The following is a 268086-nucleotide window of genomic DNA, read 5'->3' on the forward strand; positions in this document are numbered from 1 at the left end:
ATCGTTCATTCATTCATTCATTCATTCATTGAGCAACAGGTGCTTACAGGTAGGAGAAACATCAGTGGACAGGCAAACAAGGTTACATTCTGGTAGGGGATGCAGATAAACAAATATACTTAAAGGGACATCGATTCAACAAATACTCACCGAACTCCCACTCTGGGCTGGGCACCGTCCTAGGTGTTGATCGTCCACCGGCTAATGAAACAGACACAAATCTCTCCCCACGTGGGCGGTCCATCCTGGTGGGAGGAGACAGACATGAAAACACCGTGAGCAAGTAAGTGATGGAGCATCTTAGGAGGGGATGGTGCTATGGAGCAGGGTGACGCAGGACAAGGTGGGGGCGGGGCGGGGCGGGAACCGCAGGCCTGTCCAAACAGGGGCCGAAGGGGGGAGCCTCGCAGGTAACTGGGGACATGTCCCAGGGGAGGTGCACAGTGGATGCACAGGTCCTGAGGCGGGAATGTGATCGGCGTGTTCAGGGGGCAGAGAGGCCAGCATGAGTGGAGGAGGGGATGGGGGTCGAGATCCAGCAGCAACTCGCAAAGCCTCTGGTTTGTTCTCCAAATGAAATGCAGACAGAGGGACATCCCTGGTGGTCCAGTGGTTAAGACTTCGCCTTCCAATGCAGGGGGTTCAAGTTCAATCCCTGGTCAGGGAGCTAAGATCCCACATGTCACACGGCCAAATAAACCACAACATAAAACAGAAGCAATATTGTAACAGATTCAATAAAGACTTTAAAAAAAATTGTCCACACCAAAAAAATCTTAAAAAAAGAAAAAGAAAGAAATGCAGACAGAGCCCCAAAGGGATTCATCAAGAGGCTGGCGTAATTTGACTTCCCTTTTCCCTTTTTTTTAAAAAAATATTGATTGATTGATTGATTGGGTTGTGCCGGGTCTTAGTTGTGGCATGCAAACTCTTTTTTCAATGTTTTAAATTTTTATTTTTGGCTGTGTTGGGTCTCAGTTGCTGCACACGGGCTTTCTCTGGTTGCGTCGAGCGGGGGCTACTCTTCCTTGCGGTGCGCAGGCTTCTCATTGCGGTGGCTTCTCTCGTTGCAGAGCGCGGGGTCTGTGCACGTGGGCTCAGTAGTTGTGGCTCACGGGCTCTAGAGCACAGGCTCCGGACGCGCAGGCTCAGCGGCCATGGCTCACGGGCCCAGCCGCCCCGCGGCACGTGGGATCCTCCCGGACCGGGGCACGAACCCGCGTCCCCTGCATCGGCAGGCGGACTCTCAACCACTGCGCCACCAGGGAAGCCCTCCATCTTTTTAGAAATAAATTTTACTATCTAGAGCCGTTTTAGGTTCACAGAAAAACTGAGTGGAAATACAGACGGTCCCCATCCATCTATCCTTTAAACATTCATTTCAGAGCAACCTGCAAACATTAGACCACATCACCCCTAAATACTTCAGCATGCGTAACATAACAAGATATGAAATATTTATTGAACCTTCTTGTCCTTGATAAAATTTAAATTCCGTGAAACGCCTGCATGTTACCTCGGCATCTGATGAATTCTGAGAGACACAGAACACCTGAGTAGCACGAATTCCTCTCCTGATTTAACAGATTCCCTCTGGCTTCTGTGTGGAGGCCAGACTGGCGGAGAGTGGTAGCAAGAGCGCTCTTATGCCTGCCTGGCTTTCTCCTTCAACAACAACCTTTTCCTTTTAGAATCGCTTTTAGATTCACGGAGAAGTTGCTACGGTGGTCAGAGCCGTGCCCTGTGCCCCTGACCCGGGCAGGTTCCCCCAACGCTACCGCGTCCCTACCACCCCAGACCAAGAAACCGACACGGGCAGATGCGACTCTTTCCTCGGGTTTTACTCACGGCCCCTAATAGCTTTCTGGGCCAGGATCCCACCAGGACGCCACCGTGGCCTTACTTCCTGCCTCCGGAACCTCCACTGGCCTGCGGTCCCCTTTCAGGCTTGTCTTGGTCCTTCGCGACCCCGGCCCTTTTGCGGACTCCCCGGGCGAAAGGCCGCGCCCACGTGCCCGCGCCCCCGGGCCGCGCGCCGTAGCCACGTGACTCTCACGGTCGGCGTCAACGCGCCTCGCCTGGGCGTTTCCACGCTGCGCGGCCCCGGCCGCGCGGAGGGCGGGGGCAGAAAGCCGCACCTTCTGCAGGGGGAGGAGGCAGATACACTTCTGGCGAATTTCTGTCCCTTCGCCTTAACCCTGTTTATTTATTTACTCAATCATTTGTGGGTTTTGTTGTGTGTGTTTTGTTTTGTTTTGGCCACGCCACGCGTCTTGCGGGACCTCAGTTCCGCAACCAGGCATGGAACCTGTCTCCCCTGCAGTGGAAGCTCGGAGGCCCAACCACTGGACCGCCAGGAAAGTCCCAATCATTGATTTGTATCCGTATGGATTCACAGACGTTTCTTTTATACTTTGGGTGACAGTCAACTACAACGTTATCTCATATACATAGTTTATATTCTCGTCCAGTGTCACATTCTGTATTTCACTGAAGGCCACCTGTGTGTGGATGCCAGGTGCCATCAAGAGCCAGTGACGCAAGCACAGGGAGCTCTACTCGATATCTTGTAATAACCTATAAGGGAAAGGAATCTGAAAAAGAATAGATAGATGTGTGTGTGTGTGTGTGTGTGTGTGTGTGTGTGTAACTGAAGCACTCTGCTGTACCCCTGAAACTAACACAGCATTGTAAATCAACCCTACGTCAATAAAAATAAAAATAAAATCAAAGCTAGAGAGAGAGAGAGACAGAAGCAGCGCCGAGCAACAAGCGGGAGCTTCTGGCCAGCGTGTGATGGGAGATGGGACTTCAGCCGGGTGACCCAGGAGGGCTTTGGAGGAGGAGGAGTCGAAGACTCGGCCCAGAGGAGCTAGGGACCTGAGCGCGTGAGGGGCTCCGAGGCTCCAGGGGGACGGCCACCTGCCCGTAGACATCCAGCCAGGCAGAGCTACACCCACCTTTCCCAGGCACCAGCCCCACAGCAGTTTCTACCCCGTTCCCGGCCCCCTGGGCGGGCCGTTTGGAATTCAGCCTCCGAGGCCAAGTCCCCACGCCCCACAGCCCCTTATCTCGCCACGCCCCGCACTGTGCCTGGCACCGACCCGCGCTCCATAAATATTTGCTGCCCGGCTCACCCGGCTGCGCTAGCCCCACTGCCCTCCTTTGCCCTCCTCCCGAATCAGCTCTTTCATCTCAACGAGGGAGGGGGGGGGTGTTGGTGGACCCCGATGTGGAATCAGGGACGTGACCCTCCCAAGGTCACCGGGAGAGGGAGGGCCAGAGAGAGAGAGAGGGAGAGGGAGAGGGAGAGAGCTGGGCGGCCTCCAGACTTCTAATAATGGGATAAGTGTAGCTAGTATTTATTATCTTGCCCATTCGCTGGTGTCAGGCACTTCACACGCATTTTCTGGTTTCACCTCCTCAACACCTCTGCTGGTTCCTAGCACAGACCAGCTATCTCACCTCGTGGCCCGGGACGGCTGAGCCTCTTTGCCTGGGATGACCCCCTCACCCCTCCTCCAGGAGGCCCACCCTACATCCCATGTCTCTCTAGCGATCGCCTGTCACAGGCCCAGCTAAGATGGCCCCAAGATCCCTGCTCCCTGGGTGAATACACACCTCTTGCCAATTATTCAGTCACATGCTGATGTAGGTGCTGCTGTGAAGGGACAGTGCAGCTGGAATTAAGGTTCCAAATCTCAGTTAGGAACTGGGTCTTCTGTGGGCCTGCCTCATCAGGTGACCCTCCAAAAGAGATGGGGCTCTTCCTGGAAAAAGAGACTCAAAGCATGAGGGGTGTTCAACAGGAGGGAGATTCTCTGTTGCTGGCTTTGAAGGTGGAGAGGATCCCACGACAAGGAATGCAGACAGCCTCTGAAAACAGAGCGGATTCTGCCCACAGCCAGCAAGGAGGCGGGAACCTCCTTGTCTACCCCAAGCAGAGAACCCAGTCAAGCCAGCCTAAGCTCCTGACTCACAACTGTGAGCTAACAGCAGGTGCTGTGTTTGCATTCGGTCTTCGTTGCTGCGCGCGGGCTTGCTCTAGTTGTGGCGAGAGGAGGCTACTCTTTTTGTTGCAGTGCGTGGGCTTCTCATTGCGGTGGCTTCTCTTGTTGCAGAGCACGGGCTCTAGGCGCGTGGGCTTCAGTAGTTGCAGCACGCGGGCTCACTGGTGGTGGCTCACGGGCTTAGTTGCTCCACGACGTGCGGGATCTTCCCGGACCAGGGCTCGAACCCGCGTCCCCTGCATTGGCAGGTGGATTCTTAACCACGGAGCCACCAGGGGAGTCCCGCGGGTGCTGTTTTAAGCTGCTGCACTTGTGCTAATTTGTTACTAGCACAGAAAACAAATGCAATCTCTCTGTTTTGTTTCCTTCGGGGCACTCGCTGCCAAAGTAAGTTGGTTTCTTTGATTACTTAATTGCTTCAAGTCTATCCATCTGTATCTGGTTTGCTAGGGCTGCCATAACAAAGTACCACGAACCAGGTGACTTACAACAACAGAAATGTACTGTCTCACAGCTCCGGAGGCTGGAAGCCCAAGATCACGTGTGGGCAGGGCCGTGCTCCCTCGGAGACCCGCACGGAAAGCTTCCGTGCCTCCTTCTGGCTTCTGGCGGTTGCCCAGCAACCCTTGACTTTCCTCGGCTCGGAGACGCGTCACCCTGACCGCCACCTTCCTCATCACGCTGTGTTCTCCCACGTGCTGCTCTCTTCACTTGGCCGTCTTACCGAAAGGACAGCAGCAGTAATGGATTGGGGCCCATCTTCCCCAGTACAACCTCCTCTGAACTAACTACATCTGCAATGACCCTGTTTCCAAATGAGGCCACGTTCCTAGGTGTTGGGGGTCAGGGCTTCAACCCATAAACCGTCCCTACCTACGTGTGTCGTCTTCCAGGGTGCAGACTGTGGCTGGGTTTTCCCGGTGGGTTCCTAGAGCCTAGAGCACAGCCTAGCACACAGTAGGTGCTTAACTTTCTGTCGTTGTTGTTAGATCATCTGATGAGTTCTTTCTCTGAGCCTCTTTCCATGGCTTTCAAGTGGGGAGAGGCCAGATGCAGGCCAGTAACGCAGTCAGCAGGGAGGACCCGGACAGAGAGGAGAGAGACGGACAAACGGAAGGCTCCCAGCACAGGGTCGTTCACCAGAAGGGGAGTCCTCACAGGTGGGAATGCCTTCCATCTCGGCCCCCAGGACACACCCGTCTACACCCCACCCAGCACTGCCTAGGGGTCCCCATTTCCCCACTTCCTAATTTCTGCCTATCCACTTGGTGTCAAACGGAGTCTCCCCTCAGTGGCATTTTGGGGGGGGGACTGTGGAAGGGCTCCGCCCTAGGTGCAGGTAGTAAGGGAATATTGCAGCCAGAAGATATAAAAGCAAGAATGCAACCCATTAAAGGTTGGGTCTGCTTTTCACTTTTACCACACACAGGCAATTGCAAACAGGGTCAGTGGTAAAACAAGGTCAGTGCTTCCCTGCAAAATGTCTTTCGTTGGTCTAAGTTCTGAGCATTTGCTGCACATGTTACCATGGCGTTTTAAATACATAGATTTAGGGCTTCCCTGGTGGCGCAGTGGTTGGGAATCCGCCTGCCGATGCAGGGGACACGGGTTCGTGCCCTGGTCCGGGAAGATCCCACATGCTGCGGAGCAACTAAGCCCATGTGCCACAACTACTCAGCCTAAGCTCTAGACCCCGTGAGCCACAACTACTGAGCCCGTGAGCCACAACTACTGAAGCCGGCGCACCTAGAGCCCATGCTCCGCAACAAGAGAAGCCACCGCAATGAGAAACCAGCACACCTCAATGAAGAGCAGCCCCCGCTCGCCGCAACTAGAGAAAAAGCCTGCACGCAGCAACGAAGACCCAACGCAGCTAAAAATAAATAAATAAATTTTTTAAAAAAAGAAATGAGCTATCAAGTCATGAAAAGACATGGAGGAACCTTGAATGCATACGACTAAGTGAGAGAAGCCGATCTAAAAAAAGCTACGTGCTGTATGATTCCAACTATATGACACTCTGGAAAACACGAAACTATGGAGACTGTAAAAAGATCAGGGGTTGCCAGGAGATGGCAGGGGGGTATGAAGAGGTGGAGCACAGAGGATTTTTAGGGCAGCAGAAATACCCCGTGTGATACTGTAGTGGTGGAGACACGTCATGATACATTTGTCCAAGCCCATAGGGTGTACACCACCAGCGTCAACTGTGGGCTTTGGGTGATAATGAGGTGTCAATATAGGTTCATCGGTTGTAACAAATGTACCACGGGTGGGGATACTGGTAACAGGGAGGCTATGATGGGTGGGGTCAGGGGGTGTATCTCTGCACCTTCCGCTCCATTTTTTTTTAAGATTTATTATTTATCTATTTTTGGCTGCATCGGGATTTAGTGGCAGCACGCGGGAGCTTCGTCGAGGCACATGGGGTCCTCATGGCAACGCGCCAGCTTCTCTCTCGTCGTGGCACGCGGGCTCCAGGGCGCATGTGGGCTCTGTAGTTGTGGTGCATGGGTTCCAGAAAAGGTGGGCTCTGTACTTTGCAGCACACGGGCTCTCTCGTTGAGGCGCCCAAGCTCAGTAGTTGTGGCGTGCAGGCTTTGTTGCCCCGCGGCATGTGGGCTCTCAGTTCCCTGACCAGGGATCGAACCCGCGTCCCCTGCACTGGGAGGCGGATTCTCTACCACTGGACCGCCACGGAGGCCCCCTTCCACTCAATTTTGTTGTCAGCCTCAAAGCTCTGAAAAATACGTCTATTCATTCAAAAAAGAAAGAAAAAACACAAATCAGGAAGGATGCTGATGGTTCTTCCATGATAACGACTGAAAATCTTCTGTTACGTACAGGAGGGGAGGGCGTTAAAGTGATCTGGGTGTCCAATACGTCAGGTCGCTGGGGCCTTTGATTAGAATGCGTGCTCCGCCGGGACAGGGATTTTTTTTTTTTAAGGGCTTTATTGAGATATAACTCCCACACTCCACAACAATGCCCATGTAAAATGTACAACTTGGGGGCTTCGGGTGCTGTCGCAGAGTTGTGTGATCGTCAGCACGACCACTTCCAGAACTTTCCATCACCCCGAAAAGAGGCACCGCACCCCCCACCCCGCCGGTGACCCATCCCCTGGGCGGCCACTCCCCCCCTCCCCGTCTCTGAGATTTGCCTCTGAGGGTGGGAGTTGTTTCCTGTGCCCTCGGATGTGTCCCCAGAACCTGCAACCCTGGTGGGAACCCCCCGGCGGGCAGGTGCTCCATAGTTAAATTTAACTAATCTGGCTTTTCTTTTCTTTTCCTTTTTCTTTCTTTTTTTTTTTTAGCCACCCTGCCTGGCTTGTGGGACCTTAGTTCCCCGACCAGGATCAAACCCCGGGCCCACGGCGGCCGAAAGCACGAGTCTTAACCACCGGACCGCCAGCGAATTCCCTTAACTAATCTGTTTTTGTTTGAATCCGTCAAGACTGGCTTCTGCTCAGAAGGCCTCTTTCTCCTGCACCCACTGTCCCATCAGGACCCTTCAGAGTTACCTCCACTAGAGCAGCTAACACCCCGCTTTGTAATTGCCTGCGTCCTCGACACCCTCCAGACCCCTCCCAGATCCCTCCCCGGCCAGGACAGAGTCTATCTGCCCCTCTGTGCCTCACCTCAGGCCCCAGGAAATGCGTGCCGCGTTTGAACGGAAACAAGAACGGCCAGCATCCTAGACACACACGTGTCCCCAGCTCCTGGCCCGCAGACACACAGCCCAGCCGAGAGGCCCCGGGGTGTGAAGCGTGGAGCCCAACCGTCCCCGCGTGAGGCCCGACCCCGCCGTTGACCCCCAGCGGGACACCGGGCAAGAGACTGAATCTCGGCGAGCCTCCCTTTCCGCAACTCTGACACGGAGCTAATAATAGGATCTACCTCTCCCCGCTGCAGCGAGGATTAGCACAGGGGCTGGTGATACGCAGAGTTCGGTTAAGCACCGGCTATAATTATCGCTAAGCACGCGGGATTTATGGAGTCAGGACACACGGCCTTCGCTCGGCCATCGGTCCACCTCCTCCCCCTATATGCGCGCTTCCCAAGGAGAGGGAGCGAGAAGCCAGGTGCCCCTGGGAGCTGTGAGTCCTTCCTTGTGGCTGGGGTGTCAGGTGAGACGGGGCGGGGCAGCAGGTAAGATGGGGCCGGCACCAGGCCAGGCCGGGCGGCTTGGGTTCCTCCCCAAAGGCAACGAGCGGGGAGCAGGGGACGCTATGGAGAAGCTGAGGGACAAAGGGTATCTCTGAGTGCTAGGAAGGTGCCTTGGGGGGGCCGGGGTGATGGGGGCTCACTCTGGGGGGAGGAACTGGAGTCGGGCAGGAAGCGGGGGTGATGGTCCACACGGGAGAAGACACAGCCAGGCCCTTGGCCTGCAGCCCAGTGGGCATGGAGAATGCCCTGATTCCGAGCCCACTGCCTCTAGATTTCTAGAGAGATCTGGCAGGGACTGAAAACCTGCATGCCGTCTGCTAAATCCTGGGTTTCCATTTTTACAAAAGTGAAAGAGACACAAGCTGAAAGTCACTTTGATAGTTTGTTCTCGTTCACTCAATGCAGTATACTCTCTTTATTGGCATCACTCAATACAGTTTATTCTCCGTGTTCACGGCAGTGACGGCCTATAACGGCACGGTGAACACTGAGTAACGGACCGAGAGCCACTGCCCCGGGGGGGAAGACGGGCTTAGTTGCCTGCCAGACTTTGGTCACAATTTTCTTGTTGTTGTTCACTGATTTATACATAACCTTGTTTTACGTGGATCTCAGCTTGAAGGCACCTTGTCTGATGCATATTGTTGACTCACTGACGTTAAACCCACAGCCAACAGTGTTGTAGCACATGCCCAGAGGAAGCTTATCTAAACTGCATTTTCTCCGTAAGCGCCATCCCAGCCCCTTTATGCTTCGGACGCCAGACAGCACTTGGGCTTTATGCTTGGGGAGGCGTTCGAAAGTGTAAAATCACCAAGAAATAGCGCAATACTGCAAAAAAGACACTCGTTTACAGGATGCAAGTTCGCTCAACCTTAGCTGGGAACGCGTGTCAGAGACAGACTCCCGTTGCCGGCTTCTCTGCACACGCCCGCGAAAGCGCTGTGCTCTAGATTCAGGGCTCGCAGGAGCAGTTTTAGTGGGTAGGCGAATTCTCAAACATGGAATCCGCCAATGATGAGCTCGACTGTATATCCAAAACATTATCATGTCATCATGTAATGAATATAAACATCATCAACGGGTAGTTTACATTCTCTTTTTCGTGCTAAGTCTTTGAAATCCGGGGTCCATTTTGTACTCACGGTACATCTCAGTTTGGACAAGCCACGTTTCAAGTGTCAAAGAGCCCCACACCGCGAGTGGCTTTCATATCAGACAGTGCAAGTCTCTATAGAGCTTTCTTCAGACTCTCCAAGAGACCTGTGGACTCAAAACTAAAAATAAAAAGGCGATGTCAGATACAGCCACCTTGGAGATGCCACGTGGCAATATCTAAGAATTTAGCCGCGCATTTTTCCTTCCACCCAGGAATTCCACTTTGAGGCCGGGGCCCCGTGAAGTGTACCCCTCAGCCCAAGGCAACACGTATAAGAATATTCTTTGCACCCCTGCTCGTAAGAGCACGCTAGTGGCGAAAAATAAAATGTCCATGCTGGGAAGAATGCACCCATAAAACACAGTATGTCCATAGACTAGACTATTCGACATCTTTGCAAAAGAGCGAGCCTGAGCTCCGTGTAACAACACGAGGAAACTCACACACAGCGGTGAGCTGGTGAGGACAAAAGCAAGCTCGGGAAGGTCAGAGACGTGATGCTATTTATACAACATTTAAAAACAGGCGAGGGCTTCCCTGGTGGCGCAGTGGTTGAGAGTCCGCCTGCCGATGCGGGGGACACGGGTTCGTGCCCCGGTCCGGGAAGATCCCACGTGCCGTGCTGGGCCCGTGAGCCGTGGCCGCTGAGCCTGCGCGTCCGGAGCCTGTGCTCCGCAACGGGAGAGGCCGCGACGGTGAGAGGCCCGCATACCGCAAAAAAAAAAAAAAATAAATAAAATAAATAAATAAAAAAATAAAAACAGGCGAGGCGATACTCTGTGGCAGTTACGGATTCAAACGCGCGTAGCAGAAGTATTTTTTTGTAAACACGAAAAACGACGAACACCTCCTTTAAGGATGGTGGTTACTTCCGGGAGGGAAGGGAAGGATTTGGAGACGGGTAAGTACACAGAGGGTTCCAGTTACATTTGAAAAGTTGTGTTTCTTCCGCTGGGCAGTGGTGGACATGGAGCTGTTTACTGTGGTTATCTGGGATATTCTGCGTGTGTGTGCCTGAAACATTCTTTTGCACGAGGAGTTATAGCAAGGGTTTGTACTGCTGTGTTGACCTGCTCAGACAGACAGACAGTGAGGGGTCATATGCGGCCTGCATGTGCCTTGAAAAAATACTAGAGCCACTCTGACAGGTAGATGGTGAGGATTCCGTGAGATTCCTGCACGGGCGAGTAAAGCCCCCAGCACAGTATCTGGCCTGTTGTAACTGCCATCATCGTTATTTGTTGAGAGCCATGATATCACCAAGCAATCGCTCTGTTCTAGGTGCTATGTCTAGTGTTTGCATGCACTATTTTGTTTAACAGCTTTTATTCAGTGTCTGTAGGAACAAAGCCCCCTGCCCGGGGGCGACAGAGAGAAAACAGCATGACCCCCGTGAACATAGAGGGGAGGGCAGCCCAGGCTTCATGACGCCCCCGATAACTGCTCATGGCCAAGATTCGCCCTACTACTTCGTAATCTTATTCTTTCCGGACAAGACGCATCAATTTAATGTTACGGGTGGTTTTTTTTCTTTTTCTTTTTCTCTCTTTTTTTTGGCTCAAGGATATGGGGGTGGGCAGGTAAGTAATCAACTGAGCATCATTTTTTCTTTTTTTTTTTTTGTGGCGGGGGGTGGGGGGGGATGCCATGTGGCCTGTGGGATCCTAGTTCCCCGACCAGGGATTGAACCCTGGGCCCTCGGCAGGGAAAGCGCAGAGTCCTGACCACTGGACCGCCAGGGAATTCCCCAACTGCACGACATTTGAAGTGCAGTTAATGCTTGATGTGATCTTTCAGTAAATATTTTATTTGGAAAAATATATAAAGTATATAAATAATATATAAGATATATACCAGACATCATATATATATGATAGTCCATAGTATATATAATTATATATAAGATCATGTATATTGCATTTGTGATTGTATCAGGTCCGATCATTATGTATTGTCAGTGTATAATGTGTTACAAACTTTAAATGTCTCTTTGACGATAATGCTGTGGGTACAACCAGCAATTGCTCCCATTTCATGAGGAGGAAACTGAGGCACGGAGGCAGCTGGACACTCGGCCAGGGGGACAGAGGCAGCAGACGGTCACAGGAGGAGTCCTTGGGAGCTGGAGAGCAGCAGACACGGGGCTGCGGGGCGGCAGGAGGCCCAGCCCAGCTTTAACAGGGTGTGTGCGCCCTGGGGCCTGGGCTGGGCCTCCCCCCGCCCCCCACCCCCGCACCATCACACCCTGCCTCTCCCGGTCACTCTGGGTGACCCCACACGGAAGTGTGGCTAAATGGGGAGGTGTAAAGCTCCCCGGATCATCCGTGAGCCTCCTGGGGGGCTGGGGAGGGCCAGAGGCCTGCAGCGGCCCCTCTCACCCTCCCGCTGGGGGACCCAGGTGGCCAGCTCTGCAGCCTGACCTTTCGGCTCCAGCCCAGCAGCTGTCCTGCAGGCCCCGCAGCTCCCCAGGGGAGGGACTCAGCTCCAGCCCGAGTGGGGTGGGGGCGTGGTCGAGGGCAGCCTGGGGTCCCCGGACGTCTCTCTGGCTGCTGACCAATGTCTCTGTTTCCCCAGGGCTCAGTCTCCCCAGCAGTAAACTGGAAACCACCATCCTACTCGTCCAAGCCTTGTCGGGAGGGCTCCACAAAGGCTTGAATGAATTTTAAAAAGTTAGAAAATAAAGAGCCAGGGCCTGACACCTTATAAGCATTGAATGAAGGGTCATCATTGCATTATTTCATTTTAGTTTTGAACAGGTAACATGCTGTGGGGGAAATTCAAATAATACGAAAGGCAGAGTGATCAAAAGTTCCTCCAGGGGCTTCCCTGGTAGCACAGTGGTTAAGAATCCACCTGCTGATGCAGGGGACATGGATTTGAGCCCCGGTCCGGGAAGATCCCACATGCCGCGGAGCAACTAAGCCCGTGCGCCACAGCTACTGAGCCGGCACTCTGGAGCTTGCGAGCCACAACTACTGAGCCCACATGCCACAACTGCTGAAGCCCGCGCACCTAGAGCCCGAGCTCCGCAACAAGAGAAGCCACCGCAACGAGAAGCCCTCGCACCGCAACGAAGAGTAGCCCCCGCTCGCCACAACTAGAGAAAGCCCGCGCGCAGCAACGAACACCCAATGCGGCTAAAAATAAATAAATAAATAAATTTATTTTTTTTAAAAAAAGAATCACTATGCTGTATACCTGAAACTAACACAATATTGTAAGCCAACTGTACTTCAAAATAAAAAAAAAAAGTTCCTCCAAAGTCACATGTTGACATCGATTACTGACTCAACTAAAGCGGCAATAGAAAATTGGGAGAAGAAGAATACAGACTGAGTATTAGCTTATTTTAAGGAATTACCGGGGCTTCTCTGGTGGCGCAGTGGTTAAGAGTCCACCTGCCAATGCAGGGGACACGGGCTCGAGCCCTGGTCCGGGAAGATCCCACGTGCCGTGGGGCAGCTGGGCCCGTGCGCCACAACTACTGAGCCCGCGCGCCACAACTAAAAAAAAAAAGGAATTACCGTTAGTGCTGTTCGATGTGATTGATAAAAGTTTTGCAGTTGAGCTGGAAATTTTCCTTCGTTTGACGGAAACGTAAACCTGAGCATTGGGGCAGAATTTATCACGACGTCTGTAGTTTATTTAGTCACTTTTAGCTTTTCATGAGGGAAAATTTCTAGCAGAACCAAAAGTAAAGAGTAAAGGAACCGCCTTGTGCACAGCAACACATGTGCTGTTGACTCAAGATCCCTACCCTCACTTGGGCCGTGTTTTTTTATCCGCTGGAGTATTTGAAACCCAACCCCAGGCATTGTATCATTTCGCCCCAGATGATTTCCGTAGGCTGCAATTTACTTTAAAATACTCCATCCCCACAAAAGAGAAGAGAGAGAGAGAGAGTATGGCAAAGAGTAACGTTTGTGGAGTCTGGTCAATGGAGTGGAGGGTGTTCCCTGCGGCTTTCCTTTTGCACTGTTCTGTGCTTGCAACTTTCCACAAACCTCGAAAAGCCAAGGAACAAAGGAAGTTCTGCCTCTGCACCACAGCCCCCACCACCCCCTCCAGCCCTGCCCAGGTTCCCAGGGCCAACACAGAAGCCGGTTTCCTGGGGATCCTTCCAGAGGCCCAGAGACCTTTCTAGCTGCGTCTTTATTAATAGCAGGTCGTAGTAGTAGTTGAAACCAGGGGCAGGCGTCCTGGCTGAGTCACACAGGCCTGTCCCGGGTCACCCCACACCTCCTCCCCTCTGACCCCATGCAAGCCGATTGCCTTTGGGGTGGCTGAGAGGATGCGGGATAAAGGCCCCAGCGCAGAGCTGGGCTCAGAGCCTTGCTGAGTACATGAAAGAAGACTTCCCCCCCCTACCCCCGCAGTCTCTCTCGGCTCTTAAGAGCTCCCGGGTCTGACGGGGGAGGGCTGGGGGCGGGGACTCTTGCTATTAGGGGGCTTTGGGAGTGGTCTCCCTGGTCCCCAGAGGCCCACGGAGGCAGGAGGGTGCACAGACCCCTGGGTCTCCCAGCCCAGGTAAGGTGTACGAAGGGGCTGGGCTCCCCTTTCTCTTCTGCCCTCAGGCCCAGCCCCTGGGGGTTCATAATATGCTTTGTCCCCTCTGTCCTGGGACCAGAGCCCAGAGTCCAAGCTGCTCTAAGTTTGGAAGGGGGAGGGCGGGGTGGGGGGGTGACAGGATGTCTCTGGGCTGTCACACACACCGCTGTCCCGGGCCCAGAGAAAGGGAGGGACAAAAGGCTTGCAGTGAGTCAGAAACAAAGACGGGAGGGAGACGGAGAGACACCGGGGAGAGCAGGCCAGAGTGGGGGGACAGAGTGCGGACATCCTGAAAGACAGACAGACAGACAGCGGCCACAGTGGGAGGGGTGTGGGGACAGGAGCGGGCGGCCGGGGACCGACAGACAGGCGGGGAGACCCACCCCGAGACCCGGGAGCTAGCACAGGGGCAAGACAGGGACAGGGAGGTGTGGAGAGAGGGGACCACACAGGCAGGGAAGCCTCTGGACTCGGACGCGGAGGGGCACGGAGGCAGGCCCTTCACATGAGCTCCAGGCCTTGGCTCTGCTCAGGGGTGCCGCGGAGCTCAGTGGGCGCGCTGCTTTTGGGGGGCCCAGACCAGGGGCGCTTGCCCGAGGGCCAGCTGACGCCAGGTCACCCTGAGATGGAGCTCAGGCACCCCGAGAACCAGGAGGATGGGGGCCCGGAGGTGAGAGACAGAGACAGAGAGAGACAGAGAGAGATGCAGGAGATGGAGAGGGCCAGGGGGCAGACACAGAGAGAAGCACAGAGGGAAACATCGAAGACCCACAAGAACGGAAACCGAGGACACACAGCAAGGCCAAGACCCCCAGGGGAAATGCACTCAGAAACAAAGAACAGGAAGCCCAGGAAGAGAGGAGGATGGAGAAAGAGAGGCGTAGAGCCAGGGGTGGTGTGGGCTGAGGCGGCCCCCAGTGGGGCTGGGGCTTTTGGTGGCCCCCACAGGTGGCAGTGGGCAGGGTCGCGGAGACAATCACCCATAACCCCGCCAGGACACAAAAACAGGTGGCCTGAGGGCGGGTGAGTCATTGTGACTCACTGTCCTCTCTGGGGACCAACCCCCCACCTCAGCCCTGGGCTGGGCCTCCAGGCCCCCCTGCTGCTCTAGGCGGGGGAGGGGGCGGCCAGACTCACCCCCTCCCCACCTCTGTCCCTCTCCTGCAGGAGGACACAGCCACGGCCCTCCAGAGGCTCGTGGAGCTGACGGCCACCAGGGTGACCCCAGTGAGGAATCTGCGTGTCCAGTATCACCTCATCCGAAAGCTTGGCTCCGGCTCCTACGGCCACGTGCTCCTTGCCCGGCCTCGCCAAGGGGGTGAGTTTGGCCAGCAAACGGCACAGTCCTTGATGTCCCCCAGGTTTCCCCCTCCGAAACCACTGAGACAGGGAGTAGCCTTGCGGAGAGCTGATGAGGACCCTTCCTGATGGGGCTCCAGAAAGTTAAGAGCTCTGTGGTCTTCCAAAAAATGGAGCTCACCCAGAGAGGGTGAGAGACTTGCCTGAGGTCACACAGCAAGGCGGGAGCACAACTTGGACTGAAATTCAAGTCGCCACGTCCCCTACTTTATGCGAGAGGAAACTGAGGTTCAGAGAGGGCAAGGCAGTTGTGCAAGACCACACAGCAATCTGAGGCAGAGCAGAAAGACTCCTCAGGGAAGGTAACCCTTCAACCCCCACTTCACAGCTGGGGAAAGTCGAGGCACAGAGAGGTCAGACACTATGCCCTGGCCCTCTTGTTTTACGCGTTAAGACGTCTGAGGCTCAGAGAGGTTGAGTGGCTCGCCTAAGGCCCCACAGCAAGATCAGAGCGCCCTGAGCTCCCTCCTGCCCCCACCTCCCCAGCAGGTCCGGCTGTGGCTCTGAAGCTCCTACCTCGGGACTCGGTCCTGAGAGCCACCTTCCTGAGAGAGTTCTGCGTGGGCCGCTGTGTCTCCTCACATCCAGGCCTGCTCCAGACCCTGGCAGGACCCCTGGAGAGCCCCCGACACTTCGCCTTCGCCCAGGAGTACGCGCCCTGTGGCGATCTCAGCGGGATGCTGCAGGAACGGGTGAGGCGGGCAGGCAAGGGGCAGAGGTTAGGGCTGCTTTTACCAGGTCTGACTTTGTCCCTCCCCCAATCCTGTCTCCAAGCCTGACCCCCACATCTTAACTCCGCCCTAAGCCCCCAAACCACCTCCTTATTTCTAACTCTCAGTGCAGTTCCATGACTAACCCCACCCCTAATCCGTCCAGGGCAGGGAGCCGGGATGGGGGCTGAGGATGGATCAGGTCTCATGAGGGGGAAGGGATGGAGACAGAGATATGGGATTTTCATTGGCTTTGGCATTGGGAATGGGTGTGGGTGGAGTCGGATGGGTTGATTTTAGGGTTGATGATCGATCGGTCACGGGTGTGGAGAAGAGCATGGATGGAGCTGCAGGGTGAAGCAGAGATGTTTGGGGATGTGTATGTAGATTGAGTTGGAGAAGGGCTGTAATGAAGTTCTCTCCAGAAAGACCAGGTCAGGACTGAATCCATGATATTCTGGGGGTACTTGAGCTTGAAGGTAGTGTGGGGCCATCTTTAGGAATAGACTTTGGATTTGAAATAGGGTTGGGGATAAACAGAAGGGAAAAAAGAAGGGAGGAAGAGAAGGAGGGAAAGAGTAGGATGGATGGATGGATGGATGTTGGCTATTAAATAACTGGACAAATTATGGAACTGCTGACTAGCTGGTGGAATGGGTAGTGAGTGGAACCCCTGCTGTATAGTCCGTTGGATGGATGGCTGCTGTGATGGATGGATTGCTGTCTTGGCGCCTGGCTAGCTGGATGGATCGATCTATCAATCGACTGATGAAATGAACTGTGGGACTTCAGAACTGGGTCTCAATTAGAGATGGGACCTAAATTAGTACGGGACTAAGATTAGGATTAAGCGTGGGATTTGGGTTTTCACTGGAGATCTTGGTGGTCAGTTTAGAGGAGATAAGAAATACGAGTGTTAGGAGAAAGTCTGATGGAAGTTTAAAAAGTTCTGGTTAGATGTGCGGTTCCAGTGAGGAAAACATCTGGGAGTGGGTCTACAGGGGTACAGATGTGGGGACAGCTTGTGGTTGAGGATGATACGGAGAAGCTGTTGGGGGGGGTGTTCTGGGGACACTAGAGGTAGCCACTGGTCTGGGGATTTGGATTCTTGAACCCCAAGAAGCAACATAAAGAAGGAACCAAGGCAGCCTGACCTTCATCCTCTCTCTTTGACCCCAGGGCCTCCCAGAGATGCAGGTGAAGCGGGTGGTGGCCCAGCTAGCTGGAGCCCTGGACTTCCTCCACGGCCGGGGGCTGGTCCACGCGGACGTCAAGCCAGACAACGTGCTGGTCTTTGACCCTGTGTGCAGCCGTGTGGCCCTGGGTGACCTGGGTCTGACCCGGCCTGAGGGAAGTCCAACCTCTGCCCCGCCAGGGCCACTGCCCTCAGCCCCGCCCGAGCTCTGCCTCCTGCTGCCCCCGGATACCCTGCCCCTGCGACCTGCAATGGACTCCTGGGGGCTGGGGGTGCTTCTCTTCTGTGCGGCCATTGCCTGTTTCCCTTGGGGCGTGGCGCTAGCCCCTGACCCTGACTTCGAGGCCTTTGCCGGCTGGATGACCACCAGGCCGCAGCCACTTCACCCACCGCCCCCGTGGGACCAGTTTGCGTCCCCGGCTCTGGCACTGCTCCAGGGGCTTCTGGACCTGGATCACGAGACTAGGAGCCCCCCACTGGCTGTCCTGGACTTCCTGGGGGATGATTGGGGGTTAAAGGAGAACAAAGAGAGACCTGGGGGCTTGGGGAGTATGTCCAGTGAAGATGGGGAGGAGGAGGAAGAGGGGGAAGCAAGCCTGGAAGAGTGGTCAGAGGAGGAGGAGAGGGACGACACAGACGCCGGGAGGGGGGGACAGACGGGGGGAGCCCTGACCAGGTGACTGGGACAGGCGCCCGGGGCTTGGGCCAAAGGCCCCTCCCCCGGCCCCCGTGGCCACCTGGATGGAGAGACAGCTGCTCCCGGGAGGACGGAGATGGAACACATTGCATCTCTCCAACTGAAGGCTGGACTTGTATGCACAATTCCCCTCCCGACTGAGGTCCCGGGAGTCCGGAACCCCCAGGGACTCGCCCCTCAGACCCAGGGGTCCGGGCCTCCAGCCCCTCCCCCCTCAGACCCAGGAGTCCGGGCCCCCGGCCCCTCCTCCCTCAGACCCAGGGGCCCCGGTCCCTCCGCCCTCAGACCCAGGGGTCCAGGCTCCCGGCCCCTCCTCCCTCAGACCCAGGTGTCCGGGCCCCCGGCCCCTCCCCCCTCAGACCCAGGGGTCCAGGCCCCCAACTCCTCCCCCCTCAGACCCAGGAGTCCAGGCCCCCGGCCCCTCCCCCCTCAGACCCGGGAGTCTGGACCCCCAGCCCCTCCTCCCTCAGACCCAGGAGTCCAGGCCCCCGGCCCCTCCCCCCTCAGACCCAGGAGTCCAGACCCCCCGGCCCCTCCCCCCTCAGACCCAGGAGTCCAGACCCCTCCTCCCTCAAGGACCCTTCCTCTCCCTTCTGTCGTGAACGTGTCTTCTTGAAGGAAGGTGCTGTTTCCCTGCAGATGCATTTCTGCATGGTGGGGACATGTTGGGTGCTTATGGACTTGTGATGTGGTCACTCCTCTCCTTTAAGACCTTAGGTGACTCCCGCTGGCCTTGCCACCAAATCTCAGCTTTCCATATCCAACACCATGGAAACCTCGCCTTCCATCCCTCCCACTTCCCTGGGCTCTAGGGGACATGAAGGGAGGCACTCATCCTTTCTGGACCTAAATCGGCACACAGACAGGCACACACACACCCTCTCTTGCCTACAGACGTTTGGAAACCCTGCGTTCTCCCCCGAGAATGCCTTCTTCCCAACTCCAGGCCTCCAGAGAGTAGACCCCACCCCGGGGGCCTCTCCGGCTCCTCCGAAACTTGTAGCCCAGCGACCTGCGCCTCCACCTTTTCCATCTCCCCTCGCAGGCTGCCCGGGATGGACTTGGCCTTGTTCACCTGACATCCTTTCAGGTTCTGCTCTCACGCGGCGAGCCTCTCGCACCAGCTCCCGGAGAGCATAAGCACCGTGGCGGGTGCTGGTCCCGTCCACGCTGAGGGCCATGGGTTTGCAGGGGTCTCGTGTTCACCCGGCCGGCCTGATGCCGCCCCCATCCCCGCACACAGACCGCTGACTTGCGAAGCTTCCCGCCTGCAGGGCGGGGACCGCGTGGATCCGAGGGCGCACCCCCCGCACCCAGCACAGTCGTGGGAACCGGCTTCTTTCCAGGGAATCTGTCCTACGTGCTATATCTAGATTTAAAAACGTGAGTTCACTCCATACGGCGGGGTGTCCTGGATTGGACCCCGGGGCAGGTAAAGGTTGTTGGTGGACATGAGAAGCGTCTAGCATTTGACTGACGGTTACTGTCTTCACGTGGGCAAATGCACCGATGGCTCTCGCTGAGGGGTTCACCCGGCAGGGAGCCAGGCGAGGCGACGTGGCGGGAGCTCCGAGCAGCTGTCCTGTACGTCTAAAAACGATCCTGAAATAAAAAGTGAATTCACCTTGATCATCTCGCTCTAAACCTGAGGGGGTGGGTGCAACCCTCCAGGACCCCGCCCCTGCCTCCTCCCTCAGCCCTGGGAGTCCCTGCCCGCCCCCCCCAACTTTGAAGTCTACAGACTCATAACTGGGACTCCCCTCCCTTCTCCCCCCCCCCTCAGGGCCTGCACTTCCCAGTTGCTGCACCACCTGCTCCCCCTCTGCGCCGAGTCTGAGGTCATTTCTCACTGCATCGTTCTGGAATCTTGTTGTCTCATCCTTTCCCCACACAGGACCCCACGTCTCCTCCCCCGGACGCCCCTTACCAAACACTTGTGTTGGACCTGTCAGTGGGGCACTGATGGGGCAGCTGGCTGGGGTCAAGGCAGAGGCAATCTGGAGAAATGATTTCATCCTCTACAGGGGACCAGGACCCCTGGATCTGAGCGGGGAGGGGCCGGGGGCCCGGACTCCTGGATCTGAGGGAGGAGGGGCCGGGGGTCTGGACTCCTGGGTCTGAGGGAGGAGGGGCCGGGGGCCGGGACTCCTGGGTCTGAGGGGGGAGGGGCCGGGGGTCTGGACCCCTGGGTCTGAGGGGGGAGGAGCCGGGGGCCCGGACCCCTGGGTCTGAGGGAGGAGGGGCCGGGGGTCTGGACTCCTGGGTCTGAGGGGGGAGGGGCCGGGGGTCTGGACTCCTGGGTCTGAGGGAGGAGGGGCCGGGGGCCGGGACTCCTGGGTCTGAGGGGGGAGGGGCCGGGGGTCTGGACCCCTGGGTCTGAGGGGGGAGGAGCCGGGGGCCCGGACCCCTGGGTCTGAGGGAGGAGGGGCCGGGGGTCTGGACTCCTGGGTCTGAGGGGGGAGGGGCCGGGGGCCGGGACCCCTGGGTCTGAGGGGGGAGGGGCCGGGGGTCTGGACTCCTGGGTCTGAGGGGGGAGGGGCCGGGGGGTCTGGACTCCTGGGTCTGAGGGGGGAGGGGTTGGGGGGTCTGGACCCCTGGGTCTGAGGGAGGCGGGGCCGGGGGCCTGGACTCCTGGGTCTGAGGGGGGAGGGGCTGGGGGCCTGGACCCCCGGGTCTGAGGGGGCAGGGGCTGGGGTCTGGTCTGAAGAGGGAGGACTGACTTCCTAGGCTGGGACATCTGCCTGGCCAGAGCCAGTTCTGGGAGACAACACACGATGTCGCTCTCCCCCTGAGGTTCAAGGGGCGAGGCCTGGGGCGGGGCTACGACCCCCTAGGTGGGGGCGGGGTCTTGCTGCAGGGCAGGGCTCTGCCGGCCTGGGCTCTGAGTGCTGGGCACTGACCACAGCGGGCAGCCGAAGGGTCAGACAGGCCTTGGAGAAGGTGAGGTCCGGAGGTTGGAGCCCGGGTCAGGAGGAGGCAAGGGTCAGACCGCCTGAGGTGGGCCTGAGCGTGAAGCTGTGCAGGTGGTCAGAGTCCTGGGTTCTTTGCGGGATCAGGGGCTAACTTCAGACCTTGAGACTGTAGAGCCGTTGAGTGTCAGGGACACAGAGTCTGGGGGGGTGTCCCAAGAGGTGTGAGTTATATAAGGTCCTGGCAGAGGGGTCAGCTGGGGGCCTGGACCCCTGGCTCTGAGGGGTGAGGGGCTGGGGCTATTGAGTTGGACCCGGACCACTTAAGGGCTTAGTGATCGTTCCCGAGCGCCTGCTCCCACCCAGGACCCAGGCGTCCCCCAGGCCCTGGTGTGAGCCACCCGCCCGCCACAGGGGGCAGAGAGCGCCTGTTTGCTCTTAGGAGGCTGGGGCTGCTCATCCACCCCCAGGGCCCAAGTCTGTTTGCTTTGGAAACAGGGGGGGGGGTGTGTCTCGAGTTATCTGGTTCATCTTTCATCCTCAGGCCATCAGGTGGCGCAGGGACGTGGGGGTGGGGTGAGGGACATCTGCGGCCTCGGGCTTGACCTCACCCCAACCCGCGGCTGGTCTCCCCACTCCCAAGACGTCCCTAATAAGAAGGGAAAATGCGTCACGATGGCCTGAGCCAATCAGCTTCCACCCTCCTCCTCAGACCCCGGAATCCAGGCCCCCGGCCCCTCCCCCCTCAGACCCAGAACTCGGGGCCCCCGGCCCCTCCTCTCTCGGCCCCTGGTCTGGCGGGACCTAAGTCCTGGTCACCCTCTCTTCTGCCCTTGCAGAGATGCCTGGGAAGCCATCAGAGGAGAAACAGGTGGAGATGGGGGCTGTGGAGAACGGTGCCGGGCAGGACCTGGGGGGCCTCACGGCAGAGGAGCTGCGGCAGGGCCAGGAAGCGGCCCTGGCGCTGGAGGACATGATGGCGCTGAGCGCCCAGACCCTGGTGCAGGCCGAGGTGGGCGAGCTCTACCGGCATGTGCGTCCCCTGGGCCAGGGCCGCTTTGGCCGGGTCCTGCTGGTCACCCACCGTCAGAAAGGTACAAGGGTCTGGGGACAGAGGCGCGGGGCAGTGGTGCGGGCCCAGGCAGAAGCCGGCCAAGGCCGGGGAGTCTGTAAACCTCCATCAAGTCCTGCCTCTGCCCCTTCCAGGCTGTGTGTTCTTAGTCACTCCCCCACCCTCTCTGAACCTCAGCCTCCTCCTTTGAAAACGTGGCTGATGAGCCCTTCTCTGAAAGAACTGTGCTTCTCTGAGGACATGTCGGTAGCTCTAGTTGCTGGGGACAATGGGCAGGAAGACAGAGCCCCCTCTCGTGGCCCTCACACGTGGCCAGCTTAGCGGTCATCGTGGGAGCGACGCAGAGCCACGCTGTGTGCCAGGCGCTCAGCAAGGCCAGCGCACGGTGGCTGCGCCATAAGCGCTCCCCGACCCCAGTCTGGTCGTCTCCAAGGAGACTAGAGGGCTCAGCCTCGTCCAGGGGCCTGCTGGGCCCCCAGGGAGGAGTCTGAGCCAGCCCGGCCTTCTGGGGGCTCCCAGCACGAATGGGGAGGGGGTGCGTGAGTCGCCTATGATTGTCAGAGCAAAGTGCCACAGGCTAGGGGGACTCACAGTGCTGGAGGCGGGAGTCCGAGATCAAGGTGCCAGCACGGTCGGTTTCTCCTGAGGCCTCTCTCCTCGGCTTGCAGGTGCGCCTTTTCCAAGTGTCCTCACACCGCCTCCCCTGTGTGCATGTCTTGTCCAAATTTCCTCTTCTTCTTTTTTTTTTTTTTTTTTGCGGTACGCGGGCCTCTCACTGTCGCGGCCTCTCCCGTTGCGGAGCACAGGCTCCGAACGCGCAGGCGCAGCAGCCACGGCTCACGGGTTCCCGGATGTGGGATCCTCCCGGACCGGGGCACGAACCCGCGTCCCCTGCATCGGCAGGCGGACTCCCAACCACGGCGCCACCAGGGAAGCCCAATTTCCTCTTCTTATAAGGACACCAGTCATACTGGGCTAAGGACCACCCCCAATGATCTCATTTTACCTCTTTCAAGACCCTCTCTCCAGGGAATTCCCTGACGGTCCAGTGCTTGGGATTCTGTGCTTTCACTGCCGCGGGCCCGGGTTCAATCCCTGGATGGGGGACCAAGATCCCGCAAGCCGTGTGGTGCAGCCAGTTACAGTCATATTGTGTGATACTGCAGGGTGAGAACTTTAACATAGGAATTTCGCAGTGGGGAGGGGGGAGGGCGGACACAAGTCAGCCCATAACAGAGAAAGATGCAAACAGATGCAGACCTGGGTCATCACAGAACTTGGAGGTGATAATGGGGAACAGAGGGTTTGTAAGGGGGCCTCATCCAGCTGGGGGGGGGGGTGCGGGGAATGGCTGGCATTTTAGGTAAGGGCGTGACCCTCCCCCATCGCACACAGCCTCTTGGGCAAGGTTGGGGCCTGGCAGCTGGTGACTCAAAAATTGAAGAAACCACATGCTATCTGTCTTTCTCTGTCTGACTTACCTCACTCACTGTGACAATCTCTAGGTCCCTCCACGTTGCTGCACATGGCACGATTCCATTCTTTTTTATGGCTTCAGGAATATTCCATCCTGTGTTTATCCGTTCATTTCTCGATGGGCATTTAGGTTGCTTCCGTGCCTTGGCTGTGAACATCGGGGTGCGTGTGTCTGAATGGAGTCTTTACCAGACATATGCCAGGAGTAGGATTGCAGGATCATATGATACCTCTATTTTCAGTTTTTTAAGGACCGTAATGGAAAAGAAAGAAAAAAAAACAATTGAAGAAACCAGAGTTTCTGCCTCCTGGGAGCTTACATTCTAGGAAGTTGTTTCCACGTGTGGCAAAATTCACAGTAACTCCTTAGTGGGGTCTAATACCCAGTTCAGGGTCTTTCCCCAGTTGCCTCCAATGTGGCTTTTTGGCATGGGTTTGCTGGAACGAGGGGTCCAATAAAGCCATTGGAGGTTCCGAGCTCGGTTTTCGTGGCCCCGTTCCACCTGCCCCAAGGCCGCGGAGTGCAAGCTCACTAAATACTATTATCATTATTACCATTATGACCACTGGTGGGGTTTCACTGGCCGTGCTGTTTCACGCAGGCGTGGCAGGCGGCAGGCGGTGGAGGAGGTGAGGGCGGCGTCTGGGAGAGAGTCCAGGCTGAGGGGCTCGGGCACCTCTCACCTCTGTCCCTGCGCCACCAGGCACAACCTTGGCTCTGAAGCAGCTGCCGAAGGCCTCCACGACGCTGCGAGCCTTCCTGTATGAGTTCTGCGTGGGCCTCTCCCTGGGCTCGCACTCGGCCATCGTGGCGGCCTACGGCATCGGCGTGGAGTCACTCGCCTCCTACAGCTTCCTGACCGAGCCTGTCCTGCACGGGGACCTCATCGCCTTCATCCGGCCCAAGGTGGGTCAGCCTCCCGTGCCTCGGGGGGTCCCACGTGGACGCCCCTCCCCAGCCTGGGCCTCAGGAACCACCCTCCCCGCATCGTGACTCGGGTAGCCCTGCCGAGGCCCCACCGGGCCCACGGCCGCCCCACAACCAACACTGCGCCCGACTGAGGCTCAGCACGCCCCACGGGGCTCACGCCAGGCCTCATCGTTGGGGTCCTCCACCCCCTGGGCCTGCTCCCCCCGGGGCCGAGGACAGGCGCTGCGGCCCCGCCCCCTTCCGGCCGGCGGGCAGGGTGGTGGACGCCGACACGTGGCACCCGCAGGTGGGCCTCCCGCAGGCGGCGGCGCAGCGCTGTGCGGCCCAGCTGGCCTCAGCCCTGGAGCACATCCACTCCCGCGGCCTCGTGTACCGGGACCTCAAGCCGGAGAACGTGCTGGTGTGCGACCCCGCCTGCCGGCGCGTCAAGCTCACCGACTTCGGCCACACGCGGCCCCGCGGGACCCTGCTGCGCCTGCTGGGGCCGCCCATACCCTACACGGCCCCGGAGCTCTGCGGGCCCCCGCCCCGCCCCGAGGGCCTGCCCATCCAGCCCGCCCTGGACGCCTGGGCGCTGGGCGTCCTGCTCTTCTGCCTGCTCACGGGCTACTTCCCCTGGGACCAGCCCCTGGTGGAGGCCGACCCCTTCTACGAGGACTACGTCCTCTGGCAGGCCTCGGGCCACCCCCGGGCCCGTCCTCGGCCCTGGCTTGGCCTGACGCCCGCGGCCGACGCCCTCCTGCGCGGGCTGCTGGACCCTCGGCCCCGAAGGAGGAGCCCCGTGAGCTCCATCCGGGAGTACCTGGGCCGGCCCTGGAGGCAGCGGGACGGGGAGGCCGAGGAGGTGCCCCAGGGGGACGGCGGGGACCCCGAGTGCGCAGCGCGGGGCCGGCCAGGGCCCGGCGCGGCCCGGGGAGGCTGCGGAAGGCAAGCCCGGCCCCCGTGCTGAGGCCTCCTCCGCGTTCTGTGCCCTCTGTTGCTCTCGGTCTCGAGATCCTCCCCTCTCTGTGCGTATTGCCCGCGCCGGGGGGAGGGGGTCTCCGGGGGCGCCCCGCGTCTGCCCACACCTGCCCCGCCGCCCCCGGGCCTTGGCCCTCCCACACCTCCTGCCCAGCTGCCTCCGCCGGGCCGCGCCCAGCCTGCACTCCCAGCCCCCCCCCCCCCCCCCCCGCTCCTCTCCCTTCCAGCCGCACGATTTTATTTATTCGTACCGCTTATCCTGTGCGTCCGGCTGGAATGTGGGCTCCCGGGGGCCCAGGATCTCAGCCTGTCCTGCCCTCTGACGGGTGCCGCGTCGAAGGCGTGATCCTGTCCCGTGTAGGTGGCCCACAGATGCTGATTCAGTAAACGGATCCGCCTGGCTTTGCACGGCCTTCCCCCCACCCCGCGGCGCGCGTATGCCTGTCGTCTTCCCGCCCTTGTCTTTTCCGTCTTGCTGGGTCCGCTCCCGGCCTAGCGCCCTCTTCCCCCCCACGTGCCGGGCCCACGCCCTCCTGATGATGCGCTTTGTCCTCTCGGCCACCCCAACCGCTCTCCGCAAATAAAGTCCACCTGGCACTTAGGTCCCCGTGGCGCTGTCGGTCTGGCAGCGTGGGAAAGAGGAGGCCGGCGTGTGCGTGCCCGTGTGCCCCGGAGAGCGTGTTGTGGAGGAGAGACAGAGCCAGAGAGAGAGGGAGAGACAGACAGAGGCAGAGAGAACGGCGGACAGGGCTCCCACCGGGTGCTCCTGCGAGGTGCTGGCCCCGCGTGTGCGTCTGTGCCGTGCCTGGGAGTGAGGGTGTCGGCACTGTCTGCACCCACTCTGCACACGTACGTGTGACAAGGAGAGGGATTCGCCGCCAGAGCTGGAAAGGGTCCAGCTGTCCGCAGGTGGGTAGGAACTTGAGCGTGTATTTCTGGGTATTTGTGTGTCCGTGAGTGTCTGAGCCCGCGTGTGTGTGTAAATAATGGCGTGTGTCTGTGAGAGAGAGAGACATGAGGGTTTGAATGTGTCTCGCCCTATGCAGATGACATGAGTGCGTGGCTTTTGTGTGTCCGCGAGCATCTGAGCCCCCGTGTGCTCGTGTAATCGTGTGACTGCCTGGGTGAGGGGAGAGAATGGAAGTCTGCGTGCATCTCACTGTGTGCAGTGAGCTGTTTGCGTGTCTGTGAGGCCTTGGGCCTGCGTAGTGTGTGTGTGTGTGCGTGTGCGCGCGCGTGTGTGTGCGTTTGCACGTGTGTGTGTGTAGCAGGGGGAAGATAAGTTACAGGCGCGGCTGCCGGTCACCAGCTGGGCCCTCCTCTCCACACCCACCCGCCCCCGCCACCCATCACCCCGGCCCCTTCTCGGCAGCCGCCCTGTTTGCAAACACTCTCTCTTCCTCTCTGTGCCCTCCTTGGCCGCCTGCCTAGAGAACGGCTACAACTCAGGGCTGGATCATGTGTCACCCTCTCCCTGGCCCTGCACCCCCCAGGGCCCCTGCTGTGGCCACCAAGGTGTTGCCTGGAGGGGAGGGGGTGGTGGAGGCAGCCTGTGTGGAGTGACCCCAAGGATCCTTTCAATCTAAGCTCAGTCCAGAGACCTGGGGACATGGGCCCCTGTCCCGGGAAATCCAGGTGAGCTTCCTGGAGTAGGGGGAGAATAAGATGGGGGGTGCAGTAGGGGAAGCATGAGCAGGACCTCCTGCCGCCTCACCCATGAGTCTGAAATAACCCGAGCAATTAGGCCAAGAATGTGTCCCAGAAAAGCTGGAGGTGGCTAGGGGCTGGGGTGGGGCTGAGGGGCGGGGGAGTGGAGAGGAGAAGGGTCTGGGGGGGGCACACAGAGGGTGCTAATTGGTGGCATCAACTGGGTATTAACTGGGAGGTGATAATGACCCAGCGATGCGCACCCCCCCCTCCGCAGGAGGGCTGGAGGAAGAGACAGCAGTGGATGGGGGTGGTTCTAATTTAGCGCTACTTAATTACAGGACACATAATACTAATCGTAATACTTTACTCACCCCTCAAGCAGCTCCCAGCAGGTGGCACGTCCTGAACACGCTGGAAGGGGTCCCTTAGATCCTCCCCACTTCAGGGGTGGACGCAGGTGGTCCAGAGCAGCCGAGGTGGCTGCCTGAGTTCACCCAGAAGGCTGGGCAGGGGCAGGATTCAAATCCAGGCCAGCTCTTCAACTGTCCAAGGTCCATGCTCTTACTTACTTACTTACTTACTTATTTACTTATTTATTTTCTTGGCCACGCTGTACGGCATGTGGGATCTTCGTTCCCTACCAGGGATCGAGCCTGCGTCCCCTGCGTTGGAAGTGCAGAGTCTTAACTGCTGGACCGCCAGGGAAGTCCCGAGGTCCATGCTCTCAAACTCTAGGAGTGTCCTGTGGCCAACGGGACCTGGGGGAGGGGTCTTGAGGGGACAGGGCACCTGAGCGCACGTGTGTGAGCGTGGGTGTGAGTGTGACGGAGTAAGGATGAGTGTGAGTATGTGGGTGTGTGTTGCTGAGGTGGCCGCCCCTCCCTTGGAGGGGATGCGATTTGGGACACCTACATGGAAAGGAAGGTTGAAAAGCTTTCGGACCCAGGCAAGGGCCTGGAAAGACCCTTGTGGAAAGACAGACAGTAACACATGCTGGCGAGGAGGTGGAGAAGTTGGAGCCCTCCTATGGGGCTGGTGGAATGTAAAAGATGGGGCAGTTGCTTTGGAAGACCGCCTGGCAGTTCCTCAAAATGTTAATTAACTCTGGAGCTACGATATGGCCCAGCAATTCTGCTCCTAGGTAAATGCCCATGAGAAATAAAAACATGCCTCCACACAAACGTTCACGGCAACATTGCTCACAATAGCAAGAGTGGAAACAACCCAAATGTCAAGCCACTAACAATGGGATAAAAGAAATGTGGTCTAGGGAATTCCATGACGGTCCAGTGGTTAGGACTCCGCGCTTTCACTGCTGAGGGAGCGGGTTCAAACCCCAGTCAGGGAACTAAGATTTCATAAGCTGCGTGGTGCAGAAAAAAAAAAAAGAAATGTGGTCTATCCATCCAGTGGAGTATTACTCAGCCATAAAAAGGAAGGAAGCACTGACAAATGCTACATCATGGATGAACCTCAAAAACACAGAGCCAGGGCTTCCCTGGTGGTACAGTGGTTGGGAGTCCGCCTGCCAATGCAGGGGACACGGGTTCAAGCCCTGGTCCGGGAGGATCCCATGTGCCGTGGAGCAACTGGGCCTGTGCGCCACAACCACTGAGCCTGCGCTCTGGAGCCCGTGAGCCACAGCTACTGAGCCCACGTGCTGCAACTACTGGGGCCCGTGCGCCTGGAGCCCGTGCTCTGCAACAGGAGAAGCCACTGCAACAAGAAGCCCACGCACCGCAACGAAGAGTAGCCCCCACTCACCGCAACAAGAGAAAGCTCGCGCGCACAGCAACAAAGACCCAACACAGCCTCAATAAATAAATAAATAAATTTATAAAAAAAATTAAAAAATAAAAAACAGAGCCAGTCACAGAAGATGACCTACTGTAGGATTCTGTGTATCCACAGAGGAAGAAAGATTAGTGATTGCCAGGGAAAATGGGGAGTGACTGACTGCTCATAGGTACAGACTTTCTTTTCAGGGGAGGGGATAGTGGTGGAAAAGCTCTAAAATTAGATTGTGCTAAATGGTGCACAATGCTCTGAATATATTAAAAGTCATGAATTGTACATGTAAAAAGGGTGAATTTTGGATGGACCTAGAGATTATCATACTAAGTGAAGTCAGAGAAAAACAAATATCATATGATATCACATACGTGGAATCTAAAAAAATGATAAAATGAACTTATTTACAAAACAGAAATAACACAGATTTAGAAAACAAACTTATGATTACCAAAGGGGAAAGGGGGAGGGAGGGATAAATTAGGAGTTTGGGGTTAAAATATACACACACTATACATGAAATAGATAACCAACAAGGTCCTACTGTATAGCACAGTAGGACTTTTGTGTGTGTGTGTGTGGTACGTGGGCCTCTCACTGCTGTGGCCTCTCCCGTTGCGGAGCACAGGCTCCGGACGCGCAGGCTCAGCGGCCACGGCTCACGGGCCCAGCCGCTCCGCGGCACGTGGGATCCTCCCGGACCGGGGCACGAACCCGCGTCCCCTGCATCGGCAGGCGGGCTCTCAACCACTGCGCCACCAGGGAAGCCCTGTGTATATTCTAAGAAAGAATAGATGTATGTATAACTGAATCACTTTGCTGTACACCTGAAGTTAACACACTGTAAATCAACCATATTTCAATAAAATTTTTAGAAGGGTGAAATTGGCGTGTAAATTTCATCTCAATGAGGCTGCTTGAAAGAAAAAAACCAAAACAGGCATTTCCAAGGTTCTCATGCTGTGACCTTGATTAGACTCCTTTCCTTCTCTGAGCCTCTGAGTTCACATTAAAAAGAAAAGGAAGGGCTTCCCTGGTGGCGCAGTGGTTGAGAATCCGCCTGCCGATGCGGGGGACGCGGGTTCGTGCCCCGGTCCGGGAGGATCCCACGTGCCGCGGAGCGGCTGGGCCCGTGAGCCGTGGCCGCTGAGCCTGCGCGTCCGGAGCCTGTGCTCCGCAATGGGAGAGGCCACAACAAAGAGAGGCCCGTGTACCGCAAAAAAGAAAACAAAATAAAAAGAAAGAAAAGGAAAAATCCTGCCCTTTTTTCTAATAGCGCTGAATTCAGGACCCACTCATCACACAGGACCCGTTCATGTTTCTCTCCATTTTGCAGACGAGACTGTCGAGGCCCCTACTTTCCAAAGACCCTAAAGTCAAAAGGTGGCAGAATCTGATTCCAAAGCCTTTGGTCTTGACTCCCCACTCACCCCCCACCCCACAAAGTGTACCTGGGCCCATAATCACCAAGGAAGTTCTGGCTACACCCCAGCTGGGGAACCCCAAGAATATGAGCAGGACCAGTTAACAAAATGTGTGGGTGTCCAGTTCAAAATGAAAACGTGGGACTTCCCTGGTGGTCCAGTGGCTAAGACTCCGCGCTCCCAATGCAGGGGGCCCGGGTTCGATCCCTGGTCAGGGAACTAGATCCCTCAGGCCGCAACCCAGAGTCCACATGCTGCAATGAAGGTCCCACGTGCCGGGATCTTAGACCCAGCGCAGCCAAATAAATAAATAGATAAATATTTTTAAAAAAGAAAACGCGGGGTTTCTTGTTTTTTTAAAAAAACTTTTTCCCTCCCTGCCCTCCCCCTTTGCTACTGAATGTCATGCTCCCTGGGCACCAGGATAATCACTGGCAGATCCTCAAGGGCTAGGGGGTCGTGGAGGCTGCCTGAGGCTGGAGAGCCAGGGGTCTGGCCACCAGAACCTACAGGGGAAGTGGGGCTTTGCATGAGCCCCCGCTCCCAGCACCCGGAGAATGCTTCCTTGTCCCATCGGCCTCCAAACACAGAATCATCCACTGCAAACACAAAATCAAAAATCATGATGGGGCTTCCCTGGTGGCGCAGTGGTTGAGAGTCCGCCTGCCGATGCGGGGGACGCGGGTTCGTGCCCCGGTCCGGGAGGATCCCACGTGCCCCGGAGCGGCTGGGCCCGTGAGCCGTGGCCGCTGCGCCTGCGCGTCCGGAGCCTGTGCTCCGCAACGGGAGAGGCCACGACAGTGAGAGGCCCGCGTACCGCAAAAAAAAAAAAAAAAAAAAAAAAAAAAAATCATGATGCACAGGACTTCCCTGGTGGGCCAGTGGTTCCAATGCAGGGGGCCCGGGTTCGATCCCTGGTCAGGGCACCAGGTCCCTCATGCCACACTGTGTGGCCAAAAAAACCCCCCAAAACGAAGAAATCACAACGCGCATCAGATCGACTGCTGGCCGCAGAACGTTAAAGCTGCGGGGCTGCCATCAACCCACACCCTCCCTGCAGGAAAGCGTGTACCTGGGACCCAGGAGGGCACCAGCCTTGTAGGGCCTCAGAGACGCTGTTCTCTGCATTGGTTCATTTTTAGTTCTGCTCAGGTACAGACATGCAGATGACTTGGGCGGCACCCACGCCATCACCACCACCCCACCCTGCACCCCCGAACCCCTGACCTTGTTAAAACGCAGACTCTGATCTGGTGGGTCTGGGTGGCACCCGAAACTCTGCCTTTCTAACCAGCTCCCGGGGGCGGCCGACGCTTCCGGACCGTGGGTCACACTTTGAGGTGCAAGGAATCGTGAGAACACGATTTTAGAGTATTGATCCCACATCCCAGCTAAACTCTCGTTCGTGCTAAACGTTTGTCCGCTTGATGCTTTGCGGTGTTCTGTGTGGTCAGTGGTAGCCCCCGTGGGAAGTGACAGACCTGTGCCTCCCTTTCCACCCTTTGTCTGATGAAGGATGTTCCCTCTACCCCTACTCTGCGAAGAGGGCGTGTGTGCGCCCGTTTGTAAACCCTGAACGGGTGTTCATTTTGTCAGATGTTTTCTCTGCATCAAGCTCGCTAGGCCTCTGCAGCTACTGTTTTGGGCTTGTTGCAAGCTGGCAGGCACAGGACCAGGCTCAGATGTCCTGTGGGAGGTGTCCAGGGTCAGGGCCAGCAGTAGGTGGGGGCTGCCCTCCCGTCCTGGCCGTGGGCCCCGGGGCCAGATGTTTGGGCTTAGCTGCCTGGCCAAGCAGGGATAGAGTGACCGGATAATTAGGCACCCACTTCTTTAGGGCTGGCAGGAGGTGGCGGAGGGTGGAGGGACCTCGGGCCTAAGTGCCCAGTAGCTCTCCCAACCCTGCCTTGCACAGGGCCGCCAGGAGCCTGAACCCCCAGCGGGGCCCTCTGGGGTGACCTGGAGTAGGGGTGCACCTGCTCCCACCTGGGAACGGGAAAGGGGACCTCTTGCTTCCAAGTTGGGGTGCCATCCTGGAAGCCCCGACTAGCCGGGACAGCAGGGGGAATGTATGCAGAGGCCCTCTCCAGGTTACCAGTCAGCAGTTATTTAAGTCTTAGGGCTTAATGAGACCCGGGGAACAGGATTCTTAGTGTGTTCCTTCATCTGTTGGCAGGGGCAGACAGTTCATCTATCAGGACCCTCGGACAATATCCTTCCCCGCCCCCAGCAAGTAACTGGACCCTGCTGGCCTTTGCAGGACTGCGGGGGCAGCAGCTCCATGACCTTCCAGGACCTCTGAGCCAGGCTCCAGTCTGGGGAGAGGTGGGGAGGAGGGAACGGTTCCCTGCCTGAGGCTGCAGGAGCCAGAATACAAGTTGGGGGGTCTTCCAAGACGGCCCCCAGTTTACAAGCTGAGGCTGAGACAGGGGGCCCACCTCAGGACACTCAGCGGGGGGCCATCGTGGAAGCCTAACCTGGAACCCCAGGCCAAGTCTGACGCCGAGGAATTTGCATTGTGTTATTCTGAGTCCCCGCGGCTCTGAGCCCCAATGCCCTTTCTGAAACAGGGGTCAAGTTCCTCCCTCCAAGAGCTATAGTGAGGGTGGGCTGTAGTGTATTAAGAGCCCACATCGTGTCCGGCACAGAGAAGCACGGTTAGGAGGCGTCAGGGTCACTCTTGTTAACTGAGCACGTGTGCTAAACTCTGTCCTCACCTGCACTAGCTCATCTAATCCTCACAACCACCCCAGGAGGCAGGCACGACCACTGTCCCCATTGTACAGGTGGAAAAACTGAGGCTGGAGAAAGGAAATTAACTGCTAGAGTCCCAGAGCCAGGACACAGCCTTGAATCCAGGATAATCTGATTGGGGCACGTAATATCTTCTGAGCAAGGGCCCTGGGTGAGACAGGCCTGGGTACCAATCATGACTCTACTACACGCTCCCCGAGTGGCCTGGGGTACACAGCCAAATGTCTCTGTGCCTCAGTGCCCTGATCTGTAAAATGGGGATAAATACAATAATACCTATCACATACTGAGCACTTATCAAGAGCCAGGCCCTGTGCTAAGCACTCTCACATAGGTATTAATCTATCCGTTAATCATCACAGCGGCCCCTGAGGTGCGTACTATTATTATTTCCCCTTTTAGAGATGGGGAAACTCAGACCAAGAAGTTAAGTCACTGGCTCGGGGTCATGCCCTCAAGGGCTCAGACTCAGGCATCTAGGCTCCAAAGTTCACCCTCTCCCTGCTGAGCTGTGTTAAAGTACCCGCCTCAGCGGGTGTTCATGAAGGTAAAATGACATCGTGCACGCAAAGCCCTCAAACCAGAGCCTGACCCACAGGAGGTGCCCGGTGAACACCGGTTATTATTATTATGCACTCGGCATTCACACGATACTGATGGAGGGTGCACTCAGTGTCAGGCTCTGTTCTAAGAGCTGGGCGTACATCTGTGAACAAGACAGAGATTCCTGCCCTCGCGGGGCTTCATCGTGGCCATTATCGCCGCCGTCACGAGTGTCACCATCCTGATCACCACCCCGATCGTCTTCGTCACCGTCATCTCCATCCTCATCATCACCGTCATCACAAGAGTCGTCAGCATGACCTTCACGACCGTCGCCACCACCGTCATCTCCGTCGCGATCGTTACCATCGCACTATCGTCAGGAGAGGCGCCGCCATGACCTTCACGACCGTCGCCGCCACCGTCATCTCCGTCGCGATCGTTACCATCGCACTATCGTCAGGAGAGGCGCCGCCATGACCTTCACGACCGTCGCCGCCACCGTCATCTCCATCACGATCATTACCGTCGCACTATCGTCAGGAGAGGCGCCGCCATGACCTTCACATCCGTCGCCGCCATCGTCATCTCCATCACGATCATTACCGTCGCACTATCGTCAGGAGAGGCGCCGCCATGACCGTCACGACCGTCGCCGCCACCATCACGTTCATCCTCACCATCCCCGTCACCGTCCTCACCTTCACCGTCACAATCACCGTCATGCCCACCACCCCCATCACCACCCTCAGCTCCTCACATGGCGCCTGTCACAGCCACAAACAGATCAGTCTTGCCATCCCACCTCCTCTAGCCCCCCAGAAACATCATTCACATTTGGTTTTTAATTAGATACTTCGGTTTTCCCCCTTCGGTTCGGGAGCATCTTAAGTCCCTCAGACCCCAGATAAGGTCACACGTCTCCCCGCAGAGGCCTCTCTTCCTCCTCTGGGGCAGTAGTGGTGGGTGCAGGTGTGCTGGGGGGCCAGGCCACCTCTGCCAGTCTCTTTACCACCTCACCCAGCTGCCCCAGACCCTGGGCAGCCTCCACCAGCTGGGTCAGCCCCAGTCCCAGGGCCTGGCGCTCCTGCCGGTCCCGCTCCAGGGCCTGCGTCACCCTCTGTAGCTGGCTAGCCACATCCCTCACGGCGGCCACCAGCTCTACCAGGGCAGGCGGATCACAAGCCGTGACCCTCACAGGTGGCACTGGGGCTTCACACGGGCCAAGGGGGCCTGGGCTCTGACCAGGAGTTGGCCCTCGGGTGAGGCGGTCAGGGGAAGGTTGATCCAAGGGGGGGGCCCTAGGGGACAGGTGGAGGCCAGGGGTCACAGTGGGGCCAGAGGCTGAGTGTGGAGTCTGGGTAGGTGGCGAGGTTCCTTTGGGGCTCCGGCTTGTGGGTGGTTCGAGGTTCCCAGCGGACAGTGTGTCTATGCTGGGGGCCGGAGAGGGCCTGCAGGGGCTGGACGCTGCTGCTGGAGAGGACTCGAGGCTCCACATCTGGGATGTGGAGGGGCGAGGGGCCCCCGTGAGGGTCAACTGGGGGTGTGGGCTGGGCTTGACTGTTGGTGCTGAAGAGGGAAAGGGAAGTTCTGTTCCCAAGGAAGTTAGAAGGGACTTGGCAGTGACCACAGGGGTTGAGGTGGGGTGAGGAGTCATGGTGGGGTAAGCAGTGGTGGTGGGGTGAGGGGTCGTGGCAGGGTAAGGGGTTGTGATGGGTTGAGCGCTGGTGATGGGAGGAGGCGCTGTGGTGGGGTGAGGAGTTGAGGTAGAGTGACGGGTGGGGGTGGTGGTGGGATGAGAGGTCATGGTGGGATAAGGGGTCGTGGTGGGGTGAGAGGTCTTGGAGTGAGGGGTCGTGGTGGGGTTAAGGGTGGTAGTGGGGTGAGAGGTCATGGTGGGATAAGGGGTTGTGGTGGGGTGAGAGGTCGTGGTGGGGTGAGAGGTCGTGGTGGGGTGAGAGGTTGTGGTGGGGTAAGGGGTTGCGGTGGGTTGAGGGATGGTGCTGGGGTGAGGGGTCGTGGCAGGGTAAGGGGTTGTGATGGGTTGAGCACTGGTGATGGGAGGAGGGGCTGTGGTGGGGTGAGGGGTTGAGGTAGAGTGAGGGGTGGGGGTGGGGTAAGGGGTGGCGGTGGGGTGAGAGGTCATGGTGGGATAAGGGGTTGTGGTGGGGTGAGAGGTCGTGGTGGGGTGAGAGGTCTTGGAGTGAGGGGTCGTGGTGGGGTAAGGGGTGGTAGTGGGGTGAGAGGTCGTGGTAGGGTGAGAGGTCATGGTGGAGTGAGCGATGGTAGTGGGGTGAGGGCTTGTGGAAGGGTCTGGGAAACTAGAAGGTTCTGGAGTTGTGTTGGGGTATGGAGATGTGTCCCAGCCTGGGATTATGTCAGACTCCGGGGTCAGCTCTGAGGTAGGGGAAAGGCCGGTCACCACCGCCGGTGCAGAGGGGTCAGAGGTCAGTTCTTTGGGCATGGTGGGTGGTGGAGTGGGTGAAAGCCCAGGGGTCAGCGCTGGAAACACGGTGGCATCAGGGGTGGACAAGGTAAGGCCAGGGGTTGTCAAGGTGCGGTGAGAGTTCATCCAGGAGGCCGGGTCTGGGCTGGGCGGCAAAGTGGCGGGAGGGTCAGAGGTCACCTCCTGCGTTGAAGCTGCTGTGGGGATGAGCTGCGGCGCGGAGTCAGAGGTCAGGACAGGCCCCGGGGACCCCGGCGAGGCGGAGGGAGCTGGGGAAGTGGTGGGGGGCGCAGTCCTGGCCGCTGTGGGCCGCAGCCGTCGCTCGGGCCACGGTTTCTTCAGTGAACCTGTTGGAGGAAAGACGGCCGGCGGAGGTCAGTCTGCTCCGCCCACCCCGCGGCATGGTCCGCCTTCCAGGGGTGGGCCGACCAATGGGAAGGCAGAAAGCTTCGTGGCGTCATGGGTCGCCGGCAGACTTCATCCGCCCTAGTGCCCCACCTCCACGCCTCCTCCGATGTCTCCAGGCGCCACCTGGCGTCCTCCCCGCTGGGAGATGCGGAGATAGGCGGGCGGGGGGAGGGGTGATGTGGAGGGGTACCTGGGATGCAAGAGGGGGCCGAAGGGCAGAGATGGGCTGAAGGGAGATAAAGAGGGGGAGGGGAGTGGGAGACGGTGCATAGCGTGAGGGGGAATCTGAAAGGTAATCTCAGTAATCAAGACAAATCTCTTCACGCCATATTTTTAAACAATCAAAATTAATGCAAAAGATCTACAATGAACAAAAAGTCAAAATTTTAATCCAAGACAGGGTCCGACCTACCTCACTGGAATCCCCCCTAAAATTGGCTCTGTCAGATCCTGGTGAGGTAGGTCAGATCCTGACTTTAGTTAAAATTGTATTGAGTTCATCGTGGATTGTTTTTGCATTCATTTGTTTTTTAACCTATGGTATTAAGATCTTATTTATTTTCATTACTAAGTGTTTGGAATGCCCCCAGATTTTAGGCCCGAGTAAAATGAGAAGGCTTTACCCTCTTCCAGGCCCTGCTTCCACGTAAACGCGAATTTTAAGCTCTTTTTACAGGTGAGACAAATAAGGCCAAGAGGGTAAGTAACTTGCCTGAGGTCACACACACTTTGAAAGTAGCAGGGACAGGATCTGAACCCAAGTCCTTTACATACAGAGTCTAGGCCATTAAGTATCACTTTCTCAGTCATGGAGATGCTCTGTGCTGTCCAGTATGGTAGCCACTCTCGTCACCCGTGGCTTCTGAGCACTTGAAATGTAGCTAGTTCAACTAAGGAATGAATGTTTCCTTTTTCAATTTTTTTTTTTTTACCTTTGAATGGATTTCTTTTTAAAAATGTTTTAAATTGAAGTAGAGTTGATTTACAATGTTGTATTAGTTTCAGGTGTACAGCACAGTGATTCATATATATATATATATATACACACACACACACATATATACATATTCTGTTTCAGACTCTTTTCCCTTATAGATTATTACAAAATATTGAGTATACTTCCATGTGCTATACAGTAGGTCCTTCCTTTTTCAAATTTTTGATTCACTTAAATTTAAATAGCCACCTGTGTCAGTAGCTACCATATTGAACAGCACAGCTCAACAGAATTCCACTTTTCTGCAGGGTCTTTGAGGTGCATCGTGTCCCCCTGCAGGGTCGGAGGAGCAGGTAAGTAAAGGGCTTGGCCTCCAGCCAGGCTGCCTGGATTTAAACCCCAGCTCCATTACTTCCTAGCTGGGTAATCATGGGCAAGTTACTTAACTGTCTTGCATCTCAGTTTCTTCCCCATTTGTAAACCACGGATGATCCACATACCTCCCTCGTAGAGTGATCACGAGGGCTCAGAGATATTGCGTGTGTGCAGAGCACTTACACAATGCCTAACACATGCCAAGCATTCTCATGATTATTTATACTGCCGTAGTCATTGATGTCTGTGCCTCACTTTCTCTGATCTTTGAAATGGGAACAATCATAGCACTTACATCATTCATGTAGGGCTCATGCGGCTGCTACGAGGATTCACACATATAAATATGTTAAAGAGTAATACATATAAAGTGCATAAAATAGTGCCTGACACATGGTGTATGGCTTGACGAATGTTAACTGCTCCTAGCTATTATTTCAAGAATCTCAGTTTAGTTCGATGCTACAGGGACTCAGACTAGAGTGGTATTGATTTTTAATTTTTCATACACAAGCAGAGGGCTAAGCTACTCATACCCCACTGTACCTTGTCATTAATAGTCCCTGCAATGTCTGCTCGTTTTATCTTACTTTTTCTCCTCTTTAACCCCAATCTCCATTCCCTCGTCCTCTCCCACAGGTACCTCCACTCTAATGTGTTTCATGTATGGCCTTAAACATATGTGTGACCTTAAACAATACAGAATGCACAGATGTCTTTATGTTAACATATGTGTATGTGTATTTTTGTGTTTGTGCTTTTCATTTCTGCAAATAATATTCTGCTGGAAATCTCAGTCTGTTTGACCTTCCCCTCAGTATTATGTGTTTCATACCTATGCATGTTGCTGTGTATATAGCTCGTCACTGCTTTAGCTATTGCATAGAATCCCCTCATGTGTAACCATTGCATTTCTCTTCTTTGTTACCCTACTGCTGGACACTTAACTTGACTCCAATTCCCTAATACATCCTCACACATATTCCCTTATAAGGCTGTGCAAGCATTTCTCTGGAATATAGATCTAGGAGCAGGATTGCTGGGTGATAACGTATAATCATATTTAATTTCACTAAACACCACTAGGTTGTGTTTATCGAACTGCTACAGCCGGTGGGGATGCCTGTCTCCCCACACCCTCACCTACACTTGGTATTATCTACCTTTCAAATTTTTTTCCATGCTCGTCATTGTTTTAATTTGAATTTTCTGATTCATGATGAATGTGAGCACTTCTAGACATACTCGCTGGGCATTTGGGCTTCCTCTTCTGCAAATCACCTGTTTGTATCTTTTGCCCATTCTCTTATAGGATTTCCTATCGTTTTCTTATTTGTCAGAGTGACGTACATGGTATAGGTTAGGGTTTCTCACCCTTGGCACTGTTGACATCTGGGGCTGGATGATTCTTTGCTGTGGGGGATACCTTGTGCACCGGAGGATGTGTAACAACATCCCTGGCCTCTACCCACCAGGTACCAGCAGCCTCCCAGCTCCCAGTCAGGACAACCCAAAACGTCTTCGGATGGTGCCAGTTGCCCCCAGTTGAAGACCACTGGTATAGATAATAACCCCTTGTCTCAGGATATATTTCTGCCTGGTCTTTCTAGGGTGAGAGTTGGGTCACCATAGGGAACTCTGGAGTCCACCTCTCCATCCCACCACACAAACACCCTGGGCCCCTCGCCCCAGCCACATGCCTCACCTGTATCCCCACGGACCCTTGGAGCTGGAGAGGGATGGCCTGGGCTGCTGACGGTGCCAGCGGTGCCAGGGGGTCCAGGTATGCCTGCGGTGGGGGTCCCCTTGGCCGGGACCTCTCCTGAAGGTGTGTCCCACGTCCAAGAAGGCTCATAACCATCCTCACCACCTTGAGAGATATGGGGAGAGCGAAGTAATAACAGTGTTGTGAAGATTTCTTTCCAAGATGCTGGGTTTTACGAGGACTCCATCAAGAACACAAATTGAAGCTGTCTTCCTGTTAAAATGTCAGCCCACCAAGTGCAGGCATACTCCCTGGGTCCGTGTGTACTCAAAATGTGCTCTAAGATATGGCCACATTCTCATTCATGATCCATTAGTGTGTGATCGATTCGATTTTTTTTTTTTTTTTTTTTTTTTTTTGGCGGTACGCGGCCCTCTCACCGCTGCGGCCTCTCCCGTTGCGGAGCACAGGCTCCGGACGCGCAGGCGCAGCGGCCACGGCTCACGGGCCCAGCAGCTCCGCGGCACGTGGGATCCTCCCGGACCGGGGCACGAACCCACGTCCCCCGCATCGGCAGGTGGACCCTCAACCACTGCGCCACCAGGGAAGCCCTCGATTTTTTATACATCGAAACAAAGGAAGCAGCATTGCAGAGTCACAGCCCTTCCGAGGCCCAATCACATCCCTTCCCTTTGTCAGAGAAGCCTTTCGTTAATAGTTTCCAAGCATGCCTTTACACCTTAGCTATACAGGTGGGACTCCCTAACGCTGCATTGTTTCCACGTGTGTTAGCTTCCTACAACTGGAAAGACCGCACGTATACATATATACAGCAAACACCTTCTCACAGCCTGCTTTCTGGCTGCGTTCCTTCCTAGCTGGATGAGCAAGTCACTGCACTTCTCCACGACTCTTTTTCCTCACCCGTGCGACGGGTATCGTGACGGCACCTACTCCACGGGGTCGCAGGGCTGGCAAGTGATAAGCTGTCCTTTCAGTTACATGCACGTAACTCTAGTTCCTTCTTTTTTTAACCTTGTGTAATATTCTATCGTATGAACACACAACTGCCGCTTTATCTGTGCCCCTGTGGACGGGCGGCTCGGCTGTGGCCCATGTTTCGCTGCAGTGGATCCTTCACGAGTGAGATTTGCTCAACACCTAACTGTGGGACTGCCGTATGGAAGGCGTCTCTCTAGATGCTGTCCCACCGCCCACCTTTATCTCTCCTCCTTTCTGCTGAGAGACATTTTAACTTTTTGGCAGTCTCATGCGGAGCTGGTGGGCGAAGAAGCTGCAGTTTCGCTACAGATGACCAAACTGGAGCCCAGAGAGGGCAAGGAATTTTCCTAAGGTCACACAACTAAGGAGCAGCCCTGGGTTTCAGACCCAGCAGGTCTATGTGCTTCTGAATGAGGACCTCTTCCCTCTAGGGGTAGATCTCCTGGGTCTCACCTCACTCCTTCCCTGGTGAGCTTTTATTTAGAATTTGATTCCAAGGCCACTCTCTGCTTCCCCTGGAGGAGGTTACGCCCTGCTCTATGCTTCCTGGGTTCTCCAGAGCTAATTCTATCATAGGTTTCTTCCCAGTCTCCGTGGCTGGAGTGGTTATGAGTGTGAATTCTGCAGTCTGAATCCAGGCTCTGCCCTTTGCTGTCCTGACCTCTCTGGACCTCAATTTCCCTACCTATAAAATGGGGCTAAGGATAGTACTCATCTCAGAAGGTTCCACGTGGAGGAGGTGAGTTAAACCACGGTATGCACTTTGCGGAATTCCCTGGTGGTCCAGTGGTTAGGACTCTGCACTGTCACTGCAGGGGGCGTGGGTCCGCTCCCTGGTCGGGGAACTAAGATCCCACATGCCACACGACGCGGCCAAAAGAAACGAACAACCACGGGAGGCACTTAGATGGTGCCCGGCACACGGAGATTATTCAGCGAATATCAGCTATTATTGATGCTCTTATGACCACGCAACCTCTAAATGTAATCTGGCATTTAATCTTGGATGTCCTCCCCTCTGCGCAGCCGTGACATACAGCGATATCCCGAGCCCATGAGTCACCCCACCTCCCCACTGGGTGTGGAAATTCCATTAGACATGGCCGTCCATCTGCACAGCCTCATCCATTCCCGCAGCTGCAAATTCCCTCCTCCCAGGCGCTCCTTGGAGCTCCAGGATTGCATATCTCACGTCTCCACTTGGGTGTGTCGAACACATCGCTAATGGAGCTCTTAATATTCCCACTCTGGATCCTGTGCGCCCACCCCGCAGTGTTCCCTGGTCCAGTAAAAGGCGGGTCCCCATCCCCTACCTCCCTCTCTCTCCTCAACCCTCGCACCCAACGCATCACTCGAACCCACCAGCTCAACCCCCGGAATGTAGATTGAACACCTGCCCTTCTCGCAGTCTCCACTGCCACCCTGGTTGAGGCCGCCGTCCCGTCTGCATGGACCTTCTGGTCTCCCTGCATGCACTCTTACACCTACATCCACCCCCCTGCGGCATCCTGAGCGACTGCTTTGAAAATACACATGTGGGGGACTTCCCCGGCGGTGCAGTGGTTAGGACTTGGAGCTTCCACTGCAGGGGGCACGGGTTTGATCCCTGGTCGGAGAACAAAGATCCCACATGCCGCAAGGAGAGCCCCCCCCACCCCCCCAAAAGAAAAGAAAGAAAATACACATGTGATCACGACCTCCATAACCTAAAGTGCTTAAAACGCCAAGGGTTTCTGCACACAGAATAAAACCCAGACACTGGCCTCATCCCCGATCACTCTCCCCCTGCCTGGCTCACTCCACTCCCGCCAGGCCAGCATACTTGCTGGTCTCCCAAGGTCCCACCACAGGGCCTTTGCACATGCTGCTCCCTCTGTCTGGAAGGCTCCTTTAGCTCCCTCCAGGTTCCCCATCACAGCAGACGTCTTTACAATGGACCACAGACCTCACCTCCTGCCATGATCCCCATCAACCACTTCATTTCCACCCCACTGACCTTGCTGCTGTTTCTTGAACCAGCTAAGCACACCCCCACCTCAGGGCCTTTGCACGTGCTGTCTGCTCTCCAACCAGATATTTGCATGGCTTCCCCCCTCTCCTTCTTGAGGCTGTCACTTAAATGGCACTTTCTTAGTAAGTCATCTCTTGATCATCCTATTTTAAATTACAACACTTAGCCCTCCCTTCCCCCTCCCTTGCTGTGCTCATCACTGCTTTGTTCCCAGGAGTTAGTACTCATGCCTGCCACACAGAAAACATTTCAGACATGAATTAATGTCTGCCCCTCCAAATTCCATCATCCAGGAAGCCTCAAGAAATTTTGCTTCAGTGAAATGGAAAGTGAGAATTCAACCTTCATAAGCTTCCAGCTTCATCTCCTGTACACTCTCTCTAGACTTACACAGCAGTCTCTCACTGGTTCATTCATCCATTCATTCAACAAGTACGTAAAAAGTCTCTACTAAGTCTCTACAACACAGATCCCGTGGTAGACAGAATAATGCTCCCCAAAGATGTCCAAGCCCTAATCCCCAGAACCTGTGAATATGTTACCTTTCCTGGCAAAAGGGACTTTGCAGATATGATTATGGGTCCAGAACTTGAAATGAAGAGATTATCCTATGTTAATCCAAGCGGACCCAATCTAATCACACAAATCCTTAAAATGAGAGAATCTATCCCGGCCGTAGTGACAAAGATGTAAAGACAAAAGAAGGACCAGAGACATCGATGCAACATTGCTGGCTTTGAAAATGGAGGAAGGGGCAATGCGCTAAGGAATGGAGGGGCCTCTAGAAGCTACAAAAGGCATGGGGAACGATCCTCCCCTCGAGCCTCAGAAGGAACACAGCCCTGCTGACATTTTGATTCTAGCCAGTGATACCCATGTGGGACTTCTGACCTCCAGACGTGCAAAATAATAAACTTGTGTTGTCTAAGGCCCTAATGTGTGGCGGTGTTATGGCAACAGAAACTGACACAGCCAAACGTTTACAAGACAGCTAAAAGTCTAGCAGAAACGACGCGCCCTAAACAGGCAATGCAATTTTCTCAACTCCAGCCTCTGCTCCTCTGAGAATCCCCCTCCTCCTGGTGTCTGCTGGTGAAAATGACACCATCTCTTCTGCGAGGTCTTTCCCAATTGCTCTAACTAGAAATAATCACTCCGTCACTGGGATCCTGCAGCTGTTGCTCATTTACGGTAAATAACTCTTAACAACCAATGTTTTGCGATTTTAAATGATTTCACACACATTTTGCTCATTGGATTGGGACCTGAGGTCACCCAGCTCGTTGTTCTAATCCCAGCGCAGCCACAGCTGTAACCCAGCGAGCTGTACTACAGAATTCACTCTTGCAATGACTTCAGTTATTCCAGAATCTTTTCCAATCCAACGAGCAAACTGTGCGCGAAATCGTTTAAAACGGATCTCAATAATGGCTCCTGAGTTAAAGTTTAATTTCTCTGAGCCTCATTTTTCCCCCACCTGAAACACAGGGGCAACACCAGGACCTATGTCACCCAGTTGGAATCACGCGTGCCTGGCACAGTGAGCTCTCCTTGACTCTTTCCAGGGACCTTGGGGCTCCGGTTTTCGTTTTTTCCGGAGGAAGAAACTGAGGTTCAAAGAAGCAGTCATTTTTTTCAAGGCCACCTTGCTAACGAGGATAGGAATTCCCGTCTGTCGTTTCCCCTCTCCCCACGCCACCCCGCACCTCCCTCCAGGTCTTCCCATTACTAAGGTTGTACACGTGACTCCTGAGATTTCCATCGCGCAATTCCTAGTTCTGTATTTATTTGAGCCTCGCGCCCAGCATCTGACCTCTCCCCCACGAGGGGGCGCTACGGGATAAGGGAGGTGGCGCCGGGCTGCAGAGAACAAAGGCTCAGAAATTCTGGCCACACTGCACCCAGGAGCATCACCTCTGAAAACTGAGCTCTACCTCACAGCTCGGGTGCCCCCCCGCACCCCAGATCTCCGTACTCCCAACGCCTGCTCCGCTCCGCGCCCCCCCTCCCCTCCCCGCCAGCACGAGACCCGACCGTGGCAGACGCCACTCTGGGATCACCGCCTTCTTCACCCGCTTTTATTGCCGCGGCGTGGGCCAGCCGGCCAATCAGGAGGCGCACCGCGCCTGTGACGTCACACGGCGCGGGGCGGTAAAGTCTGCCCTGCCCGCCCCTCCATCCGAGGCCCCGCCCCTCCCGCAGAGGCCCTAGGAGCGCGCATGCATGTTGAGCGTGTGAAAAAGGCGGGAAAAGGCGCGAGGGGCGGGGTCCTGCGGAGAGGGAGAAGAAGTGGCGACCCCTGGGGGGAGAGAGCGGCCGTCGCGGGGGGATGGGGTCGGGAGGGCCGGGGGAAGAAGCCGCCACGCGGGAAATAGTAGGGTGGAGAGTCAGCGAGAAGGATGAGGAGACGGAGAAAAAGCCGAGGGCAGAACCGACCCTGGGTGGGGGGGGAGGTTGAGTGGGAAACGGAGCGGAGGGCGCGGCGGTGAGAGTGAAAGAGAAAGGAAGGCTCAGAGGGGAAAGAAAGAGAAACTGGCCGTGAAAAACAGGGAGGGTCTTCCCTGGTGGCGCAGTGGTTGAGAGTCCGCCTGCCAATGCAGGGGACACGGGTTCGTGCCCCGGTCCGGGAAGATCCCACGTGCCGCGGAGCGGCTGGGCCCGTGAGCCGTGGCCGCTGGGCCTGTGCGTCCGGAGCCTGTGCTCCGCAGCGGGAGAGGCCACAACGGTGAGAGGCCCGCGTACCACAAAAAAAAAAAAAAAAACAGGGAGAAACAGGGGTGACGGGGTGTGGACTTGGAGAAAAAATGAGAAGGATGGTGAGAGAGGCTGACACGAGGCATAGAGACGAGGAGGGGCAGAGAAAGAGAAAGAAAAGAGACACGGAGCTGAAAAGATAAACCGACCGTGAAAAATAGAGTGAGAAACAGAGACGATGAGCGTGAGAAACGGAAAATATAAATAAAAAGAGGAGGACACAGGAGAAGAGATGAAGAGAAACTGGCCATGAAGTACAGTGAGAAACAGATACGGGTTGGGGGTTGGGGTGTGAGAAATGGAAAATGAAAGAGAAAAGAGCCAGACGCAGAGGGGAAAGGATAAAGAGAAGATGACTGTGGGGAAATAAAGAGAGAAATAGAAATGATGGGAGTATGAACTTGATAGGGAAAGAAAAAAAAAATTAGAAAGGTGATGAGAAAGAAATAGGCGGTGGAAAAGTAGTGTTTGAGATGAGGAGGGTGAGAAATTGAAAGGGAAGAGAGGGAAAAATAAATAAATAAAAAAATTAAAAATAAAATTAAAACGTAAAATAAATTCCTCTGGGACTTCCCTGGCGGGTCCGGTGGTTAAGACTCTGTGCTTCCACCGCAGGGGGCGCGGGTTCATCCCTGGTCAGGGAACTAAGGTTGCGTGTGTGCCACACGGGGCGAGGCCAAAAAAAGAGAGAGAATGTGAGAAAGAGGCGCAGAGGGTGATCAAGAGAGACCCTGAGCACGGATGGGACAGAGATCTCACACACACACACACACACACACACACACACACACACACAGAGGAAGGCAGAGAAATGGGCAACATCTGAGGGGGGTCAAGGCCTCGGGGGTCAAGGTCAAGGCCAAGGTCAAGGCCCTTGGGAGCAGAGATGGGAGGGAAGCGGGCGACAGCGAGACAGAGACGGAGGGGCAGAGGGGGACAGAGCTGAGGAGCTGGAGGCTGCTTCCACTGGCCAGAGGAAAGGGGTCAGGCTGAGGACAGAACCCTCGACCTGGCTGTCCCCACCCCGCCCCTGACCAGAGCGGGCTGGGAGAACAGGTTTGAGGGGCTAGGGTGGGCAGACAACGCGACGGGGTGGGCCTCGGCTGTGAGGTCTGGGGGGACTTCCGTCGAGGCTCTGGATCGAGGGGCACGGGCTCCCAAGGCCCCAGTTGGTTTGCAGGAGGGCTGCGGGCCGGGGCTTTGCTGAGCCTGGTCGGATTCTCCGCGAATCACACCGCAGGGGGTGGGGGTGGGGTCTCCTTTAGGCCCTGGAGGACAGTGCTACTGCCGAGTCCAAGAAGGGAATGTTCTTAGGGTCTCTGGAGCCGAGGAGAACCTGTCTGGGGTCTCTGAGACCCAGGCCAGCTCATTTAGGAGGATCTTTCCGGAAGCCCGGCAGGGAGGTGCTCGGAGGTTTATGGAGGCCCCCTCCCCACCCCGGCCATGCCCCTCACCTGCGCTTGGAAGGCGCCTCGTCGCTGGGGAGGGGGCCCCTGGGCTCCCCGCGGTGCCCCCGGAGGGAGTGTGTGCGGGCGCCGCTGCAGCGGTGGTCCCCTTGGCCAGGTCCTCTCCCGAGGTGGGGTCCCAGGTCCAGGCGGGGTAGTCTTCCTCGTCTGCATAGCCTTGGGAGAGATCGGGGAAGCGGAGAGCCGTGACCCATCTCAGAGGTCCTTGCGGTCGCTCCGAAGTCGCCTTCCCGAATCTCCTGGCGTGGCTCCGGGCCCCCACCCCCCCGCCCCCCTGACTCCCGGGCCGCCGGCCCCCCGCCCCCCACCGTACCGGTGCAGGTGAGCCCCACGTCCTCCTCGTGGTCGCAGTTGTGCTGCCCCCGCGCCGGCGCGGGGCAGTCGCTCAGCGAGGCCTCACTGCCCTTGCAGCCCACGTCATCCAGCCAGATGGGCCCGGCGCCAGGGCCGTAGTGGGTTTTGCCCACTCGGGGCCGAACCCCCCCGCAGCCCAGCTCGCGGCAGGCCACCATGCCGTCCCGCAGGTCCCAGCCGTCGTCACACACGGTCCCCCAGCGCCCGGCGTGCCACACCTCCAGCCGCCCGGCGCACCGGTTGGGCCCGTCGGCCAGACGAACCCGGAACAGGCCTGCTGGCAGACAGCCCAGATCGGGAGGGGTCAGCAGGGGTCAGCCGGGGTCAGCCGGGGTCAGCCTCACCCTCCACGTTCCCTCCTCTCACCTGATGCCCCAGTGGGGGAGGGGGCTGGCTCTTTGGAGGACTCTGCGGTACCTACTCCCGGGATCTCGGCCGATGGCTCCGTGGTGGCCTCAGAGGTCAGTCCTCGGGGGCCCTGGGTGGTCGGGGTGGCCAGGGTCTTAGAGGTCCGCGCCCGGGGGGTCCGCCTTTCGGTGCTGTGTGAGGTCAGCCCGTGAGGGGCCTCTGTGGTCGGCCTGGTGGTCAACTCGGAGGTCGGTCTTCGGGAGGCCTCAGCGGTCGGAGTGGTGGTGGTCAGTGAGGTCAGTTCTGGGGGACGCTGGGTGCCCGTGGCCCTGGAGTGCTTAGTGGTTGGTACCACGGGGGGCTGAGTGGTCGGTCTCTTGGCGTTTTTGGTCACCCACTTCTTCGTGCTTTTGGGTGTCTTCCCTGGGGCCTTGGTGGTGGATTTCTCAGGAACGCTGGGGGTCCGCCTGGCAGAGGGCTTGGTGGCCAGCTCCCCCGGGAGCCAGGCATCCGGGTCTCTACCCAGGCCAGGGATCCAGCTCCAGCTGAAGGGGTCTGAGACGGAGTCCAGGCCGGGGGTCCCTGGCAGACAGGAGGGGAGGACAGAGGAGACAGCAGACACCGTGATTGTCCGACCAGGCCCCTCCTTCTCTCTCATCTCCCCCTACGGACAACCACCGAGTTCCCATGCATTCATCCACATCATAGAAGTCTCCAAAGCATCTCGTAGGAGCCAGGCCCTGTGCCAGCCCCGGGGCATCTGGCGGCCAGCCACGCCCAGCACCATCCCACCTCTGGGCACTTACAGTCACGGCGTGACTGCCCCCCTTCACCCCCTCACACCGACCCATCCTCTCCATGTGCCCAGACACTGCCTGGCTCCCCGCACCCTCTGACTCCTCTTCCCCCGCACCCCGTGCCCAGCTCTCACCGGCCCACCAGGCTGCTACCAGGTCAACGCCCAGCTCAAAACCCTTCTGTGCCTCCTGTGGCCCTCAGGAGGGGAGGGAAGGGGGAAAGTGCCTTAGCGTCAGGCGGAAGGGTTGACTTCATCCTCCCGGCTGCCGCGGCCCACCTTACAGCTTGCTAATCAGCACAGGGAAGGCGGCAGACGCCATGGGCGAAGCCAAGGGTTACTGATGCAGGACAAGGGTTAATCCTGTCCAAAGAAAGGTTGGGCCCTTTGCCCCTGGCTGCCGGCGGGGAAGCTCCAAGCCCTTTCAACGTCCTGCCTGGTAAGAGTGTGTTGTTTCCCTGTGGGGCCAGAGCCACCAGATCATCTCTGCTAACACTGTGACTTAAGGGCCGCCACTGGGCCACCAGCCACATCTCATGACTGAGCTCCTATAAACACTTTGACGCCAAGGCTGGGAGATCGTCCCCGGTTGGCAATACTTCACATGCGTTGTTATGCGGCGTTGCTGGGAGAATTAAGGGAGGAAGCTCCACAAGGGTCTCTCCTGGACCCCATGCCTCTTCCCTCAACTGACTTTTTAAATTTGGGGCTGCGTCGGGTCTTCGTTGCTGCGCGCGGGCTTTCTCTAGTTGCGGCGAGCGGGGGCTACTCTTCGTTGAGATGCGCGGGCTTCTCATTGCGGTGGCTTCTCTTCTGGCGGAGCACGGGCTGTAGGCGTGCGGGCTTCAGTAGTTGTGGCTCGAGGGCTCAGTAGCTCTGGAGCGCGGGCTTAGCTGCTCCACAGCATGTGGGATCTTCCCGGACCAGGGATTGAACCCGTGTCCCCTGCATTGGCAGGCGGATTCCTAACCACTGTGCCACCAGGGAAGTCCTGATATGGACCATTTTTAAAGTCTTTATTGGATTTGTTACAACATTGCTTCTGTTTTATGTTTTGGTTTTTTGGCTGCGAGGCAGGTGGGATCTTAGCTCCACAACCAGGGATTGAACCCGCACCCTCTGCATTGGAAGGCGAAGTCTTAACCACTGGGCCGCGAGACAGCTTTTCTGATTGCTGTGAATCCTTCCAGAAAACTATGGAACCCGAGGGTGGTCTTGGGCACCTCCCAAATGATAATGTGTCACACGGGTTTGCAGCGATTTGTTGGGGCGCCTCCTTCTCACAGTGAACCGTAAGCCTCTCAAAGGCCAGGCTCGCGTTCGTTGCATTCTGAGGACCCAATACCTAGCTCAGCGTCTGGCGCTGGTTAAATAACGGCAAATGAACGAACACGGGCCAAGCCTGAGTCTACTTCAACTGGCCCTCCCGTCACACGGGCTTCTTGCCATCTCCCGATGCCCCATGCCTGCTTCCTTTCCTCTTCCTTTTTGGCTTCCCTCTAGGTGGGAGACTTCCGTGATTCTTGGCGGGAAGAAGAGGGGGAAGAATCCCAGCTGTGCCGCTTAGTTGCTGGGCAACCTCTCTGTGCCTCAGCGTCTTCATCGGTAAAATGGGCATAACATCCACCAATCTGGACGCAGCGTGAGGTGTGAACGCCGCCCCCTCCTCCAGGAAGCCCTCCGGGAGCCAGCGAATGGCCGGCGCCTCCTTACCGGTGCAGGTAACTCCAACGTCCTCGTTGTGGGCACAGTTGTGCTTCCCCCAGGGAGCGGCAGGGCAGTCAGCCAGGGACGCCTCGGTGCCCACACAGCTCACGTCGTCCAGCCAGATGGGGCCGGCGCCCCAGCCGAAGCGGCCGGCAGCAGGGTCCGGCTGCCGGGGTCCACCGCAGCCCAGCTCGCGGCAGACCACAGCCGAGTCCCGCAGGTCCCAGGTGTCGTCACACACGGTGCCCCAGCGCCCGCCGTGCCACACCTCCAGGCGGCCTGAGCACCTGCTGGGCCCGGCCACCAGGCGCAGCAGGGGGGACCCTGGGGTGGGAGAGACCCAAAGAATCCGAGTCAGACCTTCCTCCACCTTCTCTCCAACTTCCTTCCATTCATCCACCCTTCCTTGCCAGCGGCAAGCGTTTATCCAGGCCTGTGCTGTGCCATCGTCTGCATCAGGCACAGGAATAGAGAGTCAGGGATAGGGAGTTCCCTGGCGGTCCGGTGGTTAGGACTCCGTGCTTTCACTGCTGAGGCCCGGGTTCGATCCCTGGTTGGGGAACTAAGATCCCACAAGCCTCGCGGCACGCCAAAAAAAAAAGTCAGGGATAAAGGGTGGCTCCTTGGAAAGCTCAACTCAGAATTGCCATGTGAGCCAGAAATCCCACTCCTAGGGATATACCCAAAGTAAGGTGAAAATGGCATTCAGTCAGATAGCTGTATGCAAACATTCACAGCAGCATTATTCACGACAGCAATAACGTGGAAATGTGTCCATCAATGGACAAGTGGATAAGCAAAATGTCCCTCCATACGGTGGAATACGATTCAGCCGTTAACAAAGCAAGAAATCCCGACACACGCCACGATATGCAGGAACCCGGAGAACGCCACGCTCTGTGAAATAAGCCGGACGCAAAAGGTCAAATACGATGCGATTCCATTTACACACAGTGCCTGGCTGGCAAATTCAGAGACAGAAAATCAAATGGTGTGTGTGTGCCAGGGGCTGGGGAGATGCGGGGCAGGGTAGGGAGAGTTTAATGGGTCCGGGGTAACCGTTTGGGATGATGAAAAAGTTCTGGAGATGGTGGCGGTGATGGCTGCACGACATTTTTTGCGACTAAACCATATGCTTTAAAATGGTCAGAATGGGGCTTCCCTGGCAGTCCGATAGTTAGGACTCCGCGCTTCCACCGCAGGGGGCGCAGATTTGATCCCTGGTCGGGGAAGTAAGGTCCGCATGCCGTGCGGCACAGCCAGAAAAACAGAAAATTGTTAAAATGGTCGATTTTATGTTGTGTGTGTTTTACCATGACTTTTAAAAAAAATAAAGAAAGTGGGCTCTGGAACAAACTGCCTTCCTGTGAGTCCTGGCTTTCCGACTTTTCAGCCACGCAGCCTCATTTGTAACGTGGAAACCAGACGGCGCCTACCCGGCCAGTGGCTGCTAGTTTTACCCGATGGAAGGGCTTGGAACAGCGCCGGTCACGTGCGCCCGTGAGAGCTGAGTCTGCGGCAGTTGTTATCGTTATTATTATTGTTATTCAGAAAAAGGGGAAGCAGGCCTCAGTTAATAGTGATCAGGTTCCCACTTTTTCAGCCTTTGGCGACCTTGAGGCTGTATTGATCGTGGCTTTTCATTTGCGGTACCTGATGCTTTGACATCTTGGGGCCTTGCTGATGCTGGAGGGATGGCTGATTCCCAGAGACAGGAAACCACTGGAGTGTGCCCTTCCTGTGAGACCAACCCACCCAGAGCCCTCACCCAGCACCTCGTGTCAGGCTCGCACTCCCCGGCCAGCACCCACCTGCCCCGTCTCCCCAGGGCACGTACGCAGCAACCAGGGGCAGCGCCTACGCTCCAGAACCCGCCGAAATGATGGAAACCAGCCCATCCGGAGTCCTCTCGCCCTGCCTTGTCCACTCCTCCCCGTGAAGCCACACTCCAGGCTTTGCCCACCGTCGCCCCTCACCCCCTGCCTCCTGCTGGGCCCTGCTGCTTCCCGTGAGGCCCTGCATCGTGTGCGGGCTGTGCCCCGTCCCCTTGGGAACGGTGAGAAACCAACTATCTCTGCAACGACAGTGGTCTCTCCTGTCGGCCGCACCGCACGGGCATGCGGGATCTTAGTTCCCCGACCAGGGGTCGGCCCGCACCCCCTGCAGTGGAAGCACGGAGGAGTCTTAACCGCTGGACCGCCAGGGACGTCCCTAAAGCCTGTATTTTAAAACAGCATCACCGACCAGTTCTTTCGATAACGGTTATCAGGGGATAAGGGGAAGGAGGGATACATCGGGAGACTGGAATTGACACATACACGCTACTATATATAAAAGAGGGAACTAATAAGGACCTACTGTCTAAGCACAAGGAACTCTACTCACTACTCTGCAATGGCCTACACGGGGAAAAGGATCTTAACCAAAAAAAAAAGCAAAGCAGCAGCAGCCGAGCCCCACATTTGGGGACACGGGGAGCAGGAGGGACTCACCAGCTTCCGGTCCAGGCTCCTGAGGGCCAGTCGGGGAAGCGGGCGGAGGTGAAAGGCCTGCTCTCCACGGGGCCTGGCTCGCCGGGGGGCGTGGGGGCCTGGACGCGGCCTCCCTGGGTCTGGAGCTGGCGCTGCCCACCGCGGGGGCCGTGGGAGGGACATAGCCCAGAGGCATGCCTGGGGCGTGAGAGGGAGGAGGTGACCAGCAGCCACTGCGGCGCTGCACGTGCACGCGGTCCCCCACGCCTGCCGTCCCAGGACCCCTGACGCACAACGAGGTCTCACGACGAGCAAGACGAGGCACGCGTGGGCGGTCTGGACGGCGGGGTACACCTCAGGGAAACACACGAGGCCCCTCCCCGGCCCCTCCCCGGGGCCCCTAACCGTCACACACGGCCCCGGCGTCCTCCCGGTGGTGGCAGTCGTGCTGGCGCCAGGGCCGCGCCGGGCAGAAGCGCAAGGCCGTCTCGTTGCCCCGGCAGCGGAGATCGTCCAGGAGGATGGGTCCGGTCCCCTCCCCGAAGAAGGCGCCTCCAGGGGCGGCCAGCGCGCCCCCGCAGCCCAGCTCGCGGCAGGCCACGGCGGCGTCCCGCAGGTCCCAGGCGTCGTCGCACACGGACCCCCAGCGCCCGCCGTGCCACACCTCCAGGCGGCCCGCGCACCCGTGGGGGCCGTCGGCCAGACGCAGCCTGGGGGCCGGGCCTGGACGTGGGGAGAGGGAGGAGAACAGAGAGACGGGAAACTGTGGCGGAGGAGCAGCTTTAGGCCACGCACGCAGGTGACGAGGACGGATGTGCGGGAACAGGCCACGCGCCCGGGTGACTTGCACGGGTGAGCAGGTACAGGCTATGGGTGGTGTCCTGCTTCCCGCCCAAGATGGGGCCGGAGAGCGGCCATTCCATCTTCAGTTTGCAAGCGAGGAAAAGACTGAGCTGAGAAGTCGCTCTCCAAGAGTCCAACTCTGGTCTGTCCGCTGCCCCCTATGTCCCTGCCTCCCCAGGGGCGAGCCCTGGGGACGCCAGCCCGGATGCCCTCCACCCACCTCCCCAAGCAGGTCCGCGCTCCAGCTGCCTTCTCCAGCCTGTAAAGCAGGGCTTCTCAGCCCTAGCGCCCCTGACACGGGGGTCAGGTCATCCTCTGCTGCGAGGGGCCGTCCTGTGCACGGTAGGATGTCCAGCAGCACCCCTGGCCGCCCCCCCAGACGCCGGCAGCACCCCCGGCGCCCCACCCAGTCATGACAACCAGAAATGTCTCCATGTCAGCCGGGGAGCGGGGTTGAGAACCACTAGTCCAGATGGTGACCTCTTGTTGGTTTGGGGGTACATTTCTGTTGGGTCTTTGTGGGGTGAGAGTTGGGTCACCTCTGGGTAGTGTGGAGTCCATGTCTCTAGCCTGCAGTCGGTGTCTAGAGAAAAGGACCGACCAGAGAGGGTGAGCTACTCCTGCCTGCGTCACCGGCTGTGAGTGCCGAGCTCCCTCACGGGGCTTCCCTGAGGAGCAGAGATGTTGGTGGCACGGCAAGCTCCCGGGCCCTCGGTGGGGTTCACTTCTTCTCCCGCTGGAGACTCAACTCACCTCCTGGGAGCTGGGCTTCAGAGGCCCCATTTCTGCCCCCACGTGCTTCCCGCGGAGGCGCCACCGTCACTGCCTCTGGTCCACCAATCTGTGCCCCGACCTGTGTCCCCTTGGTCTCCTCCCCACCACACCCTACACGCTAGATACCCAGATCCAGCTGTGCAGCGGGACGGACCCGGCAGTCAAGTTCTGGGTCATGTGCTTTATATCTCTGAGCCTCTGCCCTGCATCCATGAAGGGTGGGCCGAGGACATCCACCCAGGAGGCCAGGCAGGTGGGGGTGAGGCCCCGCGCCGGCTCGCAGCTCCTCCGTAGCTCCCTCTCCCCTTTCCCGTCCACCGACTGAAACATTTCCTGCCCCCAGTGCGGGTAGGCGCGCAGGCTCCTCTAGCCGCGTGCAGCCCTTAAACCTTCCCACCCCACACCTGTGCCCCCCCCCCCCGCCCTGTGCCCGCTGCGTCCTAAAACTCAGGAGAGCGAGAACTGGGTCTGTGCCGGGTGTGGGTGTGGACAGGGCTTAATAAGTAAGTGTGAAAAGAAGGAAGGAGGGAGAGAGAGAAGAAAAGGAGGAAGGGAGTAAGGAAGGGAGGGAGGGGGAGGGAGGAAGGGGGAGGGGGAGGGAGGAAGGGGGAGGGGGGAGGGGAAGGGGGAGGGGAGGGGGGAGGGAGGGGGAGGGGAGGGGGAGGGAAGGGGATGAGGGGGCGGGGCCCTGGGGGAGGGGAGGGAGGGAGGGGGGAGGAGGAGGGAGGGGGAGGGGGAGGAGGAGGGAGGGGGAGGGGGAGGAGGAGGGAGGGAGGGGAGGGGATGAGGGGGCGGGGCCCTGGGGGAGGGGCCTGGGGAGGCGGGCACGTACCGGTGCAGACCAGTCCTGCGTCCTCGCTGTGGTCACAGTTGCTCCGGCCCCAGGGGCTTCGGGGACAGTCCCGCAGGGCCTGCTCCCCGCCTCCGCACCCCACGTCGTCCATCCACACGGGCCCCGTGCCCGGGCCGAACCGGGCCCCGCCGGGGGCGGCCAGCGCGCTCCCGCAGCCCAGCTCGCGGCAGGCCACGGCGGCGTCCCGCAGGTCCCAGCCGTCGTCGCACACGGTGCCCCAGCGCCCGCCGTGCCACACCTCCAGGCGGCCAGCGCACCCGTGGGGGCCGGAGACGAGGCGCAGCCGTTCTGGCGGGCGGGCGGGGAGAGGGGCAGTCAGGGGCCTCGTGGAGGCAGCTGGGGATACGCGGATGGAAGCCACGGTGGTGGGGGGGGGGTCAGTGGCCTGAGATGGGCCTGCCAGCCGGCTGTGAAGGGGAGAGCCAGGATCCGAGCAGGCCAAGGGCCTGGGTCACGGGGGTGGTCACCCGGGTCTCTTGACCGGGTTGGGAGCCTGGGCCTGACTGTGAATCCCGGGGGATGCAGTGCCCCCCCATACCTGGGGGGGGTCCCAGTTTGGCCCAGCGGGGCCTAGGACCTCACCCCATCCAGATCTGTTGCAGAGAGGAGGCCTGCGCGGACTTACCCTGGCGGGGGGCTCCCACAGTCAGCAAAGGGGCCCTAGTGGACTTGGCAGGCTTGGACGGCCGGGGGCTCTTCTTCCGGGAGCTGCTCTGGGGGGTCCCGGCCGGGCGGGGGGCTGGGTGAGGAGACAGCAGGGAGGGAGATCGGCAGCTGCACCTCCGCAGGTCAGTCCCGAGAGTCCCCAGGGGTCTCAGGGGGCCTTGGCGGGGGCCCTCGGGGTTGTGGAGGAGACGGGCCCCTGTTCCTTCTCCCTCACAGCCGAAGCTGGAGACAGGGCACGTGTGGGGGGGCTCACCAGGCATCACCAGGGCCTCCTCAGAGCCGGGGCTCGGCTCCCCAGACAGCCCCGGCCAGGGCTCCCCGTCCAGGACTGAAGGTGACTCGTCCCAATCCCTGGAGTCCAACACGCGCTGACCTTCGGGAGAGCAGCGTGTGGCCGGGCCGCACTGGCTCTGCTCTGTCAGCCCGTCTCAGGCCCGCGGCCCGACCCCCTCCCCTCTTTGCATGGCTGAGCTTTAGCCCACTCACGAGGAACACGCCCAAGCCAGAGAGGTCTCCTATCGACTTTTTTTTTTGTGTGGTTCCCTATCAGCTTTTACCCTTGCCTTGGTCTGAAACGAAAACAGGAAGGATGCCTTTTGCTGACATAGAGGATTAATGGTCCATGAGGAATAATGGTCATAAGACCCCCCGGGGGAAGGAAAACATGCTTCTCCCTTGGTACTCAGATTCCATCTCTAGCGTTGGCCCCTTTAAATCCTCCTGCACCCTTTGCGGTGGTGTGCAGCACAGCTGCAAATAAATGGATCACTGCCCACCAGATCCATCCTGCCTGTATGAGCTCCCCACAGTAAACTTCATAGTTGTGCTTTATTGCTTTATTTATTGGTCTCAAAGCTCCCTCTCAGTTTGGAAGATATTATTCAATATCCCCGCCATGCAATCCCCAGATGCTATAAAGAGGGCCGGCCCTGAGTGAGGCAGGGCTGGGCCCTCCAAGGTAGTGGTAAGTCCTGGCTTTGCAGCGGGTGTCAGGGGTGGGGTGTCTGGACTTCTGGATTCTCAGAGTTGCTGGGCTGAGGACTTGGGTCCCTGGGTCGTCTCTGAAGCAATGTCCCTTGGAGGGGGTCGAGGGCCCCTTACCTGCACAGACGACGCCTGCGTCCTCCTCGTGGGAGCAGATGTGGGCCTTCCAGCCGCGGTGGGGGCAGAGGCCCAGCTGTTGCTCACCGCCCCGGCAGGCCAGCTCGCTCAGCCACACCGGCCCCGCGCCCTCCCCGAAGAAGGCGCCTCCAGGGGCGGCCAGCGCGCCCCCGCAGCCCAGCTCGCGGCAGGCCACGGCGGCGTCCCGCAGGTCCCAGCCGTCGTCGCACACGGTGCCCCAGCGCCCGCCGTGCCACACCTCCAGGCGGCCCGCGCACCCGTGGGGGCCGTCGGCCAGACGCAGACGCTCTGGGGAGGACAGAGGAAAGGCTGTGATGTCCTGGAGACCCTGGGGCCAGGGGGAGGGTGCGGGCTGGGGGCTGTCCTGCAGGGCATCACCGGGAGGCCAGCGTCCTGGCTGCTAACGGGCAGCCGGACTCCTGGGTTCTCAGGGGAGCAGTGGTGCCCCATAGGGAGCAGGAGGCCGTCACCCAGACGGTCCTGGGGGACGTGGAGCCCGAGGTCCTAGGCGGGTGGGGGCGACCAAGGCGGGTCCCATTGGAGGTGAGGCTGGGCACGGGGTGGGCCTGCAGCCGAGCGAGGCCAGAGGGAAGACGTGTTTGGGGCCACTTACCAACAGCCTGGGTCCCCATCAGAGCCACTGGAAGGGAGGTTGGAGGGGTGGACAGAGTGAGGCCTCAGGCCTCTGGACCAGAAACCCCGCCGCCGGGAAGCAGGACTCTGGGTCGAGGGCCTGGCGAGGTTCAGGTCCTTGAGGTGGGCGGGGCCCCAGATGCCTCAGGTCAGGGCAGGCGCCGAGGCCAGTGGCCTGTGGCCTGACTAAAGGTCAAATGATGGGTGACCCCCCCACGGGATCAGGGCTGGTGGGGCGGGGGGAGGGGAGTAGGAGGTAGGTCTCTGGGGCTCCTAAGAGGGTAGGACGGGGGTGCCAGAGGCTGGGTCCCTGGGGGATCAGGCAAGGGAGGGCCAGATGTCCTGTATCCCCCAAGCAACAGGGACGAGGCCCTGGAAGTCTGAGGCTCTCCAGTGGGTGAGCTCAGGGGTCAGAGGGTGGGGCCCAGGCCCCTGAGTCCCCGAGGAGAAGGGTCACTCACCGAGGAGGCAGGCCAAGACCCTCATGTTTGCAGAGTCGGGGCAGGGATGGGGTGAACGGGGAGAGGAGCAGGAGAGGGGAGGAGCTAGCGGTTACAGGAGGGAGGGAGGGAGGGAGGGAGGGAAGCTCCCGCCAGAGGCGCCCGGGACCCTGGGAGGAGCAGGCCGGGGCTGGACGCTCTGCCAGGAGGAAGAGAGGCTGCCGAGGAGGCTGCAGGGGACAGGAGGAGGGGCGGGGAGGGGGCCGGCCGGCGGCTGAGGCCTGGGGAGGAGGGCGGTAGCAGGCAGGAGGGAGGGCGTCCAACTGCAGACACCCACTTGGGAGCCGGCCTGGGGGCGGCAGCCTGCAGTGAAGCATCCAGGCAGGGGCGCGCGTTGGGGGACAGGGGTGCACGGGTGGGGTGCCCGCCCATCTGCCTCCTCTCTTGTCCAGCCAGGGAAGTGTGCTGGGACCAGAGGGCATCAAGGGTGGATTCACATCAGATGCCAGGGCTGGGGACCTGGCACAGCTGGGGCTCCCGGTGCAGCAGGAGGGCTTGCAGCCAGACACCAGGAAGAACTTCCTGGATTGGGAAAAGAGACGGAGAAACTCCTCTCTCCGTCCCCCACCCCGGTGGATCTGCGCACAAGAGTCCCCAGCCTCCTGTCTGAGGGAGCCGTGGTGTGTCTCCCGAGGAAACTGGGGTCAGGGGTTGGGGGACCAAGGGTCAAGGCCTGGGTGGGGGAGGGTGACCACACACACACACACACACACACACTCTCCCTCTCTCTCTCTCTCTCTCTCTCTCTCTCTCTCTGCACTAAGCAGCTGTGAGGCGGAAAAACTTCGGTAATGGGGAGCGTGAGTCAGAGGGCTGGCAGGGAGCGGGTCTGTCTTGAGCTCACTGCCTCCCCTGCCCCCCAGTCCAGCACCCCTGCTGCCAACATTTAATGTCACCCTCGGGGAAGGAGGAGCCAGACGGAAGGGGGGCTTCAGAGACAGACTGGAAAAGGCATCAGGGAGAGGGAGACGGGCGCACAGCAGTTTCAGGCTTTATTAACAAACGCGTGTTAAAAACCAGATGGGTCTGTCCGCCCCTCTGGGCTCTCACCTTCCCTGGGAGGGGGTGCCCACCACCCCCCTCCCTCCCCTGGGGCTCTCGAGGCACACACGACCCTCCCCTGCAGAGGCGCCCCTCACCCTCTCTCTGCCTCTGTAGCCTCACCCACTCCAAGCACAGCATCAAGCCCCACCCCATTCCCTGGGGGCCTTGTCCCGGTTTGGGGTGCCCCTGCCTAAGTCCTAACCCTGGTCGGGGTGGGGGGCAGGCTTGCTCGGCCTCCTCTCCTCCCGCCCCACGCCGTCTCTCCCAGGCTCGTCGTAGCACAAACAGCACAGGCTTGGCAGACAGACAGACAGACAGACAGACAGATGGGGAGACTCCTCAGTGCAGACGGAATCTGAGGCAGGGGTTAGATGTGCCGACCTCTCTGAGAAGTTCAAACACTACAGACAGACGTCAGGCTGTGGTGGGGTCTCTTGCCCTCTGCAGGCCTCAGTTTCTGGGCCCTGGGTGGGCTGGGGGTTCACGGAAAGACGGTGTGAAAGTGTCTGCACACAGTAGGTGCTCACTACGCGCTGGTTTTCCTCTCTCCAGGTCTGGCGTCATAGTTCCTTGCTGAACTCCCTCACCAGCGTGTAGCCCATGCAGCCCCAGCTCCCCTCGGCCTGGTAGCCACAGCCCTCCAGCATCCCGGCCACGCCCCACGCTGCCACGGCCACTGGGACCACGAGCCGGGCCCGGGGCTCCCCCATGCCGCCCGCCCAGGCTCGAGCCCGGGATTCGGCAAAGGCCAGGAGCCGCCTGCCCACGCCTCGGCGGCGGTGCCAGCGAGACACAGAGAGGCGGGTGACCCGGGCCCCGTCGCCAGCGCTGGAGCCCGGGGCCAGGGCGAGGACCCCGCACACGTCCCCTGAGCCCCGCACTGCCACCCAGGGCCCCCCCAGCCCGCCCGGCGGGGGCAGCGAGCCCCACCGGGCCCGCAGGCCCAGCTTCATGGCCGCCACGGCCAGGAACACGGGCAGGAGGAGGGCCAGGGCGAAGGAGGCCAGGACGAAGCGCAGGCCGCTGCTGGCCGCCGCCAGGAGGAGCAGGGCCGGTGGCCGCGTCAGGGCGTGGAGGGCCACGCGGTTCTCCGTGTCCTTCACGCCAGCCTGCGGGCGGGAGGAGCGGTCAGTCGGGGGAGGGGGGGCTCCCGTGGGCAGCAGGAACGGGGCGGTGAGGAGGCAGGCCCTGCCCGGGAGGGATCCGGGGCCGGGGCTGCCGGAGGAGAAAGGAAGGCGGTGAGCTGAGGCCTGTGGCGGAGGGTCCAGGACCACGCGGCCGGCACACTGGGCTCTGAATGAGTGAGCTGGTGAGTTAGCAAGTGTGAGGGCTCCCACTTCAGTGGAGAGGCAGCCGCCAGGCACCAGGAAAGGCTGGATGGAGGAGCTGACCCAAGCAAGAGAGAAAGCTGGAGGGGCGCCTGGGGGGGTCCTCGAGTGCCAGGCTGAGGCCCAAGGGCTCTACTTTGAAAAGCAGGAAGCTGGGGCGTAGGGAAGACTGGAAGTGGGGAGGATGGGGAAGGAGTTGGTGTGTGGTCAGCTCCACAGCCCTACAGCGGTGAAAACCCTTTTTGATCCCCAGGGCAGGGAGAAAGAACGAGAGGGAGGAGGGCCCAAGGGCCCTCTCAGAAGCAAAAGACTGCTCGCCGGGGTCACGGCTGGCTCAGGAAAGTGACTGAAGCCACTCAAAATGCCGCTCCTGCCCCCTCCCAGGCTCCGTGGTGTGTCCCCGCCCCACCCCCAGGTTCATTGGTGTCCCCTCATTCTGTCCCCGCCCCCTCCCAGGCTCACTGGTGTCCCGCCCCCCCCACTGGTACCCTCCCGCAGACTCACTGGTGTCCCCGCCCCCCCAGGCTCATTGGTATCCCCTCATTCTGTCCCCGCCCCCTCCCAGGCTCAATGGTGTCCCCATCCCCTCCCAGGTTCACTGGTGTCCCGGGTCCCCCCCCCCACTGGTACCCTCCACCCCACCCTCCCAGGCTCACTGGCGCCCCTGCCCGCTCTCACCTTCAGCATCTCCAGCACTAAGGGTTTCTCATCTTCCCTCATCTCCCGCACCGACAGGTGGCTGGGGGCCATGGCAGCCCCCAGGCTCCCGCGCCCCCAAGGGAGCAGGCGTGCACCTGGCGAAAACAAGCCGGTCAGCGTCAGGAGGGCACCTCTCGTCCCCAAAGCGCCCCAGAGCCGCGGATCAAGCAACAGTATGTGCCAGGTCAGGTCCCAAGAGAGGTCCGAGACAGGAGAGGCTTCCCCGTCAACCCATCGACCTTTCTAAAGTCTCTCGGGGTACCCCCCCGGCCCCCAGTGGTGTCCAGAGATCTACGCCTAAATGCCCGGTGCACGCCAACACCTGCCAACACCGGGCTCCCTTCCAGGTTCCAGGGCGGCCCTGGGGGTGAGCGAAACTACCCCCACAGGCAGGGAATGGACCGCGCTCCCCACACCCCAGAGCCTCTCTGCCCCAATCGCCCCCGAACGGCGTCTGTCGCAGGAACAAGGACTTGCAAGCACCTCTGTGGGTCGCTTCGCTTTTCACAAGGTGCGGGGGGAGCAGGGTTGAGAAGGGGGTCGTCGGCGGAAGTGACGTCAGACTCGCGCACTGGGGGGCGGGGCGGTGCCTGCTCTCGGCCTTAGCAACTGTTGCCAACCTTCTGGGCGTGGGCTGGGAATGGACTAGGACGGCAGCGGCAACCCTGCAAGGGGAGGAGCAACCGAGAAAGGGGGCCTGTAGGACGCTGGCGGGGGAAGGGGCAGGGGATGGGAGCGGGGCACCCCGCGGGGTGCGGACGGGGAGCGGTACTTACCGGGCGCGCACTGAACGCACGCGTGCTTCCCGACGTCCCCTGGTTCCTAAGCAACCTGAGCGCAGGGGGTGGGGGCGGGGCGGCGAACTCAGTGGGTCTGTTCTCTTCGGTTCCAGGGCCTTCGCGGGAGGGGCCGCGTCAGCATCTTGAGCCCACTGGCTCCCAAACTGCCCCACCCCAGACCAACCCACCCCGGCTCTCAGTGACATTCGGAATGGGCATTCCCACCCACCCATTTTTCCGTGAGAGGAGGGGTGGGGTGACTTAACAGAGAACAAACGGCAGAACCAGGATTCTAGACTCCAACGCCTCCCCCATATAGTGACCGTTGCATCCCTTTTTATAAAAGGATAAACAGAGCCCACATAGCAGAAGTGGCTGGACCCAAGACGCAAAGCAAGTCACCCGCGAACCAGGAAGCAAGAGATGAGACTCCAAGTCCCCAAGTGGTGGCTATGGCCATGACAGTGACCTCCCAAACCACAAATAAAACAAAAGCACAGGAGAGGAGATTCTGGTCTTTATTAGCGAGCCCAGCCTGCGGCTCCCCTCCCCCCAGTTCAGCCCAGCCGGACAGTGAGTCGGGGTCTCTGTGTGGGGCGGGAAGGGGTACCAGTGGTTCTACTCAGAACGTGTGCACCAGCTGGACTGCGGGCAGAGTCTGGACAATCTGGATGGAGGGTAGGCCCTGTGGGGTCATGCCCCCAGGTGCAGCTCCTGCAGGGACCACTTGTACCATCTGGGAGGCAGGAGCCGCAGGGACGCCCGCGGGAGCAGAGCCTGGGCCAGGTGGGGGGGGGGCCAGCAGCTGCAGCGCAGCGGCGCCTCCTCCAACGCTGCCGTTCTCCAGCAGCTCAGTGGCCGGGGCACTGCGGATAATGAGGAGTTTCTGTCCCGGCGGGCCAGGGGTTGGCGGCTCAGCCAGCCCCGAGGGTAGGGTCTCTACCTCCTGCACACACAGCTGGGTCTGCTCCCCATCAGCCCCGCTCAGTACCAGAACACTCTGCAGCCCCTCCTCCGTCTGCAGCGTCTCAAAGAGCACATCCTGGACCACACCAGTGCTGGCCTCGCCGTCACCGGGCTCCCCCGGGCCGGGGTCCGCCAGCAACTCCTCCGCTGCCCCACTCTGAACCACCAGCAGGTTAGGCGCCTCAGCGGTGACGGCTCCCCCACTGGAATTGGACAGCTGACCCGTTACTGGCTGGAGCTGGACCGTGGTCACCTCCGGGGCCGGCTGGAGCTGGACCGTGGTCAGTTCCGGGGCTGGCCGAAGGGGCTGGAGCTGGACCCCGCTCACTTCCTGCGGCCCTGCCTCCCCAGCCCCCACATTCTGCAGAACTATGAGGCTCTGCGCTCCCGCGCTGGCCCCGGTGTTGCTCCCTCCCTGCACCCCTAGCCCCCCAGGGCCTGGCAGCCAAACTACTCCAGGCCCCTGCCCAGCTTTCCCCACTGCCCGTGGGCCCTGCCTTGCACCGCTGCCCCCACCACCAGTACTGGAGGAGGGCAGCAAGATGAGCTTGGGGGGGGCGGGGGGCTGCGGGTGGGGCGGGGGCTGGACGCTGCTGGGGATCAGCTGGAGGCCCTGGGCAGTCTGCACCAGGAGAAACGTCTGGGAGTTGGGGGCTGCTGGGCCGGGGGCCGGGGCCTGGGCCGTGACTCCTGCCACCTCTAGGGAGAGCGTGGCCTGGAGGTGGGGTAGGACGTGGACATCTTGGGTGGCGGACGGGGCTGGGGCGGCAGCCAGTGGGGCAGGGGGCTGGGGGCCGGCGCCGGGGGCTGCGGAGCCAGAAGCGGCGTTGGCCGGGGCATGCGTCCTCAGGTGCCGCTGCAGGTAGGCGGCCATGACAAAGCTGCGGCCGCAGATGGGGCAGGCGAAGGGGCGCTCGGCCGAGTGGGTGCGCTGGTGCAGCAGCAGGTTGGACGAGTGCGTGAAGGTCTTGGGGCAGAGCGGGCAGCGGAAGGGCCGCTCGCCCGTGTGCACGCGCTGGTGCTGCCTTAGGTTAGAGGTTTGGGCGAAGCTCTTGCCGCACACGCCGCAGGAGTGGGGCCGCTCGCCCGTGTGCACGTGCCGGTGGCGCCGCAGGCACGACGTGTTGCGGAAGGCTTTGCCGCACTCCCCGCAGGCGTAGGGCCGCTCGCCCGAGTGCAGCCGCAGGTGGTACTGGTAGTGCGACGACCACTTGAAGGTAAGGCCGCACTGGCCGCAGGTGAAGGCCCGCAGGCCGGTGTGCACGCGCTGGTGGATGGCCAGCAGCGACGAGCGCTTGAAGGCCTTGCCACACTCGCCGCACTGGTAGGGCCGCTCGCCCGTGTGGTCCCGCAGGTGGTAGCGCAGTCCCGACGAGCCCTTGAAGGCCTTGCCGCACTCGCCGCATTTGTAGGGTCGCTCCGCGGAAGCCGGGGCGGGCGCAGGAGCGGGCGGGGCGGGGGCGGGGGCGAGCGGCTCCTGGGGACAGGTGACCTCGGCAGCCTCGGCCTGGGGGGGCGGGCGCCCGGCCGCTGCCTCCTCCACGTGGCACTGCTGGTGCGCCAGGAGGCTGGCCAGCTGCGGGAAGGCGCCGTCACAGCTGCCGCAGCGGAACGCCTGCCCGCCGGCCGCCCCGTGGCTGTGCTGGTGGCGGGAAAGGCCGGCCACCGTCCGGAAGGACTTCCCGCAGGGGAGGCAGGCGAAGCCAGGGGCAGCGGCGGCGGGAGGGGGCTGCGGCAGGGGGGACGGCGGGGACAGAGAGGGCGGCGGGGGAGGGTCGGCCTTCCGCGGCTCCGAGGGCGCGTCCGCGGGCGGGGGCGGCGCCTCCGGCCCGGGGCAGGGCTGGTGCTCCAAGAGCAGCTCCTCGCTGCCGAAGCCTAGCTCGCAGCCGTCGCAGCGGTACACCAGCTCCACCGTGGTCTCGGCCGCGGCCAGAAAGAGCTCGGGCACCACGGGCGGGGGCGCGGGCGGCGGGGGCGCCGGCGGGCTGGGGGGTTGGAGGGGCCGCTGCAGGTAGGCCTCCGAAACCAAGAGCTTGCCGCCGGGCTCCCGCGGCAGAGGGGCGGGGGCGGCGCCCGCGGCGGGGGCGGCGGCGCTGCCGTGGGTGCGCTGGTGCAGCAGCAGGTTGGACGAGTGCGTGAAGGTCTTGGGGCAGAGCGCGCAGCGGAAGGGCCGCTCGCCCGTGTGCACGCGCTGGTGCTGCCTTAGGTTGGTGCTCTGCGTGAAGCTCTTGCCGCACACGCCGCAGCTGTAGGGCCGCTCGCCCGTGTGCACGTGCCGGTGGCGCCGCAGGCTGGACGAGTTCTTGAAGGCCTTGGGGCAGTCCGGGCAGGGGTAGGGCCGCTCGCCCGTGTGCTGGCGCAGGTGGTACTGGTAGTGCGACGACCACTTGAAGGCCAGGCCGCACTGGCCGCAGGTGAAGGCCCGCAGGCCGGTGTGCACACTGCGGTGGATCTGCAACAGCGACGAGCGCTTGAAGGCCTTGGGGCAGTCGGGGCACTGGTAGGGCCGCTCGCCCGTGTGGCCCCGCTGGTGGTAAAGCAGGGCCGAGGAGCCCTTGAAGGCCTTGGGGCAGTCGGGGCACTTGTAGGGCCGCTCGCCCGTGTGCGTGCGCTGGTGGTGCAGCAGCCGGGACGACCAGCGGAAGGACTTGCCGCACTCCCCACACTCGTACTGGGCCGCGGGGGCAGGGGCCGCGGGGCCCGGCTTTTCCCCGGCCCCCTCCGCGGTGGAGGCCGGCGCCATGTCCGCGTGGGAGCCGACCATCACACCTGAGGAGGGATTCCGGGTCAGGCAAGGGCGCCTGCTCCCCCCACCTCCGCCCACACGCCGGCCTATCTCAACCCCAAACCCATGGGCTGGCCCTGTAAGAGGCACGGGACACGTCCCTCAGGATTATGGCTTCCTATGGTCCAGGTCAGCTCTGGCCGGAGAGGCTGCCCACGACGGAAGCCTTTGGGTGCTAAAAGGGAAACTTATGGCAAATTGGGAGGAGCTGGTCACCCCCCCCCCCCGACCGTGCCGGCCATCTCCTCCAGGAGGCTGGACCACTGGATGTGGCCTTTATGAGGCCAGGTACTGCCTTTCCAGCTAGGCTCAGTCCCTCTAAAGACAGGCAGTGTCTTTGAAGAAGGCTGGGGTCTCTAGCACCACGCTTTGGATCCTCTGGTCCCTCTAAAGGGACCAAAGAGGCTCCTCTGGTCCCTCTAAAGACCTCATCCCCATCCTGCCTCAACACCCTCTTCCCCTGCCATACCCCAAACCCTTTCACTACAGACAAAGCCTCTGTGAGCAGCCACTCTCCACCACCACCCATCCTGCTCCACCACTCCCTCTTGGGACCCTAACCGAGACTCCCGAGACTCCCGGGGTGCAACCATATCTACCACCCACTGATCCTGTGGGCTCTGCATCCTCTGCCCCCTCCCCCACACCCTCACTGCCCCCCTTATCCAGCACAGATGCTGCTCGGGACTGGAAACTGCCCGGCCTCAGCCTCCTTTTGCATTCATGCCCAAGGATCTCAAAGCTCCCTCCCCAGCACCCTGCACTGTTCATGCTGCATTTCTCTGGTCCATTCACCCACCCCACCAGGTGATACTTGCCATGTTTCTTTTCCCCTCAAATCTCCCTCCTATCCCCTCTTGCTCTTAGCAGGTAACCCTGCCATTGATCTTGTCGCTGAGAAAATAAAAGCAACCAGAAGAGAACATTCCCATCTTCCAACAACTACACTGGTGGTTCTCAATGGGGCAATGGAAGCTCCCTCGACCACCACCACCACGCCCTCCACCCCAGCAGACACGTAGCAATGCCTGGAGACTGTTCTGGTTACGTGGCTGTCGACTGGAGGAGCAGGTGCCACTGGCATCTAGTGGGCAGAGGCCAGGGATGCTGCTCAACGTCCTACGATGCACACTACAGCACCGCCCCCAACCCCCGAACAGCAAAGAACACTCAGTTCAAAATGCCAGTGGTGCTGAGGTTGAGAAACCCTACAATACCCCTTCCCACCTGCCTACTTCTGGGCCTAAAGACTCTGACTTCCCACCTACAGCGATTCTCCTCATCTCCCGGACCGTTCCCATCAGTGTACCCACAAGCCAGGTCTCCCATGTTTATAACTTAAAAAAACAATTTTTTTCTTGGCTGCGTTGGGTCTTCATTGCTGCGCGCGGGCTTTCTCTAGCTGCAGCGAGCGGGGGCTACCGTTCGTTGCGGTGCCTTCTCTTGTTGTGGAGCGTGGGCTCTAGGCGCATGGGCTTCAGTAGTTGTGGCGCGTGGTCTCAGTAGTTGTGGCTCGCAGGCCCTAGAGCACAGGCTCAGTAGTTGTGGCACCTGGGCTTAGCTGCTGCACGGCATGTGGGATCTTCCTGGACCAGGGTTCAAACCCGGGTCCCCTGCATTGGCAGGCGGATTCTTAACCACTGTGCCACCAGGGAAGCCCTCCCATCTTTAAAACAAACAAAAACCCTTCACTCCCCTTCCTCCTCCAGCTATGGCCTCATTTCTGTCCCCTTGCAGCAAAGCAACTTAAAAGTGCCATCAATACATGCTCTTTCCCATCTCAAACTCTGTCCACCAGATCCTCCCCCTGCCCCCTCCACTCATGGCCTCCTAGTTGCTAAATCCAGTGGTCTCTGCTCCGTGGTCAATGGACGCCTTATTCTCTCTCTCCTTAAACCAGTCCCCTTGGCTTCTGGGATACTGCGCCCTCACCTGCCACCCTTCTCAGTTTCGGGTGCTAGTCCTACATGTGAATGTAGGAGAGTCCAGGGCTCTGTCAACCCTCCTATTCTGTATCCACACTCTCCCTGGAAGCCCTCACCCACTCCCGGGACTTCACAGTCTATAAGTTGGACGATTCCAAAAGTGACCTCCCCTTGATGCCTGTCCTTTGAAACCTGCACCCCTGCCAGACTATGCCATTTGGATGCCTCGTAGACACCTCACACTGAACATGCCCCAAACCTAACTCCAGTTTTGGCTCCTGCTCTCTCCCCTCTCTGTCCCCTGCAAATATCTCTTTCACTCCCATTCTGCTCCACCTCCAAAAACACCTTTATTCTTGCTCAGGCCAAAAGTCCCAGGGCATCCTCACCTCTTCTTTTTCTCTCACTCTCTATGACCAGTCTGTCAGCCGATTCCCCTATTCCTGCAAGAGCATCCTTGGAAGCTGGCCACTTCCCACCAAGTCCCCCATTACCACCTTTTTCTAGGGCACCAACATCTCCCTCCTGGGCAACTGCAACAGCCTTCTGACATCTCTACTAGTTTCCATCCTTACTCTTCCTACCCCCAGTCTGTTCCCAACACAGAGACTGAATGGAAACTGCCAACACAGACAGACCATTTCATTCCTCTGTGCTAAAATCTTCCACTGCTCCCACTTGAGAGCAGAAAACGAATCCCTTACAAGAACCTACAGACTTCCCACAGCCTATGGCTTCCTTCCCTCCCTGACTATCCTGCTAGCCTCTCCAACCCTCAGAGCACTCTGGTCACAGGGCTGGGTCAGGCACGCCCACTGCCACCTGGGGCCCCATACAGCCCCCTGCCTAGCACCCCCTTCCCTCCAATATCCGGTAAGCTCCCTCCCTCATCTCCAGGTCTTTGCTGAAATGTCATCTTGGGGAATTATTCCCTGACCACCCTACCTAACTCTGCAACCCCTCCCAGCATGCCGCATTCTCTTTCCCTGACTTATTTTTTTCCTCCATAGGGCTTATCACCTTCTAACCTACTTTATAATCAGAGTTTCCCAGCATCAGCACTGTTGAGATTGGAGCTGGACAGGGGGCTGTTTCCTGCATTGCAAGTTGATTAGCAGTATCCCCGGCCTCGGTCCACTAGATGCTAGTGGCATCTTGTTCACTGTTGCATCCCAGCGCCTAAAATAATATCTGGCACAGAGTGAGTACTCAGTGAACATATCTTGAATGAAAGAAAGCTGGGCATCCTTTGCACAAGCCATAAAGATTCCCTTTAAAAAGATGAGCGTCCCCTTTAAAATGTCAGCTAGTCCTTTTAAGAGGCTATCCCAGGAAGCTGCACGTGTCTTTCAGAAGGCCGGCATGCCTTAAACAGGAAACATCCGTGCTCTGAAAGAGCCGGGGCCCATATTATCTGGTAAAGAACACCCTCTTCAAAAGGCCGGGCCACACCCTTCCATCAGGCCCGACTTCCCCTTTAAGAGGATCCTGCTCCTGCACAACCATCTCCACCTTTTCTGAGCTAAACTAGGGACTGCTTTGAAGCCACTAGGATTCAGAAGTTTTTCTTTCAGTATCTGGGACACTGTCACCGGCCTTTAACGAGACAATTTATTCTCGAGGGGTGGGAGGCGGGAGGTGATGGAAACGGGAAGTTCTTTATAAAACTGCACAACCTGCCCCGCCCCTTTTAAAAGCAGCCCCTTGCCCTTTAAGGGGTCGGAGCCGGCCCGGCGGACAAAAGTCGGAGGTGAAGTAGCGCCCTTCCCTTTAAGGCATCCCTTCCGGTTTCACGTTCGCCTTTTCCCCAACGTCTCCGCCCTCCGGTCCCTCCCCCACCCCCGCCCCTCCGGTCTCTCACCTGCGGCCCCGACCGGGGAATGAGCTGGGGAGACCCAGGGCCTTCCCGCGGGGGTCGATGGGAAGGCGGGGCCCCTGCAGCGGCGGTGCAGGAGTGGGGGCCGGGGAGGGGGCGGGGGCACGCTCCCTCCCAACGGCCCCCGGCGCGAGGCACCCAACCTTTATCGGCGGCCTCTCGCGCACACAAACCCCGACGTCGCCGTCAGTGCGTCAGGACGCCACGTGCGCAGAGGCCCCGCCTCCGTACCCCCATTGGCCGTCGGCTGTGGCGGCCCTTCCTGGCGCAGGCGGCGCGAGGCATCTTGGGAGTTGTAGTACTCTCGGGACCCCGACCACTCGGTCCTTGCAGCGGTCGCGGGGGTCGGCCCAAGGCCGGGGAAAGCTGGGTCGGGACGCAGGGTCGCACGTTCCCCTTTATTAGCATTGACTCCCTCTCGTCTGTGATAGAATCCTCCCCCGCAGCGCGGTTCCCGAGCAGGCGTCGGCCACCAGGGATGTGGTCACTCCTGGCCTGGCCCCACGCCCAGGCCCTCGGGGCTCCCATTTTTTTCCCTCGTTGGGGAAACTGAGGCCCGCAGTGCTTCCTGCCCCCCAAAGGTACCACGTGCTTGCCGTTCCCGAGCGTCTGTTGCATTCTCGCTAGTGCGGCTGTTGGGGAACCTGGGCCCTGCTATGCAGGGGGCTGCCCAGGGCACCAGGGACCCCTGCCTCCTTCGCAGCCTGGGGGCTTAGGGGAAAACGGGGCTGTCCTGAATCCCCTCTCCCTCTTTCCCATGTTCAGCTCTCACCAGCCTCGGCCTCTAAGTCAAACTGACTTTTCTGCGGGTCATCCCAACTAGTTTCTCAACCGTGGCACTGGTGACATTTGGGCCGGTCTTTCTTTACTGTGGGGGCTGTCTTGTGCCTTGTAGTGTGGCTAGCAGCATAGTGGCCTAACCCTAACCCACTAGAGGCCGACAGCCCTCCTCGCTACCCGGCTCCCCTCCACCACACGTTATGACAGCCGTCTCCAGACCTGGCTGCAGGTCCCCTGGTTGAGAACCACTGTGCCAAGGCAATCCTCCTCAGCCTGGCGGCTACCCTTACCGCGCGTCCCTTCTCAACTACCGGAAAGCCCCTGTGCTAGGTGGGGGTCCCATTACATGCTCAGGGGCACTCACCTCTGTTCTAGGACAGACGGATGGGGTCTGACTTTGCCACCCAGGTGTCCTCAACAACCAACAAGGGGCTTGCTTAATCAGAAGCAGACGGCACTCTGTTGAATGAGTGAATTTTTACGGCCTCCCATACAGTTTCCCAAGGCCCCCAGGCAGGCTGGGACTCAGGCGTGATCTAAGCTGTTGGACCTGTCCCTGCCCGGCAGGGTCTTTATGAAATCTCCAGTGAATTCATGCGTACAAAACCCTCGGCTTCCAGCTCAGCCCAAACGTTCCTCTCACCTCAGCTTTCTCCTCCCCTGCCAGAAACGAAGCTGCCAGAGGCACTGGGGGCTGCGGGGCAGGATGCGGGGGAGGAGGGACACCTGAGGAGAGTTCTGAGCTGTTAAGGAGTAAAGAGGGGAAAGCCAGGAAGAGGAGAGACCTGCAGGCCCTGCCCCCTGGGGTCTGTATCCAAGGCTCCTCAACACATCAGGCTCTGGCCGCTAACGGAGGCTTGGGGATGGAGGGAGGATCCTCTATGAGCAACTGGTTCCCACTCTCGGGGCCTGGTGCCTCTTTGGGGAGGAAAAAAAAAAAAGTTGGGCAGATTTCACAGGCTCATTTTCAAGACAGCAGTGACAGCCCTGTGGGGTGGGAGCTGGGACGCTAACACCGTGTCTGGCTCTCCAGGGACGCAGACAGGAAGGGGAGTTGTCCCCCCATCCATCCCTGAGCTGGACCTGTCATGGAGCCTTGTATGTGGAGCCCTCTGCAGCTGACAGAGCTATCATAGGAAGTTATCAGAGGCACCCAGTCCAGATTCTGTAGTGTCCAGACCCTCAGTCCTTACCCCAGACCCTTCCCGGATGTTGCCCTAGGAGCTGGGACATAGCAACGGGGGCTTGGGCGGGGGCAACAAAAGTTCGGTCCCAGTGAGTTTACAAAATCTACAGGGGGTGAAGGGTGGCAATAAACAAGACATAATAAATAACATATCATAGTATCATAACATAATAAATATACATATCCCATGCTATGTGCTGCTAAGCGTCTCAGAGAAAAAATACAGCAGGAGGGATGGGCGTGGGGGCATGTCCAGGGCTGGGGCAGTGGGTGACGGCTTGATGTGGGACTAAGCAAACATCTGGACATACGCCTGTCCAGTCCCCAGGCATCCTTTTTTTTTTTTGGCCGCGCCACGGAGCACACGGGGTCTTAGTTCCCCGATCGGGGATCAAACACCAGGTATTGCACCCACGCCCCCAGCCGTGAAAGTGCAGAGTCTTAACCGCTGGACTGGCAGGGAAGTCCCCCCAGGCATTCTTATTTCTGGCCAACAACACCCCGCCCCAGGTACTTTTTGCAACCCCTCCCACTAGATCAGGCATCCCCTCCAGCCCCAGTCCCTGTGAGCCCCCTGCCTTGCCAGCCAGGCGAGCCATTCTTCCCACGGGGGACGGGGATGGGAGTGAGGGCTGCCGTCTTTGAAGGCGGCCAAGACCACCTACCCAGCACTTCCCTGGGCCCCAGGTCGTCACGTCCCACAGGCCCGGTGTGCGCGTGGGGGGGTCGCTGCGTCGACCCCCGTCCCAGCCAAAAGGACTGGCAAGGTCTGCACCCCCATCCCAAGGAAGGAGTCGAAGGAGAGGAGAAACCCTGGCAGGAATTGGGGAGCCGGGCCCCTCCCTCTCCCCCACTCTCCTCGCCCGTCCCTACCAGCCACGCTCCAGGTAGTGGGGGACGTGTGCCAGGCTTGTGGGGCAGTCCAGCTCCAAGGGGGCTCGCCCAGGACCGGAGTCTGGGCCGTGCCCACTTTGATTACGGAGCGTGGGGGGGGCTCAGGGCACTCACCGTGCCCCCACCAGTGCTCCCGGACCCCAGACGCCTGAGCCCTTTGGCCGGCCTCCCTTCCCTCTGGAGGTGGGGGGTGTCCTGCTGTGTGGACATTCCATTCTGGTTTTGGCCACTCAGCCCAACGCCTTGGTGTCAGCACAGCCTGCGCTCACTGGAGAAGAGAGGATTGGGCTTGGGGACACCTCTCCCTGGAGCAGCCCTCACCCAACCCCCCAGAGGAGGTGTCTGGGGCAAAGACAGGACTCCCAAGGTCAGAGGCTAAAAACAAAATATCCTACAGACGGAGAGAACAAATGTACGGATACCAAGGGGGAAAGTGGGGTGTGCTGGCGGGATGAACTGGGAGATTGGGACCGACATATACACACTACTACATATAAAAGAGATAACTGATGAGAACCTACTGTACAGCTCAGGGAACTCTACTCAGTGCTCTGTGGTGACCTAAATGGGAAGGAAATCCAGAAAAGAGGGAATATATGTATACGTATGGCTGATGCACTTTGCTGTACAGCAGCAACTGACACAGCAGTGTAAAGCAACTATACTCCAATAAAAAAATAAAATATCCTTTTTCACACAAGTGGAGTAAAAAGAGCAGAGATACACTTTAAGGGCGGGGGAAGGTAGGGGGCAGGCAAGAGAAGTCCCCACGGCACAGCTGTCAACTGTCCCAGGAAGAAGGAACCAAGGGGCCAGCCTGTGCCTCCCACAGGCTGAGGAAGCTCCTTTCCAGCACCTCTAGGGGCTCGCGTGGGGTGCCCCAGCCTGCCCTGCCCTGCCAGGCCTCTCCACGGGGAAGCAGCATCGTCCCCAGTTCATGGGTTGGCGGGGCAGTAAGTAAAGGCTCTCTGAAGGTCTTTGGCCAGGCACAGAGCTGGAAGTGATTCCTGCAACCAGGAAGGGACTCAACTGGGAGTGTCTCCAGCCCCAGGGTCCAGCTCCCCCCGAGGGCCTATCTAGCGGGTCTCACATGCGTGTCAGAAGCCCATGGAGGCTGCCCAGGGCATGGGAGCCAGAGAAGACCCCTCACCCAGCCTGGGGGGAAACTAGGGCAGACTCCCTGGAGGAGGACAGTTCACAGGGTCCCATCTGTGTGGGGAAAACTGACCCCTCCGTTTGTTTTTTGGGTTCTTTTGGCTGTGTGGCAGGTGGGATCTTAATTCCCCAACCAGGAATGGAACCCAGGCCCTCAGCAGTGAAAGCACGGAGTCCTAACCACTGGACCACCAGGGAATTTCGTAGATTTCTTTCTATATGTAATATATATAATCTCTCTGGATAGACAGATAGATAAATAGCTAGATAGATAGAGATAGAGCCTATTGGTTCTGTTTCTCTGGAGAATCCTAACTAATACAAGAAGATTTGCCTGGGTGGGCCTGATCTAATCAGGCGAGATCTTTAAACTGGGTCTAGAGGTCAGAACAGTGGAATATCAGTGACTCTCCTGCTGGCCTTGAAGACACCAGCCTCCACGGGTTCTACAGGTGCAAGGAAATGAACTCTGCCATGCGAGCTTGGAAGAGGACCCCGACCTCAGCCTGCACCTTGACTGCAGCCTTGTGAAACCCTGAGCTAAGGACCCAGCTCAGCTGTGGTGCCTGGACTCCTGACCCACGGGGACTGTGAGAGAATTAACGCATGCTGTTTTACACCACTGTGTCTGTGGTAATTTGTTATGCAGTACAGATAACTAATACACTTCTTGTGTTGGTTTGCTTGGGCTGCCACAACAACAGAAAGTTATTTTCTCACTATTCTGGAGGCTGGAAGTCCAAGATCAAGGTGTCAGCAGGGTTGGTTTCTCCTGAGGCCTCTCTCCTTGGCTTGCAGACGGCCACCTTCTCCCTGTGTCCTCACATGGTCTCCCCTCTGCACCTGCCTGTGTCCAAATTTCCTCTTCTTGTAGGGACACTAGTCATATAGGAGTAGGGCCCACTCTACTGACCTCATTTTAATTTAATTACCTCTTTAAAGACCTTATCTGTGAATACAGTCACATTCTGAGGTATGGTGGTTAGGACTTCAACACATGAGTTTGGGAAGACACGATTCAGCCCACCGCTCTTCTCAGAAGAAAAGATGTAAAACAAATACGACAGTGTTGGCCCCTCTGAGTTATGGGCTGGGGACACCAGGAACCTGCCACCTGTACATTTTTACAATACATTTTATGGGGAACAAAGTCCCTCTTGGACTGGGTGAAGAGAGGCAGCATAGGAGCAGGGTGGAGGCAAGGAGGAACAAGCCTAGTTTGGGCTCCCAGTCTGGCCCTGTCACCTCAGTTTCCCCCTCCCCACACTGGAGAGGGATGTAGGGGCAGGGTCAGCGAGGCCTGCAAAGGAGGTTTGGGGCGGGCCCTGAGCTCTGGGAGCTACCTCTGTCCCAAACCCTCCATGGCTCCCCATCACTCTTGCCCTCATAACCCAACTCCTGCCTAGCCTACAAAGCCCCACGGGTCTGGCCCCCATCCACTTCTCTGACTTCACCTCTTCCCATCGCTCTCCCTCTCTCACTCCCTTCAAGCTTGCTCCTGCCTCAGGGCCTTTGCACCTGCTGTGCCCTCTGTGTGGGAAGCTCCTGGCTGCTACCTCTTCCATTAAGGTTGCAAGACAATTATAACCCTCTCAGAGAGGGCCTCTCCAACTGAAGCAGCACCCCTGCCCCATCCGGCCTCCAACTTACTGTCCAGTCTCAGCATCCTCACAGCACATCCGGAACCATAATTTCTTGTTTACAGACGTCTCCCTCCCAGACTCCTACAGGGACAGACGGCGCTTGTCTTGCTCACCACTCCATCCACAGCTTCTGCACACAGTAGGTGCTCCATAAATGCTTTTTTAAAAAAAAATTCATTTGGCTGTGCTGGACCTTAGATGCGGCATGCAGGATCTTCCTTGAGCGAGCGGGATCTTTCGTTGCGGCATGTAGGATCTCTCTCTCTTTTTTTTTTTTTTAGTTGCGGCATAGGACATCTTTTAGTTGCGGCACGCGGGCTCTAAGTTGCAGCATGCGGGATCTAGTTCCTTGACCAGGGATCTAACCCCGACCCCCTGCATTGCGAGCGCAGAGTTTTAACCGCTGGACCACCAGGGAAGTCCCCATAGATGTTTGTTGAGTGATTACACGCGCCCCACCCACCCCCAATTCCAAGGGCTGGGATAGGAGAAAGGAGCCTTTGAATACCTTCTCATACCTGCAAGTGCAGGTCCTCAACAAACAACAGATGAAGCCAGCCCCCGGCTGTGAGCAACTCTTATCAAGATCGAAAACAGGCGGAGAAGGGCTCAAAAGTGGGGGCCGCGCCTTGGGGACACTCCAGCGGGGAGTCCCAGCGGCAGCCCGGGACGTTGGCGCCCCCTGGTGGAACATCCCTAGGCCAGACCCTGCCGGCCGGCCGGCGGCCCCCAGTGTATTCCAGGCTGGTCTGGCGGTGGGACAGAGCTCACCAGCAGATGTTGCCCTTGGCTCCCGATGGCTTGGATGGGAGCCCACTCCTGGAGCTGGGTTAGCAAAGGTCACGCCCCAGCCATGCAGGGGTGGCCCCTTGCCTGTCCTGGGGCCTGAGCTCTGACCTCCAATCCTCCAGAGACCTGGGGGTCTACTGCCCTCCTAGCCCCTTGCCAAGGGAGCCTGGGCCCTCCCCTCTGGGCCTGAGAGCAACAGGACAGGAAACCTCCCATGCCAACCCACAACACCACACGTGTGTCCAGGACACACACACACACACACACGCACACACACACACACACAGTCTGCCCAGACCAAGACAGAGAGGCAGTCAAAGTCTGAGAGACACTCGAGAGGTGGTGAAAGGGACAGACGGTGAGAGAAGCCAGAAGCACACGAGTGGTGGGAGGCGTCGTCAGAGACACAGTGAAGAGGAGAGGCCAGGAGAGCCAGGGGGCCAGAGGAGGAGAGAGCAAGGGGGATGGAGAGACAACACCAGAGCTGGTGAGAGTCACAGACAGACGGAGAGTCCCAGGGGCCGGGGGCAGGGCGCAGGAGGCCCCTCATGTCCCCACACCTGTGTCCACGCTGCCCTGTCCTCGGCTGCGGTGAGGCACACGAGTGGTACTTGGCGGCTGGTCCACCCGCTGCTACTGGCCTCACTGACTGCAGCTCACGCTACACTCCCGAGGGGACTGGACCTCCGGCAACCTCTGCCTGGTGCTCCCCACCCTGCGCCCTGCGCCTGGCTGGGCCTCCGCCGCTACCGCTGCCCGACGCGACGCCACCGCGGTGCCCACGCTGCCTTTGGCGTTGCTGGACGGTGAGCGGGCCGATGCCATCTCAAGTTCAGACCCCAGCCTTGCCACTTGCTCGTTGTGCGAGCTTGGAGAATTTGCCCTCTGTGCTACCTTCTTATCCCGGTTTTACCAGTGAGGTAATGGAAGCTGGAATCGGGACACGGGGTCTCCCAAGTGGTGGCACTGAGTTTTGTTCTGTTTCTTTATTCCCTAACATTACACTATCACATTTGGTAGCTCTCATTTCAAAAGGACTCCTTGGGACTTCCCCAGTGGAGGTGGCTAAGTCTCTGCGCTCCCAATGAAGGGGGCCCGGGTTCGATCCCTGGTCAGGGACCTAGATCCTGCATGCCGCAACTAAGACCTGGTGCAGCCAAATAAACAAACAAATCTATTATATATATATATATATATATATGGACTCCTATGGGGTTTTTTTGGTGGTTTTTTTTTTTTTTTTGCGGTACGCGGGCCTCTCACCGCTGTGGCCTCTCCCGTCGTGGAGCACAGGCTCCGGACGCGCAGGCTCAGTAGTTGTGGCTCACGGGCCCAGCCGCTCCGCGGCACGTGGGATCTTCCCGGACCGGGGCTCGAACCCGCGTCCCGTGCATCGGCAGGCGGACTCTCAACCGCTGCGCCACCAGGGAAGCCCAGGACTCCTAGGTTGGGAATTCCTGGCGGTCCAGTGGTGAGGACTCCACACTCTCACTGCTGAGGGTGCAGGTTCCATCCCTGGTCAGGGAACTAAGATCCCACAAGCCGCCTGGCCGGGGCTGGGAGGAAGGACGCCTGTGTATATTCTCTTCTTGAGCCAGAGTCTTTTATAATTTGCTGCTGATAATTTTATCAAGGTATCATTTGGGGGACAAAAAGCATATTTGTAATAGATCTGAGAAATAATAGACGTTAGTATTTAACAACTATGAAAGCTTGTAGAAAGTTCTTTGTTTCCCTCCTAAGGGTTTTTTTCTTCCCCATGTGGGTTAACTCCCCCAGCTCAGCTGCCTGTGACTTTGGGTGGCTGTGTGCCCGGACCTCAGTTTCTCCTTCGGGAAATAGGGACACTAATGCCTTCCTGTGGGTGCCCAGAGGCAGGGGGCCTCACCGAGGTGCAGCGTGTCAGGCACTGGGGACCCCGGCGGAAGCCCTCGCCTGTTCTGTGTCTCTCGCCCTGCCCGCGTGCTGGGGGCGCCGGTGGCAGCCCCAGGCTCAGCCTCAGCGGCTGCAACCACCAGCCCAGTTAACGTGGCCTTGAGGGGAGCCCAGGAGGAGCCGTCACTGGGGCCAAGCCTCTCCCTCTGCGCCCCGCCTCAAAGACACCCACGTCCTAACCTGCAGAACCTGCACCTGTGTGATTTACGCGAAAGGGACTTCGTAGGTGTGGTGGAGTTAGGATCTTGAGAGGGGGAGATGATCCTGGATTACGCAGTGAGTCCTTGTAAGAGGGAGACAGGAGGGTCGGTGTCAGAAGGAGATGGGGCAACAGAGGCAGAGGGCGGAGTGATGTACTTTAAAGACGGAGGAAGGGGCCGCAAGGCAAGGAACTTGGGGCACCTCTAGAAGCCAGAAAAGGCATGGGAACAGATTCCCTTCTAGAGCTTCCAGAAGCAACACCTTGACTTTAGCCCGTGGGACCCATTTTGGACTTGTGACCCCCAGAACTGCGAGAGAATCCCTGTGCATGGTTTTGGGGGTTTTTTTAAATAAATTTATTTATTTATTTATTTTTGGCCGCACTGAGTTGCCATGCACAGGCTTTCTCTAGTTGCTGCGAGCAGGGGCTACACTTCGTTGCGGTGCGCGGGCTTCTCACTGTGGTGGCTTCTCGTTGCGGAGCACGGGCTCTAGCCGCGCGGGCTTCAGTCGTTGTGGCTCGTGGGCTCTAGAGCGCAGGCCCAGTAGTTGTGGCGCACGGGCTTAGTGGCTCTGCAGCATGTGGGATCTTCCCAGACCAGGGCTCAAACCCATTTCCCCTGCGCTGGCAGGTGGATTCTTAACCACTGCGCCACCAGGAAGCCCCTGTGCATGGTTTTAAGCCACTAGGTTTGCGATAATGAGTTAGGGCGTCCGCAGGACACTCATATACCTCCCGACACAAACCCCCAATGCAGCCTTCTCAGAGCAAACACTGAGACGCCCCCTCCCGCACCCGCCGAGACCAGGTTCCCCACTCCGGCCAACACCCTCCCAGAGGCAAGAGGACCCCACTGCCGGCCCCAGGAGCCAGCCCCTCCTCCCTGCCACGTCCCAGCCCCCTGGAAACACCAGGGCCCCCCAGTCCCCCAGTGAAATGCCTTGGGGGGGAACCATGCCCATGTTTTCTCTTCCCCTCCTGCCACAGCCTGGCTGCCACCCATGTCACCCACCTGAGCAGCCAGGCCCATGCCACAGGTGTCCCCCCTCCCCTCCCCCCTGCTCACTCAGAAGCTCGGGTACCTGCAGGCCGGAAGCCCTTGGGCGCCAGGGAGGCAAGGAGGCAGGGCAAGTGGGTCTGGAGGTGGGTGGGTGGATGTGGGCTGTCTTCCCCCAGCGGGGGCTCCCGGCATGCCCCCCCGGGGCCACCTCCCCTCCTTCCCAGGCCGCACCCAAGCCTTCCGCGGCCCCTCCGCTAGCCTGCAGTCACGGCGCCTCCACGCTGCGCGCTGCTAATCGCTGCGGTTGACCCGGCTCCTGGCCTCGCTTCCCTATTGAGGGCTTTGTCCCCTCAACCGGCCGACTCCCGGCGGCCCCGCGCCTGTGCTGCACTGTCCCAGATCGCAGGTCCAACTACGTGCTAATTGCGCCCTTGGGGGGCACACAGAAAGACCCCTCCCCTCCCTGCCCCCTTGCCTTCCTATATCAGACCCCCACCTACAGGTGCCTCAAACCTCAGGGATGAGGCGAGGGCCCAGGAGGAAGGACCTGTTCTAATTGCCCAGGCCCTGCCTCTGCCAGCCCGGGGGAGGGCCTTTCCCTGCAGAGCCCACCCACCCTGCCAAAGCCTCTCTCTCTTCCTGTCCCCCCACCCCCCAGCCCTGAACCCCCAGCCCTGGCTGCTCCTTGCCCCCCGCAGATTTGGGGGGGCTGCTTCATGATCAGTACCGTGGGGAGCTACTCCAGATCACCCTGGCCATGCGGCCCGGGGCTCCGGCGGCCCCTGGAATCTCCTGGACTCTCCGAGCCCGGCCCCCGGGAGCTGTGTGCCTTCGTGACTGGGGCAGCCGCCTACGTGCTGCGCACCCCACACCCCCGGCGGGCCCGGCCCCCCAAAAGGAGGCCCAACCGCCGGAGGTTCCTGCACGACCAGGTCTGCGGGTGAGGGGGCCAGGGTGGGAGGGGAGCCCTTGGTGTTGGGGAGACCAGGCCCAGAGCGGACAGAGAGAAGTGGACCCCAGCGCTGGATGCACTCAACACCAGTATGCATTTCCTAAGTACCGAGACCGTGCGCCAGGCCCCAGAGGCCCATCAGTACAAAGCAGACAAAATTCTCTGTCTTCATGGAGCTCGCGTTCCAGTGGGCAGGCAGCTGATAAGGGACAGTCAAAATAAAGAGACGAATGATGCGGTATGATGTTACAGAGTGCAGGCGCCTTGAAGACACGGTGCTGAGTGAAAGGAGCCGGACACAAAAGGCAGCCTACTGTATCATTCCATTCCTGTGAAACATCCAGAACGGGCAAATGCACAGAGCCAGAGAGCAGATTAGTGCGTGCCAGGGCCCGGTGGGGGGTGACGGGGAGAGACTGCTAATAGGTACCGGCTTTCCTTCCAGGGTGATGAAAAGTTCTGGAACTAATTAGACGTGGTGGTTGCATGACATCATGAATGCACTGAATGCCTGTGAATTGCACACTTTAAAATGGTTCATTTTAAGTGATATGAATTTTACCTCGATTTTTACAAATAATATGGTGTGTTCGAAGGTGATAAGTGCTGCGGAGGGCATGCTGGGAGAGGGTTGGTATTCTAGGTAAGGTGTCAGGGAAGGCCTCACTGAGGAGGTGACATTTGAGCAGAGACCTGAGAGAGGTGAGAGAAGGAGCCCTGTGGATGTCTAAGGGAGAGCATCCCAGGAAGGGGACAGCACGTGCAAAGGCCCTGAGGCAGGAACATCCCTGGTGTGTTCCAGGGCAAGTAAGAAGGCTGGGGTGGCTGGAGCAGAGGGAAAGGGGAAGGGAATTAGGTTCAACAGAAACAGGGCCCTGATCGTGGAGACCTCATGGGCCTCTGGAGGGACTTGGGCTCTGGGCTGGGATGTGGTACAATCTGAAAGGATCCCTCTGGCTGTTGAGCGGAGATCAGATTGTGTAGGAGGCTACTGCAGTGATCCAGGTGAGGGATGATGGTGGCTCAGATGATGGGTGGGGGACTGGGGTGTGGAGATGGGGTCCGACTCTGGGGCTTTTTGAAGGTAGCGCCTTTCTAAGCCACACACCACACTTGGCCCCTCTCCCATGGCTCCCCATCACCCTCAGGACAAAGGCTCTGCCCTATTAGCCCCTGTTCCCCTTGCCAGCCTCAGCTCCCCATCTAGCACTTCACCATTCAGCCTCTGGGCCTTTGCACACGCTCCTCCCTTTGTGGTACAATGCCTTTCCCTGTCTCCAGGAATGTGGGTGGAGATCTCTGGTCCTTCAGGTCTCTGCTCAGCCTGTCCCCCCCTCACACCTTGCCCCGTGCTCTCCCCTCACCCTCTGACAGTAACCATTTTCTGAGGTTGCTGTGTGCCAGGTACAGTGTACTAAGGCCTTGCCATACACTATGTCACCTAATGCTCCCAACCAACTCACACTGTAGGTTCTGTCTTTCCCCTATATTACAGACAAGGAAACTCAGAGAGAGTCAATGACTTGTCCAAGGCCACACAGCTAGACAGCTGATAAAACCCTAGGCAGTCTGAATCCAGAGCCCACGCTCTGGACCACTTTAGAGTCCTGCCTGGATATGGCATCTCAGGGACCTGATGATGATGGTGATGGTGACGGTGAGGATGATGGTGATGGTGGTGATGATGGTGATGATGGTGATGGTGACGGTGAGGATGATGGTGATGGTGATGATGGTGGTGATGGTGATGGTGACGGTGAGGATGATGGTGATGGTGATGATATTGGTGGTGATGGTGATGGTGACGGTGGTGATGGTGATGAGGATGGTGAGGATGATGGTGATGGTGATGATATTGGTGGTGATGGTGATGGTGACGGTGGTGATGGTGATGGTGATGGTGAGGACGATGGTGATGGTGATGATGGTGGTGATGGTGATGGTGACGGTGAGGATGATGGTGATGGTGATGGTGAGGATGATGGTGATGGTGATGATATTGGTGGTGATGGTGATGAGGATGGTGAGGATGATGGTGATGGTGATGGTGACGGTGAGGATGATGGTGATGGTGATGATATTGGTGGTGATGGTGATGGTGACGGTGGTGATGGTGATGGTGATGGTGAGGATGATGGTGATGGTGATGATGGTGGTGATGGTGATGGTGACGGTGAGGATGATGGTGATGGTGATGATATTGGTGGTGATGGTGATGGTGACGGTGGTGATGGTGATGGTGATGGTGAGGATGATGGTGATGGTGATGATATTGGTGGTGATGGTGATGGTGACGGTGGTGATGGTGGTGAGGATGGTGAGGATGGCGGTGATGGCGATGCTGGTAGTTAAAATTCATCTGACACTTAACACGTGCCGAGCACTGTTGTAAGTACTTCCGTTTTAACTCGCCGTCCTCATTTACAGTGCGTACGAACTCACTAATCCCTGACAGTAACCCCAGGAGGTAGGTGCTCTCGTAATCAGATGAGGAAACTGAGGCACAGAGAGTTTAGTAAAGCGACTTGCCGGAGGCCCTGCTTTTCCGTAAGTAGGTGCCTCCTCCCAGCCAGCCCAGGACCTTGCCTCAGGAGGCCGTGCAACCAAATCTGAGTAAATGGGAGCCCGGTCCAGCCTAACCACTGCCCCCACACTGCAAGCCACCTTCCGCCAGGATGCCCAGCTGTGGCCACACCCAGAAAGCTCACCCCGCGCACACACACACACACACACACACACACACCACTGAAGAGGAGAACACGCATGGCCCCAAACGGGTTCCAGCCCTGTGTTCCAGAGCTGGCCCCCTAACTCCTCTTCAGCCTCCTCACCAACTGCTCAGGGACCCGCGCCCGTGTTCAGCCCTCCCCCCAATCTGGAGCCTGTGAGAGGGCCAGCCTCTGGCCTCCCAGGCTCCCCGTCCAGGGCCAGCTGCTCCGCTAGAGCTTCCCAAACCTCCCCACCCCCATGCCCGGCTCTGCCACACGCGCCCCAGAGATACAGGCTGCCCGCCAGCGGCCTTGAGGGCAGCCCAGGTAGCTCTGGAGCACGTTCCCCTCAGCACTCAAGCTCAGCCTAGGAAGATCCGGGTCAGAGACAAGCTCTCCTCGGCGTCTTCCCACCCACGCCCTCCTCCTCCCTCCAGGTCCGCTCAGGCCCTGCTCCCCCGGGAACCCCCTCCCACCCACGCTATGAAATCTTATCCTTTTGTGAACATTTTTCAGACCCACAGAAAAGTCAAGACAGCTCTCTGATGCAGCAGTTCTAAGAATCGGCACCACTAGCACCTCAGCATCACTTGGGAGCGCGTCAGCAATGCAAATGCTCGGACCCACCCCAGAAACTCAGGGCCCAGGAACTAGCATTCCCACAAGCCCTCCAGGTGTCCTTCCTGTTGTGCACTGAACTTTAAGGGCCACTGGCCGACTGACCCCTCATGTGACATCACTTAGATTTTACTGTCCATAACATCTTAGCCTCTTTCCATCATCTATATGTTTTTAAATAGTTTAAAAGTAAATCACAGGGCTTCCCTGGTGGCGCAGTGGTTGAGAGCCCGCCTGCCGATGCGGGGGGCGCGGGTTCGCGCCCCGGTCCGGGAAGATCCCACGTGCCGCGGAGCGGCTGGGCCCGTGAGCCGTGGCCGCTGCGCCTGCGCGTCCGGAGCCTGTGCTCCGCAACGGGAGGGGCCGCAACAGTGAGAGGCCCGCGTACAGAAACAAACAAACAAACAAACAAATATATATATAAAAGTAAATGACAAATGTCACGACTCCAGCCCTGAACACCATGTATCCTTACTTTGTTCAGGTCAGGGACCATACTTGGCATGTAGTTGTCATGAATCTTAAATCAGCCCCCCGCCCGCACCCCCGCACCCTCTCTGGCATTTCACCTGACCTCCCATTACTGAAAACTCTCCCTGGGGCACTCAGAGCATAACTATCCTCCTTGGCATCCAAGACAGTGTCACAGTGGCAGCTCTCACTAAATGTAGTAAAATATATATAACATTGGGCTTCCCTGGTGACGCAGTGGTTAAAAATCCGTCTGCCAAGGCGGGGGACACGGGTTCGAGTCCTGGTCCGGGAAGATCCCACGTGCCGCGGAGCAACCAACTAAGCCCGTGCACCACAACTACTGAGCCTGTGCTCTAGAGCCCGCGAGCCACAACTACTGAGCCCATGCGCCACAACTACTGAAGCCCGCGCACCTGGAGCCTGTGCTCCTCAACAAGAGAAGCCACCGCAACGAGAAGCCCGCGCACCGCAACGAAGAGGAGCCCCCCGCTCACCGCAACTGGAGAAAGCCCGCGGGCAGCAACGAAGACCCAATGCAGCCAAAAGTAAATAAATAAAATAAATAAATAAATAAAAATATATATATATAACATAAAATTCATCATTTTGAACATTTTAAAGTGTACAATTCAGAGGCATTTTGTATATTCATAATTTTTGCAACCATCACCTCCACCTAGTTCTGGAACATTTTCATCAACCCCAAAGGAGAACCGGTACTCATTAGTATTCCCTCCCCATCCTCCCCTCCCCGCCAGCACCTGGTAAACCACCAATCTGCTCTATGTTTCCAGGGATTTGCCTATTCTGGACATTTCACATAAACAGAGTCATACAATATCAGATACTTTTTTTTTTTTTTTTTTTGCGGTACGCGGGCCTCTCACTGTTGTGGCCTCTCCCGTTGCGAAGCACAGGCTCCGGACGCGCAGGCGCAGCGGCCACGGCTCACGGGCCCAGCCGCTCTGCGGCACGTGGGATCTTCCCGGACCGGGGCACGAACCCGCGCCCCCCGCATCGGCAGGCGGACTCTCAACCACTGCGCCACCAGGGAAGCCCAGATACATTTTTTAATTAAACCTTTTCCTGGAAGTTTAACATAGTACCAAAAAAACGAACACATCATCCGTGTGGAGCTTAATGAATTCTCCCAAAGGGGCCCCGCTAACGTAACCAGCACTCAGATCCAGGAACAGGGCATTCCTTGTCCCAGAGACCCTGGTAGTACCTCCTTCCCATGAGCCACACATCCTGATTTCTCTCTCTGTCGATTGAGTTAGCCTGTTTTTGAACTTTATTTAAATGGCGTCACGTATCCACTTATTCTAAGTCTCACCGCTTTTGTTCAACGTTATGTTTTTGCATTAACCTGCTAGAACTTCCACAATCAAACACTACCTGTTGATACTTTCTCATGATTCTGGAGGCTGAAGTCCAAGATCAAGGGGTTGGCAGGGAGAGGCCTCTCTCCTCGGCTTCATACGTCCTCACCCCTCTGTGTGCCCTCATCTCCTCTTGCTGGTTTAGGGACCACACCGACGATGTCATTTTAATGTAATCCCCTCTCTAAAGACCCTGTCTCCAAATACAGTCACATGCTGAGGTCCTGGGGGTTAAAACTTCAACGTATGAATTTTAGGGGGACACAGTTCAGCCCCTAACAGTTTGTGAGATCCGTCTGCATTGTTACTGAGGGATAAGGAATACTGGGGGGAGACCCGTGCAATGGCTATTACAGTCACCCAGGTGAGGGAAGCTGGGGGCCCCAGCCAGGGGTTAGTGGAGGTACTGCGAGGGGTGGTGGAGATGCAGACTCATAACTATTTAGGCAGTAGAATCCACAGCGCATCATGTTATAGTCACGTAGCCAGCCCACCGTGTGCCTTTGTGTGAAAATTTTTTTACAGGCACCCCTTCCTTAAAACATGTTTTACTTTTACATGTTGGAATATAGTCATATTAAATCTAAATGTCAAAAATGTGCATAGTTGGGTTTCCCTGGTGGCGCAGTGGTCGAGAATCCGCCTGCCGATGCTGGAGACACGGGTTCGTGCCCCCGTCCGGGAAGATCCCACATGCCGCCGAGCGGCTGGGCCCGTGAGCCGTGGCCGCTGAGCCTGCGCGTCCGGAGCCTGTGCTCCGCAACGGGAGAGGCCACGGCAGTGAGAGGCCCGCGTACCGCAAAAAAAAAAAAAAAAAAAAAAAAAAAAAAATGTGCGTAGTGTTGGACGAGATGTGCTGCCTTGTTCGGTGCACAAACCCCACAGCTATTCAGAGCTTCCCTATGAATGGGGTTAAAAAGATTACATTGTCAGACTCATGAAAACGGACCCAGGGGCAGAGACACTAGCACAGAGAAGAAAAATGTGGAAGGATAGAAGGGACAAATCACTCCTGGGATGGCAAATGGGAGGGGAATCCTTTGTGGTCACCCAGCTAATGCCTGGCTCTCTCTGCAGGCAGTTTGCCAAGATCGAAGCTGCCACCCAGCACCTGGCCATATCCATCCTGTCCCAGGAGGCACCTCCCCAGAGACCGCCACCCCAAAGGCCACCTCCACCACCCCCATCCCCCTTCCTGGGGGTGGCCTGTGCTGTGGCCCCCACTGAGGCACCCCACGCTGGCCCCAGCCTGAGTCTCACTGCCCTGGACGCCCCCACCCATGACCTCTTTGAGGACATTGTGGTCCCCCCAGAGTGTCCCTCAGTGCCATCTGACCTGTCCCATTGTGTGCTGGGCCAGGCGGACCTGAGGCAGGACCCACACTTCTACGACCCCCTGCTCCCTGTCCTGCATGCCCTGGCGGGAGGGAATGAGCTCTCGGCTCCTGAGGGGGGTTGGGTGGGCAGGTGAGAGGTGTCTTGTGCCTGCCATTCTCAGAGGATCCCTGAAGGCTGGGGGACCCGCTCCCCATGACACCCAACCACAACCCAGCCCAGGCTCCCAGACAAACCAGACTGCCCCTCCCTCTGTGACAGCTCTTCAGCCACTGCCCCCACAGGAGCCCCCTGTCCCATCCACTACCCTCCTGGCAGCCTCTGGGAATATGAAGCAAGCCCAGACGCCCACCTCTGACCACGGTCTCATGGGTCTTCTCCCAGGTCCAGTGTCCCCACCACAGCCCCTTTGGGGGGGTTCATGCTCTCCCTCCCCCACCTTCTCCCTTCTTTCTTCGCAGCCCCACCTCCTTGGCAACTGTCCCTTCAGCTCCCTCTTACCCTGGTTCACCTCTGCCTAGTGTCTGGTGTCATCTTATTTATTCCCAAAGATTTGCTGACTGCCTACTATGTGCCAGGCCCAGGTTTGGATGCTGAGGATTCAGCAGTGAATAAAACAGATAACATCTCTGCCCTCGTGGAGTTCACATGGTGGGGGTAAAGTTGGGGGTACTGAAAATAAATGAGTAGTACATCCATACATTTTTTAAACACAAGATAAATTTCCAATTTCAGATTGGCATTAGTGCTGTGAAGAAAATAGAACAGCAACCTGATCAGGTGACTGCTTGATGTAGGGTGGTCAGGGAGGGCCTTGAATGACAAGAAGGAGCTGGTACTGCGAAAGTCTGGGATTCCAGGCAGAGGAACCAGCTCGTGCAAAGGTCCTGAGGTGGGACGTTGGGGGAACAGTAAAGGAGTCCAGCATGGCTGGAGTGGAGTGAGACGAGGGAGAGTGGTAAGAGGTGAGGTCGAGAGGCTGACAAAGGCACACCATGAATTGGGAGTAGTTTAGATTTTATTCCGAGATTGATGGCAAATTCACTCTCCATCTCTTTCAACCCCATTTCCAAGCACAGTCTAAATATTACGAACACCACCGTAGGAGGCAGGCGCTGTGATATGGGGAAACTGAGGCACAGAGAACGAACATGCGGGGACAGGGAGGGACTTCTTGGCTTCCTCGCGCCTTTAACCTTTTCCAGGAAAATGCCTGGGTCTCTTTGCTAAGGTTCTGTCTCTAAACAGAAGGGCAAGGGTTCGAACCCCAGACCTTCCCCTGCCCTGGGCACAGCCCCTCCCTCCCTCTCTCCCTCTCGGCCCCCCGGGGTCTGAACTTTACAGCCGGGCAGTTGGCCACCCACCCACTTCACCAGCTGGAGTCCGCGTTCTCGGTACCCACCGCGCCGCTCCGCCTTAGGCCCGCCATTCACGCCTGTCACGACTCCCCATTGGTCAGACTGGCTGCTTTCCCGCCCCCTGACGGGCCAATCACGCTCTCAGGAAGGACAGTCTGGCCCACACGCAGCCCCCCCGACCAGGGAGAAGTAGCGGCGCTTGCGGATTGGCTGGGAGCGGAGGCGGGGCTGAGCAGAGCTAGACGAGTGCCTATTGGGCGGCTCAGCCAGGGTGGGCGGGACGTGGACGGAGCCGGGGGCGGGCCAAGTGTCCGGGCTCTGGGAAACATCTACCAGGCCTGCGAACGCCGCGGGTGGGCCAGAGCGGCGGAAGTCCGGCTGCGGGCGGTAAGTGGCTCCAGACCTCACCTGCGGCGGACGGGCCGGGCCCCGTCCTGGCGCCTTCCTGATAAGGCCCCTCTGGCGCTGCGGGGGGACCAACCTCCCCGCCTTGCTGGTGGAGGACAGCCAGGGAAGGACTCCTGCCTGGGCCCCCCAGAATTGGCTAGCCGGGGACTCGAATTCTCCACGGGCCGCTTCCGCCCTCTACCAGGTTTCCGTGTCACCCCTGCGTGGTGGGTGGGTTTGGCTCCCATTTCCTCAAGAAGGAAACCGAGGCTCAGACAGAGCTGAAACTTGCCTAAGGTCACACCGTCAGCTAGTCTCGGCTGCAGAACCGGGTTCCCCAGGCCACGTGGGGATCTAAACAGCCCCATTCGCTCCTCGGGTTGCCGCCCACCTCGGGCCGCTCCTCCTCCTCCGGCCTAGGGCTCCCTCCCCCCGGAGCTGCGTTCTGAATTTTCATCACTTCCCCAGAGTATCGCCAACTCTATCTCCAGCCTAGACCCCCTCCCCACATTCACCCCCCACGCAAACACATTTTCATCTTCTCCCCCAGGTCAGTTCCCCTCTCCAGGTCCCCAGTTAGTCCCGGGAACCTGCCACCCTCGGACCACTGGCAACCTGAGAACGATCTTCTTTCTTCCCCTTCCGACCACAGCCGGGCCCAGCCACCCCCTCCCCGCTCTGTCCCCGCTGCCTGAACTGGAGCCCAGGCCTCACCCTTGGCCACCTGGACCCCAGTCCCCACTTTCACCCTGGCCTCCACCTCCAGTCCAGCCCCACCGCGGCCAGCGAGGCCTCCCTATTTTATTGGTATATTTTGAAAACTTTTTATGGAAGTATATCACGTATGTAGGAAAACAGAAATCACAGCTATACAGCTCAAATAACTTCACAAAGAGGACGCTGTGGTGTGAACAGCATCCAAATCCAGAAGCCGAACGTCCCCCACACCCCAGAAACCCCCCTTGCACCCCGTCCTTCAACACTGCCGCCCAAGGATAACTGTTATCCTAACTTTAACGCCACAGGTTGGTTTTGCTGGGTTCTTGCCTTATGTAAATCCTTTACTGTATTGTATTTACTCCTGACGAGACAACCTGTTACACACTGTCCAAGATTCAAAAGGAACAGACTAGCACCCAGTGAAATCACATGTCCTCCACGCTCGGCCCCTCGGAGGCCTGTCCCTGCAGAAAGAGCCTTTTCCTTATGTGCCTTCCAGAGAGAGCAGACAGAGACGGGAACAGTACCTACGCTTTTTTTTCTTGCATTTTGGCCCAAATGGGAGCATTGTTATACACACTATTATGCTTTTTTTTTCTTCACTGTTAGCATCTCTTTGACACTTTTCCACGTCGCTACTTAAAGATCTCCCTTGTGATTCGTCCTGGCTGCAAAGAATTCCATAGTATGGATATACCATAACTTATGTAACCAGGACCCTAACCGTGGATGTTGGATTTTATTTCTATTCTTTTGCTCTGGGGGACGCCCATAACGAATCACCTTGTCCTGTAATGAACACCTTTGTGTCATCTCACAGGTATGTGCGCAGCATAAACACTTAGGATAGTTAGGAGTGAGTTCTCCGGGTCACAGGGTTTGTGCACATGTAACTCTGAGAAATGTGGGCACATGGTTCTCCCTAGGGGTCCTTGCAGTCCCCACTCCTACAGCCCAAAGGGGAGCTCCTCCCCACTCTAGACTCCTGTCACTGTCACAGGCTTCCGGACATTCCGGCGCCCCCCGCTCCCACGTGACCCCGTCCCTCCTCTCCCCTGGAGAGCTAACGCCCTGAACGGGAGTGAGGAGAGCACTCCCGGTGGGGGGGAGCTGCCTGGACAAAGGCCCTGAAGTGGGACTTGGCCACCGAGGCTGGAAGGTCCTGGTCCAGGGCCCTGCGGGAGGAGGGCACATCGTGGTCCTGAGGACGGAGAGAAGCCATGGGGCCTTGGGGAGAGTTGAGAAATAGGGTCAGCTCTGTGTTTTCAAAAAAGGTTGTTTTCTTTCCCGCTCTCTTCACTTCCTCAGGGAGAACTCTGCCAAGATGGATAAGGTTCCCTAGAGATCCTAGCACTGGTCACAGTTGTAATTATGCAATTAATTAATTCAGTGTGGTTTTGTTTTTGAGGGAGTTTCCATTCCATTTGTTTTCTGAGACAAAATTCACACAGCGTAAAATTCACCATTTTAGCCATCCACTAGTTTTTAAACTTTAGCTATGTCACACATAGAAAACATTTTCAATGGTAGATGTGTTCCGTTTAAAGAATAATCATAGACACCTTGTGGGGACTCACCAGCCAGCACGGAAACCTTCCCCGGGTGAGTGTCAGCCGGCTTGCCCTCCGCTGGGTCCACTGGGTCCACAGGGTCTCCGTTTCCTAAATAAGTTAACAAATAAGTGAGTAACACGCAGAGAGGGAGGGAGCTGCAGACAAAAGCCAGGACTCCCATTTGTGCAGCAACTCAGGCACCCAGGGACACAAGCCTCTGGGGACATGGGCTGGGACATGTGAGACGTGGGGTGTCCAGGTCCCAGATGCTCACTCTGACGGGGGCGGGGAGGGGCAGTCTCCCCTCTAGTCCCCACAGGACCTTGGCCTTCATGGACTCCCATGGGCTTCAGTGTCCTCCCCTTTAAAAGGGCTGCTGGCCAGGTGGCTCTACCAGTCCCCCCACCCCGGCTTAAGTTTTATATTTCTCTCTTTTTTTTTTTTTTGGCCACATCTCGCAGCATGCGGGATCTTAGTTCCCCAACCGGGGATTGAACCCGTTGCCCCCTGCAGTGGAAGCACAGATTCTTAACCACTGGACCGCCAGGGAAGTCCCTTTCTTTCTTTTTCTTAAAATTGTGGTAAAATACACATAACCTAAACTCTACCATCTCGATCATTTCAAAGTGTACAGTTAAGAGGCATTTAGTACGTTCATGATATTGGGCAACCATCACTACTCTGTAGTTCCAGAGCGTTTCCATCTCCCCACAGGGAAACTCTGTACCCCTTTTCAGTCACCCCCGCTGCCCTGAGGTAGAAGCACCATCCACCTGCTCCCTGTCGCTGTGGACTCAGCCCTTTTGGGTCTGGGCATTCCACGCGGGTGGACGCCTGCATGTGTTCTTTCGTGCCTGGCCTCTCTCACTGGGCTTCGCGGTGAGGGGCCTCCACGCTGTGGCCTGTGTCGTTGCTTCACTCCTTTTTATGGCTGGATAATATTCCACTCCGCAGGTACCCCGGCCTTTCCCTCTAAGACCTGGAGCGGGGTTCAGCTGGTGAGTTTTCCGCACAGGGTAAACTGCATCTCAGAGGAGGCAGTCAGACCTGGGGGACCCCAGGCCATGGAGGAGGGAGGTGGTGCGGCTGGGAGGGCGCAGCCCTTCTTGCCTCGGGGCTCCAGTCCTCGCTCCGCCGTGGGCAGTGGGCCCTCAGCCAGGACACTTCACTACTTAGACCTCGGTTTCCCGGCGGGGGCGGGGGGATCGCAGTTGGAGCCTGGGGTGTAGGCGTGTGGACCCTAGACACGCAGAGGAGCCCCCTCGCTGCCGGACCCCACTCAGCCCCTCTGCCCGCCCCAGGACATGGCAGCCGCGCGGCCCGGCCTGGGACGCATCGTCCCCGGAACATCCATCCTCTTCCTGTGCGACATGCAGGAGAAGTTCCGCCACGCCTCGTTCTTCCCCCAGATCGTGTCTGTGGCTGCCCGCATGCTCAAGGTACAGCCCCTCCTCCGCCAGACGCACCAGCCCAGGGCCCCACCCTCCTCCCTCAGACCTAGGAGTTGGGCCCCCAGCCCCTTCCTTGGGCTCAGGCCTTTGCTCCTCACCCCAACCCAGGTGGCCCAGCTCCTGGATGTGCCAGTTGTGCTGACTGAGCAGTACCCACGAGGCCTGGGCCCCACAGTGCCCGAGCTGGGGGCCGGGGGTCTGCAGCCACGGTCCAAGACCTGCTTCAGCATGGTGCCCGTGGTGCAGCAGGAGCTGGACGCGCGGCCCCAGCTGCGCTCTGTGCTCCTCTGTGGCTTGGAGACACAAGCCTGCATCTTGGTGAGACCCCAGCTGAACCTTGGGGACCTCCATTCACACCTGGGACCTCCCCAACCTAAAAAGGGTGTCTTTCCCGACCCAGAACTCTCTATCCTCCCCTCCTGACCTGGGACTTTCACCTTCACTGAGGACCCCTCTCTTTACCTGGGGCTCCCATCCTGCCTAGGATCCCGCTGTAGTCTGGGGACCTCCTGCCCTGATCCGAGCCTCCCTCATCCCCATCCCAGTTCCCCAATCACTCACCCAGGATCCCTCTTCTTGTCTGGGGGTAGTAGCCCTGACCTCTTTCTGCCCCTAGCACACAGCCCTGGACCTCCTGGACCAAGGGCTGCAGGTCCACGTGGTGGTGGATGCCTGCACCTCCCGCAGGTGAGAGGGTCCCCTCGGGTGGGGTGCATGTGGGATGGGTTTGGAGCACCCAGGAAGAACCAGGGGGCGGGATCCCTGCCGAGCCTGCCAGGTTTCTGGGTGTCCAGACCAAGGCGCTGACACCGCGCGCGCGCGCGCACACACACACACCGCCCCCCCGCAGCCAGGTGGACCGGCTGGTGGCGCTGTCCCGGATGCGCCAGAGCGGCGCCTTCCTCTCCACCAGCGAAGGGCTCATCCTGCAGCTCGTCGGCGATGCCGCCCACCCCCAGTTCAAGGAGGTACTGACCCCCGCGCCCCACACTCTGGCCTCCCCCATCCCCCGTGCAGACGGCAAATATCTTCTCAGCGCCCACCACATGTTCACAGAGTACACCCGGGAACACAGAAGGCTGCCGCCCCCAGGGGAGCTAAGTTCTAGTGGGGGGAGACTGCGGGCCAACACCATAAACCAATGAAAGGAGAAGCTGTCCGGCCACGAGGACTGTAGAGAGAGATAAAGCAGGGGAGGGGCCACGTGTGCAGAGGAGGGATTGCCTGAGGTGGTCCAGAGGCCTCCGGAAGAAGGTGATTTTAGAGTGAGGTGGAGATGGGAGGGAGCCAGGCAGACGGGAGAGAACAGTCCAGCAGGGGCCCTGCAGACGGGACCCCCTTGACCCTTTCCCACCACCCCCTCCTCCAGTCTGTGGCACTCAGGTCCAGCCTTCACACCCTTGGCCCTCAGGATAACGGGACATGCCCGAACTTGAGATTCCCAGCCCTCTGAGGTCTGCCCCTTCCCCTCCTCTTAGTTCAGGTCTGTTGAGCATTAATTGAGCACCTACTATGTGCCAGCCACTGTGGCAGGTCCAGGGGCAATAGCAAAAGACAGTCTGCATTCAATTTCACATTGTGGCCTGGAGCTGGGGAGGGAACATGTAGGATGTGTGAGAAATAAGATGGGGGCTGGCAGCTGGGGGGGGGGTGGCCTCAAAGTGGAGACCTGAAAGTGCAGGAGCAGCCAGTCATCCAAAAAGTGGTCCTGGCAGAGGGGACAGCTAGGGAAAAGGACTGGACGTGGGACTGAACTCGACTTATTCAAGGCACGGTAGCAGGGCACGGCGAGTGGAGGGTGAGTGTGGAAGGAGGGGGGCAGGGAGGAGCCACAGCCAAGTCTTCCCAAAGATTCTGGTGGGGGTGGGGAGGGGCAGCCATGGGGGCGTGCACAGCGGGGCTGGACACTGGCACACCTGCGTGTAGTGCCAGGCGGCTAACGGATATATGGTAGGAAGGGGGAAAGCAGGGTGGAGGCAGTGGCGGGGATACAGGCTTTGCTTGTTTTCATGTTCTAATCTCTGCAGGTTAGCATGACAGGGAGTGCTGACGGGTGCAAGGTGTGAAAGGGCAGCACAGGGAGAGGATCCGGCCTGAGCGCAGTTGCTCAAGCTCTCTCCTGATGGGGGTGGCGGTGGCGGTGGCGCGCAATGAGGCTGAGAGGTCAAGTGACCACCAACATCTAAGCGGCAGCTGGATAAGCGAGTCCAGAGTTGAGGGGCAAGGCGCGGGCTGGATTTGAGAGGTGAGATTACTTAAGAAGAAGCACGTGTAGACAAGAAGCCCCAGGACAGGGTCGGTCACCCTTAGTGGTCCGAGCCAGCAAGGTGGACCAAGATGGCAGATGATCAGGTGCTAACCCTGGTGGCTATGGTGAAAGGGAGGCCCCAAGAAAAGTTTTGAGAAGAGGCAATGGTTGGTTTGGCCAGTTGCTGCTAAGGGGGCAAGGGAGATGAAAATGGAGAAGTATCCCTTGGATCTGTCATGGGGATGAGAACCCTTCACGCTGCCTGACTCCCTACCCCTACCCTACAGATCCAGAAGATCATCAAGGAGCCCGCCCCAGACAGCGGGCTGCTGGGCCTCTTCCATGGCCAAAACCCCCTCTTCCGCTGAACTCCCTACCCTACCTTGAGGGGAGACCACCTTCTTGTCCCTGGGACCTTGGCAGAAGCGCTTCCCCCCCCCCATTCTTGGATCCCCAGAGTGGTGCAGTCCACCGGCGGTACCGCCCCCTCAGGAGGGGATGTGGGTGCCGCTTTTCCATTGGATAGCAGCTCCCGGAAATGCAAATGAGACTCCTGGAAGCTGGGCGGGGGTTGGCTGAGCCGAGCTGGAGGTGGGGCTCGGCCCCCGGGCCACTTCAAGGGGTGGCAAGGGGAGGGGGAGGGAGTGTCACAGGCTGTGTGGGACCCGGTCTCAGAGAATAAACATTGATGTGACTGTGGACTGAACCATTCTTGGGTTTGGGGGGTATCCCGGGGGCGACTGGGGGCTGCGGGCGGTGGGGGAAGAGGGGTCCCCAGCAGGTGGGGAGGGGGAGGTGCCTCTTCTCAACTCCAAGCCGGCGCGAGGCAAAGGCGAGGGCTGGCCACTGTCACATCTGCACCGAAGCCGGCGCGCATCTGCACGGAAAAGAACTGCCGGCCCGGGGTCGCCCAACTCGCTGCTGGTCGCCCCCCCTATCAGCGCGCGCACACGCCCAGCCGGGTTGGCTCGCAGACACACGCTGGCTCTGCCTCCCCTGGCCGGCCCCCCACGTCGCCACCACCCCCGACTCCCCCAGGGTCCCGCATCCGGAAAGTGAGGTGAGCGTGACCGCACCCCGGTGCGGAGGGGGAAACTGAGGCACGAGGGACTTGGGGGTGGGGAGGAAGGAAGAGACAGGCATGCGGATGAATGGATGAATGGATGGGAAGGACAGACAGCTTCATCTGAGTGGTCCCTGCTCCCCTAAGATGCAGGAGCCCGGGGATCCACACAGGGGCTCCCAGAATTCTGCAGCCCCCTTGGAAATCTGGGAGTTGGGACTCTACGGAGCCCCCAGTCAGGGCCCCTCAGCCCCTTCAGAGTCTTAGTCCTTCCCCCGTCCCCACCGCATCCTTGGGTGCCCAAGAAGGCAATCTGAGTCCCCCAGGGACCCAGACATCAGAGCTCTCAGCCAGACCGCCCCCCATTGGGGAAAGAGCCCCCCCCCGTCCCCTGGATCCCAGATCCCTCCCAGAAGGCCCGGTCACCGGACCCTGCGGTCAGAGCGCCCAGTACCCCCTCTCTCCGCAGGGATCTAGGAGTCCCTTCCTCCCCCCTCCTCCAGGAGCCCGTGGGACCGGGCGCCGGCACCCCCGGCCCCCGCTTTTCGGATCCAGGTGTCCCCCCCTCCTCACCCCCCAGCCTGAAGCTTCGCGTCTCGGAGGCCGCGCTCGCGTCGCCATGGCAACAGGAGTCTATTTTGCGCTGGGAACACACAGCTCCCGCCGCAGCGCCCCCCCACCCCGCCCCTCCAACCTGAGCCTGAGCGAGAGTGGGGGGCCCGGGGAGGGAGATTGGTGGTCCGGGGTCGGGGGGAGACACAGAGACACTCAGGGGGACAGAGATCTGTAGACAGCAAACCTAGGAAAGAGACACACAGAGAGAGACACGGAGTCAAAGCGGAAGCGAGAGATGGGGATGTGGAAGCGGGGAAGACACGGGATGTAGAGAGACGGAGACCGCCTGGGCAGAGGAAAGGAGGAAATGCTGGCGCGCAGAGGGGACTCGGGACAGAGACCGAAAGACGCAGGGATGCGGTGAGACACGTAGGGAGAGGCAGGCAGAGAGGCCGCGCCCCAGGGCACCTCCCGACGGAGACGAGAGACCCGCCGGCAGGCTGAGGGAGAGGCGGTGGGAGGCGACGTCCCGGCAGGAGGTAAGGACACGGAGACGCAGAGACTCCCAGAGACAGAGGCGTGAGAGACGGGAAGGCCAGGGGCCTGGGCGGGCCGCTGCGTCTCTCCCTCAGTCCCACCTCCCTCCTCCCGGGTGGCGAGCCGGAGGCGGCGCTGGGCCCCTCCACCCGCCTCCCCCGCCCGGAACTGGATCCCCGCCCCCGCATCCAGACCCCTCCCCTTCTCCCTCCGCTCCCCCTCCGGCCGGGCCCGCCGGGTCCGCCTCCTCTGGAACCCAGATGCCGCCTTCTTCCACAGGCCTAACCCAAACCCACCCTCAACCCCAGAGATTCCTAGGAGGCCGTCCCTTTGCACTCGGACACCGCCCACTCTCAGCCCCCACCCCGCTGCCACCTGTGGACCCCTATCCAGCACCCAGTTGCTTGAGGTCAGGGCTTCTGGCTTTTTCTGGGTCTCCTGCCCTCTGCGGGTCTCTATCCTCCTCTGGTTCTCCCTTTCGAGCTCTCTCTCTCTCTGTCCTTCAATCTCGGATCCCCAGTCCTCTGGGTCTTTGCCCCACCCCCACCCCGTCACTGCTCGCCCTCTGGGCCTCTGCCCTCCCACGGCTCTGTCCTCTTTTCTTTGGGTATCTGTACTCCCTTCTCTTCATCTCTGTCCCTCTCTCTCTGGGTCTCTGTCTCCCTCTCCCTGAGTCTCTGTTCCCCTCTCCCTGGGTCTTTATCCTTCTCTCTGGGCCTCTACCCCCACCCCGAGGGCTCTCTCCCCCTGCCCCCGCCCCCGCGCCCTGTTCTAGCTCTCACTCTCTGCTGCCAGGCATCTCAGAAGGCAGTCCTTGCCCCCAGAGCCCAGCTGGCAGGGTCAGGAGAGAGGTGGGGGCGGGGGGGCTGTGAGGCACAGCGCTTGCAGGGGAGCAGGTGGAGGAGGGGCTTCTCCGGGAGCCCAGGGACCGAGTGAGGCCTGCTCTGGGACCCCTCCTCACACTGGCTCTCCTGATCTCTGTCCTCACGTCTCTGTCTCTCAGGTCCTGGGTGGGGATGCTGGGTTCTGGCCCCGAGCTGCTAGGTGTGTGTGGTGTGGGGAGGGAGATCGGGGTTTGGGGGGCATTCCTCTCCAGCTGTGGAGGAGGAGTGTGCCTTCCGGTGTGTGTGTGGGGGGGGCTGTCTGGGTGTGTCTGGTGGAGGGCCACATGCCTGCTTCCAGACTCTCCACCACTGGGTTCTCACTGGTGCGTGTGCCTACGAGGTTGCGTGACTGTGGGCTGTGATGTGTGCCACTGCGTGCCCACGTGCAGCTGGCTGGGGCAGGTGCCTGGCCATGTTCTGGAGCTGTGTGTGGTCCCAGTGTGTCAAGGTGTTTGAGGCTGTGTCTGACTCTTGTGTGCTGTGGGTGGGAATGCCCAGAAACGCACGGTTGTGTGTCCACATGGAGCTGCATTGTGTGTGTCTGGGGAGGAGGGAGGCTCAGGTGTAGGTGTGCCGCCAGGATGAGGTTGGGTGTCCTTGCGTGTTGTCTGGGACACTGTGTGGGTGTCCTGTGCTCTGTGTCACTGTGCATATATAAGCTCTGTTGCGTGTCTGTGTATAGTTTTGTGTGAGGTAGAGGAAGAACTGGTCCCCTGTATCCTTGTGTCTGGACCAGCTGCTGTGTCTGCAGTGTGTCTCCTCCCCACGTGGAGGTGCTGCCCTGCATCAGGAGGTGTGAAGCAGGGATGGGAGGCTACGGGACCCCCACTGGCAGAGGGGCCGTGTGTGTGTGTGTGTGTGTGTGTGTGAGTGTGTGTGAGTGTGTGTGTGAGTGTGTGTGTGTGAGTGTGTGAGTGTGTGTGTGTGAGAGTGTGTGTGTGTGAGTGTGTGAGTGTGTGTGTGAGTGTGTGTGTGAGTGTGTGTGTGCGTGTGTGTGTGAGTGTGTGTGTGTGAGTGTGTGTGTGAGTGTGTGTGAGTGTGTGTGTGAGTGTGTGTGAGTGTGAGTGTGTGTGAGTGTGTGTGAGTGTGAGAGTGTGTGTGTGTGAGTGTGAGTGTGTGTGTGTGAGTGTGTGTGTGTGTGAGTGTGTGTGTGTGTGTGTGTGTGTGTGTGTGTGTGTGTGTGTGTGTTGCTGGGTCTGAGAGGATGTAGGCCACTGCTCCTCCTGCCCCACTCCCCAAGGTTGCCAATGGCCAAGAGTTTCGTTTCCCTGGGTACGTGCCTGTGTGTGAAGTTGGAAGGGACAATGGGACTCTGGTAGCAGAGGGAGAAATTCTGTTCATGGAGCCCAGCCAGAGGCTCGGCACAGCACAGGGCCTGAGAGGACAAACTGCTACCCCTGCGGGGCAGATGAGACAAAGGTGCCCCCAGCCCAATGCAGCTCCCTGGCATCTGTGGTTTAGCAGACAGATGGTACCCCTGCATGTGTCTGAAAAGGTGCCCCTTCCCACAGATGGATGCAGCCCCACCAGCTGCATTCTTAGGAAGGAGAGCCCGGCTGGATTCCAGCCTCTCAGCCAGACCCTCTTGTGCAGCACACAACCTGCCCAACCATACGTGGCAGCCTTCGTATGAATGAAGGACTCCACGTCGCCACACACGTGTCACTCTCAGAAGTGCTGTGTCTGTCTGCATGACTACCCATGTTTCTCTGTGTGGGATAAGGCATCCATGTTCTGTGGGTGGTGGTGCCCTGAGTTCAAAGCCTAGCACCATTGCTTGGGCACTGCGACATCCTCTGACCTCTGTTGGTTGGTTTTCGTTTCTTAACTGTGGTAAAACACACATAACATAAAATTTGCCATTTTAACCATTTTAAGTGTACAGTTCAATGGCACTTAATATATTCACAATGTTGTGCGACTACCACCACTATTTAGTTCCAGAATATTTTCTTCACCCTGAAAGGAAGCCCTGCCCCCATTAAGCAGTCACTCCCCATTCCCTCCTGTCCCCAGCTCCAGGCAACCACTTATCGGCTTTTGTCTACATGGATTTGACTACTGAAGACATTTCATATAAATGAAATCATACAATATGTGACCTTTTGTGTCTGGCTTTCCTCTCTCGATGTTTTTGAGGTGCTTCATGGTGTAGAATGTATTGGGGCTTCATCGCTTTTTATGGCTGAATAGTATTCCATTGAATGGACAGACCACCTTTCATTTACCCATCCGTCGACCGATGGACATTTGGGTGGTCTCCAGTCTGGAGCTGTTGTAAATCATGCTGCTAAGGACATTCGTGTTTTTGTGTTAACATGTTTTTCAATTCTTTGGGGCATATGCCTAGGAGTGGAGCTGCTGGGTCATGTGGCAACCCTAGGTTCAACTTTTAAGGAACTGCCGAACTGCTTGTCAGAGTGTGGGCCAAGGCCCTTCTAAGATGCCCCTTGAACACCAAGTGGAGGCATCCAGCAGGCAGTGTGGCGGCGAGTTCAGGGGAGGGGCGGGAGCAGGGCTAAAAGGGAACGCTGACACCCCAGGTGCAGCCTCCCATAGCCCTCTCCCCGTCCCAGGCCCCAGCAGTTGCTGGTGATGGTGTGGTCCCTAGATACACGTGCACGCAATGGGAAGGAACAAAGGATAAAAATAATACCGAAAGACATTTACTAAACTAGGCCCACCCACCCACCCTCTCTCCCACCTCCTTGCACTGCTTGTATTTCGTCATGGCCTCCATAATTCCTTAGTGTTTCTTCATAACAGTTTTCAACGTGCATCCCATTCATTTGTGTCTGCGTACTGGCTCTCTCCCCTCGCCAGAAGGAAAAGCCCATAAAGACAGAGGAGGAACCCACCCTGTGGTTCATCTACTGCTGCAGCCCCAGCCTCCGTCAACACTGCTGACGGAACTCCTCCTGCTGCCAGCCTGTTGCGTACAACTCAGCTGGGCCGACCTGTCCCATCTGGCCCCTCCCATCCTGTTCACCCTCCTATACGCATAGCACCTGCGCTAGGCCAGGCACTGCCCGAAACTCTCTACACGTATGAAATCGGTTCGTCTTTCCAACCACCCAGTGATAGCCCTCCTTACCCCTGGTTTACAGAGGGGAAACTGAGGCACGTGGGGACTTAGGTGTATCCAGTACCAGGCGCCTGGCACACGGTGGAGTTGGGGGATGAACCACGACTGCCCTGACTCTCCAGCAGTGCAGGGAGACACGTCAGACCTGAAACTGTGCGCGGGGGTGCGTGCGTGTGTGTGCGTGAGAGGGAGAGAGAGACCACAGAGAGAGACAGGCAGAGAGAGAGACTGAGGCTCAAGATCCCCTGATTATCAGGCGTAAGTACAGGAGAGAAATAAGCACTGGGGGAACTGAGGGCCACATGGGTCTAAGGCAGCAGTTCTAACTGGGGGCAAACGTGCCCCCCGGGGGGGATATTTGGCAACGCCTGGAGGCATCTTAGGTTATCACGATGTGGGGGGACGTGAATGCTCCTGGCATCCAGCACACGCTGCTGAACACCCTACAACGCACAGGACGGGCCCCCACAAGCAAGTACATTCTGTGCCCAGATGTCAGGAGCGCCCAGGGTGACAAACCCCGCACTCCCTCTTTCCTCCTCCTGGTCTAATAAACTCAGGTTCTCAACTCCGATCTCTCTCTCCCCTTCTCTCCTCCCCACCTCCCCGACTCCTCCCATCTCCCCCACCCCACCGTGCATCTCCCTGCATTGCCTCCCTGGGTCCCCACTGACCCCTCCCAACCTCCTCCCCACTCTCCCCCACCTGCCTCCACGGTCTCTTCTCCCTCCAACACACCTACCTTTCCTCTGGCTTCTGTCCACCTCTCTCATTTATTTGCACCCCTGATGTCACTGTCAACCTTCCCACTCTCTCCTCCACCCCCCCCCGTCGCTCCCTTTGATCTCTTCTCTGCCCTTACCATTTCCGCTCTCCTTCCTTCCGCGGCGGCTGCACGTCCTCCTGTTGCTCGCCCATCACCGTGCACTGTCCGTGGGACTGCCAACTTTGGGCCCATGCATATCCCCCCCCTCCATCTTTTCTGCTTCCTGGTTTGTGTCTCTCCGTCCTCTTCTACCTTCCCTTGGCCTGCCTTCCTCCATCATCTCCGGCCCCCATCTCCACATTTCTCCACCTCTGGCCATCTTTCTCCCGCCCACCGTTCCAGCCTCGGTTCTCCCCCCAGCCTGGCTGCCCCATGCCGGCCCTCCTGCTCCTCGGGACCCTCCTGCTCCTGGCCTCGACTACCGGCCAGGCTGGGGCGCGCCCGTCCAACGCCACAAGCACCGAACCCCCGGGCCCGCTGCCCGCCCTGCTGGCGCACCTGAGGCGCCTGACCGGGGCGCTGACCGGCGGCGGGGGCGCGGCGGGCCCGGGGGCCAACGGCACCAGGACCAGCACCCCGAGCTCGGCTGGCGCGGCGGCACGGGCGCCCCCTCCTGCCGAGCTCTGCCACGGCTACTACGATGTCATGGGCCAGTACGACGCCACCTTCAACTGCAGCACTGGCTCCTACCGCTTCTGCTGCGGCACCTGCCACTACCGCTTCTGCTGCGAGCACCGCCACATGCGCTTGGCGCAGGCCTCCTGCTCCAACTACGACACGCCGCGCTGGGCCACCACGCCGCCGCCACTGGCCGGGGGCGCCGGGGGCGCCGGGGGTGCGGGCGGGGGACCCGGGCCTGGCCAGGCCGGGTGGCTGGAAGGGGGCCGGGCGGGTGGCGCCGGGGGGCGTGGGGGCGAGGGCCCAGGGGGCAGCACGGCCTACGTGGTATGCGGGGTCATCAGCTTCGCCCTGGCCGTGGGCGTCGGCGCCAAAGTGGCCTTCAGCAAGGCGTCCCGTGCGCCCAGGGCGCACCGGGAGATCAACGTACCCAGGTGTGTGTGCTCTGGGGCCGGCGGGTGGGAAACCTGGGGGCGGGGGCGGGGCCGTGGGAGGTGGAGCCATCAGGGAGTGGGGCCGGTGGCGGGGGACGGCAGGGTGCAGGGAGTATGGCCAGAGACTGAGGCAGCCACCAGGAGCGCAGAAGCCAATGCCCTGGAGAGATGGGCGGGACATGAGAATGTATGTGACTTAAGTGGCAGTCTATGGAGTGACCGGGTAGGCTCAGGCCTTCATTCATTCAACAAACATTTCTTGAGCACTTTCTGTGAGTCAGGAGCTGGGAACACAGCAGTGAACAAAACAAAGTCCCTGCGCTGATGAGTAAACCTGGTTTTCAATCCCAGGTCAGCTGCCTGCGGGCTGTGTGACCCTGGGAAATTGGCTTAAGCCTCCTATGCCTCAGTTTCCTTGTCTGTACAATGGGCCTAATAATTGTTCCCCACCTACTCAGACTGTAATGAAGATTACCTGGGTTAATTCATGTTGAGTCCTGGTACATGGTAAGCCCTCAGTAAATGCTGGCTACCCTTATCATTAAGACAGTAAGCAAGGAAACACGTGTGCAGTATACTTTTAGATATTGATAACTGATGTGAAGAAAACAAAGTAGCATAATGAGTTGTGAATGGGAGGGGCAGTGTTGTTTTATACAGGTGGCCAGGAAAGACCTCTCTGAGCAGAGACTTGAAGGAAAAGAGAGAACCAGGCAGATATCTGTGGGAAGGGCATTCCAGGCAGAGAGGAAGCCGTAAGTGCAGTGGCCCTGAGGTGGAGTGTTTGCAGGACAGCGAAGAGGCCCATGCAGCTGGAGTGCAGTGGGGGAGGAGGAGGGGCACAGAAGTAGGCAGAGGCCAGGTTTATCCCAAGTGTGATGGGAGAGCCACTAGAGTGTCCTGAGCTCCGTGTGTCACCATCTGATCCCTGGGCCGTGCGTGTGAAACTAGACTGCAAGGGACAAGGGCAGAAATGGGGAGACCAGTTGGAGACTGTGGCAATAATGGTGAGAGACGGGGCCGGTAGCAGCAGAGGTGGTGACAAGTGATCCGAGTTGGGATACATTTTGGAGGGCGAATCCACAGGATTGCTAAGGGCCGTGCAGGAAAGAAAAAGAAGAGTCAAGGGTGATTCTAAGGTTTGGGGTCCGCACAGCACCCTTTATTGCCATGGGGAAGGCAGCAAAAGGAAGAGGAGTGAGGTCCCAGGTTCAGGGCGGGGCGGGGCCCCAGAGAGGACGGCGCGGGAGGGAGGGCAGAAGGGTTAGGGTCCAGGTAAATAGGGGAGGGGGCGCTTCAAGCGGGAAGTGTGGTCCGCGGGACTTTGGGGCAGGCGGTGCTCAGGCTGATATTAGCAAGGGGCGTGGCCAAAGGCGAGAAGCCGAGCTGAGCTCGCGGATACACCCAAAGGTGAGAACGGGGAGGGGAAAGAGGCCTGCGCCCCCCCCTCTCCACCCCCACCCCCACCCCCAGTCCCCAGGCCACTGACCGTCCCTCTGCCACTTCCAGGGCTCTGGTGGACATCCTGAGGCATCAGGCGGGGCCTGGGACCCGCCCGGACCGGGCACGAAGCAGCTCCCTAACCCCGGGGGTCGGGGGTCCCGACAGCATGCCCCCGAGGACGCCCAAGAACCTCTACAACACCGTGAAGCCCTCCAATCTCGGTGAGTGAGAAGTGGGGCTTCGGCTGCCGCCTCTGCCGCCTCTGCCTCTGCCCCAACCCTCATCCCCGTAGCTCCGCCCTCCACGGATGGCCCCGCCTCCCCTTGCGCAGGCCCTGCCCCTAGCCACAGCCCGCTGTCTCTGCCTTCCCGGAACCTGCTTTGGGCAATGCACTGGACTTTGCAGTGAGCCGGACCTCCTCCCTGACCTCCTGTGGGCACCCTGGGTGGGAACCCTGGGTGCTACGATGGATGATTTACATTTAGACATTCTCAGCCCCTGCACTTGAGAAACTCATGTCAGACCACCCAACAGCCAGTGACACACAAGGACGCACTTAGTAACTGAATTAGAATTTGTCGGGAGCCAGACGCCTGGATTCAAATCCTGGCTCTACCACTGTGACCTAGGGCAAGTGACTTCGCTTCTCTGGGCCTCACCTTCCTCATCCATAAAATGAGAATCATAACAGTACTCACTTCATATTATTGTTATTCTTATAGTTTATGATGAGTGCATCAGTGGAGAAGTCCAGGTAGCTAGAAGAGGGTTTGAAAAGGGTCTCATTTGGTGTGAGGGGGAGGAGGTTCCCTCCAAACGTGATGTTTGAGCAGGGGCCAGGAGGGAGAGGGGAGTTTCTTGGGCAGGAGGATCTCTGAGTGGCTGGAGCAGAGCTTGTGAGGTGGCCAGAGCTGAGGCTGAGGAGAGGGTGGGCCGGTACCTCAGGAAGGGCCTTGAGTACCAGGCTGAGCTGAGTGACTCTGCCTTTGTCCTGAGGGCAATGGGGAGCCATGGAGGAGTTTAGAGCAAGGGAGCAGCAAAGTCAGAAGTGGGTGGAAGGGGCTTCCCTGGTGGCGCAGTGGTTGAGAATCCGCCTGCCGATGCAGGGGACACGGGTTCATGCCCCGGTCCGGGAAGATCCCACATGCCACGGAGCGGCTGGGCCCGTGAGCCGTGGCCACTGAGCCTGCGCGTCCGGAGCCTGTGCTCCGCAACAGGAGAAGCCACAACAGTGAGAGGCCCGCGTACCACAAAAAAAAAAAAAAAAAGAAGTTGGTGGAAGAACTATGTCTCTGGAACCCATATGAAGGAAGACAGATGAGAGGAAGAAGGCTTCAGAGGAGGCTTGCATGACGATCCAGGCAGTAAAGGACAAGGCTTGATCTGGGATCAGGAATGGAGGGGAGGAGATGGGTTTGAATAGTAGTGATAAGGAAGAAACATTTGACCTGGATCTTGAGGAGTGAGTAGGAGGTCTTCAGGCAAAGGAGAGGAAGGGATTCAAGGCCAGGAGAATAGCATGACAGCATGTGCAAAGGCCCTGTGGCAGAACTGAGCTGGACCATTTGGGCGTCAGAGAGAAGTATGGCTTGAGGGGAGGGACGGGAGATGAGGCTGCAGATGTCTGTTGGGGACAAGTCACACAGGCCTCAAATGCCACCCCCAGCTTAGACTGTGCCCACGGGTGATGGTGAGACATGGGCAGAGTTTCGAGCAGCAGGGGGACAGGGGCAGGGGTACATGTCAGAAGTACCGCAGTGGGGCTGATCTTGGAGACGGGCTGGCCATTTGGCCAGAAGGCTGGTTTGATGATCCAGGAGGGAGAAGCAAGTCAGGGCAAAGATTCAGTAGGCAGGAGGGACCAGAGCTGGGGACCAAGTGGACATGAGTGGGGAGCCTTCCACAAGACCAGGGCAGTGGCCCAGCTGGGAGCAGGCAATGGCAGTGATGCCACCTCCCCTCTTGGTCCCCACAGATAATCTGCACCACAACTACCTGCACCTCAACGTCAACAGCCCCAAACACCACGCTGCCACTCTGGGTATGGACCAGGGTGGGGCTGCGGGGAGGGCAGGGCTCCTTCCCTTCCCACCCTTGTATTGAGCCGGAGCCAGGTGCCCAGCATAGGGCAGGTGTGAGACCCTGGGAGCCTGTCCTCACAGTCCAGCCAGGTAACCCAGTGAGGCTCCGTTTCCTCATCTCTATGCCAGAAGTGGTCTGCGGGAAGCTGCATGGAGTGCATCCCTTCTAGCCTGGGGTGGGGCACACAACGAGTGCTGAGCGAACGCCGGTTGCCCCTCCTCCTCCTCCTTCCCCAGCAGAGCACCCGAGGGCGCGGGGGGGGGGGCGGGGGGGGCGGAGCAGAGGGAGCTTGGACCGCTGCAGCTCTGAGGGGCTGGGATTCCAGATTTCGAATGCTCTAAGGGGGCTGGGGGCCGGAACCGCTGGGTCTGAGGGAGGAGGGCCTGGACTGACCCCGGCCACGCCCCTCTGCCCCAGACTGGCGGGCCATTCCGCCGCCCAGCCCCTCCTTGCACTACTCCACGCTGTCCTGCTCTCGCTCCTTCCACAACCTCTCGCATCTGCCCCCGTCCTACGAGGCCGCTGTGAAATCTGAACTCAACCGCTACTCCTCCCTCAAGAGGCTGGGTGAGTCCCGGGAAGGGGAGCTACCTGGGCGATGGGGTGGGGTCAGGGCCTGGGTTCAGGACAATGGACAGTGACCCGATAGCCTTCTAAAGCTTTAGATTCCCCGCCCCCACCCCCCCACCCCCCGCCTTAGATTTTTCTCCAACTTTGTTCCAGAATTACCTGAGGTAATTTTGTATCACAATTACTTGAGGTGCTTTTTTAAAATGCAAACCCATGGAGATATGGGAACATATGTATAACTGATTCACTTTGTTATAAAGCAGAAGCTAACACACTATTGTAAAGCAACTATACTCCAATAAAGATGTTACAGTAGGTCAGAAAAAAAAAAAAAAAAAGCAAACCCATGGTCCTCTCCCCAAGATCTATTGCATTCATCAGGACTTGTATTTGCAATGAACAGAAATACAACTTAAAAAAAAAAAAAGGTGACTGTGCTGGTTTGATAACAGAAAGTCTATGTGCCACAAGCTTCAGGTGTGGCTGAACCCAGGTGCTCAAAAGCTGTCTCCAGGATTCTACATCTCTCAGCTCTGCTGAACAGTGGGCTGGCTTCATTTTCAGATCGAATCTCCCCTTGTGATGGCAAAGATTGTCCTGAGAATTCTCAGGGCAATTCTACCAGAAAAGCCTCTCCCAATGATTCCAGCAAAAATCCCAAGCCTGGATCCCACTGGCCAAAAAAGGGTCACATGCTTGTCCCAGAACCAATCACTGTGACTCTGACTGGACATTTCTGGGTCAGTGGCCGATCCCTAGTAGTGGAGCAGCCTTCAAACGTTTTAAACGGAGATCCACAGTAAGAAAGGATTTTTATATTGTGTCCCATGAGACCCACATACACTGGCACATTTTTCAATTACAGTAAAGTTTTGAAAGTTGTTATTACGGACGTTTTCAAACACACTCGAGCGTAGAGGAATTGTAAAATGAGCTCCATGTTCCTGTCGCCCAGCTTTAACAATGGGCAACATTTTGTTAACCTCTCCTCCCTCCACGCCACCTTTTGGTGGATTATTTCAAAACAAATCCCAGATATCATGTCACTTCATCCATTAATATATCAATAACAACACAACTGAAATAACAACTTTGTGAATGGTGTTCACCCTTATTCTCTTATTATGGAACACTTTCTGATAATTTTCTATTCTATTTCCTTTTGCCAAACGCTGGTCCCTACCCACAAAACTGACTGTACAACCCATGAATGGGTCGAATCTCCAAGTTTGAAAAATACGCGCTACAGGATGAAAGGGAAGGGAAAGTGGTTCCTCAAAAGCAAGAGTTGGGTTCTACTCCCAAAAGAAGGGATGTTCCCAGGCAATTTTTTTAAAAAGTCCCCCCTCACCTACGATCACAGCATTGCAAGCTGGGCCTGGGAATCTGCATTCTGCTAGCTTGACCATTCTGGCTGGTTAAAATTGTGCCCCTGCCCAGGCTAATGACCAGGAAGTTCCAGGTAATGTCTGGGGTCTTCCTGGGGTGCGGGGGGTGCCCCAGGGAAGGGAGCACGTTCTGGGCTGGCTGAGGACCCACCTCTGTGGTTTCTTCCCTTCTCCCCAAGCCGAGAAGGATCTGGACGAGGCCTACCTGAAGCGCCGGCCCCTGACGGAGATGCCCCGCGGGACGCTGCCCCTGCATGCGCTGCGGCGACCTGGCACAGGGGGCGGCTATCGCATGGATGGCTGGGGTGGCCCTGAGGAGCTGGGCCTGGCGCCCGCACCCAACCCACGGCGCGTCATGTCCCAGGAGCACCTGCTGGGCGACGGGGGCCGGGCACGCTATGAGTTCACACTGCCACGCGCGCGCCTCGTGTCACAGGAGCACTTGCTCCTGTCGTCCCCCGAGGCCCTGCGCCAGAGCCGCGAGCACTTGCTGTCACCCCCGCGCAGCCCCGTGCTGCCCCCTGAGCCCGCCGCCCGCGCCAGCCTGGCCGCCTCCCACTCCAACCTGCTGCTGGGGCCCGGGGGGCCCCCCACACCGCTGCACGGGCTGCCCCCGCCGCCCGGCCTGCACGCGCACCACCACCACCATGGCCTGCACGGCTCGCCGCAGCCCGCCTGGATGTCAGACACCGGCGGAGGTGGGGGCACGCTGGCCCGCAGGCCGCCCTTCCAGCGCCAGGGCACGCTGGAGCAGCTGCAGTTCATCCCCGGCCATCACCTGCCCCAACACCTCCGCACTGCCAGCAAGAATGAGGTGACTGTCTGAGTGTCTGAGGTCAGGCCAGGGGCTTGGGGGCTGCAGCCCGGGGCCCCCATCCCAGGCTGCATCCCCCAACACACTCCAGGGGCCTGGGACCAGATCTGCGGTGGCCGGGAAGGCTGCCTCCAAGGACACTGTTTTGGATGAAATCATCACCAGAAACAAAGCTTCCTTCTGCGATGTCACGGCAGATGAGACCCCTCCTCCTATGTCACAGTTTGAGGCAGGACCTCCTTCCCATGACGTCACCACAGAGGAAGAGGCCTGTATGTGAGGTCATCACTAGCAAAAATGTCTTTGTTCATCACAGGGACAAAACCTCCTTCCCATGAGGTCATCACAGAGGAAAAGGCCCACCCTTAAGGTCATCACTAGAGGTGTCTACGCTCCATGGTGTCACCACAAAGACTTCCCTCCTGTGATGATGTAAGAGGAGCAATGCCTTGTCCTATGACATCATCCCTAGAGACAAAGAGTCCTTCCTATGATGTCACTGCATAGATAAATCTCATCCTTATGATGTCATCTCTGGCACCAAAAGGCCTCTTTTGACATCATCATCACCAGGAAAATATTTTCTTCCAAAGAAGATGCCTTTGTCTTTGAAGTCACCACTACAGACCAAGCCATCTTCGTGGGACACATCACAGGGGAAAGAGCCTCACCAGCTGTGTCCTCACTAGACATAAGGCCTCCTTTCTACAACATCATCACAGGGACTCTGCTTCCTTCCTGTGATGCCATCGCCAGAGAAGGTGCCTTGCCCTATGATGTCATCAGAGGGACTGTGCCTTTTCCGTGATGTCATCAGCAGAGATGGCAGCCCACTCTGGGGACATCTCCAAGACGAGGCCCCTTCTGCAATGTCACCACCAGACTCTGTCTGCTCCGAGATTACATATGCCGTGAGACACCTCCACTGCTGCTGCCAAGTCCCGGAACGGCAGGGCACACCCAGAGTCCACGACTATCCTGGGGGGGGGGGGGGTCGCCAGAGAAAGTGCCCTGTCCTGAGGTGTCATCTAGGGGTGTCCTCACTGGGGAGGCTGCCCCGGCAGACAGGTCTCTGCCACAGATGACAGTCCGTCTGTGGATTGTTGGCAGTGGCCCTGCCCCAGCTGAGGCTCTGCCCCAGTTCTGTGATATCATCACCAGAGACACTGCCTGCTCTGGAAGGCCATTACTTGTAACGGTATCACCAGAGTTTCTGCCTTGTCCCACCATGACTTGGCTTGGTCACTCCTTCCCCTGACCCTAGAGACATGCCCTGTGGGATTTCCACCAGAACCTCACCTAAAGGGTGGTTGGGCCACGGGTCCTGTGTGACTCCTGGAGGACAGCACTCCCAGACTGGCTTCTGCTCCCACGGAGGCCACTCTGGCCCACCAGGCTCCTGGAGTCCTGGGACTCATAGGTGGCGCTACTTCTCTCTGCCGTAACTACAGACACCATCACCTCTGTAAACAAAGTCCTGGCCTCCTGTTGGGGGGTGGGGGGAGGTGGGGGTATGCCTGCTATTGATCCAGCTGATGACATCATCAGCACCACAAGACTTCCACCACTCCTGGTGGTAAGTTGCACCTGGGGTCCAGTGTTAACCATGATGGACCCCAGGATCATGACATCATTTCCCAGGATTCCCTTTGACCTATGGTGTATTCATCTCCCAGGATCCACCACCACTACGATATCATTCTCTTCCAGGATTTACCGTAACTATAGGGTCACCTTCTCCCAAGGTTCCCTATAGCCAATGGTGTCATCACCTTCCATGATCCTCCACAACCATGCTGTCATCATCTCCCAGGACTCATCACAACCATTGCATCATCATCTCCCAGGATTCACCACAGCTGATGATATCATCATCTCCCAGAATCCGCCATGACCAACAGTGTCATTACCTTCCAGAATCCACTATAGCTGATGGAAACATCTTCTACCAGGATCCACGAAGACTGATGATGCCACAATCTCCCACAGTCCCCCAGAACTGTGGTGTCATCGTCTCACAGGATCCACTTCAATCATGATGTCTGCCTGCCCCAGGATCCACCACAGCCATGGTGTCATCACCTCCCAGGATTCAACACAGCAGTGATGTCACCACCTCCCAGCATCCATGAGAGTCAATGGTGTCCCAGAACCCATGACACCCAATTAGTGTCATCATCTCCCAGGATCCATTTCAACCATGGTATCACCATCTACTGGAATCCACCATAACCATGGCATCATCATCTCCCAGGATCCAGGACACCCAATGATGTCTTTTAGCAGGATCCACTTCAACCATGTATCATCACCTTCCAGGATCCATCATCTTGGGAGCCAAGTACTATGACAGCTGTATTTCAATTGTCTTCTGGGGTCACCTACAGTTGTTCCCTTAAGAGGAACCAGCACATTACACATCATTTTCCCATTCCCTCAAAAATGGAGTGGGATGGGGCCCCCTCTGATGACATCATCCTACTCTGGCCCTTCCTGATGATGTCACTGCTGTGCTCCTGACTTAGGCTGACGCCTGCCTGCATCAACCGCACCACAGACTTGGCCTTGGCCAGTCCTCCGTCTCCCCCTGGTGAGGGCATCCAGGTCCCTCCTGATAACTGCCCTTCACCCAACCATCTGATCGGTGACAGGGTCAACAAAGAGACTCTTATCATCACCAGAGGGGGGGCTTTCCAGTCCCCAGGTGATGTCACTGCCCCTTGCCCAATTCCTGTTACCTGGATCCCCACCCAGAGCTGCACTCCATTGGCTTGGGCCAAACTCTCCCTAGAGACCCCCCTGGGCTGGGCCAACAGCTGCCGACCTCCCTGAGGCCTTCAGTGGTTTTCTCTGCCGCCCCAGCCGTGGGGCAGGCACGCCTGGAGAGCCACGACCGCTGCCAGTGCCACCTGGGGGGGCGGGGGGTGCTCCGCATCACCCCAAGAGGGCGGAGAAGCAGCGCTCTCTCCCTCGTCTCCCCCTCACACACTGGGGAGCCTTTGGGGTTTCGGGGATTCCCCAACACCCAAAGCACAATTTGCCCCCAATTCTCTCTGTATATAGCCATGTTCTGGGGCGGCCACTCCCCCACTCTTAAAGGGCTACATGCCCCCTCTCCCAGCCCCCAGGGCGAGGTGAGGGGGCCTCTTCTCCCTCCCCTGGGCCGTCCCCCTCCCTTTGCTCTCTCCCCACAAATCCTGGCACCTCAGCTCATCCCTTCTCATCAGGAGCCTGAGGCAGATAACTGACCCTCAGCTCCCACCACACTGAGGAAACTGAGGCGTTACCCCCAATCTACCAGGGCCCCAGTGCCAGTTTGCCAGTTTTTCAACTCCACGCTTACAGCTGCTCCTGTGGGTTCCCCCAATCCCTTTGAGGGCCTCACCATGCCCAGTGTCCCTATGGCAGACTGTGACTTCCCCCAAAAGGAGCCAGCTTGGGCGCCAGCCCCTCCCAGACCCCTCCCCTCTGCTCACCACCCTCAAGGAGCCCTCAGCTTTCTCCAGCCCCCAGAATTGGGGGATTCGGGGCCTTTCAGCTTTTGTATGCCCCCCTCAACTTGCTCTTTCCTGGCCTGGATTCCAGGTATCTTGCCCCCTCCCCCCGCTCACTTGACACAGGCTGCCTGACCCTGGGGCCTTGACCTCTTATCTCAAATAAGCCATAGTAGGGAGAGGTCTCCAGGTGGGTGAGGAAGTGGGCATGTCCTGCCAGATCCCCTTGATGCTTCCAGAGCTGGGACCTCGCCATCTGAGTCTTCCCCCACCAGCCCCCACCACCTCATAAATGCATACACAGGCTTGTGCGTACACACACACACACACACACACACACACACACACACACACACTCCCATTCCAGTGAGGGGGCATTGGAGGGCGGTACAGAAAGAAGAAGATCAATTCTGGACCAAAAGAACTTCCAAAGCTCTGCCTGCTTCCTTATCCCTACCCACCCTATTCCTCCCCCCAACACAGGACTCTTGCCCCAGTTCCTTGGTGAGGACAGCCAGCCGAGCTGCAACTTGGTATTTTTTTGAATAAACATGTTTTCCTGATCCCCGGTCTCAAGTATACTGTCGGGAAAGGATGGGTTTCCATCTCCGCATTTGCAGTTCACTGGGGAGTCCCCTCTGTGGCCGAGGAAGGCGGGCAGCTAAGTGTCTTCACAGGTAGGTGATCAGGGCTGCTCCAGCTGTCACCAAGGGAGGAGTCAGGCTTAGGGAGATGCACTGTAAGGTGCCTTCAAATCCATAGTTTCTTCCTAAGAAAGCTCTTCCCTCTGAGCAGGTAAGCATTTGTTTGCAGATTCTATTTGTTTGCGCCTCCTTATACTTGAATTATTTGCCTGAACATCACTGAAGTGTGTGTGTGTGTGTGTGTGTGTGTGTGTGTGTGTGTGTGTGTGGTGCATCTGCATTAGTTTCCTGGGGCTGCAGTAACAAAGTAACAACTGGCAGCTTAAACAGAAATGTATTCTCTCCCAGTGCTGGAGGCTGAGAGTCTGAGAGGGAGGTGTCGGCAGGGCTGAGTCCTTCTGAGGCTGTGTGGGAGAATCTGTCTGTGCCTCCCTCCTAGCTTCTGGTGGCTTGCTGGCAATGCTGGCATTCCTCGACACATCATCTTCCCTCTGTGTGCGTGTCTCCTTGGCAAAATGTCTCATTTTATAAGGACACCAGTCATGATGGATTAGGGCCCACCCCAATGATTTCATCTGCAAAGACCCTGTTTCCAAACAAGGTCACATTCTCAAGTCCTGGAGGTTAGGACTTGAACATCTTTGTGGGCGGGGAGCAAAATTCAACCCATAACGGGGTGTGACATAATAGTCTAAATGTCAGTTTTTATGATAACTGGGAAACATTTTCCACACCTCTCTCCTCCCACCCAGTGCATTAAAATATTTCCATAGTGATGACTAGAATTGCCCCCTCCTTCTGTCTCAGGAAGTGCCTCTAAGGCTTCGTTTTATTAACTTTAAGACAGATCACCTCTAGGAGCATCTGAATGTTTGTTTACAAATATCAGACTCATATTACATCAAACTATTAGTTTGCTCATGCCTCTGGGTTGTGCGTGCAGGGCATTTCAGCATTGATTTTATCATTAAGAAAACCCCTTTCTCTCTAGTGTATTTAAGTGTTTGCTTCTCAGATATTAGACTTTATTCCATATCAGTCAGGGTTCTCCAGAGAAACAGAACCAATGCGTGCGTGTGTGTGTGTGTGTGTGTGTGTGTGTGTGTGTGTGTGTGTGTTGCTGTTAAGGAACTGGCTCATGTGACCGTGGGGGTTGGCAAATCCAAAATCTGTAAGGCAGCCCGGAAACTCGGGCAGGCTTTCTAGGCTGCAGTCTTGAGGCAGGATTCGTTCTTTTCCAGGAAACTTCACTTTCCACTCTAAGGCCTTGGACTGATTGAACGTGGCCCACCATATGATCTAGGATCATCTCCTTTACTCAAAGTCAACTGACTGTAGGTGTTCATCTTGTCTACAAAATACCATCACAGCAACACCTGGGCTGTTTGAACCAACAGCTGGGCACTGTAGCCGACCAAGTGGACACATGAAACCTAACCATCCTCGCAGGGAAGTACTTGCTGGAAGGAGTGTGATCTGTGGTTGAGAAAGCCTGCCCCCCTTCGGTGCAGTTAAGCGTTCACCACCGGCTCGATTTCACCTGCTGAGGTCCATGTGTTTGACCGTAGGTTAGTGGGGTGGGAGAGGGGTGGTGCCTTCAAGTACTGGTGTTGGATCGCTGGTGAAATGCCCCACCCGGTGCGTGTAAGGGTTGTTCGCCCCTTCTTAGAAATCGCCTCTTTGTGCTGGCGATTTGTCTAGAGAAAATCGGGGGTGGCTGGGGAGAGAGAGTGGTGATGCAGTGTGTCTAAGTGTGGGATCGCTGAGCACTCAGAGTGTCTCCTCCTGGGCGCAGGCTAGGAGCGTACTCCCCTGCCTCCCAGATGTTAGATGTGCCAGATACAAACCCTTGTTGCTTTAACAACCGAGGCTCTGCGGCTGCTTGTTACTGCAGGACAGTGCAGCCTACTCTGGCCCACGTGCCCTGCCTGTGGAGAGGGGAACTGGATGGCGTTTTTGCTGTACACTCTTGCACTTCTGAATTTTCTGTAGGTGTGTTACCTACTTAAAAAAAAAATAAAGTCTAAATGTAAACGTCAACGGGGCCGGCTTCGAGTGCCATCCCCCTCACCGAGCACATGTCCAGGGGCGAGCCTGACACAGGAGACAAGAGCCCCATTCCTCTGCCAGGCAAGTGATTAGCTTCCACTCTGAGTTGTAACGCCAAGGCTTAAACGTATATATTTGTCGTTCAGCATGGCCTCTACGTGCCTGTCAACTACTTCATTTCTGTTCAGCCAAGAAGAAAGCAATCTGATCCACATGTACCATGCTTTAGTTGAACAAATCAAGGATAAGATCTGGCATAAGCATTTTCGCCTTTGTAACCTAACAATTGCTCAATTTGCAACTCCAGCTATTCTTAACCTAAGTTTGAGGGGGCAGGCTTGCAAACTTATGAAATCTATACCAGATGTTGTGGGCATGTGCCTTTTTTTCTTTTCCTTTTCAACTTTATATTTTGAAAGTTTCAAACGTGCAGAAGTTACAATAATAAGTCCAAGAACAGCTTTTGTCAATTCACTAATTGCTAACATTTCATCACACTGCTTTATGGTTTTCTCCCATGTAAATATTTTTTTTTCAGAGACACTTGAGAGTAAGTTGCCCCCTAAGTGAAATTGCTGAAGGCCAAGGACATTCTCTTACACAGCCACAGCGTAGTTACCAAAATCAAGGACGTAACACGGATGAAGTCCATGTTCAAGTTTCACCAGCTGTCCCCGTATTGTCGTTTGGAGCAATTCCCTTTTCAGTCCCTGCTACTCCGGGATTAGGTGTCGCATCTGGTTATTGTGTCTCTCGAGGCTCCTTGGACTTGAACAGTTCCTCAGTCTCTCTTCATGACACACGTTTCTGGAGTCCAGGCAGCAGCATAATTTTTATTCCAGTCCCTACCACCAGACGTTTAGGGCTTTCCCATTTCTCAATACTATGAACAATACTTTGAGGAATAGCTTTTTGCACACCATGGGGAGCATTCACTTACTTTTCCCTGGAATGACCTCCCAGGAGGGTGAACTTCTGGGTCGGAGGGAGGTGCGTTTTTAAGACTTTTGCTACACAACACCAAGATGCAGTTCCGAGAGCCTTGACAAGTCCATGTATGTGAGAACGTCCATTTGCTCCCACCCTCGCCGGCAGCAGGCATTACTCTGTTTAATCTCTTTTTTTTTGGCGGTACGCGGGCGTCTCACCGTTGTGGCCTCTCCCGCTGCGGAGCACAGGCTCCGGACACGCAGGCGCAGCGGCCACGGCTCACGGGCCCAGCCGCTCCGCGGCACGTGGGATCCTCCCGGACCGGGGCACGAACCCGCGTCCCCTGCATCGGCAGGCGGACTCTCAACCACGGCGCCACCAGGGAAGCCCTATTCTGTTTAATCTTGATGTGCCTCAGAGGTGTCTGTTTTACAGCCGTTATAGGAAGCCCCTAGTTACTAAAGTTTGTTTTTGTCCAACACGAATTCTCTGCTCTGCGGTCTAGGGTTTTGGGAGCGGGATAAGGGCAACGCGTTTCATTGCTGTTGCCTGTCACTAGAGGGAGCACCTGATCCACTGCAGGCACATTTAGCAATTAATGCGGGCCCCTCCCACTGGGGGACAGCTCTAACCTCTGTCCAGGGGCCCAAAGGAAACTGGTTCTTGCTAATTACCTACCATAGCCTTACAGTCAACGTGCTTAAAAATATTAAGGCCACTGAGGGGCAGAGAACACATCAGCAACCACAGACTGTGAACTCAGAAATAAAGATGAAGGCATCTACTCATGAAAAGATGCTCAGCCTCACTGGGAAGAAAGGAAATGCCGATGAAAGATGAGGCACCTTTGCCCATGACTGGCACATATTTTGAAGACTGCTAATACTCGGGCTCATTTCTGCATCAAAATATTGACATCGGCTGCTTCCTCTGCCTGGAACAGTCTTTCTCCTCTAGAGAAGCACAAAACTTGCTCCCTCGCTTCCTTTAAATATGTTTCCTTCTCAGTGAAGATCTACCCTGACTCCCTGCATCTAAAATTCTTCCCCCTCCCCCCAGTGTTCCCACACCTCCTTACCTTAACTGCTCTAATTTTTATAGTAATATATTTTTATACTACCAGCTTTTCTTACCACTAGCCCGGGAGTCTCCCAGTGCTGGCACTCACTGAGAAAGTCCAGCATCTTGGGCAACCCCGTACAGTTGGCCACCCTGGGTTTAGTGCTTACTGTTTATCTGTCTCCCCACCAGAATGGAAGCCCCAGGAAGGTGGTGTCTTGCTTCCTGTCTTGGTCACTGATGTATCCCAAGCACAGAGAAACAGGGCCTGGCAAACAGTTGGTTCTAAATGAATTCTTGAATGAATGGATCAGAGCCTAATGGTGAGGATCTAAATAAGTAGAACCCTGCCAAGGGCTACTTGGCAGAACTGCAAACACTCATGCTCTTTTGATCCTGAGATTCCACTTCTAGGAATTTCTCCTTCAGGAAAGCTCACACTTTTGTCCAAAGATGAACGTTTGAGGATGCTCACTACAGCTTCTAGCCACAGACTGGACCGGCATAAACACCGGTTAGTTGGAGAATGCTAGAAACTCTTGTGTTCTTATCAAGGACCGCTGTGCATGCTGTCGAAGGAGGATGTGTGGGAATGTAAACGTCCAAGTAGTGTGGGGAAGAAGACACCCCGATATTAACAGCGGGTACCTGAGGGGGTGGGACTGCGAATGTGGGAGTGGAAGGAGAGCCAGAGCTGCACCTCCTAACTTTTACTTCTTGCACTGCAGTAACTGTGTGAATTTCCCTCCAAGCGTGTATTTCTTTAGTGATTTACTACAGATGAACAGAAGAAATAAAGATTAATTTCTGAAGCTAGAATTCAAGCCGAAGGGACAATTTGGGTTTCACTGAGCGAGAGTGAGTTTCCAGGTCTCCACTATTTCGGAAAGTAAGGACAGCCCTCCCCCTGCAGATTCCAGTCTCCCAAACTAACACAAAAGGACCATCACTAGGCCACCTCCTGAGTCATTCTCAGATCCGCCCACTTCTCGGCCATAGCCACTAGCCCAACCCACGACCAACTCCCAGCTGGAGCTCCTGCTTCCACTCTGGGTCCTCCAATCTAGTCTCTACCCAGCAGCCCTGAGCCAGAATCTCAACATCAGTACCAAATCCACTCCCACGTGCCACTGAGAATTCCTCACTGGCCCCCTAGGGCTCTACCAAGCCTAGCCCCTCCATGCCTACCTCTACCGGCTCAGAACATTCTTCCCTCAGACCTCTCCCTCCCTCTTTCTCCACCCCTCTGGACTTCTTTCAGTTCCTCCCATCTCAGTATTTTTTTCAAATTCTTTTTAGAAAAATAACATCTTTACTGACATATAACTCACATGCCATACATAACACTCACCAATATAAAGTGTTTTGGTATATTCATAGAGCTGTGCATCTATCTATACCATCACCACGATTTTAGAATATTTTCATCGCCCCAGGAAGAAAAATCTACCCATTAGCTATCAACTCTCCATCCCCCAGCCCTAGGCAATCACTAATCCACTTTCTGTCTGCATGCATTTGACTGTTCTTGACATTTCATGTAAGTGGGATCATACAACATGTAGTCCTTTGTGACTGGCTTCTTTCCCTTAGCATAGCGCTTTGGAGGTTCATCCACTCTGTAGCAGATAACAGTAGTTCACTCCTTTCTATGGTTATATAATATTTCATTGTAAGTAAATACCAGTTAGTTTATCCATTCACCAGCTGCTGACCGTGTGGGTTGTTCCCACTTTGGGCTGTTACAAATAATGCTGCTATGAAGATCTGTGTATGACTTTTCATGTAGACATGTTTCCATTTCTCTGGTATATACCTAGCAGTGGAATTGCTGGGTCATATGGTAACTCTAGATTTAATCATCTGAGGAACTGCCAGACTGTTTTCCAAATCAGCTGCACCATTTTTCATTCCCACCAGCTGTGTGAGGGTTCCAATTTTCCACATCCCCCCCAACACTTACTATCTCACTTTTTGATTACAGCCACCCTGGTGGAGTAACACGGTAGCTCCCTGCGCCTTTGATGTGCATTTCCCTGACGGCTGACGGTGTGGAGCATCTTGTCATGTGCTTATTGGACATTTATGTATCTTCTCTGACCACCAGCACCACCTCTTCTCAGGGCTATTGCAACAGCCTCCTCCCGGGCCTTCCTGCTTCCACCCTCATCCCCCTTCATTCTCTTCTCCACCCAGCAGTCAGAGTGAGACCCCAGCATTCCACTGCTCAAAGCCCTGCCGTGGCTCCCTGTTCCCCCAGAGACAAGACCACAGTCCTAGCCACAGCCTTCAAGGCCCTGAACGATACCGGTTCCCCAACTCCGTCCACACATACATCTCTCTAACCTCCGCTCCCCACACCCTCCACCTTGCCCGCTCCGTTCCAACCAAGCCGGCCTCCTTGCAGTTCCTGGCGCGTGCTAGGCCTCTGTTCCAGCTGTTCCCACTGCCTGGAACGCTCTTCCCTGATAAGCACATAGCTCACTTCCTCCCCTCCTTCAAACTTGTGTTCACATGATACCTGCTTGGTAAGGCCTCCCTGGCCACCTGGCTTAAAATTCACAACCTGGCACACCCTGAGCCCCTCCCTTGCTCTACTTTTCTCTTTTTCCACAGCACTTGCTCCCTTCTAACATACCATGTATTTTATTTATTTATTACATTTCACTTCTGTGTCTGTCTTCTCTCACCACAGTAAGCCCCACAAGGGCAAAGATCTTTACGTATCCCAATCACCCAGAACAGTGCCTGGCACACAGTAGGTGCTCAATAAATACTTGTTGAACAAACACCTTGAACTGTCAGGCACTCTGCTACAGTCTAAGAACAGGGTCCCTGCGCTCCCGGGGCTGTACTCATCGGGGGACAAACACGTAAGCAAACAAATAATAATAAATTCTTATGGACCAGGAAGATCAAAGAGGGTGAAGTAAACAGAGCATGGGAGTGGAGGTGAGGAAGCTGCTCTGAGAGGTGACTTTTTTTTTTTCCAGCCGTGCTGCACAGGTTGTGGGATCTTAGTTCCCCAACCAGGGACTGAACTCAGTTCCTTGGCAGTGAGAGCGAGGAGTTCTAACTACTGGACAGCCAGGGAAGTCCCATGAGAAGTGACATTTTAAGGTGAGCCTAGGCCATGAGGACAGAGGAGGAGGAGGAAGGCTCTCCTGGCACAGGGGACTCCCGTGTCAACTTCCTCAGGTCAGACAGAGCTTGGCTTACAGCAGGGAGACAGACAGAAAGAGGCCAAGGGGGCCTCAGGGAGAGTTGTACTTATGCATCTCATGGGAGTTTGGGATTTATTCGAAACGCAGTGTGTTGGGGGCTCTTGAAAAGTTCTTAGCAGGGGTGGGGCCTGTTGGGATTTCAGGAGTCAGTAAAAAGCAGCCTCCCTGAGGGCCAACTCCTGCCACTGCCTGTTTCTGTAAACAAAGACTGATGGGAACACAGCCAGCCCCTACATCTGCACATGGGCTTGGCTACTCCGGGGCTATGACAGCAGAACTGGGTACGCTGGGACAGAGACTAAAGGCCCGCAAAATCAAAAACATTTACTGAGGTTTGCTGACTCCAATTTTAAGGTGCAGGCGATTCCTTCCTTCTCCCTCAGGTCCTGTCGACGTCCCCGATCCCCATCACGTCTCCCATCCCCACTGCCACCAACCTGCTCGCCTCCCTCTCTGTTACCACCCACCGCCCTGTCAAAGCCTCCAATGGCTCCCCAGGGCTTGAAAACACACTGCCCACCTCGGCAGAGGCGAGAGAGCCGAGACGTAACCGCTGCCCCCCCTTACTTCTGGGACATCAGCACCTCCGTCCGACCTACCCTCACTGGCTTCCTGGTGGCGCCCCAAACACACCAAGCGCGATCCCCTCGCCTCGCCTTTGCACGGGCTGTTCCCTTTTCTGGAATGCTTTTCCCCTAGACCTTCCCGTATGGAGCCCAAGTGATCCTTCCTCAGACAGGTCAAAAGAGCAGCCCCCACCCCTCCCTTTCTATGCCCTTGGCCCTGACTGTTCTTCTACGTCTTTATCACTCGCTGACATGATAGGATATACTTACTTGCTTACTGTCTGGCTTCCCCACGAAGATGGCAGCTCCCTGGGTGCGCAGGGATTTTGTCCCTTTTACGCTCAGCCATATCCCCAGAGCATCCTGCCTGCCACGTGATAGGTGCTCAAAAATAAAAGCGTACTGCACGACTGAGGGTGTCCAGGGGGGAATCATAACATCCACCCGACAGGGCTGTTGCAAGGATTCAATGAGATGAAGCATGCAAAGAAGCTAGAACAGTGCCCTGCCCTGCCCCGCGAGCACCGGGTCCATCACCACCATTCTCATGACCATCATCAGTTACGTCTGTTCGGTGGACTTCTGAGATACAGCTCAGTCAGACCACCACCTCCGCCACGTCCCAAGTTGGGTGGAGGGGGGGGGCCTGGGCAAGTCACTTGACCCCTCTCTTCCTTCAGGGCTCTTGGGCGTTAACTGGGCCGGGCTCCTCTGCACCCGGCGGGATAAGACCCAAGGCGAGGCGCGTGGGATGCCCGCATGCGGCCAATCTGCCACAAACTAGTCATGGCTACGGCGGTGGGCGTCTCTGTACGTTCCTGGCCCCTGTTCCAGAGGCTGGGGCCCCCTGAGGGGTCTTTTCGGGACCCTCTCTTACGGGGCAGAGAAGGCCTGACAGGGGCGCCGCGGACGCACCGCACAGGAGCCGAGGAGGCGGGTGAGCTCCCGGGCCTCCCGCTCTCAGGGCGCCGACACTGGGCCGCCCGGGGCGCTCTGCGCCGGTTCCCCAGACAGGGAAAGGGAGTCCCGGCGAGGCCTGGCTGGCGGGAGGCCGCGGTCAGTCACAGGCAGGGCCAGGCCCTCAACAAGGCCTGGGGGCTCGTCCTTCTTTCTCGGGCACAGTCCTCACAGGAGGAGACTGAGGCCTGGCTGGGGCCAGAGGTCACACACTGGACGGCCAGGCGTCTACGCCTTCAGCGCCCGGCTGACTGCTCTTGGAACCTCCGCTACACACCACGCAGGTCACAGGTCATTCTCAGCACAAAATGGCGCCTCGGAGAAAAACGTACGATTGCCAGCGCCGACCCCCACTCCCGGCTGAGGAAGGGGCGCGGGCATCCGCGAACAGTCATTTGCATACACAAAAACCGACGAACTTCATTGGCTGCGAGTGCCTGGGTCCGCGCTAGGCAAGGCTCCCATTGGTCGCTCTCCATTTTTCTCGCCCCCCCCCAACCCCTTACTGCCTTCTCCGTCAAGGATTGGCCCGCGCGCGTCTGGTGACGCCACTCCACGACTGCGCGTCACTATTGGCCGGCGCGCCTTCTATCTTCCTTTTAAACCGCCAGAGCCCCACCTCCCCTCGCCCTGCCCAGGCTCCACGGCCGACCGTTAGTCGCGTGCGTGATCTCCTGGGCGTCGGGGCGCGCGCGTGCGCCAGCGTCTCATTCAAACGGGCCAATCAGCGGTCGCGTCGCCCTTCACGTCCTCTTCCACTCTTCTTCCTCTTCTCCGCCACTCCATCCTCCCGGATCCCCTCCCCGACCACCGCGCACCCCCACTGGTCGGCCCGCCGAGCGCCCCCTCCCCAACTTCGGCCCACAGCTTGCTGGAAGGAAGCGAGCGCGTCGAACGCCGAGGGCCGTGCGCGCTGACGTCACGGGTCGAGGCACGGCGAAAGGGGGCCGCGAGGGGGCGCGGCCTGTGGGCGGATATAAAAGGGCGGCGGTGCGCGCGGCCGGCTTAGTGCGGCCGGGCACCGGGGGTGGGCGGAGCTGCGGGAGCGGTTCGCGGCTCGCGGCGGGCGTCGGAGGCACCGGGGAGCAGAGCGGGGCCGCCGGGGCCTCGCTAGGGCCGCAGCGGCAGCAGTTGGGCCCCCCGCCCCGGCCGGCGGCCGGAGAGCGCAGGAAGGGGGCCGGGGGGACCCGCCCCCGGCCAGCAGCAGTCATGGTGAGCGAGGCGTGCAGGCCCGGGAGGGGTGGTTGGCCCCCCCCGCGCCCCGAGGAGGAGGCGGGGTCTCAGGAGCCTCTCGCGGGCAGCTTGGGGAATTTGAGGGCCCACCTGGGTATCCCGGGCCTGAGATGGGCCCAGGGGCCTTCCTGTAGGCGGGGCGGGAGGGGAGGGCCCGGCCGAGCTCCGGGCTTTTGGGCCCGCCCGTGGGTGTTTCGGGAACAACGACGTTCCGCCGTCGTCTCCAGGCCCGAGTTGGGGTTTCCAGGGTGGTCTTAACCAAGGTTAGGTGGGGAAGGGGGACCGGTATAGGCCTCGGGCCTTCCCGGAATCATTGGGGGCCTTGCGGATCTACGAGCGGGCTTTGGGGTCTTCTGGGGAAGGTGGAGACATCCGCAAGCCCTCGGCAATCCGCCCTATTTCTAGTGGGGGATCAGCTTGGGGCGGTCGCCTGAAGCATCCTGGGTTGGGGGTTCTGGGAGCTCGGGGTGATTGACAGCCTGGGACTGCAGGAATAAGAGACTAGGGTGCCACCGCATCCTAGATCTGCAGGAGGCACCAGGCCCTGGCTCTGCCCGTGGCTCACCCCCTTGTCTCCATACCTAGAACTCCAACGTGGAGAACCTGCCTCCCCATATCATCCGTCTGGTGTACAAGGAGGTGACGACACTGACAGCTGACCCACCTGATGGTATCAAGGTCTTTCCCAATGAGGAGGACCTCACTGACCTGCAGGTCACCATTGAGGGCCCTGGTGAGTGTGGGAACGAGAGGGAGGGGTGCACTTCCTAGATCCTCGTCAATCTTAGAGCAAGGATAGGAGGCTCCCACTGTAAGGTGGACTGCCAGACCCTGAGGACGCCAGGGTAGCTATGACAGGCACACCTGTTACACACGGTGCTCTCAGTATGCAGGGCAGGACACTAGAAATGACAAGTAATTGTGTACACTTTCCCCGTAAGTGTTGTGAGAAAAATTCTGGAGGCCAGGAGAGCATATAATGGGGCCTTACCTGGGTTTGGGTGTTTGCTCCATCCTGAAGTACAGGTAGGAATTAAGTGGCATTGGGAAGAGGATGCCAGGTGGGGAGAAGTGTCAGCAAAGGCCTGGAGGGGAGGCTGGGTCATCTCAAACTCCTTTCTGCCGCTGGTGTTAGGTTCTCTGGGGGACCAAGCAGAGGACAAGCCAAATGCAGGCTTTCAGGGAGATAACAGTAATAACCAAATGACTACAGGGGATCGTTTGATCTTGCAGAGTGGTTTAGCACGTCGCTCCACGTGCACTGCATTTAAGTTATTTGAATTTTTACAATTTAAGTGAAGAGTATATGATGAAGGACCTAGTCTGGAGTTGAACTTGTGGGGAGGGGGTCAGGGAAGACTTCCTGAGGAACAGAAGAAAAAAGACTTGTGAAGCTTATAGGGAACAGATCTTTTAGGGCTTGTAGGCCTCTTTTCAAAGGAGTTTGGAAAGGAAGCCTTTGGAGGGCTTAAAGCCAGGCCAGTGGGTCGCTTCAGACTTCACTTTGACTTTAGTGAGGGGCTGGGGCTGGAATATGGAGGCTGCTCAGGAAGCCACTGGCCACGGGCATCCCTCGGGTGAGAGACGTGGTTCCGCTGGACTTGGAGGTGGGCTCAGATTCAGGAGTGGACCTGGAGGTCAGCTGCCCAGGCTGTGATGGGTTGGACGTGGGGGCTGGGGCATGAAGGACAGCCATGGGTCTGGAACAGCTCCCAGTGTTCACTGCGGCAGAGGAGACCACAGAGTGGACAGCACTGTCCTGACATCTGCCTGAGAGGCTTCCAAATAGATGTTTTTCTGAGGAGCTGAGTGGGCATGTGTGTCTGTGCCTCTTGGGAAGGGCGTGCTGTGCCTTCACTTGGGAATGAAGAGGGATCCGTGGGTGGGGACCACCAGTCAGGGGGTTAACTCTGAGCTGGGGGTGGTGCCTGTGGCCCCCGGGAACCTGGGCCTGTCTTCCTCTCGAGAACCCCCCGGTCTGGTGGAGGAGGCGGTGGGGCACTTGCCTCGCAGCCAGACCGTGGAGACTGGGTTTTGGGGGTGCCTGGAAGGCCTGCACCTCCTGACACTGTCCCCCGCCCTGCATTCCAGAGGGGACCCCATACGCCGGAGGCCTCTTCCGCATGAAACTCCTGCTGGGGAAGGACTTCCCTGCCTCCCCGCCCAAGGGCTACTTCCTGACCAAGATCTTCCACCCAAATGTGGGCGCCAACGGTGAGATCTGCGTCAACGTGCTCAAGAGGGACTGGACGGCTGAGCTGGGCATCCGGCACGTGCTGCTGGTGAGTTCTGCCTGGGCCTGGGCCTCCCTCCTGGACGCATCCCAGTGACGTCCAAGCCACGCAGCCTTGTTTCTCCTCTAAAGTCAACGCCGAAGGGGTCGGGGCTTCCACATACAAGTCCAGATTTCCAGCTTTTCTGGAAGGGTTGGCAGTGCCCAGCTACCTTTGCCGTGGAACAAGTGATGGGTTTGTGTAGCAGGATGGTGTTCTGACAGGTACAAGTCAAGCGTCTGGTGAGGGCGAAGATAGACTTTTCCAGTATCCTCCAGCGTACAGTTCATTGGTGTTTCAACAGCCACAGCTTGTACAACCATCACCATTGTCATTCCATTGTTTCTCAACCAGGGTGGTTTTTTCCCATTGGGGACATTTTTAATTGTCACAGCTGGGGGTGCTACCAGCACCTAGTTGGGGGAGGCAGGGCGGCTGCTGTACGTCCCGCAGCACGGACCACCCTGCGGAGAGCCATCCGGGCCCGCCTCCGCCAAGCTGACGTGGGGACCCCAGACTGCTCTGCTGGCCCAGGGTCCCCATAGGCCGCTTAAAGCGTGTAGGTCACTTGCTGCCTCTCCACCCCTCTCACAAGGTGAAATTTGAAAAAACAAACACTGACTTTCTGATGAGCCCCTGGGGCAGCTTGTAGGGAGCGTGGGGGATTGGGGTTCCTACAGGGCACGGCGGGGGGGGGGGATTGAGCACCAAGGTGAACAGAGCCCAGACCTTTCCCTCCTCTCCCTGGGGTGTCAGGGGTGGCTGCCGGCGACCCCAGAGATGAGCTCACGGAATGACTCGCAAGTGTCCCCAGCGATCCCTAGGGCCTTCAGCGTGGGGCCCAGGCCGGGCTCGGCCATGCGAGGGCAGCTGTGGGAACGGCGGGCAGTCAGGCCTCTGGTTGTGGGGTGCGGCTGTCAGCATTAGCGTGTGATCCTGGTCCCTCGTGATCAGTGATGTGTGTTGGGCCAGGTGCTTTGGGGGGTACTTGTTACTGTCCCCATTTACAGGTGAGAGAGCATTTCACCTGCTCAAGGCCAGAGAAGTTCTGGGTCCCTGGGGTGCTCTGTGTTCCCTTTTAGAATGAAAGTGGAGGTAAAACAAACACGGCTTAGGGGCCGTGGCTTAGGGGCCACAGCTGTCTGTGTAGACTCCTATTAGAAGGGTCCATTGGGGGCTGGCTGGGCACACCTTTCAGCCTCGATTTACTCTGCAGTTAAAATGGGCGGATTAAAGAATATTGAAGACTCCCTTCCTTCCGGGACCCCACTCTGTGTCATCGGGCATCAGTCCCAGTTTATGCCCTGGTGCCTTTCTCTTGGGTAGTAACAGCTTGCCCAGCCACGGTTTGCGCCTCTGCCCTTGAGATGCCTGCTAAAGCCAGTGATGGCTCTAGCTTTAAGCATCTTCCTGTAGTGTAACGTAGAGCTACTTGTCTAGTCGCTAGTTCCTAAGTTGTCCCCCTCACTTCCTTTTTTTGTTGTTTTGTTTTGTTTTGTTTTGTTTTGGCTGCATTGCGTCTTCGTTGCTGCACGAGGGCTTTTGTCTTCGTTGCAGCGAGCAGGGGCTACTCTTCATTGCGGTGCACGGGCTTCTCATCGCAGTGGCTTCTCTTGTTGCGGAGCGCGGGCTCTAGAGCGCAGGCTCGGTAGTGACGGCTCGCGGGCTGTAGAGCGCAGGCTCAGTAGTTGTGGCGCGCGGGCTTAGTTGCTCCGTGGCACGTGGGGTCTTCCCGGACCAGGGCTCGAACCCGTGTCCCCTGCATCGGCAGGTGGATTCTTAACGACTGCGCCACCAGGGAAGCCCCCCTCACTTCCTGAGTGACCTGGGGCGAGTCACTGATCGCGGTGCCTGCACGCGTGTGCCAGCTGGGGGAGCGGTGTTGGGAGTGGAGGCCACAAGGCCGGACGTGTGAGGCCCCCCCTGACCCTGGCGCTCTCCCCACAGACCATCAAGTGCCTGCTGATCCACCCTAACCCCGAGTCTGCCCTCAACGAGGAGGCGGGCCGCCTGCTCTTGGAGAACTACGAGGAGTACGCCGCCCGCGCACGCCTGCTCACAGAGATCCACGGGGGCGCAGGCGGGCCCAGCAGCGGCAGGGCCGAGGCCAGCCGGTCCCTGGCCGGCGGGGCTGTGGCCTCCACCGCTGACCCCATGGCCCCTGGGGGCCCAGCAGGGGCCGAGGGGCCCATGGCCAAGAAGCACGCGGGTGAGCGTGATAAGAAGCTGGCAGCCAAGAAAAAGACGGACAAGAAGCGGGCGCTGCGGCGGCTGTAGTGGGCTCTCCTCCCTCCCTCTCCCACCCGCCACCCACCTGCCCCCAACTCTGTCTCTAAGTTATTTAAGTTATGGCTGGGGTGAGGGAGGGCACGGGGGCACTCGGACCTGGATCTGTTTTTCTAAATAAAGTTGGAAAAGCAGCTGCTGTTGCCTCCACCACCCTGGCTTTGAGCAGTGGGCGCCCCAGCCCGAGTCTTCACGCAGGCTGAGCACAGGTGTCTCAGCTCAGCGGGCCTCCTGTTGGGGTCAGGGGCGCCCTCTGTCTGAGGGGTGCAGTGCCAGGCACGGGCCTGCTGCTGATCTCTCCTGCCCTTGTTCTCCTGAAATGGGCGTAGTGGCCGGGCAGTGGGTGTGGGCGCCCCGTCCGTCTGCCATGCGCTGGGGCACTTGATCCCGCTCTAGCCAGCAAAACATGTTCCTGTGGATTTCTGTATCACATAGCACAAATCCCAGGCCTAAGGAGACACCTGTCTTCCAATATGTGTTGGTCGGAAGTTGGTCTGATGGGCTGGTCACAGCCCCCTTTTGTGGCTGACCCAGTCCTTCTGTGGGACCCAGTTGATTCGGTGGAGCTGATGAGCCCCGGGTGAGCACCTGACTGCAGGAGCACGTCCCAGCGTGGCCGCAGCTTCTGCCCTCACTCCAGGGGTTGGGGCGGGGGACCCGGCGCACGTCAGCTTCCTGCGCGCAGCATCCCTGCCCTGTTCCTTCATCTGCAGGAGGGCAGACCTGCTGGTCATTGTACCTCTTGGACTGTTACGGAGGGTCAGGTAAGGGCCACGGACCCCGACAAGCGTCGGGGTTCTCGGCTGGTGGGAGAGTAGGGAGCAGTCGGTCTTGGCAGAAACCAACGAAGGCACCAATGGGGAGGCCCAAGGTTTTGCTGCCCTCTGTCAGGCTCTGTGCCGGGCCTTACCTTCGGACAGTGTCAAAAATGACCATAAGATACAAAGAGAAAGGAGAGCCTGGTATGCCAGTTTTCACAGTTGCTTCCTTTGTAATCAGCAAAGCCTGGAATATAACCCATGTGTTCACCAGTGGATGAACGAGTAAAGGAATTGTGAGCTCACACAGTGGGATACTACTTAGCTAAACACTGACACACAAGATAACATGCTGGGTGAAGCCATATACGGAAGAGTACAAAATACTTGATTCCATTTATATGAAATTCTAGAACAGGCAAAGTTAGTCACTAGTGGCCAGAAGCAGATCACTGGCTGGCTGAGATCAGGGAGGATAAAGTGTACTGGGGTGTGGGAAGGCTTTGGGTGTGATAAGCACATTCCAGATCCTGATTATGGTGGGGGTCACGTGGGCGCACAATTATGTCAAAACTTACAAAGTATATACTTAAAATAGGTGTATTTTACTTTGTGCAAAGTATAAGAGAAGTGGATTTAACTTTTTAAATCAAGGACTTCTGTTTATCTAAAGTAGAATGAAAGACAAGTCGGTGGGGTTGCATGCAAGACATACAATCGAAAAGGACAAATCCAAACAAACGCATAAAGAGCTCCTACAAATCAGTAAGAAACAACACAAAAGTTGGCAAAAAGCACTTGCACAAATGCTTCACAAAAGGGGAAATCCCGACGACTGCCGAGCACATGCAAAGATTCCCACGTCACTAGTGATGGGGAAAGTGCAGTGCAAACCAAAGTCGAGACCACTATGCTCCCGTGAAACTCGCCACAGTGATAAGACCTGACAACGCCACGTGCAGGGCCACGGATACTCTCCTGGTCCACAGGGCGGCCCTGGCAGGAGCGTGAAATGGTAAAAGTCACGTGGGGACGCGGTAGTGTCTCGTTACTCAGCCTTCTTGCACATGTCCCGTGGGCTGCAAAACCACATTTGTCCTAATTGCAAGCAGTATAAACATGCTTGTATATTCAAGGAGCAATGCTACACAACACAAAAGTAGTGAACCATCACTACTTCCAGCAGCGTGGAAAACTCAACATCAGCCAAACAAGCAAGTCACAGGAGACCCACAGCCTGAATGCCTTCACACACAATTCCAAAACCGTCCAAGCCAAGCTGTGCTGCTAAACACACATACCTTCGTGGTAAAGCTGTAAAAGCAAGAAGATTGTTTCCCTAAAGCTCAGGATACTGGTTACCTCTAACCAGTAGGGAGCACAGGAGGGAAGTGTATAAATATGTTTTGTATGCTTTTCTCTGTGTCTGCTATATTTCAGAATTTTAACAACATGAAGAAGCTCATTATGAGATATGGACCAATCTCCAAAATATGTGAGAAAGAGCAACATGCAAATGCTGTGCAAGATATGCTACCATTTCTGTTCTTCTTTGTTTAATTTTGTTTTAAATAGGATGTGGGACTTCCCTGGTGGCACAGTGGTTAAGAATCCGCCTGCCAATGCAGGCCACAAGCGTTCGAGCCCTGGTCCGGGACGATCCCACATGTCGTGGAGCAACTAAGCCCGCGCGCCACAACCACTGAGCCTGCGCTCTAGAGCCCGCGAGCCACAACTACTGAAGCCCGCGCGCCTAGAGCCCGTGCTCCGCGACGACAGAAGCCACCGCAATGAGAAGGCTGTGCACCGCAACGAAGCCCCAATGCAGCCAAAAATAAATAAATAAATAGGATGGTTATTTGCTTGCATATTCATCGAATGCCTCCAGAAGGTTACATCAGCACCTGCAAATACTGTCCCAAGAAAGGAGAGCTTGGAATACCATGTGCATGTTACCCATTCAAAAAACAAAGGCTTAAGAAAAAAAAAAGCAAGCAAAGACTTGACTTCTTTTTAATTTTAAAGGTAACAAGAGCTTCTTCAATGAAACGGCTCCCTCTCATTCCCATCTCCCCACACCCAATTCCCTTAATCAGGGACACCCAATGTCAGCAGGTTCTTGTGTATTTTTCTGGGGAAATTCTATGCAAACGTAAGCAAATTTAAACATATGTTCTTTTTATTATTTTATTTTTATGTTTTGGCCACACCATGCCGCTTGTGGGATCTTAGTTCCACGACCAGGGATTGAACCCACGACCAGGGATTGAACCCGCTCCCTCGGCAGTGAGAGCGTGGAGTCCTCACCGCTGGACCAGCAGGGAATTCCCATAAACCATAAACGTGTATTCTTTCACGTCCAGCGTTTCATCTGTGTACAACACAGCACGTCGCACCTGGGCTTTTTGACTTAGCACATCTTGGCCACCTGTCCTGCAGCACTCACAGCCCTTCCCTGCCCTCAGCCGAGCCCTAATGTATGTCACACCGAGCTGGAAGGAATGACCTTTGGGCATGGAGCCCGTGGCACACAAGGAACAGAGTCAGCCTTTTCAAGTGGCAACCCTGTGCCAGAGGGCACATTCCTTCGTAACTGCACAGACGTGGCCAGACCGTTCCCCGTGGGTTTGTACCAATTGACGCTGTCGGTGACGTTAAGTGTGCCCAACCCCCCACCACGGCCTCACTAAGTGCACTTTGATTTTTACCCAACTTGGGGGTGTTTCTCAACCCGAGAGGTGAACACTATCTTAGTCTATCTTTAAAAGACATTTTTTACAACAGCTCTGGAGTGACACAGAAATCGTGAAGACAACAGTGTCCCCCGCCCCCCCGCCCTTGGCTGCATCTCCTCCATGAATGCTACTGCTGAGCGAAGGTGCTGAAACAAATGTGCTGGTTTTGCTGTGAGAACCTGGCCAAGGGCCGTGGGGGTAACAGACAGGGTGAACTCAGCAGGCCTGGGGTGCGCGAGGCCCACAGGTGGATGATTGTGAACAGTTTCCAAGATGAAACACAAGGGGCTTCCCTGGCGGTCCGGTGGTGAGGGCTCCGCACTTCCACTGCAGGGGGCACGGGTTCAACATCCGGGCAGGGAACTAAGATCCCACATGCCAGGCGGCACGGTCGGATGGGGGCTGGGATCCTGGGCTCCTCGCGTGTCTCCAAACCACGTGCTCCTCTCATTTTCATAATGAAAGCCTTTAAAGAATAGATTTTATTACAGCAAATGACTACAAGAGAAACAAAGAGGGTTTTTTAATTCCTGGACTGGGAAGAAACAGCCTGGAGGGAATGCAGCAGAGGACACGGCGGTGTAGTCACAGAACGCACGCAGACCCGGAGCCACAGGCACTAGCGTGTGTGGATTTGTCCTCAAAGCCCTCGGGAAAACACGAGCATCGTTTTGTGTGCAAAGAGTCACAGACGCGGGAAGACGTGTGACTGCTCTGAGTCCATCTGCTCAAGATAGTTTACAGTGAACCGTTCGTTCGTGCAAGGAAGACGAGCGGGCTCGCCCTGGCCGGCCACGTTACAAGCTTTCTGCACATTTAACCTCAAGGGCCTCAGGAAGTCAGGTCTATTCGTGTGCGCGCGTCACAGGCACAGAGGCTGAGGAGTGACCTGACGTATGCGAGGTACCCGTGAAGACGGAACTATAAGCAGGGCCGGCCCCTCCCAGGAACAGAGCGTGTCTCCGCGCTGAGCTTCCGCCGCTCTGAGCGACCGCGTGCGGGGCAGCCGCCAAGCGCGCCTCCCACACTCACTGCGGACATTCCCCGCATCAGCCTGGAGACAACGGCAGCAAACGAAACCAAGACCTGTGCACTGCGGAGCCCTGAGCGATCAGACGCTCGAAACGACCTCACTGTTTCATCGGTAGGGAAACTGAGGCGCAGGGAGAGGAGTGACTCAGCCAAGCGTAGGAACTGAACTGGCAGGAGGGGGACGCTGTGGGTGATGGAGGACGGGAAGCGTGCGGGGACCTCTCTGGGCGCTTGCCTGTCATCTCACCGCCTCCCGGCCCCACTGTTCCTGCTGAGAAGCCGGCAGTTAGTCTTACTGCGCTTCCCTTGCACGTGAGTCGCTCTTCTCTTGATGCTTTCCAGATTTTCCCTGTCTTTGGCACTCAGCGTTTTTACTATCATGTGTCTGGGTATTTATGATTTTTTAAAATCTTGTATTAATTCTTTGTTTGCTTTTCCAGTTTCCATGCCAACATACATCACTTGTGAGAAAACAAAGTTTGCACAGATGGCCCCCCATACAAACCACACCTGCCGCCAAGCTCTCTCCTTCCCCAGGAGGCAGATGGGAAGCTGAGGCCTGGAGTGCCCGCAGCACTGGGGCTCCAGCAGCAGAGCCTCAAGACTGAGAACTGTTCCCTCCCACCAGTCCTCTCCTGGTTCCACCTCACCGAAGTGCCATCCAGACCCCTGGCGTGGCATCCCCAGCCCAGCCACCCCTGATGGCCTGGCCACCCGCAGGGCTAGAGGTCCACAGACTGAGTGAGGCAGTCCTGAGGAGGAAACTGAGGCCACAGAGGGAAGTAGTTATCTGGGGGGTTCAGGTGACCAGCCGGACTCCACGTGGGCTAAGAGCCTAGAGGAGCAGGGCCCTGGGGCGGGCAAGGAGACAGACACCATCTGACAGCCGGCCGCCACCTGGGTGAGCAGGTGCTCAGCGCGGCGTGCATCCGCTACGCTGGGGGGCCGGGCTGTCCCGGCTCACAGGACACACCCGCTAGATGGACTTCAGTGCTGTGGAGAAAAACGAAGCCGGCGTGGGGGTGGTTTTTGATTTCTAAGAGTGGCTAGGAGAGGGACTTCCCTGGCAGTCCAAAGTTTAAGACCGGGCGCTTCCACTGCAGGCGGCACGGGTTCGATCCCTGGTCGAGGAACTAGGAACCCGGATGCTGGCCAAAGGGGAGAAAAGTGGCCAGGAGAGACCTCGCTGCCCTGCAACACGTGAGAGTAAGAGGCCCTGGCTCCCTGTGGGGAAGCACCTTCCAGACAGAGGACCGGCTAGCGTCGATGCTCCCAGGCAGGACCGCGTGGAGAGGGTGGACAGCAAGGGCCTGGGCATCCGAGTGCAAATGGGTCCGACCGACCGAGGCCAGGGGGCTGCCTTTTGCTCGGAGGAGGACAGGAACCGCGGGGGGGTCTTCAGCAGGTGTTAAGTCGCCTAGGTCCCACCTGAAACCGAGGACGCCACCGCACCTGGGCTGAGGACAGGCCCCAGTGGGGTGAGGGTGGATGGCCGGGGGGGAGGAGGCTTTGGCAGCGTGCACTCAGGCTCCCGCCCACCGAGGACGGCTGGAGGGGCAGCAGGATGGAGGGGGTCAGGAACCGTCTGGGCGTGTGGAGCTCCTGGGCCCCAGCAGAGCTGCGAAGTGGGGGCATGGCTGTCGTCTCTGCGCAGCGTCCTCAGGATGGCAGAGACCTGAACCCTTGGCCCATGGCACAGGGGCTGGCGCGCAAGAGGCGCACAGGAAACACACCAGGAGCCATGCCGGGGGCGGCCTTTGCCCACCTGAGCCTCGGTTTCTCCATCTGCAAGGCGGGGATGACACCTGCTTCGTGGGGCATCCGGGGTACTCAGAGACAACAGCCGTTCCTCAAGCGTATGTGTGTGTACATGTGTGTGTACACACGCGCGCCACGGGCCCATCTGAATGGTTAGAGACGCCATCCAGCTCGTCATAGGCTTAAAACACCACACCAACAGCTAATTACCGCACTCACCTGCATTCTTTTTTTTTTTTTTTTTTTTTGCGGTACGCGGGCCTCTCACTGTTGTGGCCTCTCCCGTTGCGGAGCACAGGCTCCCGACGCGCAGGCCCAGCAGCCACGGCTCACGGGCCCAGCCACTCCGCGGCACATGGGATCCTCCCGGACCGGGGCACGAACCCGTGTCCCCTGTATCGGCAGGCGGATTCTCAACCACTGCGCCACCAGGGAAGCCCTCACCTGCATTCTTTAACCCAGCCCGTCGCTCGCGCCACCGCCCGAACCACATTCCCCTCCCCCAGTCCATGGACAAACGGACTGCCACAAAACCCGTCCCTGGCGCCAAAAAAGGTTTGGGGCCACTGCTTTAGCCCAATTAATTCTGACAAGAGGCAGAAAGACCCAGTTACCTGCCCACGGCCACACAGCCAGCAGCTAACCTGGCAGAAGGACCCAGGCGGGTGCCCAGTGGCAGTGCCTACGAGCCCACGCCACGGTTGTAATAAACACAGGGAAGCAACGAGGAGAAACTACGTTAGACCCAGTGGTCAAAAAAGACCTCTGAGGAGACACAGCTGCGCAGCCTGGGGGAGGGCTGGGGAGAAGGCCGCACTGGAGAGCAGTCAGGAGCGGCTGAAGGCAGGGCGGAGGGCAGCCACCTGCCGAGAGCAGGAGGCAGGTGAGGGACGTGCTGCAGGGACGCTGGGCTCACCCCCAGTGCAGCAGGAAGCAGAAGCGCCTGGCCAGGTGGGCTCCTCGCCAAAAGAAGGCTGTTCAAGGACAGGCCTGCTGGCACAAAGCCGAGGCCGCCACCCTCCTCCCGGCTGGCCGGTGCAGCTTGCCCCCTCCCCCAGCTGTGCACAGAGCCCCACAGGCTTCTGGACTCGGGAGCTGCGCTGGTGCCCCTGAGGGCAGTTCTGGGCCCAGAACCAAAGGCCAAGGCATACTGAGGGCCCCGTCCACCCCCAAGTCCCAGGATGCTCACTTCACGCCTGCAGAGCCCCCTGGGGAGGCTGAGCTGCACCAGGACCCACGGTGGGAGGGGAGGGCCGGCCGCTCCTCATCCCAGCTCCCACTGGGGTTTCCAGGCCACCCCAGGAGAAAGAAATGGTCTACGGCTGGGGTCCCAGGCAGCAAAGACGCAGACTGTAAGTGCTTCCTCCCTCCAAGGCCACACTGCCAACGCTGCTGTGACGCAGGCCACAGGACTATACAAAACAGAAGGCGCGCCGGCCCTGGGTCTACGTGCCCACCCCTCAGGAGCCTTAGACTGAATGCTAACATTTCCACACAACGCCGCGAAGTTTTGTCACGCGTTAGCAGAGTAGAGGACCATGCCGAGTCTGGATTTTACTTAACCCGCAGTTCCCTCTTTTGTGGAACTGAACCACCACCTCTGAGCGTCCGGTGTAGAATTTCACAGCAACGCCCGCCCTCCGCGATGGGCAGGAACGACGGGCCGAGGACCCGCACAGAACCGGGGCTCAGCTCCCCCACCTGGACCTGGTCCCTCCACTCAGCACACGGCCGGCCGGTAGGGGAGCCCCTGGGGACACGGCCTGCAAGGCGAGGTTGAGGCAAGTCAGCTGACAGCTTTATTGCATTTGCGGAAGGGGACAGAGTGCTCAGGAGCTCTTGGTGGGGCGGGTCCGCTTCCTCTTCACCATCACAGGCTTCTGGCTGCGCAGGATGGCGCTGGCTCTGCGGATGGCAGCCTGGGAGGCGAGGCGGGCTCGGGTCACCCACCCCAGCAGCCGTGCGCCCCCCCCAAGCCTCCCAGATGGGCGACGTTCCCTCTTCCCCTGAGCGCAGGTCCAGCTCCAGTCGGCGCAGCACTGGCCGGGCTCCCTGGGTCCCCCCTGTGTAGTCGCCGCCACCTCGTGGCATCAGCTCTCCAGCCCCCACTCACCATACGCAAATCCGGGCGGTACTTGTTCTTCCGGATCATGTGCCGGATGCTGCTGAGGGTGGCCCGGGCGTTCTTGTTGATGGTGGTCCGCACGTAGGAAGTGGCCGGCTTTCGCTGGCCTGGTGGGATGGGGAGAAGGGGGGGAGACCCCAGGGGTCAGACGGTCCGGACCTTTGGTGCCCACCCCCAAGGTCACATGCACAGCGGTGTGACTCCAAGGAGAGCCTGGGCGAGGAGGGCACTCGGGCCCGTGCCGACCAGGTGGTGGGCACCCCGGAAGCGGCTCTGGCCCCTCTCCCTTCTGCGCCCTCCTGGGCCCTGGCTACCCGCTCAGCGACAAGTGTGAGGCTGGCGTGAGGTGGAGCCACAGGAGGGCCAGGGGAAAACACCTGCTCCTCACCTGTGCACAGGTGGAGCTGGGCTCCCCTGCCCAAGATAAAAAGGAAAACACCCCCTTTATTGTACCAAAAAGCTGATGGGGTCCCGGCTAGGATCCTGTGCTCCTGGGTTTCCCCCCAGATGCCAAGGTCCCTGTACCATACTGGGGATTTGATGTCAGCCTTCTGACCTCAGAGGAGAGCCCATGTTACCTCCTCAGGTCAACCCAATTCCTGACAGCCCAGGAAAAGCCAAGCTTCTGGGGGCCAGCGCACCACTACAAGGTTCTCAGGAGTGCGGGAACATGAGAAGCCCCAAAGCATAAGCAACTGGTTGCTCCCGGGTCCGTGCTCCTAGCAAAGGAGGTTAACCCCCTTCCCTCTGAGAACAAAAAGCCGCAGATGTGGCGGCTGCTGCTGTCACTGAACAGGACACAGGATTCAGAATCCAAAGAGAAATCAGTCCTAATCAGGGACCTGGGAAAAAAACCGATTCCTATCTCTTAAAACCCACTGCCCATCTACAAACGAAAGTGTTGCAAGTGTGATACCATGACTCAGCTGTTACCAAGAGACACCCCACCCCTGCCTCCCCCTGACCTCCCCTAAAAGTCTAAAAGGGCCTGTCTGTGCCTGAGACACAGTGAGGTGGGATGCTGAGCGCCCCATTCTGACTCCTCGAAGCCAGAAGTGGAGCCAAACTACTGCTTCAGACCCAAGCTGTCACTTCCTATGAGGGAGCTAGAAGGCGGCTCCCCATCTGTTTACCTGAATTTTCCCACCGGTGGAGACAGACTTCCTTCCACCTGCTTCAAGGATTTATTCTGAAAACACCACCAAACCGTGAAACCCTGTAATTTAACCCTGACAAACACCCAGCGGAGTTCAGGTGCTTTTAACTCCTCCACTTAGATGATCAGCTCACATAGCTGGTAGGCTAGCGTGGAGAAGAATCAGCCGCCCAGGCAAACGTCCTGACCCCAGGAATCCTCCATTCAATAGCAGAATCACTCCTGGGGCCCGACAGTAAAAACAGTAAAAACCTGCCCCGGATGGGGGTCTGTTGCCTGGGCGCAGCCAGGGCAAATGCTCACCGGATCTCCGCTTCATGACCACCACGACCCCTTTGCCGTCCGCCGCCGGCTCCACGCCCACAGTCTTGCGGTGAATGAGCCCGTTGTAGCGAAAAGAGTTGCGGGCCTTCAGGTTATTGGGTTCCTGGGAAGGAGGACGCATCACGGTCGTGAAGAGGAAGGGAGCACAGCAAACGTAAAGGTCCCTCCCTCCGACCCAGGCGTCGGGGCCCCGCTTACGGTGCTGTACGTCTGTTTATTCCTCTTGATCAAGAAGCTGGAGCAGTTCCGCACGACCATCCATTGCAGATGCGCGGACATGGCGGCAGCTGCGGAGAAAGGGGCGCGGGAAAACGTCAAGGGAGCAGCAGGCCGACGCCGGACAACAGAGGAAGGGTGCGTTTGGAGACCTGGCGAATAGGAGCACCGCGTGGGCCGAGGGCGCCTAGAAATTTGCCAGGCGGGACTGGGCGGCCTAAGGTGGCGGTGCTGAACCTGGGCGGCCGAGACTAACTGCGGAGAACGAGAGGTGCGAATCCACAGCGACCTAAGGCGGCGGGGCCGAGGTGAAGCCAAGAGCGCGAGGGGCGCAGTAAGAGAAGCAGGCAGGGGCACAGACACCCGGTGGCAGGCGCGACAAGCTGTCACGCGGACACAACTCACCTCCTCTCGTGGCGGCGGCCGGATACGGAAAGAGGCAGGCGGGGGGCGGGGCGACGCCTTTCATACCAACACGCATTTCCGCTTCCTCTCAGGGTACGCGCGCGCCATCGCCTGTCCCCGCCTCCTTCCGCCCGCCTCCGAGGCAGCTCGGCCACGTTCGGCTCTTTCCTCCAGTCAGTCTCAAACCGTTCGGGGACTTTCGGAACTCTTCGGCTAGGGACCCGAGGGCGTGTTCTCGACGAGGAGTGGTACAGTTCCGAGGGCCCTTCGTGTGTTTTCGGAACTCCACGGCTGGATTTCCGAGTGTGGCCCTTTCCAGAAGTCCCAAGTCCCTTTCCTCAATGGCTTCTCTCCAATATTGCCACTCAGAGCTTGGCACAGGGTGGGTGCTCAATAACCATTTGTTTTATGAATGAACTTGTTAGTGCGTGAACTATTTAAACCACACAGGGACTTCGGATGCTTCCAGGTTCTTCGTAGGCCCTCGGCTATTCCCGGCGAAGGCAGCAGGCTCGGTCGGACACTTTCGGAACTCTCCGGAAACACTCTTCCGAAGGGCGGCCGGCTTCCCTCTTATTGGCCCATGCCCGCTTCGAATCTCTTCGGAAACACTCGGTCTCCATTCGGCCACGTTCGGAAACCTTCGGCTAACCCCGGGAGCTCCCTCTCAATTCGCCCTCCCCAGTGTCCTCTTAAGCTCCTGAACCATTTCGAGTCTAGAGAGAAGCGGGATGGACCCTTCTCGCAGACTGCCACCCACTTCCTCTAAGGGCGAGGTGTGTTTGGAGGAAAAGAGATTTGCCTGGGAAAAGTCTTGGTTCCTTTGGGGCTTGCACACCTGTTCGCCCAGCTTATTTCCTGTGCCTCGCGGACTCCGGCCCTATTCTCCCCCTCCATTCCGCCCTGTCACACCCGTTACACTTTAGGGAAGTTTATTTTCTGTTGTCAGGGTCCTCTTTAAGGGGCAGGAGCCTCGCCTGATATAACTCTGAGTCCTCAGCCTCACCAGCACAGGGCATGGAGAGACTCCAAGTGAACAGAAGGAATGACGGTGCTTTATGTCACCTCCATTCGGGCCCCTTGAGTTGTGATTATGTCCAGAAACTCCTTGAGGACAGGGGCCTTGTCTGGCCCGTCTCTGTGCCCTTGGACTTCACCGTAATGAGTCCTGACAGTCCAGAGGCCCCAGGAGGAATCTGAGCAAACAGGAATGTCGGGGTTTGCCCTGCTGCCTCTGTGAGAGCACCCCGGCTTTTCACCATGCGCTGCTTTCAGGCTCCTTAAGATGCAGGGGCCCTGGGCCGCACTAATCTGTGCGCCCAGCTGCCTCCAGCATCGGCCTCTGAGGGCCAGGGCGCCCCCGGGCCGGGCTCGTCCGCACCCAGCCCAGCTCAGGTGACCAGGCGGGTGCCGGGCACACCTGGCGCAGTCCCCTGACCCCGCCCCGGACCGGGCCGCACCCGGAACGCCAGAGCCAGCCGCTGCGGTGGAGCAGGGCCATGGCGGCGGCACCGGCGGTGTGCGCCTCGCAGGGGCCCCCGCCGGGCGCACCGTCCCCGCCGGCGGGCGCGCCTGTGCCCGCGACCGGCCTGGGCCGCTGCCGGTTGGCGCTGCTGCTGGCCGTGGCGCTGGACGTGGCGGGCATGGCGGCGCTGCTGACCGGCGTGTTCGCGCAGTTGCAGGTGCGCGGCCGCGACTTCGGCGACCTGCTCATCTACTCGGGCGCGCTGCTCGTCTTCCTGAGCCTGCTCGGCTGGATCCTCTGGTACACCGGCAACATCGAGATCTCGCGCCAGGAGCTGGAGCGCGACTACGGCCTGCGGCCCTCGGTGCTCGCCCGCCTCGCGCGAAAGCTCTCCCGCCGCTGGTCGGCGCCGGCTGTCTCCTCCGCCGGCCGGCGCGCCGCGCCCGGCTCCTGGGCAGCGCGCCCCGCCGTCCGCACGACCCCGCCGCCCGCCGCCGGCTCCCGCCGCGTGCGCCTGCAGCTCGCCACGCTCGAGGCCGGGTCCGGGGCGGCGGGTGCGGGCAACGAGTGAGCCCGAGGTGAGGGGCGGGGAGGCGGGGAGGCGGGGAGGCGGGGAGCGGGGCGGGGCAGAGGGGAGAGATCGAGGGACCGAGGGACAGAGGGGAGAGATGGAGAGACATCAAGGAGAGATGGAAATGGAGAGGCAGAGACAATGGGGAGAGAGAGACAGGTGGAGGTCAAGATTGGAAGGCAGAGAAGCAAAGACTAGCGGAGACCCAGAGGATGAAGACCTCGAGACAGTAGGCCTGGGTGCAGACTGGGGAGAAACAAATGAGACCCTGCCCCCAGACGTGCGTGAGGGCTGGAGAGTCGCCTTTGGCTCCACCAACGCTTGGAGATTCTTCGTCCCTGTGCTCGAGTCCCCAGGTGCACCGAGTCCTATTTCCCATTTAATCCTCCAAGTGTAACAGAGTCTCTGAGGTCACTTAGCTATTACTATCCCCATCCCAGGGAGGACACCGAGGCCCCAAAAGGTGCCACCTCTTGCCAAAGGGGAGGTACCTGTTGCACTCTCCAGAGTGCACTCCTCTGCCAGAGACCTGCTGTGGCTCCCTGTTGCCCTCTGGTTAAATCCAAGCCACTCACCATGTGTGTCTGCCACATCTCAGCCCCACATCTCCTGCCTTCTCTGCAGTTCGAATGACCTCCCTCAGTCCACGATGGCCAGGCTGTCTCACACCAACTGGCCTCTGTCCATGCCTTCGCCTACACTGGGGGGGCCCTTGTTGTCTGCACTCCACTCAGAAAACTTCCCAGGTGTCTTTTCAGATCCAACTCAACTTCAGCGCCTTTCTGGGTCTTCACATTGTCTGAGTTACCCTTGTTATTGCTTGTATCACTGTGTGTTGTATGTGTGTGTGCTGATACTGTCTCTCCCACCCAACAGGGAGCCCCCTGGAGGGCAAGGCCCGGGTCTCTGGTGTCTTTGTTCTTAGCATTCCCCAGCAAAGAGTGAACTCAGGAAGTCAGAGGTTGATGATCCAGTGGGTGGGTGGATGGATGGATGGATGGATGGATTGATGGATGGATGGATGGGTATATGGAGTTGTGGGTGGAGAGGTGGATGGGTGGCCGGATAGAGGGATAAATGGATGGATTGCCTGATGGATAAATAGGTGGTGGATGGGTGGATGTGGTTGGATTGATGGATGGATGGATGAGGGCTAGATGGATGGATGAATTGGTTGATGGATGGGTGGGTGGATGGACGGATATGGTGGGACTGATGCTGGTAGATGGGTGAATGCGGGGTTGTATGGAGGTTTGGGCAGATGGGTAAGTAGATAGATGAGAGGATAGATGGGGTGGTGGGTGGGTGGATGGCTAAGTGGAACGATGGATGGATGAGTGACTGAATCAGTTTCTCAAATGGGGGTTACATAAAAGAATTAAATTCTAATGTCCTAAGACATTCTTTATAGGTGATGAATTAACTTTCCTTCTGTGCATCCGGAAGGATAGTTATATACCCTTTTTTGTGAGAATTTTGAAAATAGTCCAATTATATACTATGTTCTGTGGTTCAGATGAGGAAACAGTTTATGCATAGATGAAGCATGAGCTAACACAAAATTTGGCATACAATGCAGAAATAACCACCTGTGGTTAAAATTACCCCTGGAAACACTTGACCTTGCCCAGAAGTCTAACAGAGCTGGGCAGACCTCTGCTGCTAGAACCACTTGCCAGAAACTGGCCAAGCTGACCGGCCTGTAGGCCCCTCTCAGAAGGAAAACAGGCCTGTCGAAACACAGGGCTCCATAATGGCAGGGTGAGGTGATTCCAGCACATGAGGGACAGAGAACTGGAATTCTAACAGAGGGGCCTGTAGGTCCTGGCTCTGGTCACTCCTTTCTCCCTCTGGGACCAAAATTAGTTGAGAAGATGTGCAGAGCCAAACCCATCCTAGGTCGTTTCTCCCCCCATTTCATCTTCTCTGTCTCTGCCTGCCTTTCTCTTTGTCCCTGTGTCTGTCTCAGTCAATCTCCCGTGTCTTTTTTTATCTTTGTGCCTCTGTCCTCCCCTCGACATATTTGTCTCTCCCTGTCTCTTTTTTGTGTGTAAGTCTCTCCATCTCTGCCTTTCCTTGCCTCTCATTCCCCACCTTGTACCGCCAGTTTCCGCTGAGTTAAAGGCACAGTCGCTGCCGCACGTCCGGGCACGGAGTAATGAAGGAGCCAACAAGCAAGTGCATCAGTCAGTTGTGAGGGACTGAAGTGGGAAGAAGGGGTTCCTTCTCCTGGGGGGGTGGTCCTGGGATGCAGGGATACACGCAGGGGTCCTGAGCAGCCACTAAACCCACCCTCCCTCCTGCAGATGAACGCATGGCCACACCTGTCAGGACACGAGGGAGATGTGCAGCTGCCCCATCATCATCTGGCTGCCAGGATGCCGACGTGTCCTCCATCTATCCTCCCCTGGATAAAGGACTCTGCCTCACTGTGCTGCATATCTGTCTGGGGAGGGACGGCACTGGGGCAGGGGTGACGGAGGGGCTGCCCAAGCCCTTGGGGGCCTGGGAGCCCAGCTCCATGCTGTCCCCTCACGGAGGGGGACAGGAGTGGGGGGCAAGGATCTCAAGCCCAGACCCATCCCCTGAGTCCAGACCTCCCTCAGCCCAGGTTCCTCTGTTAGTTTGAGGTCCCCAGAGATGCAGATAGAGGGACAAAGGCTTGCAAGATATTTGTTGGGGGAAATACTTATGGAGGGTAGGTTGGAGTAGCTCTGTTATCTGAGAAAGGAGTGGCGGAGGGAAGAGGACTGAGCAGGATGAGTCTCCAACTGTAATGGACTTCCAGGAAAATTTCCATCCCATCGCTACCGCTAGGGAGTCTGGGAGCTGTAGTTGTCCGCCTGTTCGTGCGAAGCAAGGCAAATGCCTGCTGGCCCGAGGGCGGCAGCATCCCAACGGCAGGCAGCAGAGGCCGTCAGGCAGCGGCAGAGGGACAGCTGCGGGGCACGGTGGTCCGTGTCCCCCCAGCCCAGCTGCAGTCCCAGCCCAGGCCACCCCCAACTCACCCCAAGCCCCTCAGTCTAGACCCCCCATAACCACAGCCCAGGACCTACACTCAACACAGGACCCCCATCAGCTCAGGCCCCCCCCATCAGCCCAAGTCCCCCTCAGCTTGGATCCTCCCCACTTACCCCTGGACCCCAGACGCCCGTCAGCTCACACCCCCCGTGATCACAGCCCAGGCACCCCCCAACACACACACACACACACACACACACACACACACACACACACACACACACACTCTCTCTCTCTCTCTCTCTCTCTCTCTCTCTCTCTCTCTCTCTCTCTCCTGGCCTCCGGGTCTTATCCGCCCCCTGCTTCATGCTTCTCAGAAAAGAGACCGTGCTTCTCTGTGCTATATCTGTATTGAGGGGTCCCTCCAGGGGTGCCCCTAATCTTCCTCCCCTGCTCCTGTTTCTTCGCCTCCTTCCGTGCCCTCCCCATCAGTGCCCCCCGGGAAGTCCAGGGCCCCCTCCGTGGGCGTGCTGCCAAAGGACGCCATCTTTTCACTCGGCGTCCGGTCCTTGGATAACAGAGACCGTCTTGGACAGGTTGCACTTGCCCTTCAGGAACCACGGCAAACGCACCATATCCCATCGCTTGGCCCACCTGGCAGGGAGGGGACACCCTCAACCGTGCCGTCCACCTGCCCCCGCCCCCCAGGGCAGGGGAGCCCCCCCGAGCCCCGACCCCACTCACAAGAACAGGCAGATGCTGGAGATCAGGAAGAGGAGGCCTCCGCATATCCAGCCAAGTGCCCACATGTGCTTCCTCTGCATGTTTTCTGCACAAAGCAGGGAGCCGTGAGACCAAGGGGTCCCTGCCACCAGCTCCCACCCCAGGGGCCCTGGCTCCCGGGCACACACCATCCAGCCGCTGGTGGTAGCAGACCCCATCGCGGTAGCAGCATCGTAGACGCAGACAGAGATTCGGGTTCTCAATTGCCGCCTGGCCCCCACAGCTCTCCCGGTCCCACACATCTCCCTCACAGCCTGGGGAGCAGTGCAAGGGGCAGCTTCCTCACAAAGCCTGACCCAATACCAGGCTCTGGGGCTGCCGGCCTAGTGCTTACTTCATGCTGGACCCTAGACTCCAGGCCCCCGGCCCCTCCCCCTTCAGACCCAGGGGTCCGGGCCCCCGGCCCCTCCCCCTTCAGACCCAGGGGTCCGGACCCCCGGCCCCTCCCCCCTCAGACCCTGGACTCCAGGCCCCCGGCCCCTCCCCCCTCAGACCCAGGAACCCGGGCCCCCGGCCCCTCCCCCCTCAGACCCCGGGGTCCGGGCCCCCAGCCCCTCATCCCTTTAGACCCAAGAGTCTAGTCTGGGCTCCTTGTCCCCAGGGGACCCAGGGTTTCCTCCACTGCTCACTCCATGGATAGAAGAATCCCTGGATTCCATTCCCATCTGTGAAAGAAGAGAGCGGTGCTGGGAGGCTGTATGGAGGGTGAGGAGGGCCTCTGCTCAGCTCTCTGACCCTCTCATCAGCCCCCTCACCTGCTGAGCCCTGCATTAGCAGGAAGAGGCCCAAAGCTGGGATCCCAGACCCCACCATGTCGCCTCCCCAGACTCCGGGGGCCTCTGTGGGGAGAGACCTTGAAGGCCATCACCCCAGCAACAGGCGCCTGCCTGCCCAGCTGGCCCCCAAAGTTCTAAGTTCTATTTCTAGGGAGCCCACTTAGCAATTGGGAAGAAAGAAGGGGGGGGTCACTGGCCTGGTCACGCCTGGTTGCTAGGGAGTTGCTTCCTTAGCAACCAGGTGGAAGGGGCCTTGTGGGTGGGATGGGGCCCTGGCATTAGAAGAGCCTCCTTAGCAGCCTGGGGAGAAAGCAGGTGGGAGTCTACGACATCTTCTCCTTGCCAACCGGGGGACCCAAGGCGTGGTCACCCCGAGACCGTCTTGCCAGGGAATCTGTCTGCGCAGTAAACATTCCTGAAAGGCAGCTCCAGGTGACCCAAAGGCTCCGGAGACCTGGTTGCCAGGGAGTCTCCCCCTTAGCAACCAGGGGCAGGGGGCCTGAGGCCCAGAAGACCTCACTGAGCCCCATTGTTAGGGAGGCCCCCTAGCAGCCAGGAGACCTACGAGGGCGATGAGAAAATGGGGGTCCCCTGGTCCCAAAGGCATCCAGGCCTCCTGAGGGGGAGTGTGTAAAGGGAGGGCCAGGATCGGAGAGATCTGACGCCCCAGGTGCTGGGGAGGAGACTCACGGGAAGGGAGCCCCTTCTAGCTCAGTCTGTTTTGCCCCCTGCAAACAGGTAAATGGGTCCGACTGGGGTCCCCAAGCTTCTGGTGTGGCCCACCCCAGTGGTAGGGGAGGAGGCCAACTTGGGGGCTGGGGTGGGAACATGATGCCTCATTCTCCCCTGAACCTCCACTCCGCTCTCCAGCCAGTGAGGAGGGGGCTCGGCTCTCCTGGGTCGGAGTGTCTTTGTGGCCAGATCCTGAGTCTGAGGGAGAAGGTCGCTGGGGGGTCTGGACACTTGCATCAGAGGGAAGGGAGCATTTGGGGTCAGAACTCCCAGGTCTGAGGGAAGAGGGGCTGGGGGTCTGGACCCCGGGGTCTAAGGGAGGAGGGGGCAAGGGACTAGGTCTGAGGGCAGCTGTCCAGGAGTCCAGACCCCATTTCTCAAGAAGCCCTTTGAGGCTGCCTCCCGTCCTACCCACCTCCCGTCAACATCCTGGTGGGTGCTGAGTGGGCCTACGGTTGCCTCCGTCAGAGATGACACAGGTCCGAGGGGCTCGGCAGGGGGCCGGGGGTGGGGGTCAGAGGGGTTGCGGGGCTGAGGCCGGGCAGCTGCTGACCGTTTCCTGTGTCAACATCATCTGGACCCACTTCCCAATTCCCGGGATTCCTCAGGGATCAAGGAGGGGGTGGGGGGGCGGGGCCGCCGGGCCCTGGACCGCGGCTTGGGGCTGGGGGGGCCACCGTCACGGCCCTCACCACTAATGACAGGTTTGGGCTGCCTCTGCGGCCCGCCTGCCCCGTCACCCCCCGGGGGCCAGACAGGACCCCCCAGGGACAGACAGACGGACACACACAGACTCGGACCTGCTGACCTCACACCAGCCAGCTCCACCTCACCCAGGGGCCAGCACATGAGCAAGGACCCCCTGGGGTCCCCCGTCGCATCCCAGTGGCATCTCCCCCCCCCCCCTGCACGGCTATCATCACCCCTCAGAGTCTCAGCTCCGTGTCACCCCCAGTCTTTGTCTTCGAGCCCCTGAGCTTGTCTCTGCATCTGTATGGGTCCCAATTGTTTTTCTTTTTTTTTTTTTTTGCATCTCTGTCTCTTTCTCAGTCTGGCCTCGGTGCTCCTGTCTCTCTCTCTTTGTCGCTGTCCTCTCCTGTCATTGTGAGTCTCCTACCCTGCCTCTCCGTCTCTTTACTCGTGTCTCTGTCTTTGTCTCTCCTTCTTGCCCTCCTTTCCACAGAAGTCGCCTGCGTGTCCCCAGCCCTGGGGAAGACCCAGGAGTCCTGAGCAACCCCCGCCCTCCTGCCCTGCACCCACCGGCCTCCTGCTGCCACAGTGAGGAGAGGTGGCCCGGCATCCCCGGGCTGAGAGTGCCGAAGCAGGCCAAGGGGGCCGGTACCGCTCGGGGACTGAGGACCCGTGGCTGGACTCCTGACCTTCTCCGACAGAGCGTTCCCCAAATTGCAGAACGGCCACAAGGCTTCCCCACCTTTCTAGAAACGAGGGTTTCGGACCTGGACACCTGCCACCTGGGTCTGAGGGAGGAGGAGGCCGAGAGCTGGGCTCCTGGATCCGAGGGAGGAGGCGGCTGGCGGGCTGGACTCCTGAGTCCGACGGAGGAGGATCTGGGTTCTTGGGCTCCTAGGCGAAAGCAGTGGGGCTGGGGCTGGCGGCCCGGTTCCCCGGAGGTGGAAGGGGCTGCCACCATCAGGTCTCCGCTGTGGCTCTCGGGCTGGCCCCAGGCTCAGTCCCCCGTTCCCTCAGGCCAGTCCACCCCCCAGGCTGGTGGCCTGAGTCACCTTGGCTGGCCCCACCGGGCTTAGGGGGGGCTACGTCAGTCCTCCCCTCACTGACGCAGCCTCGGGCCCCCCCACGCTGACTCAGCCGGAAACAGGCCCCCTGAGGGGCGGAGACCCAGTGGTCAGAGGCCTGGGTCCCCCTGGGGGGCCCTGGCAGGGGTGGCCGTGACAGACTGAGAGAGGGCAGAGGGGGAGCTCTTACCTGAGGCGATGAGGTCACGTCCCACCACGGGGGGGGGGTGTGACCTCACCTCCCTGGGGACCTGAGCAGTTGTCCCCCCAAGTGGTGGGGGAGGGGAGGGGGAGGACTTCAGCCGCCACTCATCCTCAGAGCCCCCCTGCCAGCTCAGCAGTCTCGGGCCGGGGAGACCTTTGGAAGCCCTCATCACCTTCCGCCTTCTCGCCCCCCTCCATCCTTCTCTGCCACCCTTATCCTGGGGGTCGGGGTTCCTGTCATGGTCCTTCACTCGTTCTCCCGGGAATCCCTGGGGCCACCTCTGCTCCATATACCTGGTACTCCCTGTGTTGGCACCCCTGTCCCCCTGAATCTGTGTCTCCCACCCCTCTCCACCTGGTGTCCTCCCTGCCCTGTCCTGGTCTCCAGCGGCCCCCACCCACCCCAGCTGCTCTCTCCGTGTCTCACTATCTCCATCACTCCCGGGGGCTCCCTTTTTCTCTGTCTCCCTGGATATGTTAATAAAAATCAACGGTGAGAATAGCAATGGTTCGCCTTTACTGAGAGCTGGTTGTGTGCTTGACAGGAGGGAGCTCACCGTACCCTCACACGGGCTTTTGGGAGGGCGTCATGCCCGGGGTCTCCCTATTTCACAGATGGAGAAACCGAGGCACAGAGACGTGAAGCCATGTGCCCGAGGTCTCACGTCTACTGGTGTCTCGATGCCTCTCCCTCTTGCTCCCTGTCTCTCCGCCTCTGGCTCTCTCTCACCGTGTTCCAACCTGTCTCATGGAGAAAGGCTCCCCCTCTCTCAGTCCCCGTCATCTCAGCATCTGCATCTCTTGGAGGATCTCTGCCCCTTGGGACTTCTCCACCTCTGTCACCCTGCCTCGTGTCTCTCTTTTCTGCCGCCTGCCTCGCCTCTTTCTGCCATGCCTGTCTCTGTCCCTTTTCCTTTTGGGGGTCTCTCTGGGTCTCTCCAGACGTCTCCTGCTGTCTTCAGCTTGCCCCTGAAACCTCACTTCGCTCTCCCGTTTCTCGGCCTCTGCAGCGTGTCTCCTTGGCCGTCTCCATCTCTGCGGGTATCTCTATGTCTCCATCTCTGCACCTCAGACTCTCCACCTCCGTCCCGTGTCCCCATCTCTCTGTGTGTCTCAAGCTCCTTGCCTGGGTCTCGGCCTCTCCATCTCTCTCTGTTCCTGGGAGTCTCTCCCGTGTCACCTCCAAGCCCCCAGGCCTGCGTCCTGTGGCCCCGTTGCCACCTCTACCCCGTCCCCATCACCCCCCGCCTGCCTCCCCATGTCCAGCCGGCCCCACGCCCCACAGCCAGGCCCCAGCTCTCGAGCTGCGCGGTTCTGCCCCGGCGGCGGCGGCCGGCCGAGGAGGTGGAGGGAGGGGACGCCAGTGACCTCACCAGCCCCTCTCCGACCACCCCCCCCTTTCCCTTTTCAACTTTTCCAACTTTTCCTTCCGTGCCCTCCTCCGAGCGCGGCGGCGTGAGCCCTGCGAGGCAGCCGGCTCCGTCGGAATGGAAAAGGCAGGCAGGGAGGGTGAGTCAGGATGTGTCAGGCCGCCCTCCCCTGCCGCCTGCCCCCCGCCCGCCCGCCCCGGCCCCCTATATAACCCCCCAGGCGCACACACTCCCTCACTGCCGCGGCCCTCTCTGCTCACACGCACATGCCTCCCCTCCCCAGGCCGAGGCCCAGCTGACCCCCAGGGCTCCCACGGCAGCGGACAGGGAAGGGTTAAAGGCCCCCAGCCCCCTGCCCCCTGCCCTGGGGAACCCCTGCCCTGTGGGGACATGAACAGTAAGTTGGGTCAAGCTCCTGGAGGGGGGACAGGGAGGAAGGAGGGAGGGGCCGTCGGCGGGAAGGGTGGGGAGCAGACAGACACAGCGGAGTCGGACCGAGAGACGGAGGAGAGCGAGGGAGCGACGGGGAGGCGGGGACGGAGCGGGCGGGAAGGAGATTCAGAGAAAGCAGGAGGCCTAGAGAAGGGACGCGAGAGCGAGAGATGAAAGGACGGATCAGAGACGCCGCGGAGACACCGACAGCGCAGCGCGAGGCAGAGAGCGATGGAGACTCACAGACAGAGACAGACGAGTGCCAGGGGGTGATCCCAAAGGGCCCAGGACCCCCAGGGAGTCAGCGGGGACCGAGAGACGCAGACTCCCAGGGGCCTCAACAGAGAGGCTCCGGGAGGGAAACTGAGGCAGAGAGGCCAAGGGAGGCGAGAGCAAGCCCAGAACACCGACCCCAGCTACGGGGAGGAAAGACAGAGGGAGACACAGGGGTGCAGACAGAAACAGCAGAGCCAGACAGATGCGGACGGACGGGCGGACAGACCGCGGCCTGGGAGGGCCCAGGGGGCGGGCTGGGGGTGTGCTGCGGGAGCGGGGCGGCCCGGGGGTCGCTGATTGGCTGGCGGGCGCGGTGGGCGGGGCCGCTGGGGGATGGGCGGCCGCGGAGGGAGCGGCCCGGAGCCCCCGCGCTGAGCACCGCCGGGTCGCTCTCGCCCCGCCGCGAGCCCGGCGCGCCCGCGCCTCTGCCTCTCTCCGCCCAGGTGCGCTGCGGCCCGGCCTTCCGCGGTCCACTCGGCTGGGGCCTACGCGGGGGTCTCCCGGGGAGGGGGCAGGGCCCCCGGACCGCTGTCCAGGTCTCCTTCCCCTGCTCTCAGTCCGGTTCGGGCTCCTGAGCCCCGGGAGGGGGCAGGTTCTGGCCTGTGTCTCCCCGCTCCTGCCCCGCCCCGGGGCCCAGATTCCGGCGTCCGGGGGCGGACGGGAGACGCCCGGCCCGTCTACCCGCCCCGGGGCGCGTCTGCTCCGACGGGCGGGGCGTCCAGAGCCAGAGAGGGAGAGGGAAACCCGCCCAGTCCCTGCGACGTGCCCTGGGCGCTCCGCCCTGGGACTCAGGACCCCCACCCCAGCCCCTCCTCCCTCGGACCCCCCAGTCGGGCCTGAGCCTCCTTTCTGTGCTGTACGTCCCTCAGGTGTTTGCTGCCTGGTCCTGGTCGCGCTGAGCCTGTGGCCAGGTAGAGCTGCTGCCCCGGGGCCACCTCCTGGCCCCCCACGGGCCTCCCCAGACCCTCGGGCTGAGCTGGACAGCGCCGTCCTCCTGACCCGCTCTCTCCTGGCGGACACTCGACAGCTGGCCGCACAGCTGGTAGGAGAGCCCGGAGGGGATGGGCTGGGGCCAAGACCGAGAACGGGGCGGGCGTCTGGGCTACCACGGTGGCAGAGACGGGGGAGAAAGCAGTCCGGGGCTCGTGGTGGGGGACGAAGCGACCCCCGCAGCTGGGCAGGGTCCCTCTCACGGCTTCTTTCCCCCCAAGAGAGACAAATTCCCAGCTGACGGAGACCACAACCTGGATTCCCTCCCCACCTTGGCCATGAGCGCGGGGGCGCTGGGAGCCCTGCAGGTAAGGGCAGGCGATGGGTCAAAGGTGGGAGCTGGGCGGTGAAGGGGGTGCAGGGGGTCAGGGGCTGGAGTGGGCAGGCGCCAGGTGCTCCTTGACGCCACCCCCCCCACCCCGCCCGTCCCCCAGCTCCCGGGAGTGCTGACACGGCTGCGGGCAGACCTGTTCTCCTACCTGAGGCATGTGCAGTGGCTGCGCCGGGCAGGAGGCCCTTCCCTGCGGACCCTGGAGCCCGATCTGGGCGCCCTGCAGGCCCGGTTGGACCGGCTGCTGCGCCGGCTGCAGCTCCTGGTACGATCACCTGGCTCTGAGGCCCCAGGACCCCAGACCCCAGGCCTACTCCAACACCCTCCCCCTGCATCCCTGAGGCCCCAGACTCCAAAATCCTGCCTGGAAACTCTATAAACTCTCACCCTGAGACTCGGAAACCCCATGCTCTTGTGACTCCGAGACTCCCATACTGAATCCCTAAGATTTGAGAATCGAAACCCTCACCCCAAGACCTGGAGACCCCGGTCCTAAAACAGGAGGAATCCAGACCCCAAGCCCAGGAAACTCTGAACCTCCAGACCCTGACACCCACCCATATCCTGGCCCTGAGATCCTGACACATCAAAACCCCAGACTCTCAGATGATGCACCGTGACTTAAAGCCAGCCTGCAGACCCTGGCTCTGCAGACCTCAGATCTCAAGGACTTGGACCCTGAGATCTCAGACTAGAAGACCCCAGACCCTGAACCCTGGGTCCCCAAGAGCTCAGATCTAGGTTGTGAGCCCCTAAGACCCCAAGACCCTGACTTTCAAAACCCCTGACTCACGACCCTGAGACTGTAAGACTTCAGACCCCAGTTCCTGGACCTGAAGACCCCAAAGACCCTGGAACTCAAATTCCAACTCTCAGCTCTGAGACCCCAGACTTGAGACCCCACCTCTCACACACGAGTCCCTGAGCTTGATCCTACAATGAGACCCCACATCTAAGACCTCAGCCCCAGGATCCTGGCCCTGATGCTACAGACCTCACCCCTAGCCCTCTGAACTTGGCCCTAGAACCCCAGCCTTAAGACCCCCACCTTTTGGCCCCAGCCTCAATTTTCTGAACCCAACGTCCTGAAGAACTCCCAACCCAGACACCCCACCTCACAGGCCAGAGACACAGTGGAAATATGCAATCTGGACCTCCCCAACCCTAATTCAGTACAGGCTCCAAATACGTGCTTCCCTGGACCCTAACTGCGCCCCTGGCCTGATGTTAACCCTCTGTCCTCTCCTGACAGATGTCCCGCCTGGCCCTGCCCCAGGCGCCCCCAGACCCACCGGCACCCCCCCTGCCTCCCCCGGCCTCAGCCTGGGGAGGCATCCGGGCGGCCCACGCCATCCTTGGGGGGCTGCACCTGACGCTCGACTGGGCTGTGCGGGGCTTGCTGCTGCTGAAGACTCGGCTGTGACCCTCCACCTAGAGCCACCGGCGCCCTTCAAAGCCAGACCTTATTTATTTATTTATTTCGGGACTGGGGGCGTGGCAGCCAGAGGACTCTGCCCTCACCGTTGTCTCCCTCTAATTAGAGAGGATCCCTCCAGGAGACCTGGGCAGGGGGGCATCTGTGCCTTATTTATACTTATTTATTTAAGGGGGTGGGTGGGAGGCAGGTGGACTCGGGGGTCCCTGAGGAGGAGGGAACTGGGGTCCCGGATTCTTGGATCTCTAAGAAGTCTGGCCGCTGTGTCTCCCTGACCCCCACCCCTCTCGGCTTGGGCAGGAGCATATATTATTTATTAAACAATTACTTTCTGTGTTGGGGTGGGGAGGGAGGGTAAAAGGAGGCCTGGGTTTTTGTACAAAAATGTGAGATAGAGAAGAGGGAATTAAATTCGTCATACACGTCCACTTAGAGGTGATTTCTCTGGGGGCCGGGGGCTGGATGCTGGGGTCCCTGGGGGGGCCCTCCGTGGACAGGGAAGTAGAGGGGGAACCATCAGTCCCCCAGAGCCTGTGAGTTCTTAGTCTCACAGTCAATAAATAAATATTTAATGGATAGTTCCAGAAGGTTACCCTGTGACCAACAGTACTAGTACAGGACAAGGCTGCAGGCTCAAGGCTGTTCATGATGGCAGTGTTTACAACAGCAAATTGGAGACAAGCTAGATGTCCAACAGTAGGGGATGGTTATATAAATGACAGTGCATCCATGTGATGGAGTACACCAGCCACGAAGAGGGATGCTACAGAGCCTGCTTTAGGCATAGAAGAAGCAGGCCACAAGGCTACAAACCACTGTGTGATCCCCATTTCGTATCGATACGTATAATCCGTGGATTATTTAAAAATCCTAGGAGGAAATACACCGAAGTGTTGACTATGGTGTTGACTTCTCCCTCAGGGTAGAAGGTGGGGGTGGGATTGTGGGTGACTTTTGTTATTTGTGCTTCTCTGTATTTTCCAGAATTTTTACAATGACCATGTATTTTGCATGACACATACGAAAAATAATAACCACTATATTTAGAGTGACAGAATATCAGCACCCCCCGCCCCCAAAGCCCTCAGAACGGAACAGGAGTGACCATTTACTGTGCGCCTGCTCTGCGCCTGCCTCAAGTGCGGGGTTTTACTTACCGGATCCCGTGCATCCTCCAATACCCCCCAGTTTTACAGATGAGGGAAGCTGAGGCTCCTCGGGGATGCCTGTCGTATAAGGCCACACAGCTAGGGAGAGGCAGAATATGATTTTGCCAGAGGTCTGGCTTATTCCAAACCTCACGTCCCTTTCTTTATAACCAATGTACAGCAACCGTTGCCACGGACACAAACAAGTTCGATAAAGGGAAACTGAGGCTCCTGGGGGTATAGACCTTACCCGGGGTCCAAAGATGGGTCAGCGGCAAGTTGGGACGGTAATTCAGGCCTCCCCTCTTAAGAGTCAGAAACGCTTGCTTTTGTTGAATTATTCACTTACAACATCCCAGAAGGACCCTCCCAGGGCCCCGGATTGTCCCTGGTTTGGGTCTGGAGCAGGGGCTTCTGATTCACTCACCCCAGACCTCAAGACTCCAGGACAGGTTCCTGGAGGGGAAGGGAGCTGAAGGCCCCTGGAGACTTCCCAGGAAGAGCTGCAGCTGTGTCCGATGAGGTCACAAAGCTCCTCCACCGAAGGCTCCTCCCCCAGGCTAGGGCTGAGCACCCCTGCAGGGCCATGTCCAAGCCCTGGGGAAGCTCCACCCTCTGGAACCGCTGAAGCCCAAGGGGCTGAGGCCGGTGGGCTGGGGGGCCGGCTGGCCAAGCGCCGGGGTGCTGGCACCCTGCCTCCGTACCCCGGGTGACCGACACTTTCTGCAGCCATCATGAACCGGCTCTGGAACATCAGGCATTTGGAGCCACTCCAGGGACCCCGGAAGTGGGTCCCCACCCTGGGCGAGCTGCAGAAGACCCTCCAGAAGGGCGAGTACTTGCCCCTCCGCCCGCTGCCCATGTTCGAGAGTAACTTTGTCCAGGTCCCTGGCTCCCTGTGCCCTGGGGGCAGAGAGGGGCAGGAGGGAAGGGAGAGCCCCTGGGCTAGGGGATTGGGGCCCAGGAGGGCACAAGGCAGCTGGGGGGCTGGGGGGACCTCTGTGTGGAGGTGCCAGAGGAGCACAAGGGAAAGGAGTGGTCCCAGCCCCTCTCCCTGGACCCCCAGGTGACCAGTCGAGGGGCCCCAGTGTACGTGTACCACAGAACCAACCGAGTGACCATGGGCGTGGCCGCCTCCCTGCCAGGCCTGGTGTTTCCAGACATCCTGCTGATGGCCCAGCCCCCTGAGGGCAGGGGGTGCTCCAGCCTCGTCCTCACCAGGTGCCTCCATCCCCCCATCCCCTGCCACCTCGCCCCCATCTCCTGCTCTACCGCTTCCATCTCCTGCCTCTGCTAGGATGATCCCTCTGGACCTGGCCCACCTCTATGTCCACGACCTGTCTGCCTGGCGCCTGAAGCTGCGTCTGGTCACGGGCCGCTACTATTACCTGGAGCTGGACGCCCCTGACGATGAGGTCAGCTTCCTGTTTGACCGCTGGATCCGCCTCATCAACCTGCTCCATCAGCGCGCCACCTCCTGGGCCCCCAGGACCCTACACACGCCCCCCACGGACCTGGGCCACGTGGCACCTCCTGCCTCCACCTGGCGCCTCCAGGTGGGCCCTGACCCCACAGACCCCTGGGGGCAGCTATGGTTCTAGATTCCACAGGGCACCAAGACCAAAACCAGAAGTACAGGAGCCCCAGGAATGGAGCTGGGGGCCAGGACCCTTAGCTCTGAAGGAGGAGGAGGACTGCCCTCCAGAGTCTGAGGGAGGAGGGGCCGGGGGCGTGGACCCCTAGATCTGAGGGGGGAGGGGGGGGCCGGACCCCTGGGTCTGAGGGGGGAGGGGCCGGGACTCCTGGATCTGAGGGGGGAGGGGCCGGGAGGCCTGGACCCCTGGGTCTGAGGGAGGAGGGGCCGAGGGCCTGGACCCCTGGGTCTGAGGGGGGAGGGGCCGGGAGGCCTGGCGGGGAAGAGGCTGACGGGGCTGCACCTGCTGACCGCCCTCCCTCCCTCCTCCTGCTGCCAGACCCTCGGGTGCAAATTCAAGTCTCAGGCCACGGCTGACTCCGTGCCTCTAGTCTGGTCGCAGCTGGAGCAAGATGACAGGAGAAAGAAATCTACAGAAAAGAAGTAGCCTTGGGGCCTTGCTGCCCTGCAGGGCAGGGGGAGGGGTGGGGATCCTAGTGCTGAAGCCGCCAAAGTCACACCAAATTGCCCTTACAGGTCCCAACCGGACTTCTCCCCTGAGAGACCTCAAACCGAAATCCACGTTTCCGGTGAGCACACCCCCCTCCCTCTGCCTCCATGAATGGACCCCGAAATTCTGACCCTTCTGCTGAGAGCTCACACTGCTTTTTCCCGCCCCACCCCACCAGAGAAGCCCAGCGTCACCATTCGGACCATCTTCAGCATCATTTCCAATACACCTGACCGCATGGCATCCTCTTCCAAGGCAGCTATATACTGAGGGCCGGGGCCAACTCTAGAACCGGAGGGAGGAGGGCAGTTCACTATCTGAGGGAGGAGGGGCCGGGGGCTGGGACCCCTGGGTCTGAAGGAGGAGGGGCCGGGGTCCTGGACCCCCGGGTCTGAGGGAGGAGGGGCCGGGGGTCTGGGCCCCTGGGTCTGAGGGGGGAGGGGCCGGGGTCCTGGACCCCCGGGTCTGAGGGAGGAGGGGCCGGGGGTCTGGACCCCCGGGTCTGAGGGAGGAGGGGCCGGGGGCCGGGACCCCCGGGTCTGAGGGAGGAGGGGCCGGGGGCCTGGGTCTGGGCATCTCCACTGGCCCTGACCATCCTTCCCCTCCCCTCCGTCCACCTACAGGGTTGCTCTGATTCTGAGGGGGCCGCATGCCTGGCGGGTTTACTTGAGACCCATTCGCTCTGTATCTCGGAGGACGGCCCTGAAACGCCGTTGCCGCGGCAACAGGACGCGGACGGCCCGATGGACGCGGAGCCCAGCACCTTGTCCACGTCCTCGCTCTGCCCCGCCGCCTGCCCTCCTGACTTCCGCAGGTGCAACGAACAGGTCAGGCCTCTGGACTCCGTGCCGGGACCGTGGCCGCCGCCCTCCCAGAAGCCCCCAGCCATCCCTGCTGCCTCTTGTAAGGCTCCATTCATCCTTGACCAGTCCCAGAAGTTCTTGGCTGTACCTGCTCCATCCCGGAAAGCGCCAGCTTTTCCTGCTGCTCCCCAGGAGGCCCCAGCGACACCTGGCCCATCTCGGAAGACCCCACACGTACTGGCTGCTCCCCACAAGACCCCAGCCGTGCCTGCCCCATCTCAGAAGGCCACACCTGCACTTGCTGTTCCCCCAAAGGCGGTGTCCCTCCCTGCTGCAAACAGGAAATCTGTGTTCCTACCTACCCTGGCCCAGAAGGCTCTGACCTTACGCACACAATCCCAAATGACATTGGACCGTGCCACCACTGGCGTGTTGCCTGCGGGAAGCCACGGAGGAGATGTGCTCGAGAAAAGCAAGCCTGAAGGGAAGCCAGAGCCTGTGGTGTTGATGGGCGCCCAGGAGACAAACATAGTAGAGGTGGGGACTCCGCAAACATCCCTGGAGCTGCCTTCCACCGCCCCCGAGGAGGCGTCAGAGGAAGTCCTGGTCAGCAGAGCCCAGGGTAGCACCGTGGATGGCTTGAAGGGCAAGGGCAAGTTGGAGGACACAGTCCGCAGGATGAAGGAGGAGATCTCTCTGGACGTGCCGGGCTTCAGATCCCAGGAGGTGGGGCAGCAGAAGCAGTGGGTCAGGACCCAGGAGCTGGACCTCGAGGAAGCCTCGCAGGGGCAGACCAGGCCCTTCTCAGCGGAAGGGCTCACCCTTGCCAAGCCGATGAGCATTGCCAGTTCCAGGGGGCCCTCCTTGAGATCAGCTCCGGTCAATCTGCCCTCCTGGCTCTCAACCCAGCAGGGGTCTGCCAAGCCAACTATGGACACGGTAGCCCTCAGCGCCACCAAGGTGTCCTTGCTGGAGGAGACGCCGTTGGTGGTCGGGGAGCAGCCACAGTTGGGGGCCCGGGCGAAGGGGAACACGCATCCGTGGGCGGAGGTGGAGGAGGTGCGCCGGGACCCAAAGGGGCCCTCCAAAGCGTCGCCCTGCCCCAAGGGTGCCCCCAGCAGCCCCAAGAGGAATGCTGCCTCCCTGACTCCCCTTCCTCTGCCCTCAACGAGGCGGGAGGACGTAACCGAGTCGCCTGCCTCGCTGAGGCCTGTCTCAAAGATGGAGGCCAGGGTCTCCCAACAGCCCAGGAGAGTATCTCAAGAGCCCAGGAAGGTGCCGGACCAGTGGCCCACGGCCACAGTGGGGTCATCCTTGGAGACTCTCTTGCCCACTCTCTTGGAAGTTGAGAGTGTGAAGGACACGGCCTCCAAGGTGGAGAAGATAAAGGAGGAAGTGGGCGTCTTTGCTCCTTCACCCAGGTATTTGGGGTGACAGCTACCGTGTATCGTCAGGTCTGTTACCCACGAGGTAGAGAGGGCCTTTCCTTCTTTTTTCACTTTCCTTTGTGCTCTGAGTGTAGCGTGAGTGTGGACTGCGTGCCAGACATCATCCTCTGCACTATGGACGTGGCACTGAGCAATCTGGGGAGGGGGAGCTCCTGGCATCTCTTGGGTAGAGTCCAGGGAGGATGGTGCCCACAGCAGAGTATGATCCTCCACAAAATGTCAGTAGTGCTGAAGCTGGGACCTCTGACGGTGACATCCACGGTAATTATATTGTACATTATGAGCCGATAGGGCTCCGGGCAAACAGCAGGGTAGAGAGGATTAGGAGTGGGGGTAGGCAGCTTCCAGCATTGGATTGGGTGGTCCAGGAGGGCCTCAGTGAGCTAGTGTCATTTGTGTAAAAATCTGAAGGAGGGGAGTGAGGAAGCCATGTGGACATCTGGGGAAATTCGTTCCCTTCAGAAGGAACAGCCACTGCAAAGCCCCTGAGGCGGGAATGTGCATGATGTGCTGGATGAGAGGGAGCTCCAGGACAGCCCGGAGTAGGAATTGTGGTCACGGGAGTCACGAGGGTGGCGCCACCACGTGGGGCCATCTTAAGTCCTTTGGGTTTGACACTGAGCACACTGGAGGGTTTTGAGCAGAACGGCTGGAATTGCTGTATGTTAGAAAGGACTCTCTCTGGCTGAAGTGTGGAGAAGGTAGAGGAGAAGGGTGGACGCTGGGAGAAGAGTCAGGAGGCAGCTGCAATGACCCCGGCACAAGATGATGGTGGCTTGGACAAGAGGGGAAGGGATGGAGGTATTGAGAAGTGGGGGGGGGGGGTCAGAGATACTTCGATGGTCGGGCCAACGGATCAGCTCATGGATTGGGCATGTTGACATGGCATCGAGGGTGACTTCAAGGTTTGGGATCTGAGCCACTGGGAAGATGCAGCAGTCAAGGAGGCTGTGAGGGGCGTAGATGTCAGAGACAAGATCAGGAACTCCATTTTGGACATCTTGATCCTGAGATGTCCGGTGAGGATGCGGGGTACGCAGCTGGACACAGGAGTCTGGAATGATTTGGGGAATCCTCAGCAAGTGGACGGTTGCTGCAAGCTATGAGACTGGAGGTCACCAGCGAGCGACTGCCGGTGGAGACAGAGGCCAAGGTGTTTAGGGAAAGGGGAACCGTAGTCAGAGAGCGTGAACACGGAACAGCATCCTGAACACCAAGTGAAGAAAACGATGAGGAACCTCGTGAGAGCAGCTGTGTCAAATGCCGCGAGCAGGCGAAGGAAGACAGAGAGGACCTCTGGATGTAACAGCAAGGAGGTGGCCTGGTGGGGACGAAGACCTGAGTGGCGCAGGCTTAAGGAAGCACAGGAGGTGGGTCACCGTGCTGCAACTCTTGAAAATATGTGGCTGAGCGAAAAGAGCTAGACACGAAAGGCCACATGGTGTACGATTTTCGTCTGCAAGAAATGTCCACAAGAGGCAAATCCGAAGAGACAGGAAGCAGATCGGTGGCCGCCAGAAGCTGCAAGGGATGGGAGGAACGGGAAGTGACTGCCTGATGGATTGGGGGGTTCCTTTTGGGGTGATGCATATGTCCTGGGAGATAGGTAGTGGTGGTGCTCGCACAACATTACGAATGTAATACATGCCACTGAATTGTACACTTTAAAATTGTTACAACGGTAAACTTCATGGGATGTGTATTTTCCCACTACTTGTATACATACATATGTATGTAAAGAGGGGACTCGGAGAGGAGGAGTAGACCAGCTCTTTCCAAGTGATCTGCTAGAAGGGGAGGAGGGACCTGAAGAGGAAGCTGGTATAGGATGTGGAACAAAAGAGGGCTTCTGAAGAGGAGAGAGATATTAGTGCGTTTGGATATTGGGGCAAAGGATCCAGAGTCAGACTTGATACTGAGGCAGGAGGGAGAGAAACCTAGGAGGGACACTGGTGGAAACGCGGATTCGAGCTCAGGCTTGCCGGGCCCTGCAGCAGGACCGCGCCCCCCGCCCCCCCCATCAGCCTGTATTTATTGAGCAGTCACTACTCTCTCCCTGCCGATTCCCCAAAGCCCTCTCTGGCTTTCTCTCTGCAGCATGCACCGTTCCCAGCGGCCTCAATAGCGGGATGCGGGGGACTCGACCTCAGTCGCCGAAGTGTCCAGAAGAGCCCAGCGAGGCTAGGTAGCCCCTGAACCCTGCAGATCAGCCTTATACCTGGCGCCGGCGTCCAGAAGCCCGGACCCCACCCTGTCTTTTTCCTCTTCCTCACAGGCCCCTAGGTGTTGTGCACGTCTACCGTAAGAATCAGGGTGCTGAAAAGGCCGGGCGGGGACGCTCCTTCTCCGGTAGAGACCACAGCTATCTATATCTTTATATATCGGGGTGGGAGGGGCGGGGGGCGGGTCGAGGGAGAGCCCGCGTGGTGGCCCAGCTTCGCAGAGATTAAAAGCCTGAGCCTGAGACTCGGCAAGAGCAGCGCCCGGGTGCCTGTGTGTGAGCGCCGGCCCCAAGAGGGGGTGTCGGGTCGGAGGTGGGAGTCGCGGCGGGGGAGGCGGGTCCACACACCAACCCCGCCCCGCGTCCCGACGCAACGGCGCAACGGCGTCCATTGGCTGGGGCTCCGGGGGTCCCAGCCAATCCAGCCGGGAGGGTCGTGTTTTTCCTGGGCTGGGACCCTCGAGACTCGGAAGCGAGGGCTTCCCCGGACGGAGCCACAAGCACAGGTGAGCCACTGACCCACTGACATCAGCCTGGTGAGGGCAGGCCGGGTGGGAAGGGGGGCTGGGTTTCGTGGTGGGGGTCAGGAGCTGAGTGCGGGTCGGAGCGAGGGGCGCCCCCTAAGGCCCCGCGGAACCTCAGCCCTCCCCGCAGGAGCCACCGCCTTCGTGGATGTTTGGGTATCGATTGCCCAGAGCCCCGCAAGGGGAGATGTCCAACGCCACCCTTCGACCCGCGCTTCCCCAAGCAGAGCCAGACCCGTCACTGCTACCAGAGCTTCCTGGGTAAAACCTCGCAGGCCAAGTTAGGGGGAGCGGGTGAGAGAAGGTGGGAGGCAGGAAGGGGCGCGCCCCACCTGAGGACGAGGAGAGGGTCCCGGACTCGCCGAGGGGGCGGAGACCCTTGGGGTGGGAGGTGGAGCGGACCACGGTCTGAAGGGGCGGGGCCTACCTGGGAGGGGAGGGGCCTTGTATGAAAGGGGCGGGACCGATCGGTGGAAGGTCGGGGCCTATTCTGGAGGCGTGCGATCAAGTCACGGAAGGGTGGGGTGAGAGGATAGGCGAGGCCTTGCGGGGAGGAGGAGGGTCTGCGGCTGGGCCGTTCTGGAGGGCTTGGCCTCGGCGTGGAGGGGGCGGGGCGTGCTTGAGACCCCCGCCCACCTGCCCGCCTCGCCCCACTCCGTAGACTACGATCCCTGCGTGAAGAGGACGAACCGCCGCGGGAAAAGCACACAGCCCTGCGATGATTACTTCCGCGTGTTCCACGCGCCGTGCCCCCTGAGCTGGGTGAGCGGACAGAGGGGCAGCGCACCGACGGGCCGGGCGAGGGTGGATGGGCCGGCTGAGTTGAGCAAGCGCCCGCTCCCCATCTTCCTCCCTCCTAACCCCCACCTCAGGTGCAGCTCTGGACCGAGATCAAGGACGGGACTTTCGCTGGCAAAATCTAACGGCCGGAGGGCTGCTTCTCCGAGGGATCAGAATCAGTGTCATCGCCCCTGATTCTCTCGTCTTCCGGAGAATGGGCCCCAGCACCCCAAACCCCGCCCCATCTTTAAGCCGCCAATAAAGCTATGTTATTGCTGGCATTTCTTCTTAATGTCCGGTCAGTGAGGTGCGGGGTCGTCGGGAGGTCCTCCCTGTCTGTGCCCTGCAGCCAACACTACTGCTTCTAATCGTGGGAGGGGTGAGGGAGGACTGGGCTCCATCAGGGCTGGGATGGAGGGAGGACAGTCAGGGCGGGAGCAAGCTGAGCCCCGCCCCCACCCCTCCCCCCTCCCCCCTCCCGCAGGCAGCAGTCTCCTCTCCGCAGGGCCCCCCTTGGCTCTTTGAGTCCCAACACTTGCCCACCAGGATGCTTCCGGGGTCCTCCTGCCTCTCAGTCCCCACACCTACCTGTCACCCAAGTCCTCCCTCCACCTCCTCCTTCGGGATCCTCTTCCCCTCCTGGACCACCTCCCCAGCTGGCTCCTGGACTTCCTGCCCCACCCCTTCCATCCCATCTCAGGTTCCAAGGAGTCTTCCATACAGCACCCAGCGCTGACCCCATCGCTCCCCCCACTGCTCCCGACCCTTCCCGCTCGCCACCACTCCCTCCCTCCCCCGTCCCCTTTGACTCCACATCCCCCCCAGTACATCCCCCCCAGTACATCCGCAACCCCGTCGCGCGAGCCTCTCCCAGCATGCACTGGTCCCCTAGGCCTGTGGAGCACCCCGTCCGCAGCCAGGAGCAGCCTTCTCTCCTCGGAGCGAACACGCGCCACTGAGTCTCCGCTGCCAGCCCGGTCCTGACTGCCAGCTCCTCCAGGACGCGCAGAGCTCCAGGATGAATTCTTCTTCGCTCCCGCCCCACTCGGGCTCCGGGCCCGCCCTCAGCCAAGCTCAGGGAACACGATGCTGAGATTCGTCCCGATTCCAGATGCCTCTCAAAACGTCCTCTCTCCAGCCACCTCCCCTCCCCCCACCCCGAACCAGGCTGAGGAGTGACCCTTGACAGAGCTCGGAGCCTGGGGCTTCTAGCCTGCCCTAGATGGGCATGAGTCCTGGGCATGGGGGTGGCAGTGGATTTGACTTTCTGCCTGAAGCTGTCAGCCTCCTGGGGCAGCCTCGACCCCCAGACTCTGCCTGGAGTGATCTCATGAGGTCCCCATTCAACCCCAGGGTTCAAAGGTGGCTATTACTAATCATATGACAAATTACTGGGTGGCCCCAGACAAACCTCCTGACCTGCGTCACCTCAGTTTCCCCAGCTGTCAACAGAGATGGTGCAAAATCTCATTATCAGGAGGGGTGGAATGATGGGAGAGGCTGGGTGAGCTCGGGAGAGAACTGGCTCCATCCACTCCCCTCACCCCCTCTATGCTGCCTTCATCCCCCTACCCAGGGCACACCCCAGATGTGCCATCTTCCAGGATGGCTCCACCCGAAACCTTGGCCCCGGGCCCCCTCTCTCAGACCACAACCTGAGAGGCAGAGGGGTAAATGAGGGCATGGGGTGTGGACTCAGACAGACAGGCTGGAAGCTACAGGAGGGGGTGAGTCGTTCATGTGACCTCCCCCGACCTGCAGACCTCGGGCCTGCACAGAGGTGGCGCTGCTGCAGGAAAGAAGGAAAGCCGTGACGCCCCGCAGGCCAGGCAGCTCTGAGTCACCGACTGAATGGGGCTGGCGGCTGTCTGAGCGCTTGGTGAGGTCATCCAGGTAGCGTCCAAGCACAGGGCCTGACACCTGTGCGGCCACACGCAGCCTCCTGACCTCACCAGAGCGCCAGCGCTGGCAGTGCGTTCTCGCCCTGTGGGCCAGCAGCTCCTCCCAGTCCCCCCGTCTTTCCCTCTGGGGCTCAGATCCTGCCACCATCCCTTGACCGCTCCCGGGGCATTCGTACACTCCTGGCTTCCCTTCTCGCCACCACTGCCCTACGGATGCCTGAACCCAGGGCAGGGCCAGACCCACTTCACCTCCAGCTGGCCGGGCCAACACTCTCAGGGCCCCAAACTCTGGCCCTGAACACCTCTTCCTAGGCTCCTGGGCCATCTTCGCCCGCCCGCATCCTGAAACCCCCAATGTCAAGCTCACTGTCCCGAAACAGCCTCCCGGGACAAAGGAAACTGACTCCCCCTCCGTCCTCACAACCTGCATCCCTGTCTCCTCCTCCCCTCCCTCCTCCCTCCTCCCAGCCCCAGCCCACCAAGCGCACGCTTACCCTCTTCCCCTCCCTCTGCAGCTCCTTCCTCCCAGTCTGCTGGAAGGGTCAGGGGCTTCCGGTCAAACTCGCAGACCCACTCGGTGCCCTTCACCCTTTGCTCCATGAACCCTCCAGGCACTGCTCTGGCCCCCCGTCTCCACCCCCCTCCCCCCATCCCATGGAAGCCACTGCTGAAACAAGCCCCGAGTCTCCAGTGGGCACGGCCCCAGCCTCCCCTCTGCTGTCTGCCTCTTTCCCATCCCAAGGATCTCAGAGCCTGGTTGAGCTCTGAGGATGGGTTCAAGTCCTGGGCCTGAAGCTTGCCAGCCCTGTGGCCCCAGACAAACTTCCTAGGCCCTCTGCACTGTGGCCTCCTCGCCTAAAATACAGCGATAACAATGTCTAGACTTCACAGGGTCGTGGGGAGGGTGATGCTGCGTCACAAGCCAGAACAGTGTCCAGTGTCCAGTGCAGCTGTCCTCAGGGTGTGTGGGTTCTCTATGCAAATAATCTGAGGCACTTGGCGTCCTCATATCAGCCCGACTCCGGTGCCCAATACCACGTTGGAGGTGGGGGTGACTGACCATCAGCTGCCCTCCTGGATCAGCACCCCCAGGACGACCAGCACCACCAACAGGGCCCTGGAGCTCCTGCAGGCACCTGGTCAGCCCCATGCACGGGGTAAAAGCATCAGAGAGCTCCCCCAAGGGGAGAAATGGGATCCAGGACTGGGATGTCCTGCCTGGCTCCCCTCCTGTCCCGGTAACCTAAGGAGGGGAACTTAGAAAGCTTTGGGGAAGGCACTGCAGAGTGCGGGGCTTCCTGAGACTCTGGCCTGCAATTATTTCCTGTTTCTTTCAACTCCCTCCTCCTCCTCCTCCCCCAGCCAGATTCCCCGTTTCCTGGCTCTGGCCCCCATGTGTATGACGGGGTTCTCAGCTTGAGCCTTGACCCTTCGACCCTCCTCCCCCTGGGCTTCCCGAGCCCCAGCCCCCGCCCGCCCGGACACCCCAGGGCCCGCCAGCTCACTGGACCCAACACACACTCCTCTGGCTTCCCTGTTGTGGCTGGGGCTCCATCCACCTGGTGGCTGAGGCAGAAACCTGGCAGCAAGGCGGGCTCTGTCCACGTACCAGCTGTGCGGCCTCAGGCAGACGTGCCTGCCCTCCCGACTGCCTGCAAAGGCCGGGGGGGTGATCTCGGTAGCGCTGCTGTGAAGGTTGATGCCAGGATGCACAGGACCTGCGATCAGTGCCAGCTGTAGTTATTGTCCTGGAGGTCTTCCTTCCCCGTCATCCTGTCACTCTAGCCCAGTGGTTCCCACTGGGGGCTGGCTTTGACCCCTAGGGGTCCATCTGGCAATGATCACAGATGTTTCTGTCACCACTGAGGGGATGCTACTGGCAACTTGTGGGTGGAGGCCCGAGAGGCCGCTCCTCGTCCTATGACACGGGATTAGCAGCTCAAGATGGCAGCAGTGTTGAGGGCGAGAGACCCCGATCACTGGTTTCTAATCTTTGTGTTTTGGGTTCCAGACACTTTTGAGAGTTGCATGAAGGCTCTAAACCCTCTGCGCCGAGAACACACCTGTGAATATGCAGTTACTATGTTTGAAATAGGATTCCAGGAGGTTCTCGGAACCTCCCATGTCTGTCCAGGCTAAGACTCCTTACTCTGCTGTCATATTTGCCTAGAAGCCATGAATTTCTGCTTGTCTAGAGGGACAAGTTCTTTAGCAACTGTGTCAACCATCTCTCTTCTTTCTCTTCGTTGCCACTTGCTGACTGGGAGGCCCTCTCCCTCATTTTTAACCTGAGAGAGAAAACTAAGAGCGTTCGGTAGGATTTGCATGGAAGACGGACACATTTTCTCATTCTGAAAGGGATGAAGCGGGCTACACATAAATAATATGAATTTTAAAGTAAAAATTTAAAAAGTTACCTGCTTTGAACTGTCCCCATGCCCGTGCCCAGGTCCACTGCGGAAGTGCCCCTTCCTGGGCCATCTCCGCGGCCCACCCAAGTCTTCCTGCAGCCTCTCCATGCGTGTTCACCCCCTCTTCTCAGCACCCCCGTGTCCCTCATGCGTATGGCCTGGCCTCGTCAGCCTCCAGGGCACACTTTTCCAAGGCTGGCCGACACGGAGGAGATAAACTGGGGCCTGCAGCCCACACACGACCCTCAGACGTTCCTGGCTTGTCCTCGTGAAATGGCCGCGAGGCCTCAATGAACAAGAAGAACATATCCACAAGACGCTTTGCAGCGGCTGCCTGGTACCAGGAAGCACTCACTAATTGTAAGCTGTTAGGACTTCCTTCTGTAGAATGGGGGCTGAGGTGAGAATTAAGAGATGATGGGGGGAGTTCCCTGGTGGCCTAGTAGTTAGGATTCTGGGCCTTCACTGCTGTGGCCCGGGTTGAATCCCTGGTTGGGCAACTGAGAACTGAACTGGTTCAGAAGAAACCAGAAGACTCACTGCCCTGGCCTCACAGAGCCAGGCCAACCGAGATGCCACACGTGAGGTCTGGGAGGGGGCTCTGACTTCAGACAAGGGTGCTCTGGCCCCAGGTGACCCGGGACAAGTCACTCTAACTGCTGGACCTCATTAATCTCATCTGAAAAATGGGGAGACTCCCCACCTGGCTGAGAAGATGGGACTGAAAGCATTCTTTATGAGCGCCGTTTGCACCTCTGTACTCGGCCATCCTCAGAGCCCACGGCCCTTCTACCCTCCCAAAGCTTTCAGGGCCCAAAGTCTGGGCTGCTTCCTCCCGGTCTGGTCTCCCCAGCAAGGCGGAGGGTCTCATCCTCCCACGGGACATCACTTCAAAATGTAAATCAAGATGAAATGCTTCCCAGGGCACTGCTTATGACAAGGTTTTAATAAAATAAAATAGAAAGTTCAAGTGCTTCCAATCCCCCAACATACCCCATTCTGGCGTGGGGGAGGGGAGGGAGCCCCCACAGCCCAGTAGCACCAGGGATAGCACCATGAGAAAGATGAGGTCGCACCAGCCTCCCTGAGACCCACGGGGGTGGTGGGGACGCGCCCCTGGCCGCCCCCTCGTCGCCCCCCCACCTCAGACAGAGCCGAGAGCACACGGACTCCCCCTGTAGGTCAGTGTCCAGGCAGCGTCAGCCCGTGTCAGTTCCACCTCCTCCCGAGGCCTGGGCTTCTTTGGAGAAGCCACGGGGCGGCCCCCACCCCTTATGGCTTTGCTCCCTGGGCAGGAGAAGGCGGGTGGGGAGGGAACAGCTCCTTCAGCCCTGAGGCTGGGGCTGGGGTGGGAGGGCGGCAATGGCCAGGGCTCCCTGCTAGGATGGGGGTGGCTCAGGGGTCAGCAGTCGCGAAGGGTCAGGGGTCAGATCCCCAGGGGTGTCCAAACCAACCCGCCCCCAGGGTCAGAGCTGTGCTGGGGTTGAAAGTCAACGCCCTCCCAGAGGTCCAAGAGCTCCTTCTGGAGGTTGGTTACTGAGAACTCAGGGCGGAGGGGACCAGGAGGGACGTCGTCTTCTCCCAGCCTGGGCCTCCCTATCCAGCCCGTCACGGCCCATCACCGTTGACATCCAGGTCAATGGAGCCATGGCTGACCACCAGCCGCAGGCGCTTGGGTGGGGAGAAGGGGGCAAAGGCAAGGGCCTGCTTGGGGATGGGGACGGGGCCTGGGGTCCCGGCAGGGGCGGGGGTGGCAGCGGCAGGCGGGGCCGGGGCCACACGGCTCAGGTCCACACGTACCACGTAAGGCAGCCCGTAGCGCCGGGCCCAGTGCCAGTCCTGCTGGGGGGCCCAGCGGGCACGGGCGGCCGGCCCCAGGGCCACCAGGGCCTCCGCCTGCAGGCAGCAGTGGGGGCCACAGCCTCCCCATCGGTGCAGGGAGACGCGGGCAGCACGGAGAGCGGGGGGCGCCGGGGCCCGCCGGGGCGGGGGGCGTCGGCGCCTCCGGGGACGCACCCGGAGCTGGGGCTGAGGCAGCCACTGGAGCCAGAGGGGCGAGGCATCGGGGCGGGCGCCGCAGGGCGGGGGGCGCAGGGGCTGGCAGGCAGCTGTGGAGGCCCGAGGGAAGGGGAGCGGGGAGAGAAAAGGGCAGCTGTGTGTAAGAAGGGCCTCTTCAGAGGGGAACGGCTCCTGCTCCGGCCAGCCGCCGCCCCCCAGTGCACTTCAGAGGGGGCAGACGAAGAGAGGGATGCTCAGGAGGGAGGCCCTGTCTGGGGGACCCAGTGGGAGTACCGGGAAGGACGAGATGGCAGGAGGGCAGAGAGGGAGCTGGGGATGGGGGAGCAGCTGACGAAGACAGGCCAGCAGGACAGGGGCCCCGCCCCACGCTCACCGCAGAACGGGTCCCGGCGCAGCGGGGCTGGGTGGGCACAGGCCCGGGGGCCATCCAGGCCCTGCTGCAGCCGCCGCTTCGTCTCCCGGAGCTCATACTTGTCCACGGGCCGGGGCGGCAGGAGCTCCTTGGGCTGCAGTCGGAAAGCTCCTTCACCTCTCCTGAGGATGGGGGGGGAATGAGGAGGGGGGAGGAGCGGGCCCTGAGGATGCACTTCGGAGTCCCAGGATCCCAGGGAGCGCGTCCCTTCCCGCAGGCCGGCCCCACCTCTCGCAGGTGTAGCATTCACAGTGCTCATTCTTTTCACCGAAGAAGCCTTCGCCATAGAAGCAGGTCACCTCGTCCCCCGGCTCGATGTCCCGCAGCACCTTCACGCAGGCTGCGTTTCCATCTGCAGGTACGAACTGGGGGCCAGGAGGCTCAGCGCCCTGTCCTGGGGGTGGCCTGGCTCCACCCGCCCTGGCCTGGCACCCCGGCCTCAAGGGTCCCCCCGGGACGGGCAGCGGCCGAGAGCCCGGGGAAGAGCCCTGCCCAGGGCCTGCCCTCAGCATGCACTCCCTGACCCTCCCCCATTTTGCTGGCTCCCACCCTCCCTGCAGGGCATGACCTAACCAGGCCCTGGCAGCGCTCACGAGAACCGCTCCCTCCAGCGCTCCTTCTCGGGCTCCTCTGACACACCCCGCCAGCCTGCACCTCAGTGGCCAAGACGCGAGCCTCTGCCTGGCTCTGCCGCCCGCCCTTCCCGAGGCCTGGGTCCAGCCCGCAGCCCCAGTCCAGGATCGCCAGCCCCTCGCCTGCCTGCTCCTGACACACACCTGGGAGCGGCCCTGGCCGCCCGCGCGCCCGCCCGACGCCAGGACAACCGGCCGGCACCTCCTGAGCGGGCAGGGTCGGGCGTCCTCTTTCCCTCCCTCCCCGAGACCCCCGCGGCCCACCACCTCCTGCGCAGCTCTGCCCCAGGCTACGCGCCGGCCTCAGCCCACGCACTGCCTCCAGCCGCGCCCCCGAAGCTCCCAGAGCAGCGGCACCAGGGCCTCTGAGAACGAAGCCCCCTTCACTCACCCCGTGGGAGCCTCCACGGGGCAGACCCAGCTCGCGCTGACGCACGAGGCGGGAGCTACTGTGCCTCCTCGCCCTCCAGTGTGGCGCCTCCCCTCTGGGATGCCCGAAAGCGGCCCCTTTTGCCCTCAACACCTAGGAACCTCCTACTCCTCCTTCAACGCCTGGCTCCGGCGTCACTTCCACGCAGCCTGCGGTTCCACACCACGTGGTGGCTGACCCCCGCCTCACCGAGCTTTGCTTCACTCTCCATCCTACCCAGCGTCTGCGCCCCCAAACCCATGGAACGGTGTGCAGAGTCACAGGACGCTGACACACACCCAGCCTTCATCACTGTCCCGGGAGGCAAGTTCTCCGCGTTTCCCATCCGAGAAGAGAAACCAGGGCCGGGGCGGCAGAGCCGGGACTCAAACCCCCTCACAGCCCTGGGGTCCCAAGGGCGGGCAGGTGGGCCCCACACTTGGCAGGGCGCACGCCCAAGGCCTTACAGGGGCCACCTCCGCGCAACTCCTCTCTCTCACGAGCTCCGTGCTCCACACGCAGCACCTCCGATCAGGAAGAGTCCTTGTCCTCCAGGGCTTGCTCTGACCCCATCCCAGGAGGCCCTCCCCAGCCTCCTGCTATCACAGCTGCCCTGGGTGTCTCCCTGGGAAGCCCGGGGCCCACGGCACGGGCAGGGGCACCGTGTGTCCCCCCGTCACCACACTCCCCCCAACCGGCCCAGCCCGCAGCCCAGGTTCAGAGAAGGGAGAACGCGGCCAGCAGGGGGCAGCCTGGGCCCCAGTGTGACTTTAACCAGAGCCCCTTCCTGCCTCCTCTGACAATCGCAGGCACAAGCGCCCGTGCTGCCCAGCCAGGAGGGGAAAACTGCTTTGTCAGACGGGGAGACCCGGGACAGTTTCTGGCTATTCGCCGACCAGAAAGCCCCTCCCTCGTGCCCATTCCTGGGAAGGGGGGTCCCCAGGTCTCACCTTGCAGTTGGGTTTGCAGTCTGGAGCCAGATGGGGGGTCGCGGGGAGAGAAGAGAACTGGGTCAGCGAGCCAGAGAGCCGGGGCTCAACGCCTCCCCCGCTGGCTCCTCACACGCCCCCGCCCCCGCCCCCACTGCCCCCTCCGCCCCCCCGCCCCGCCCCTGTCCCCACCGTGGTTGATGAAGGCGGCCGGGCCGAGCCACAGCTGAGCGCTGCGCTTGCGGGTGGAGTACATGATACTGAAGTCGTTCTCCCCGGCCCTCAGCAGCCCCTCGTCGGCCTCTCGCAGCTCCGCGATGCAGCCCACCAGCAGCTCCAACTTCTCGTTCTTTTTCCTGCCCAGAAGCCAGGTGGTGGGTCTGAGAGCACCTCCCCGACCTCCAGTGCTGGGGACAGGGGCCCTTCATCCCAGGCCTCCGGCGGGCAGGAAGAATCCGTGGGACGCCCCGGCTACCGCGATCCGGCTCCCAAACCTCTCTGGAATTCACCCCCCGTCGCGTCGCCTCTACACCTGCGGCAGGCGCGGCACCCTCCACCTCCTGAAAGCCTGACCCGCACCCTCTCCGGCTCTCGGTGCCTCCAGCCTCCAGTGCCCACTGCCTCGGCCTCCCGCAGTCCAGGCCTGCCCGGAAGGCCCCACAGGCGCCCCCGCACTCCTCACTAGACCCTTCGGCTCTTCCTGCGGGCCTCAGCCTAGGCCTGGCTCCCAGAACACTCTCAACATTCCCGGGCAGGCTCCGGACTCCCTGAGCAGCTGTGGTCAGCGCCGTGCGCTCGCCCAGCCCCCACCTGCCTGCCCGCTAGAATGTGAGCAGTGGGCAGGGTCGTCTTGTTCGCCGTCCTGCCCCGCACCCAGCAGCGACTGCCACGCGGCAGGCGCTCCAGTGGGGGTGAAGAAAAGGACAGCACAGCCCTGGGCGCAAGATCAGTCCTTTCCTGGCAGCCCCAGAAAGCCTGGGTCTCGCGGGGATCTCCTCTCCCAGCGGGGCCCTGGTGGGCCAGGAGGGGCTTGGGGGAGCAGACCCGGCCTCCTTTCTCTCAACACAGGCATCTTCGTGGCCTGTCCCGAGGGTCCGGTCTCCTCCAGAAGGGAGGGGGTTTCCTCTCCCAGCAGCCCCCGGGGAGGGATGCCTCCTGTCAGGCCTGGGGCCCTGGGAGGCGTGTTCTGCCCTCTTACCAAGCGCGGGTAGACACAATCTTGGCTCCATTTGTCTCCATGGAATAACGGGTACAGGGCAAGATGGTGAAGCCGCTTTCGGGCAGGAAGGCTCGGAGGTAGCGATAGATCTGGGGGAGGCGAGGGGCGGGCAGGGTGAGGCGGTGGGGCGGGGGCGTGCTCGGCCCTCTCTCCTGGGTTCTAGTCCTGCTCTGCCACTGACTCGCTGTGTGGTCTCCGGGAGCTCGCTGCCCCTCTCGGGGCCTCAGTCGCCTCAGCTGTCGCGTGAAGAAGTCAGACTCCACCTCAGAGGGCCCCCCAGTTCTCCTTTCCTAGGATTCTCTGAGCCTCGCCTCAGATGGCCCCAATGGCTAGGAAGTCGGAGTCCCGGGGAGCTGCGCTGAGGCTCTGCCCGGCGGGGCGGAGGACCCGGGACAGGCCGAGGAGGCGGGCAGAACACGAGGGCCGAGGGCAGGGAAGGGAAGGGCTCCCTCACGTGGGTCTTGAGGGCAGCCTCCTGCCGCGGGCCCCGGCTCTGGAAGTAGTGGGCCATGCAGCCTCCCAGCGTCAGGGCCCGGTACGCAGCCTCCAGGTCCCGCTGCCTCAGGAAGGCCTCCAGCGCTGAGCGCAGGTGGTGCCGTCGCCGCAGGGGGGGCACGGGGCTGGGGGAGAGGGCACGCCTGGGTCCCAGGGCCTTGGCCTATTCCCTCTGGGCCTTCCCAGGCCCCACCCCCACCCCCACTCGGAGCTGAGAGGAGGACGGGGCTGAGGGGCGGCAGCGGAAGGGAAGGGGTCCCGAGCCCTCGCTCGCCCTCCCCCGGGTCGCCTCACCTGACGTTCATCTTATGGGTGCGGAAGCCGAGGTAGGGGTCCAGGACGAGGCTGGTGGCGAGGTCGTCATTCTCACACAGTTCCCTGGCTGTCACTCTGTCGGGGCCCATGGTGCCCCAGGCACCATGCTGCCTCCTGCGGAGAGCGGAGAGCTCAGGGCAAGGGGCAGGGGCAGGGGCGGCGCCCCGGGAGCGTGCCTGCTCTGTGTCACTTATCGGCGGTGTGAGACTTGGGCCAGCCCTTCGGTCTCCTCCTCTATAAAGCAGGAGGAAGAGCAATACTGACTTCACAGGGCTCTCGCTGAAGGTGAAATGCAACAAGTGCTTCTGACAATGGGGAGATCCCCAAAGAAATGCCAGCCACCATCGTTAGTAGCTGCATCTCCCCCAACCACCTCTGACAGCCCCGCCACGTGCACACACACTCGCAGACCCCGTGCGCACACGCAGATTCCCCAGGACCCCCATACACACACACACGCGAACGTGCCAACTGGCCCACGGAAGGCCGATTAATTGGCAGTCTGGGATAACCCGAACGGCTCAGTCCTGCAGGAGGTGGAAGTCGGGGGGACCCAGAAGCTCCACCTCCGGCCCTCACCAAGGAAAAAGCCAAGGCTTCCTGCCCCAGCAGAACTGCTTGTTCATCTGCCCACCCCTACTCTCGCCGGGCCTCGGCCTCCACCCCCATCCCCGGCAGCCCTTGGGAGTCCTCAGAAGGCTCCGGGTGAAACCCCAGGCAGCCCAAGTCGGGGGCGGGTGAGGGGAGGGAGGGCAGACGAAGGATCCCAGCACCTGCTCTCTCTCCAAGGATTCCGGGGGAGGGAGGGGCACAGAGGACAAAGCGGGGGGAGGGGGGGAGAGAAAAGGAACGGTGTGGAGAGGCATAAGAGGCCCATAAAAAAAGAGGAGAAAGACGGGGATTAGTAAAACGAAACAAAACAAGCCTCCTAACCCCGACTGCAGAGGGCCCGGTGGGCACCGACAGCACGGCGCTTCAGGGAGAGCAGATGGGGGACAGCGAGGAAAGGGGAGTTGGCAAGAGATCAGGAGCTAGAGCAGCTGGGAAAGGGGGTCGAGAAGGCACGCAGGCTGGGGATAAATAAAGAGGGGGCGCTGCGGGAAGGCGCTGGGACAGAACGGAAGCTGCAGAGGGGCAAGTGGGTAATACGGACACCACAGGCAGGGAGCTGGGGCAGGGACAAGGGGCGCGGGTGCCTGCGGGGGAGACCGAGGGCTGCGGGAAGGCTTGGGGATCCAGGGAGGATACCAGGAAAGCTAGCAGGGAGACCAGGGTTCCAACGAAAGTAGAGAAGGACCTGGAGGTGGAGAGAGGGTCCTGAGATGGTATAGGGGGGCGCAGGGGTTCTAGAACGGGGCTTGGAGAAGCAAACAGGGACAGGGGAAAGTCCTAGGGATCCAGGGAGGAGCATAGAAGAGCCGCGAGAAGAGAGCCTGGGCTCCAGGGAAGGACCTGGGTAGGCAGTGAGGATCCAGGGGAAAGGCCTGAGGTCCAGAGGGAAACTGGGGGAGGCGGACAGGGGCCTGGGGAGGCAGGGAGAGTGCAGGAGAAGGGCCTGAGGTCCAGGGAGGGGAGTGTAGAGTCAGAGGGCGAGCTGAGGGTCCAAGGAAGGGCCTGGAGCGCGAGAGCGGGGCCTGGGTAAGGAAGCACAGGAAAGGGGCTGGGCGCCGAAAGCAGCCTGAGGCTCGCCGAAGGGCCAGGAGACGTGGGCGCCTGGACACGAGGAGGGGCCGGGCGGGGCGGGGGACAGTCGGGGCTGGGGACGACCGGGAGCCAAGGCGGCGCGGGTCGGGGGCCGAGAGGGGGCTCAGAAATCGGGCCCCGCGCCGCCCCTCACCCGCTTCTCCTCCTCCTCCTCCTCCTCCTCCTCAGGCGCCCGCGCTGCGGCTGCCACCACCTCCCACAGCCTTCTCCAGCTCTCGTCAGACGGTCGCCGCGCCTCCCGTCTGCACAGCCGGGTCCGCCTCGCAACGGCCGTCACGGCCTTCCATTGGCCAAGGCCGCCGCCACTCTTCAGTCGCTCTGAAGCTTGCGCCGCTCCCATTGGCCGGGCTCCGATTTACCCCACCCCGCCCGCCCAACGGTCAGCCCCCCTAAAAAACCCCGCCTCGCCCTCGCTGCAGTCGAGAGCCGCCGACTGCACCCAGTGGCTGCCGCCTCTGTCTTTCCGGCGCTGCCATGGAGACGCATCCCCGCCCACGGCCCATAGTCGACGCCCTCATTGGCCGAAAGCGCCGTCGCTCCGGGCGAAACGCGGGTTTGGGTCGGGTTATTTGGGTCCAAGTGGAAAGAGGGAGGGTACCGCCTGCTCCAGAACCCGCATGTGATTGGTTGGCCTTGGAGCGACTCATGCTTCCACTGGCTAAGGTCTCCGCCTTTCACCATAGAGTCGCGACCTCCCTGTTCTTTTTCTGTAGCGAAACCTTCGACCACCAGAGGGAGAAAGCAGGGGTGGACGGGAAGGGGGGGGTGAATGCGTGCGCACCACCTTCCCCCCGCTTGTCTGGGCCAGCGGTTGCCAAGGCGACAAAACTTTATTGACAGCCCTGCCCGGTACAAAGGGCTTTCTGCTCTCTTCCTCACTCCTAGACCACCTTCTTTCCCCCTAAATAGCCTGTTTAATTTTGAGTACCCACAATAACACTCCGTGGATGAAAGGGTCAGAAAGAAGGAGATTGATAGGTGGGGGCTTTGAAGAAAGCCCTGACTCATGGGGAGCTCCCACGGACCCCCCCCCCACGCCCACAGTTGGGATCACCCCTCTGCTCCAATCCTAGAGGCAAACATAATTAGCAATTCATCATAATTACGCACAGAATAATAAGCCCCACACTTGGAGCAGGCGGTCTTTGTTTTGTTGACGGCTGTATATCCTGTGCTCTTGAAACAATGTGCGGCACGGAATAGGGTCTTCATTAATTTGTGCTGAAGGAATGAATGTATGAAGCTGATTTCTGCAATCCGTCACTCTGTGACTTTGGAGAAGTGGCTTGCCCTCTCTGGGCCTCAGGCTCGCATCTATAAAACAAGGACCACACTGGCCCCTCTTTGAGGAGTCCTCCTTAACACCCTCCTAGGTGTCCTTCACTCGTGCTTCCAGGTTCCCACCCTGTTCTTACTGTTCTTTCCCCAGCTGGGACTATCTCCAGCTCGGAGACACCGCCAGCTCAGGTACCCCCACCCCCATAAGGATGGCTACAGCTCCGGAGAAGAGACGCAGCCTCACCCGGAGAAGCGGAGCCAGCAAGCAGAGAGGACCCTATAAAAAGCTAAGCTGAACTGAAACAACACTGTAAATCAACTAAACTCCAATAAAAATTAATTTTAAAAAACAACAGCAGCAAAAAAAACTCAGCTCTTCGGGAAAGTCCTATCAGCAGGTCTGAATCTTAAAAGATTCAGACACCTTAAAAGACACCTTAAAAGACCCTTCCACCAGCGGGTGTACACCCTAGAGAAACTCTCAAAAATGTGAACAAAAAAATAAGCACAAGAATGCTTGTGACAATGGTGTTCGTAAGGGTGAAAAACTGGAAGCGGCTTAAATGTCCATCACATGAGGCATGAATTAAATGGATCATGGCATATTGACACAGGGGAACACCATACTACAGTGAAAGTGGATGAACCAGCACTCTGCATATCAACCTGGACAACCCTAGAGCATGCTGCTAGTTGCAGAAGTTTACGTAGTCGAATGCACGCAGTTTTAAAACACATAAAACGGGGGTCGTGTGTGGACACATGAAATTATACACAAACTTGCATGCGTATGATAAGGGGCGGGAGAGTCCCAGTGGCGACCCCTGGGGGCAGAGCGGAAGGAATGCAACCGGGAAAGCTATTCAGGACAATGTTGTTATCGGTAATTTTTTTGTTTTTTAAGCCCGGAGGTGGAAGCCCTGAGTTCATTGTATTCACTGTCTGTTCTCTTTCTACGTGTCAGAAATATTTCATAATACAAATAACATTTTAACCCGCCAATGCCACTTCCAGGATTTTATGCTAAAGAAATAACTGGACAAGTGTTAAAATATTTAAAGATGTTTGTCTCAGCATTTGTTGAAAAAGCAGAAAAATAGGAAGAGCCGTAATGTCCAGCTGTAGGCGATGGGTTGGACCTATTACAGCATATTCGCAAGACGGAAGGACAATCGTTCCTAACAGTTACTGAGATCTTAGCACAATCACTTTGCAAATAGTCCTGTGGGCGAGGGGCTGTTATTATTCCCATTTTACAGACGAGCACAGTGAGGCTTTCCAAGGAGGGGTAACTGGCCACCGGATTATAGAGTTTGTACTCTCAACCCCTGCTGCTGCACTGCCCGGACAGGATCCAGCTGGTTCTCGACCCACAGATGACATAAGAGGCACCGCGGAAAAATGAATAAATCTCTGACACATGCTACAACACAGATGAACCTTAAAAACATCATACTGGGTTAAAGGAGCCAGACACAAAAAGTCACATATGAAGTGATTCCATCTCTATGAAATATCCAGAATAGGTGAATCTGGAGAGACAGAAAGCAGATCCGGGGAATTCCCTGGCAGTCCAGGAGTTAGGGCTCCAGTGCTTCCACTGCAGGGGGCATGGGTTCCATCCCTGGTCGGGAAAATAAGATCACGCATGCCTCACAGCGGTGGGGGGCGGGAGGAAGCAGATCCGTGACTGCCATGGGCTGGGGAGAATGGGGAGTGACTGATATTGGGCATGGGGTTTCCTTTTTGGATGAAGTTCTGGAACTAGACAGCCGTGATAGTTGCAAAGCATCGTACATGTGCATAATGCCGTTGAATTGTACACTTTAAAATGGTTAAAGTGGGGCTTCTCTGGTGGTCCAGTGGTTGAGACTCCACCTTCCACTGCAGGGGCACAGGTTCAATCCCTGGTGGGGAAGTTCCGCATGCCCCGAGGTGAGGCCCAAAATAAATAAGTAAAATGGTTAAAATGGCAAATTTGACATTATGTATATTCTACCACCCCCCCCAAAAAAAGAAACTCCACCAAAAAACAAAAAGAGAGAAAATAATGAAGAATCACCTAGAGACGGGCTTCCCTGGTGGCGCAGTGGTTGAGAATCCGCCTGCCGATGCAGGGGACACGGGTTCGTGCCCCGGTCCGGGAAGATCTCACATGGCGCGGAGCGGCTGGGCCCGTGAGCCATGGCCGCTGAGCCTGCGCGTCCGGAGCCTGTGCTCTGCAACGGGAGAGGCCACAACGGTGAGAGGCCCGCGTACAGCAAAAAAAAAAAAAAAAAAAGAATCACCTAGAGAAAATATAGATTCCAAGGTTTAGCCTCTTGAGAGAGGCTGGTCGAATATTTAATAATTAATCATTTCAGGATGTTGCTACCCAAAGTGTAGCCATGTATCAGCAGCAGCAAGCAGGATTCCATAGGTGCTTGGTAGAAATGCAGAATCTCAGACCCCACCCCTGACCTCCTAAATCAGAATCACCCAGACTGGTGATTGGGATGTTCCAGAACGTATGAGAAGCTTGCCTTAGAAGACACCTGTGTTGCAGGTGGCTTCCTCAGACCAGTCATTCACTTGCTGGAGGGATATCGTGGGCTTGGTAACTCTCAAGGTGGCACGTGACTTATTAAGGGGGAAAGCGTGCTATAAAACAGCAAATTCGGGATGATCATATTTTGAGGGGAAAGGGCTATCTACTTTTATGTGTGTGTAAATTAAATGATTGGGAGGAGGATATGGAGAAAAGGGAACACGTGTACACTGTTGCTGGAAATGTAAATTGGTGCAGCCACTGTGAGAAAAAAATTTGGAGTTTCCTCAAAAATTTAGAAATAGGGACTTCCCTGGTGGCGCAGTGGTTAAGAATCCACCTGCCAACGCGGGGGACACGGGTTCGAGCCCTGGTCCGGGAAGATCCCACACGCCGCGGAGCAACTCAGCCCGCGCGCCACAACTACCGAGCCTGCGCTCTACAGCCCATGCTCTGCCACGGCAATAAGAAGCCCGCGCACTACAGCGAAGAGTAACCCCCGCTCGCCAGAACTAGAGAAAGCCTGCATGCAGCAATGAAGACCCAATGCAGCCAAAAAAACAAAACAAAACAAAACAAAACAAACAAACAAACAAATATATATATATATATATATAAAACAAATAGAATTATCATGTGATCCAGCAAGCCCACTTCTGGGCATATATCAAAATGAAATTTCTATCACAGAGAGATATCTGCACTCCCCAGTTTATTGCAGCATGATTCACGATAACCAAGACATGGCAGCAACCTAAGTGTACGTGGACAGGTGAATGAGTAAAGAAGATGTGTGTCCATACACTGCAATATGTTTCAGCTATGAGGAAGGGGGAAATCCTGTCGTTTGCAACAACATGGATCAACCTGGAGGACAATATGCTAAGTGAGAAAAGATAGACACAGAAAGACAAATACTGCACGACCTCATCTATACATAGAATCCAAAAAACAGTCGAACTCACAGAAACAAAGAGTGGCGTGGTGGTTACAGGGAGGGGGTTTTTTGGCTGCGTTGGGTCTTCGCTGCTGCACACAGGCTTTCCTCGAGTTGCGGCGAGTGGGGGCTACGCTTCGTTGTGTGCGTGGGCTTCTCTTGTTGTCGAGCACGGGCTCTACATGCGCGGGCTTCAGTAGTTGTGGCTCGCGGGCTCAGTAGTTGTGGCGGACGGGCTTAGTTGCTCTGTGGCATGTGGGATCTTCCCACACCAGGGATCAAACCCGTGTCCCCTGCATTGGCAGGTGGATTCTTAACCACTGCACCATACCAGGGAAGCCCCATGCTGCAGAAGTTCTGAACACAACCTGTAGGACCTCACAATGGGAATACCTACCTTTATGCAGCATTCACTCTGTGCCAGGCACTGTTTTAAGTCCTTGCATGGACTCACCCCTGAACCCCATGACAGAGGCACCATCGTGATCCTTGCTTTTAAAGCTGAGAAAACGAAGATTCCTAGAGGCCTTCATCCCCTACCCGGGCGGGTTCCCTTTTCTGGGGAAATGATTCCCACCACCAAGCAGAAGCAGTTTCCTAAAAGTGAAACTGCAATATCACCTCACCCAGAGGAAGACCACGGCCTCTTCCCCTTCAGCCGAGCCAGGATAGCAGCCTGTTTCTGGAAGGATCCAGAAGATTCCAGGCCCCCAGCCTGCGAGTGGACAGTGGGAGGAGGCTGATTCCCAAATTGCAAGTAGCCCCCCTTCCCCCAGTCCTCTCAGAGATGTGCTGAGGATATCAAACAGCCACCAGAGGGACACCAGTCAGCCTAGCCTTTGCACCAACGCAGGGAGGTGGGTACCAAGGCCCAGAGCAGGGCAGGGGGGAGTCTTGCCTCGGGCCACCTGGGAGTTGGCATCTTTCCTTCCTTTCGAAAGAGGAGCAGGAATCAGACAGGCACAGGCCCAGCTGGGGCAAGGTGGGGGGCGCACTTTCCCTGGCAGGGTGAGTAGCAGGTAGCATCCAGCCCTCCCTCCCCCGGGCTCCTTCAGGGCTCTGTGTGATGTCCACTAGGGCACACATCCCCCGCACACAAGGACCACCCTCGAGGACAGGGGCTGGGTCAGATCAGGCCTGGGAACCCAGGTACTTCAGGGAAATGTTTACTGAATGAAGGAAGGAAGGATTCGGGAGGAAGATGATGAGACGGTGGTCTCTAAGAAACGAAAGGAGGGCGGTGGTGGGGTTGGGGGAGAGGGGTGAGAACTTGCTAGAGCTCCACTCCACCAGGGCAGTTTTCTTTCCTCTGCTTGTTCACGGCTGTTATCTCCAGCGTCTAGAACAGTGCCTGGCACACAGTGGGTCCTCAGTCGATATCTGCTAAGTGGCAAACAAAACAAAACAAAATTCCAGGAACTCTGATCCCCCCTCCTGCCGCCGGCAGCTAAACTAAGGAAGTGTCCTGCATTGAGCTCCAGCCACGCGCCAGGCACCCATCAAAGGCGGGCCACGCATTCTGTTCTCACTTGATTCTGAGCATGAACCCCCAGATAAAGGCAACAGGAACAGCAGCTACCTCTTGGAAACACACAGGTGTCAGGGAATTTTCTGGCCGTCCAGCGATTAGGACTCCGCGCTCTCACTGCCGAGGGCCCGGGTTCAATCCTTGGTTGGGGAAGTAAGATCCCACGAGCCGCACGGCGCGGCCAAAAAAAAAAAAGAAACGCACACACGTCGGACACGCTCTGAGCGCTTTAGGCAGGCTGGCTCCGCAGTTACACACAGCAGCCCCTTGCGAGCTATTCTTATCTCCATTTCACAGATGCGGAAGCAAAGGTTCAGGGAGATGAAGCCCTCGGGGCAGGTCACGCCGCCAGCAAGAGGCAGAGGCGGAGACCCAAACGCAGGCAGTCAGACTCCCAAATGGTACGGTGTGCCCCATTTTACAGATTGAGGAAACTGAGACACCCCCCAACCCACCCAAGGGTCCTGTGGGAACAGAATAACACCCCCGCCCAAGATGTCTATATCTTCATCTCCAGGACATGTGTTGGCGGTACGTTACACGGTGGAAGGGACTTTGCAGATTAAATTCAAGGTCTTGAGATGGGGAGATTCTCCTGGATTATCTGGGTGAGCCCAACGTAATTGCAGAGCTCTTAACAAATGAAAGAGGGGTCACTATCAGAATCAGAGAAGCAGAGAAGGGGGTTTGATGACAGAAGCTCCTCCCACCATGCAAAAGGAGGTAGAGGCCATGAGCCAAGGGATGCAGGCACCTCTAGAAGCTAGAAGAGATGAGGAGGAAATGGATTCTCCCATGGAGCCTCCAGAAGGACCGCAGCCCTGCCCACACCTTGATTTCAGCACATAAGACCCATTTTGGACTTCTAACTGCCAGAAACAGAAGCTAATAAATTTGTGCTGTCTTAAGCCACTAAGTTTGTAGTACTTTGTTACAGCAGCTGGAGGACACTCTACAGGCACCCAGTTCTTAAATGGCAGAGGTGGTATTCGAACTCAAGTCTCGCCAAGTTGAAACCTCTGGATCTTCTGGGGTATCACTTAGATGTGTGAAGTTTGGAATTATTCCAGATGCTTTTTCCTCAGGATCGCTGGGCTCTGTGTGTGTGTGTGTGTGTGTGTGTGTGTGTGTGTGTGTGTGTGTGTTGGGGTGGGGTGGGGAGCATGTAGGAGTAAGTCAAGAAACCAGGAATTTGGGAATTCCCTGGTGGTCCAGTGGTTAGGACTCGGAGCTTCCACTACCAAGGGCCCGGGTTCGATCCCTGCTCGGGGAACTAAGACCCCACAAGCATGTGGCCAAAAAAAGAAAAGAAAAAGAAAGAAAGAAGGAAAACGAAACCAGGAATTCTACTTTCATGAGGATTAGAGAATCTGGTCCATAATTATGGCAATGACACCTTAGGGCTGTCATGAGAATTAGTGAGCGCATAGGGCAGTGCCCGACACGTAAGATGGGGTAACATTTACTATCATTATACCTTTTTCATGTCTACACACCACCAGTATCAGCTCCTCTCAGTCTTCCCTGCTCAAGAACATTCCATGGCTCCCCAGTACCCTCAGGATAAGAGCCAAGCCCTTTATGGCCGTTGAGAGCTTTGGGTCCCGGCTCGTTTCTCCTAGTGGACCCCCCAGTCTGTAACCCAGAAGACTGCTTACTAAGGAATGTCGCTCTCCACTTGGCTCTACAAGGATTGAGTCATTAGCCACTGGAGTTACTCGCTTTCGACACACCCTGAAGGGTGTTCAAGGCAGGGATCAGGAATGAGGCCCTCTGTGCTCTGGGAAAACTGGCAGAACAGGCCTTCAGAGAGTTAGATATTTTCAGGAGAAGATCTTATGAACTCAATTTCTTGCATCTTCTCGTACTTAGAAAAGCACTAAAGTCATTAACTGAGGTATCTGTTCGTTGTGCGTAGCAGCAACTTTCTACAGAGATGTGTGCTTGACGGCACGTACCCCTTCTCCAAAATCCCATAGGTGCTGATATCGGAGCAGTTCCTCAGAGAGGCTGCCTCGCGGGCCACAGTCCCCAGTATGTCCCCAAATAAAACAGAACCTCACAGCTCTCGGGTTGTGCATTTCTATTTTAGTCGACAACACAAAGGCACTCAGCCCTCAGGTGCCTGGTTTCAGGAACCGTCTGGAGTCTACTGAGAAGGCCCTGCTGCAGCTTGCATGTATCCTCTAAGTGTGACTCATCAGACTTTCCTAAACGGCCCCCACAACCAAACGCACGCTGGCCACCATCGCTAGTTATCCACTTCCTCTTCCGGGGACCCCCACGCGCGGTGCTACCTTCATTGTAACATCTTGTTTTCCCATTATGGATCCGTGCGTGTCTGCCCTCCGGGCTGGGAACCCACTGAAGGCAGAGATCTTATTCTTGATTGATTGCTGGGCCTCCTCCTTCAAGAAATATTCATAGTGTCTGTCTGTCTGGTTCTCTGCTTTTTTTTTTTTTTTTTAACTCACAAGGAACCTGAGAGCTGAAGGTCCTAGTTGTTGGCGCACTGGAAATCCTGTAGCACAGAGGAGGAGAAAAGCGGGTCTCAGACCCTTGAGTCCCCAGATGGCTGGCATTGGTGGAATATTCTTTAGCCATGAAAAGGCAGGAAGCACTGCCTGCTACAATGTGGATGAACCTCAAAAACATCATGCTCAGCCACAGAAGCCAGACATGAAAAGGCACATGTTGTATGATTCCATTTATATGAAATGTCCAGAATAGGAAAATCTATACATGGAGAAAGCAGTTTGGTTGTGGCCAGGGGCTGGGGGAGGAGGGAAGTATTGGGAGTGTCTGCTTAATAGGTACGAGGCTTCCTTCTGGGCTGATGAAAAGGCTCTGGAACTTAGATAGAGGTGGTGGTTACAAAACACTGTGAATGTGTTAAACGCCCCTGAACGGTATGATTTTAAATGGTCAGGGAGTTCCCTGGCCGTCCAGTGTCTAGGACTCAGTGCTCTCACTGCAGTGGCTTGGGGTTCAGTCCCTGGTTGCGGAACTAGGATCCCACAAGCCACATGGCACAGCAAAAAATAAAATAAAATAAAATAATAAAATAAAATAAAATGGTTAATCTTATGTTATGTGAATTTTACTTCAATTACAAAAAAAAGAGGGGGCATCCCTGGTGGCGCAGTGGTTAAGAATCTGCCTGCCAATGCAGGAGACACGGGTTCGAGCCCTGGTCCGGGAAGATCCCACATGACGCAGAGCCACTAAGCCCGTGCGCCACAGCTACTGAGCCTGCGCTCTAGAGCCTGCGACGCACAACTAGTGAAGCCCGCGTGCCACAGCCGCTGAAGTCCATGCGCCTAGAGCCTGTGCACCGCAACAAGAGAAGCCACCGCAATGAGAAGCCTGAAATCAATAAATAAAATGAAATTTAAAAAAAAAAAAAAAAAAAAAAAAAGAACCTGCCTGCCAATGCAGGGGACACGGGTTCGAGCCCTGGTCCGGGAAGATCCCACATGCCGCGGAGCTACTAAGCCCGTGCGCCACAACTACTGAGCCCGCGCTCTAGAGCCCACGAACCACAACTACTGAGCCCGCGAGCCACAACTACTGAAGCCCGCACGCCTAGAGCCCGTGCTCCGCAATGAAGGGTAGCCCCTGCTCGCTGCAACTCGAGAAAGCCCACACACAGCAACGAGGACCCAATGCAGCCAAATAAGTAAATAGATAGTTAGATAGATAGATAAATAAATTTATTTTTTTAAAAAGAGGTGGGGAGCTGAGGGAGGAGGGGCTGGGGCCTGGACTCCTGGGTCCTGGGGCAGCAGGAGGGGGCCCAGGACACAAACACCTGAGTACCAAGAGGGGAGGAAGCCAGGAAGTTAAGGCTTGTTCTGCCGGAGAGAGAAGAAAACGGTCCAGGTAGAGGAAGCAGTCACTTTCTGGGAGGGAGGTTTTTCCGATGGAGATGTCATCGCTAAGATGGCCCTTCCCACTCAGGCCTGGCCTGTGGGGAACTCCAGCTTGATAGAGAGGAAGGGAGAGGGGAAAGCCAGTGGGGGGAGGAGGAAGGGTCACCAGGGTCCCACACCCAACTGCCTCAGGACAGAAACTGCACTCAGAAGGGCAGGCACCTGCAGATCTGGATTCTCCGTCCCCAAGTGGGGAACAGCTGGGAGGATGGACCTCAGGGGCTAGAAAACAATTGCATAAGTTCTGGAAGGGACTGGAGGCCTGGACTTCTGGGTCCCCAAGGGAGGAAGGGTGGAGAAGCTAGAGGCTCAGATTTCTGGGTCTTGAGAAGGACAAGGGCTGGGAGTTTGAACATTGAAGCTATGAAGTGGGAGGAAGGCAGCTAGGGGCCCCTGGAAGCTAAGGTGCTGCCCGCTCGGTTCTGAGACCGGAAGTGGCAGTTTGGGAGGGAGCCCTGAAGAAACTGGAGGTCATGTTCTTGGCCTGACAGTGTCTTTGGCTCTTCTGGAACGCCAACAGTCCCACCCCGCCACCCAGCCCTGTTCCCCAAACCTCTCACGCAGCGCCCGTCCCAGGGTGGATAGAGCCAGAGGGAGCCTGGACAGGTGAGCATCCAGGGGGAGCCCAGAAGCTGGCAGGGCAGGGAGGGGCTGGGAGAGTCTCAGAAGCTGGGTGGGGCAGGACAGCTAAGAGAAACTAGGAGATCAGGACAAAGGACTATGCAAAAGATAGGGAATGTTTCCCAAGCGGACAGCTGGCTCATTAGACCGGACCTTTGCCCATTACTTATGCCTGGGAGCCAATGGAGGCCTCAGGGGCGGTGGCCAGGATGTGACACACCTGTACCCTTAGGGCTGGTGGCTCACCCGAGAGACAGAGAGACAGAGTTGTGACCTCAGTCCCTGCCCCTCTCCGTCTCTGCAGACCCCGGCATGTGGGGATACCTGTCCCTGCTGCCTGCCTTCCTGGCATTCTGGGCTACTGCTGGCATCTGGACCGTGTGAGTGAGAGGCAGGACGGACCCCGGGGTCTGAGCGGGGAGGGGCCGGGGGCCTGGAGCCCTGGGTCTGAGGGGGGAGGGGCCGGGAGCCGGGACTCCTGGGCCTGAGGGGGGAGGGGCCGGGTCCCTGGACCCCTGGGTCTGAGGGGGGAGGGGTTGGGGCCCTGGACCCCTGGGCCTGAGGGGGGAGGGGCCGGGGGCCCTGGACCCCTGGGTCTGAGGGGGGAGGGGCCGGGGGCCTGGACCCCTGGGTCTGAGGGGGGAGGGGTTGGGGCCCTGGACCCCTGGGTCTGAGGGAGGAGGGGCTGGGGGCCCGGACCCCTGGGTCTGAGGGGGGAGGGGTTGGGGGCCCGGACCCCTGGGTCTGAGGGGGGAGGGGCCGGGGGCCCGGAGCCCTGGGTCTGAGGGGGCAGGGGCCGGGGGCCCTGGACCCCTGGGTCTGAGGGCGGAGGGGTTGGGGCCCTGGACCCCTGGGTCTGAGGGGGGAGGGGCCGGGGGCCCGGACCCCTGTGTCTGAGGGGGGAGGGGCCGGGTCCCTGGACCCCTGGGTCTGAGGGGGGAGGGGCCGGGTCCCTGGACCCCTGGGTCTGAGGGAGGAGGGGCTGGGGGCCCGGACCCCTGGGTCTGAGGGTGGGGGAGCTAGAAGTCCGGTTTCTGCGCGTCACAGAAAGAAAAGTTTCTTCGAACTCCCTCTACTCTCTTTGGTGTCTCCTCGACTTCAGTTTTTCGCTTGCTGTAGCCAACAAGGCTGTGAACCTCACGGAAGGCTTCCCCTATATCAGGTAGTTACGGTGCTTGGGGTCGGGGGGGTCCGGAGGGAGGAAAGAAGGGGGTCCTGGCTCTGAGGAGCTACAGGATGACCCTTTATCTCCCCCAGTCGATGTGGAAATAGCCCCCCTCAGAGCTGCATCTTCAGCCAGGTGCTCAACTTGGGAGCTGCTTTGGGTAAATACTCCCGCGCACACTTCGTTTGGTGTCAAGAGGGCCTCGGCACCCAGCCTCCTCCTCCCCCAAATCCAGCAGTGGGGCACTCACTCCAGGACCCACATTCTCTTCCACCCCACCCCCAGCCCCTCCCCAGGAGTCTGGGGCTCGGCCTCCCGCCCATTTCCCTCTCCTCCCAGCCGCCTGGACCTGCATTCTCCGTTACCACCAGCTTCGGGACTGGGGGGTCGGAAAGTGGCCTAACCAGCTGATCCTGTGGATGGGGCTCCTCTGCGCCTTGGGCACGTCCATAGTGGGCAATTTTCAGGTGAGACGCAGCTGACCAGCCCAGGTTCTTGCCTGCCCGAGTCTGGGACTACAACTCCCAGCATCCCCGGGGGGGCAGGCTTCTGGTTTTGGGGGGCTGGTCCCCGCACGGCCTCCTGGGACTTGTATTTCTCTTGTGGCTCTCGGGCCGTGGAGGGAGGGCGTTCTGGTCTCTGGATAGAGGCCGCGTGGGTGGCTCTTTGTAATTATCCCGTTAACCCCTAGGAGTTTGGGGTAATTCACTGCCATACCCCCATTTAATGAGAAAATTTCTCAGTTCACTCCCCCCCGCCCCCTCCCCCGCACCCCCCCACTCCCCCGCCGCACCGCGCTGCACCGCGCTGCTTGGCGGGATCCTATTTCCCCGACTAGGGATCGAACCGGGGCCCTGGGGAGTGAAAGTGTGGAGTCCTAATTACTGGACTGCAGGAGAATTCCCCACTTATTCTTAATGTTTGCCATATCGATGGAGTGTTCTCTCTGTAGAAGGCACTAGCTTTATACGTTGTGCAGGGTTATTTTAACGCATCTCCACAAGAACTCCAGGGAGGTCCTTCTTGGTCAAATCCCACAGAGATATTTCTTTATCAGCCGGTTCGTGGTGGTCAGAGATGAACCCAGATTCGTAGACTCTAGAAGCCCACATTCTTAGCCACAAAGCTCAGTAGATATTTGTAGAATAAATAAATGGATGAGTAATAGGAGAAATCTTATTGATTTATTTTATCATTTTATTTTTTATCTATTTGTTTTTCAGTATGATGTCTCTGATTCCAAACCTCTCCCACCAAAAGGCCGTGGAAGCCTCAGAGTGTTTAGACAAGAGGCTGTCTCCAAATTAACAAAAATTCCCCATGACATTTGCATAGCAAATCATTCACTTATCATGTATTCCTGTGTTCATTAACCTTTGTTTTCCTTTCATTATTATATTACCCCCCTCACCCCCGCAGAAGCTTTTTTTTTTTTTGGCTGCTCCCTGCCTCATGTGGGATCTTAGTTCCCGATCAGGGATCCAACCCGAGCCCTGTGCGGTGGAAGCCTGGAGTCCTCACCAATGGACTGCCAGGGAAGTCCCCAGAAGACTTTTTTAGACATTTTCTCCTAATCATCCTTTCCCTCCATGAAGTTTTTAGTTTTTTCCTAATATTTATTTATTTATTTGGTTGCGTGCAGTCTTAGTTGCGGCAGGGAGACTCCTTAGTTGCAGCACGCGGGCTCCTTAGTTGTGGCCCGTGGCCTCCTTAGTCGTGGCTTGCCGGCTTCTTAGCTGTGCCATGCAAACTCTTAGTTGCGGCATGCATGTGGGATCTAGTTTCCTAACCAGGAATTGAACCCAGGCCCTTTGCATTGGGAGCACAGAGTCTTATCCACTGCGCCACCAGGGAAGTTCCCCCCACCCCACCCCTGCCATGGAGTTTTGAATATGAAAACATTTTAATATAACACATACTATATCTGTAAGCCAGAAACCCTTGTCATATTTCATATTTTTTCACCCTCCAAGAACCAATTTTTACTCCCTTGGTGGTAACAATCTGCTCTCTTCTATCCGGGTTGAGAATGAAGGATTTATTCCACTAATATTTTACGAGGCTTGGGCTTCCCTGGTGGCGCAGTGGTTAAGAATCTGCCTGCCAATGCAGGGGACACGGGTTCGAGCCCTGGTCCGGGAAGATCCCACATGCCGCGGGGCAACTAAGCCCGTGCGCCACAACCCCTGAGCCTGCGCTCTAGAGCCCGCGAGCCACAACTACTGAGCCCGCGTGCCATAGCTACTGAAGCCCGCGCGCCTAGAGCCTGTGCTCCGCAACAAGAGAAGCCACCGCAATGAGAAGCCTGCGTGCCACAATGAAGAGTAGCCCCTGCTCGCTGCAACTACAGAAAGCCTGTGCGCAGCGACGAAAACCCAATGCAGCCAAAAATAAATAAATTAAATAAATAAAAAAATAAAAAAATTTTTTTTTTACCAGGCTCTACTATGTGCCAGGCCCTGTTTTAGGGATGGAGGCCCCAGCAGTGAACAGCAGGTTTAAATAAATGCCTGGCCTCGTGGAGCTAACAGCCAATGCACCTAATCAATCAGCCAGTCGCCGGGTATGGCAGTTTTCCAGCACAGTCCGTGGAGTTGGTCCTGGCGCCTCCCCGCGTGGCATCACGGCCCTCCCCCTCCCGCAGGTCTCCCTCTCAACTCTGCTCCCTTCCTCTCCCAGGAAAAGAACCAGCGGGCCATGCACCTGACGGGGGCCTTCTTCGCCTTCTTCGTGGGAATATTCTACTTCTGGCTGCAGCTCCTTCTCTTCTGGAGGATGAAGAGCCTGCCCCAGCCTGGGGCTCCCTGGATCGGGCCACTCCGTCTGGTCCTCTGCAGCATCTGCACCATCCTCACCGTGGCCAGTATCCTTCCTGGGGCCGGGGACAGGTGTTGGGGGCACGTCTTCCTCGGGGTGGGTCTGCTGTGTGCTGTTGAGGGTGCCCCTTCCTTTCTCGGCCTCGGTCTCCGTGCAGGTGTTGTCACCGAGTCCCAGCTCTGGGGTCACGCTGCCTCCACATGCTAGTTGGGGGAGCAGGGGGAGCTCCTCTGGTTTCTTCTCAGTGCCTCGGTTTCCTCATCTATCAAATGTGGATAATAATAAGGGATGTGAGGAATGCAGGAGATGACACATGTGAGGTGCTTAGAACGGTGCTGGGCACATAGTGAGTGACCAATACAGGTTGGGAGATCGATAAACCGAGGACAGCAGTCCGTTTGGGGTACCGCTCTGTGCCGGGCATCGTGCTGGCTAAGACCGGAAACGGAGGTTCAGATGGCCAAGAACCGTCACGAATGTCAGTGGCAGAGCTGGTGGTAGGCTGGAGGCGGCTGGTACAGGGTCTCCTGAGCTGTCTGTGTGTATCTCTTCCCAGCTCCATGTGCAGTGATGTCATGTTAGTAATAGCTTGAAACGGCCAGGAAACTGACGAATGCTACAAATCAGAGCCAGTTGTTACACATTTACCAGCATGCCTGTGGGTGGAGCCTCGATTCCAGCCCACTTCCGAGTCACCCCAGAACCCACTAGCTGAGCACACCTCCGGGTGAGCCCAACCACTCTCTGAGCCTCGGATTCCCTATCTGTAGAATGGAGTTGCTTTCTTCAGAATAATGATTACTGAGAAGCAGTGCGCTGAGAGAGGAGGGGCTGCATGCTAAGCCTTGGGGAGTGCGGCCCCCTGTGAGGATGGTGGAAGGGGAGGCCAGAGGTCGTTGGCATCCAGAAGAGGCTGGAGGGAACCCAGCTGAGACCCTGGGCTGGCTGCATTCATAGGATCCCTTTGGAAAATTGGATCCATTTTCCCAGCAAAGTGGAGGTGGCGACCTCGTTTCCCAGAGCAGCAAATTGAATCCGGTGAAATGGACAGGAAGGGCCGGCCCCCGAGCTCAGCCTCCTGCAGCTGCAGAACCAGCATCCGTGCTGTGCAGCAGCAGCAGGCGCAGTTAACGATGCGGTCTAGGCGGCCCCTTTCAAACTCCTGCCTGTGTTGGTCAGTTCGGCTGCAGGGTTCCCATTCTGCGGGGCTCTGACGTCCCTTGGATGCGGGAAGTGGGGGACAGGGCCAGCGGAGTGTCATAAGGGCCGGAAGGCTGCAAAGAGAGGTCTGAGACCTGGCTTTTGAGCTGGTCTTGCAGAACAGGCTGCTCTTGGCCTGGGTTGGGTGAGGGAGGGAGGGACACCGCGGGTACATGGCGGAGGGTGGGAGAACCAGCCCAGAGGAGGAGATGAGGCTGCTGGCAGGAGATGCAGGCTGGAGATGAGCATCTCCAGCGCTAAAGTGGGGGATTACAGGCTTTTGCTTCTGTACAAGTGCAATAGGGAGCCACAGAAAGCTTGTGAGTGGGGGAGTTACAAAGTCAGTTCTGGGGTAAGCACTTCTTTGTCCTAGGATCGGTGGGGCTTGGGGATGGTGTTGGCCTTATTCACTGTCTAAAAATCCTTGAACGAATGAAATAATGTCTAATCTGATCTAGGAGGGGTGAGTGGGAGCTGGGTTGGCTCTGAGAGGAGGAGGAGGAGTGCTCCAGTGAGGGGGGTGGTCCCAGAAAGCGAGAGGCATCTCTGCAAGGTGGGAGCTCAGAGTATGTGTTGACCAGTGGTTACAAAAAAGTTTTAAAGAGCTGGGACTGTGGAGCTGGAGGAGGCACAGGGCCGACCAGTAGAGACGCCAGGCCAGAAAGAGATGGGCAAGACAGAGAGGACAAGACTTGGGGTGTCCAGCTGGCCGTGGGGATGAGGGAGGGGACAAAGGCGATTTCCAAGGGTCTGCTAGGGAGCAGGAGTGGATGGTGTTGTTACGGAGGTCGGGGTACCCCGAAAGAGGAAGAGCTTTTAGGGAGAAAGGGGGATTCTGTTTGGGGGTGAGCAGGAGGGGCCTGTGGGCCCTGGGTCGGGGGAGAAAGTTGCAAGCACAGCCTGAGGCTGGCGGGTGGGGTGGAAGTATCTTTAGGAAGCCCTGCATTTTTGGAGGTAGAAGCAATGGCGGCCGGTTGGCCCCGGCAAGCGGGGAGATGGCAGAGCCTTCACGGGGTCAGGGAAGGCCGACAGGAAGCTAGGAGCCTTGTTCTGGGATATCGGGAATGCAGCGCAAACCGGAGAAACATGCAAGGGCAAGCGTTTAGAAAAGAGCTTGAGACAGAGGCGGGAACTGGAGGGCATCCCTTTGAGAGTCTGGGAGTTGCTAAGGAGGGTGTTCAGCCAGAGGGGCCATTCCAGCCAGGGCAGGGCGGACATGTCACGAGCGGGCGCCCAGAGATGGACGGTCTCAGCCTGCCCAAGGTCGCTCAGCAACCTCGCCGGGGGCTTGCGGACCCTCCCCGAGGCGCCGTGCCCTTGACCCTGCTGTACAGTGGTCGTCCTCCACACCTGGTCGCTGCGCTCAGCCTCTGCCGCCTGCGAATGGGTCGTCGCCACGCTGCTGTTCATCCTCTTTGGCCTCTTTGCGGTGGACTTCTCCGGCCTGGACGGCTGCACCCTGTGTCTCCAGCCGGGCCCTGGCAGCCTGAGCCCCCCGCCGACCTCCCCCATCTCCCTGAAGGTCCAGCTCTGAACACCTGCTCAGCGTAGCGTCTTCACATCTCCTGTCCCTGCCATCTGGTTCCGCCCCTGCAACCAGGGCCACCCAGGAAGCGAGAGGCCAAGCAAGGCCAGCCAGCCATCCCTGATCAAGGATATTTATTATTATTATTATTATTAATTTTTTTTTTTTTTTTTTTTTGCCGCTGGCGGAATCAGAGACACGGACGCAGGCAGGATCACGCGAAATCAGAATTCCTTTCGGAGAGCAAATCCGTACAGAAGGTCGTGGGGGAAGGGAGGAGACCAGGGGAGGGGGGCCCAGGAAGGGGGAGTTGGGGACACAAGGACAGATGGCCCTGTCCGTCCGGATCTGCTAAGCCACCCCAACCAGACCCCATCCCTCCCCCACCCCACCCCGCGAAGAGATTGATCAATAAATAAAATAATAAATTAATCAATAAATAAAATAGAAACAGCTCCCCCCCCAGTCCCCCCAGAACCTCCCCCGTTGGGCACGGCCCCCTGAGCCCTATCCCTGCAGGGCAAGGCCGGGTTTGTTGTGTCTCCCCCCTCCCTACGTACTCCTTGGGCCCTATTTACAGATTCACAGTTGGGGGGCAGGGAAGGGGGTGGAGGGGGTGCCCCTCCTTCCCCGGCCCCCTGGGGTCAGGGTAGGGGGGTCCCGTTGGTGGCCAGGAGCTTCTTGTCCTTAGGGGGGCCTCGGCGGGGAGAGCCGGTCAGCTCTGGGTCTGGGCGGCCGGGCGGGGGCTGCAGGCTTCGGGGCGGGGTCCCGGCAGGCCGGGTCTGGGCGCCGTTCTTCTCGTCTGTGGGGGAGGAAGCGACCTGGCTTCAGGAACCCCAGGGGTACCGAGGCCAGGGACGTGCTCCGGCAGGGGAGGGGCTGCCAGGGGTCACACACGCCAGTAGCCGGGCCTGGCTTCCCTAGACCAACGAGGCACGTGTCCCAGGCGCCCCCAAACCTAAGGCTTTGGAAGCCAGGCCACGCCCCAGTGAGACCTGGCCGGCCCAGCTCAGGAGACACCCTCAGAGACTCTGGTTACAGCACCGTCTGAGTCCCCCCATCATGGCCAGAGGGCCCCGTTACTTTCCACTGGTTGTTAATGGAGCCCAGCGGAGCCCACAGCAGATCGTCTGGGGGTCTCGGGCTCTCCCAGCTGGCCCTGCGTGACTGCAGTTATCTTTCTGTGGGGGCTCTCGCTGCCCAGACTAGGGGACCGCGGTGGCAGTGCTGGTTGCCAGTAGCCCTGCAGAGGTTTCTGTAGGGCCCAAAATAGCACCTGTAGCAGAGGCCAGCCCCTTAAGAGACACTGATTGCTGGAGGCCTTGTTGCCATAGCAACCAACGGGGCTCCCCCGCTTTGGGGCAGACCCAGAGGTCCCCCACTGCCCCACTCCCCTTATAAGGCACGTGGCTCGGGGCCTGGGTGTCTGTGGGCCCTACATCTTTGAATGCACGCCCTTTTGGGAACTCTGGTTGTCAAGGCCAGCTTTCCTTGGCAACTGGGTCTGGAGAGGTTCAGGGGGTCTTCCTCACTTCCGGTCGCCCTGGGGACCCAGACGAACAGAAAGCAGAGTTTCTCCAGCTCCCTACTACTGAGGCCCTCCCGCCAGGTGCCTTGGTGTTAGCCTGCTTAGCCTGTGCGGGACCTCTGACCTCCAGGACTGTACGGTAGCAGCTTGACGTTGTTTGAACTACGGAGTTCGCGGTTTGCGACCCTGGCCTCGCTGACCCCCGGTTGCCAGGGGGTTCTGCTCCCGGTGGCCGGCGCTGGCCCAAGGCCTTGAAAGCCAGGACCAGCAGGGCCAGGAGAGCCTGAGCGTCCGCAGAGAGGACGACCAACTTGTCTCGGTTTTAGCACTGCGACTCCTGCACCCCAGGGGCCTCTCCATCCTGAGCAAACCAGGATGGCCGGCCCCCCTCCTCCAGAACACAGTTCAGGAGCCTCTGTTGGCGGGAAGCTCCGCCCCCTCCGAGACGGACACGGGTCATCCCCTTAGGGATCCCTGGAGGCCGCCTCCCTGGTGAGGCCTTCCCAGGCTCAGGATGGCCTGGTTCCCTCGGAGCTCAGGCCCCAGCCTCTCCGGGAACCTGCTCCCAGCGCTGCAGGCAGGAAGGACCTAAGGGCGAGAGCAGGTGGGCCCTGCCGCCCACAGCGGAAGCCTCGCCAGTAACACCACCGCCCCCCCGCAGCACCTGGCCACCAGGAAGTCTCCCCTCCGCCCCACGGGTGCCCCAAGGTGCCTCCCACCTGCCAGGGCCTGCACGGAGGGCTGGTCATGAGTGCTCAGCAGCTGGGCCTGGATGGTCTCTACAACCCGCTTGAACCGACGGCTGGGACCTGGAAGGGGCAGGGAAACAGACCGATGAAACAAAATCCATATTTTACAACGAGACGAGAGACTTCGAACACAACAATCGTCTCTGCCGGTTCGGGCCTCCTCCCTCCCCTTTAGCGTGTGCTGTGCGCCTGCATTAGCCACACCTGCTTAGGAGGTGACTTTCTTCATCTTGTCAGGAGCCACGAAGACCCATGACCCACACCACTCGCTTTGTACCCGGATTGTGTAAACTGTCAATAACACATCATTTAATGCACAGCCCTCTGTCTCAAAAATTTATATAAGTGTGGTTTGACCTCTAATGGCAGAACAGTGTCGGAGCTTTCTGAGCGGCCGTTCCCTTCCTCGGTTATAATCCTCACTTTGCCTCAACGTTTTCCACGTTTTTCTTAGATTGACCGATTAACTTTTTCGTCGCCGGGCATGGCGTAGCCGGCAGGATATGAGGGACACCCACCAGAGCGCACCTGGAGTCTACGGGAACCAACGCTAAGTACCAGCATGGGCCCATTGGCCCCCCCCAGCTTCTCGGTACTCCTCAAGTGTTCTAACGAGTTCTCCTGATAGCTGGATCTTGTTGTTTGAGTGATGATCCTGAAAATGTTATTCGAGCTGTTTTCACTTGAGACTTGGAGTCTTAAGGGGCACCCGTGTATTCCCTAGGCAGGACCTCGGGGTCTGGGCAAGAGGCCCAGGGAAACATAGGCGGCTGGGTTTTTGTTAAATTTGGCTTGATTGGAAGACTTCCCTGGTAGTCCAGCGCTTAAGACTCCTTGGCTTCCACTGCAAGGGGGCGTGGGTTCGATCCCTGGTCGGGGAGCTAAGATCCCGCATGCCGCCCCCCCGCCCCCCCCCCCCGCCGTGAGGCCAAAAAATAAAAAATAAAATAAAATAAATAAATTTGGCTTGAATTGAAAAAAAAAGAAGTTGCTATACGGTCTGAACAAAACTTTTGCTAGTGAAATGAGAGACTGAATCATTCAGCTCTTAAGAAAAAGGGAGGGCTTCCCTGGTGGCGCAGTGGTTGAGAATCCGCCTGCCGATGCAGGAGACACGGGTTCGTGCCCTGGTCCGGGAAGATCCCACATGCCGCGGAGCGACTGAGCCCGTGAGCCATGGCCGCTGCGCCTGCGCGTCCGGAGCCTGTGCTCCGCAATGGGAGGGGCCACAACAGTGAGAGGCCCGCGTACCGCAAAAAAAAAAAAGAAAAAGGGAGACCCATCATAACCATTAAGTAAATACTGCTTGTGGAGGTGTGACGGGGAATGGGCAACAGAGGCTGATAACCTAGAACTCCGAGGACCTGTGATGGTTTTAGGCTGTCGCAGGGAGAAACCGAAACAGGTGAAAGAGTCGAAGTCACCCACGGGTCACTCCCTGGGGAGCTAGACTCAGAGGCAGTGCACACGCAATCCGTGACGCTGCCCTCAGAAAGCTGACTGCATCGTGTTTCCGATCTGAATTAGGCTATGACATTAATAACGGGAAACTGCCTCAAAGGCCAGCCAGCTCCCGTGCAGACAGCCAATGGCAATACCAGCTGGGCTTATGTATGTTTGCAACTTCTTAATTGGAATTAAAGGAAATCTGTCCTGAAATGGCCAAGGTAGGTTTCTTTTCGTTTTTTTTTAAAAAAATATTTATTTATTCATTCGGCTGCACTGGGTGTTAGTTGGGACACGTGGGATCTTTTAGTTGCGGCATGCGGACTCTTAGTTGCGGCATGCGGACTCTTAGTTGCAGCATGCGTGTGGGATCGAGTTCCCTGACCAGGGATCAAACCCGGGTCCCGTGCATTGGGAGCACAGAGTCTTAGCCACTGGACCACCAGGGAAGGCCCCAAGATGGGTTTCTTTAAGCCCCCCAAAACTGATTTTTCATGCTCAGTTAAACCCTGCAGTCTCCTGGACCTCTGTCCACAGGGTCTACTGGAAACAACAGTAGTTAAGAGTTTTTCTCGGGGGCTTCCCTGGTGGCACAGTGGTTGAGAATCCGCCTGCCGATGCAGGGGACGCGGGTTCGTGCCCCGGTCCGGGAGGATCCCACGTGCCGCCGAGCGGCTGGGCCCGTGAGCCATGGCCGCTGAGCCTGCGCGTCCGGAGCCTGTGCTCCGCAACGGGAGAGGCCACGACAGTGAGAGGCCCGCGTACCAAAAAAAAAAAAAAAAAAAAGAGTTTTTCTCTTTTTAAAAATTAGGTTTGCAGGGGAAAATATGTGTACCGCTAGCTTCTAGGATCTTTTGAACTGGAAAAACTTCTAAACTGTAAAATTTTAGACACCTCTCATCTTATTTTCCTATTTTCATTCATATTTACAATTTTGAAAGTCTTCAAAATTCCAAAATAGCCTCATTGAGGGACTTCTCTGGTGGTCCAGTGGTGAGGACTCAGCACTTTCACTGCAGGGGCCCGGGGTCTGACCCCTGGTAATGTGTGATGTGGCCAAAAAACAAAGGTCCCATTGAAAGATTTGTTGCAGAAGGCTAATGAAAAAACCAATGATATGAAAGGTAACTAAAAGGTACCTAAAAGTTTACTGCTGCCCTCTATCCCCCTGTATTTGAGTTCTCCTTCTAATAACCCTGTCTGAAGTGCCTGTCCAGTCTGACGAGGCCCCTAAATGGTCACCTTTAGACATGGGGCCACCGGAGGCTGAAGGGTGGGCCCCTTCCCATCAAAGGCCTACCTGACTGGCCACAGTTAAAGATTTTCTTAAAACCCGGGGAGGATGCTCAGAAGTGTTTGTAAATGGATGACCAAGATGGGAGGCCACCGGTGTGACTAAAGTGACCACAGCTGAAATTCGGAGCCTGATAGGAATATGGCGGGTGGGGGGTGTCTTCTCACCTAAGCTAAACGAGGGAAAGTAAAACATTCCAACATAGGTGAACGCCCCCGTCAGTCCTTAGATCAAACACTGAGGTGGTCTCCCTGCTCTTTAGAAATTAAGAACTGTCCTTGCTTTACAAATCTAGTCTTTACAGGCCCAGAGGTTCAGCTCCAGAAACAATCCCAAACCCACCAATCCTTTTATCACTCCCCAAACCTTCCCTCTTTATCTTAAGAGGCTTGTTAAGTATTGGGAAAAAAAAAATTCTGGCCTTTAGAGAACAAAGTCCTTCTAGGAGAACATGCCTTTCTCCTCCTATGCCTTTGATATGCAAATATTCTACCTGGTCTCCTCCAGGAACTCTTTTTTTTTTTTTTTTTTCTTCCCCCATTACGCGCGCCTCTCACTGTCGCGGCCTCTCCCATTGCGGAGCACAGGCTCCGGACGCGCAGGCGCAGCGGTCGTGGCTCTCACGGAACCAGCCGCTCCGCGGCACGTGGGATCTTCCCGGACCGGGGCACGAACCCGTGTCTCCTGCATCGGCAGGCGGACTCTCAACCACTGCGCCACCAGGGAAGCCCTCCAGGAACTCTTAATTCCACTATCTTTTTAAAATGCAAATGTCAGGAACGGTAACTCTTATAAAAAAGAACAAAAGGGAGACAGGTAATTTGAATCCAACCTGTTCAGTAATGGATGGGTTTTACATTATGTAACTGATTCATGGCTGACATTTTGGAATGGAAACTGTGGGGTGTCTGTTTTTGTGTTTGTATGTGTCTGTCTGTGTGTTTGTATGTATCTACATATGTGTGTTGCAAACGTGTTGCCAAAATTAGTTTGTAAGTGGAAATTACACTTGCAAGGAAAGGAAATTAGGCACTTATATAAATTCTCAGAAATAGAAAAAAACCTAACCCCAATGACTTTCAGGTTTGCGTGAACCGGGAAATATTGAGTCTAGCATTAATATCTGGTACTAAATTTAGCTGAAGCTTGTTGCATTAATTAATATAGACGTGTCTTTTTTGCGGTACGCGGGCCTCTGACTTTGCGGAGCACAGGCTCCGGACGCGCAGGCTCAGCGGCCATGGCTCACGGGCCCGGCCGCTCCGCGACACGTGGGATCTTCCCGGACCGGGGCACGAACCCGCGTCCCCTGCATCGGCAGGCGGACTCTCAACCACTGCGCCACCAGGGAAGCCCCCACACATGTCTTTAGAGTCATCAGTGTTAAGTATAATATTTTTATTGTACCCAGGTTTACTATAAATGAAATAAATGAGATATTATTCCTGTTACAAAGTCTGTCAGCAAGAAAAATAACTAGATGTGATGAAACTTTTCAGTAAATAAAATAGACGTAAATGAGATAAACACTTTTACGTAAACTCTTTAGGAAAAATTATGTTTTGGGAATGTCTATCTAGTAGTCTCTCCAGATTTTGATAACTTGAAACTTCATGGAGGTTTGCTAAACTAAGTTAAACTACAGAAATCCATTGAATATCCAAATCCTTTCCAAATAAGATACTGGAACAGTAATTACTGAATATATGCTTCTTTTTACAGAGAAACTAAAGGTAATTAGGACTATTAATAAATATGGTTGATGCCACACTAAGACATTTTCTGCGGGAAAAAAACACTTTTTCTAGAAACTATAAACAGTATTTATAAGTTTGCTAACCTATGGGATGCTAATGTAAAAGTTCATACTTGCTAACTACTTAGTTTGTGCTAGAAACTAAGTTTTAAGGTTAAGAATTATGCATATGTTTTTATTTTATTTTTATTTATTTATTTATTATTTTTTTTGTGGTACACGGGCCTCTCACTGTTGTGGCCTCTCCCGTTGCAGAGCACAGGCTCCGGACGCGCAGGCGCAGCGGCCATGGCTCACGGGCCCAGCCGCTCCGCAGCACGTGGGATCTTCCCGGACCGGGGCACGAACCCGCGTCCCCTGCATCGCCAGGCGGGCTCTCAACCACTGCGCCGCCAGGGAAGCCCAAGAATTATGCATATGTAACTAAAGCTACCAAAATAAACATTTCAGTATGCAAGAAAGTGGAAGGTATGTTTTCAGTAAAAGACAGTAGGAAGAATGGAAATACCTTTTGTTAAGGGAAAACAAACACCAAAGAAAAAGTTTTGTGCATGTTCAGGATTGGCTAAGATTAAATTGAATTTAATTCAATTGAATTTAAATTTAAACTCAATTGAATTTAATTAAGTAAATGAATTTTATATTTATTTATTTATTTATGGCCACACCGTGCCATAAATAAATAAATAAATCCCTGACTAGGGATCAAACCCAGGCCCTCAGCAGTGGAAGCACTGAGTCCTAACCACTGGACTGCCAGGGAATTCCCGTAAATGAATTTTAGTATTAAAGTGTTACAAAATCTGAATTTGGTTTTCTCTCTATTAAGAGGACAAAGTTTTCTGAAAATATTGATCTGCTTTTGAAAACAGACTGTAAAGTTTCTTTAGCTGGTAATCTGTTACAACTTTCAGCATTTGCTTTTGAAATCTTTTTTGTGACTTTGGTTAAGTGAATACAGTGACATATGTCCTATTTGACCAATTGTTTTGAAATCCTTTTGATTATTTTTTAAATTCATTATTTTTGGCTGCGTTGGGTCTTCGTTGCTGCGCACAGGCTTTCTCTAGCTGTGGCGAGTGGGGGCTACTCTTCCTTGTGGCGCGCGGGCTTCTCATTGCGGTGGCTTCTCTTTGTTGTAGAGCACGGGCTCTAGGTGAGCAGGCTTCAGTAGTTGTGGCACATGGGCTCAGCAGCTGTGGCTTGCAGGCTCTAGAGAGCAGGCTCAGTAGTTGTGGTGCACGGGCTTAGTTGCTCCGCGGCATATGGGATCTTCCTGGACCAGGGCTCGAACCTGTGTCTCCTGCATTGGCAGGCGGATTCTTAACCACTGCACCACCAGGGAAGTCCTCTTTTTGATATTTTGACGAACTCTCCAAATATCAAACTCTAATCGAAGTTCTTTTGACCTCTAGCTAACTTTGGGATGCTTCAGAGAGGGCCCCTGGAGCATCTCAGAGAGAAATATTAAACTAATTAAGTTTATTTTGTATGTTAAATCACATGGGAAGCATTGTCAAATGAGAGGTTATAAAACTTCTTAGGTTGTATCACATAGACAAATGTCATTAATATATATATTCTATAAATTATATGGAATTCCTAAAAATCTGGTATGTCCTGATAAAATGTTATCAATCATAATTCTAGTAATTATTTTAAAACGTATGTCACGGGCTTCCCTGGTGGCGCAGTGGTTGAGAGTCCGCCTGCCGATGCAGGGGACACGGGTTCGTGCCCCGGTCCGGGAGGATCCCACGTGCCGCGGAGCGGCTGGGCCCGTGAGCCATGGCCGCTGAGCCTGCGTGTCCGGAGCCTGTGCCTCGCAATCGGAGAGGCCACAACAGTGAGAGGCCCGCGTACCGCAAAAATAAATAAATAAATAAATAAAACGTATGTCACAGCAGTAACAAAGTTCATTTGTCAGTCGCATTGGAATCAGGTCTTTAACCTTGACTGTTAAAGTCTTTTGTCGTTTATAGACAGTTATTGTTGTACTCTGATGCTTTTGCCTAAAAAAATGCTTAATCGTCAAGAAGATTCATAGAAAGGACTTTTTGACAAGTACAGGTTTATGATAACTTTCAGATCGTACTGCTGAACTGGGTAAGAAATTAAAGCGTACTAATGGAAAACCTGGTGGCTTCATAAAACTGTTATGAAGATTAAGATCAAGAATTAGTGGGCTTCCCTGGTGGCGCAGTGGTTGAGAGTCCTCCTGCCGATGCGGGGGACGCGGGTTCGGGCCCCGGTCCGGGAGGATCCCACGTGCCGCGGAGCGGCTGGGCCCGTGAGCCGTGGCCGCTGCGCCTGCGCGTCCGGAGCCTGTGCTCCGCAACGGGAGAGGCCGCGACAGTGAGTCCCGCGTACCGCAAAAAAAAAAAAAGATCAAGAATTAGTCACATAGGACTGAGAGAACTGATGAATATGGTTATAATTTGGGGATTTTGTCTGAAATATTGCTGGTTTTTAATCTGTGTTTTCCAGATATAAGGAAACCATTCCCCTCAACCTAATTATGACTTGACTTGCAGCAATTTGGTAAATTATTCCTTTATAAGCAGAATTGAAACATGTATCTTTTCTCTTTACCTGTTGTCTCTAGATTTTGGAAACTCTTAGGTTCCCAAGAGCTTTCTCAGGTAGATAAGGAAAGCCACCTCCTGACAAGTGCAAGAAGCTCAAAGTATTTTAGGGACCTCAAAAAGAGAGGAATTCATCCAAATACATAGATATCTCAGGTGGAATCTGTGACACATCTTTGGCATGGATTTCCTGGCCTCAAGAGGTTTTTTAAAAGTTCAATCTGAGTGACTTCCCTGGTGGTCCAGTGGTAAAGAATCCGCCTTACAATGCAGGGGATGCAGGTTCAATCCCTGGTTAGGGAACTAAGATCCCACATGCTGCAGGGCAACTAAGCCCTCGTGCCACAACCACTGAGCTTGTGCGCCTCAACTAGAGAGCCCGCGTGCCACAAACTACAGAACACAAGCACTCCAGAACCCCGGGCGCCACAACTAGAGAAGAGAAAACCCGCACGCCACAACTAGAGAGAAGCCCGCACTCTGCAAGCAAGAGCCCACGCACCGCAATGAAGGATCCCACATGCCTTAACAAAGATCCCGCTTGCTGCAACTAAGACCGATGCTGCCACAAATTTAAAAAATAATAATAATAAATCAATCTTTAAAAAAAGTTCAATTTGAGAATGAATATATGTATACGTAAAACTCAATCACTTTGCTGTATACGTGAAACTAACATGACATGGTAAATCAACTATACTCTTTAAAAAAACATTCAATCTGAGATCCTTTATGAAAAGTTCCAGCACAGCCAATTTAAAACAGCTTATGTTTGGAATTCCCTGGCAGTCCAGTGGTTAGGATACAAGCATTCACTGCTGTGGACTCAGGTTCGATCCCTGGTCAGGGAACTAAGATCCCACAAGCTGTGTGGTGAGGCCAGAAAATAAATAAATAAATAAATAGGGGCTTCCTGGGTGGCACAGTGGTTGAGAATCTGCCTGCCAATGCAGGGGACATGGGTTCAAGCCCTGGTCCGGGAAGATCCCACATGGTGCAGAGCAACTAAGCCTGTGCGCCACAACTACTGAGCCAGCATGCCACAACCACTGAAGCCCGTGTGCCTAGAGCCCATGCTCCACAAGAGAAGCCACTGCAGTGAGAAGCCCACACACCACAACGAAGAGTAGGCCCTGCCGGCCGTAACTAGAAAAAGCCCAAGTGCAGCAATGAAGACCCAATGCAGCCAAAAATAAATAAATAAAATAAATTTAGAGAAATAAATAAATAAAACAGTTTATGTGGTCAATTAACCAGACTTATTTTGCAAACAAATTAGTCTTAATTTGGTAGAAATGAGAGTAATTTTAGAAAGAAAAAGATTACATCTCAGTGGATATTAAATTCTAGTTTTGTTAATTGAGGCCTGTATTTACTGCCTAATAATGAACATGCACAATGCAAATGCAAGATAAAACTGGCATTAAGTCCTAGTGGACAACTTGGAATTGACCTTTAGTCCATGCCAGACATCTTACTAGTACAACCCCCTAAAAGGAAAGAAATAACTTGGCTATTAAAACTCAACATCAAGGGACAGGATGGACTCAGGGCAAGTAAGCAGCCACCTTTGCATCGAGGGACCAAATATTTGATCACCTAAGACTTTCTGAAAGGCTGTTCCCCAGTTATAATCCTCAGTTTGCCTTGAACAAAATTTTCTTTTTTTTTAGATGGACTGATTAATTTTTTCATCAGTAAGACTGACTTGGGGCTGGGGACAGGGAAGGCGCTCCCACCCTGTGGAACCAGTCCCTCCACCCAGCAAAGGACTCTTCTCCCTTGCCTCAAAATCCCCCTATTGGGGCTGGGCATAAATCCATGGTTTGCAAGTGGGTCTAAGAAAGATTTGACTTAAAATAATGATGTGCGTTGTTTTCTATTTAAACGGGTTCTAGTTGAGGCCATGAAGACCCAGAAACGTAAGAAAAATAAATGGGAGGGAAAAAAATCTTAACATTGAGAAAGTTCTGCATATTAGTCTTTAAAGAAGAAAAAAAAAAAGAGCCATAGTTCATTTTGGTGATGTAATTCCCCAGTGCCCCAGAGCAGCTTGGTTAAAAACTCTAGGAACGGGCTTCCCTGGTGGCGCAGTGGTTGAGAACCCGCCTGCTGATGCAGAGGACACGGGTTTGTGCCCCGGTCCAGGAAGATCCCACATGCCGCGGAGTGGCTGGGCCTGTGAGCCAGGGCCGCTGAGCCTGCGCGTCCGGAGCCTGCCCGCGTAACGAGAGGAAAAAAAAAACCTCTAGGAACAAGCTCATCTCCCAGATGTGCCATGTTAAGATTGGTGAAAAGGACAACAAACAGAGGTATTCCTCATTATCCAAACTCTTGTTATCAGGACGCAGGGACCAAGTAGAATTGGAAGCAAGGCACTTCTGTGGTTTTCATCTCTTGTGCCAACTCTTGATTGGTTGTGGCTGCCTGCTGCAGAGCTCAGCAGAAAGTAGTGCTGTGATCGATTGGTGATGTCTGCTCTGGGTGTAGGAATGAGTTTTGACAGCAGAGTACCACAGTCTTAATCTAGGAAGAGTCCAGTGCTTTGAGGTCAGGAGGCCTCGGTTGAGCCCCAGTTCCGTCACGATCTGCAGTGTGACTCTGGGCAAGTCAATTTACCTCTTTGGGATGCAGTTTTCTTCTCTGTGAAACCTCAAAGGCTGCTAGGAAGCTTCAAGGAAGTAGTGCACATAAAGCACTTGGCATGTTGTGAAGGAGAGGATGTGGGGGGTCTGGGAGAGGACAGGGCTCACAGAGTCAGCACCATCTCCTCCTCCTGCTTGCTGCCCTCATGGGCTGCTACCCTATCTCAGCTCTTTTGAGCATCCCACACACCAGGCTGGGGGCAGCCGCATCAAGGGAAACTTACCGGAGATGAGAGTAAAGGTGACAGAGTAGATGCCACCACCACCGCTGCCGTCCCGCCGGGGGGAGGGCTCTGGACCCTCAGAGGAGCTGATGTCCACCTGGAAGCGGACGGGCTTCTGGAAGACGGAGGGGCCACCACTGGCCTTGTACTCAGCCCTGAAGCTGGTCTGTGACAGCACACTATGACTCAGGCTGGGGATCTGAGAGAGGTGGGGGACAAAAGGAGGGGGTGATTTCAGCGACCGGACTCCAGGGGACAGATGAGCAGCCCTATGACCAGCTCTGCCCAAGGAACTACCGGTCCCCTCAGCGACCAGGGGCAAAGAATAACAGGAAAGGAATTGGGAGGCCCCACTGTCCGCTGGGATTTGTAGTTTTCTCTGCCTTAAAAACAGGGCATCAGAGGAATGATTGAGCAACTGAATCCCGAGGTAATAAGGACTCTCATATCTGGTGCCAACCCCAGGCTCCAGAACCACATGAAACAAACTTCTTCCTTCCTCCACAAACACTGGCTAAAGTCACATCTGTCTCAGAAACTTTACGTCCCATGAGCCCCTAAAGCAAAAAACCACAGGACCCAATGGACAGCCCTAGACTCCACTGGAAAAGGTAGTTCCTTTTGCCAATCTCAGACCTGGTGGTAGGGAAATGGCAACTCACTAGTCCTTGGTGGATGCTAATATGTGGGAAATTGTAATTCAGGATCCTGTTTCACCAATTCCAAGCCCCAGGGCGCAATAAACTTCTCCTGCCTCCATGCCCCCACAAAGACCAAACCCAACTCGGGCTGGAAAACTGCAAATCTCATGAGCCCCAGGTGGAACTCAGGCCAGTGCTAAGGTGGTGAACCCCAGAGGCTGCTGGGATTTGTAGTTATGTGGTGGCGAGGTTGCATGGGGACCCAGGCCCCTCACCGACAGGAAGGCATGGACAATGTCCGCTTTGATGCTGCTGAGAGGTTTATCCTTTAGCACGAGGAATATTTGTTCTTCTTTGTCCAAGGAGATGAAGTTCCCGAACCAGGAGCGTTTTGCCAGCCTGAGTGGGAGGGGATAGTTGAAGGTGGGTCGGGAGGGGGCTAAGGGAATGAAATCCCCCTCCGGCCCCTCTTCCCTTCCTTTTCAGACTCACTCTGGAGAGGACTCTGGCGTCAAACTGGACATCTCCTCGGCAGTGGGGACTGGGGAGGGGAAAGCATGGTCAACACACGTCCATCATCCTGGTGTCCAGCACACAGGCCAGCAGTAGCCTCCAACCATAGGTTCCAGACCCCAGAGTCTATTCACTTCCCAGCAGCTAAACCCCAAATGGCACAAGCATGATGCTCCCTCTAGGGACGGGTCCCTGCTTAGGTCATGCCTCCCGAGGTGAGGCTTGCTAGCTATGAGCCAATGGGAAGGTGAGCCAGAGCACTGAAGGGGGCGTGTCTTTCAGACAGTTCCTCCTCCAGAGTTGGAGGCCCCGCCTCTTCCCTCCCCAACACCGGAATCTCTGCTCACAACAGCATCTTCACCTAGGATGTGTGAGTCCAGGCCCCCAGCCTCTTCCTTCCCGGGGACCAAGATGTTAGACCCCAGCCCCCACCCCCACATTAGGACTCAGGAGTCCGCATCCCCACCCCCTTCACCCGCAAAGGACCTCCATACCCTGCATCTTGCGCCGGTGAAAGCGTGGGGAGCCCAGGAAGCTGTTGCGGATGGAGTTGAGACGACTCCTCCAGGCGGCTCCCCCGACGCCACCGCCGGGGCTGGGGGGTGGCGTTGTCCCTGGGGTCCCAGTGGGGCTGGCCCGGGGCGTGTGCAGGGGCGAGTGCAAGGGGGTCCCCCCGGAGGAGCGTGGGGAGCCTGGGGGGCCGGGCAGGGGTGTGGAGCGGGCACTCGGGGGAGGAGGCTGCTCCCCGGCGCCCCCACCCCTGGGGCCCCGAGAAGGCAGCGTCTGCGTTTTGGAAGTCGGTGAGCCCCCACCCCGGGCCTCATCTCCAGCGGGCTCCGGTGAGAAGGAAAAGACCGGACTCTGCGGAGTGGTGGAGTCGGGTGAGAGGGTGGACTCAACTCTCAGGAGGCTCTAGGCCCACTAGCAGACACTCACAGAGGTGCACCCCAAAGCATGCTGGAACTTGTAGTCCAATTACTTCCCCCAACCCCATTGTTGCGGGGGGAGGACAGGGACTTCTTCTATCATGCTGACTGTAAACCCAGCAGTGACTAGTACCCAGTAGGCGCTCAACTAGCTTTTGTTAACTGAATAAATGGAACCCTTCAGACACACTGAAAACACAATCCTGTTAAGGTGGGAAATGGCCAACGGACTAAAATACTAATGAGGCCTTGGGTCTTTGGCCCTTTAGGGGCAAGGAGGCATCGTCCCAAGACTTCATGGGAGTTGTAATTTCTGCTGTTCCAGCTTTGCTCCACAGTGTCTTCACCTCCTTACCCCTTCTTAACCCATTTGGGACCTGGCCTTACCCTTGGGCTGCTCAGAGGGCTGGATGACAGACCAGTGGAGGCTCCACTGACACTACGGGATCTGTTTTCAGGACAGATTAAGAAAAAAAAAAAAATCAGGTGGGAGGGTTTCAGAAGGCTCAGATGTCCTCTCCCTTCCACACTCCTTTGAGATGAGGAAACGGGGCCCAGAGAGGGGAGGAGACTTGTCCCAATCACATAGCACCTTTGAGGTGGGTATGGGGTTAGAGCCCTGAACTCCCTCTCCACCCTGGGCTGTGGATCCCACTGGAGGGGCAGGGGCTCCCACCTCTGGCTGTGCTGGGCCATCTCCAGGGCCCGTCGGGTGGGCACCGGGGAGCCACCACCCCCGGCATCCGTGATGCTCAGGACTTCCATGGACTTCCGCTCTGGCCGCCGCTTCCCGTGACGGCTCAGCATGGGGGAATCCACACGCTTCCGGGGTGGGTCTGAGGGCCGAGAGTTTCAACCCAATCAAAAGATACACTGGTCCAGCTATACATGGCACTCGTACAGATGGGGAAACTGAGGCTCAGAATGGAGAGGGGTTTTGACAAAGGTCACAGAGCAAGTCAGGGAGTCTAAATGCAGAAGCTCAAGGCCTGCAGCCCTTTCTTCCCTCAGGAATGTGGGGTCTGGACTCCGAGCCTTGCCCTTCTCACCAACATCATTCCGAGGAGGTAGGTCCTGGTCCTCACAGCTGGGATACCGCTCCTTCCGATCCAAAAGCAGATAATATATCATTTTTTCTTGGTTCTCCCTATTGGGGGGGGCGGGTAGGAGAGCACTGGGGTCAAAGGTCAGGTCCCAGAGATGGTCTCATCCCCTCCCTGTGTCTGTGGCTCTGTGGGGCTCAGTCCACTCAGTTTCTCTGTCTACGGTTCCATTCTCCTAGGTATCAATAGGGTTGGTCCCTTTGTCTCAGTGTACATCTCAGCCTCATTTTACTCAACATTAATAATAATTATGGGGCTTCCCTGGTGGCGCAGTGGTTGGGAGTCTGCCTGCCGATGCAGGGGACACGGGTTTGTGCCGTGGTCCGGGAAGATCCCACGTGCCGCGGAGCGGCTAGGCCCATGGGCCACAACTACTGAGCCTGCATGTCCGGAGCCTGTGCTCTGCAACGGGAGAGGCCACAACAGTGAGAGGCCCGTGTACCGCAAAAAATAATAATAATAATAATAATAATAATAATTAGGCTAACACCTGAGCATTTACTATATGTAAGCACCGTGTGAGGCACTAAGTTGGCCTCAGCAACTATTAATACTTTTCAGCATCCTTTCTTTTTCCCACTGGTCCTACCACCCTCCTGGTTCCCCCTAGAACAGCTCCTCGCAGGAGCTTTGAGCCACGCCCTTTCTAGTGGCCTGGACCTCCGCATCAGGGGAGTCTGCGAGTGTGCAAGGCTCCAGCGCATGCCCTGCCGGCAGAGCTGCAGCAGCTCACCCCATGTGGCCAGGGTGTTATGTGTTAGACTGGTGTGGGGGGGTCTTACTCCTCGCTGCGCAGCTCGCGATGCAGCCGCTCGCGGTCCCTGAAGCAGCCCAGGGAAGCCATGCTCTCCAGGACATCAGGGTCCAGCTCTCCGTTTGATGGCAGGCTCCGCATGGCCACCCGGCGGCCTGGGGTTGGCTCCAGGCACGGGTCCGGCTCATGTTTCCCGCCCCTGGGGAGGAGAAGAATTGCAGCGAATCGGGGACCTCCTTCAGCAGAGACTCAGGGGTCCCGGGTCCCAGCCTGCTCCTTTCTTGGGAACCCGGAGTCCAGGCCCTGGAGTTCGGCCCCAACCTCTTCTCTACCTCTGTCTTCCTCCCCTAAGACCCCCTAGCCCCTCCTTATTCAAGAACCTCGGCATTCTGCCCCCTAGCTGGCTCTCCTGCTTTGGGAACCCACGATATCTGGGGTCCTCTCCCTCCGCCAGGGACCCAGGTGTCCAGTTCCCCCATACTCACAGGTACCAGGGATGTTTCTGAATTTGCTCCAGCTGTGAGGGGCGTGGGTCGTAGAGAAGCAGAAGTGAGATCGTTTGAACACAGTAGGCACGCAGTGAAAGTAGACTGGGTGATGTTGGGGGTCCCTAACGTGCCCCTCCCCTCCCCCAACCAAGGGCAGAACGACAGCACGACAGCTCATGTCTCCCCCTAGTGGCGGCTGTGCGGCGCATTCTGACTACTCCGGACCGGCCGGGCTTCAGGTCCCGCATGCGCAGTGGCAACCAGCCCCGCTCCGCTCCGCCTCCGAAGGGCCGGTAAGCGCATGCGCACTCCCGCTGTGTGTGTGTGTGTCGGGGTAGGTGGGCAAGGACCCCAGGGCCAGGGCTCAGCCAGCGATGCCCCTCCCAGCCGTCACCCCAGGGACCGACGGGCAGGTCTGGAAATCCATCCTCATGACTCCTCTAGGGATTCTGTCCCCCCCACCCACTGTCCCTCCATCCCCGCCCCCGCAACTCACGCTGAGCCTTTTCTCCGGCTCCACTTCGATCATTCCCCTCAGGAGGCTCTGGCAGTCTGGAGGAATGAAGTGGGGCATGTGGAAGACGCCTCGTTTCACCTTCTCCAGCAGCTGGCGGAGGTTGTCATCGTCGAAGGGCAGAGCCCCCTGTGTGAGAAATAACAGACCCCTCACACACAGAGCTTACGACGATATTCCAGGCGAATGTCTAAACGCCTCACACGCGTTGACACGTTTAGTCCTCACCGCAAGCCGCAAGAGGTAGGGAGCTATTACTATCTCCACGTGGCAGGTGGGGAGGCTGAGGCACGGGGCCATCCAGCAATTTGCCCAAGACCATCTGCCTCTGAGTGGCCGAGCAGGGATTTGACAGTGGGCAGTCTGGCTCCAGCGCCTAAGAGGCTGGGGCCGCAGCTTGGAGGCTGTCCTTTAAAAACATGCTGCTCCCAAGGCGTTCCCTGGTGGCCTAGTGGTTAGAATTCTAGGCTTTCACTGCCATGGCCCAGGTTCAATCCCTGGTCTGGGAACTAAGATCCCACAAGTTGTGGCAAAATAAATAAATACATTTTAAAAAATGAAAACATGCTTCTCCCTAGTTTCAGGAGGGGTAATCTTCATTCATTTAAAAAAAGTGAGCGTCCATGACAGGTCAAGGATCTAGGAGTGAACAAAGCAAGCCCTTGCCCTCCTACACTTCACACCCCAGAGTGGGAGAGTCTGGTGAGGGAGCTCTGTAGTGATGGAGTGATTGAGGTGACACTGGAGCACTGACTAGGCTGAGCGAGGCCTATGGGAATCTGGGAGTGTAGCAAGTTGAGTGGTGTGCCCCCAAAATTCATGTCTACCAGAACGTCAGACTATGACCCTGTTTACAAATAGGGTCTCTGCAGATATAATTCATTGAGGATCTGGAGGTGAAATCGTCCCGGCATTAGGGTGGGCCCTAAATCCAATGCCTTGAAGAGGAGGGGAAATCACAGAGAGATATCCCTCAAGGAGTTACACACACAATGACAACTCTTTTAGCTGCCAGGAAGGAGATAGCCTACCACAAGGAAATCTGACCACATGGGGGGAATGAAGTGGGCCAGGGTAGGCCTCCTGGAAGGGTGACAATTGAGGTGAGAGCTAAAAGAAATCCAGTATTAACTAGGTGAGCAACCGGGCTGGCAGGGATGGAAGAGCAGGTGCAAAGGCCCTGTGGTAGGAGCTGGGCTGATATTCCACAGTCTGGTTCTATTAATCATTACAGTACTGTAATCAGGATCAGTTAGTAAACAGCCACTTTCCCAAGAGCTCCAAGTCCTCCTGGCTGCCCCATCCCTTTCTGGGGGATCCACCTGGGCTATCTCACAATTCTGTGACTGAACAGTTAGCTCCAGGCACAGAGAGGGGTGCCCCCAGGATTTTGCTCTGTTGGTGAATACCCCCACCTTCCTGGTACCAGTTAAATATTTGGGAAACAACCCCTGAGGTGAGGATGGAAGTAAATGTTCTGTGCTTCCGCCAGGCAGGACTGTTCTAGAAACGGGGCAGGAGAGGTGAGGAGCGCCTTACCACAAGCAGGGCGAAGAGGATGACTCCACAGCTCCACATGTCCGCCCGGCGGCCGTCGTACTTTTCCCCCTGGAAGGGAGAAGGACCAGCCATCACGTTCATCTCTCCCAGGCTCCCTCGGCTCCGCTCTCCCCTCCACCTGCTCCTCACTCACCTTAATCACCTCTGGACATGCATAGTGAGGGGACCTGAGAGAGAGAGAGAGAGGTGGTATGAGCTTCTGGCCGGCTTCTGACCCCCTCCCTGGGGCGTAGGAGGCCGGGCCCCCACTCACCCACAGCTGGTCTCCAGGAGGCTGTCCCCCACCTGCAGGGACGCCATGCCGAAGTCCGCGATGCGGATGTTGTTTTTCTCGTCCAGAAGCAGGTTTTCAGGCTTCAGGTCTCTGTGGCTGAGACAGGACGGTGGGACTCAGGCCTCTGCCCTCTTCCCGGAAGCTAAGGCCCCATTCACTATTCTCAGAGGGGGACATGTCTGGAAACTTCTAACCAGGGACGTTTTCAAGCATGCCCAAGGTTGGAACAAGAATAGAGGAAGCCCATGTACCCACCCACTAGCTTCACCCATTATCAATTCGGGGCAAATCTTCTCTTATCTCTATCCCTACATATGCACTCCTTCCCCCACTGGACGATTTTGTAGGAGACCCCACACAGTGTATCATTTTATCCACAAATATCTGAATATGCGTGAAGTGAGATATTTTGAGGTAAGCAGGCAGATGATACTGAGCTGGTTCTTAAAACATTCGAATATTTCAATACTGAATAATAAAAAAAATACTGCCACCCCAAGCCCATCACTGGTCCCCCCCCCCCCCACCCCGGGGACAAACTCCTCAGGATGTAAGGGTTAATGTCTGGGGGAGGTGGGGCAGAAGATTCTATAGTTTCTCTTGGAAGCGGTCCTTAACTGGGTCATACTTGTTAAATCTGTTGACTATCGCCCCCTGGAGGCCAGTGTTTTTAATGTCAGAGTCTAGACACGGTGTTGACAAGTTAAACGGGCTGCCTTTTCATCACCAAGCTTTACTCCCAGGTCTCAGCCCCTCCACCCTGATCCCCATCCCAGAGAGGGAGGTGTGCAAACAGATGAGGCTGAAAGATGAACTGGAGGCATCTATTTTGCACCTTAATTAGTCACTAAAATGCTGCATATTGAATATCTTGTTTTGAGAGCTGCAAGCAATTCAATGTGGAAAGGAAGATGTTTTCTTATGAACATTTATATGCAAAAAAAAAATGACCCTCAGCCTTTACCCCACACCATATACAAAAATTAATTCAAAATGGATCTCAGGCCTAAATGCAAGAGCTAAAACTATACAACTTCTAGAAGAAAACACAGGAGGAAACCTTTGTGACCTTGAGCTGGGCAGTTTTTTTTTTTTTTGGCTGCACCACGCAACATGCGGGATCTTAGTTCCCCGCCAGGGATTGAACCCGTGCCCGCACCAGTGGAAGTGTGGCGTCTTAATCACTGGGCCTCCAGGGAAGTCCCTGGGCAAATATTTCTTAAATAGGAAAGCAAAAGCATGAATTGTAAAAGGAAAAAAATCAACAAACTGGAATTCATCAGAATGTACCACACTTTTGCTTTTCACAGGATATTGTTATAAAAATGTAAAAGCATGTCACAAACTGGGAGAAAATACTTGAAAAATATACATTTGATAAAAGATTTGTTCTTAGAATAAGCAACTCTTAGGAGTTGTTCCTAGAATTAGGAACAACTATTCCTTGTCCTGGAATAAAGAACTCTTACAACTCAGTAACAGAAAGACAAATAACTCAATTAAAAATGGGCAAAGGATCTGAACAGATGTTTCTCCTGGGAAGATATAGAAATGGCCGATAAGCACATGAAAAGATGTTCTACATACATCATTAGCCATCACTGAAATGCACATCAAAACCACAATGAGGGGCTTCCCTGGTGGTGCACTTGTTGGGAGTCCACCCGCCGATGCAGGGGACACGGGTTCGTGCCCCGGTCCGGGAAGATCCCACGTGCCGCGGAGGGGCTGGGCCCGTGAGCCGTGGCCGCTGCGCCTGCGCGTCCGGAGCCTGTGCTCCGCGGCGGGAGGGGCCACAGAGGTGAGAGGCCGCGTACCGCAAAAAAAAAAAAAACCACAATGAGATACCACTTCACACCCACTAGGATTAGGTATAATCAAAAAGTCAGATAATAACAAGTGTTGGCAAGAGATTGGAACCGTCAGAGACTGCTGATAGGGATGTTGAATGATACAGCTGCTTTGAAAAATGGTCTGGCACTTCTTTAAAAGGCTAAACATAGAGTTCTCATAATTCCCTGGCGGTCCAGTGGTTAGGACTCCGTGCTCTCACTGCTGAGGGTCTGTGTTCAATCTCTGGTTGTGTGGCCAAAAAATTAAAAAATAAAATAAAGAGTTCCCAAATGACTGAACAATTCTAATCCTAGGTATATACCCAAGAGAACTAGAAACGTAGGCACACGCCAAAACTTGTATGTGAATGTTCATATGTCCATATTATTCATAATAGCCAGAAAGAAGAAACCACCAAAATGTCCATCAACTGGTGAATGGGTAAATAAAACATGGCATACCCATACAATGCAATATTACTCGGTTGTGAAAAGGAATGAGGTGTTGATTCATACTACAGCGTGGATGAACCTTGAAAACATTTTGCTAAGTGAAAGAAGCCCGCCACAAAAAAGACTACATATAGTATGATTCCATTGATAGGAAATGTCCAGAATAGGTAAATCCGCAGAGACAGAAAGTAGATTAGTGGTTACCCAGGGCTGGGGGTGGGGCAAGGTGACTGCTTAGTGGGTACAGGGTAGTGATTTTGGGGGTGATGAAAATGTTCTAAAATTAGGTAGTACTGATGCACGGCATAGTGAACATATTAAAAACTACTGAATTGTACGCTTTAAAGGGGGTGAATTTTATGATGTGTGAGGGGTTTTTTGTTTTGTTTTTTGGCCATGCCGTGGGGCTTGTGGGATCTTAGTTCCCCAACCAGGGATCGAACCCATGCCCCCTTCAGTGGAAGCGCACAGGCCTAACCAATGGACCTCCAGGGAATTCCCTATGAGGTAAGAGTTTCATCCCCATTTTGAAAAGTGAGAAAAGATTTATTTGGGGGCTGCAGGACTCTGGCTTCCAGTCAGCCTGCCATGTGCTCCCAAGGGCCTGCCTTCTGGGCAGTGCTCATTCCGGCCTCCCCTCAAGCTGCCCCCTCACCAGATGGAGTAGCTATGGCAGAAGTCCAGCGCCGACACGATCTGACGGAAGAACTTCCGGGCCTCCTTGGGGGTCAGTCTCCCCTTCTTTACCAGGTAGTCGAACAGCTCACCTCCAGACACGTGCTCCAGAACCAGGTACCTGGGGGACATGGAGGAGGCAGAGGGCTGGAAGGGGCATGTGGAGGACCAAAGAGCCTGGTCTCCCTCTTCCAAAAGCACAAGACCTCAATCCCATTGGCCCCTGGAGGTAGAGAATCCCAATTCTCATGAGTCCCTGGGAGGAGGAGGCTCCAATTCCCATTAGCCTCTGGGAAGCAGAAACTCAATTCCCATTAGACCTGGTCAGCATGTCAGTTTCAGGGGTCAACACTTTGACTAGTTGTCCTCAGGAGATAAGGCAATTCCATTAGCACCTGCAGGTCAGAGATCCCAATTCTCATAGGCCCCTAGGAAATAAAGCCCTGTATTTCCATCAGCCTCTGGGAAGCCAAAGTTCTCATTCTTATTAGTTTCTGGGATGCAGATAATGGAATTTTAATCTATTTTTGGGTAATGATATTTGCAGTGTGTACCAAATGAACAGTCAACATCTGTGAGCTAAAGCCTACAACTCCCATCAGCCCCTGGGAGGTAAAGACTCCAGTTCCCATCAGTCCTTGAGAGAAAGAGACACTAATTCCCATCAGCCTCTGGAAAGCCAAAATTCAATTCCCATCAGCCCCGGGCAGCACAGACCCCCATGTCAACTTCAGGAGTATTAATACTTTGACTCCTAGTTGTTTCAGGAGATAAGGCAACTCCATTAGCACTTGGAGGAGACCCCCAATTCTCACAGGACTTTGGGAAATAAAGACCCCCCACCCCAACCCCTACCTACTCCCATTACCCCCTGGGAAGCCATGCCTCTTATTCCCATAAGCCTCTGGGATGAAGAAACTTGAATTCTCATGAACTCTTGGCAAAAACGATTGCCTTGTGCACCAATCTAAGTCAATTTCTGTGAAGTAAAAGACTACAACTCCCTTCAGCTCCTGAGAGGTTAAAAACTCCCAACTCCCATAAGCCTCTGGGACATAGAGACTTCTAATTCCCATCAGCCACCTGGATTCTAAACACTCCAAATCCCATCAGGCTCTGGGATGCTAAACCTCTAATTCCCTTCAGCCCCTGGAAAACAAAAGCTCAATTTCTACGAGCTCTTGGAAAACTGAGGTTCCTCTGCGAAGCACAAACTCCCATGGGCCCTCCCTCCCCACAAGGATGGTGGAGTGAGAGTGACAGCTCCATGAATCAGGGACAATGGCCCCTCCCTGCTGCCACACCTGGGGAAGCCTGAGGACTACAATTCCCATGAGTACCTGGGGCTGGCCAGCTTCCTTCCTAGGGAAATCCACCCTAGCATCTGATGGGTGCTGGAGTAGGTTCATCCTGGGGACTGCCTGGTGGGGGCAGGGGGTTGTCCCCTCTCTCGCTGCCCAGTCCAGCTGTCCCTTGGGTCACCAGAGTCCAGACAAAGGTCTATTGTCTGGAGTCCGGACAGCTGGACCCCACCCCCATCCTAAGGCGGGTAATCAACTTTGAGATGCAGACTTAGAACTCCCAGGAGACCATTGTTGGGGTGTCCAGTCATAGCACCCAGAGTTATGCTGGGGGATGAAGGGAGCCTCCAATGCTCCAGAGAGGGGGTTTGGGAAGAGGCCTGGGGCTTTGCTAGGCCCCATTGCCCTAGCAAATAGGAAAGGGATATGCCCTTAGCAAGTTGGGTCTGGCTGAGGGCATCTAGATGATACAGTATCGAGTGTTCCCTGCAGTGCAGTAGGGCGAGGCACTGGGGCTGGAGAGGAAGGGGGAGGATCAGCCTATGTCCCCCACTCAGGATGGCTCAGGCTTAGCTGGGGCACAATCGGCCTGTAGCGTCAGGCCAGCTCAGTGTGGGAACAAGGAGTGTTATGAGTGTGTGTGGGGGGCTTGTCCTTGAGCAGCAAGGAAGGCACTGGGCCTTCAGTGGCCCAGCCAGGAGAGCTTAAGTTTCCCCAGGCCCCTCCATGCCTTGTTTCTGGAAATGTCCCCCCCCCCAGGAACTTGGGGAGGGCGCATGGGGGGCTGGGTGTCTATAAATACCTACAAATATTTCTTGTTCTCGTAGACGTCGTGGAGCTTGAGGACATGTGGGTGCTCAATGAGCTTCAGGATGGCAATCTCCCGCTCCACCTGGGGGAAAAGGAATGGAGGTCAGCCTTGCCTCCCTCCCTGCCCCCAGCCCCAAAGGGTCCCCTCTTCCCCCAGCACACAGACACACCTTCATCAGCACCGACTCGGACAGCTTCTCCCGGTTCACGATCTTGATGGCAACCTTCTGGCCCGTGATGCAGTGGACCCCGAGTTTAACCAGACCTGGGGTATCGGGATTGAAAATGTGGGGTGCGCTCCCAGGGCATTCTCCCCGCCTCTGGCTCCTAAGCCCCCCTTGCCACCCTGTTTCCTCTTTCTTCCCCTGCTGGCTGTTTAACGGTGGTCTGAATCACTCTCACCTGAACGCCTGGGGGCTGAGAGCCGCCATTCCCACCAAACGCAATTCTCTTCTGGCTCCCTGTTGCCCAGTTCTGTTCCTTCCGACTGTCCATCCACCTACCTGCCTCCCCCTCCCTCCACAGTAAGATCCTCTCTCCTGCCTGAGTCTCCGTAGTTTTGTCTCCTCCAATCTGCCTCCTTCCAACAAACCTCTCTCTCTCTCAACCCATTACTTCCTTGAATTCTTTGCCCTTTAAATCTTCTGGAGACACCATGTCTCCCGAGGAATATAATCTTATGATTGCCCCCTTTCCAGACCATCCTCCTCCACCTCCTCTCAAACCCTGACCTCTCAATCCCCTTCTTTGATCTTCTTTTAGTAGCAGCTGTACCTGGAAGCATGCACACCCCAAGGGTAGCCCCACTCCTCAAGGGTAAGCCCCCAAGCCACAGATCCAGGAGTCCGAGCCCCCAGCCCCTCTTCCCTCAGCCCCCCAAGTCCAGGCCCATGGCCGCTTCCTCCCCCATAACTCAGGAATTCAGGTCAGCAACACCTTCACACTTTTTGCACTAGGATATGGAGTCTGATCCTCTCCCAGCCCTGACCCTCAGCTTCTTAGAGATCCTGCACCCAATCCCGAACCTCGTACACAGAACGCAGGTGGTCAGCTCCTGTCTCACACCCACCCACCTCCCACCTGGCAGGAAAGAGGTTACGGAGGTTTAGGAACAGTGAAAGGTGATCCCCCCCCCCCCCAATCCACAGCAACTCCTGAGGGATTTGCCACTTGCATCCACCTTTGCACCTCTCCATTCCCGGTCCCCGCATTAAGCCAGCAGCATGCTGGAGGAGGGGCAGAGTGCTTTAGACCTCCTCGCCCAGCTTCAGTCCCCCTGTAAGCCCAACAGAGGCCCTCCGTAGGCCAGAGGACAGTGCAGCGAGAAGCAGCTTCCTGAGGTGCACCCCCACCCCAGCACCTCACCCGGCCTGCGGCTGTGCTGCACCAAGGACCTCAGCTCCCAGCCCAGACCGTGGCTGCAGGCCGAGGTTCCTTTCCCAGTGTGGCCTCGGACCCCCCCCCCCGACCTCTGCCCCCAAAGGGTGGGAGCCTCTGGGCCCCGGCACCTCCTCCCAGGAGTCCAGGCCCCCAGTTTCCTTCTCCCCAGGACTCGAGAGTCTGAGCCCTCACCCCCTCCATCCTAGGGACCCGGCAGTCTGGACCCCAAGTCCCTTCTCCGTGAGGGACTCAGGGGTCTGAGCGGCCAGCCCTTGCCCTTTGAATACCTATGTCCCGCCCTCTGCCCCCAATCTCCCCTCGCCCCCGTGCCAGGTGTCCCCTCCCCTGACTCACCTGTCTGTCCTTTGCCCAGCGTCTTCTCCAGCCGATAGGGGCCCACATATTGGGCGTGCTGGGGTGGGTGTGGGTGTGGGTGCGGGAGGTGGTAGGCAGGGGAGCCCCCGCCCCCCTCCTTGCCCCCGGACGACATGATGCCCTTGGTCCCGGCCCGACCGGCCCCCCGGCCGCCCCCCCTGCGGCCGGTCGCCCCGTCCCTCCGGTGGGGGCCGGCGACCGCTCCGTCCCGGCCCCCCCGGCTGCCCCCCACCTCTCCGGGGGTCCCCAGGGGGCTGGGCTGGGCCCCCCTCGAGTCGGCGGGCCGCGGAGCTGGGGGAGGGGGGGCTGGCCCGGGGGGGTCAGGCCCCGGGAGTCAGCATGGCCCGGGGGGGCTGCGCGGCCCCCCCTCCCCAGCCCGTCCCTGGCCGGCCCCCCCCTTCCTGCGCCTCCCCCCGCCGGGGGGGTCTGAGGTGCGGGCCGGCGGATGCTGCAGGCCGAGGTCCCCCCCGCCCCCCCACGCGCCCTCTCTCCTCCGCCTCCTCCTCCTCTCCGCCTCCCCCCCGCCACCTCGTCCTTTCTCTCCCGCACGCTGACATCACCATCCGGGGACTCCGGGCCCTTCCCCAAAGTTAACCCTTTCGGAGGGGGGAGGGAGGAGCGGGGGCAGGGGGCGGGCCTGGGAGCTGGAGGGAAGGAGAGGAAGGGGGAGGATGCTGGGAGGGATGCAGGAGAGACGGCGGAGGGACAGAGATGCGGAGCAAACAGGCAGGGGCTGGGGCGGAGCCACACAAAGGGAGATGGAGTCTGGCAGGAGTCAGGGAAAGAGACAGAGGCGAGGGAGATGGAGACCACCGGAAACGGGGCAAGAGAGGGGGACGGGGCAACAGGCAGGCAGCCAGAGACAGGCAGAGACAGGAGAGGGGGGCGGTCAGAGAGACAGGGAGATGGAGAAAAGGAGAGAAGGTGATGGGGAGAGACAGAGATGGAGAGAACCAGAGATAGAAATGGAGAGAGACCGAGATGAAGGGAAAGAGAGTTGGAGAGACAGGGAGTGGGGCTGGGGGATAGAGGCAGAGAGAGATGGAGAGACAGATGGGAAGAGACAGGAACAGAGAAAACAGAGCCAGAGATGGGGAGAGACCCAGAGTAACGGAGGGGAGACCACAGAGAGACAGCAGTGGAGACACAGACACATGGGGGAGAGAAATTAACAAAAGTAGAGGGATGGGGGCAGAGAGAAGCAAGATGTAAAGGTAAGGCACAGGGGAAGATGGCAGGGGAAGGATGGAGGGTCAGAGAGCAGGAGAAAAGTACGAGAGAGAGATGGAAAGGGACCAGGGGGGAGGAACAAAACAGAGAGACACGTGGAGGGAGAACTGGAGAGAGACCGAGAGATGTAGAAAGAGAGACTGACAAAGAGAGATAGAGGTGGGGACCACAAAAGATGCGGGATACATACAGGTGAAGGGCTAGACGCTGGGGGGGGAGATGGGACAGATTGGAGGGGCAGAGAAAAAGGGAGACAGAAGCAGAGAGAGGGAAAGCATTTGGAGAATTGCTGATCCAAGGCTCATCTCTGTTCCCCCAGACCCCCAAGCTGCCCACCCAGGCCTCCGTTCCCCACCAGCATCAGGACCCTGTATCCACCCACAGCCCAGGGTGCCGCTTTTTAGATCATCTTGGATCCATACCTCCATTTAGGATCCACGATCCTCCTACAGAGAAACTTCCAGAACCCCTTGAGGTCCCTGTGTGTTTTTTTAGGCCCCTGTCTATTCTCTTGCCCACCGTTGGATCCCGTAGCTCTTCATGTGGGCTCCAATATAATCATATGTCCCACTATAGCTCATCCGTGGACCTGTGCACAGCTAGATTTCCACGTGATCCGGGACTCCCCTGTATCAGACACCCAAAGGTGTTAGGCACCCATTTAATTTCCAAATCACCTATAGAGTGTACCCATGAACCTTAAGTCTCCTAGTCAACCACTTTCATTCCGTGAATCTATACTCAGTGCCAAATCTAAGCCAGATGCTGTTCCCAGTGTTGAGGGTACAGCAGGGAACCAAATCAACAAAGATCCCTGTCCTATGGAGCTCTCACTGCAGTGGATGAGGCCAGAGATAAACAAGATAAACAGTCAAAATATATGGTACGTTGGGAGGTCCCTGGCGGTCCAGTGGTTAGGACTCCGTGCTTCCACTGCAGGGGGCACGGGTTCGATCCCTGTTAGGGGAACTAGGATCCCACAAGCCTCGCAGCCAAAAAACAAAACAAAGAAAACAGAACAAAAAAGCACAAAATATATGGTATGTTACAGAGTCGTGATCAGTGATAAAGAGGAAACTAAAGGAGGGAATGGGGACAGGAAATGTTTGTTGAGTAATTTTCTATATGATTTTTTTAAAAAATATTTATTTATTTAGGCTGTGCTGGGTCTTAGTTGCAGCACGCGGGATCTTTGTTGCGGCATGCGGACTCTTAGTTGTGGCATGCATGCGGATTCTTAGTTGCGGCATGCACGCACAATCTTGTTTCCCGACCAGGGATTGAACCTGGGTCCCCTGCATTGGGAGCATGGAGTCTTACCCACCAGACCACCAGGGAAGTCCCTTTATATGATTTTCACTACCGTGCCAAGAAAGGCCTCCTCAGTGAAGGGACACTGAAGAAAAATGAGGGTCAGAGCCATGTAGATAAAGTGCCAGGAGCCTTCTGGGCAGAGGAAACAGCAGTGCAAAGGCCCTGTGGCAGGAGTGTGCCCGGTGTGTTATGGGAAGATTGAAAGAGCCAGTGTAGCTGGAGGGGAACAGTGAGAGGCAATGAGGTGAGAAAGCAGATCAAATAGGACCTTAGATGCAGGGTGACCAGGGAATTTCCTGGTGGTCCAGTGGTTAGAAGTCGTCACTTTCACTGCTGGGGCCTGGGCTCAATCCCTGGTCAGGGAACTAAGATCCTGTAAGCCGCATGGCCACCAAAAAAAAAAAAAAAAAAAAAAAGCAGGGTGACCACATGTCCTGGTTTATGTCTGTTATTCTGTAATTATTAATAGGGTCCATTTTCACTCTCAAGTGTCTTGCTGTGGACGGAAAATTATATGATCATCCTTCTTACAGGTCATTGTAAAAACTATGTCTTTTAGAGGGTACCTGGGGAATTTTCATCTAGGCTACCATTTATTAAACATACGTTCATATATGTAATGTCATATACAATTACATGTTACATGTACATATATATTATATGGCATTATGTATAATAATATATGTAAATAGTATTATAGATAGATGGACTTGTACATACGTGTACATAGGTATATTAGGCTGAACAACGGGCCCCCAAAGATGTCCACATCCTAATTCTCAGAACCTGTGAATATGTCACTTACAAGGCAAAATGGACTTTGCAAATGTGATTGAACTGAAAATCTTAGGTGGGGAGGTCGTCCTGGTCATTTGGGTGGGCCCTAAGTGTAATCACAAGAGTTCTTAAGAGGCAGAAGCATGAGGGCTCAGAGGAGGAGATGGGATAAGGAAAGAAACAGTAGCCAAAATGATGCAGCCACAACCCAAAGAAAGTGGGCAGCCTCTAGACGCTGGAAAAGGCCAGGAAACACATTCTCCCCTGTAGCCTCCAGAAGAAACACAACCGTGCTGACACCTGGAGTTTAACTATTTTAACTCAGTGAGACCCATTCCGGGCTTCTGAACTGTAAGGTTATAAATCTGTGTTGTTTTAAGTTTTTGGTAATTTGTTAACAGCAGCGACAGGAAATGGATACAATAGGGTACCCAGGGCCCCAGACGCCTGTCGGATAGCTATCCTCCTCAGTGCCACACACACACACACACACACACACACACACACACACACACGGCTTATATGTTTGGTCTTCCCATCTCTGTCCAAAAGATCACCGGGTACATCCCAGACCGAGCAGTGTGCTCAATATATCTGCGACTTGTGAGCTCCACCAACGTTGCGTACAACCTTTTCCTGGAGTGGGAGGGCCTCTTATGCAAGGCTAGAACTAGAATTTCTCTAAGCCTAGCCCAAAGCAAACACCTCCAAAGACCAGGCACATTCCCAGACCTGAGCCCCAAATCTGGTGCAGGGAGGCCTCCAGCCGCCTAAACCACCTTGCCCGGGCATTTTACTTCCAGGCTTCAAGAAACACCTCCTTTGCATCCGGCAGGACTCAGGGAAGATTCCACGAGGGAGACGTTGGAGGATAAGAGAGGTCCACACAGAGCTAAAGCCCGGAGGGGGGTCAGTCACCTTGAGCCGGGCGAGCGCTGTGTTCCGAGCAGGGGCAGCAGGGCAGTGGGAGTGCAGATCGAAGAAAAAATGCAGGCCACCGGGGCACTTCTCATTCCTCCTGCTCTCATCCGCTCTTGTACCAGGGCTCTGAGCAGGCCTGTGGCTGCCTCCTTCCTGAGGAGGCCAGAGATCCCATCTGAACAGCCTTCCTATAGCAGTGTCCCACTCCAGGTGGCCAGGCGGGAGTTCTGGACGAGTGTTGTCTCCCGGGACATTGACACAGCGGCCAAGTTTATTGGTGCTGGGGCTGCCACGGTTGGTGTGGCTGGTTCATGGGCCGGCATTGGAACAGTGTTTGGCAGTTTGATCATTGGCTATGCCAGGAACCCGTCTCTGAAGCAGCAGCTCTTCTCCTGTGCCATTCTGGGCTTTGCCCTGTCTGAGGCTATGGGGCTTTTCTGTTGGATGGTTGCCTTCCTCATCCTCTTTGCCATGTGAGGCTCCACGGAGGTCACCTATCCACCCCTGCTGCTTCGACTCCAGGCCATGCCCGGTGCTAGAGTGTACTAAGCTTTACCATTAAACACAATGTTTCTCTAAAAAAAAAAAAAAAAAGAGGTCCGCACAGGTGCTGCAGGTGCGGGTAACGGGCAGCCTCCTATGACGAAAGGGGAAATTGAGGCCAAGAAGGGGGTGGGACAGGCCAAACTCTGCCTGGGTCAGGTATTAGTGATGAGAACCCAGGGCTCCAGTAAGAGACGGAATCGGGACCCAGGTGCAGAGGAAAACGCCCCGAGAGTGCCGGGACCCTCGCTACAGGCTACCACGGGGTGGGGCGGGGCCACGAAGAGGGCGGGGCTTAACGGGGAGCAACGGGTGCACGGGCACGGGGGCGGGGTTTAGCTGGGAGAGGGCGAAAGGCCTAGAACAGGGGCGGAGCCTTAAGTGGCAGCGAGGGGCAGAGTTTAGAACTGGGACAGGGTGCGTGGGTATAGACGGGGTCTAGCCAAGGCGGAGCCAGACCTGGGGGCGGGGCCTACACCAGGGCAGGGTGGAGCTTGAAATGAGGAGGAGGGGCTCATTAGGGGCGGGATCCGGGCAGGGGGAGGGGCTTACACGAGAGCGTGAGCACGAGGGGCGTGGCCTAGGTGAGGGGCCGGGCCGAGCGAAGTATCCCGCCAGGTGGGAAGGACTTAAGAGCCGGGGGAAGTAGCCTCACGCCCCAGGTACGGCCCTTAGTTGGGTGGCTGCGCCGGGAACTTCCGGGCGAGACCGTGAGTATTTCCGGTTAATATGGCGGCGCCCAGCATAGTCAGGTGCGGGCGGGTTTGTCTTTAATAGCGGCGGCGACACGAGGCCCGGGAAGGTGAGGTCCGCCCCGCTCAGGCTCCCCTCTTCGGAGAGGATGGAGGAGACTTGTTGCTAAGAAGACCCCAGGGAGGGCTTGTTGCTCTGAAGGCTGGACAGTGGGGTTGCTAAGAGACGGGAAGGACTGCCGTGGAAATGGAGTAGGGGGTTGCTAGGGAGTGGGGTGGGGCCTGTTGCTAAGGAGGAAGGAGGAGCTTGTGACTTTGGGAGAAGGGTCCTGTTGGTATGGGGGAAGAGAAGAGGGTTGTGGGGCAAGAAAAGAGGGTTGTGGGGAAAGGGGGTGTGGGCAGAGTGGTTTGGGGTCATGGGCGGCCGCGGAGCTCCCCTAAAACGCCACCTTATCAGCAGACCCCCAGGAATCGACCCGCCAGGACATCAGAGCTACCTCCGCGGGGACCATCCCCTACCCCAACACATTCTTCCCTTCTTTGCAAACAGCCCATGGCGAACCAAGGCTCTGGGAGCAGTCGCCTTCCCCTGGCGCTGCCCCCAGCCTCCCAGGGTTGCTCGTCAGGGGGCAGCGGCTCCCCCGCAGGCGGCTCCGGCAATCCCCCGCCACCGCGAAACCTCCAAGGCCTGTTGCAGATGGCCATCACGGCGGGCTCTGAAGAGCCAGACCCCCCTCCGGAACCCATGAGTGAGGAGGTAAAGGGTGGGGACCCAAGAAGCTGGGGTGAGGGACGTGGGGACAGATATCTGGGGAGGGGCGGGAGTCCCGCTGTGAAGGCATAGTAGACTGTATTTGTGCTCGATAGGGTTCTTGTAGACAGAAGGTCAGATCCCTGGATCCCTGCACTGTGCTGGGAGGCAGAGAGTCTTATGCTAAAAAGAAAAAGCAAGGGCTCTCCAGAGCCAGACAGTCGTGGGTTCAGCATCATACAGCTGTGTGACCTTGGGTATGTCACTTCATGTTTCTGAGCGTCGGGTTCTTTAGTTGCAAGTTGATGTTGATGACAAGAAAACCAGTGGTACTTCACAGGGTAGTTCTAGTTCTGAGGTTCCAGTTGAAGTAGGGCTCAACATAGCACCTGGCACATAGGTCGTGCTCCTGAAGGCAGCAGGATATTCTCATTAAGAACACAGGCTCTGTGGACAGACCACTTAGGTTTGACTTAAGGCTTTGTGGATGGCTGACTGTGTGACCTTGGGCAAGTCGCACTTTTCCGTGCCTCCATTTTCTCATCTGTGAAGTGGGAATAACAGTAATCCTTAACCATGGAAGGTTGTTTTGGAGATTAATAGCAATATTTGTTATACATGATGTTTAGTTGGCGATGACAGTTACAGTATACAAAATATGGTGCTAATTCAGTTACATCTATGATGTCATTGAACCTCTAGGACCCTGAGGTAGGCAACAGGCCCAGAAAGATTAACATCTTGCCCAAATTTCTCCAGGACAGTGACCACGGAGCCTGGGCAATAAACAAAAAACCAGCGGCCAGTTTTCAGCGCTTATTTTATTTGACCTACTAGCAGCATTTGATTACTACCCCCTCCCCTTGAGTTCTTTCTTCCTTTGGCATCTGGAACAACGTGGTTTTCTGCTTTTCATTCCACCCACTGGCTTTTCTTCCCCATCTCCTCTGTTGGTTCAGCCTCTTAGCCATGGAGCACACCGGGACTCTCTCTTCTACCCTCACTTACTGTGGGATCTCACGTTGACGCTTTCCTCTGATCATTCTCAAATTTATATCTCTAGGCCAATGGTGCTCTCCTGGGGGGGCAGTTTTAACCACGTTTGGCAATGGGTGGAAACATTTCTTGTTCTCGCAAATTGGTGGGGCTGGTGGGAGTGGGAGGTGAGGGCAGTGCTACTGGCATCTGGTGGGTGGAAGCCAGGGATGCTGCTCGACCTCCTACAGTGCACAGGACGACCCCCACCACAGAACAATCCAGCCCAAGGTGTCGGCAGGGTCGAGGTTGAGAAATCCTCGAGGTTGAGATCAAGGCTGGACCTCCTCCCTGAACTTCAGGCAGCGTACTCAATATTTGGCCTTGGGTGTGTCATGGATCCCTCAAACTTTACAAGTTCAAAAATGAGCTCTAATCTCTACTCCTCTCACTCCACAGCTGCTTCTCTTGCGGTCCTCCCCATCTCCTTCTAGTCGTTCAGGACGAAAAGCTAGGTGTCCCTGACCCCTCTTTTTCTCTCCCGCCCCACAGCCAGTCTCTCCGTAGATCTAGCGTCTAGAAAAGAGTCTGTCAGTGGAGAAGGTGCCCGGTAGGCACGTGTTGATCGAAGGACACTCCGTTCTCAGATGTTGGCTGTTATTATTAATGACTGTTATTCCTGAGTTGATTATTGATGAGGTTTGCTTCTTTCCCCCACCCTCCCGCTCCGCCTCCCCCCGCAGAGGCGCCAGTGGCTGCAGGAGGCCATGTCGGCCGCCTTCCGGGGCCAGCGCGAAGAGGTGGAGCGGATGAAGGAGTGCCTCCGGGGGCTGTCGCAGCCCACGCCCCCCTCCGCTGGCGAGGCCGAGCTGGCTGCCGACCAGCAGGAGCGCGAGGGCGCCCTGGAGCTGCTGGCCGACCTGTGCGAGAACATGGACAACGCGGCAGGTACAGCCAGGCCCGCTCCAGCCCGCCCCCGGCCTCCAGGGTCCTGTCCCTTCTGCCTCTGGCCTCCTCCTCCTCAGCCCTGGGTCCTGCTGCAGCCCAGCCCTCGTCCTTTGTCTCAGGGACCACACAACCAGCCTCCTCCCAGCCTCCCAGCCTCACCCCTCCAGTCGGGCGCCAGGTGAGACTGCCCCGTCCCTCCCTGCTTGGTCCACTGGCCATCAGGAGCAGCGATGGCGCCAGGTTCAGTCCACCACCTCCCCGATGCTCTCTGAGTCTGACCATTTCACCCTCGTCTGCTGGGAGTCCATTGCTACTCCCTAGAGTAAGAGGCAGGAGGTGGTCCTGGATGGGGCAGTCAGAGAAGGCCTCCCCGAGGGGTGACATTCGATGAGAGCCGTGAAGTGCGGGCGTGAGTCATGGGATTCGCTCTGGGAAAAGCATTCCAGGCAGAGGGAGTGACCAGTGCAAAGGCCCTGAGGTGGGAACCTGCCCGGCCTGTGTGGGAACAGCAGTGAAGCCAGCAGAGCAGAGTGAGTGAGGGGTGAGGCCTAGGAAGTGACGCTGGGCATAGAGGGGCTCACAGGCCAAGGCTGGCGCTGTGGGTTTTATTCTAAATGCCGAGGAGCCAGTAGAAGGGTGAGTGGTCACTTCCACTTGGAGGGGTGTGGTGTGCTCGTTGATGGTGTGGATTTGTCTGTTCTGGACATTTTAGGTACATGGAATAATAGAATATGTCGCCTTTTGTGACCGGCTTCCTTCACTGAAGGTGATGTTTTCAAGGTTCTTCCATGTCGTAGCTGTATCAGAACTTTATTACTTTTTGTGGCTGACGGAGACGCCGGTGTGTGGATGGGCTCCACGTTGTTTATTCGTTCATCAGCTGATGGGCATTTGGGTCACTTCCCCCTTTGTTTATAGTAAATAATGCTGCTGTGAACACTGGTGTACAAGCACGTGTTCAAGTTTCTGCTTTCGATGCTCTTAGATATATATATATAAGAGTTGTTACAGGGTAACTCTGTATTTAACTTGTTGAAGAACCGCCAAGCTCACCAATACAGAAAACAGGTGGTAGGCTGCAGTTTGCGGACGTCTGGTGTGGTGTGTTCTCCTCGCACAGGGGATGTTCTGATTGTCACAAAGACTGGGGCTCGGAACTGGCATTTAGGGGGCTGGAGCCTGGGACCCTGACCCTCCAAATGCTGACATTGCTGGGACGCACTGGCCTTGGACAGACCCCCAGTTGGGTGCCTGGGGAGAGCCAGCCCTTGGAGGCAGGCTCCCCTCGGCCTCACCTGGCGTATTTGTCCAGTTGGGCTGCCGGAACAAACACCACAGACTGGGGGCTTAAACAACAGGAAGCTCTCCCCTCACAGTTCTGGAGGCTGGAAGTCCGAGCCTTGATCTCTTCTGAGGCCCCTCTCCTTGGCTTGTCTATGGGGGCCTTCTCGCTCTGTCCTCCTGTGGTCCTCCCTCCGTGCATGTCTGTGTCCTAATCTCCTCTTTTTTATAAGGGCCCCAGTCACATTGGATTAGGGCCCCAGCCCATGACACCGTTTCACTTTAATCACCTCTCACCTCTTTAAAGCCCTGTCTCCAGATAGAGACATGTCTTGAGGTCCTGGGGGTTAGGGCTTCAGTGTAAATCCGGTGGGACACAGCTCAGCCCATCACACCTGTCCTGTCTGCTGCCCTCTCTCCACATAGACTTCTGCCAGCTCTCCGGCATGCACCTGCTGGTGGGCCGCTACCTGGAGGCGGGGCCTGCGGGGCTGCGGTGGCGGGCGGCGCAGCTCATCGGCACGTGCAGCCAGAACGTGGCAGCCATCCAGGAGCAGGTGCTGGGCCTTGGCGCCCTGCGCAAGCTCCTGCGCCTGCTGGATCGAGACCCCTGCGATGCTGTGCGCGTCAAGGCCCTCTTCGCCATCTCCTGTGAGTGTCCCGGGGGCTGCCGGGGAGGGGCTCGGGTCCCTAGGGCCGGTGCCAGCTTCCGGATCTACTTCGGGGCAGAGGGAGGGGGGCCGCGTGTGTTCGTGTATCCCCAGCACCTGCTGGGGCTCTGCTGGGCGTCGGGGACAGAGCGGTGAGCTTGCCACACCTGCTGCTGCTCAGAGAGCCAGAGCCTCCCGACACGGGACGAGGCCCAGCTTGAGTGCTTTGAGGCCCCTCAGGGCTCTCAGGCTTGGCACTGTTGACATTTGGGGCCCCGATCGCTCCTTGTCATGGGGGGTCCTCTCGGGGGCTGCTTGAGTGTCATCACAACTCAAGCTGGGCAGTCAGCTTCTCCCAGAGAATGCAATCCCGGATGCCAGGCAGGAGCTACAGGAACTATCAATTCAATGCCCTTTATCTTTTTTTTTTTCCTCTTTTTTGGTACCTCTTAAAACCCACCCCTGTCTGGTCCCTCCCTTCTTCCCTCTCCTCACTTGTAACCACTAGTTTGTTCTCTACATCTGGGAATCTGCTTCTTTTTTGTTATAGTCAATAGTTTGTTTTATTTTATTGTATTAAAAAAATATTTTATTTATTTATTTGGTTGGTTGTTCCGGGTCTTAGTTGTGGCAGGCAGCCTCCTTAGTTATGGCATGTGACCTCTTAGTTGCAGCATGCGTGTGGGATCTAGTTCCCCGACCAGGGATCGAACCCAGGCCCCCTGCGTGGGGAGCGTGGAGTCTTAGCCACTGTGCCACCAGGGAAGTCCCCCAAGAGTTTGTTTTATTTTTTAGATTCCACATATAAGTGATAACATACCATATTTGTCTTTCTCTCTCTGACTTATTTCACTGAGCATAATACTTCCAAGTCCACCCATGTCGTTGCAAATGACAAAATTTCATTTTTTTCTTATGGCTGAGGCCTTTTATTTTTATTATTTATTTTAAAAATTTATTTATTTAATTTATTTTTTATTTTATTTTATTTTTTTATTTAATTTATTTTTATTTTCGGCTGCGTTGGGTCTTTGTTGCTGCGCCCGGGCTTTCCCTAGTTGCGGCGAGCGGGGGCTACTCTTCCATGCGCTGCACGGGCTTCTCATTGCAGTGCCTTCTCTTGTTGCAGAGCACGGGCTCTAGGCGCTCAGGCTTCAGTAGTTGTGGTTTGCGGGCTGTGGAGTACAGGCTCAATAGTTGTGGCGCACGGGCTTAGTTGCTCTGCGGCATGTGGGATCTTCCCAGACCAGGGCTCGAACCCGTGTCCCCTGCATTGGCAGGCGGATTCTTAACCACTGCGCCACCAGGGAAGTCCCTAAATTAAAAATACTTAAAGGTAATGCTTGCGAAGCACGGACCCATAGAAATCGATGATGATGAGGATGGCGATGAAGGCGAAGGTCTTGATGGTGATAGTTGTGGTATTTATGGTGGTGATGGTGGTGATGATGATATGGGTGATGATGGTGGTGATGGTGATGGGGATTATTGGGGACGGGGATGGTCATGGTGATGATGGTGACGGTGATGATGTTGGTGGTGAGATAATGGTGACGATAATGGTGGCAGTGGTGGCTGTCACCTCAAGGCCCTGCCTTTCCCCCTCCCCAGGCCTGGTCCGGGAGCAGGAGGCTGGGCTGCTGCAGTTCCTCCGCCTGGACGGCTTCTCTGTGTTGATGCGGGCTATGCAGCAGCAGGTGCAAAAGCTCAAGGTCAAGTCGGCGTTCCTGCTGCAGAACCTGCTGGTGGGCCACCCTGAACACAAAGGTGGGGCGGCCAGGGCAGGGAGCTGGGGTGGCTCCTGGCGGGGAGTGCACGGGGGAAGGGACCGCCCCTCTGACCCCGTGGCCCTTCCGCAGGGACCCTGTGCTCCATGGGCATGGTCCAGCAGCTGGTGGCCCTCGTCCGGACAGAACACAGCCCCTTCCACGAGCACGTGCTTGGAGCCCTGTGCAGGTGCGCTGGGGCCCCAGAGGGTTTAGGGTCAGAGAGGAGCAGGAGCCACGGTGCTGGCCCGCCCTGAGCCTCAGTTTCCTCAGCTTTGGGGGCTGCTGCAGCAGCCTGGGGAGGAGGGGGGGAGTCTTCCTTTCACTCATACTCCCCCACCCCCCACACAAAGTACTAGCAGATTCGCGTCTTAAAACACGGCCGAAGCGGGCAGCTGGACCAGCGGGCAGCAGCTCTGACGTGTGCCGTCGGCTCCGGGCTGGGCGCTGTGCTCAGTGCCCTGTTGTGTAGTCCCTGGGCTGGGGCAGGGACAGGAGTGAAGTCCTCGTTGCAGGTGGGGAACCCGAGGCCCAGTGTGCGGCTTGCCCGGGCTCCCGTGGTTGTGGTTCGGGGTGCTGTGCAGAGCGAGGTCCCAGGGGCGGCTCTCCTGTCCCCGCAGCTTGGTGACGGACTTCCCCCAGGGTGTGCGGGAGTGCCGGGAGCCCGAGCTGGGCCTGGAGGAGCTTCTGCGGCACCGGCGCCAGCTGCTGCAGCAGCACCAGGAGTACCAGGTACTGGCGGGGGGGGGGGGGGGGGGTGGCGCTGGCCCAGGGGACCTGGCCCGTCTTTTGCGGGAGGGGCCGGCCTGGTGCCTGCCTTCTGGGTCTCTGTGGTCTCTTCGCCCACACTTTTGTTTACATCCTCTTTGCAGTTCCTGTGCTTCTCTAGTCATCATTCAGCAAACATTTGTTGCTCCCCTCCCATGTGCCTGGTGCTGTGTTAACACCAGGGGGATTGCAAGGAGAGCCAGAAGCTCAGGGTTTTGAGAGTTAAAGAGTTAACGAATTCATTTAATTTTTTTGGGGGGGGGGTCATGACTCACAGCTTGCGGGAGCTTAGTTCCCCAAGTGGGGATGGAACCTGTGCCCCCTGCGGTGGAAGCATGGAGTCCTAACCACTGGACCGCCAGGGAATTCCCCCAAACTCATCTAATTATTATCCAAATTATTTAACATTGTTGTTTACGTCATATCATTCAAATATTTAAGTATTTATTAGATTGATAAATAAGTAAATGATCAATAACAACAAATTAAATATTTGATTAAATAGGTAAGTAACTAATGTGATAAATAGCAACTCATTAGCTATTTAATTAGATAAAGGGTAACAAATGATAAATAACAAGCAATAAATAACTCACTAAATAGTTAAATAGATAAGTAAGATAAGTGATAACTCATTAGATATTAATTATATAGACATTGAGTAACAAGTGAAAAGTAACAACTCAGATATTTAAATAGATAAGTAACAAATAAGTGATACAGAACAACTAATTACAAATTCAGTAGTTATTTAATTAATTAAAGGATTAAGTGATTTAGTTAACTTTTAAGTAATTTATCCAGCCGTTATAGTACCGCCCAGACGCTGGTGCTTCAGCAACGCTGGACTCAGCAAAGGTGCCAGCTTCCTGAGACTTCCATTCTGCTGAGACCGTTCCTCTGTGGACACCATCAGGTGTTTACAGAAGGGCACTGGGCACTGGGTGTGAGGAGCGGGGCTGACTGGGAGAGGTAGAGTGTCCGCCCCCAGGGGCTCGCCCCCTGACCTCGTCACGGGAACCCGTGGAGATGTGTGCCCGTGGGGGGGCAGGGGAAGCCCCGGCCCTTGTCCGGCCTGTGGTTTGAGGCGTCCTTGCTTGATGCATCCACGTGTTTGTTCCCTGAGCCTCTGGTGTGCCAGATCCTGGTACCAGACCAGGAGACCAACCTGGAGAGGGAAGCCTCGTGTGAACCGGCCAACATGCCTTTTTTGTGTTTCCAAAACAAATTTTAACAGCTCTATTGAGGTAAAATTTACCTTAATTGAAAGTGTGCCACGTGAGAAGTTTCACGTACGTATACATCTGTGGAAACCTTCATTTTTCCATCAGGGGCAGGTCACCCATGTGCCAGGTCCCAACCTGAGCACTGGAGATTTGGTGAGGAGCAAAGGGACACAGCCTTGGTTCTCATGGGGCTCCTGGGGTAACAGATAAAAATGTAGACAAACATACGCACAAATACATATTTACAGATACATACATTTCTATCTATCTATACACACGTGTAATATGTATCTATATAATTTAACATATACTGTTGTGTATAATATGACACGAGGAAGTCAGAACTACAGTGAGGAAAAAGTAAACCAGCGAGGGGTTAGAGAATGGTGGGCTGTGATATTTTGGGTAAGGTGGTGCATCTGTTTCCTAGAGCTGCTGTAACAGAGTACCACACACTGGGTGGCTTAACACAGAAATGTATTCTCACGGTTCTGGGGAACAGAAGTCTGAAGTCAAGGTGTCAGCAAGACCGCGCTCCCTCTGAAGGTTCTAGGGAAGAATCTTTCCTCGCCTCCTCCAGCTTCTACTAGTTGCTGGCAGGCCTTGACGCTCCTCGGCTTACGTATACAGCCGTCACTCCGATTTCTGCCTGTGTTTTCACATGGCCTTCTTTCTCCCCTATGCGTCTGTCTTAGAACTCTTTCCAGATATGTCAATAGAGGTGTGCTTTAATTTCAGTGTAATTCAATATTATAATTGCATAGTATTCTCTAAAGTGACTACATCGTGATTTAGCCAGTCCTCTTTTGTAGGTATTTTTGTGGGCCCTGTGTAGAGTTACATTAAATTACACTGGTGCTTTTTGAATAGGCCCCATAGTCATGTGGTTCAAAATTCAAGATGCACGAGAGGATAAACAGTGAAAAGTCTCCCTCCTACCCCTATTTCTATCCACCCAGTTCTTCCTGTGGCCTTCCTAAGATAGTCTGTGCACATACAAGGAAATGTACGTATCAATTCTTTCCCTCTTCCTCTCTTCATGTTGTGTAGATTCAGCCTGTTCTGACCGCAATTCTGCTCTCGCCACATTCCCTTTTGTAACACATCCATGAGTGCGTTTCCTGTCAGTGCCTGTGGCTCTATCCTCTTGGAGTTTGTTTCCACGCTTTCACTACTATCAACTCTGCTAAAAGAATAACCTTTGGGCTTCCCTGGTGGCGCAGTGGTCGAGAGTCCGCCTGCCGATGCAGGGGACGCGGGTTCGTGCCCCGGTCCGGGAGGATCCCACGTGCCGCGGAGCGGCTGGGCCCGTGAGCCGTGGCCGCTGAGCCTGCGCGTCCGGAGCCTGTGCTCCACAACGGGAGAGGCCACAGCAGTGAGAGGCCCGTGTACCACACACACACACACACACACACACACACACACACACAAGCTCTTTAAGTATTAAGTATGTTAGCCGTTTGTGATGAGTTGCAAATATTTTTTACCCCAAATTGTTGTTTTTCTTTCACTTTTGTTTCTGGCATCTTTCTGCTACGCAGATACCTTTTATGTTCATGTGGTTCAATCTATCAGTGCTTCTTTCTTGGTCTCTGGAGTTTGTATCCATGGAAGGGGTTTTAAGTAGGGATTAATCGAGGTTGGTCATTTCTGCGAGTTAGGAAAGGCTGGAGGGGCTGATGTGAGGACAGACCAGTGGGGTGAGACAGGAAGCTTCTGGGGTGGTGGGTGGGAGGGAAGAGGAGCCGTTTCTGCGAGCAAAGCTGGTGAAGGCAGGGGGTGGCCTCTGCACTCAGGGCTCCCAATCTCACACCCCAATCCAGGAGGAGCTGGAGTTCTGCGAAAAGTTGCTACAGACCTGTTTCTCCACCCCGACGGACGACAGCATGGATCGGTGAAACCCGGTTGCTTCTCTCCCGCTCTTTGTGGGAACCCCAGGCCTCCTGACCCCCCCCTCACCCGCGAGGCCCTCTTCCAAAGGAGAGCGGGGCCTTGTTGGTGCCGGGGCGTGTCAGCCCGTCTCTTCTCAGCCCTCAGGAGGGGCGCTGAAAAAGGCACTGGCTCCTTGGACACCACCTTTCGCGCACTCTCACTCCATTCCCCCTTCTCGTGTCCACACTGGTCTTCCAGTAAAGGTGTTTCTCCTCCACCACCTCCTTCACTGCCACCTTTGTCACCTCCCCTGGAGAGTGCTTTGGTTGGGGAGGAGGGGTACGATCTTAGAGGACATGGGGAGCCATGGAGGGAACAGCAGCGGGCGGAACCTGAGAATAATAAAAATGTTGCTATCTAAAGTCCAGAGCCATCGTCTTCCTTCATCCTCCTGGCCTCGCTGGAGAAGGAATGTATGGGATATTCCTCCTCTTTGGCCCCCACCGTCTCCGTAACTACTCCTCTGTTTGAGGATTCTCAACGTTAGACACCCGTGCTGCTGAGCCCAAAGCGGAAGCCAAGTTCTTTCCCGGCGGGACGTGCGGGTTGCGGGGGGGCGGGTGCATTACGTGACTTCAGCTCCGCCAATCAGAGCTCGCCGTGCGACCAGAGAAGGCGGGAGCACGTGCTGGAGGTCCCGCTGTACTAACCGCGCCAGGGCTAGTGGTCACTCTGGGTGCCTGGGGCAGGCCGAGGTTGGGCGTGGGCTTTGTCCCGAAAGAGCTAAGCCTTTTCTCCAGCCTCCGAGATTGGGGGGCGAGCGGGGACAGAGGGAAACTGCCTCGCCTCCATTAATAAATTCCTTTTCAGTTTAGCCAAAGGAGCTTTCCTTTACAACCAAGAGTCCTGACCGGTGGTATATTTCAGACAAGGAAGCTGAGCCCAGGGTGGTTGATCCGTGGCCAAGTTCATAGCCAAAATTTAGTCCTGGGCCAATTCCAAAGCTGTGCCCCTCCTCCCTGTATCCTGGTTTCCTAGACCCATTTAATGCCAGACTAATTCCTCTCCTGTGGAATTTACTTGTAAATTTACTGGTCATTGGTTATTTTTTCACTCCCCTTCCCAAATTCAGGATAAATCGAAAGGTAGCTACAGGATCCAAGAATTGGAGATAACATATATCCTGTATCACTTTTAGAGCAGATACGAGAAAGCGGCATTGCTCTTGCGGCCACTTCACCCAGCATTGGATGTGGTTGTGTCTGGTCATAGGCAGTACTGGGCAAGTGCAGTCCTTCCCCTTGGGTGCAGGCAGCAGGTCAGAACACTAGGCTAGCTGGCTCCAAGAGGAGGGAGGCTGGAGGGCTGAGCCGTGATGCCTATCCAATCCGGCAAATCATTCCTCAGCCTTTGAGGAAGGGGTGGAGAGGCCAGGAAAGAGACAGCAATAGAAGTTTCTCCACGCAGAAATGTGAGCAATGGGGAATGGGTGTTCCCACCAAACACTTTAAGAAGCTCCTTCCAATTCTAATACAAAGAACAGCATTGTCAACCTGTGAGTTCTGACAAGGTGGAGACCCAACTTCGGTCTTAAGCCCCTGCAGCTTCCCAGGTTCTTGGAGATGGACTTTGTCAGCTTCTCAGGTTCCATTTGGTGATTGAATATGGCCAACCCCCTGCCCCTCAGTTCCTGAGCTTATGCGTTAAAACAGTGTGGCAGCTATGCAATCGTATTGGGGGAAAAAGCAAGCAAAATGCTGTGCAAACGACAAAAGAAGCTGCTGTAGATGATTCAAGGAACAGAAGGAAATGCCTCACAGATGCTGCAAGCTGTATAACAATAGTAACCTGTGTCCATTTTTAAACAAGACCTCCAAGATGAGAAGGTAAGCTTGGCAAACCTAAGGAAACAAATTGAGGACTGTGGTAATTAATAAATTAGATGGTTCAACAAATATCTGCTCCCTGTCATTGCACCTCCATGAGAGAAGTACATTTCCTCACCCGTGGTGGGTGGGGCATAGGTGCCTGCCCCATGATTTTGGGTTTGACCATGTGACTTGCTTTGACCAACGGATGGTGGCACATGTGAGGCAACCTGAGACTTGAAACGTGCTTGATCTGAGGCGCCTCTGTCTTTTCTTACGAGATGGTGCCCTGGGATGTCCATTGGTGCCCAGAGTATGAGAGACATAAGGAACGGAACCAGCCTCACCAACCTTCACACCTGCAGCTCTAAGCTGTGAGCGTGATAGGTGCGGTTGCCTGTCACTCAGCAGTAGCTAAGAACATCACATGCAACAAATAAACTGGAAATAGCAAGAAGCAGAAGAGACACGGCTGTAAAATTAAATTACTGACGTGTGGTAATCAGCAGATGCAGGTAGAAATGACAAAGATTAAAGCAATTACAGAGAAGCTAACAAATGTTAAGCACAAATGCATAACTGACATCCTTGAAACAGAGAACAAACAACTAGAATAGGATTCAGTAAAAATGTCCCTGAAATGGAAAAGGTAAATCTGCGAGTTAAAAAAATTTAAAAATGCCGAGTCCTTACACGCACTTACAGCGCTGATTCTTACAGAAGACCTGTAACATGGCAAGAGAGGGGTATGAAAATTGAGGAAACTGAGGCGCAGAGCAAGATGGGACCTTAAAGAACATGCACACAAAGTCTAGGAGAACCCGTCCAGTCGATGTTGTTAGAGGATACTTTGTGCAGCGGCTGGCAACAGTAAAGACACGGCCTGGGCAAAGGCCTAGAAGTGGGACTGAAGTCAGTCCAAGGCTCAGAGGAGGAAGGCGTCGAGAAAGATCGCGGCGGGACAAAAAGCTCCTGGCCGAGGTTGGAGAGAAAACGCGAGATGTATTACTCAGGAGCCGACCCTGGAGCCGAAGCAGGAATGTGATTGGAGGAGACAGAAGAGCAAGTGGATAGAGAAAATCAGGAGCAGGATTTCCTGTGGACTTTGGAAAGGAGTCGCAGAGAAACGATGCCCTAGTGTGCAGTGGGGCCTGCGCACTGGGTTCCGTGGGTTTACTCAGGGAGAGACCGTTGGCACAAACCGGCGCAAGCACTTCTGCGGCCGGGTTATTCTAGCTGGGCGTGGTCCGCAGCGGCTGGCCCAGCGCGCATGCGCACTGTAGGGCTCGGGCGCGTGGCCTCCGCACACCTGCGCACCGAGTCGGCGGCGCGAGGGCGGGGCCTCCTGCGTGCCTCCGTACTCGGGGGATTGTGGGATAGTGGCGGACGGAGCCGGGCGTCTGAGGCCCTGAAGCCGACTGCAAAGCCCGGGAACCTCGCCGGTGTGGGGAAGGGGGTGGTGGAGGAAGTGGGCCTCGGCTTCCGTCAGCCGTTGCTCAGCGCTGCGGCCTGTTCGGACTGCGGAGTAGAACGCCTTCTGTGACCGACCCTTGCTTTTCCGTGGGGCGCGCCGGGCCGGGGAAACCGGGGCGACTTCCCAGCTGAGGGCCTGCGCGGGCCTCGCGACCCTGCCAACATCCCTCAGACACCTCGCCCGCGGACCCCGGACCCCCGCCCCGCCCGGCCGGCGCTGACCCCCGAAACTCTGGAACTCGGCGGGCGAGGGCGCCCCTAGGCCCGAGACGCTTTCGCGAGCCCCGGCGCCAGGGCGAGACCCCGCCGCCGCCCCCGCCCCTACATACCGGCTCCCTGAGGAGGGGCCGGAGCCGCCGGCGGCGGGGCGGGGGGGGCGCCCCGATGAGCCCCGAGTGCGAGGAGCCGCCGCCCCCCCGCGCAGGTGAGCGGGCCGTACCGGGAGTTTCCCCGCAGTCCAAGCACCCGAGTCACGCTCCCCTCCCCCGAGTGCCCCGCCCAGGTATCTCTCCAGTTTCTTCACCCCTTCTCCTTCGGACCCTGTCCCTTGTCCGTGGGGGCTCCCCACCCCCAGTCTCTCCCTCTCAGCGCCCCAGGTCTCCTAGTCTCTCCCCTCAGCCCCCCTAGTCTCTCCCCCCCAGCCTCCCTAGTCTCCTAGTCTCTTCCCCCCCTCAGCCCCCCTAGTCTCCTGTTTCTCGCCCCCTCAGCCCCTCTAGTCTCCTGTCTCTCCCCCCTCAGCCCCTCTAGTCTCCTGTCTCTCCCCCCTCAGCCCCCCTAGTCTCCTGTCTCTCCCCCCTCAGCCCCTCTAGTCTCCTGTCTCTCCCCCCTCAGCCCCCCTAGTCTCCTGTCTCTCCCCCCTCAGCCCCCCTAGTCTCCTGTCTCTCCCCCCTCAGCCCCCTCTAGTCTCCTGTCTCTCCCCCCTCAGCCCCTCTAGTCTCCTGTCTCTCCCCCCTCAGCCCCCTAGTCTCCTGTCTCTCCCCCCTCAGCCCCCCTAGTCTCCTGTCTCTCCCCCCTCAGCCCCCCTAGTCTCCTGTCTCTTCCCCCTCAGCCCCCCTAGTCTCCTGTCTCTCCCCCCTCAGCCCCCCTAGTCTCCTGTCTCTCCCCCCTCAGCCCCTCTAGTCTCCTGTCTCTCCCCCCTCAGCCCCCCTAGTCTCCTGTCTCTCCCCCCTCAGCCCCCCTAGTCTCCTGTCTCTCCCCCCTCAGCCCCCCAGTCTCCTGTCTCTCCCCCCTCAGCCCCCCAGTCTCCTGTCTCTCCCCCCCCAGCCCCCCTAGTCTCCTAGTCTCTCCTCCAGACCACCCTTCCTTCCCCTCTCAGGCCCATTCCCCTGCCTCAGTGTCTCTTTTTTCTACATTCCCGTCCTCACCTCATGTCCTGCCTCCCCCCGCCTCACCTCCTGTGATTCCACGGGTGCCCCCTGTCGGTTTTTAGTGTCTTCCCCCTCTGACCCCCGCTAAGCCGCTGGGCTTCCACCCGCCCTCTCTCCGCCTCCGGCCCCCTCGCCCCGCACCCTTCCCCGGGGCACCCGTTGCCCTCCCTCTCTCCGCCTCTCCCGCTCCTTCCGTGCCCGTCGACTCGTCGGCTCTGACTCTCACCCCGGGCTCGGGAGGCTCGAGTAATGGGGCTTCCCTGCATCCTGAGCGTGGCTCCCCGCCCTGCTGTCTCGGGCTGTGAGGAGGGCAGGGAGCCAGGCTTCTGTGGAGCAGCCACCGCTCCGTCCCCGCACGTCCCCTCTCTGTGCGGTGAGGCCGGCTGAGGGCCCAGGGGGAGGGAGGGAGCAGCCCAGGCCCTGCCCGGGGGAAACAGAGGCAGAGCCGGACCGTCCCAGTTGCTGGTGTAGTGACAGAGGCAACTCAGGGTGTCGTGGAGGCCACAGAGCAGGGGGACTGGTGAGACTGGCTCAGCGGGTGGCTTTTTCTGTCTAGGAAGGGTGAGTAGGAGTTGACAGATGGAAAGTGGGAAGAAGGGCCTTCCGGGTGGAAGGAACAGCACAGCACGTGCAGATGTGTGAAGGTGGGAACCCAGGAGTAGCGTGTGAGCCTGTGGTGCAGATGTGCTGGGAGTGCGGGCGGAATGCCTTGGTCAGGCTGCTTGTCCGGGCCCTTGAACGTGACCCCGTTAGGGTCTTTCTTGCTGGATGTCTTACATACTTGTACGTCAGTGCTGAGGACACAGTTGCGACCACTGGTAACACCAGCCTGAAAGGCAGGATGTTTCTGGAAAGGAAGATGTGTTGTCAGGTGTGGGGCGGGCTTCAGAGTCGCAGAGAAAGAAGTTCAGTGGGGTGTAGAGTGGCATTGATGTCCGTTCTCTCCTCATAGGGTGGTTCTGGGGATTCAGTGTGCTGTTTGTAGAAGCCTGTAGCAGAAAGCAAGGCACAGGAAGTGTACCAGGATCAGCAGCTTTTAGCGTTGTTATTCAGTTTGGGACTATCCTTTGCAGTGGTTCTCAACTGGGGGGCAGGGGGGCGATGGTAGCCCCCAGGGGACGTTTGCTAACGGTGGGAGACATTTTTAGTTGTTACAGCTCAGGGGATGCTACTGGCATCTAGTGGGTGGAGGCCAGGGATGCTGCTCGACCTCCTCCAGTGCAGAGGACAGCCCCCCACAACACGGTGTTTTCCAGCCCAGCTGTCAGTAGTGCTGCAATGGAGAAACTCTGCTTTCTTGCTTGGGTATTGTGTCGTTGTGGCTTATTTGCCTTCTTGCTGCTGTGCGCGGCTGTGTGTTCTGAGTTGTGTACTTTCATTTACTTTTGTGTTTTTGGTAGTTAGTTTTGTTGGGATACCTACTGTTTCTTTCCAGTAAAGGAGAATCTGCTGGTCTCCCCCCAACCCACCCACCCACCCAGTGTTTTTTCAGGATCCATGGCCAAGTGACCATAGCAGGTCACCTTTCCCCTCTGGACTCCAGTTTTCAACAGTTCAAGAAGTATCTCTAAAACAATAAGGCCCTATTGTATAACACAGGAAACTATATTCAGTATCCTGGGATAAACCATAGTGGGAAAGAATATGAAGCAGAACGTGTATGTATGTATAACTGAGTCACTTTGCTGTACGGCAGAAGTTAATACAACGTTGTAAATCAACTAGACTTCGATAAAATAAATTAAAGAAGAGAAGTATCTCTAGCTGTGGGCTTGGCGTTATGCTAGGTCCCAGGAAACTGGCATCTTGCTGCGGGAGGCAGGTGACCGAACAGGCAAGTCCTGTTGCAGAGCGCTCGGATGCCATCGTAGTGTGACCACGAGAGCTGTGCAAGTGTGGAGAAGGCCTCTAACGCAGTCAGGGGAGGCTTCCTGGAGGAAGTGGTGTCTGTGCTGAAGCCTGAAGGACCCATGAGGAGCTAGCTAGTCAGGCCCAAAGAGCTGGAGGGAAGGCCGAGGGAGCAGCTGAGCAGTCAGGTGTGGCGGGAGTGTTGAGCGCCATGCGGGTTGCAGCAAGAGATGAGGTGAGAGAGGCCTGGACGCCTTGCTGGAAACGAGAAGCCTTCCCCGCGTTGCCGGGCTCCTAAAGTGAGCTTGGGCAGGCTCAGTACCTGGGGGGTGGGGACACACCTTCCTTTCCAGGCTGAACCATGGTTTCCCCCCGAACACTGGTTTTGTGGATCTTCCCATGGGAAGTGCTGTCTTGCAGTGACCGCGAGGTGTCTCTCAGGGAAGAGACTGAGGCTCAGTGGAGTGAAGTCCCTGGTCTAAGGCCCCAGAGATTGGAGTTTGGAGAGGCAGATTGGAACTCAGGCCTTTCTGACTTTGGATCACCCTGTAACACTCACTCCTGCCCTTTGTTTTCCAAGAGCTATTTCAAAATCTATTCGTTGCTCATTTCCCCTTTGAACCCATGACCCGTCCAGGAGATGGCACTGAATGGGAGCTTTTGGGCCCCTCCTCAGTCCTTGGCCGGGTATCCCATTCTCTTCTGTTTCCTAATTGTTCCATCCTCTGGGGTTGGACCAGAGCTGCCACCTCCCCTGGGCAGGTGTGGTCTAGGGCCAGAGGGGGAGGTGGTGCCCCAACTGCTGCCTCCCCACCCCCCCCAGCCCCCCATGGGAAGGATGAGCCACAGGAAAGTCCCAGCCCATCATTCCGTGTGGCCTTGGCCAGGTCCCTCTCCTCTGGCCTCTGTGGCCCCTACTTCCAAGTGGATGTCCCGCCGCTTACCTTGCTGGCTCTGTGTTGGGTCCTGCTGTTATCCATTGTCCCCTTCCTGGAATTGGAAGTCCCCCACCCCCATTTCATTTCAGATTTGGGTGAGAGCTGACAGACAGGGGGCAGTTAGAGGGTGGTGGTCTCGCTGTCCTCTGACCTGGTGGGCCCTGCAAAGGGCTAGGGGCTGGCCAGCCTGCAGCAGGTTCTTCCCTCCTGCGGCTCACCTGGCCGCTGTCTCTTTAGGGGCCTGTTGGCCTGTGGAGGCTGAGGGCAGCAGCGGCAGCAGACCTGAGATCACCTCTCCCAATGTTGGAGTCTCTGCTGAGCCTCGGGGCATCTCAGGTGGCCACCCCAAGGCCCTCCCAGAGGCCTCTTCACACTTGACCTCCACTTCCGGGTGCTTCAGGGCCAGGGCAGGCGAGAAAGGGGTGGCAGATAAAGGATCAGCCCACGGCCTCCCTGGCAGGCAGGGCTGTGTTTGGATGGGTGGTGGCAGCAGCGGCAGGGGGATGCTCTGTGGGAGCTGCAGTCGGGCCCTGTCTGAGCCCAGGGAGGGCCAGGGGCTGCCAGGCTCCTGAGCGGGGCGGCTGGTGTCGGAGGCCTGAGAGCAGCGCAGCAAAGCAGGAAACCTGGGGCGATGGTGCAGAGCTGGCAGAGAGAGAGGTACTTTTCGTTTTTAATGGCTTCCTTTCTCATTTACAGTTTCCCCTTCTTCCGTTTGCAGCCAGAGTCGTGGTTTTCAAACGGTTGCTAAAAACCAGTAGGTAGTCACTTCCGTTTTCTTGAAGTTTGCTAAAAGTTGCAAAGAGTGGGGGTGGCGGGGTGTATGGCGCCCACCAGAGCACTTGAGTGACCTCGGTCACTCAGGCAAATGGGGCATTTCCTCAGATCTTCTGTTTTTAGTGCCGTCACCCTGGGTAGTGGCTGTTCCTTCCCTCTTGCTCAGAAGTGTCTAGGCTCTAGCCTGGCCTCAGGGACAGATAGGAAAGGCTAGCACCTGCTGTATCAGGACCAATGGCCTGACCCAGCTGTTCTCATAAAATGGCCCTTCCCGATGGCTGTGTCCCCATTTCATAGGTGAGGAAACAATGCTTTTGGATGCAAAGTGCCTGCCCGTGTTCACCCCCTTAGAGAGTAAGAACGAAACCCACCTCTCCCGTCCAGTCCCCAGGGCTTCCAGGAAGTTCCGTTAAGTGGAAGGTGGGATTGACTGTCAGGACTTGAGGCGAGAGTGAATTGAGAGTTTGTGGCGGGGGAAAGTGTTTTTCTCCTTTTTCCGCTTCTCCTGTATCTGCATCTTAACTCCGCGTAGAGCTTGAGACCTGGTGTTTGTCGGGTACCGACTACCACTCAACTGCATCTGATCTTTGCAGCCTCCTCTGATTTTCGGAGGAGGGACCTGAGGTTCTTAGAGTTAAAGGGCCACCTGGTTTCTGAGGCCGCTGGAGTCCACACCCCCCAGCCCTCCGCACCCCACCCGCTCTCGTTCTCCCGCAAGCCAGCTTTGGGAGGGAAGTCCTACCTGCTGTCCGAAGCAGGTGGGAGGAGCATAGCCTGTGCATTGTCTCCAGATGCTTTGGAAGCGTGTGGGCGTGCCTCAGCCTTGAGAATTTCCTCCTGTGCTCTGGAGAGGGCGCTGAGTCCTGGTTCTGCTGTGGCTCGGCCCCTGTGGGTGCCCATCTTCTCAGCTGTCAAATCGGAATAACAACAGTGCTGTACCTAGTCGTCTTGATTGGAGATACTGTGCCGTGCAGGTGCACAGGTTCTCTGAAGGGCTTAGCAGGGCCCTGTTGCCCAGCTCTGGGGGGCGTGCTTAGCTCAGGGACAGCGTTGGCAGTGAGGGTGGGAAGGGGGGACCTGGGTGTGCTCCCGAGGCTTCACGCCTCAGCCTCGGCTCTGCCCTGGCGCCTTGTCAGCTCGGGGTGTCTTGGATGCAGAGCAAGGCCAAGGCCTGGCCCTGTCACAGCAGCCTCAGGCAGCTTTGGTTTTGTTTGTTTTTCATAACGGTTTTTTGGTTGAGATGTAGTTCGTACACCATATACGACTTATTCATTTAAAGTGTACAGTTCAACAGTTTCTGGTCTATTCAGAGTTGTGCAACCATCAGTCACCACAATTGATTTTTTTTTCAAATTTTAATGGCTATTATAGACTTTTTATTTCTTCCCATTTGACAGTATATTCTAATCCAGATATTTTGTAGCTTAACCATTTATTTCCTTTTTTTTTAAATTTTTTGGCTGCATTGGGTCTTCGTTGCTGTGCATGGCTTTCTTTTCTCTAGTTGCAGCGAGCGGACGCTACTCTTCCTTGCAGTGCACAGGCTTCTCATTGCGGTGGCTTCTCTTGTTGTGGAGCACAGGCTCTAGGCACGCGGGCTCAGTAGTTGTGACGCACAGGCCCTAGAGCGCGTGGGCTTCAGTAGTTGTGGCGCACGGGCTTAGTTGCTCCGTGACATGTGGGATCTTCCTGGACCAGGGCTGAAACCCACGTCCCCTGCGTCGGCAGGTGGATTCTTAACCACTGCACCACCAGGGAAGTCCTAGGATGGATTTTTAAAATTGAGGTATCATTGGCAAATAAAGCTGTATACAATTGATTTTAGAACTTTTTTTTTAGAACATCCTTTTCTCAAAAGGAAACCCCCCTACCTGCTAACACTTCTCCCCCGCTCCCCCCCATGTCCACCAGCTCCTGAAAACCACTAATCTGTTTTCTGTCTCTATGGATTTGCCTTTTCTGGATGTTTCATGTAAATGGAAATCTACTACATAGTCTTTGGTGATTGGCTTTGTTCATGCCACCTGAAAAGGCCACTGGGTGGCCTTTTGACCTCTCTGGTCTCCTTATCGCCGCACAAGTCTGTGCTGTAGAAAGAGGTGGTGTTCTCGCCATGGCGAGCTCCTCGTCCCGTGGGCCCAGCAGTGGCTGCCCCTTGAAGTGATTCTGGTCCCAGGTCCCCCCAGCTCAGGAAACCCATTCAGGCCCGGCCGTGTCTTGAAGTGAAGAGGACGGTGGGAGGGTCCCTCGGAGGTCTGGGAACTGGGCAGAAGTGGGGAATTGCCCTCGTGCAAAGGCAGGTCTCTGAGCGCTTGCAGAGCCGGGGGCGCTGCCTTGATTTCCTTTTGGAGTCGTGGGCCTCACTTGGACACAGGGACCCACGTTTGGCACCGGGTTCAGCCCACTCTCCTTCCTCCCATCCCCAGCCTGCCTGCCCTGGTGGTCACCCCCACCCCAGCCCACCCAACCTGTGACTGTGGTTTATGGGGAGCCTCTGAGTGTGGCTGGGGGAGACAGGGTGGGAGCGGTCCCTTTACTGATGCCCTGTCAGGTATGTCAGCTTCCTGCCTCGGGAGCAGGGTCCATGGAAAAACTTGGGGTGTCTTTCAGTCAGTGTTTCTGAGCACAGGTCGCACGCCAGGTGCCCTGCTCGGTGCTGTCCAGGGTGCTTACAGCGGCCCAACAAGGAAGGTTCTCTCTGCGTTGTCCACCATCCTGTGAGGGCACATTCAGCGTAAGGGCCGTACAGGCTGCGAGGGACCTGGCCCAGCCTTCCTCCCTGAACTCAGAGGTGTCCACTGAGTAAGTGCTAGACGTGCAGCTTAGCGTTTCGCTAAGCCCTGCAGGGACCAGGAAGGAGCTGGCCTTCAGCTCCCTGAGGGTGTCAGCTGGTGAGAGCCAGGTGAGGGAAGGCCGTAGCCAGGGCAGAGCCAGTGCTGGCAACCACCGTGGGCCTGAGCTCACTTACTTGTTTTGTGAGTGTCCATTGGCAGTGGCTGGGCACCAGTGAATGGGATGAAGCCCAGCACCCCGAGAAATCACCTCCTGGGGTTTGGATGCCATCTCCACAGTTCACCAGCCCCCAGACCTCGGTGCACCTCAGTTTCCTCACCTCTAAAATGGGGCCATCGGTTCCTTCCTTGGGGGCGATTGTGAGGGTAGATTGAGATAATGGCTGTGTGGGCCTGGGAACGGTGTCGGGGGTGCAGCTAATGTGCTTTGTCCACTTCATGTGTCTGGTGTGTTGTCCGCAGAATGCCCCCATTCCCGCAGACCCAGAGGCCTAGGGCTGGGGGCAGTGACGTCACACAAAAGGCTTCTCAGGGGGCTGCAGGCTCTGGAGGAGATGCTCCCTGAAAGGGCAGTTGCGGGGTGACACGTGAGCAGCCAGGCCAGAGCTTGCTCAGGGACAGGGCGGTACCAGGGGACATGGCCTGGGCTCGGCACACACATGGAGGTGGGTCGGCCAAGGGGGTGGCAGGTGTGAGAGAGCCTGGTGCACATACTCAGGCCGGACTGGGACAGTGAGTGCTGATGAGCAGGAGGTCCTGGGTGGGGAGCGCCGGGAGACGGTCGGGGCCTCGCAGTCTTCATGCGGAGACGAGGGAGCCACCTCGGGGTCTCCTGGGGGGAACAAGCGTGAGGTGCTCACGTTTGTGTTTCAGAAAAGCGTCCTGAGTAGGGTGGGGTGCAGGGCTAAGGGGGCAGTCCCAGCATGCTGTCGGACAGGACCCACGAGGCCTGCGGGACTGGGGGCTCTCAGGTGCCCCCTGTGTCCACCCACGGGCTGGGGTCGGTGTCTGCTGCTGTCTCCCGAGGTCATGGCTCGTCTACTCCACCTTCAGCCGTGGGTGGCCGGGGCTTAGGAACTGACAGGAGTCCCAGCAGGGATGGCAGATTTAGAGCCACTCGTTCCCAGTCACTGAGAAGTCACCCTGAGGGCTGGGAGGAGACGAGTAAGGCTCCTGAGGAGGCTGGAAGGGAGAGCTGGGTGCTGGTGGCATCTTGAAGGAACCGAGGGGCAGAAGGCCAGTCGCCTGCCCGCAGCCTCACGTGCCACCCAGCTCTGCCCCGCTTTCAGCCCCAGCTGCTTCCCGAGTCGAGCATCTTTCTCCCCTGGGCTGGTGCCCCGTCCGGCAGGCGCGCTGTCCGTGTGGGCCAGAAACGGCGAGGGAGGGCTTTGTAGGAGAGGGACTGGCGTGCGCCTCTGGCAGGTTCTGGGAGGGGCATCCTGGCCTCTGGGTCTGTCTTCAGTGGTCTCTGCTTCAGGTGGTCTTCACGAGGTGGCTGACGTGCGTGAGCTCTGGTCAGCGCCTGCACGGTGCTCGGGGGGCCCAGCGTACCCGGGTGTGGTTGCCCGTACAGTGGGGTGACCACAGCCCCTCCCAAGGGCCATAGGCACCGCGCCCGGTGCACAGGGAACCTGAGTGGGCAACAAGTGGCCTGGGAACTGGCGGCCAGCTCAGGGCGGGTCTCTACCCGGTGGTCGATGCTGGGAGCCTATAGAAATCCTCAGAGGAGCAGCCGCATCCCTGCTCATCGAGGTCTTGGACCCACCTGGCACCTAGTCAGTGCTCCACCCGAGACGGCCCTAAGGCCAGTGCCGGCTGGGGTGGGCCACAGCCAGGTGTACAGGGTCTCCAGTGCTGGCCAGCGAGCTGCCATCCTCCAGTGGTGGGCGCTGGCTTTCCGTCCTCCCTACTAAGGTGGTTCCCTGTCTTGGTTCCTTTGGCCCCGGGCAGCGGCTGTTCTGGGAGCTGCCACCCCCTCCCCTCAGACTTTTCCTCTTCCTGTCGTGGCACTGGGTACGGGGGCTTGGGGGGGGCGTGTAGTGTCCAGGCAGCGGCCACAGCCTGGAGACGTCGCAGACCTTCTTCCCTCTGCCCCTACCCCACACCCTGCACACAGCACGGACATTGCTGGGCTCGATGGCAACCGTGCTGGCTGTCGGGGCATTTAATTTGTCCGGCAATGCAGATTGAAGCGAGTCTGATGCCAGAGGTTCCGGAATGAGCACAGTTCCAGCCTAGATGTGGGGACAGTGGACACAGGCCCCGGGGGGACGGGGTCATGGGGGCTCCGTGCACAGCGTCGGGGCTTTCCACGGGGCCTGTGTGTGGTCGCACCCGGGGGTCTTCCCCAGGCCTGGGGGCTCTGCAGTGGACGGGACAGTCACCCATAGGGTGGTCCTCGCAGGCTGGGAGGTGGAGGGAAGCGGGCGGGGTCAGACCCCATGTGTGACAGCCCCTGCCCACAGGGCGCCATGTTTTGGAAGTTTGACCTGCACACGAGCTCGCACCTCGACACGCTGCTGGAGCGGGAGGACCTGAGCCTGCCCGAGCTGCTGGACGAGGAGGAAGTGCTGCAGGAGTGCAAGGTCGTCAACCGAAAGCTGCTGGACTTTCTGCTGCAGCCGCCACACCTGCAGGCCATGGTGGCCTGGGTCACCCAGGAGCCGCCGGCCAGCGTCGAGGAGCGGCTGCGCTACAAGTGAGCCCTGCCCTGTCGGTCCCCGCGGTGGGCTCCCCGACTCGCTGTGGACGCTGTTGGCTCCCGTTCTTGTTACGGGACTTCCCAGACGTCTCCCAGACGGAGGGTTGGACAGAACGAACCCGAGGACACTTCCCCAGCCGTTAGGGGCGCCGTGTTTGGGCCCACAGCCCACCCCCACTTGATTTCCAGGGTTTATTCAGTTGGATTTTTTTTTTTTTTTTTTGCGGTACGCGGGCCTCTCACTGTTGTGGCCTCTCCCGTTGCGGAGCGCAGGCTCCGGACGCGCAGGCGCAGCGGCCACGGCTCACGGGCCCAGCCGCTCCGCGGCACGTGGGATCTTCCCGGACCGGGGCACGAACCCGCGTCCCCTGCATCAGCAGGCGGACTCTCAACCACTGCGCCACCAGGGAAGCCCATATTCAGTTGAATTTTTGTTCCCTTTTTGGAGTGGGCAGCGTGAGGCCTGCCCCCTCACCCCCCACGTCCCTAGTGCCCAGTGTGACGCCAGGTGCTAAGGGTGTGCCTGTGCCCCCTCCCCCGTGCTCTTCTGCCCTCCCTCCCACCATAGGGCCCTCGGGTGTGCCAGGGAGGGTGGGCTAAGAGGGCAGGGCCCTGTTGAGGGTCAGTGGGAATCGTCTCCGTGACGGGGGGCTTCTGTCTGCCCTGGTCTCTGCTGCCCGTTTTTTTTTTGTTGTTTGTTTGTTTGTTTTGATTTATGTATTTTTGGCTGCGTCAGGTCTTCATGCTGTGCGCGGGCTTTCCCTAGTTGTGGCGAGCGTGTGCTACTCTTCGTTGCGATGCGTGGGCTTTTCATTGCAGTGGTTTCTCTTATTGCCCCTGTAACTAAGCATGGGCTTAGTTGCTCCGCGGCATGTGGGATCTTCCCAGACCAGGGCTGGAACCTGTGTCCCCTGCATTGGCCGTTGGATTCTTAACCACTGCGCCGCCAGGGAAGTCCCTTTGCTGCCCTCCTTGAGCCCTGCGCAGTCTGTCCTGGACAATCCTCCTGGTTCCCTGGTGTCGCCCTCTCCCAGCCCCTCACACTGTAGACACGCAGGTGGTCCTTACGAGCTCTACATCTTCTGTCCCCGGAGGTCTTGAGCCAGATGGGGAGTGGGTGACTGCTTCTCCTCACTTTGCCCTTTGTGAAGGGGGGGGGGGTCTGTGAGGTGCTGCCAGCTGCTTAGTGTGGGGTCTGGTGCACAGTGGGAACCTCTGGGGGGGCCAGCAGAGTGTCCCCTGTGTCCCCCAGTGTTCATCTGTCACTTACCTGCCCCCACGTGTGTCTTCTCCCTTCTTTGCTTTGTTCGTCTGGCCTCTGTACCCCCTTGAGCGTGTCCAGTGGCCCCGTGGACTGGGCTTTTGCTTGTAGTAGCAGGGAGCCTCCATTCTGACACCTGTGCCGAGCTGCCCCTGCGGTCCCTGCCCTGCCTCAAGGAACCCGGTTCCCAGAGGCCTTACAGTTTATGGGGCAGAGCTGGAGAAGGTTGTGGTCCCCCAGGGCCCTGGGTGGCACACTGGGTGGGGCAGCCCTCTCCCTGTCTGAACAAGGAGGTGAGGGGATGAGGTTGGATTTTAGAAGGGTCATCGGGGCTGGGCCTGGGTCAGACTGGAGGGTTGGGGGTAGAGGGACTAGAGGGACAGGTGTTGGTAGGGGGTCAGGTCAGGCTCAGGAGGCTGGATGCTGCCTTGGGGGGTGGGGAGCATGGATGGGCTGCGACGGGGAGGCGGGGTGGTTCGGCTTCCGCCCCCACCGTGCCCTCCCCAGCCCTTTCTGGGTATGTCAGGTACCCCAGCGTGGCCTGCGAGATCCTGACGTCAGATGTGCCCCAGATCAACGACGCGCTGGGTGCGGACGAGTCCCTGCTGCACCGGCTTTACGGCTTCCTGCAGAGCGGCGGCAGGCTCAACCCGCTGCTGGCCAGCTTCTTCAGCAAGGTCATGGGCGTCCTCATCAACCGCAAGACCGACCAGGTGCCTGGGGCCCCAAGGAGGGCGGGTGGGCGGGCGTGGGGCCGGCTCCTGCGCTGACGTGCCGGTCCCCGGCTCCCCAGCTCGTGTCCTTCCTGCGGAAGAAGGACGACTTTGTGGACCTGCTGCTGCAGCACCTCGGCACCTCGGCCATCATGGACCTCCTGCTGCGCCTCCTCACCTGCGTGGAGCGGCCACAGCTGAGGCAGGACGTGGTCAGCGTGAGTGTCGAGGGGCCGCGGCGGGGCGGCCGGGCAGGGGTGGGCGGCAGGAGCGGGGCCAGTGAGCGGAGCCCCCCCTTCTCGCCCCCAGTGGCTCAACGAGGAGAAGATCATCCAGCGGCTCATCGAGCAGATCCACCCATCGAAGGACGACAGTGTGAGTGCGGCGCCCACACCTGATGTTTCCAGCCTCCCCCCTACACCGACCTGTCCCTCCGCTCCCTTCTTAAATGAGTTGATGAGAAAAGGAAGCATTTGGAACTGTGTGTAGTTGAGCGGGGGGCTCCTGCTGAGAACAGAGAAGGGGTGTACACACACGGAACGCTTCTCGGGGACTTGGCCCGTCTTCCCTTGAGGGGTCAGGGCTCTGGAGGGGGGTCCTTTGGCCCTGGCCCCTCTCTGCCGCCCTTCCCAGGGCCCCCTCTCCTCCTCCCCTCTGCTGCTGGCTCTGTGGCCTGGTGGCTCGTCCTGTCTCTTGTGCCTGGATCAGCTCTGCCGGTCCTTCAAAGAAGCCACGCGGGAGCCCCGAGTCTGTCCTCCCGGCCCGCTGGCTTGTAGGCAGGTCCACAGGCGCAGGTAGTCAGCACCAGGCACTCAGCCAGTGCCCGGCCTGGGAGAGCGACGGCTGTCCGGGCCTTTGTGGCAGAGGGACGAGGGGAATCTGCCTGAGCCAGGTGGCGGGGCGCCCGTGAGGGGCTCTGAGTGCGGCCCGGGGCCTGGTTGGTCTGCGTGGGTCGGGGGTCTGTGTGGTGGGCCCCGGAAGCACCTGTTGCGTTAGATGCGGAGCTCTGCTTAGGTTTCTTTTTGTTCCTTTTGTAACAACCACGTAACTCACTCATTTAAAATGTAGGATTCAGTGGCGTTTAGTATATTCGCTGGGTTGTGCAGCCCTTGCCACGTTGATTTTAGAGTATTTTTCATCACTCCGCAAGGGAAACCCTGTCCCCGTTAGCTGCCTCTCCCCGTCTCCCCCGTGGTTGCTCGGCCCCCACCAACCACCAGCTTGCTTTCCGTCTCTGGGCGCTCCGTGTAAGTGGGCTGCGTGGCGCAGGGTCTTCCGTGACCGGCCTCTCTGCCTCGGCGCCAGCTTGTCTGCGCTCACCCACGTCGTGCTGCGTGTCAGCGCTTCACCCTTTTCTAAGGCCAAAGAACGTGTCAGGGTGTGGATAGACCACGGTCGCTTACCTGTTCACCAGGTGGTGGACGCCCGGGCTGTTCTCCTCTGTAGCTACTGTGGATAGTGGGGTGTCTCCTTTTCCAGGAAGTCGTCTTTGGTTTCCCTTTCTCTCTGTCGTCTCTGCCTTCCCAGTGTTTGGTGCTTTTGTTCTCCCCCTCGGCACTTGTGTCCCGGGATCTGTGTGACCCTCTGTCCTCAGGGGCGGGTGCCCGGTCTTCAGCTTGTGGGGCTTCCCGACGCCAGGGCGGGGCCGGGGTGTCAGCTCTGTCTCCCCCTCCCCCAGCAACACTCCAACGCATCCCAGTCCCTGTGCGACATCATCCGCCTGAGCCGGGAGCAGGCGACCCAAGTGCCGGACAGCCCGGAGTCTGACCAGCTGTTGGCCACCCTGGAGAAGTGGGTTTGCGGGTGGCGCCCAGTCCAGAGGGAAGGGGGGGCCATCTGGGGGTCCTTCTCCCTGACGCCTGCCACCCCCGCCCCAGGCAGGAGACGATCGAGCAGCTTCTGAGCAACATGTTGGAGGGGGAGCAGAGCCAGTCCGTCATCGTGAGCGGGATCCAGGTGCTACTGATGCTGCTGGAGCCCAGGAGGCCCAGGTGAGAGGCTGGCCTCCCTCCCCGGGTGACCCCTTGGAGCCCCACCCTTCAGTTCCGGGCTGGGGGTCGCTAGGCTTCTGGAGAGGAGTCCTCTTGTTCCCTTCCGGCAGATGAGGAAAGAGGGTGAGTAGACCGCCTGTAGCTTCGAGCTGGCCTTTGGGATCCGGGCTGCTGGGGCAGGTCACTGCCCCCAGGATCCCGGGCTCCTAAGGGCCGCAGCTTCTCACTCCCTCCCAGGTGTGGCCCACACGTGCAGACGTGTGCACACACGTGCATGTGCACAGGCTGTCTGGGGGGTTCACTCTGCGCTCTCCGTCCCTCTGCAGGTCCGAGTCTGTGACTGTGAACAACTTCTTCAGCAGCGTGGATGGACAGCTGGAGCTCCTGGCCCAGGCAGCCCTGGACGGCGCCGTGTCCAGCGTGGGGACCCTGCACGCCCTGCGCCCACAGCTCAGCCGCTTCCACCAGCTCCTGCTAGAGCCGCCCGAGGTGGGCAGGGCGCGTGGGGCAGGGGGTGGCAGCGAGGGTGCCCCGCCGTCGGGGCAGTGCTGGAGCAGGAACTGAGCCTCTCCTGTGCCCGCAGCTGGAGCCGCTGCGCACGACATGGGGCAGCCTTGCGCCGCCGCTGGGCAACATGCGCCTGCACGTGGTCAAGCTGCTGGCCAGCGCCCTGAGCGCCAGCGATGCCGCCCTGACCCAGGAGCTCTTGGCGCTGGACGTGCCCAACACCCTTCTGGTACGGGCGACAAAGGGCGGGGGGCGGAGGGACGGTCGGCTGGGCAGGACGGGGACTGGGTGGGGGCCGCTCAGAGCCAGCCTGTGCCCCTTACCCCCAGGACCTCTTCTTCCACTATGTGTTCAACAATTTCTTGCACGCCCAAGTGGAGGTGTGCGTGAGCACGATGCTGAGCTCTGGGCCCCCTTCCAGCGGCAGCTCTGACACACCCGCCCAGAACCCTGTCGTGAAACACGTGAGTGGGGCTCCCAGGCCCCCCTTTGACCTCTGGGGGTGGGCTCTGCCCCACACTTGCCCCTCGCCTGTTGGCTGCTGCCAGGCCATTCCTGTGCCGGGAACTGGGGGCTCAGCCTCTTCCTTAGGTCGAGAGTCTTGGAAAGTAGAGGGTGACCTGGGGGGGGGTGGGGATGAGTGGAGTGGTGACCTTGGGGGACAGTGGGTGTCCTGGGGGATCAGGAAGGGTTCTCCCAGGCTGATGGGCACCACACCAGTGGAGATGCCTTTCTGGCTATAGCCCGGGGCCTAGGGAGGCCAGTGGGGCGCCGGGGGTTTGGACAGGCAGGAGTTGGAGGCGGGTGGAGTGGCTCTGGGGTTTGCTGGGTGGGCTGAGTGGGCGTCACACAGGCAGGGGGCGTTTCTGGGTGAGCAGAGGAGGCGCGTGCGTGTGCACACTCGCTGCACGCTCCTTGTAGGCAGACCAGGGGCTTGGGAGCGGGCTGGGGTAGCAGGGCCCAGCCGCGGCCCCACCCCACGCCGGCTCCTCGCTGCCCCCACGCAGCTGCTGCAGCAGTGCCGCCTGGTGGAGCGCATCCTGACCTCCTGGGAGGAGAACGACCGTGTGCAGTGAGCGAGCGAGCGTCCAGGGCCTTCCCTGGGGAGGGCAGGGCTGGGCGGGCGGGGTGGGTCTGTGTCCAGCCGCGGCCCCTCTCGCCCAGGTCCGCAGGGGGCCCTCGGAAAGGCTACATGGGCCACTTGACAAGGGTGGCCAACGCCCTGGCGCAGAACTCGGAGAAGGGGCCCAACGCCGAGCAGCTGCGGCAGCTGCTGAAGGGTGAGGGCTGGGGCTGGCCCGGGGGCGGGGGGGCCGGGCGCCCGGGGCCTTGCGTCCTCACACCCGCCTCCCCCAGCAGAGCTGCCGGAGGAGCAGCGGGAGCGGTGGGAGGTGTTCGTGTCGGGGCCCCTGGCGGAGACCAACAAGAAGAACACCGTGGACCTGGTGAGGCCCCTGCGCCAGGCGCACCCGCGTCAGCCCTCGCCGGCGCTCCTCCTCCTGGTCCAGCCCGGACGCCCCTCCCCACGACCCCAGCTTGCGCGCGTCCTCGCTGGGGGCTCCGCGGGCCCTGACCCCCGCCCCCCGCCCCGCTGCCCAGGTGAACACCCACCACCTGCACTCCTCCAGCGACGATGAGGATGACAGGCTCAAGGAGTTCAACTTCCCGGAGGAGGCGGTGCTGCAGCAGGTGGGGGCGGTGGGGGGTGGGGCGGGGAGGCTGTTCTGGACACCCGGCCCTGACTGCCCCCCGCCCCCTGGCAGGCCTTCATGGACTTCCAGATGCAGCGCATGACCTCAGCCTTCATCGACCACTTTGGCTTCAATGACGAGGAGTTTGGGGAGCAGGAGGAGAGCGTGAAGTGAGTGTGGCCCCGTGCGAGGCCGGGGGCGGGCGGGGCGCGAGGCGGCGGGTCGGCACGCGCTCCCATGGCGTGCTCCTCCTGCTGCCCTCCCTGCGTCCTCCTCGGTGTGCCCACTGCCCACCCAGCCCCACGTGGGGCTCAGCCTGGAGAGCAGCCGGCCTCGGGCCCTCTCCCCGTCTCTTGAGGACCAGGTAGGAGGCGTGGGCGTCCTGGGACACGGGGGCTGGCTCTGCAGAGCTGGGCCGCGGAGCTTGTGGGACAGACACTCGCAGCGTCAGAGCTGGCCTACCGCCACGCCGCGGAGGCCTCGGGCCTCATGAGAGATGGTTTTTCAATGACCAGGTCTGATTATTTGTGTTTGTCCTGTAACACTTGGACAGCAGTCACTTCCGGCCTTGCGCTCGTGAACTACCTTCTTTATTGTCCAAGTTTTTTGCTGACAGAAAAAATTAAAAGTTTTAGTGTTCTGTCAATTTCACGAGCAGCCTTACGACAGCAACTGGTAGATAGTGAAGGGAAGGTCAGGCGGCGAGAGTCTGAAGGGGAGACTGCGTCGGGGTGGGGGCGGAGCCGCCGCCTGTGGACCCACGCCGGGCCCTGGGGGACGTGCCCAGTGACCGGCGCAGCCAGTGCCGTCGGAGCAGAAGATGAGTCCGTGACACCCAAGAAAAAGTGGAACAGTCACCGACGGGCGTGCCGTGGGGGTGTTCCTGAGTTGGGTGGTGACAGAAAGGCCCAGCTGGCCCCTTAGGGGCTGCACGTGGGGGCCGTGGCCCTGGCCTGGTCTGTTTCATCGCAGGCAGTGTGCCGGGCCCTCTCGGGTGTTGCCCGGTTACGAGCCGTGATGACCCCCTGCGCGGGGCTCAGGAGCCCACCTGCAGCCGGGAGACGCAGCGCTGTCAGTCACCCCAGCGCACTCACCAGTTACTGTGGGAGGGTCAGCTGCGGTGTCTCGGGCCCACAGCCAGACAGAGACCCTGTAGGACTCAGAAGTGAGGTTCGTGTCTGCTGCTCTGTCCTGCACGGCGCCCAGTGCTGGGAGGCCACTGGAGAGGAAGGACACTGGCCAAGGAAGACACCACCCCTCCTGGCGGGGCTGGTGACACTCGGTGAATGGCCTCAGCTTAGCCGGCTGCCCTTTGGGGATGAAGTTGTGTTACTTCCTCTGTCAAGATAAATTCCAGTGAGGTTAAAGGCTTTGAGTGTAAGAAAAATGTAAAGCCGTGAAGCATCCTGGCACAGAAAATGGATGAGAATCTTTAATCTCAGGGCTGAAGGTGCTGCTCGCAGGGCTCTGGTAGCTGTGCCTACCAACTGTGCGTGCGCGCCGCCCCCTCTCTGTGAAGGAGACGGGAACACCCGCCCTGGTGGCCGTTGTGAGTCGGTCTGTCACGGGCTTGGACGACAGCTGGTGCCAAGTCAGCGCTCAGAGATTGCTAATGTACTTCCTGAGTCAGAGAGACAGCTAAGCACCTGGGGAGTACCCCCACCCCGCGGCGTGGAGCCCAGACCTCGGCACAGACACAGGGACGGAGGGGGGCGGGCTGGTGCCCCGGGAGCAACGGGGGGTGCGGGATGCAAACAAAACAAGTAGGAGGCTGTTGGAAAATTGCACAGTCTGCGGGTAGGAGTAGAAATTGACAAATCTCTTTCCACAATCTGTGTCAGTATTTAAAATGCATGGATTTCATTCCTTAGCCCAGGAATTGCGCTTCTGTGAGGCCTCCTGAAAGCGAAAGAATTGAGCAGAGATGGGTGTGGGTGGATGTGGACACTGAAAGGCTGGAAGCTGGAGATGAGCAGCGCCGCACTCCCCACGATCCCTAGGGTCACTCGCTGCCATCTGGGTCCTGCCTTGGGCTGGTGGTGGGGCCCACACAGAAGCGTTTTTGTTTCAGCTCCGAGGCCGATTCTTTTGGCCCAGACTGACCCTCTTTGGGCCGGGGCGATGCTCTGTGTGGGGCGGTGCTCTGTGTGGGGCGGCCCGTGCGAGGCTGCGTCCAGTGAAGTCACCGTGAACAGTGGGCCGTCTCCTGGGGGAAGTGTGTGCGTGGAAAATAAATAATCTCACCCGGCATATGATCTCAAACCCTATAAACAACCTCTCCAGCTAGGTTCTGTGTCCTTTATTTTACGGTAGAGGAAACAAGGTTCAGGAGTCTTAGGTGGGGCCTGACCCCGTCTCCTTGTGGGACCTCACTCGGCTGGGGGTGTGCAGCTTGGGCGACTCACTGAACTCCGCTCTGCAGACACCTACGCCGACGGAGGGTGCTGCCAGAGTTGACGTGGGGTTACAGATGATTGGGGGTTACAGATCAGCTTTAGCAAGGAGGTGCGTTCGCTGGTAGAGGGCCCGAGGAGAGCGAGGGTCGTGATGAGAGGGGGAGGTGGCCCGAGCCTCCCCTCACTGCCCCTGTGCTTCTCCCGCAGCGCGCCTTTCGACAAGACGGCCAACATCACCTTCTCCCTCAATGCCGACGACGAGAACGTGAGTGCTGCCCCGACCCCGCTGGTGGGGGCGGGCTGCAGGCAGTCAGCTCACCTCACCCCCACCTGCCCCCGCAGCCCAACGCCAGCCTGCTTGAGATATGCTACAAGGACCGGATCCAGCAGTTCGAGGACGAGGAGGAGGACGAGGAAGAGGGCCAGGGTTCGGGGGGGTCTGATGGAGAGGATGGTGCCTGGCAGGGGGGCCAGCTGGCCAGGGGGGCCCGCCTGGGCCAGCCCCCGGGTGTGCGGTGAGTACCCCCCTGCAGGCTGCCCAGCACAGCAGGGCCACAGGGCCCACGTAAAATGGTTTTCACCAGCTGGAGTGAGTGAGAAACCTAAGGAGAAAGCGGTGTGTGTGTTATTGGGGGCGCTTTCAGTTGTGAGTGATGAAAATCCAATTCAGACGAGTTCGGTTACAGCAGGAGTAGGGTAAGCGCTTGTGCAAGGCTGGAACAGTAGGTGGGTCCTTCAGGTACAGCTTGGTCCAGCTGCGAATGGAACCAGTATCTGCCCCCACCCCCCCCTCCTCTCCCCTGCGGTAGCTCTCGGGCAGGTGTTCTTCCCAAAAGGGCAGTAAGTGTCCTGTCGGCTCCTTCCCCAAATTCCAGTGAAACGAGGCATGACGGTTGTCCCTCCGTCACAGTCCCAGCATGCGGGTCAGTAAGCTGTGACCAGCTCTTTGTACAAGCAGTACATTATTTTTTTTCTTACTGGCTGGCGCCAGAATCACTGACTAAATGCATTTGGCTGGCATAGACTTGCCAGTGTGAATACCAACTCGGGGCCTGCAACTTGACCTGCTCTGGCTTCTGAGTTGAGGGTTAGTGTGTTTTAACTCTTTAAATTGGCGGGTGACTAGCATACAGACGAGTAGACGAATCTTAAGTGTCCGGACGCGTGGACGTCCCTTTGCCAGCACCCAGAGGAGGGAGCAGAACCATCCCTGTACCCCCGTGCCCCCTGCTGGCCGCCCTCCGAGGGTGACGCTCTCCGGACTTCTTGCCCTGTAGATTTTGCCTCTTCCTACACGTGAGGCCCACCCCTCGGGTAGGTGTGGTTCTGTGTCGCTTGCCATCTGCTGGTGTGTCATTGTGTGACTGCCAAGCTGATTTGCACTTACGGGTGTCATTGCCAAATCCAAGGTTGTGATGCATCCCTGTGTTTTCAACGTCAGGTCTTAATGTTTAGGTTTTTGATCCACCTTGAGCTAGTTTTTTAGATGTGGTGTGAGGTGGGAGGGTCCAGCTTCATTCTTCTGTGTGTGGGAATGCCGGTGTCCCAGCATCACACGTTGAGGAGACTCCCCACTCACTGGATGGTCTTGACACCTTTGTCAAAAATCTTTCTACTGTACGTGCAAAGGTTTATTTCTGGCCTCTGTCTTCTGGTCCATTGGTCTGTACACCTCTCTCTGGCGGGGCAACCCTTGATTACTGTTTCATCGTAGTGAGTTCTGACATTGGAAATGTGAGCATCTGGCTTGTTCGTCTGTTCTAAGTTGTGTTGATCATTCCAGGTTCCTCGAGATTCCAGGTGAATTTTAGGATCAGTTTATCAATTTCAACAAAGAAGCCAGCTGGGTTTCTGAGAGGGATTGCCCTGAATCTATAGGGCAGCTCAGGGAGCGTTGCTATTTTAACAATATTTTGTCCCCCAGTCCATGAATATGGGATGTCTTTACATTTATTTAGGTGTTCATTATTTTTCACAATGTTTTGTAGTTTTCAGAGTATAAGTTTTATGCTGCTTTTGTTAAATTTATTCCTAAGCATTTTATTCTTTCTGATACAATCCTGAGTGGAATTGTTTTCCCAAAGTCATTTTGAAGTTGTCATAAGTATATAAAAATACTAGTCTCTCTCACATTGATCTTGTATCCTGCATTCTTGCAGAACTTGCTTGTTCTGACAGTTTTAGAGGATTCCTTAGGTTTCTATATACAAAATCACCCTTTCTGCAGTTAGAGATAGTTTTGCTCCTTCTTTTCCAAGTGGGAAGAGCAGGCCCCCACGTCACTTCCCTGATCTGGGGGGACATCGGGTCTCCCTGTTGAGTGTGACGTGGGTTGTGGGTTCTGGAGGTGCCCTCCGAGGTCTCCAGGTTCAGGGAGCTCCCTCTACCCAAGCGTCTGGCTCGTTTTCACTGTGCGGACAAGCCCCTTTGGGTCACGGCGGCCAGTGACTGTGAAGCAGCATCCACGTTTGCTTAGCGGCTCCCCGTTGGACACGGCGTCCACGTGCTAGTCAACACTCGGCCCTTACGTGTGGAGCAGCTGCGCTGCTGGACTTTGCCCTCCTCCGAGGCTATAATGGATGGAGGAAGAGTGCGGAGTCAGCCTTCCCTGTCCCCATTCCTGCTGAGGGCTGGGCAGGGCTTTTCCGCCCGTGCTGCTGGCCACGCCCTTTCCAGAGGGCACTCAAGTTCCCCCCTGCCTTCCCACCCCCATGGGACGTGGGTGGACTCTTTCTCTGGGCCTCTTCCCCGCTGCGCCCTCCTCTCCATCCCTTTGATTCCTTCCCATCGTTTGCCTGGGGCCGGCCTTGGTGGGGTCAGGGGGGTGTCCAGCACAGTGGCTGACTGACAGGTGTCCCTGGGGCAGGAGCGGAGGCAGCACAGACAGCGAGGAGGACGAGGACGACGAGGACGAGGACGACGAGGACGGTGACCGGCGGGTGGCCCGTGGCAGGGCAGGGCCCGCCTCTCACCCCAGCCCCGGCCCCCAGCCTCCGGGTGGGTGCATGCGTGGGGCGGGCGTGGCCAGGTGCGTCCGGCCGTCTGCCTCTGTGCTCACCCCGGTGCTGCTTCCCCCTCCAGGCCCCGGCTGGACAACTACCTTTGACCCAGTGCCTGTGGATGCCCCGGCTGGCCCCCAAGCCTGCAGGGAGAAGGAACTGCACTCTGGGCCCCCTGCCCCACAGGAGCCCCGCGACGGGCCCCCGGACCTCCCTGCCCCGAGCCCAGCTGGCCCTGCGGCCCCCAGCACCCTGCAGCTCAGGTGAGGCCTAGTGGCGGGTGCCCAGGGCCCGGTTGCCTTAAGCTCTGGCGCCGACCCCAGCTGCGCCTTACGCTCCTTCTTTTGCCTCCTAGGTCTCAGGATCCCACCCCTTCCTCGGCACCTCAGGAAGCCACAGCCGGCAGCAAAGTAGCTGAGCCCTCGGGTGAGCCGCTCTCCACCCGCTCCCCATGCTGCCCCCCTCACGGTCAGCCCTCCCATGCACAGCCGTCCCCTGGCCTTGTCCCCACCCGGTCCTGAGGAGCGAGGCTGGTATTAAGCTCACCGAGTCTCACACCTCGGGGCCGCTCTACTCTGCACAGCCCCCTGCCAGGCCTTGGTCAGTGTTGGGGACCTCCAGGCCACCCTCAGAGGGACGCACTCCGCCCCCAGCTCCTTGGACAGGTAACTGGCTAGAGTGCAGCGGCCCGGGGGCGAGAAGGGGCGACTGTGGGGAGGCGGGTAGAGCCTGGCCCCCGGGCTGTCCCTGCCCTGGAGCTGTTCCACGTGGCCCTCGCGGGACCCCCCTCCCCCGAGGCGTGCGCCACTGCCTCAGAGCTTCGGGAAGCTGAAGGTCTAGGGCTGGGCCTGGGGCCATGTGTGGGCACAGAGAGGATCCTGGATCCCAGGGTCCCGCACTCAGCCCTGGGCTGGGAAGGCCCAGTAGAATCAGAAGGGGGCTGGAGTGTGCAGAGCTCGTGTCCTGCTCACCTTGAGCTGCTCCTGCTGGTGGGCGGCTCCCAGGGGTCTTCGGATGTGAGGGACGCCCCTGAGCCGCGCGCTCCGTCCCTGCTTACACGGCGGGGGGCTGAGGGATGAGAGTGCCCGGGAGGGCGTCGGTGACAGTAACCCCATGGGTCCCCCCGCAGTGCAACCAGAGACCCTGCTACCTCTGTCCCGGCCCCCAGGGCCCACCAGCACCCCCAGACCACGGAGGGGGTGAAGAGCCCAGAGTCCTCGGGGCTGCCCCGGAGCCAGAGGTAAACATGGTGCAGCCTCACGGGGCGGCTGGTGTTTCATGGGGGGCACTGACCTCCCCACGTTGTCCCTCTCCCCCAACAGCGCCCTGGCCCTCGAGCCACTCCCGATGCCCAATGGCTCTGCCCCAGGAGGGCCGGCGTCCCCGGGCTCCCAGTGAGTGGTGGGGCCGGGGGCAGAGGGTGGGCTGGGGCAGGGCAGGCAGGGACTTCACGGGGCGGCAGGCTCCTCACGTGGGTCTTCCTCTCGGTTCCCAGGTGACTGCCTGGTCCCAGTGGCGGCAGCCAAATCCTCCGCACTCCACGCGGACCCGGTCCGGGTGGGGGCAGGGCAGGTTCCGCAGTGGTCCTGTCGCCCCATCGCCCCGTCCCCACCCTACCCAGCCCAGGTCCTCTCTGGACTCCCAGGAGGCTGGTGCCAGGGAGACAGGCCCCTCACCCCACCCCCATTTGCACTGAGAAAAGAAATTACGGAGTTTGGTCTCCTAGAATAGAGTCGAACAGAGAGAAAGAGAGAGAGAGAGAGACTTATATTATATATTTTATATATATATATATATATGTGTGTGTGTGTATATATATATATATATATATATATATATGTATATATATCTCGAGGGGGGAGAGAGTGGGCAGGCGGGGAGCCAGAAGGAGGCAGGGTGGGGCGGCAGCGGCTTGGACCTTCACCCTGTCCCACGGGGGCTGCTGTAGTGAGGGTCCTGAGGCTGCCACCCATCCTCCCCTCCCACCGTGCCCGCCCACCCTCCGGTGCAGACGCCCACACCCACACTCGGCCTTTCGGCTCAGGTCCACCTTGGGGGAGGGCCCGAGTGGGGGTCGTGCCTTTGCCCAAATCCCCTTGCCTCGGACCCTGCACTTTGACCCAGGCTGGGAGCTAAAAGGCCCTCCACCTGGCCCAGCCAGCTCTGGGGGAGGGAGCTGGGGGTCCTGGTCCCAGGGGCCTCCCCGGTGACATTCCCTTGGGGCCCTGATGCACTCGCCGAGACCCCCCCCATCTCCCATGAACTCTGGGGTGGGGGTCTGGCTGGGGTCCCCGTCCTACTCCCAAGGGTCTGGGCTCCAGCCCAGCTGCCAAGTGACCTTGTCCCAGCTCCCTCTCCCCAGGCTGGCGTGAGTGTGCGTGTGTTTGTGCCGGGCTTCTGTTTCATATTGCGAATATAAACGAATAAAGGAAGACAGTTTAAGACTCTTGCTGCTCAGACCTTGAGTTCTGGGACGTGGGCTCGGGGAGCCTGAGCTGTCCCTGCATCGTGGCCTCCGGGCTGGGAGCCTTGGAGCGTGGAACTAGGGCCTGCGACCTCCACGCTCTGCCGTGGGGAAACTTGTGCCCGGACCGCTCAGCGTTTCCCGGAGGAGCAGAGCGCTGCCCGGCCTCACATGGGTCTTGGTCCCAGCGAGCCGTCCCCCGTGCACACGTGCAGGCTCCGGGAGGAGTGGTGAGCGGCTCCTAACCGGGCGCCTTCCCAGCGTCCCCTCACCTGCCCAGCGTGTTGCAGAAGCCGTGTCCCCTGAGCCCTTTCCCCTTGGCGGAGCAGTGGTGGTTGGGGGCAGCCAACCAAACCAGACAGGCGGGCGCCCGGCGGGTCCGTGTCTTCCAAGGGAAAGGTCAAGAACATACCAGGTGCGCTGCTGGACATGTGCGGGAAGCCTTCCCTGGAGCTGAGGGCTCACACGGCCTCCTGGCTCGGCTCCTTCCTGTTGGGTCAGCAGGCGTTTGTGGTGGGGACTCCTGAGGGAGGGCCAGGGCCGAGGCCGGCAGGGAGGAGGGAGTCTCCCGCCCTTCCCTGGGCTCTGGCCCCTGCCCTGTTCCCCGGCCCATGGAGGGGAGGGCACTGAAATTCTTCCTCCTGTGCCCTTCTGACCTGCCAGGCGCAGCACGATGGGAGGGGCATTGGCAGCCGTGGCACCCTAGGCAGGAGAGGCAGCCGGGGGCAGGGGGCTGTGGAGGAGGAGAGACCCCTGGGTCCAAGTGGGCACCTTATCAGCGGGTGCCAGGCAGGGCCATCCCCAGGGTGGGGGCAGCATCTCCCTGGGCCCTGTTATCAGTCCCAGAGTCCACAGGACACTCCTCGGGTTAACGTGTAACCACACGTCATCCCCTCCACCCCCAAAGCCACCGGTGCCCACATTGCAGGCCACTTCGGGTGGGTCACACGTTGACATGGACACCCGGGAAGAGGGGCTGCCTGGAAAACCTCGCTTTCCAGCTGAAGTGAGAGCCACGGAGTGTGGGGTGGAAGCTGGGCCTGGGCTCCTGGGAACCACGTGACCTGGAAGGATTGCGGGGCTGGGTTCTGTGGGGTTGGACGTCCTGGTCCGTGTGCAGCTGCCCCCCTGCCCTGGACAGCATGGCTGGCGTCCCTGGGTGGGGGTGGGATGGAAAACCTGACTCCCAACTCCCGGTCGGGTGGGGCCTGAACCCCAAGGGCTGGGAACTGGCTGAGACCAAGGCCAGGAGGGTTCTGGAGCCTGGTCCCAGGGCCTGGGGGCTGGGCTGAGTTCCAGTGGCTCAGCGGCTCCTTTGTCCCCCGAAGCAGCCGCATGTGGGCAGGTGGCTGAGCCCGTTCTTCCTCACCTGTGCTGTCTACTTTCTCCTCTGGAGCCCTGAGAACCAGCCGTCCTGGGTCGGCGCCCTGATCAAGTGCCTGCCCATCCTCTACCTGGTGGCGTTCCTGTGGACCGTGTACCCAGGCGGGGGCTACAGCTTGCTCCTGCAGGGGGCCCTTCTGTGCTCAGCTGTGGGGGACTCCTGCCTCGTCTGGCCTGAGGCCTTCCTCCATGGTGAGAGGGGCTGTGTTGTGTTGTCCTTTCTGGACCCCGGCTGGGGGTGGGGGGTGCAGGGGTGCAGGGGGCGACTCCCCAACAGAGCGCCTGCCGCGTACCTGAGCCAGTTGGTGTGTAAAGGCGCTGGGAAAGGGACGGCGGTGAGGGAGACATTCCCAAACCTTGGCCCCCGAGGAGCTCTCCTTCCATGAGGGCGCGGGCAGCATTACCTGAGGCCGTGTGAGTGTCCAAGGGTCGCTCACAGTCCTGAGTACGCTGGTCAAGGACAGCCTCGCCGAGAAGGTGAAGTCTTGAAGCGGGTGCGGGGTACCAGGCAGGTGCCCTTCCAGGGAAGGCCCTTCCAGGCAGAGGGGCAGCAAGTGCAGAAGCCCTGGGGTGGGTGTGCGTGCTGGGTGAAGCCGCTAGGGGCTGAGCAAGATGGGGTGTCCGTCAGTGGACAGTTCTGAGCAGAGTAAGGATGGAACGCAGTGCGCGTTTTTAGGTCATTCTGGCGCCAAGAGCGGGAGGAAAGAGGACCAGCAAGGAGGCCAGCATTGTAATCCTGGCGGATGGGGTGGTGTGGCCAGGGCGGGAGCTGGTGCCCGGGGACGGCCCTTTTCCTCGGGATCTGAGGGCAACGAGGCGACGCCGGGAAGCAGGGGTCTCAGCAGGCGCACCCACCCCTGTCTCCTCCAGGCATGGCTGCCTTCGCTGTGGCCCACCTGCTCTACCTCTGGGCCTTTGGCCTCACTCCCCTGAAGCCTAGCCTCCTGCTGCCTATTCTCCTGGCTTTCATCCCATATTATGGCCTCCTGCTTTGGTACCTCCCGCCTGACATGGTCCTGCCCCTGACAGCTTACTCCCTGGTCCTGGCCGCTATGCTGTGGCGTGCCTTGGCCAGGGGCGGGAGTCCCAGCTGGGGCGCCCTGCTCTTCACGCTTTCAGATGCCGTGCTGGCCTGGGACATCTTCGTCCATCCCCTGCCCCATGCCCGCCTGGTGGTCATGACCACCTATTATGCTGCCCAGATCCTCATCGCCCTGTCGGCCTTCCAGAGCCCCAGGCTCAAGTCCAACTGACTAGGGCTGAGGCAGGCAGATGTCCACCCCCTCCTCCATCAAGGACCTGGGCCCCCAAGACCAATGAGGCCAGAGGAACACCCTTGGGGGTGAGAGCCAGTCCCCCAGACTCCCATCTGCCAGTGCCAGTCGATCTGGAGACACACAACTGTTTCTGGAATTCCGAATCCACCGCCAAGTTCCCACTGCCTTCCCCTGGTTCTGATTCCAGATTCCAGGCCCCTCAACCAGACCCACGTTGGGCCCTCCCCGGCCCCCTGCCTGCTTCTGTAAACCCACATGGTCTCCGTGTGTGCCTGCCCCTTCCCTCTGGCCCTGATCGGTTTTTCTGTTGCCTAAGTAAAGTGGGTGTTGAAATGGTGACATCTCCATTATTGGGGGAGGGGTGGGAAGGGAGGGGTGATCCCCATAACAGCAACTGGTTCATTTTCCTTCCACCCCCCAAAAAATTTACCATTTTAACCACTTTTAAGTGTATGATTTAGTGATGCTAAGTACATTTCACAGTGTTGTGCATTGAACACTTGCTGTGAGATCTACCCTCAGAACATGTTTTGACGTGTACAATGCAGTGTTGTTAACTATACCCACAGCAGACTCCCTGTGGACCAGTCCTGGTGCCCAGGACTTAGGGGATATGGAATAACCGACCGCCCCCCACCCCGGGCCCTTTGACGGTGGTGGGGGATGCATTATCCTCATTGTACAGATGAGGATTTCACAGATTGGAGGCCAGGAGGAGACTGTTCGGCCAATGTATTAGTTTCCTGGGGCTGCTGTCACAAATTACCCTAAACTGGGTGGCTTAACACAACAGATTTAGTCTCTCACAGTTCTGGAGGCCAAAAGTCCAAAATCTTGGTGTTGGTAGGGGTGCCCTCCCTCCAAAGCTCTAGGGGAGGGTCCTTCCTGCCTCTTCCAGCTCCTGGTGGCCCCAGCCACGTTCACATGGTATTCTCCCTCTGTGAGTCTGTCCTTTCCTGAGGACACCAGTTGTTGGATTTAGGGCCCACCCTAAATCCAGGATGATCTCATCTCAAGATCCCTAATTACATTTCCAAAGACCCTGTTCCTAACTAACATCACATCCATAGGTGCTGGGGCTTAGGACTTGGGCATATCTCTTTGGGGGCCGCAGTTCACCTGACAACAGTCACATACGATACCAGGAGAGGAGAGGGTTGAGGAGATGAGGAAACTCAAGAAGAGACTTGGAGGAAGGGATGGGTAGCAACATGGTGGGGATAGAGCACTAAAGAAGAAAGAACCTGAGGATGGCCCTTGTCCTGGCTGTGACCTTGGCAGCCCACACTGCCCCTCTCTGGGCCTCAGGTTCTACATGTGAGGACAGAGAGCAGTCAGAGCTGCTCTCCAAAAACCCTGCTCAATTTCTACAGACATGATGTGCTTTTAGGGACGCTTACAGCAGAAAGGAGACTTCTACATCCGTGATGTGATTTTTTTAGGGACTTTCATAGCAGAGGGGAGACTTCTGCATCCATGATGTGATTTTTAGGGACTCTTATAGCAGAGAGGAGACTTGCTGCATCCATGATGTACTTTGGGGGACTCTTACAGCAGAGAGAAAATTTCTACATTCATGATGTGATTTTTAGAGACTCTTACAGCAGAGAGAGGACTTCTACAAACATGATATGCTTTTAGGGATTCTTATAGCAGAGAGGGAACATACACCCATGATGTGGTTTTTTAGGGACTCATATCAGAGAGGAGACTTCATCCATGATGTGTTTTTAGGGACCCCCGGAGCCCACCCTTGGTTTCTAGTCCCTGCCTCACCTTCAGGCCAGGATCCCCACTCACCATAGAGGAAGGCCTCAGGCCAGAGGAGGCAGGTGTTCTGGGTGGGGGTGTCCTGCTCTTCACAATCGCAGATGCCACGTTGGCCTGGGATGCCTTCCTTCCGCCCCACACCCCCTTGGTGGTCATGACCACCTCTGACACTGCCGAGGTCCTCATCACCCTGTCAGCCGTTAAGGGTGGGAGACTCATGACAGACTGACTGGGGGGCGAATGAAGTGAGCACCCTCTCCCCTCCTAAAGGGCCCCCCAGAGCAACCTTCCGCCCCAGGGAAACGTGCGAAAGGAGCAAAATTTCCAGCCTCCATCTGTCTAAAGCCCATACTCTGTTTTTTTTAATTGAGGTATAGTTGATATAAAACATTGTGTACCTTTTTTTTTTTTTTTTTTTTAAAGAATGGCCTTTTAAAACTATTTATTTATTTATTTATGGCTGTGTTGGATCTTCGTTTCTGTGCGAGGGCTTTCTCTAGTTGTGGCGAGCGGGAGCCACGCTTCATCGCGGTGCGTGGGCCTCTCACTATCGCGGCTTCTCCCTTTGCGGAGCACGGGCTCCAGACGCGCAGGCTCAGTAGTTGTGGCTCACGGGCCCAGCCGCTCCGCGGCACGTGCGATCCTCCCGGACCGGGGCACGAACCCGCGTCCCCCGCATTGGCAGGCGGACACCCAACCACTGCGCCACCAGGGAAGCCCAACGTCTTTATTGGAGTATACAGGTGAGTCTTTCTGAGATAAAAAGTTATGTCTGGTAATAGGTGTCTTCCTGCCATAGGCCTCCTAATCTGAATTATTTTGAGCAATTAAGGGAGAGGCAAAGAGCTTTCCCTGAGTCTTCAGGGTCTTCACTGCTTTCAGCTCGACACAATCCACATGACAAAATGGCAAATTTGGGGGAGACAGATTCCACTCCCCTCACTTCTCTTCAAGCAATCCTTCCAGTGGCTTAGAAACTTTTTTTTTTTTTTTGCGGTACGCGGGCCTCTCACTGTTGCGGCCTCTGCCGCAACAGTTAAGAATCCAGGCGGGGCTTCCCTGGTGGCGCAGTGGTTGAGAGTCCGCCTGCCGATGCAGGGGACGCGGGTTCGTGCCCCGGTCCGGGAAGATCCCACATGCCGCGGAGCGACTAAGCCCGTGAGCCATGGCCGCTGGGCCTGTGCGTCCGGAGCCTGTGCTCCGCAACGGGAGAGGCCACAACACTGAGAGGCCCGCGTACCGCAAAAAAAAAAAAAGAATCCAGGCGGATTCTTAACCACTGCGCCACCAGGGAAGCCCTAACATTGTGTGCCTTTAAGGTGTACTGGTGTTGATTTGATACATTGATATGTCACAATGATTACCCCGGTAATGTTAGCTAACATCTCTATGGCATCACATGACCATTTTTTTTTTGTGGTGGGACCAATTAAGATCTAGTCTTTTAGCAACTTTGAAGTTTATGATACGGCATTGTTGTCTGTTATCACTATACTGTGGCCATGTTCTGTTTGAAGGCATTTACATCCAATTCCTGAAAACAATGTCAAGATCGCAGCTTTATTGAGATACTCTTCTTATACCACCAACTGCCCACTCAAAGTGTGCATGTGATTTTTAGTATTTTCACAGTTCTGCAGCTATCACCAACAGTCAAGCTTAGAGCATTTTCATCACCCCCAGAAGAGACCCCGTGCCTTTTACAAATCACCCATCCCCTCCAGCCCAAGGAAACCACTAGCATAATTCACTTTTTTTTTTTTTTTTTGCTGCGCGGTGTGGCTTGCAGGATCCCCAACCAGGGATTGAAGCCGTGCCCTCGGCAGTGAAAGTGCAGCGTCCTAACCACTGGACTGCAAGAGAATTCCCCATAATTTTTTTTTTTTTTTTTTTTTTTTTTTTTTTGTGTGTGTGTGTGGTACGCGGGCCTCTCACCGCTGTGGCCTCTCCCGCTGCAGAGCACAGGCTCCGGACGCGCAGGCTCAGCGGCCATGGCTCACGGGCCCAGCCGCTCCGCGGCACGTGGGATCCTCCCGGACCGGGGTTCGAACCCACGTCCCCTGCATCGGCAGGCGGACTCTCGACCACTGCGCCACCAGGGAAGCCCCCCATAATTCATCTTTAAATGTTTGTGTTTCCAATCATTTGGGTTGTTTTCAGTGTTTTTTTTTCTTTTTTCTTCTAATTTTTTCTTAATTGAAGTATAGTTGATTTACAATGTGTTAATTTCTCCTGTACAGCAAAGTGATGCAGTTATACATATATATACATTCTTTTTTTAATATTCTTTTTCATTATGGTTTATCCTAGGATACTGAATATAGTTCTCCAGGGACTTCCCTGGCAGTCCAGTGGTTAAGACTCCTCACTTACAATGCAGGGGGCGTGAGTTCGATCCCTGGTTGGGGAACTAAGATCCCCCATGCCCTGTGATGCAGCCAAATAACAAAAACAGAGACAAAAAAAACGTCAAATATAGTTCTCTGTGCTACACAATAGGACCTTGTTATTTATCCTTCCGTGTTTCACGATGATAAACAATTACGACTCTGCACTCAGTTCAGTGTGGGGCTTGCTCCCCACACCAGCAAGCCAATCTCCAACACCAGCTGGGCGTCCTACAAGTCAGCTCAGTTCTGGCATTATCCCACAGGTTAAGGACTCAGTCCTGCAAGACTGCCACCTTTTACCCACCACCCCCACTTCAGATTCCAATCACAAGCCCAGGTTGTTAACCTGTGCTTCTGACCAACTGGCTATAAATCAGAGGTTCCCAAGACCCCCCTCCTCGGGTTGGATTAATTTGCTAGAGCAGCTCACAGAACTCAGAGAAACGTTTTGCTTACTAGATCACTGGTTTATTACAGGATGTAACTCAGGAACAGCCAGATGGAAGAAACACAGGCACAGGGCAAGGTGTGGGGAGAGGGCCCAGAGCTTCCATGCCCTATCCAGAAAGTGTTCCTCTCCCCGATCTCCACGTGTTCACCAACCCCGCAGGCTAACTATAGATTGAGACCAGGCTGGGACCGGGTGGCCTGACCCCTACTTCAAGGCCACTTCCTCCAGTCCCATTTCCACCTGGTGCTCTGGCCCCACAGAAATCCCTCCAGATTGCCCCCAGCCCTCTCCTCCCTCTTAGCCCTGACGTGGGCCCTCCCCTCTGCCTGTGATGACTTCCCAACTCAGCTCTTCACTTGACCAAACCCTGCTCTTGTACAAAGACTCAGCCCCAATGTCACCTCCCACTAAGAGACAGATGCTTCCTCAGTGCCCTCACCGCTGCAGCCCACTTCATGTAACTCTGCAGTGACCTTCCCAGTCTGCCTCCTCACCACAGTGTAAGCTTGGCCAGGGCTGGAAGAGGCTGTTTGCCCTTGGAGTCCCCGGTGCTGGTCGAGCCTGTGGTCCTGCCTGCAGGAAGCCATAGGTGTTGGGTAAACACCTGCAGGCAGGCAGGGAGTTGCTTCAAGATGGTGAATGAACACGGCTTCAGTTCTTGAACCACACAGGAGAGGAAAGCGCGGAGCAGAGAGACTGATGTCCACTGAGCAGCAAAAACAGTGAGAAACTCCTGGGAGGATGGAAGGGGATTGTGAGCTGGTGGTGGAGGGGTGGACCGGGTTGACAGCTGGAGTGGGCGAGAAAGAGGATAGCCACGCAGTCTGTAAAAGGAGAGTTTGGCCCCTCCTGGGGGCAGGCCCCACAGAACTGAAAACATACAGTGTTTTCGTACATACAACATACAACTGAAAACGTACAATTCAGGCAACATTATTTTTAACAGCCAAAAAGGTGGAAACCCAAATGTCCATCAGCTGGTGAATGGAGAAACACACTGTCATCTATCCATAGAGTGGAATATTATTCAGCCACGAAGAGGAATGGAATATGGACTTTGGACGATTAGCATTGTGTTCATCAACGGTAACGTGTACATTTTGGGGATGTTGACAATGGGGGAGGTTATGCATGATGGGGGCAGAGGGTGTATGGGAAATCCCTGTACCTTCCGCTCAGTTTGGCTGTGAACCTAAAAGTGCTGGTGA

The 268086-nt window shown here is 57.6% G+C and overlaps 22 protein-coding genes, 2 long non-coding RNA genes and 1 pseudogene across 50 annotated transcripts in view; 18 read left to right on the forward strand and 7 right to left on the reverse strand.

Moving 5' to 3' along the window:
• The first annotated feature begins 7988 nt into the window (after positions 1-7988).
• LOC136792979 (uncharacterized) lies at positions 7989-12597 on the forward strand. Of its 2 annotated transcripts, none has more exons than XR_010837643.1 (3): positions 7989-8139; positions 11357-11520; positions 11913-12597. It is a non-coding gene; the product is annotated as an uncharacterized lncRNA (long non-coding RNA). The 2 variants fall into 2 exon arrangements; XR_010837642.1 differs by having other exon boundaries at positions 7990-8161.
• A 1658-nt stretch (positions 12598-14255) lies between these two features.
• SBK3 (SH3 domain binding kinase family member 3) lies at positions 14256-18049 on the forward strand. Its single transcript, XM_059045601.2, has 4 exons — positions 14256-14556; positions 15054-15204; positions 15735-15937; positions 17135-18049. The coding sequence occupies exons 1-4, from the start codon at positions 14392-14394 to the stop codon at positions 17828-17830; spliced, it is 1215 nt and encodes a 404-aa protein (XP_058901584.1). The 5' UTR covers positions 14256-14391; the 3' UTR covers positions 17831-18049.
• Positions 18050-21597: 3548 nt separating this feature from the next.
• Positions 21598-33754, forward strand: SBK2 (SH3 domain binding kinase family member 2). Its single transcript, XM_067019597.1, has 4 exons — positions 21598-21850; positions 24009-24211; positions 24522-25162; positions 33529-33754. Exons 1-4 carry the CDS (start codon positions 21598-21600, stop codon positions 33752-33754), a joined length of 1323 nt encoding a protein of 440 aa, XP_066875698.1.
• A 430-nt stretch (positions 33755-34184) lies between these two features.
• SSC5D (scavenger receptor cysteine rich family member with 5 domains) lies at positions 34185-58410 on the reverse strand. The gene is made up of 14 exons (XM_059044031.2): positions 57487-58410; positions 57006-57032; positions 56372-56680; positions 55524-55643; positions 55230-55343; positions 54584-54892; positions 52540-52857; positions 52156-52332; positions 49670-49987; positions 47179-47742; positions 46772-47086; positions 46447-46614; positions 39226-39390; positions 34185-36147 (listed from the first exon to the last, which is right to left on the reverse strand). Exons 1-14 carry the CDS (start codon positions 57509-57511, stop codon positions 34268-34270), a joined length of 4809 nt encoding a protein of 1602 aa, XP_058900014.1. The 5' UTR covers positions 57512-58410; the 3' UTR covers positions 34185-34267.
• Positions 58411-58500: 90 nt separating this feature from the next.
• On the reverse strand, positions 58501-61442 carry NAT14 (N-acetyltransferase 14 (putative)). Of its 2 annotated transcripts, XM_067018933.1 has the most exons (4): positions 61373-61442; positions 61080-61261; positions 60576-60691; positions 58501-59678 (listed from the first exon to the last, which is right to left on the reverse strand). In XM_067018933.1, exons 3-4 carry the CDS (start codon positions 60645-60647, stop codon positions 59130-59132), a joined length of 621 nt encoding a protein of 206 aa, XP_066875034.1. In that variant the 5' UTR covers positions 60648-60691; positions 61080-61261; positions 61373-61442; the 3' UTR covers positions 58501-59129. The 2 variants fall into 2 exon arrangements, with proteins under 2 accessions (XP_066875034.1, XP_066875035.1); XM_067018934.1 differs by lacking the exons at positions 61080-61261; positions 61373-61442 and adding an exon at positions 60919-61064.
• LOC131744648 (uncharacterized) lies at positions 60521-61877 on the forward strand. Its single transcript, XR_010837741.1, has 2 exons — positions 60521-61107; positions 61722-61877. It is a non-coding gene; the product is annotated as an uncharacterized lncRNA (long non-coding RNA).
• Positions 61875-123209, reverse strand: ZNF628 (zinc finger protein 628). Of its 6 annotated transcripts, XM_067018769.1 has the most exons (4): positions 68913-68985; positions 68084-68242; positions 66549-66739; positions 61875-65110 (listed from the first exon to the last, which is right to left on the reverse strand). In XM_067018769.1, the coding sequence occupies exon 4, from the start codon at positions 65103-65105 to the stop codon at positions 61998-62000; it is 3108 nt and encodes a 1035-aa protein (XP_066874870.1). In that variant the 5' UTR covers positions 65106-65110; positions 66549-66739; positions 68084-68242; positions 68913-68985; the 3' UTR covers positions 61875-61997. The 6 variants fall into 6 exon arrangements, with proteins under 6 accessions (XP_066874870.1, XP_066874866.1, XP_066874867.1 ...); XM_067018765.1 differs by lacking the exons at positions 66549-66739; positions 68084-68242; positions 68913-68985 and adding exons at positions 90023-90106; positions 123084-123209; XM_067018766.1 differs by lacking the exons at positions 66549-66739; positions 68084-68242; positions 68913-68985 and adding exons at positions 90023-90106; positions 90772-90939.
• C18H19orf85 (chromosome 18 C19orf85 homolog) lies at positions 77568-86116 on the forward strand. The gene is made up of 3 exons (XM_059045603.1): positions 77568-77585; positions 79210-79451; positions 85723-86116. Exons 1-3 carry the CDS (start codon positions 77568-77570, stop codon positions 86114-86116), a joined length of 654 nt encoding a protein of 217 aa, XP_058901586.1.
• On the forward strand, positions 87622-94396 carry ISOC2 (isochorismatase domain containing 2). Of its 3 annotated transcripts, none has more exons than XM_067018976.1 (7): positions 87622-87725; positions 90953-90996; positions 91300-91437; positions 91558-91767; positions 92066-92136; positions 92300-92417; positions 93985-94396. In XM_067018976.1, exons 3-7 carry the CDS (start codon positions 91303-91305, stop codon positions 94063-94065), a joined length of 615 nt encoding a protein of 204 aa, XP_066875077.1. In that variant the 5' UTR covers positions 87622-87725; positions 90953-90996; positions 91300-91302; the 3' UTR covers positions 94066-94396. The 3 variants fall into 3 exon arrangements, with proteins under 3 accessions (XP_066875077.1, XP_058900255.1, XP_066875078.1); XM_067018977.1 differs by lacking the exon at positions 87622-87725 and adding an exon at positions 89060-89265; XM_059044272.2 differs by lacking the exon at positions 90953-90996 and having other exon boundaries at positions 87631-87725.
• On the forward strand, positions 94676-108266 carry SHISA7 (shisa family member 7). Of its 3 annotated transcripts, none has more exons than XM_067018882.1 (6): positions 94676-94757; positions 100930-101639; positions 103149-103303; positions 105058-105123; positions 105582-105731; positions 107302-108266. In XM_067018882.1, exons 2-6 carry the CDS (start codon positions 100960-100962, stop codon positions 107946-107948), a joined length of 1698 nt encoding a protein of 565 aa, XP_066874983.1. In that variant the 5' UTR covers positions 94676-94757; positions 100930-100959; the 3' UTR covers positions 107949-108266. The 3 variants fall into 3 exon arrangements, with proteins under 3 accessions (XP_066874983.1, XP_066874985.1, XP_066874984.1); XM_067018883.1 differs by lacking the exon at positions 94676-94757 and adding an exon at positions 95773-95854; XM_067018884.1 differs by lacking the exon at positions 105058-105123.
• Positions 121478-126790, forward strand: UBE2S (ubiquitin conjugating enzyme E2 S). The gene is made up of 4 exons (XM_059044262.2): positions 121478-122071; positions 122678-122825; positions 124184-124374; positions 126313-126790. Exons 1-4 carry the CDS (start codon positions 122069-122071, stop codon positions 126640-126642), a joined length of 672 nt encoding a protein of 223 aa, XP_058900245.1. The 5' UTR covers positions 121478-122068; the 3' UTR covers positions 126643-126790.
• Positions 126791-134710: 7920 nt separating this feature from the next.
• RPL28 (ribosomal protein L28) lies at positions 134711-137245 on the reverse strand. Of its 3 annotated transcripts, none has more exons than XM_059044293.2 (5): positions 137161-137245; positions 136738-136826; positions 136519-136642; positions 135048-135166; positions 134711-134853 (listed from the first exon to the last, which is right to left on the reverse strand). In XM_059044293.2, the coding sequence occupies exons 1-5, from the start codon at positions 137234-137236 to the stop codon at positions 134764-134766; spliced, it is 498 nt and encodes a 165-aa protein (XP_058900276.2). In that variant the 5' UTR covers positions 137237-137245; the 3' UTR covers positions 134711-134763. The 3 variants fall into 3 exon arrangements, with proteins under 3 accessions (XP_058900276.2, XP_066875080.1, XP_066875081.1); XM_067018979.1 differs by having other exon boundaries at positions 136993-137170; XM_067018980.1 differs by lacking the exon at positions 137161-137245 and adding an exon at positions 137012-137153.
• TMEM238 (transmembrane protein 238) lies at positions 136721-141626 on the forward strand. The gene is made up of 3 exons (XM_059044283.2): positions 136721-136893; positions 137253-139203; positions 141503-141626. The coding sequence occupies exon 2, from the start codon at positions 138660-138662 to the stop codon at positions 139194-139196; it is 537 nt and encodes a 178-aa protein (XP_058900266.1). The 5' UTR covers positions 136721-136893; positions 137253-138659; the 3' UTR covers positions 139197-139203; positions 141503-141626.
• Positions 141627-142593: 967 nt separating this feature from the next.
• TMEM190 (transmembrane protein 190) lies at positions 142594-143753 on the reverse strand. The gene is given in 5 exon segments (XM_067018989.1): positions 142594-142741; positions 142743-142811; positions 142902-142986; positions 143069-143194; positions 143570-143753. Coding segments are annotated over 5 exon segments (612 nt in total).
• A 5066-nt stretch (positions 143754-148819) lies between these two features.
• On the forward strand, positions 148820-151663 carry IL11 (interleukin 11). The gene is made up of 5 exons (XM_067018987.1): positions 148820-148927; positions 149354-149526; positions 149696-149782; positions 149909-150070; positions 151058-151663. The coding sequence occupies exons 3-5, from the start codon at positions 149753-149755 to the stop codon at positions 151226-151228; spliced, it is 363 nt and encodes a 120-aa protein (XP_066875088.1). The 5' UTR covers positions 148820-148927; positions 149354-149526; positions 149696-149752; the 3' UTR covers positions 151229-151663.
• A 1365-nt stretch (positions 151664-153028) lies between these two features.
• Positions 153029-159145, forward strand: GARIN5B (golgi associated RAB2 interactor family member 5B). Its single transcript, XM_059045604.2, has 9 exons — positions 153029-153272; positions 153455-153609; positions 153686-153944; positions 154362-154465; positions 154559-154611; positions 154711-154787; positions 155156-156756; positions 158881-158968; positions 159059-159145. The coding sequence occupies exons 1-8, from the start codon at positions 153123-153125 to the stop codon at positions 158906-158908; spliced, it is 2427 nt and encodes an 808-aa protein (XP_058901587.2). The 5' UTR covers positions 153029-153122; the 3' UTR covers positions 158909-158968; positions 159059-159145.
• COX6B2 (cytochrome c oxidase subunit 6B2) lies at positions 158913-160601 on the forward strand. Its single transcript, XM_067019598.1, has 6 exons — positions 158913-158968; positions 159059-159132; positions 159249-159510; positions 159647-159789; positions 160190-160290; positions 160401-160601. The coding sequence occupies exons 1-6, from the start codon at positions 158913-158915 to the stop codon at positions 160449-160451; spliced, it is 687 nt and encodes a 228-aa protein (XP_066875699.1). The 3' UTR covers positions 160452-160601.
• A 4944-nt stretch (positions 160602-165545) lies between these two features.
• Positions 165546-172994, reverse strand: KMT5C (lysine methyltransferase 5C). Of its 2 annotated transcripts, none has more exons than XM_059044165.2 (9): positions 172888-172994; positions 171030-171164; positions 170695-170860; positions 170220-170329; positions 169214-169377; positions 169043-169062; positions 167280-167416; positions 167013-167173; positions 165546-166728 (listed from the first exon to the last, which is right to left on the reverse strand). In XM_059044165.2, the coding sequence occupies exons 2-9, from the start codon at positions 171137-171139 to the stop codon at positions 166229-166231; spliced, it is 1368 nt and encodes a 455-aa protein (XP_058900148.1). In that variant the 5' UTR covers positions 171140-171164; positions 172888-172994; the 3' UTR covers positions 165546-166228. The 2 variants fall into 2 exon arrangements, with proteins under 2 accessions (XP_058900148.1, XP_066875028.1); XM_067018927.1 differs by having other exon boundaries at positions 166312-166772.
• A 10338-nt stretch (positions 172995-183332) lies between these two features.
• On the forward strand, positions 183333-190524 carry TMEM150B (transmembrane protein 150B). The gene is made up of 7 exons (XM_059044308.2): positions 183333-183562; positions 183882-183957; positions 184680-184739; positions 184835-184902; positions 185082-185209; positions 187422-187605; positions 190094-190524. Exons 2-7 carry the CDS (start codon positions 183890-183892, stop codon positions 190291-190293), a joined length of 708 nt encoding a protein of 235 aa, XP_058900291.1. The 5' UTR covers positions 183333-183562; positions 183882-183889; the 3' UTR covers positions 190294-190524.
• BRSK1 (BR serine/threonine kinase 1) lies at positions 190499-216553 on the reverse strand. Of its 2 annotated transcripts, XM_067018812.1 has the most exons (19): positions 216090-216553; positions 214526-214620; positions 214352-214437; positions 212225-212365; positions 209264-209380; positions 209144-209177; positions 208990-209058; positions 207433-207579; positions 206934-206965; positions 206477-206647; positions 205641-205738; positions 205268-205427; positions 204979-205039; positions 204160-204526; positions 203645-203693; positions 203428-203551; positions 202512-202710; positions 192532-192621; positions 190499-191086 (listed from the first exon to the last, which is right to left on the reverse strand). In XM_067018812.1, the coding sequence occupies exons 1-19, from the start codon at positions 216223-216225 to the stop codon at positions 190929-190931; spliced, it is 2334 nt and encodes a 777-aa protein (XP_066874913.1). In that variant the 5' UTR covers positions 216226-216553; the 3' UTR covers positions 190499-190928. The 2 variants fall into 2 exon arrangements, with proteins under 2 accessions (XP_066874913.1, XP_066874914.1); XM_067018813.1 differs by lacking the exon at positions 216090-216553 and having other exon boundaries at positions 214348-214437; positions 214526-214613.
• A 3850-nt stretch (positions 216554-220403) lies between these two features.
• LOC131744629 (ATP synthase F(0) complex subunit C1, mitochondrial pseudogene) lies at positions 220404-220946 on the forward strand (annotated as a pseudogene).
• Positions 220947-221239: 293 nt separating this feature from the next.
• Positions 221240-232246, forward strand: HSPBP1 (HSPA (Hsp70) binding protein 1). Of its 9 annotated transcripts, none has more exons than XM_067018942.1 (9): positions 221455-221557; positions 222138-222344; positions 224057-224261; positions 225969-226193; positions 227804-227959; positions 228052-228148; positions 228579-228690; positions 230912-230958; positions 231776-232246. In XM_067018942.1, exons 2-8 carry the CDS (start codon positions 222141-222143, stop codon positions 230930-230932), a joined length of 1020 nt encoding a protein of 339 aa, XP_066875043.1. In that variant the 5' UTR covers positions 221455-221557; positions 222138-222140; the 3' UTR covers positions 230933-230958; positions 231776-232246. The 9 variants fall into 9 exon arrangements, with proteins under 9 accessions (XP_058900169.1, XP_066875043.1, XP_058900168.1 ...); XM_067018941.1 differs by lacking the exon at positions 221455-221557 and adding an exon at positions 221600-221697; XM_067018943.1 differs by lacking the exon at positions 221455-221557 and adding an exon at positions 221623-221697 and having other exon boundaries at positions 222045-222344.
• Positions 232247-235040: 2794 nt separating this feature from the next.
• PPP6R1 (protein phosphatase 6 regulatory subunit 1) lies at positions 235041-259589 on the forward strand. Of its 4 annotated transcripts, none has more exons than XM_067018794.1 (24): positions 235041-235589; positions 245350-245582; positions 247373-247559; positions 247640-247777; positions 247869-247934; positions 249238-249350; positions 249437-249550; positions 249877-250039; positions 250134-250286; positions 250387-250521; positions 251065-251129; positions 251222-251337; positions 251414-251502; positions 251657-251746; positions 251821-251918; positions 254352-254409; positions 254487-254659; positions 257011-257141; positions 257226-257406; positions 257499-257569; positions 257727-257808; positions 258273-258383; positions 258466-258537; positions 258639-259589. In XM_067018794.1, exons 2-24 carry the CDS (start codon positions 245356-245358, stop codon positions 258640-258642), a joined length of 2637 nt encoding a protein of 878 aa, XP_066874895.1. In that variant the 5' UTR covers positions 235041-235589; positions 245350-245355; the 3' UTR covers positions 258643-259589. The 4 variants fall into 4 exon arrangements, with proteins under 4 accessions (XP_066874895.1, XP_066874896.1, XP_058900030.1 ...); XM_059044046.2 differs by having other exon boundaries at positions 235042-235589; positions 251417-251502; XM_067018795.1 differs by lacking the exon at positions 258466-258537.
• Positions 259590-260315: 726 nt separating this feature from the next.
• Positions 260316-262600, forward strand: TMEM86B (transmembrane protein 86B). The gene is made up of 3 exons (XM_059044261.2): positions 260316-260613; positions 260939-261182; positions 261861-262600. Exons 1-3 carry the CDS (start codon positions 260563-260565, stop codon positions 262241-262243), a joined length of 678 nt encoding a protein of 225 aa, XP_058900244.1. The 5' UTR covers positions 260316-260562; the 3' UTR covers positions 262244-262600.
• A 1591-nt stretch (positions 262601-264191) lies between these two features.
• PTPRH (protein tyrosine phosphatase receptor type H) overlaps positions 264192-268086 on the forward strand; it is a 15658-nt gene continuing 11763 nt past the window's right edge. Inside the window, 1 exon segment of the mRNA XM_067019599.1 lies at positions 264192-264243. Within this exon segment, the coding sequence (XP_066875700.1) occupies positions 264192-264243 (52 nt within the window).

The sequence above is a fragment of the Kogia breviceps genome, chromosome 18 (assembly GCF_026419965.1).
Source record: "Kogia breviceps isolate mKogBre1 chromosome 18, mKogBre1 haplotype 1, whole genome shotgun sequence".
Lineage (NCBI taxonomy): Eukaryota > Metazoa > Chordata > Mammalia > Artiodactyla > Physeteridae > Kogia > Kogia breviceps.

Bases quoted from the DNA above. Each gene is read 5' to 3' on its own strand.
- SBK3 (XM_059045601.2), top strand. From the start codon at position 14,392: ATGAGCTCCAGGCCTTGGCTCTGCTCAGGGGTGCCGCGGAGCTCAGTG. The intron at 15,205-15,734 runs GTGAGTTTGGCC...CCTCCCCAGCAG, and splicing joins TGCCCGGCCTCGCCAAGGGG to GTCCGGCTGTGGCTCTGAAG. The intron at 15,938-17,134 runs GTGAGGCGGGCA...CTTTGACCCCAG, and splicing joins GCGGGATGCTGCAGGAACGG to GGCCTCCCAGAGATGCAGGT.
- SBK2 (XM_067019597.1), top strand. From the start codon at position 21,598: ATGCCTGGGAAGCCATCAGAGGAGAAACAGGTGGAGATGGGGGCTGTG. The intron at 21,851-24,008 runs GTACAAGGGTCT...CTGCGCCACCAG, and splicing joins GGTCACCCACCGTCAGAAAG to GCACAACCTTGGCTCTGAAG. The intron at 24,212-24,521 runs GTGGGTCAGCCT...TGGCACCCGCAG, and splicing joins TCGCCTTCATCCGGCCCAAG to GTGGGCCTCCCGCAGGCGGC.
- SSC5D (XM_059044031.2), bottom strand. From the start codon at position 57,511: ATGAGGGTCTTGGCCTGCCTCCTCG. The intron at 56,681-57,005 runs GTAAGTGGCCCC...TGTCCTCCCCAG, and splicing joins GATGGGGACCCAGGCTGTTG to AGCGTCTGCGTCTGGCCGAC. The intron at 55,644-56,371 runs GTAAGGGGCCCT...GCTCTCCCGAAG, and splicing joins CGCAGGCGTCGTCTGTGCAG to GTCAGCGCGTGTTGGACTCC.
- NAT14 (XM_067018933.1), bottom strand. From the start codon at position 60,647: ATGGCCCCCAGCCACCTGTCGGTGCGGGAGATGAGGGAAGATGAGAAA. The intron at 59,679-60,575 runs GTGAGAGCGGGC...TCCCGCCCGCAG, and splicing joins TAGTGCTGGAGATGCTGAAG to GCTGGCGTGAAGGACACGGA.
- C18H19orf85 (XM_059045603.1), top strand. The intron at 79,452-85,722 runs GTGAGGGGGCCA...CTCTCTCTGCAG, and splicing joins CTGCACGACCAGGTCTGCGG to GCAGTTTGCCAAGATCGAAG.
- ISOC2 (XM_067018976.1), top strand. From the start codon at position 91,303: ATGGCAGCCGCGCGGCCCGGCCTGGGACGCATCGTCCCCGGAACATCC. The intron at 91,438-91,557 runs GTACAGCCCCTC...ACCCCAACCCAG, and splicing joins TGGCTGCCCGCATGCTCAAG to GTGGCCCAGCTCCTGGATGT. The intron at 92,418-93,984 runs GTACTGACCCCC...CCTACCCTACAG, and splicing joins CCCACCCCCAGTTCAAGGAG to ATCCAGAAGATCATCAAGGA.
- SHISA7 (XM_067018882.1), top strand. From the start codon at position 100,960: ATGCCGGCCCTCCTGCTCCTCGGGACCCTCCTGCTCCTGGCCTCGACT. The intron at 105,124-105,581 runs GTATGGACCAGG...CCTCTGCCCCAG, and splicing joins ACACCACGCTGCCACTCTGG to ACTGGCGGGCCATTCCGCCG. The intron at 105,732-107,301 runs GTGAGTCCCGGG...CTTCTCCCCAAG, and splicing joins CTCCTCCCTCAAGAGGCTGG to CCGAGAAGGATCTGGACGAG.
- UBE2S (XM_059044262.2), top strand. The intron at 122,826-124,183 runs GTGAGTGTGGGA...CCTGCATTCCAG, and splicing joins GGTCACCATTGAGGGCCCTG to AGGGGACCCCATACGCCGGA. The intron at 124,375-126,312 runs GTGAGTTCTGCC...CTCTCCCCACAG, and splicing joins GCATCCGGCACGTGCTGCTG to ACCATCAAGTGCCTGCTGAT.
- ZNF628 (XM_067018765.1), bottom strand. From the start codon at position 123,198: ATGACCCAGCCTCCCCTCCAGGCCTTTGCTGACACTTCTCCCCACCTG. The intron at 90,107-123,083 runs GTAAGGCCCCAT...TAACTTATTTAG, and splicing joins GAGCAAACACCCAAACCCAG to GAAACGGAGACCCTGTGGAC. The intron at 65,111-90,022 runs GTGAGTCCCCAC...ATCCCTCCTCAG, and splicing joins GAAGGTTTCCGTGCTGGCTG to GTGTGATGGTCGGCTCCCAC.
- RPL28 (XM_059044293.2), bottom strand. From the start codon at position 137,236: ATGCGTGTTGGTATGAAAGGCGTCGCCCCGCCCCCCGCCTGCCTCTTT. The intron at 136,827-137,160 runs GTGAGTTGTGTC...CTTTCTCCGCAG, and splicing joins GGCCGCCGCCACGAGAGGAG to CTGCCGCCATGTCCGCGCAT. The intron at 135,167-136,518 runs GTGAGCATTTGC...CCATCCCACCAG, and splicing joins GGTCATGAAGCGGAGATCCG to GCCAGCGAAAGCCGGCCACT.
- TMEM238 (XM_059044283.2), top strand. From the start codon at position 138,660: ATGGCGGCGGCACCGGCGGTGTGCGCCTCGCAGGGGCCCCCGCCGGGC.
- IL11 (XM_067018987.1), top strand. From the start codon at position 149,753: ATGAGCGCGGGGGCGCTGGGAGCCCTGCAG. The intron at 149,783-149,908 runs GTAAGGGCAGGC...CCCGTCCCCCAG, and splicing joins GGGCGCTGGGAGCCCTGCAG to CTCCCGGGAGTGCTGACACG. The intron at 150,071-151,057 runs GTACGATCACCT...CTCTCCTGACAG, and splicing joins TGCGCCGGCTGCAGCTCCTG to ATGTCCCGCCTGGCCCTGCC.
- GARIN5B (XM_059045604.2), top strand. From the start codon at position 153,123: ATGAACCGGCTCTGGAACATCAGGCATTTGGAGCCACTCCAGGGACCC. The intron at 153,273-153,454 runs GTCCCTGGCTCC...CTGGACCCCCAG, and splicing joins TCGAGAGTAACTTTGTCCAG to GTGACCAGTCGAGGGGCCCC. The intron at 153,945-154,361 runs GTGGGCCCTGAC...TCCTGCTGCCAG, and splicing joins CCTCCACCTGGCGCCTCCAG to ACCCTCGGGTGCAAATTCAA.
- COX6B2 (XM_067019598.1), top strand. From the start codon at position 158,913: ATGCGGGGGACTCGACCTCAGTCGCCGAAGTGTCCAGAAGAGCCCAGC. The intron at 158,969-159,058 runs GTAGCCCCTGAA...TCTTCCTCACAG, and splicing joins GAAGAGCCCAGCGAGGCTAG to GCCCCTAGGTGTTGTGCACG. The intron at 160,291-160,400 runs GTGAGCGGACAG...CCCCCACCTCAG, and splicing joins CGCCGTGCCCCCTGAGCTGG to GTGCAGCTCTGGACCGAGAT.
- KMT5C (XM_059044165.2), bottom strand. From the start codon at position 171,139: ATGGGCCCCGACAGAGTGACAGCCAGGGAACTGTGTGAGAATGACGAC. The intron at 169,063-169,213 runs GTGGGGACAGGG...ATCTGGCTCCAG, and splicing joins GGCCGCCTTCATCAACCACG to ACTGCAAACCCAACTGCAAG. The intron at 167,174-167,279 runs GTGGGGCCGGCC...CCCCATCCTCAG, and splicing joins GAATGCTACACCTGCGAGAG to GAGAGGTGAAGGAGCTTTCC.
- TMEM150B (XM_059044308.2), top strand. From the start codon at position 183,890: ATGTGGGGATACCTGTCCCTGCTGCCTGCCTTCCTGGCATTCTGGGCT. The intron at 184,740-184,834 runs GTAGTTACGGTG...TATCTCCCCCAG, and splicing joins GAAGGCTTCCCCTATATCAG to TCGATGTGGAAATAGCCCCC. The intron at 187,606-190,093 runs GTATCCTTCCTG...CCTGCTGTACAG, and splicing joins CACCATCCTCACCGTGGCCA to TGGTCGTCCTCCACACCTGG.
- BRSK1 (XM_067018812.1), bottom strand. From the start codon at position 216,225: ATGTCGTCCGGGGGCAAGGAGGGGGGCGGGGGCTCCCCTGCCTACCAC. The intron at 203,552-203,644 runs GTGAGTCTGAAA...CCTCCCACTCAG, and splicing joins ACGCCAGAGTCCTCTCCAGA to GCTGGCAAAACGCTCCTGGT. The intron at 202,711-203,427 runs GTGAGGGGCCTG...CACCTCTCTCAG, and splicing joins TTGTCCATGCCTTCCTGTCG to ATCCCCAGCCTGAGTCATAG.
- HSPBP1 (XM_059044186.2), top strand. From the start codon at position 222,141: ATGGCGAACCAAGGCTCTGGGAGCAGTCGCCTTCCCCTGGCGCTGCCC. The intron at 222,345-224,056 runs GTAAAGGGTGGG...CTCCCCCCGCAG, and splicing joins CGGAACCCATGAGTGAGGAG to AGGCGCCAGTGGCTGCAGGA. The intron at 227,960-228,051 runs GTGGGGCGGCCA...GCCCTTCCGCAG, and splicing joins GGGCCACCCTGAACACAAAG to GGACCCTGTGCTCCATGGGC.
- PPP6R1 (XM_067018794.1), top strand. From the start codon at position 245,356: ATGTTTTGGAAGTTTGACCTGCACACGAGCTCGCACCTCGACACGCTG. The intron at 250,522-251,064 runs GTGAGTGGGGCT...GCCCCCACGCAG, and splicing joins AGAACCCTGTCGTGAAACAC to CTGCTGCAGCAGTGCCGCCT. The intron at 251,503-251,656 runs GTGAGGCCCCTG...CCCGCTGCCCAG, and splicing joins AGAAGAACACCGTGGACCTG to GTGAACACCCACCACCTGCA.
- TMEM86B (XM_059044261.2), top strand. From the start codon at position 260,563: ATGGACACCCGGGAAGAGGGGCTGCCTGGAAAACCTCGCTTTCCAGCT. The intron at 260,614-260,938 runs GTGAGAGCCACG...CCCCCGAAGCAG, and splicing joins AACCTCGCTTTCCAGCTGAA to CCGCATGTGGGCAGGTGGCT. The intron at 261,183-261,860 runs GTGAGAGGGGCT...TGTCTCCTCCAG, and splicing joins GCCTGAGGCCTTCCTCCATG to GCATGGCTGCCTTCGCTGTG.